Genomic DNA, 217825 nt, shown 5'->3' with positions numbered 1-217825 from the left:
AAATCTGGACCAGGCCGAATGGGCATTTTCATACAGCTTTAGGTTTTAACCCATTGACGAACTTCTACACATTAAAACAGATCAGTTGCAACATTAAAATCAAAATGATTTGCAACAGCCGTCGTGGATGTTTCCCTTTATGTACTGAGACAGGAGCAAGTGGATAAAGAAACGTGAGCCCATTTGTATCTTGACTAATTGACCCGTCATTCAGATATAACATGGCCTTCACCTTGTTGCCAATTTAATAAGACAACCAATGACAGAGCATCTGTTTGTCACACGGAGGAATCAATACTCAGGAGTGAAGCATCATTTGTCTTGCTACAGACTCATTAAAAAAAATAAAAAGCCTGGTTCTTCCTGTATGTGCAAAAGGGTAATGAAACAATGAAAGACTGCTGCCACCATCTTTCATTATGATATGATCATTCCGTTTTAATGAGGTTATTGACATTTTTTCACTTTAGCTGTTACTGTAAATCCGCTTTCACGAAAATGTTTCCATGTTTCAATGATGCAATGCGAAACTGTACCTCAAACACACTGACACTGTCCAACAAAGGGCAGAATGATGCTGACCCCTCCACACAAGCAATAGAAGTGTCAAAAGAAGAATTGTGACTAAAACAATTTTGCCATTTACTTTAGTTTGATGCTTTAAGTACATTTTGCTTATAGTGCTTTTCAACTATTAAGACTTTAAATGCAAGACTTTCATGACAGCGATGCAAAGTCCACCCGCTAATGATGGAAGGACCAAATCACCACATATAATCAATCTCATGATACCATCAATATATGGGACGCATGGAAATCTTTCGTCTGACGTATAGCAGAGAATAATTATGAGGACACTCTAGGAGCACTGAGGTTGACTTTCCAGGCATGGTGATATATTCTCTTCAGCTGCAGACAAATGTCTATTTTCAGTGTCCTCAATGACAAGAATAAATGTTCTGGGCTCATAAAGTTAGTTCCCAGTTGGTTACCGGGAAGCTCCAGAAAGTATGTGGACAGAAATGTAACGTTTGTACACCTGATTCCTTGTAAACCTGCCTGTGCGATGATGTGGTTGTTCTTCTCGCTCCATTAGCCTCTCCTTTGTGGCTCTCTCTCTCTCTCTCTCTCTCTCTCTCTGCCTGCTCTGTCTTGCAGTGATTTACATCAAAGTGGAAACATTGCAGTGTCGCAATCTGTGCCCCACTTTTCCTCATATGTTACCCGATTGGTATTTAAGCAGTTGGTAAAATAAGACACAAACGCCTGTTCTTTGATAAAGCAGCGCTCTGTACAGCGTGTTTATAGGCTGGCAGCATATTTAGGTAGGCAAAGGCCTGCCATCATTGCATTGCCTCATATATAAAGAGTATGTTCCTCTCTTAGTGCTGCATAATAGTTTTGTCCCCAAAAATATTTCCAAACATAGAAAGGACAATGATTCTGTTCACATTGTTAAATTTAAGGTTTGAAGATTTTCATAAAGTATACAGTTTACATTTTAATGTTCTATAACTCATATGATACAACCCTGAATGCAATTATGCAAAAAAGACATTTGAGTTCTGGACATATTTGTATACTGATTCAATTAAGTAAAAGCACATTGGAGGGATTAAGACAGCCCTCCATGTTTGGAATGAGAAGAAATAAATGTAATTGTGGCAGCAAAAGGCTTTCCAGCCACCAATCAGAGTAATTTCTGCCTCTAATATCAAAACATGTACAACAAATGGCATTACAGAAGTTCCATTAAAATAACATCACTTAGGCCTTTATATATATAAAAAAAAAGGGGGGGGGGGGGCCATTACTCAGAGGCTTTCCAGGAGGCATCTGGTTGCCGAGCATCACTGATTCCCACCAGATGACATTAAATCAGTCTTTCCGGGAAGAGCAACCGTGATCTGTAACAGTAGGTTACAGAGCTGGGAAAAGTAATGTAACTGTTTAAAATACTCGATTAAAGTAAAGTAGCCTGATTAATTTGGATGTATCATCCATGTATCATTCTAAGTCATGTACAACAAGCCTATTTGTACATGGAGGAAACAAAATATTTGTATCTTTCTAAAGTCTGAATCATTCTGATTCAATCATCATCAATCCTTGAAATATAGAGCTGATGTGTGTCCATTCCACTGCAGGCATAATCATTTTGTTACATGCAGATGATTTATTTCTTATCCCTTTAACTTCATTTTAACATTGAATCCATTGCACTAGCCTAAATGCATTTCTTTGGGCAGTATATTTGTTGCGAATAATGTTATTAAATTTTGAAATGCATTTCAGCTGGAATAAACTGTTGAAACTGAGAGACCAACTTTTATTTGTTATTTAAGGGCTCACGAATTTCGGACTTGGGGATCGTCCCTCATTATGGCTAGGCTTTCAGCATGTGAAAACTGTCATACAAGGTCTTGAAGAATTTCCATTCATGGTGCAAACATTATATGAACACATAAAATTGATCATGTCCAGATAATATCAATTCTACACTCCACAATGGTATACTGTACTCAATATTGACTCGTGAGAAACTATTTTTTTCAGATTGTTGTTGGACTGTTTCAAACTAAAATTCAGCTTTACTGTAGTTAACGTAACTATAACCGATCCATCGCTCCATAAACTCACTGAGCTGATCAATAAATTACACGTCATTGGCAAATCGGCGAGTGTTTGTGTTACACCGTCTGTTGTCATTATTCCACTGTTAATTCATGTAAAGTTGTTTTAATTATGCATCAGGCCAAAGCTGCAGGGACCTCCATAAATATTTATTGATCATAAATGTCAATTTTAATTATAAATGTCCTTTATTCATGGTGGGTTTACTTTTAATTCATTGCAGCATGGCTGCAGTCACGCTTGGCTCCGGCAATGCTTTCAGGCTCTATATTAGCAAATGTTCAAAAAAGCATTTACAATGTGGTGTGGAGACTGTAAGCAGCGGTGCGGCAATGCATTTATTCAATGAAGCAGCAGGGCTTGGATTTCTGGCATTTCAATGCTAAGTGGAGTCTCATGTTCAAGTGTGTCCTCTTTCTTATTGGTCATTTGATGCCTCGCCATTATTGCATAATGCACAATTGTGAATAGCTTAAATCGAGGTATAGAACTCTTAGTGATCTTGTTTATTGGCATCTATTCAATTCCCCGTGAAACAACGCAAACAGCGCTGTTTGAAAAGAAAATGTTGCTCTGAATTGTTAGATTTGCTGCGCTGCATCAGATGAACCATAAACTAACTGAGCAGATGGGGACGTCACTTGATTTCATCCACAGCTTGAGCAGTGATCCCGGATGACATATATAATTTACCTATATATATTTAGAATGAAAGAGAAAAATAAACCATAAAATGTTATGACATTTATGCTTCAGATAAGACCAGACAGCTTAATAAGCTTAATTTAGTACAAATACTTGTACTTGTGTGGCAGAAAGTGACCGTGGCTCTGGAGCAAAATATGCACACCAGGACCAGAGGAGCTCGTTCATTAACCACGGCTTCATCTCATTGGGTTAATCCATGCACACATTAACATGTAGCCTATGTGATAATCTACCATTTTATAGAGCTTGTGTTCTTAACTGAGACCAGTAACTTCCTGGAGTCTCTGGTTGCCTGGCAAATGGTCCCTAAATAGAAACAGCTTGGCACACAACACCAAGCCATAAACCCAATGCTTATGAGCCAAAAAAGAGGATGAGCACATTTTCCATTGGAGAAATTCAATCTGAGCTCTGTCGAGTACTTATAATTAATTTGCAAAGCTGCTGTGTCTATAAGGCCTTACAATTGCTCTCTTTTTCATATTTTATACCGTTTGTGGGTTTTTTTTATTGTGACAAGTAAAATGTATTTTATATTTCCATTAGCTGGTTGAATGTCAAACCAACATTTATTATCACACTGAATTCATGTATCTATCATCATCCTTTCACTTTACTAAATGAATGTTGCCTCTGCAGGGACGCTGGTGACTGTCTTCTCTGTGGCCACAGATGCACCTTACAGTTTGCTTGTTATGACTGCTATGGTTGGTGCAGTCTAATGATCTAGATCTCCTTTGATTAAGACCTAACCCAGTTGGTCTTAGAAAAATGTGGATACAAATCCATATGTGCCAGGAACCCAGCCAGAGCTTCCCGCTCTCCTCTCGCTACACTGCCTGCCACGCCCGTCCTCAGCTCATCCACATCACCTGTGCCGCTCTGGGCACCTGCTGCTCATCAACTCATCAGCCCCACTGCATTTATATTCTGCTCAGTCCTCTGCTCTCTGCCATATTTTAAATGTCTTGTTCCTACTCTCTGATTCTGACTCATGTGAACTTGCCCGGCTTTTTTTGGGGGGGCTTTTTGTCTGTTTGCCTGCTCCTCTAGATTTGTCTGCCTGATTGGTCTGATTACCTGCATGGTTTTCAACACATATGAGCACCAATGCTTGGCCAAAATATGTTATTAGGGTAGTGCTGTTGTAGTAGTGAATGATCTGATAAACAGTATGAAATCTAAATTTTAAAAAAGCATTTCTTTCCAGAACTGAATAATTTAATTTTGAGCACCATGACATATGAAGATATTTTAACTTCTGAAGACTTAGAGAGTGAAAAACATCTTTTAAATAGTGTTATCAATCAACTCTATTCACTTTGAATGGCTGGAAAACGGTGTTCCTAAAACACAAGTTAAACACATTTGTCCTGGCCTAAGGTTCTGAGCCATGTTGGGCTAATTCGGCAAACGACCTCAAAAACGAGGAAATGGCAACAAGGCTGTGGACCACAGATGGTAGAGTATAGGAAAAGCTTTTATAATAGTGCGCTCAAAGCTTCTTTTCAGCTACCTTTTTAATTTAGTTGATGAATAATTTAGGGATAAAGTGATACGATCGCTTCTCGGGCAGTCATCTCATAGTCCCTTGTCTTTCAACACGTCCTAATCTCACAGATGGCATTTCAGTTCCAAGTCATCTAAAGCTTAAACCAAGATAAAAGTGTTGCAATGATCTTGGCTGATGTGCAACCTGCAGCTCAAGCGCGTAGTAAAGCAATGTGGATGGTCGACTAAACTGAACTTGTGTTACAGCTAAATATCTGTTTGTACACTGCATTTAATACACTTATAACATCAAATAAAGATTCAAAAAAAAATTCTCTGAATATCCATTACCAATGAATTAACTGCATTCTCGTAATGGTCATTTTGAATGAATGTTCCTTCTAGTTAGAACTTGCCTGGTGACAATCTCATGATCCTATTCTCGGGCATCTAATGTTACTTTTGAATTTCACGACGGTTGATTTCACCTCTGACATATGGCTTGGTTTTGTTCCTGCCATCCCCTGTTGCAAATCATATGATACTCTTGTGTTGCTTTATAATGTTTTGCACATGGCTCCGGGGCAATGATCCAACCACTGAGTAGAATGGTGTTTTTGTTCAACATGGATCATCTCCTAAGAGAGCAAGCATGCACACACAGCTGCGCCTCAAGCAAGGTTGTCAAGATGTCGGCGAAGGCACAACTCCAGTTTACCCTAGCAGGCAGCTGCGCCTATCTACGAATGATTTACGGTGGGAAGAGGTGCCAGTCACTTCTGATATGCTATAGAGTGCGTACATTTTGAGCAAGCGCTTTAAAGCCAAGAAAGGTTAAATGCATAAAAAATCGTGTTTTTTTTTTTTCTTTTAATAATGATAATAAACTGTTGCAAATCTCAACAATTATTCTGTGTTGGTGGTGCGTACATGGATTATAAATCACCCTGCCTCCTTTCAAGAGCATTTGCATTTGTGGAGACATAAAACAACCTTTATCCTCTGCAGAATAACATGTATGAACGGCATTTAGTGTATGAGTGTGTTTTGACGGGTTGTCCATGGAGATAAAAGCAGTAACTCCAAATATGCACGGCGCTATGAGAGCACGCAAACGTAGCCAAAAGCTTACTTGGAATTTATATTTTGCAATTCCTAAATGCTTGCAATGTTTCCTCGGTGTTTGCGGCACGCTGCTTTGATTTATCCGTAGAACACGATGCATCATGTTTTATCACTCCACAGTGAACAGCTGATCAGATTTTGACAGCCCCATGATAAGGAGGCACGTCCAAATCCGTTAAGCATGACTGTGATGGCTGCAGGGTCCGTGCCATTACTTCCTTCATCTTCTGTTCATACTTTTTTGCTTTGATATTTATTTTCACTTGAGCTTGCTGTGACAAATAAAGTGTGCTGGGCTGCTTTTCGGAGAAGATTTCTACGTGCCGTGCTACATAAGAAGTCTCCAGCAGTACAGCTTTGCCCCTTTATTGCAAATTGCTTACAGATAGTTGAGTCAACCGCAATCAGTTTGTATAAACAGTATGAGAATATAGCTTATGCTGCCGAGCCAATGCGGGGTCCCACAGGCCTGGCTGCAGACACCAGTTATGTAAACCTTGCGGTGAAGCGCCATCGTGCCAAACCTGAACCCGCCAAAGCCAAACACTTTAAGGGAAGCCACTGAAAATGTTCTTTTTATTTTAAAGGGAACGAGAAATAAGATAATATAGAAAAAAATGTGAGTAAATTCCCTCAGAAGAATTTGTTGTTCACATTTAGTTTTTCACTCCACTGTCACGGCAAGACTGAGGTCAGAGTCACTCCACCTCCTCGTGACCTTAACACCCACCTTCCTACAAACTGCTGAGTTCATCTTAAATGTCATTATGTTGAATAAGGATACAGGATTTAGATGATGATCTAGAGTTTGATATCCCCGTATTATCGGTACACTTCATTTATTCCTTCCAGATGGGTTCCTGCAGGTTTCTGGATCTTTTCAGTGGGACTAAGACTCCATTGTCAGCGGCTCCATTTCACAATCTGCCGTTTCAAACGCCTCGGCTAATCTCTCAGCCTCTTCACGTGAATTTAAATGTTGGCAAATATTAGCCTACAATTTCACAGTGCACAAGCAAACAGGTTAGTCTCTGCAACAGGTGAAGGGAAAGCCCTGCCTCGATGAATAAATTAGTGCATACAGACATACTACAGAGTACAGAGGTAGATAAACTAGTACATATAAACATACTACAGAGGTATTACAAGTATGTTACAGAGGGATGAGCGACCTACATATCTGCAGGAAATCTGGCGTCTTATTGATGCCTCTCAAGGTCCCCTGTTTGGTCGCTCCAGCGCGCAAGCCCCGCCTTTTATGTTAATTTCAGCGTGATGTCTGCGCTGACTGGACGCAGCCTGCGCGCCGCTCAGAGCCGCTGTCGGACGCGCTCGCTGCCTCCTGCTGCTGCTTCACGTCGACGCGGCTCCGGGACTGAATCGCGCGTTTTGTGACCCGCGTCCCTGTTTATCATGCCGCCGCTGAGGACGCGCGGCTGACCGTGAATATTTGGTGGATCCAAAGCGGGTAGACTGGGAGGACGTGAACGCACCTTGCGTGCAGCCATGGGAGGTCAGATCACCAGAAATACCTTCTACGGTAAGGGGCTTATGGGGGCGTCACGTGACGGTGTGATTATTGATTGATTATCATTAATAAATATTATAATAGCATTAGAATATGTCGAGGTGTACGCGGGTTTGTGCAGCCTGGAGTCTGTGCAGGATGATGCGTGTGGGCGTTCTGGTGGCTTAAAATAAAAAGAAGAGAAAGTTTTACCGCCTGTAAGTCACGACTAGCTTTTTCTTCTTCTTTGTTTGTTTGTTTGTTTTTTATTATGATGCACCTCTGCGTGATTATGACGGAAAGATTACAGATATATTTTTAAGACCAGCCAAGGTGATGGTTTTCACTTTCTCTTTCAGATCACTTTATTGCTTTATGGTCAATGGGTGAATGTGACACGTGCACAGGCCTCTTGTATGTCAGCATGTTGACAAACGGTGTGGCAACTTCATGGGCCTCTTGTTTCTGCAATTAATGGATCATTAAGATCATATTTCTCTTACAACAGGTGCATTTGGGTGTTTCCAGATGCTTTCTTTCCAAGCAGTTGATAATAGGTGCAACTCAGCGTTTGGTTTCCTTCATTGTTCACTAATTGATTTGATAAGTTACGTTAGCAACATATCTAACTGTCTAGACTTGTCTGTGAGTCACTTTCCGATTGTGAAATACTCGAGTTGTACAACTAGAAAGTCTCGCAGGAGAGTGCGTACGTCTGCCAAAGCTGAAACCCCCCCCTGCATGTCTGTTTGAAAGCCTGGCCAAATGACCCACCCCTCTGTAATGTTTTTGGTTCAATAATTATTGCATAATTTGGAAAGATGTGTACTAGCGTCTTATTTTATAATCTTGATGAAGTGCAACATCCCTGGATCTGCCCCCCCCCCCCCCCCCCCCCATTCACATTTACACGGGAAGTTATTACCTCCTGGCGAGGTGGCGGTTACATAATCGCTGGCGTTTGTCTGTCTGTCTGTCCGTCTGTTAGCAAGATAACTCAAAATGTTCTGGACAGATCTGCAGGAAATTTTCAGGAAATGTTGGGAATGTCACCAGGAACAGATTACTACATTTTGGTGATCATCCAGAACAGATCCTGGATTATGGATCAGTTTGAAATGCTTTGTTAACATTGCAGTCAATGGAGCTTCAACATTTATTTCTCAATATCTTGGTTGATTATTGACCGATGTTTATGGAATTTGACAGTCGTGTAGGGTGGGGACCGAATTTCATCCGGATCAAATCCAGAATGGAGTCAGTAAAGACATTCAATTTTAACATTGAAAACCTGATTTACTGACTCAAAAATCTGTTACAAATACATATAAAGATACCAAGAACATTTTTGGTGATGATCCAGATCACCATGTGGACGGTGTGAATCCAATTGAATCGGCGGAGGTCTGCGCTCCCTGAGTGCTTTTCTTGTTGTTTTAGTTTTGTTGTTTTTCTGTTGCCAACTACTCCTGACCTTTACAGCACATTCCTATACTTGATCCGCACCAAAATGTCATGTCTTTTTTCCTGACTCATGCTTCATTCTTCAATCAAGTTTTGTGGGAAACTTTACTATAGTTTTGATTTTAGAATCTTAATTATAGGGAAGCCAATAAATAAACATGACAACATAACCTTCTTGACAATCTTTACTGTAATGGATTTTAATTGTAAAAACTTTAACATAAATTGTATTTGATTGATGATGAATATGAACACAAATATTTGTCAAGGAGGAATGTTATTAATGTTTTTGTTTCCATCGAGGCAGATTTCTTCCCCTCGTCTGAGCTGATTTCGATTGTTTTGTTCAGTTTTGAAGCAAATGGCCTCTTTTTTGGTTGCGATGATGTTAATGGCAACAATTTTCTAAACATGTGTTTCAAAGTGCTTTAAATAAAACGGCGAAAACAAGAAACAAATCCAAAATTTCAACTTGGGCTTTGGGAAATTGTGCTTGAAAATCATTATCGGCTGCAAATACTAGCAGTAGTGATCGGGTAAGAGTGTAAATAGTAAATATGTTTTAAAGTATTCACTAATCACCTCTCGTTTAAACCGCATAGACTACAGTACTCCATATTTGCTAAAGTAGAACATATGCATGTCCTTTAACTTTTTTGGATGCTGTCTGTGAATGTTTGCCTTTGGGGGGGGGGGGGCTTTGGCCTCATAACACAGCACATTATGTCTCTGTTAAGGCCTCTTAGTGAAACCGTGCTCAAGGTGACACTGGCCAGGTCCGCTCTTTGTCTCTGCACCGTTTGTTCGTTCCAATTAATGATGCTGAAGGAAGTCGTGTTCTGTGTGGCGGTGCATTAAGTAACATGACCCTTCCTTAATGTACTCTGCTGACAGTTGTCTTGGTTACTGTGTCATCATCATCATGATCGCTTTTGGCTCTTATCAACTGCCATTAAGCAAAACCCATTCTGGTGTTTCCATTTATCTGTTTATTGATGTTATTCATAGTTAATATAAAAATGTTCTACTCTACGTTTTGTTAACGTTCTCCAGAATACTTGCATTTTGTGAAATGACGCTGATGTAATAGTGACGTGTGATGAATAAATGCAGCTACTGCATCTGCGGAAACCTGCTCTGCTCTCAGGCCATTCAGGAAATGCTTTATTCAGTCTGGTCATTGATGGAATATAATACAGTCCTGTTTTGTTTCTCTGTAGACAGCACGTCTGACATGACATCATGGGCGCAGTATGGTGAGAGGATTTGCTATGACTTCATTTAATACCATTGTTGTACACAGAGCACAATCCAACATTGTTCTGCTGGGACAAGGGCAATGCGAAGAGCTTAAGCAATACTCTGTTCCAAGCCCAGAACACTTGGCAGGGCCTCTGTGATTGAGACTCCTAGTTTAAATTCAACAAATTATATGTTTCTACATCCAAGGGGGGAAACACTGCTGGCATTCGTTGCTCTGACTCTGCCCTGAAATCAGTAAAATAGTGGCGTAACCACAGACCTGGAGTCAGAAGTCACATGACTAGTCGCTACCCGTCCTGCCGAACATACCTTTTATTTTTTTTCAAGGTCCATTATAAACCTTGTGACCCTCCATGCAACACACTTCCCACATTGCACACATTTTGAAGGCAAAAACCTATGTACTTGTGCAGAGCTTTTATTTCTCTCTTAGGCAAATACAAGCATCTTCTTCACGGACTCCAAAACTGCGGTGTGAAAATCCAAGGACACGATGTGTTGATTAGGCCCAAATTATTCTCTGCCTTCCAGTCACTCTGGTGCTTGGCTGCTGGCTGCATGTTGTGCTGAAAGTTGTAATAATGTGATGAGATGAGAGACATGTTTCAGATTAATAATGATACTGCCTGCCGTTTAATGAGAACTCGGTGCTTGTGGGAAAACGTCCCGTCAACCACCCGGCACCACAATGACCTTGGCTTTGGACTTTGGAGAGAAATATAAAAACATAAATGGGGAGGGTTTGTCCTCAGGAAAATGAGTGACTTCGGTATCAGGCACTGATTACTTTGACTTCATCCAAATTCCCCAAAGGAGAGATATGATGAGAAAATAGGTATTTTTTCTTCCATCGTGAAATACTATAAGTCGAAGTAGCCTTGATTCACACGTGTTCTGATGGGGAAATTCTAAATTGTTGCTTATTGTGAGTCAGATGTTCTGTTTTGGGTTTGCTCTATTTTTGCCACTTCCTCTGACTGGCGAAGCAAAAGGTTATTTAGTGGCAGCAATTGTGTACACACTATTGTGTTCATTTTCTTTTTCTTTTTTCATTCCGATTAAAAGGGTAATTACCTTTTTACGTCACGCTGAGGGACAACTTGCCGATTGATATGTGCTCATTTAAAAAGTCACAAGTGGAAACACAACATGACAAACATTCCTCGTGATTATGAATCTATCTTCGCCCTGTATTATGCAAACTGAACTGAATTTAGCTATATGAACTATATGATGTTCAAGCACATGCTATGTTAATGTTTATTTTATTTTTTTACTTCTCTACTCATTATTGTGCGGACTTGTCTGATAAAACCTGTTAAAAAAATTATTATTATTATTTTTTATCTATCGTATTTATTTTTCATCTAAGGACATTTTTGCATGTACTTTTACTTGCATGATGTTCTTTTATGTCTTAAGTAGATTTGCGGTTGTACTGTGCTACCTTGGGAAACGAGAAGGAGGATACCAATAATAGCTTATGCTAATGCTTTTTATGTAACCCGATGGTACGGGCCCTGATAAGATAGAGGAGAGGACATTAGATGTGACAGAAGCCACCTCCTGAGGCCTAATGTGCTACATATCATCTGATTTTAGGGACCTTATCGGTTCCTAAAGAAGAACTCATTCACTAGTATTTGTTTCCCTCCTGACCTGTGGACCAAACCATTTTCCCCCCACATAGATTCTCTGAATGGACCGTTTCCGGCCACGTCTCACCGATGCCACCATAAGCCCAAACGCTGCCTGCCCATCCAGCCCTGTGGAAGTTTGTCCTCCTTTCCTCTACTCTTCCACCCCAGGACCAAGGGCTCACAGATCGTCATGGACATGTCGCAGAGGACCGTCAAGAGACAGTCCAGCTTCTGCAATGCCATAACCTTTAGCAACAGGCCTATCGCCGTGTATGAGCAAGTACGGATGAAGGTAAAGGGAAAAGAATTGTAACCCAGTTTCTATTATAATTGTGAGATTGTGATCTATAATAGTTGGAGGTTCAAAGTAAAATCTTGTCTGAGCTCTACTGGGTTAAACGTTGACCTGCGTTGGGGTTACTATAGGGTCCCGCCACAGCTCGTTCGCTCTTCTACACTCCCCTGTTGTGATTTCCCTTCTTTCCGCTTTCTGCTCATGTGTGGGCCAAAGCAGCAGCTGCTTAGAACAAGTTTCCACTTCACCTATCAGGCCATCTATGTCTCGAAAGTGAGAGAGCAGGGCAAGCATTGCCATGTGAGGAATACTGATATCTGGCACCGTAAATGTAGAGTAAATAGAGGTTCACAAGAACACAAAAGTATCTGATGATAAACACGCCAAGGTGACCAGTTCTAATCTAATTTAGGAATTTTCAGCAAATCTTCTTCTGGTGCTGTGGGTGAAGAAGAATTTGAGCCAATATCCACTATAATGGATTGCAGTAATTGTATTTGTCCCTTCGTGTTTAATCTAGCACTGACATTAATTGGCCACATGTTTTCTGCTCACCTTATAGTGTATCGTGCTATGTAGCAAATATTATCATGCTAAATGAAGATTGTAAGATGCTTATTATTATTATTGTATCTACTGAATATATTCACTGGGAGACATGGTGGAGTAGTGGGTAGCGCGGTCTCCTCACAGCAAAAAGGTCTCGGGTTCGATTCCTATCTGTGCAGAGTTTGGATGTTCTCCCCGTGTCCGCGTGGGTTTTCTCAGGGTTCTCCGGTTTCCTCCCACCTCCAAAACATGAAAATTAGGTGACCTGGTTACACTAAATTGCACTAAATTGTGTGTGTGCGTAAATTGTTTTCCATCTCTGTGCGGCTCCACGATGTGCTGGCGCCATAACCGGGATGTGACCCGCCTCTTGCCCATAGTCAACTGGGGTAGGCTCCAGCAGGCCCGTGACACGCAAGGCGGATGAAGCGGCTGTAGATGATACGATTGTCTCGTCCACCAGACTTTTACAAGGGTTCTTAACCCGATTATTTTTTACAAGCACATTACCCTGCTTGCATGACTGGAAAGGAAAATGTCACGATTCAAGTTGATTATCTTTATAATGTAAACAAAATAAATAAAACATCTTCTGTCTTCAGATCACTAAAAAGCAGTGCTGCTGGAGCGGTGCGCTGCGTCTGGGTTTCACAACCAAAGATCCATCGAGGATAAACCCAGATACCTTACCAAAGTATGCCTGCCCAGACCTGGTCTCCCAGAGCGGCTTCTGGGCCAAGGCCCTGCCGGAAGAGCTCTCCAACGAGGGGAACATCATCTCCTTCTGGGCGGACAAAAAGGGTCGAGTGTTTTACCGAATCAACAACTCCGGCCCAATTCTGTTCTTCAGTGGGGTGCATGTCGCCGAATCTCTGTGGGCTCTCATAGATATCTATGGTCTCACCAGGGGGGTCCAGCTGCTAGGTGAGTCACGCATTCAGAACCAGGCCCTTTCTAAGACGTAATGGCTGCTTGACTTCTGACTAATCGATTCTCTTCTATTCTAACAGATGCTGTCAGTAAGTTGGTTTGCCATTTTGGTCTCGACAGAAATATTTAATCATATATCGTTTAGAGTGGCAGGCAGGTACAGACCTGCATTGTCCCCAGGGGATGAATTAAGCTACTAAATATTAAGCTGCTAAACGTCAGCCTGCTGGAGTCCTGATATTAGCATTTAATAAAGCACTAAGGGGCCAGACTCCAGTTTCATAAAGCTCCTGACATGACTACAGGCTCTTGTGCAGACGTAAGAATCTCCAAGAATTGTTCTCTCTTGAACATGTGGACGGTGCATTATAACACACTGCAGAATTCTACACAGGATTCTTGTGCTATATGAAGCTATAAATGCACCACCTCACATCTCTGAGGCACCTGCGCAATATAAATAAAATAGCTGAAGGCATTTCCTCGTACAATCTACACAAAGAGTAGATTGGATGAGGAAATGGTTGGGATCATGGGTATGTCCTTCTTTTTGAACATGAAACATGTTCAAAAAAGGTGAAAGAGTTGATGCCTTCGCACTACCAGATCATCTGGGCCAAACATCAGACCAACCTTAGATCCAGTCCAGTTTTTTTTTTTTCCTACGATTGAAGTGCTGTGATGTGAGCAAGGATTTAGTGGTGTTGCTATAATCCTTTAGTACTGGAAACCATTCTGAATCTGATGTTATTTTCAGTGTGAATGATTAAAAGGCAATGTTCAAAACAGCTGCTCTACTTTTCCTACACTAACCAAATAGCTCAGTGGAAAAAGATGGTTGGAGATTACAAAGACCGTGTAGTCACCACGGTTGTTAGTTATCAAAGGCACGTCCCCAAAAGGGGAATTTCAAAATGTTGATGTCTCTTTTACAAGTTCTCGTGTTGTTTTAAGGATCATTACATGAAAGAAATTAACATCAAATAAGGCCACTCCAATCATTAACAGCCATTTGCTGCAGTGAATCAAGGACGTTTGGCAATGAAAGTGGCTGGATACAATTTAAAAAAATAATATTACAAAACTATGAAAAATAAATAAATATGACTTCTTCTGGATGCGTCAGTACTATTTATAACCATTTCCAAGAATTGACCGTCTCTCTGGAACGAATAGAGCCTGTCAGCGCCATTAATAAAAATAGAAGAGGCTCCCATCTTGTGCAGATAGTGCCATTTAACCTCATTTCTTGCGGTGTGGTTGACAGTGAGAAGCATGCTATCTCATGACGGGCTGTGTGGTATCCAGCGCCAGAGTGCGACTATCTGGGGTTCTGGCCTCTCGCCGCTGACCGGCACACACCTCTTGTCAAAGAACAAGAGTAGTGTGTTGGTCATCTCAAGTGGACAGACAAGAAGGAGGGATGATGTCAGGTAAAGACAATCAGTCCAGTGGAATGTCTCACTCTGTGGCTCTCAAGTCTGATTTCGACTTCATGTCACATGCAATCGACCTGCAATCACTGCTAACACAATATGTTTGAATGACTGCTTTGTTTTATAAATGTCCTCCTGCAAAATATTTTTTTTCCACTTTGCAATTGCAATTTTGCCTGGGAATGAGGCCAGTAGCGCTAAATCCCACCCTTTCTTCTATGGTTTACCCACATCGATCACCTTTATCCCCACATTGATGACTTAAACTAAAAAGCCCCAACCTTCAGTCAGCTGAATAGTCACTTGGCTATTAGATCTATACGATAGCCTGAGAGCATCGCCGCTCAGTCTTGGAATATTTTTAAGGCCCAGTATTGTCTCTGCTGTTAGCTACAGATCAGACACTTGTGAAAGCCAGAGTCCTGAGGCTGTGAACTGCCACATGTGCGCAGTTTCCTTAACAGAAGGTAGCATTTTGAATCTTAATGATGATTACACAATGGTCTGAAATGAGTGTTGCGCCAGCTGATGGATTGAGCCAACTTTCACCTGTTGTGGGCTTGTTATCACATAATCTGTCCAGGTGGGACTTACAGATCTGCTGCTGTTATTTCATTTTTTAGTTTTCGGTTTTTCCCCCACAGGAGGCAAATGGAGCGAGACCTGAGTCTGAGCTCTGTGGAGTGTAGAGAATGGCTCTGTTAGGTGACCTTGATTTGCCCTTAGAGATAAATGTTCAACACAATGAAAATATATCGAGAATAACTTTGGCAATGTGTTTTAAAAGATTTATGTTCATTTAAATAGAATTTATAGATGTAGAAAATCTGCAGTGCTACGCACTAAAAAAACCACGTAGCCGTTTTTGAAACAGCTGTTTCAACTTTGTGGCACTGAATGTTTTTTTTTTAAATATAGAAAGGTGCATGTTATAAAAGTTCCATACTTAAGCTCATATAACATTGTTTGATCAATAGAAAAAAGTTCCATTTGTGCAAAAGAATCACCTTTTATTCTCCATACATTATCCTTTCTAGCCAGTGCATATGACTACAATGCATTACCCACAATGCAATTACCAATAGCTAATATAGCAAATTGTTGTTTTAATGTTCAAAGATTCGGCCCCAACCGATTCTGGATTTTGTGTCATTTAAGGCACTCGTCAGATTTCCCCTCAAGAGCCTCAAAAGTCCTTCGGCAACTGCAACAATATGCAGGAATGCTCTGGAAAACTTCCAAACAGCAAAGCTGCATTATTATTCACAGTCTGAGTTTTGATTGTAAAAGATTATGGAAAGGTAAATCTCTAGTGTTGCTTGGAGAGGTGTCAGTTCACCTCCTGAGCACTGCACAGGTGCACTTTAGCAAGGCACCAAACCTGTAGCTGTAACGTCTACGTATATATATATATATGATGTTTCACCTGTAAATAGTCTGAATCAAGCGCAGGCTGTGCAGGATTCATACTCTGGTTATCTTGCGCTCCTCCAACCTTCCATGCGCCACTAAGCAATTCATCAAAGCTGCTATTTAAACGCTGTTTTTCACCTGGGCTGTCTCTCAACACATTCTGGCATCGAACGACTTTCTTTGAGTGTTTATTAAGCATCTTTGCAAGAGCGGCTCCTCTCTATGCTGGTACCAAGGGAGTGCAGCTCAGCAGCTAGCCACCCATGCAAGAAGTCAAAGGTGATCCTGAGATCTGTGAGACATACAGCTTGAAAGCTGAGATGGTGTTGCATAAGAGAGGAGCTAAATTAATCTGCTGAAATCAAACTGAGCCTCAGGGGTTGTCCAGACCAACAATGCTGCCTGTGCAATTTAAGGAATATGTCCCACTCGCACAGCTATCAATAAAGACTAAAGTGCCATTTTGTGTGGAACAGCTTGTGCCGTTAAGCTTCTTCAGTGCTCCACTGAGACGTATCAGCCTTTACAGGGACTTATAAAGGGTTTCCTCAAGTGTGTAACATGTCTCAAGCAACATAAGCGCAATTTGTCTGTTGCATTTTCATAAATGTCTCTCTTTATTCTAGTTTTTTCCGAGCACAAAGAATCCTAAACGCCACCCTTCATCAAGCGCCATAATTTTCACAAAGCAAAAATGTAAAAAAAAAACCATATTGTGTCATTTTATAACTTTTAACTTTTCGGATGTTACTTTTATTTGCTTAGTCGTTAACTTTTCAGCATTTGAGGTTTGTAAAGATGGATATAGAAGCTTCGGAAATCAGGCCACAAGCATCTTGGAAGTGTGTTCACTTTCATTTCCCTCGCGAAACACATGCGGGAATGCTACCCCCTTTCTGTCGTCAAAACAGTAGATCAGCTCCCTGTAGGCATGTATGGATGTGGTCGAGACAGAGGATGTTTGTTTGTGGGACGAGTCCCAAGAGACCACACGGCATCCTCTGTTTTCTAAAGGTATGATGGATTCCCTCCAAGTTAGATAAGCCAAAGGCATCTTGCGATGGCGGCAAGATGCTCACGGAGGGATTTGTTTACTGGAGTTAGATGAGTCACTTAATCACTGTCACTAGATCCGTGACAAAGACGTCAGCTAGCATTATCTGCAGCATGTCTCTCTTCTGGACAGTGGATAATCCAAAATGGCTGACCAACTGGCACAAGACTGAATACCTCCAAATCGATTAAGAAAAGGGTGTAAACATCAGTCATCTGTATGCGGCTTTTCAATCTGATTAAGGTGTTGTGGAGAAAATCGACTGGATTCTTTTCGTTCCTACTAACATGCAGAGACATCATATTTCCGCCAAAGAGGGACAGAACAAAGTTTAAAGGAATAAGAATCTGAGGTGCCAGGATTAATCATTTTATACCATCATTTTGAGAATTCCCTGACTTTTGATCTGGCGTTACCACCAAGTTAAAGTTTTAATTATCCTGTCAAGTAGCCCACATTAGTAGCTTTACACCTATCTGTTTTGTTAATGGATAAGACGATAGTGTGTTGCTGAAACATGTTGGGTTATCTAAACCTGATTATGCGGTTTCTTTCCTTTCTTTGTGTCTATTTTTGTCCGCGTTTACTCCGTGCAGCTCGCGCTCACTTGCTTCAGATCTCTTATTGTTTCCCTTGTCGACACTGATTATGAGCATATGTACAGCGGTTTTGATTTGTGGAAGAAGTGGTTTTAAACATGGAGGTCACGAAGGTGCAGCCTGTCGTGACTGACCAGTGTGGGAACACTGCAGGTAGAAATGACGCAAGCGTAACAGGATGAAGAACAAAACGAATGCTGTAAAACTTTCAGCATGAGCAAAACTCAAAGTATAGTTGTACGCTTTAATCAAGTTATTACAGTGTCTAGGATGGTGGAGTTTTTATCTGTTTCTTTAGGGCCATAGAAACGCTTGCTAATTAAGATTGATGACGGCGTTTGACTGATGAAGACGTGTAATTATGATTGATGAATACATGTGCATTACTGAAGGGTTTGATTACCCGGGAGTGATGCAAAATGGATTTTGGACTACTAAGTTTGATTTCTGGTCTAATCCTTGCAGCCAAATCTTCCAAAAACAATGCAGCGGTAATTCAAACAGTATGAAAAGTCATCAGTCAAAAGTGAGTTTCCAGTCAGGCAAACAGCAGGCAGTAAAGGAGAAAGGCGAAGAGAGATGCTAAGCATGATCTCCCTTATCATAAACATTTGCTAATGACCTTTAGCTGCATTCTTTTTTTTTTGGCAGAACAGACTAAAGTTATGAATCATACTACAATCACTCTTTTTTCCCTTTCTTGCACTCTTTAAACTGAACTGAACACACCAATAAATCATAGGAAAGGTTGCTTGTTTTTCAGAAGACTGGACCTTTACACCTGATGTATTCACAGTAAGCCTCGCAAGCCTTGTTTCTCCCAAGTTCTCCTCTTTTGGGAAATCACCGAACCCTGAATTTCCTGCTCGGGTCAAAAGGATCCATTGGGACAATGTTAATTCCTTTTTTGGTATCCTGGTATTACCTTTTGTGAACATCTAAGGCATGAGATGGATGTGATTCGGCTGTTTCTTGGCAAGTCCTTTACCAAGATAATTATTAACATGTTGGGTTTATGCGCTAAATCATTTAGGGGGGGGGGGGGGGGGGGGGGGGGGCAGGAGATCAACAGTGTAATCAGTGGATTTCTTGAAGATTGGTAAAACATTCATGCATAATTTCTGAGGAACTCTTCCTCCACACTGCAATATGCTAGAAACAATTTCTCCTATTCCCATATTCCGGTTAGTGTGATGTTTTTGAATTTGGATTGTGGCTGTGGCTTCATTTTGATTGGCATCTGCAGGTGCACATGGGCCACTATACCCACATAAATAGATGATAGAGCATTAGCTACCAAACAATGCAGCATGTACTATTTATGTATGGTATTAAACTGAAAGGCAGGCATAACTGCTCTATGATGTGTGTTTTACAAATAATAATAATAATTTCTAGACTAGCTCGCAATTATATAATGAGAAGCACATTGTGGACGAGAGACCGCCAAGTTTTATGGATTTAAAAAAATAACAGAAGAAAATTTCATCACATAAGTTGAAACATTCACAATTACTGATGATAGCAGTTCACCGCTCCTAAAATAATAAGCCTTCTTAAATGCCTGCAGTGCATTGCCTGTGGTCATCATAACAAAAATGTTGGAAGAAGGAACCCATGGTAATGCTGCCTCTGAGGCTGGTGTGAGTCAAGAGCAAGAGGAAGGCCAAGAAGCAATTTCAAGAGATTCCCACACACAATGACATATTGTTGGATGAGTTGTTTTTGTCTTTGTATGTTATGTAGCATATATAATGAAATAAATCAGCTTCCAAAATACAAAGCATGCATCTCATGGTGATTTGGCTCTGTTGGTATTAGATTGGAGTTCACAAGTATTCCCCTATAGCTATGGAAACATTACATAGAATTAATGTCATGGTAACATGTTGCATTATTATGGCCGAAGTAAAGGCATCACCGACTCAACATGGACAAGATGCACGGATATAGGCATCCAATTCTTTGTTTGTTTGTTTACAATACTTTTGCTATTTTTCCTTTTGAGTTGGGTTTTCCATACAAACATAATTTTAAGGTTTGTCATCTTCTCCATAGCATGCATCCAACACAATAGTCCATTCTGCAGACTCACCAAAGGAGTGGAGGACACATCAAACACTAATGCAGTTGTTGTGCAATTTTATGGGGGATGTCGGCCTTTTGTTCAGTTGGCTGACGGTTGAATTAAATTAAATGGGAGGAGCGCTATAAACTGAAATGCTGGAGGACTGTCCTTGAGCGAACATCTGCCGGTATGTACACATCGGGATTAGGGTTTGTGTATTTGTAAGAGTTCTGTTTCACGTGTTCTCAGCGCTCGGAATTTATTTGATTTGTTGATCCAAAATGAAAATGCTGCTGGATAGGCTATTGTGCCTCAGCTGGGGTTTAATCGGCCCAGATGGAATTGAACAGTTTGCGGGAAAATCAGAATAGAAATTGTAATGGATTCTGTCAGGTTTGGATGCAGGGCCATATCCATGGGGAAACCATCGGAGAGGAGTCTAATCACTTTCAGATGACCAGTCTCGTCCCAGTTAAGATGTGAATATGTGCTACATATTCTTTTTGTGTCACTGTGCAAGCATTTCCATCTGTGTAATCCTCATGGAGATTCTTTTCATTTCATTTAGACCAAAAACAATGAGAGGCAATCCTCAGCATGAGAAATATGTTTTAAATTGAGTTAAAACGCTGTAGACGCCTCATCAAAACTGGACACTTTTAAGATACTCTAAGCAACTGTTCAAAGAGAAGTATGAATGTACAAGTGCTTGATATTTTATCCCTGAAGTGTCATATAGATGTCAGGATGTGGAAACACAGCCTGTGTGTCTTCCATCCGTGAAGTGCTAGTCGTCATTTTCAGTCGCCATGATCCCTCAAAGACGCCACATATGTGGCTCTAGTTGCACAGGGAATTTCAGATACGCAAACTGTTAAGCTTCTCCCATGTATTGATAAACATGGAAAACCTAGCCTGCTTCACGCTCATACACTTGTGTCATTATTTACCAAGACACTACCACTCCTTAAAAGCTCATTAATGAAACACTTCTCCCTTTGAAAGGCAAAAACCCCTTCCCTCTTATTTTTTGGGACTCACCCAGAACCATCTTCTGTATCATGACAAATGACTTCACTCACTCATTCTAGACAGAGCCCTGAATAGGCCTCCTATGCATGCATACTTAGGGTAAATCCCTAAGCACACTCTCTCTCTCACACACACCCATACGCACACGCACACGATTGCTTCAGCTGACCTTGTATAGAGGTTGCAGCTTCACTAAAACCCCCAAAAGCCTCCTAATCCTGTTCCACCAGGCCAAGAAATAAACTGACCCCTCCCTTGTCCACGCTGCACCATGCCATTTACAGACAGAGAGCTGTTCAAGGCTAAAAAAGGAGTAGGATACACACACAATTCAAGACGAGTGATTTTGATTAAAATGAATATTATATCGGGTGGGCCCAGATGCTTTGTTTTGGCAGGGTTATATCCTTAACTGGTTTTAACTGTAATGTGTGTTGTCATTCTGTGAAACAGGATACCATTTTCAGTTACATCCTTGTTGGCCGGTTCACTTCATAGAAACTGGTTTTTCCAAACGGCACATTAATAGTTTCTCATGGTTGCGGCTTGTCTGAGTAAATACAAAGCAGATCGAGGTATTGGCAGGTCTCCATTTCAGTTTTGTTTTTGCTGTGGAAGCAAAGGTTTTCAAGCGATTCCTCCGCACAGTTCACCGAGAATTCCAGTTTACTTTCTGGGTGCTGCAAGGTAAAGCCAATGCACACCCTCGTGCCCCGTTTTTATACCAGACTGGCACTGCTGAGTTGTGTTCTGTTCAATCACTCATCATTGAACGGAACACGACTGCACAGTGTCAGTTGGTATGAGTTCCTCTATGAGGAGTTTGTATTCTGAAAGTACCTGTTCATATAACAACGATATTTTACAACAGTTTTAGAATCACAAGGTGCGTACTCAATTATGTATGTGTTTTTTTTTCCTGTGGGGAGAAAGTGATTCCTACTTTGTATTGTTTTCCAAAAGATTCAATGCTAGACTTTCATATTTTCAAAGTAGAATATATTAAAAATAATTTTCAGTACAGGCTGTTGTGAAACCATTGGACCATGTAAACATTAGTTGATGGAATTTCTTCAGATAGTTAAGCAGAAGTGAATTTTTAACTAATTCTTGGCCATTAGACAACAGACAAGATTGCTGTCTGTGTTTCAGTGACATTGTATTGAGTGAACAATAACCCATTATCAACTGTAATAACAAGAAGTATTTATAGCCCAGGTTTAAAAATATTTCATTGTTGTTCACTGTTGCATGTCAATGTTAAGGTATGTTTTGTTTCCATCCCCATCAGAAATGTGGAATGAAATGGCTGCATAGCTCAGCCATTTCATTTTTTCATTTTTCCTTTTTAACTCTTCCCTCCTTGGCTATCATTTTCATACATTTCACAACTATCTTGAGCGCTACTCCTTGTGCTACATAGTCAGTCTGACAACCATAGAGGAAGTCTAGTGTCCATTATTCCACATTCAACATTTGCTTTACCAACCAAAATGTTTGTGTGAAATTCGAAACACATCATTAGCCATTTCTTTTAGCTATTTCAGCAATTATTCCTTGCATAAACTACTCAAGCGACGCGTTCATTACCTTTGGCATTGTATTTTAACCAAACGTTATTTTATTTCAACATAATCCTTTATCATAACAATCATGTACGCATTACTTTTGTGCTATTGTTCCAAACAATTGCATTCCTCTGTTGATTTTCTGTTGCTACAGTATAGCTAGCTATCTTAGTACCTTTTTTAAAATCAATGAGTCGTTTTCATTTTGTTTATTTAGCCAAGCTCACAGTCTGTTCACACACTTCCAGGCGACCACAAAAGTCACAGATGTTGTGTCGAGGAGACGGTGTAGGCATGTTGAACAGAACTAGTCCAGCACTGCACCTGCCTTGCGTGTTTCAGTTCTTTGTCCTGTGTGCGTGCGATCATCCTGTGAATGTTGATGCACACATTTCAATGCAGGTAATCATAGGGCAGAGAAGGCAAACAATCTAATGTGTGCTTTCAGCTCTCGAGTTTCGCTGTTTGACTGACTGGCTGCTTTTCATATTTGTCCTTTGTTTTAAATGAAACAAATTCTACCCGACACTCCTTTGAGACCAAACCCAGGAACATGTCATACATATTTATTTGGCCCACGCCTTGTTTTTGTGTTTCATCTTCTTTTATCTTTTGTGTATCCTGTTTTTCAGGGGGGAAAAAGCGGAAACTTTGTGGTCATTTTTTTTTTTTTTTTGCTCTTCTCCTCACAGCTTGTTCTGACTGTTGTGCCACACTCAAAAGCAGAAACTGTGAACCTCAGGAAGCCTTAATAACAAGAATAGATATTATCTCTTTGTCGGCCAACTTTGCCTTGAAGATAAGCCTACTAATAATAAGAGCCTCGTGCATGGTTGTGGACACTCTTGACTGAGGAAGTAATTAAGTTTGAGCTGTTTATCAGTTGCTGGCCGGAGATGTGCCGTCTTTGTGTGATAAAGAGGAGCTGGTGAGGTATGCCCTTTTCTCTCAAGTGTCCATCCTCTCCTCCTCTGTCGCACTCTCCAACACCGTCCACTTCTCACAGGGGGAAGCCCAAATTCAGATCAATGCTAAGAGCCGCACAACTCAGCCATCATGTCACTCGTCCCTTTGCCGGTACCTCCCTCTACTCAAATGTCTAATCGGGCTAATTTTAGTTGGAGGGCCATGTTAGATTTGGCAGTATGTCCCCAAGCGTGCCATCATGTAGATCTGTTTGACTGAGTGCACTGAGACACTCCTTTTGTTTTTTTTTCATGTATTTATTTTGATTTTGCAACAATGTTCCCATGTGGCTTCTATTTTACAGCGAACAGAATTAGATTAGGAGGGGGGTACGAAGTGCGGAGGGACATCTGGTGCAGTTTTTGGAATGCCTGTCCCTTTCAAAGATGGCTGCTTTTAGCATCCAGACACATTACTGACAATTTTAATAGCGTACATCAGGAGTGAATATGTTGCATTACATCACTGCTGCCGATACAGTTTGTTCTGTAAACACCATGCTGGCTTATTACTTCTATTTGAAATGCAATGTGCAATATAAGATTTCTTTACAGAAGGTAAGCTACTTAATTAAGGAGGAGCCTTTTTATAAAAAAGAATAAATACACTCTTGATTTAATAGATGATATCGGTATTTCCACGCCAAAGGCTCTTGATCTGCAAGAAGACTCTAAACTAAAAATAGGATCAGTTAGAAAAATGACTCATCACAGGACCATACCGACGCAAAACAGGAGGCTCAAACGCAGCTGAACTTTACTGTCCTTCAGTGGCTTCTTGTGCATCTTTTATCTCTTCGCTGTTACGTAAAGCTGCTCTGTCTCTTTTACCGTGATGTAGCAACTAGCCTGCAGGGACAGCGTTTTGTTTGTTGATATATTTGAACCATAAGCCCCAGCACAAAGGGTGCATTAGATGTACGACATCAAGCAAAGAAGGCACAAACTCTCATATATTTGTTTACAGTGACAGTTATGAAAAATGAACAGCACACAGAGAGGGAATGTAAAACAAGGAAGTGTTGTACCACTGTAGTATTTGTTCCCTTGTAATATACTAAAAACAAGGTGGAAAGACTAAAGGCAGAAAAGCACACGTGCTGATTCAGATTGAAATGCTCACTTTATGGCACAACATGCTGATTATATAATACTGCTTTCTCCGCAGACAGCGAGATGCTCCCCACGGACTGCCTGCGTCCTCGTTCTTTTGCTGCCGCCCACCGGACTTCAATTCAGAGAAACGGTGATGACCCGCGCCTTTCCATCAGCCTGTGTGATCTTAGTCTGCAGCAGCAAGAGACGCTTCTGGAGGAAGATGAGGAGGACGAGGAGCGGCTACAACCTTTAAGCTCCACTTCCTGCCATGTGCCCCAAAATGTCCAGAACTCGCAGCAATGTTCACTGCTGCCCAGCCACCTGGACAACGATCTGCACTTCCACTCAGTGCACGGCGTCCATGTTACCGTGCTAGATAAACACACCGTGGGGCGGCTGGCGAGCCACGGCGAGGAGAAGACCCTGGTGTTCACCAGCCGGCCAGTACGCTGCTCGGAAACTGTGTTTGTGAAGGTGAAGGCGGGCGTCACGCGGCCTGGCTCGCTTTCTTATGGCGTAACATCATGCGATCCAGCCGTCCTGAAGCCCAGTGACCTCCCATCCAACCCAGAGTCCTTGGTAGACCGCAAGGAATTCTGGGCTGTGTGTCGTGTGGCAGTGCCGCTCCACGGTGGAGACATCTTGGGCTTCGTGTTGAATGCAGAAGGGGAGGTCATGGTGAGCTACAATGGCGTCAGTGCAGGGATGCAGCTATGCGTTGACAACTCCAGACCCCTGTGGATGTTCTACAGTCTGCATGGAACCATCACACAACTCAGGATTTTAGGTTTGTTTACTTCGTCTTTGCCTAAAACACTGTTGTTGTTATTGAGGATCATTTTGGGACTGCAGAGCAAACTGCTTCTCACAACGAGGGTCTCTGCCTCTGGCATTATTATAAACTCGTAGAAAAAAAATAGTCCTTCAGGCGTATTTGTTTACTTTCACTCATTTTCATAATCCACAACCGCCGGCCAAAGAGCCATCCTCGCCATGCTTTTAGGCATCGATGGTTTCAAGAAATTTGTTTTGTTACGTTTCAGTGTATTCCTGTTTGTTGAAGTTGAGGTGAGACCAGCGTTCATCCAAGCAAATGAAAATGTGCCACAGTTTAACATTTCCTTAATAGTATTTGTTCCCTTGTTTATTTAAGTCACGCCTCAAAAAGATGAAGGAAAACAGGATATCAGTTAACTTTCATAATTTAATGATGCTTGAACAAGCTGTTGAGACTGAATTTCCACTCTGCTGCCGTGTAATAGTTTATTCCTTGGCTGTCTGACTCTTTATCGGCTTGTTTTGATTCCTGCCATGAAGTTAGCCGTGAGTGGCTTTAATATTCTGACTGTGAATGAGAGACCGCTCGCATACTTTAGGATAAAAACGTCCATCCATCCATTTTCTGACCTGCTTTATCTGTAACTCGGTATTGCTGGGGCCTATCCCAGCAGTCTACAGGCGAGAGGCAAGGTACACCCTGGACAAGTCGCCAGCTCGTTGCAGGGCCACACATAGACAGATAAACATTCATACGCACACTCACACATTCGGACAATGTAGTGTAACCAATTCAACTACGTTGCACGTATTTGGTGGTGGGAGGAAGCCGGAGAATCCGGCGAGAACCCATGAAGATTTCAAGCTGGATTTGAACATGCAACCTTCTTGCTGTGAGGCAACTGCGCCACCGTGCCGCCCACTTTGAAAACAAAATAAAAAATTCTGGTTGAAGATCATAGGATCATTAAAAACGATATTGTCCATGAATAAGCCATTGTGGATATCGTGTAGTATATATAGAGTGTTCTGTAGCAATTTAAATATATAATCTATATAATGAAAAATTCTGTTCGGGTAAAAAAGAAAACACAGCATCAACAAAGAGGCAAATAATCCTCACCACATTTTGTGCATATCCAAAGTTTTAAATATTTAGCACGACTTTGTCAATTTTAAGAGCTCCAGCACTTTTAATTCTTATAAGTTGGAGCTCAAGAACTGCTGCACTTTTTAATTCAGGTGGGTGTGAGGCGTGCTGATTTCAGTGCATTTAAAACATTAGTAGTGTCCACAAAAATCCAAATTCTTTGAAAGCAGTCGTCCTCCAGCATTGTTATCTTTTGGCCTTGTTTAAATTGATTATGAGCAACAATATTGTCAAAATGCACTGTTACGGTGGAATTTCTTGATTCTTATAATTCTCTCTCTTTTCATCATTCATATCTGGATTACAGTTTTTCCTCTCTTCTCTTTCATCAGTCAGACTATTTCTGCCTTGCGTGGGCTCCCAGTAGCCGGCATTATGCATCAGGAGGGGGCAGTCATAGCTCCTCACGAAGCTCTCTGTATGCATTATTAAATTGTAATTGCATGGAGGTTTGAGCTACTGGGTTTCACACCCACAGCTAGTCCCCAATCATCTCTGTAGTTCCTCTTTGCCGCATGCATCCCCCCCCCCCAATCCTGATCCTTTGGGGTATCAGAGCTCTCTGAGTCATTACCCACTCCAACTGTGGGGAGCACATTTGTGACGTCTCCGCGCACCCACTCACTGCAGCTGCACGCTACATGTTGCCATGGAAACTTCTAGCCACTGAGGCAAGTGACAGTTTGTCATGGCTGGGTGTCATCAAGTTTGTGAAGTGGAACAGATGAGTGTCTGCTGCTCTCACATGGTCATTTTGTCCGTGTTATCTTAGAACCAAGACGTTCTAATTTCCTGTGAGCCACTGTAATACACAGTGTGTGTGTGTGTGTGTGTTTCAAAGCTGCCATAATCAATATTTCTGCGACAACTCATGACATGTATAAGGTCATTCATCTTATCTTTAATAATCATAGACTTTGTTCATATTAACACATGAACAAAACATATTTCACAGGGAGTTGGTGGAGACTGAAACGGACCTAAAATAAGGTTGATAGTGGCGTTACATTCACTAAATGGACCCAAACGCATGTTAAAATGTTGCTCTGTATCTGATTGGTTTGGCCTTATCACCGTAGAAGGTAAGTGTTTAAAACGTGATTATTTTCAGACCCACTCAGCAGCAGAAATGGAGCATGTCAGGTATCTGTGATAAGCATTGGGAAGCCAACATGCAAATACTCAACCTCAAATAAGCCTCCTGCACAGCCTGCGTCGAGAAAGACACTCGCATGGTCGGCATTGGCGGCATAGCCAGCATTAACCTCTTAATACCAGCGGAGATGAAAGGCCTGCTTGATGAAAGGGTTCAGGAATAGACATGCGGGTTAGCCATTCTTCCATAATACAGCTGACCCGACCAGCTGACAACAGCCGGGCTTCCACATAAGTTGTGGTCAGTAGCAGATGGACTGAAGTATAAAAGGACAGTGGCATGCTCATCTTTGTAGCTGCTCTAAAATGTAATAATAGAATCAAGTATTAATAGTTACCTTTTACAATCCAAGGTTCTATCCAAAGTGAGTGAGTGTGTGTTTGTGTGTAGGAGTGTGTGTACACTTTGCTACATCTGCATTTTCTTTTCTTTTTTTGCATGACTGCTATCATTTGTTTACATAGCCCAACAGTTTGAGGAACTTGCATCATAGCTCAGAAGAATGGATCAGAGCAAAAAGCCAGCTATGCAGTGGTGTATTTTTTATTTTGTTAACAGACCGCATAAATGTTGTTTCCTTCTTTTAAGCAACATGATTTCATTTTTTTTTTCCCTGCAATTTTTCAGTATCTGCACTTCTTTATTTGCTATTTCTCAGCTGCACACAGTCATTATGGGGAAATGTGGATAAGCAAACTGTTTAGCATTAGATGATGAAGCCAGCCAGACAATATAGACAATACCTCTACCATGGTCAGTTGAAGGGCAATGTCGAAACAATAATGGTGCGTGCCTGGAAGACCAGATCAGACTGTGTCAGCTGGTTGGGGGTCAGTAGGCTCATATTTGTGAGGGGAGAGGAGATGCCCGATGTCTGGTTACAGGGTGTGGGTGGTTAGGATCACACAAGGCAAACAGATGCAGACAGACTGTGGGAGCATTTTTCACTCTCCCAAGAGGGATCATGCGCATGGGGCTCAAAGAGGAAGGAGAGGGGGGGGGGGGGGGGCTGCTTGGCCTCTCTGACAGGACGACACCAACTCGCAGGCTCTTGACTCATTTGCACACACCCACGCATAGACAGCGTTGAGCCTGCTCAGCGATGGAACAGATTAAATGTGTGAGCGAGAGAGAGAAGGTGACAGCAGCTTGGGGCATTAAGGGAGAGATGCAACAAGATACCCATTCTCATCATCAGCTCTGCATAACGTAACAGAGGTGCACTGCAGAGTATGAATAATAAAAAAAATTTGATTCCACAGTGACAAGAGCATTGCACTGTTCTCGCCTGAGAACAGAAGTCTCTTATTTTCATGGATTGTATTTGTTGTCTCTCCTATACCTTCAGGCTCATCGCCAATCCCAGACGTTCGAGGCCTGCTGGTCCCCAGTTCCCCATCCTGTACACCCAACCCCCACACAATGCTTTGCAGCGGCAACTCTGAGCCCAATCTCAACACACCGTCGAACATGAACCTCAATTCAAGCCTCAACTCCAACTACCACACGGCCCTTTCTTCCTCCACAGGTTTGTCCCGGTGTTGAGCTGCACTCCTTTCTCTTTTCTGTCTTACGATTCCTCCTTCTCTCCGTGCCAAGTAGTTTGTCAATGGATTAAAACATCGACACAGCACATCAAGGAAACAGACATTAGCACACAAACTCGGACTGCAAAGCAGTGTGAGTCTCATTAGCTGCATTCCCAATAGCGCGTGAAGTACATATTTATCTGGCTGATATGAAGGGTTGATCCTCACCATCACTGGCATCCCAAGTTGCAGACAGTTTGCTATGATAGAAAAAAGTCCACCACCGAGGACTGCAACACAATTATTCCTCTATAAAGTTGTCCCGAAGCTTAATTAGCTGAGGAAAATGGTGGTTAGTTCCCTGACGGCTGAAGAAAAATCTACTTTGGATATATTTTGCAGGCATTGGGTGTGACATATGAGCGTATCAGTGGAACTGCAATTGTCTGGCTGAACTGCTTTGAAAAATGACATATTAATAAATCAACATATCTGTCTTTAACCACAGCCACAACCCCAAGCTCTCCATTCTCCAGCCACCCAGAGTCCCCGACCTTTCCTTCCTGCTCAGCCTCGTGGAGTGACGAGTGCACCATTTGCTACGAGAATGTTGTGGACACTGTCCTCTACGCCTGCGGCCACATGTGTCTCTGCTACACCTGTGGCCTCAAACTCAAAAAGATGGCCAATGCGTGCTGCCCCATCTGCAGGAGGACAATCAAAGATATCATTAAGACTTACCGGAGCACGTAGGCTCGCGTCAGACAAGGTGATGCATTCTCACGTTTCAGCTGAAGACAATGTCAAAGCCATGGAATACCTTGCAAAGACGGATGCAGTGCAAGTAAACAGCCCGACTTGTTTGTGTGTTCGATCTGGCTCAGGTACTCTACTGCAGGACTCCACCATTAAGCCATTTTATCTGTCTTACACCGAATGCACATCCTTGGAGGGCATCGGAAAATGCAGTGTGGACAACAGAAAGAAAATATGTCCCACTGCAGATAAGACATCTGGCAAATATCTCACCAGAACTACACTATGATTGTTGTGTGACTCTGTTTCGTGCATCTGTTGAAGAGAAACAGCAATCTGAGGCGGAACCTCTGCCACACTTGCTGCAGACTGATCTTCATTCTCCTGGTGATAGGATTACTGCTAACTAGTTTTAAAGGAGATTAAATTGTCCAGTGCTGCAGGATAAACATAAATGTGCTCCTCTACCATGTGTCGTGTAGCACTGGGGCAAAGTGTGATTCCTTGGATTGATAAATAATTCTCTGTTAAATCAAAGAAAACTAAAAATCTTAAACGCTTTCAGAGGCCAGTGAGAAATTAATAAAAAAAACTTCGCACCAATTCGAAATAATTTTTAATAATAAAGAAAAAAGTTCCTCCTGCAATAAAACACAGTGAAATGCCTGACATTAAAAGGTAAGGAAATCCTTCAAAAAAAGCTCCGTTCAGTAATAAATGAAATGTTCTATCCGGTTTCTCACTACCTGCTCTGCTTCAGTGAACTTCAGGCAGGGTGAGAATGTGTGAAGGGTGAGAAACTGTGAACGTCATCGGAATAGAAGGTCAGCTCACAATGAACGAGGAAGTAAATCAGCAGGGAATGAAGGAGGAGGTACTGATAAAGAGAGGATGTTGTACGTTTGCTAAGAAGACACAGGGAAGGGTTGAAGCGCATGTGTGTACACACTGAGACACAACAGATACTTCCCATGATTGTACGCAATCCTCTAAAATGTGGGAGCTGGGTGAGAGAACGAGCCATTTCTCGCTGCAGGAAACCCACGGACCGCCAAGTTGCAGACAGCTTTGCTTAATTCAGGTTACTACCTCTCTCTCGTTCACATGTACATTCAAAAATTATCTCAATTTGGCTTTCAGTTATGTTATTTCAGTACGCTGTGATGAAGTGCGCAGTCAGTGACATGGATGTAGCTCGTTTTTGTGAGACATTGTGGCATTTCTATTTTGAAATCAGTTCTGCTCTCAGTTAGTAAAATAAAAGCACGATGGACTTGTTCATTTATTATGCATTTCTTTGATTCCAGCTATTTTCGGGTCTTATTTTGGCCTTGATGAAAAATAACTCAGTAATTTGTAAAATAGGAAGTCCTGATGTATTTTTTTTTTTTCAAGGTTGCTGTTCAAATCATCTGGGCAGATTCGTTGATGTTGTCTATGCTTTTGTGTGTGTGTGTGTGTGTGCCTTCATAAATAATAATCTGGAGAAACTTCGGTCCGTTCAGCTCCTCACTTTGATAACCAAGAGGACCAACAAGAGTCAAATCCATGTTAAGTCACTCCTATGTTGTTGTAACGTCTGACGTAAACAGGTGTAACGACACAAACTACCATCACGAAGCCAAAATTTTAGCACGTTTAATATCGGCGTGCAGATTTATTCCCCACTAATGTTGAAATCACTCAGTCACCGTCCCTGCTTTGCAAAATACTGGAATTGTGTTATTTGGCCTTTACATTTCTACCTGTTTTTGTGTTTCCTTTTGACCAAATATGACAGAAATGAAATAAAGCATCATCAAACAATGTTTAAACATCATGGATTTTTGATATAAAGTGGTATTGATGAGTGTAATATTAAGTATACATTATGAATTTTATTTATTTTGTCAATGCTACTACAAAACTATCACTGTTTGTTTTACATGTATAACTATTGTGTCCAAAACGTACGAATATTTTCTATTTTATTGCTGCATAGTTGGAGGTTTTAGAAAGCTTTATGGCCATGAAGGGTTCTGTGGATCATCTGATTTCACTGAAGTGGGAAATATGCTTATTTTCTTTCATGTGGAGAAAAATGAGACTTGATATTCTATAGTGCTGGACAGCGTCTGACCACCAAAACACGGATAGTGCACAGAAGATGCGTTAATTCTGTGTGTTTATGTGTTATGTGATTTTATTTAAACATTTAAAAGGACCAAAAAGATGAGATGAAATGTGCTCGACTGCGGTGTCAGAAACAAGGGCCTGGTGATGAGGAGAAATAAGGCTGATTCTGCTGAATAGATGAGATGATGGATTTTTGTGCAACGCTGTGGACAGCAATCAGGGAGGCGGCAGAACGAGCACTACACTCATTTCACACAGAGAGAGAGAGCGGGTAGCAGAGGAATAAAGCAGTCATGTGACTCAGGCTGGATCTCCTGCTAAGCTAATGCTCTGCTAGCTCCAGCCACACTTTACAGATATGAACATTGAATAAATCTTTTCATCTCTTTGCCTTAAAAGCAAATAAGCACATTTCCCAATATACGGCGACATGTTTGCTTTAATGCCATATAGTAACATGTGGCATTGAAAGGGAATTCAATATGTATAGTTGGTATTGGTTTGGAAAATCCTGTGTATCCTGGGTGTGTACATTTATATTATATTTTGACTTTGTGGTGTAGTGAAGCAGGTATGAGTCGATTCCATAGTCTTTATTCTGACAGCTAATACACCCCCCCCCCCCCCCCCCCCCGCCTCAAATGTGACCAAATATTTATCCATCCAAATGAGACAATGCCATCAAATAATTGTGCATTTTGGACATGGAAGTCAGCTCACAACTGCTTTGGAGTTCTATTAGTCATTAAACATTCTTAAGGTGGTTTAATTATGTTGAGTTTAATAAATGAAGTAGAAGTCTGACTCGTCTGCGGTTTGTGTGTTTATTTTTGCGTGTAATTGTGTAACATCGCACACATTTTGAGCACATGTAGGTGTTCTTCAGGTACAAAAGAAATCCAATACATTGTTCAGGAATTTATAATGAAAATGAAATACACTATAGATTTTAGTGTATTTAATGAAAAACACAAACCTGCAGTAAAAATATGGCAAAAGTTAAAAAGGGGATGAGAATGCATTATTACATAACCTCTTAAACAAGATCATTCAAACTGTGCAACAGTTAGGTAACACAGGCGGCCATCTTTCAATGGCCTTAGAACAGACGCAATCACTCACCACAGTAGTATACTTGAGCGACTCGCAGCCTTACATACATGAATAACAAAGGCAAGGGCTTTTAGTAAACAGCCATAACTCACAGAGAAACTGTTTAGAGTCGTGGCATGTAGAGCTGGCTAAAGTGAACATCATCTGTTATTTACTAGCCTACGGGCCTGGTTCTAATGCAGCGCTGTTTTATGCTGCACTCTAATAGGCACAAATACAGTCCATGACGTCCAGACACGAAACAGGCATCAGTGGATGCTGTTCAGAGCCAAGTGCTCTCGGAGCTGAGAGGTAAATACACAGGCCGGCCTGTGACAGTGACATGAACACAATATATCTCACCGGTTTCTGTGTACACACAGACTTTCCGCTCAGACCTCGCTGTGAACCTGGCTGCCAGCCTCCTGAGTCCTGAAAGCTTAAAGTTGTTTGAGTTGTGTTTTTGTATCTCCTCTCGGCAGCCACGGTGGCATCACATTTGAGCTCGAGAAAGCACAACACTATCGATTATGAATTTTAACCACACATCAGACATTCCAGCAGTGAGTTTTCCCCTCCGTTGTAAGTTGAGGCTTTAAGCCCAGTGTGATGTTAAATCTTTTCCTCGGTGAGATTTGCGGTGTCGAGGGGCCGAGTGTGAGGAGAAGAACATTTGCATAAAAAAAAAAGTACAGCTTTGTTCATCGTCCAGTTCGGCTGAGGGGATCTCACTCCTGCTCTGTCCAGGAGACAGAGGTGAAGCTCACTGTGATGCTGAGCTCATTCTGCAACGACGTGCTGATTGCTGCTGCCCTCCAGAGGCCAGAAGCAACTCCAACACCAGCGGCAGAGAACAAAACCAAAGTGAGATCCGTTTGTTGTCTTGATGCAGGAATCGTGGCACCGGTGTTACTCATGATAGGATCAGGGAGTGTGTAAAATGACACACATTTAATCATCCATTTCATATGGAATCTTTTTCTTTATTTGAAATATGTATTCTTCTTGTCCGTGCAGAATTTTAAACTAAATACCTAAATACATACATACATAGAACTGGAGGCTTGTCCAGGGTGTACCCCGCCGCTCTCCCGTTGACTGCTGGGATCAACTCCAGCACGACCCAACGACCCGGTAACGGACAAAACGGTTGAGAAGATGAATGAATGAATGAAAACACACATAGATCATTAGGCTCAACGTTCATTGTTATTTATGCTCATTTCAATTACATTTTTCTCACTTTTTCGACATTTTGTCTTGTATTGATTTAAGAACCTTATTTTGTTTTTGCAAAGTTATTTTTATTACATATCAGTTTTACAGTCAAGCAGCTATTTCTAAACTCAACAAATAATTTACAAACTCAATTTACTTTTTCTGCACTTTTTGTCATATAACATCCAACGCAATAATAAACCACCACCATATCTGGAGTTGTAATCATTTCAGGTTGTGGACTTCACCTGCACATCTTGGATTTACTAGTTCTTCTATCTCCCTCTTGTGATTTATCTGCACGTACAAATGAACACATATTTGAGTATTGCAACAAGAAAGAAATTATAAAACACATCCACATAAACACATATATACCAGTATATATATATATACAGTATATGCACAGCCAGCAGACAAACGTGGTATAAAGATGATTAGGAGGAACCCATTACTTAGTTCAGCACCAGCAAGTGTAGTGCAAAGGTTGCAACAGAAGAAACAGGGGTGTAAATCCTATTACATTTCAGGCACCAGATTTTATATCAGCGACATGCAGTGGCTGATGCTGGAAAATTGCATCTGTGTTTTGATTTTGTGTTTTTCAGATTAGAGCTGAAGGCGACAATATTATAAATGACAACTCCACACTGGTAACTTAACTTTTGCTTTGTCTGTTAATGCTAAATTTTGTAGCTCAGCGAGCCAAGACTGGAAGCCATTCACACAACAAAGTTTAATTTGCACATTCTCCGGATGCATCGGCTGATTACGGACAATCAGAGGGAATCTCACAACAATCTGTGCCGTGGGGAAGAAATGAGCCGGATGTCATGCAACCTGGGTGATCAACTCTGGCTGAATTACTTATGCATGCATGTATTTAGATGTAAGTAGATGTAAATGTAATCAATACTGGTATCCTTTATTGACTTCAAGGCAGACATGTAATGCTACAAGTCTGAGAGGGTTAACTGAAGTCGAGATTATGGGCTGTGATACGTTTCATTAAATATTTATGTATTCACTTTGTTATTTTTTCATTTAAATAATTCCTCTCAAATGGCTTTTGTAGTTTATAGTTTTTAGTTTTAACAGTTGCAGTCAAGAATTCTCCACACTCTGTTAACCCCCCCCCCCCCCCCAGAAGTTTCATGATTGCTCCCACCCCTATTTATATCCATCTAAGATAATGACAACATCACTTCACTAAAGCCAGATGCCATGTTTGCACTAATCTTAAAGGAGCAGACGGCAGCATTAAATAAATGTTAAATAGATAAAGATCTGAATGTTACTCAAGACTCAAGTCACGTTCTCACACTCATAAATTTTAAACGTGGCACTCTCTAGACAACACAAGGTACACTGAAACATTTTGAGTAAACAAAGATAATATTCCTGAAGAGAAATAAGTTATGTGTAACAGAATCTTGATACATACTTGATGAGTGCTGCCTACTTTAATACATGTGCCCGTATTTAAGGTAGGACACAAAAATGGCCATAAACTGTTAAATTAAAGCCGTAAACTAAAAATGGGATTTATAATTGATCAGCACTAAATTTCATGTGAAGCATTTATAGCTGGGGAATGGTACACTGCTGTCATCAATTTAAATAATAGATACACAGCGTGTGTAGTAAAGATATCACTTGGGTCCAGTTAGATGGTGGTGTTGCCCTGACTTATCACAACTGGCTGTCTGCCCGTGAGGAATAGGCATCCTCCTTCAAGCAGCACTGATGATGAAACTTAACAAAGCGTGGATAAACACATGGTTAATTAAAAGCAATGATGAAGCAGTACAACTAATTGGGTAGTGTAACGAAGTTTGTTCACTGTTTGGTGATCATTTGGAGAATTTTCATCTTTCATCAGTTTGTTATTTTCTGGTTGTAGTAACAGGAGTTCTAAACCTTGATTCAAACTGTTATTAATACAACCTAAAAAAGCTATGACCAGCAAAACATAGCAGGTAAACTGCATGTATGAGTGATGAGCATTAAATAAAAAACAACAACTCAACAACTGTTTAAAAGTGCATTTATTGACTTCGTTTTTGGCACACAGTTAACATAAAACAAAAGTGAGCATCCCATTACTGCTGCACCTGAAGAGTTATGTCAAATTTACTGCCCAGCAGAAATTCAAAAGGTTAAGAGAGCGGTTCTTAGAAATGTTTAAGCTGTCGCAATTTTGTTCATCAGTAAATTTCTCACAATGAAAATAAAATGAGCAATAATATGACTTTTTTTTAAAGTAATTAATAAATATTACCACTGATGTCTTAGTGAGGTTTTAATTTTGGACATTTTGCCCCAAGTGTCACGGGAGATCATCAAGGTTTGTTTTTACATTTAAGGAGATGCTCACAAATTGCTTTGTTAGGACAATATTAACAGAAATGGATAAAATATTTTTACATAAAGGTGACATACAATATAAAGGGATATAAAATAAACAACAACAACAACAACATGCAAACAGACAGCGCCAAGACGAGAATAACACAAAGCAGCTTTGGCAACAACTAAGATTTTCTTTGTGGAAAAGAGCAGAAAAGGCTTAATTTCAACAGCGCAAGGCATCGTAAACGGGTAATTTCAAATATGCAGTAAGCTTTAAATGCTCAAAAGAGTTGAGGAAAATTACATTGGAAACTTGCAGAGAAAGTTTCATGGCGTGGACACAAAATTACATATTAGTTCAAGTTAAAAAATAACCACTGAAGAAGAAGAATATTCAGTCATTCATCTACTCTCTGGTGTTGGGTTGTCAAAAGTCCCAATATATTTCTCCAATTGCAACACATCAGGAACTGTATTACACAGAATTGTTTTAACAGATATCGTAATTTAATCTGACTCCTCCTTTGGTAAAGGTACCGGGTAAGATTTTTATTGTAACTTAATGGCTTAAGGTTAGCCCTTTTTTTTTCTTTTTTACAAAATGAACATATGGCGGTACGACTATAAATGAGTGCTAATAGTCTGATAATAGCGGTGATAATTATGTAATAGCATGCAATTACCAAAGTAAGAAGTAGGTTAATATTTGGTATTAACAATAGGGATATTTGGTAATAATAGACTGAAATGTAATTAATAAGGAAGCAAGAAGTAAAATGTAAAGGTAAAATTATTAATGACAAGACCCTCAATTCGAATTTACCCTACTATAATTTAAAAGGCCATTTTTTAACCCTAACTCTATTTTTTAAAGGTAACTTTTTGGTCACACATTCTGTGTATTATTGACATTATTTGTCCATGTCTATCTAACTATCCGAAACTTTTAAAGATTGTTTCAAAAGGTTTAAGATTTAAATTGATCCCCTTAGTATTTAATTACACACATGAATGTGTGTAATTAAATAAAACATGGCGGATAAGCCTCATATCAGTATTTCTTAGAAGTGCTTGTATCTTCTACAGTATAATCATATAATCGATCAAATCAGGGCCACTAAATGCAAAACCAGCACTGAACATTTTTTTTAATTCCAAAGCTTATATTAATATGACCGTTTATTGTTAAAAAGTGAAGATGATTTTGCTTTGCAGCTATCTTTAAATAATTTTTCTTATTCACCCATTGTGTATACCAAATCATTACCAAGTCAGAGACAATTCTTTGTTATTTACATGTTATTATCACCTTATTACTTTTATTATCAAACTATCACCCACCATTGCTACATTATTACTCTGATCAGGCTGAGTATTTTTTGGATGCATATTCAGAGTTCTGCCAGATACACACACACACACACGTGTTAGTGTTTTCTCTCGAGGTAATTTGAGGGAACCCATCCCTTTCTTTGTGTACCATTGTCCAGAATCTTGCAGTACCACCATCCATTGGGGTTTCTATCCAGGACCTCCAGACTTGTCCCCTCAGGAAATCCCATGGTTTCCTCATCACCATGGTAATCTGCGATGGAGACGTACACATCTCTGAGGTTGTTGTGGATAAAATGGGGCTTGGGTTTCACCGTGGATACAGGGATGGCATTCTTCTGTGAACTGAGCCCGAGCGATTCAGAGCTACCGGTACCGAATCTGTTCCTGATGGGTAGTGATATGTTGTTTGGTGCCAAGTTGCGTGGAACAGTGCCGAAAGATGCATTGCGTCGCACTGTTGGGCTGGCACGAGGGTGGTCTGCTGAGTTGAGCGACTCATTTCTCTTGAGAGAGCCAGCAGGGCTGGGACCATCTCTGATGGGGGCCGATATGAAGACAGACTGAGGTCGGACAACCTGCTGTTGTTTGGCACTATTCTGCTTTCGTGCACTGAACAAACTGCTGGGTTTGGAGAGGCCACCTGGAGGCTTGGAGGGAATGGGTGGGGTTACCTTTTTTAGGTTTTGGTTGATGTTGTTCAATGCCTGCACTCTTTGTTCGTTCTTCTCCAGGCTGTTGGATTTGCTGAGGCTGCCAGGTTTTGTGGGGGTGCCATCAGATTCTGACCCTTCATTGTCATTTTGTTGCCTGATTGGCTCAAGGTAGTAAGTTGGAGCCCAACCCTCTGCATCTCTCCAACGGACATACCACCAACCACTTTCCTGCTTCTCCACCACTTCCACCTCCACTCCAGCAGGGAAGCTGAGCTCAGACTCTTGGACCTTCTCATAAGGATCTGTGGTGCGATACAGGCTGCAGCCTTCTAGGTCAGAGTCTCCCCGACTACCTTTAGAGTAGATGGAGGAGAGATCGGATGTGCTCTGAGAGGAGAAAGAGTCCTCTGAGGAGATAACAGATGCAGTCTCAGAGTCTTCACCTTTAGTTCTAGGGCCATTTTTCAGCTGCCCCGTTGGCCGTAGCTGTCTTCTCAAGGTGCTGATGTCCATTTTCTCAGCACTGGACGCCTTGGCGAGTTGTGGTTTAGGCCTCACAATGGGTTTTAGTTTAGATGAAGACTTAGTGGAAGAGGATGCTTTGCTTTCCTCTTGGTCTTTCTTACCATTAGATAGCTCTGGTGTGGACTCTCCAGAAGCAGATTTAGGACTGGCTGCCTCAACTTTGTTTGAAAATGGGCTCCCGTTCAAGTCAACCTTGAACTTGTTACCTGCGGGTTTCAATCCACCTGATGTTGGGCTTGCAGTCTTGCTAGTTTCTGACAAGACACTTGTCTTAAATGAATTTGAGTCCCTGCTACTTTGCCTTTCTGGTGTCTCCCTGAAGGGTTGGAAGCCATCGTTCTCATAGATAGACTCTTCCTCTCCCTGCGCCTCCCCCTCTGCCTCGTGGCTATCTTCAAATGACTCGGCCATCTTGAAGGAGGCACTGTGGAGTGAGGAAGCAGGAGAAGGCTTGGAGGACAAATGGGATCCCTTCTCTGAGGAAGTGTCCTCAGTCTTCCCATCTACCAAGGAACCTTCTCCCCTTAAAAACTCAAACTCGGACTCCATGTCCAGGTCACCAATGGCAGGAACATCATATTCTGGTTCCTCATACACCGGCCTCCCAGGAGATACAGGGGACTCTGGAACTTCAGATCCAGGGGCGCTGGGAGGTGCGGCATCCACTGAGTCCTGCTTTTTGACAGGTGGAGCTGGAGGTGGAACTTTTGGGCGGCAGAGAGTGCTTGTTCTACGATTCAGGTTAGGCTTTTTGCGCTTATCAATGTAGGAACAAGGAGCCCAGCCCTCCTTCTCTCCTATCTGGACATACCACCAGCCTCCAGAGTTCTTCTCAATGACCTAAAATTCATATTGAAAAAGGTGGTTAGTGTTTATATGAAGGTTATTATTATTATTAATAATAATCTCAATTTGATTTAGAGTTAGACAGCAGAGATGCTACTTAGCTACAATGTTTGAATCGATTTTCAGATAGACAATTATGGTTGGCAGATTATCTAATTACTGAAATCTATATTTTATTATAAAGCGTACCTCTGCTTTCTGTCCGCCGTTGAAAGTGATACCATCAGATATACAAGACTGGAAATCTGCAATAGTGTAGTACTCCGCCTCAACTGTAGGGGGCTCTGGTGGGGACGGCAACTGAAATCCCTAACAAAGGAAACTGGAACTTAATATTTGTCCAATACATTTATCTGGCAGTTGAATGAGTGATTACTTTTCACTTTAAAGAGTATTTCATAATCTCATGTAATACAAAACATTGAATGAACTTTCAACAAAGTCCCATTTCAGATGTAAATGTTTGTTCTTTTAATATTTCTGTTTTATATAAAAGTAAAGGTTCAAGGCTGTCACTTAAAACAGATCCCTTGAAGCACACACTTCAAGTTCAACTATCTAAACTAGTAATGAGATAACTGGATGGCTGGAATTATGGATGCGTGGTTACAATATCAGTCTTACCAGAGTTGCATCTCTTCGAGGAGGGGGCTTTTGCCTCAGAATTGGAGAACCTGTAAAAAAAAAAAACACACACATTTAAAAAAAACATTATAAGCATTTAAGACGACATTAAATGAAATCCAGAGAAGATGACTGACCAATTTCCACCCGATGAGGTGCAATGCGGGCGACAGCTGGTGTGGCAGGTTCTATTTTACTTTTTCCATCCTGTGGGGTATTAATGGGGCTGGGGTCGCCACAAAGAATTGGCGAGCTGATCTCCTTCTTTGCCACCTGGGGGCTCTCTGGAACGCCCTCAGTCTGTGCATCTTTCTCACACAGAGTTTTCTTATTAAGCAGGTTACTGATCTCCATGATGTTTCCAATTATCTCCACTGGGCCCGCCACAGTCTTCCTACAGGGAGACAGGTCATCCTTCATTTTCTTCAGGTAAGAAGCTGGAGCCCACCCCTCTTTATCTTGGTACCTGTTAAGTAAGTTGAAATGGACCAATGATTAGAAGACTCATCTCTCTAACAGGAAGGAAGTAGAAAAATGCCTGAAGCAGAGGAGCAGATGTTCACCTAATAAACCACCAGCCTTCCAGGTTCTTCTGAATCACCTCCACAGTAGCGCCTTTCTCAAAAGCAATTTCATCCTTGCCCTGGCTGGTGTAGGGTTGCACTGTTATGTACTTCTCTTCTGCCAAAAAACAGAGTGGACAATGACAAGTCACAAACAAATAAACTCATTCTTTAAATATGAATCTTGACCACATACATCATATGTGTGTTTTTAAGGTGAGACTGAATTTATGAGATTCTTTTTAACAAATAATTAACTTTTTTCTGTAACACAGCATTCTGCATTCGAGCCCATGTGCAAGTGTTCTATGGTAAAACAGATTCATATATTTATTGGTTGTCACTAATCATGCCTTCTGTCTCGTCTAGGCCTAACCCTAATTCTTATGTTAAAAAATAATTACAACGTTTAGACAAAACACTAGATGATGTGTTAGACTAGATGTATTCTAACATTTAAATATTGTGAGTTATAATTTAAGTATTTTTGATGCTGCCCCTCCTCCGTGGCTCATAAAGAAAGCACTGAGAAAAACCAACTGGAAAATCTGCCACAAAACAGGCCCACTGGATTTGACTTCTTTGTTCCGCTTTAACTTAATTACCGGTACATCAAATAAAGACTGGGATCAATAAGGAATATTTAAGCTTGGAACAACCTTGAAAACTAGTGTAAGAAAACTGAACCACACAACCCAATCCAACTCTCAAAACATAGACAAGAACTATCCGTTTGTACTGATTACGTGCCACGCTATGCCTTTGCATGTGTGAGCACCATGGATTACTTGGCTTAAAACAAGATTTAAAAATAAAGTGAAATAATTAATAGACTGTATAACTCTCCTGAAATAAATAAATGTTGTGGCTATCTCTTGGTAACAACCCTTGCTTGTGGCCTGATTCTTCTTTGGTCCGATATAAAGCTCTTATAGTTAGTTCTATTTTATTTATTCAGGGCAGACCTGGTGCAACTAAATTCCCAGTAATAACCAGTTCAACCATCATTGTCCACCTTGAGGCACTGATCTTGCAACGTCAGCTTTTTGAGTCATTTCCCTTTCTCTTCCCTCATTTCCTGCTGAAACTATTAGCTGTCCAATAAAGACCTTAAACTGTGCTCCATAAGCGACTAATTACACTAGTATTAATAAAATGTGTTGACCAAGTGAAAGCTTGTGTCCTAATAGTATCCTTGGCCTTGTGACAGCAAGAATCTCCAACCCGGCAATAATAAAGAGCAGAGGCTCCATATTGATTTATGCCTTACTATGAGGCCAAGAGGCAGAGCAAAGACATAATTTCCTGCTATCACAGATATTCCTGTTTGAACATAGACAGTGAAGTGTGTTCAAAAAGTAGAGGAGGACATTGAAAGGTGCTGGTCTTTATCCTGTCCTCTCTCATGATTCTGAATTCAGGTGACTTGAATTTCCATTCGCCTTTTCTTAACCCATGTAAAAAGGGTTTCCGTTTCTTTCTGCCCGGTTCTTTCAGGCTCTTTGTGACAGGGTTGGTGACTGCTTTTCTTCTTACCAGCCTCTTTCAAAAACAATATCCGGCAAAGCACTGAAGGGAAACTCTTAATCAGATGTTATGTTAACCACAGCATGCATTGCCCGAATCAGTGTTATAAATTGTTCTTGTGGAGTCAGCAAACTTGTATTTATTTTCTTAAACACTAAGCAGGATTTCTGAGGTCTAAGGCTGGAAAAACTTTCTGTGCTCCAGAGAGCAGAGTCCACTGCCACGCAAAAAATGTGGGCTGCCTGAACTCAATAGCCTATCCTCAATTCTCTTTCAACAACCCAAATGCAATTCATATGAAAAAGAGCACCCTTGGCCTGGTTTAGAAGAACATGTGTTTTATTTTTATTTAAATAAAGGAGAGATATTTAACTAATTGATTGCCAGCAATTTTCAACTCAGCTATATACTGTGCCCCAGTTTTCACGCATTTTCCCGACCTTCCAAGCCCCACAGAATATTCTTTACTATGACTATGCAAACGCCAACCCAACCAAATGAGAGATTAATCTCTTCTTTCATCAGGAAAACACAGTGTGTTCCTACCGTTTTACATTCCGGAGTTATTCGCCGTTGAAGAGAGGCAGATTTCAATGTCAGGGTTGGCAGTGAATGTTTGGGTTTCAAATAACGTCTTTAGACGCAAATGGCACTCAAAGAGTTAAGTTTAGCATATATCTGTTTCACAGCATAATTGTCCTCACTTCAGTAGAGCACAGACTCATAAGGAAACTAACTGCATTGTCTTATTCTATAGAATAAAAAAAGACAGAAAGAAAGAAAAACGTAAAAGTATATCAGTTAGTGGTTAGTTGTGGCTCATGATAAATCCAGTAGTCGGAACACAACACAGTTGAACCGTATGATAAGTGACAAGAAATAAGAGGTGATGATGAGGGGGGTGGATGAAGCATTTGTCTCAGTTCACCTCGGCTCTGCTGCCTGCTGATGACACCACCCAACGTCCATCTCCGGTCCAGCCTCTTCAGATGACTCTTATGCCGCTTAGTAACTGACAGATACACATGGTGACCAGACAATGATGACAATGGACAAACAGATATGAAGGAGGTGAAGAGCAAGCACAGATGTTACAAACACACACACGCGCACAGAAAAAAATGGATCTAACTGAAGAGCCCCCATTATTAGCTATATGGAAGACATGAAAACGAGACCACAAAGCAAAACAAGGCAGGCAGTTAGAGAGGATGGATGGAGGTTACAGAGGAAGACATCTCGCCGGCCTGTAATTATGATGGTGCCAGCATGGTTTCCCCGTCCGGTTGCGTAAGAGCATCTGTGACAAACATCGCTGTTGCACGAATGCCATCCAATTAATAGAGCAGCTGTCAGTGCTGCCGGTTGGAGTTGTCAGTCTGTAATTCCCTGCATCTTTTGGATGTGAGACTGGAGATGAAAAGGATGTCTGTGAGAGCCTGTGTCACATGTTGAAACGATGGAAGAAGCAATTCCTTCATTAAATCTCTAAACACTATACTTAATTTACAATGATGGGAGCATCAGACAGAATCTGGGAGATATTTAACCCTTTGTAGAATGTCGTACCAATGCAAAAACAAAACGGACAGAAGTTAGACTGGCTCAAACTACTAAAGATCTCACATTCACACCTGAACCAGATAAACAATGTAGACATTTTAACTTTAGAGGTGCTAGTCGGCTGATTTTAGTGGTCAAGTGATACCAAGCAGTGGATGTTTGCCAAAATGTTGGATTATTGCTTCATCCACGTGGAACAAAATGTGACCAATACAATGAATGAGAGCATGTGTTTGATCTCAAATTCTGCAGAAATATGTGCTTTTGTCTGTGCCGCTGTGGTGCCACGCAGTGTTGAAGAAGACCACAGGCCTGACAAAGAGATGCTTTATGAATTTCATGCCATTCCCCTGACAGACTGGATGCATAAACGCTAATTAGGCTGGCAGATCATCCCTCGTGGAAAAACCCTCTGGAAGCATCTATCTCAGAGACGGAGCAGAGAGGCGTGTTGGATGCAAACGTTTGCATTTAGATTTGTGAGTCTGGTTTAACATTTGCGTAAATCGTACCTCGATAAATGTGTATTCTTTAAGGCCCAATGGGGACAAAGCAGTTTAACATATTGTGAAAGAGCAACAATGTGTAACCAAATGTCTCTCCCCCCCCTCTCTCTCTCTCCCTCGGGTAACTAGATATACGACACCAAAGGGAACCAGGGTCCCATTGTTACAAAGCACAACAATCGTACAGCTAAAGATGCTTTTGGCCAGATGACTGGAAAATCTCGATGATTGTTTGGAAGTGCAACTTAATCCTTCCCATGCCTCTCTTTGTTTGGTTTTCTCCAACATGGTACTCCATGAAGTTTAAAAAAATATGCATCAATTGTTGATCTACCTGTAAAAAAAAAAAAAAGATCCAAACCTGAGTGTGTGACACCAAATCAGCTCTGGTGTTCTGAGATGAAAATGTTCTCTTCAATAATGTTTGAACATAAGCCTTGGCTAGATAGCCGTATCTGGCCGTGCTAGAGAGAGACGATTGGACCCCATCTTCAGCCTCATATGGGTCTGCATCATATTTTGGCAAAACCGAGCCCCACAAGGGTGTGTTTCTTATCAGGGTTTTGGATTCCTCTCTGGCTCAAGTATGCTCACAAATTTTAACATCAGCACTCGTCTGCTGTGCGCCAAGTTATCATCTATCGACAATGAAAAGCAGATATGGAACAGCAGAATTGATGTCAGCGCTCGCTTTAATTAATGATGGCCGTGATTTGAAACACGATAGAAACACATGCCTCTTTCATGAAGTCACTCCACCGAGGTCAGATGGAGCGGTGCTGTGCTGCACCTCTACTGTACAGAGCGTTACTGTGCAGCACATCGCTTCGGCAGTTGTGGTCTGGTTCTCTCCCGGAGCTCCTGCTTGCTGTTTACCCAGGCCTGAATCTACACTCTGTTAAAGCATGCTTATAATGGCAGACAGACAGAGAGAGGTGCCCACACCAGTCCGGCGCCAGTCATTAGTGAAACGGGGTACTGGTGAAAAAGTTCACTCTGTTTTTTTTTTTTAAACAGATCAAAGACTGAGGATTGAGGTGAGAGGCTGTGTGGGTGTTAAAAAGAATATTGGAAGTTGTGTCTCAGTGTGTGTGTGTGTGTGTGTGGTTGGGTGGTCAGTGGCAGGAGAGTTTCACTTACCTTCTCCAGCTTTGGAGGCACCGAGCTCCAAATCATCCCGTGTGCCGCCGTGTGAGTTCAGATAGGTAGCAGGAACCCAACCCTGCTCCTCTGCGGTGCTGACAAACCACCAACCTATGGAAAAACACAGAGGCTTGAAATCAGCACCACCAAGTAGCATGTTTGGCCAAGGTGTCATAAAAAGGCATAATACTGTCAAGATGGGTGCATCCTAAATCTAAAAGCACAAGGACTTAAGTTGCATTTGGGTCTTTGATGAGCCATACAAATGAAAAGGTACACAAAACAGGAAGGGTGCTCAGAGAAAACAAGCCCCCTCCAAGATAAGAATTGTCACAATCAGCAAATGTAAATGCTCTATGTGTGGATTAATTTCAAAGCTGATTAGAAAAGCAGCGAAATGAGGTTGTGCAATGCTGGATGGCTGCAAGCATTTCCATGAAAATCACTACTTAATAAAGAACGGAGATTAAAAATGTAGAAAGAGCAACAGTGGAGCATCTAGCAGCAGCTCTCGAAAATGGTTTCTAACAAACATTTCAGCAGTAATGTCCAATTTTAAAACGCCAGAAACCCATAAACTAAAAGTGTAATATAGTGATCTATTGACTTGGTTAAAGAGTGCTGACCGGTTATAACATGAATTAAGTTTGATATTTTGTGTCAGCTCTCCACAAGAAAGCAACGGGGCAAAGCTGGCATAGGAACAGTCAAATATATGGCAACAGGAATAAAATATGGCCGACAGCTGTCCAGACAACCCATAAAGATCACACTTCCAACGCTCCAGTGAAACTTTCCTTCAGAAATGGTGTTTTACAAGATGGTTTAGTCACACTCAATTAATACAAAAACAAAGAACAGTGGAGACAGAAATACACGCGTTTCTGAAGAAGATGAGACAAACGTCCAGGAGGTCAAAGAGGAATCAACATCAACACCACTGCAGAGGCCGACGCCAAGATTGATGATGATTTTACAGACATTCATCCACAGATGACTTCTTGGTCCCCCTGGATGAGTGATTACTGGTGTTCTAGGTATGCTGGAGAGCACAGTGTTATATTATAGTTAATTAATTTATGTTGGACCTGATTGATGTGAATGTTTTATACTTAAAGTCAACGAAAATTGGATACAAGTTATATATTATACATTATATTAAATACAATTTCACACCTGCTCATGATAGCAGTTCCATGCTGTATTTATAGTTACAAAAACATATGTAAATGTCAAGTTGGCAGTGCCAAATTCTGATGACAATCCCTGGCCATATCCCTGGTCTTAATAGTTTAACCTGAACAGTAGAAGATCTTCTTTCCTGGCTTTTTTTTATCTTAGACGTGACCTCACCCTTCGCATGACCGTTGCAATTCATGCTTGGGATGATTTATCCAAATGAGGAACGTACTAAGCACCACAACAACAAGCCCCAGCAGCTGGAGCTGTTTTGCATAGAGATTGGGAGGGTCCAGATGGGACGATGCCATTAGTGTTTGCCTCTGAGCATCCCGCTGGCTGGGGCTCTATATGCAATAAGCCATGTAATGTTCTCAGACTTCAAACCAGGGCTGCGGCTTGAGCAAAACCTCACACGAATAAATCAGATAGAGCAGCAGAGCAATAAGCTAGCAAAAATAAAAAATGGTGTGACGTCCTGATATTAAATAGATACTTTATAATAGAAAAAAATGTAATACTTTATTAAGTCACTGAGAATATTTAAATATCACTTGTGTCCTGTTTAATGACCAGCAAAGGGCAACGCCAACTACAGTATATTAACAGTACATTAAATTCGACTTTATAAAGGTTTGGCTTGGCAGGAGTGAAAAGAAAAAATATGACAATTTTCGCACTTTTGACACACACTCACACACACATAGTTTGAGGGATACATATTATTTTTCACTTCAGCAAACAATTAAGTACAATGTTATTGGTAATGGCAATGTATTCCTATTCTTGCCCTATTTGCTTATTCTATTTAAGCTCTTTATCCATCTATACTGCTGTGACTGTAACACCTGAATGTTCCATCTCGGGGAATAAAAAAAACATATCAGATATTATGGTGGATGTACTCAATCTATAGGTTGTGTTTTGGGCTTCAGAATTGATTATATTATTATTGTTACATGTGGTATACTTTGCCCGGATTCTTCTTCTTGAATATGTTTGGTTAGGGCTGGAAAAAAACAAAACAACGGTCAGCAATTTTGTTAGGAGTGAAAGAGTTAATAGTGAAGCTGAAAGAATATGAAGACCTGGATTCAGCTGCTGAAAGGCAAAATGATAGAAATGTGATTAGGAGGAAATGTGTTCTCTCCTTCTTGTTTCCTGGACAGCTGGGCTCTAAACAGATGTGGGTGGAGTAGAAAAGTGAAGCATGTGTGATTTAGATCCAGTCGTTTGACTGCGCTGTCTGAAAAAGGGTGAATTAAATGTTTTTAATCTGTCAGTACAACAACCTGTTCAACGTTTCCCTCTATTGCTATTCATGTACCGGTAAGGAAAACTGTAATCCTGCACAGTTTGAACCTCAAGGGAGCCTGGCAAATGCTGACTGGCAATATAGACTGGGCTAAACCTTGTCCAATATTATGATTACAGCTACTTAGTCCACATCCTGAGTAAGTTAAAAAACTTTTAAAGAAGTTGAGCAGAGTTTAGTTTTGTGGTCAGTGGTTCCATAAGACAATAGCTAAAGCCACAACCCTCTCTAGTGGAGACTTCATACAGACTTCATGATGGGATCATGACCACAAACACCGAGTTCAGATGACTCAGAACTGTTTGTCTTGACATGTTTTTTTTTCCCGCCAAAAGAAATTCATGAAACATTATGTTTTAAGTGGCGCTAACAGCTGTAACCAAGTTTATACTATGAGGTATACAGCCATGTAGCCAGCAGTCGATGTCTTAACCCAGAGCAAAGACTAACAGGCGGCGTTCAGGAGACTCTGTATCAAACCAAAGTCTTTATATCGAGGAGGTTTTGTGCATCACACACTGACAAGAAATGGTTACTCGTGCATGAGGTGCACAAGGCAAAGGCTTTACTGCTTACGTTTTATTTAACCAATATTTTACCGATACAAACATACATGGAGTGATCATCGCTGTCTAAGTTATGTTTGTCCGCAGTAAATTTATCTGCCATCTGGAAACCCCATTAGCTCAAAGACCCATGGTTAATCATAGATTTTTGACATTTGAATTTTTTTTTAATAAAGTTCCCAAATGACCGAAAAAAACAAATCCCAATGTACATAAACAGTAAATCAAGCAACGAGCAATGGCCTGCTATAAGATAGTATGACATTGGTATAATCCTTAATCCTACTCTCTACATATTTATCAGTGTGACAAACAGACCTTAAATTACACTGAAAAATCGGACCTACACTTACGATTTCGAGTTTCTCTGCAATACTGGTGAAAAACATTTCTACACATCTTTCAAGGCTGTGAGAACCACAGATTCAGCAGCGCAAGGAGGCTTTTTTTTCATAGCCTGAAATGGTGAGGAATGCAGTGGTCAGCAGTCCTGCAGATATCTGACACCACTGTTAAGTAGAGCAGGGGAAAACCTCATTCATTTCCAGCTTCTGTATTTACTAGCAGTGGATCCAGTGTCAAAGCGCAAGGGGAAAACGTATCCAGGCCAAAACACACGCTTCCAGTTTTTTTATTAAACACTGGGTTTCAATTACCTGTGTGTGTGAGAGTTGATGTTGACCTAAGGAATAACCTTGTGTCCCTCACCGCCTCTGAATGGATCCCCTCATGGCTCGAACGAGGGTATAGCCCGCAGTCTGTGTGCTCGCCGCTCATTTGGACACACAGTAGTCGTTTGAAAGACCACCCTCTCCAATGCTGGAATCACTCAATGGTGAATTATTGAGTCACCTCAGCTCCACAGACCGATTTCTGTACCGGTTTAGTACCACAACATGTACTATTAGCACTTCTCTTGCTCATTCCATGTCTGCGTAGCTCAGTGAAAAGATGCAAGACAATACAGGAGTTGTTCAAATGCAAGTCAGAAACCTCCTATTTCAGTTTCAATATCTTAAGTGGCAGTGAAAGCTTCATTTCCTGAGACAGTCATTAGTGCTTCCTATGGTAAACTGAGAGGACGTGGACAATGGGGATTACAGTACTATGAGAGCATAATGTGTCTTCCATCTGGTGCTGCAGCTTCAGTTTAAAATAGGCATTTAATACTTGGCAAGGGTCCTGCAGCATGCCTGTGGTTCATTGACAAGCATTGTGTAGTTTGCTTCTTTTATACTTGTTAAACATGTTCCTGCTGAAACGGCACATACCAAGGGAGGAAAGAGAAAACAACTTAGGACAAAAACTGCAAACTACACCATTATGTTTCCTCTGTGTGTGTGTTTTATCTGCATTATACAATGCACGATGATATAGTAAAATTGTGTGTCTGTTCTTTCAGGAATTATGCTCTAAATGTGATGTGGGAATTCCAAACAGCAGAAAAACGTCCCGATATTGGGATATGAGGATTTGGCCATATCAAACATCCCTCTAAAGTCACGTTAGCCTCTTTGTGACTTTACTTAAACATGATTAGGCATAACATTTATTCTATTCTTAATCTTATCCTTAGCCATAAGCACAACGTACCATTGCAGCTCATCAACAATTATTATTGCAGGTTACCTCAGTATTTCTCAAACATAATTTATTAGTGAATGGAAAGTTAAGAGACCACCAAAATTGATGTATTTTGAGTGTGTAGTATAGAGTGGAACATGATCATGTAACCAAAACTCGAAAATTCACTGCAATGTATTCAAGGTGACAGAAATTTCAGCACAAGATTTTACGGCTAACAACCTATGTAGCCTAAAGTGGCTAAATCTAATTCTAGGATTTACCATTTTATAGATTCATGAAAATTATATAGGATTAATCTTTTACACAAACCCTATCTCGCTACTGCAACTGTGTTAAACCCATACATATTCTTGCTTCTAGCATGAACATAAAGACATTATTGGTATTAGCACATCTTAATCTGCCAAGATTAAACTCAGTTGCCTCCTAGGATCAAAGTCTCTAATTTGAGTAAAAAATGCGTAAAAATAAATAAATATATATAATAAAAATAAGAAAGGGCAAATTTGTACATTTAAGATTACGGTGTTAGTAAGTGACTCCTTAAACTCTTGTTTAAGTAGATGGGTAGAGCTGAGATACAATAAAAGCTGCACATGGGTGGTGCCAGGGGGTCTAGAGGGAGAGCTGGAGGATGATGTCAACTGGCCTCCCCAAAACAGACATTTCTGGAGTTCATTAGTCAAACTGTAATTCATAGAGGCTGATCTGGACGGGTTCAACCCTGTCTGAGAGCGATTTTCTACACAACACTGGGCACGACACCACAGACACTGCCCTTGAGGTGCAGGCAGACCAGATGTGCAATACGTCCAGAATTAGCTGCAAGTCATTTTCCTTTCCTGCACACTGCCTCAGAAGAGGGCAACATTTGACGACAAGGCATGCTAGCTTCAATTTAGTTAACATCTCTATACGCTAGTGTAAACTAAGGAGTTATCCTGGAGGATCCATTAAGCCACTATAATGAACCAACCTCTCTGAACCATTAACTTTGGCAGGAAATGTCTTTTTCCATTTTCTCCCTGAGTTCCTCCCTCCACTACGCTCTCCCTCCTGAGCCAGCATCTCCCACTGGCAAACTCTCATAAAACAGCTGCAAAGGGAGTGAGGATGGAATTAATAATTATATAACAAATTTTATATATGGCTTTATTTATTTATTTAGTTTTTGACAATAATAAAATGCCATTACACCTTGAGATTGCATTTATTGCAAGGTGTTTTAAGGAAAGACATTGTTAAATAATTTTTATTCCTGGAAAAAATATGAATGGTCAACCCTACTATAAATGACATAGAAATCAATATGAATTACAGCAACTACTAAAATGCAGGTCAACATACAAAATACCGCCATGGCTCAGAAACAGCCGGCTGGAAAAGTCGAGAAACTAAGCTCGCTTACTGGTCTGACCTAGATTCACTGGTCCTGTTGAAGGCATATATTATCTAATCCATGGTAAGGAAGAGCTGATAACTGCACTGGGCACCAGCCACAGCCACAGCTGCAGTTTATGGTACAGTAGCCTTTACAGAGGACTGCGGCAGAAGATTCCAATTCTAGCGCTCTCCCTGTGCTTCTCTCTTAAATATCTCATATACAATCTGCAGTGAACACAATGCTGATACCATAAACAGAAATGTGACAATGTGCAGATATTTTTCTCTTGGTGCATCCAAAGACTCTGCAGGGAACCCACTGCACTTTAACTCTGGATGGCTTTAAACCTACTCAGCTCTGCATTGTGCAGCTCAATCTGTCAGAAACCCCTAAAGTGTTTGTACTCCTAAAACGGAGTGGATGCTAAATCACATGAGCTCACAAATCTTAGTGCACACTTGTTACCATTGGCAGAGGGCTATACGGAGTGATGTCACCAAGACAAATGGAGCAAATGGAGCTGACCTCCATTGAAGGAGGTGTTAAGTTTCCATTTAACTGCGAGCTATGCTGCTGGAAAAAGTCTCTATAGCATGATGTACACTACAGCATGAGGTGGCTGGAGTTACTGTGGAAGTGTCAGTCAGTGTATAATAGAAATGCTAAATGACCTTAAATTGTATTTTCAGAGATCTTATATCTACTGTTTTGCTTTCTACAAAGTCTCGACAAAAAACAACAAAATTCAAGCAGAATGAATGAGCTGAACCGATTGTAACAAAACAGTACATGACATCTGATGAGTTGATGAAACAATGGCAAAACAAAAAAAGCTGCTGTCCCTAGTTAATGCTGCAATATAACATTCCATTTGTGAAATAATAGGAAGAATGATATGCAAAAAGTAAGATGCTTTTCAAGCAATGATAATAAAAACTTGTGCACATGACTGATTGATGTACGTATATCACAACTAAATTCCAAAAGCTGCACTTGCTTTACAAACCTATGCACTTGGTTACTTTTTTTTCTTCTCTATTTGGGGGGCTACTCCTCTGGATGTGTGTATGAAAAACATTTCACCCAAATAATTTTTTTGTTTGTTTTAAATTGCCATCCATTTGCACAAGAACAGTGTTTACAGCACTAAAACACAAACTTTTGTAAGCAGGTCCCACAGTGGAATCTTTTGACAATGTCATGCTATCCTTGACATGTAAGTGGACAAAGTGCATTGAACACAATGATGACAGCCTCGCTTCATACATGCCTATTATGGTTCCTGATACCTTTCTTCCATGTTTGCAGAGCGCAAACAGCCTACCGGTACTATGGCCAGGGCAACAACAAAAACACAGAGTTGGACTGGACTGTCCTTTTTTTTTGTTTTTGCTGAAGTCTGTGATATTTTCTGTGGTGTTGACTTTGAAAACTTACACTGTCACCTATTGCCCTGGCATGCATACCACTGCATTTTCAATAGGCGTTGGGAATCCATGTTTACAGGGATCATTTAGAAAACTATGCAGCACGAATGCTGAACTTTTGAAAAATGCAAAGACAGAACTTCTCAGCAAACACTTTGTGTGGATGGGGCATATAAAGCACAGGACCACACAGCTCAATGAAAAGGGGGTCTCATGTAAGACCCATGATGAAGAGAATAGCCTCCTCTCTACTGATCCCCAATGAGTTGAAATCATACTGGAGTAGGCAGTGAAAACAAACAAACCTGAAGGCAAGGCACTTGACACTTCAAAGCGTTCCTACTCTACAGACAGCCTTCCTTGAGGCCAGTGTTGGAAGGCGTTTACACTCACACCCATCGTGAAACCCTTTCCTGGTTACTTCTTTCTCTTCCATCTTCCTCTCCCCATTCTGCTGCTGAAGAGACCCATTACTGTTTACTGCCTGAGAGCACCACCCTTGGACATCACACTGGGTCCATACATCTCCAATCAATCTTGGACTTCACACGGCACATTTCTTTCAAAATAAGGCTGATGGATGATTTGGCCACTGAAAATGAGAAGCTTTTTCGGATTGCTGTCATAAAATCCGAAAAGCTCTCTGAGCAGATCTCAAATATACTGTACAATTCAGATTTTACATAAACAAAGTGTCCTTTAGCTTTCTCCACCCACATTAGATGGAAGTTCCTAGAAGTACTAGCGCATACTCCTAGAATATCATGAAGCTGCTGACTGACCATTGCATTTTGTCAAATTGATTCACATGCATCCTTAAACATGATCTTGGCCTTGTTTTGCTCTTTCCAGAGGCTAAACAGCTGACTAAGGACTCTCTGCAGCTGGCATTTGTAAATCTAGCATGTCTTGCTGGTTTTCCATTTAAGTGAAGTGGAATAATTAATACAAGTCTGGAATACATTCCTTTTGCTAGAGGCAACATTCTGGCCCTCATCCTAAACCAACAGTGGAGAAAAAAGAAAAGAAAAACCAGGGCTGACTGCAGGCCAAAGTGAGCCTCTAGATGGGGCTGAGTAACAGCTAGAAAGCAAGGGACAAAGGAGGTGAGGGAATTCATTTGAATCATGAAATAGCCTGCTTGTTGTCCGACATATATACACAATGCAGCCTCCATGTTCCCACTCGAGTTATATTTGCTGTGTATTTGTTTAGATTACTCACCGCTCTCACTCTTTTCAATGACGTCGACCACCTCGCCCACTTGAAGGCTGATTTCTGCAGGCTCTTGTTTCTTGTAGTTGGCCACCACTACATACTGTTCCAGGAGCATGGGATCCGAAGCATCCAGACCTGGGTTTGATGGGAAAAAACACGCTGTCAGCCAGCTGCCAGCCATAGGTCCACGAGAACGACTGCTGGGCACTTGTGCCATAGGCCACTTTGTCTGTAGGGCTCAGCCAATCGCAATATTCACAGGGCTCAATGCATCTTCCCAAGAGTCTAGCCATAGAGCTGCATCCCCCTCCAGCCCATCAACGAGGGCAACGGGAATTCTACAAGACCAGGAAAAGACTCTCCCTCCAGAAAACAATCAAGCATGCAAGTGTAAAAAATCCATTCTGTGTTACTGAAGGTGCCTCATCCTTATTGTCCAACAAAGCTGAAATCAGGTTCGGAGGTCGTCATATTGACGCACTGGAAACAGGAGCTATTAATAAAGCAGGGTAGTGATAGAAAAGTGAGCTAAATCCAACTGGAGACGGGACAGTAGAGTGGGAGAAAGAAATGGTTTCCCTTGGAAAATAAACCATCTGCTAAAAAGCCTCCTTCTCCTCAGTTGGGGCTGGAGCTGGAGGAAGAGTAGGGGGTTGTGTACACCAATCATAAGAGTCAGCACTAGAGGCCTTAAATAGAACCAGATGAAGGGGCTGGAGCTGTGCTCGGAGGGATGGCCTTCTGTCTCATGAAACACTAGAGCTCTGACTACAGCGTGCAACACAGCCAATGAAAGCCTTCGTTTCTGTACTTCGCTGGGTTAACCATATAAACGCCGGCGGTGACTTAGTTTTAATGTCGGCTTTCCTACCTCGGCCACTTCCACTGCTTGACTAACATTTGGTTTATTCTAACTACAGGATCAACTTCTGAGAACAGAAACGCACGATTTAATGTGTGAACACAAACAAAAACATGCAACTTGTTGCGTGTTAACAGAGCCAGGCTAAAGTTGTGGTCATGGTAAATCCTTGAGGGGAGTATAGTGTATGGGTCTAAAGCAGATCTAAGCATGTGTCAGATGGAATCCAGATGCAAACACGGCAACAATTAGTTCACAAATTAACAAGAGGTTCCCAAAAATGCTCCAAATAGAAGGAAGCCCCTTCTCTATACTAGATATTATATGGTTTTACTCTAATAATGCTACTAAAATAGATATGCAGTGTACCTTTACCGTGTGACTTAATAGAAAACGTTCTACAATCACAGTGTAAACCACAATCTCTATTTATGGAGCATTACTTCCTTTACAACCTGCCTTCAGTTGTATTTAGTGAAAGCTTGGCTCACATTAGCAACAAATTATAATCTCAAATTAAACTTGTGGTTAAAACCGTTTCTGGGGGGGGCGGATGAGGACAGAAAATAAGAACAATGAATCCAACAGCTGGAAGGGTTGAGGCATATATAAGGAATGACTGAGAAACATCTGAGACTTTGTGGCAGATCTTCAGACTAAAGATTAATATTTCTCTATTTGGATTCTGGGTTTAAATTTGAAACGTCAAGCAGCTCAAACTTAAGATGAATCGAACAACTAGAAATGCAGAAGCGTCTGACACTGGATTACTGTGGTTTATGATGCTTCATGCAATCTGGTTATTGCGTTCTGTCAAAGTCGGGTGCATAAACTGGAAAGATTTCAATTCTGGATTTTGCCTTATTGTTCTTAAAAGTAGCACTATAATATGAGAATGGTTAAATTAAACACTGATAATGCTGGCTCAACAAGAGCATGCAATTCCTGACTTGAACATGTTTTGCTGAAACAATTACATTTCTCATAAACCTTAAATGCTGTCAGCTGATATTGCATATTTATTGATAAGAAGTATCTTTCCAAGGTATAATTTCTCAGCTAAGAATACTATTCAAAGGCTCCTTCTTCTCCTTGCATATTTAATAATACATCTGGTTTTGAAATAAAATTAAGATCTGATTAAACAAGTCCCTGTAAATATGATTTCTTTGACAATGTCTGGAAAAAGAGAAAAAACAAATAACTTTTTAATAATTTATATAATGCACGCATAGCCAAACCAAGATTGGCAGTTCAAGTGAATAATAAAAAAAAAATTACTTTCATCATCCGTGATGATAAAATTATATTGAATTGATTACACTAAAGTAAAGGCAAAACAGATTTGGAACCTGAGGGGTGGTGTTGACGTACAGCTGATGCAATGAACACAATTTCAGTTCATGCAAGTTCAGTGCCATATTTTGAAAACAAAGGTAACTTTAGAAAACCAAGCCTGGATTGAGGGAACTAAAATCTGGCAAAGTGGAGGCCCTTTGTTTGGCTCATCAGCAGCAGATGTGCAGCTCGAAGTACCTCAAACTGCTTTTCACTCTACTACAGATGTACTCATGTCATTGAATTAGTATGTGGTCTAAATGCTCATTTAGTTGGAGTTCGAACCTCCACCTTATCAGGCAGGGATTGAAATGTTTAATATCCGACAGCTGGAAGGAAAGGAAACAAGCAACAAAAGAGCGCCAAACTACAATTTTCCCTGTGAGTGACACCGCAGCAGGAAGCTGTCAATAAATACGTGTTCACATGTGATTGATTTCTTATACCTACAGCGCTGGTGCCCACTGAGACAGACGGTCACATATCAGAGACAGAGCAGCCAGTGTTGGATCTGCTCCATGTGGTGAGGGGCTGAGCTTGGACTTGGAATAAGAAACATTTCAACACTCGTGTGTTTAAGCTTGATCTATGAAAGGAGCAGTGAGCAAAACAAGCAGAATGCCTGTTTAAAGCTGACAGGCGGCGTCCAATGAGTGAGAAGTCGCTCACACTGGGTGTGCTGTTGTCCACAAAGATTTGGACGTGCTCATTTCGTTAATGATTTCCTTTTGCAAGTTTAAAATCTTATCCATCTACAAACAAACATGCAGACCTCCTGCCCCCCCCCCCCCCCCCCCCCCCATCTGACACAGCTGAACAGATTAACCCTCTCTCCTCCCAACAAGCATGCACACACAGAGCATGCAAACACCCACATGGACACACACCCTGCAGGCCCCCGGAGACCAGCAGCTCAAATAAAGACAGCGAGTCTGCACACATAAACATACTCCCTCGGTCTGTGCGCAACACTGAAATGGTTTCCACTTGCCACGTAAACCTCCTCTCCTCTCCAGCTGCTTTTCACATGCACTACACCCCTCAAGCGCTCCATTTCTTTTCCTCTCCCACTCAATTTCTGACTGCGTCCTGCTCATCTCCCGTCCTCATGTGGGAGAAGATTATCGATAATGCTTTAAAGATGATGTGAATTATAAGAAATGTATTTGTGAAACTCCTCCCATTGTCTTTCTTTCTTTTCTTCTCTCTTTTCTGCATCTTTATAAAATGCCACCGCAGTTGAAAGATGTTCTATTTAGGGTTAGATCAAACAGCACTCCCAATTGTCTGACCGTGACCTGATGACCTCCACATCAGCAGTCAGCTGATGGCGCTATACATCAGACCATAGTGATCTCTGCTGGTGACATAGACTTCAACCTCGTACCATGGGGGCTCATGAGAGGAAGTCGCAGAGGGAGGAGGGGATTTGAGATATGGCCCAATATAAAAAAAAAAAAAAAAAAAGTTTTTTAACTATGTTACATAACTGACTTTTAAATCACTTTTTTTCCCACTTATCTCCATTACTCAGAATCGGTTGGGGGAACAACAGATAAATTACAAACGAAGTTCAAAACACAAACACTTAAAAGTGAGGTTTAAAAAAAAAAAGAGAGAGAAAAGAATTATGACGGTTGCGAAAGCATTTCTGAAAATGGAGCTATGGAGCTGAGACCAACAGCGAGGAGGGATCATCTATGAATGTGTAGGTAAACAGAGTTCCTGGTTGAAATTCTGACCGCCTGCAGTTCTGTGGTGAACGGCTACATTCTGCTGCTTAGGACAGTGGATGGTAGACCTGCACCATGTAATTACGGAAAAGACAAGCTGCAGCTACAGCACAAATGTCACCACAGACTCGCAGCACTTCATCTGTTGTCCAGCTTGAAATAAGGAAGACCATTCTTTCAGTTGCATTAACCACTAATGTTCGGCAGGGGGTCTATGGTGAGGGCTGAGGGGTCACGTATAGAGGATCCAGACAGTATGTGCTCCGAAGCGAGGCGGAGGTTATGTAATGTAATCACCGGCGTTTGTCTGTCTGTCCGTCCGTCCGTCAAAAGGTTATGGACGGATCTGGAAGAGATTTTCATGAAATTTTGGGAATGTTACCAAGATACAGATGATTACATTTTGGTGATGATCTAGATGAGATCCTAGATTGTGGATCAGTTTGAAATTTTCAGTAACATTGCAGTGAATGGAGTTTCATAATTTGTTCCTCAATATCTCGGTTGATTATTGACCAATGTTTATGGAATTTGACACAGTCATGTAGGGTGGGGATCTCTAACTTACCACCGAGTTTTATCCGGATCTGATCCAGAATGGAGTCAGTAAAAAAAAAAAAAAAAAAAATTGAAAACCCCATTTACAGATACAAAAGTCAGTTAAAAATACACACCAACTCCGAATCAATTTTACTTTTCATGGTTGGTGTTTAAAGATACCAAGAACAATTTATAGCCTTTGAATGATGATCCAGATCACCGTGTGGACGGTTTAAACCTAATTAGGGGGGGAATGAGATGCTCGGCGGAGGTCTGTGCTCTCTGAGTCTTGACGATTTATTGTAACTACACAACACACATGTTAACACGTTTCAACCAAATCAGTCAAAATACACACCAGTTAAAAAGTTCGGTCCTTTAGCACAAATTTTCAAGGTGGCTGACGTAAACTGGAATCTAATTTCCTGTTTTAAACAGACAGAATGTAGGCTGCCACACACATGCACACACATGCACGCACACACACGCACACGCACACACACGTAGCTGAAATACGGCAATTTTTCCATTTCACTGTGTATCTGGAATCCCATGTTACGTAAAGCCTCAATATGAGGGAACATATAATGACATTAGGTCGGGGTCTTATTTCATTTGGTGGCCACTCCAGCACAGCCTTCTCTCAAAGTGGATTGCCCACAGAAAATTGACTTACAAGTCATTTACTGAGACTTTCTTTGCCCAGTTATGTCCTGTATAACTGTGGCAGATTGCAGGAAGGGTGGCCACATGCAACTCTGCATCTCATTGCAGGAATAACGTGTAATCTAGTCATGTGTAGATATTCTGAAACTGCATGCATGCCCAAATATACAACACTTAAACAGCTGTTCACTAAACCCTTCACATACTTTCCCTGCTGCCTCCTACGCCCATATCTCAATGCTTAGCTGAGCAGCTTAGCCTTTCTGTCTTCCTTCCTTCACCAAAGAGGTGATTTCTCCTGTCTTACACTATTTTTTACAAGACGGGGGGGGGGGGGGGGGGGGTTCTGTCCGTTTTTTCGGCAAGATACAGAAGTGTTAGGTCTGGATGGACGATCACACAACATGCGGCCTTCAGACAACTCATTGTACTCATGTGACACTGTTATGATAGACAGCTTAAAACGGACTCCAAAGTGTTCCCAATTATTAATTCATTAATGATTTCCTGGATTATCAATTCACTGCGTGGCAAATAAAATTGTCTCAAATGCCATTCTCAATTTTCATCCAGGACCAAAATATAAAATTCATTGTGATGAGAAAGAGAATCCCCAAATCCTCTGATTTCAGAAACTAAAACTGGCATCTTTGCTCGAAAACTAACTAAAACCATGAAGCACTTATAAAAACAATCGTTGTGACATCCAGAAAATTCATCTAATTTCAAGCCGCACAATGTGAAACCACAAAATAACAAATTTCACATGTGGCGCAGTATGAACTAAATGGATTTTATTGTGGAGAATCAGTGTTCCACTTTCCACATTCAGTGAATATTAAATATTCAAATTTAACAAAGCAGAACAATGACAGTGGCACTTAAAACTCGCAACATCAATTAAGTATGCATTAAATATAAGGAAGAGATCAGGCAAAATACGCCCTTACCTGACTTACGTTTGCCGGCGCTTCCGCAGTCCCTGGAAAGGAAGCAGCAGCGGAGAAGCATGGTCAGTATGAGTGTGTGTGGGAGACAGGTCACGACATCAACACGGCTTGATCATTCCAGTAACTCGCTGCAGCCCATTATATGCCTGGGACCATCCTAATGTTGTTGGCACAGCAGCACCAGCCAAACCCTCACTGGGAATGTGAGCAGAACTTGACCCACAACCAGAGGGAGGGAGGCACGGTGGGAGACAACATATGGGGCGTAGGGGCGTGTCAAGGCCAGTAACAAAACAAATATCGCCATATATTTTTGTCGCCAGTGCATGTCGGCCAAAATGGTAGCTATCTTGCATTTGAGGGCTGATGCAGCTGCCTCTGTTCGACAAAGGGGCATTTATTTGCCATATCGTCTTGATGAGTCCCATTCATGTTCGGATGTGAAAGCATCCTTCTGTTCCATGCATGGGCAGCAACAAAACACAAAGGACGAGCATCGTGTCAAAGAACTCACTCTGCACTTTCAGGCGAGTCGGCATCACACAGCAGCGGTTTGTCATCGGCTGTGCCCACCAGCGCTGCACGGGTCGGCGTGAGCTTTTGGTTTGGTGTCTTTATTAGTCAGACTGAAACTGATCACCTGCCTGATTGCAAACCTGCCGCTGTTGTTGGCCCTGCCAAATGATGCTCTTGTTTTTTTTAGTTTGACGGAAATTAGTCATTTAGATGTGGAAGCAAGCAGCAACGGTTAAAAAGGTAGTATTCCTTTCAGTTCATTCAGTTGAGTTTAACTGCACACGTGTCACTGTAAGGCAGATAACAAACTGTTATCCTGCACACCCATGATGCATGATGTGTACGGTTTAGGAGGTGCTGACTGAGCTACAAGAGCCCACTGAGGTAAAGCGGAGGTTTGACACAGATGGGAGCAGACACCTGGCTCTCCGGGGAGACCAGCAGCAGGACTGGAGCCACGGCCAGTTAGGAGTCCTCGCATAAACCCTGTCAAACAATCAGTTGCAAGTTCATCTGTTTATCGTGTGACGTTAACAAGAAGCCTTACAGCTTAACTATTTAGTGATTCTCTTTAGTGTAAAAACGTTATGTTCTTGGGTATAAATCAATTGTTTCACATTTTCTAGGACAAAGAAAAAAAGGAGAAAGGAAACAGAAAACTACAAAGGAATCACCAAAGTTCAAGTGAAGCAACTCTTCTTGCTGAATCAAAACATTTCTACCAACGCTGTGTTCCTCTGATACTTCAGATAGTCATTTTTTTTGGCACAAGGCTTCTCTGTTTCCAGATGCACAAGCAAATACAAACTCGGAGACATATCCAATCACACATGTTACAGCTTACAGCGCAGTTCTGCGTCATTAAAAACATGAATGATGCACATAATTCTGAATAAAAGCAATTAGAATGTGAAAACACAGCTAAACAGGACAGTGATACCGTAAATGCAATGTTCACATTGTATCTTTAAGTAATATTCATACTATGGAACTTAATTAAATAACTTCGGACGCAATACGATTAGCCAGTTGTGTGTGCTGAATGAAGACAAATGTCTAGTTTCTGTGAAAATAACTCAATTTAACCAGATCACGGCGGGGAATGAAGCACCATGCATGACGTGAATAGTTCTTTTTGAAGCACAAGGTGAGTTGTAGCGTGTCTTTCTGAGATGCAACTAAATAATGGGATAAATTACAGTGTTTCTGGTAATGGGTTGGGTACTGTTCAAATTAAGACATTTGGACATTTTTTACGCATTCCTTGATTAGTTTATACAGCCTCCTGTGTTGTCTAGGGTGGAGATGAAATGGAGACAAGTGCCATAGAGGATTGGGGTGAAATGATGGGGATAAAGTAGATGCTTGACCTGCGCCGCTATCCTGTGGCCCTCAAGACAGAGCTGGAATAATATTCTCCCAGGAGGAGACTGAGCACACAACTCTGGCTCTGTGTGCGTTCCACCCATCGCTAGAATAAATCAAATTATTGAGGGGTCGGAAAGGGAAGCAAAAATATCTCCAAAAACATTTAAATGGTTACGGCTGTATAAATGCAACGCATAGATACAATTCATACAGTTCTGGTTTTATTATGCGAATGCCGGGAGATGAGTTTGGACATACAGATGGACTGAACATATTAAAATCCAAGCCCTTAAGAGCCCAGCTCATTCTTTGAAGAGGAATTTGTGTAATATTAGTCCTTTATTCACATTTATCAGCCAATCCAGTGAACTGAGGTGTCTGTAGACATTACACAGACACTCCTACCTGACTTTAGGATTAACCTCTGCATGCATAATCTCCAGTTGAGGGTCCACGGGTCCACGGGTCACTGAACAGCAGCTCATTATGAAATGTGCAGTAGATGTTATTATCTTTAAGGAAGGTAAAGAACGATTCTTCAAATCCTAACGGTAAACTCAAACACATGGTCCAAAATCTGCTGCAAGGCCTGATTATGATTACGCAATGACATCAGGGTGGAAGAATTTCTGTTTGACCCTGAATCAACCATTAATGACTTCCCTTGCGGGGAAACAATGATGTAAAAAAAATCAGCTTTAGGTTGTAAAGAAAGTTTCAAACAAAGTCACTGTTTTTTTTTGGGGGGGGGGGGGGGGGGGTGAGGTTAGGGGGATTAGGGGGACAGACATGCAGCAGTTATAAATAAATGAAGAGTCATTCTTCAGCAAATGACGGCAACGTGCTACAATGCCTTCATTTCTGTGTGTCTGTTGGCATCCTCATGAAAGGAGTGCACGGTAGCTGTGCTATATGGTATACACATCTGTAAGACGTTTGGTGTCAACAAAGTGTGTGGTTAGAGTCGAAGAAAAAGGAGGGAGGCGTCTTTTCTTCGGAGACGCTTGCGTGATCTTGTGACAGACAGCTTTAGATCAGCCGAAATATGAAACAATATGAGACAACTCGTTAAAATAAAGAACATGTTTAGACATTTTATTGGTGTCATGTTATCGTATATTATGTCTTCAGGAGAGTTTTGTGAGTTTAACTTGGACTATTTGTAGAAACAAAGTCAACAGTCTTATACTTATTGGCGGCGTGAACTGAACGCTGAAAGTTAACTCCAGGAAGCTCTTATATTGAATTTATTTTCCAGGAGATATTTCTGTCTGTGGGTCGAGCTCTGAATTGCTGATGTTTTTTTATTTACTTTGAATGCCGAGTCAGGAACCTCCCCACCGGGTCACATGTGCTCAGACTCACAAATCTAGAGGTAAATGTAGAGCTTAAAGTATTAGACCACATTAAATAATAAAATAAAAGTGAGTTAATGGGTCAATTTCAAATCTGCATAGTGGTCAGACTCACCTTGCAGTGTTGAATTGGGTTATTAGATTTAACTTTTTCCAGTGTAATTCATCCCCATAATGGAAATGTATCACGTATATAGTGTATAGTATAGTGTCTATTTTTCTTAATACATAAGACTTCCAAAGTTTCCTTCTCCCTGTAAAATATTCACTACTGTTCAGCATTTAGTCTATGAAAAGGTTAAATAATAATAAAAAAACATGACTTTAAAGTATTAGGTCAAAGATAATCTAAACTTTAAGAATTCTAAAAAGAAAGATTAAAACAATAAAAAATACCAATGACAACTGTTTACTCTTTTGTGTAAAAGCACAAACACAACCTCGCCCACATCAGTGCCTTTATTCTGACGACTGGCTCCCTCTTGTGACGGAACAACTGTGTGCAGTGACATCTCTTGACCATTATGTGGCAGTATCACACGATGACTTGACGTAGCTCTGCTGCTGATGATTATAAGAACATTAAAATGAATCATGTGCAAAGGAAATTATTGGCTGCATAATTAATCACTCTTATACACACATATTGGAGCAACAAAAACAAATGCTGTTTATAGACTGTATGGACTGTCATTATGTTTATGGCTTGATACTTGTTGAACTATAACATAAGGAGAATTATTCATGGCATAAACTTTCATCTTTATACTCTGTGTTATACTTGTCCAAAACACGAAGAAATAGTTCAACAAATCAGGTGTAAATACAACCTTATGGCCGATAGCCTTTCCTGTGATCTTGTGAAACAAAAGAATGACACCAAAGGGTTTTCTGAGAGGTGAACTTTGAAAAGGTAAAAACATTAAATTTAATGTGACACACTTTAAGTAGCCAAGGAAAAAAAAAAAATGAAACAAAATCTTCTAAAAGCAGCCGGCCTGTAAATACTCCCACTCTGACTTTTAACTGACGTTGACTAATGACTGGTCTGAGCTTTATCTGCTCCAAGACTTGAACTCCCGCTCTCTCATGACACTGCAGAGCTTCACAAATTTGGGGATCGGCTATGACCTCCCAGAAGTCCTCGTTAATAAAGCACACTGCCTCTCGACCGGACTGCATCCATAATCTCTGAGACAGAACAAAGCCGCCGGCTCATGATGGGTAAAGGATCCTGGAGAATCCTACAGGCTTTGCTATCACGGGATCATGCTAATGCTCACAGATATGGATTTCAAAGTGTTCAGTATGGTTATACTCACTCTGCGGGGGGGTTGAGGTCCTCCAATTTGGTCTCAAAGAACTTAAGGACCTCCTCGCTTTGGGAAATGTGGGAAGGAAGTTTCATCAGCGCCTGTGGGGAGAAAGACGTTGCAACAAAAGCACAAATTTAAAGGTTGCATTTTGGAAAAAGGCCTCTGCCTGGCGGTTGGTGAGTAAGCAGCTTGTAACAGCCGGTCATTATGGAGTCAGTCAGATGAGAAGAGCAGGCACACAAAGAGGCAGTGTAGTCATGTGTCCACCGTTTCGGCTGCACGCATTCAAAATGAGACGCTTCAGCCCACTGGACTGGAACCACAAACGATATCCTCATCGGAACAATAGCAACAAAGAAATCTAATTTACTCATCCAAAGTTCCTGTAAATGAAAGCTGCTGCTATTCTTGGCGAAGCACCTGCCCTACATTCCCTCCTCTGGCCTACCGAAGAGAAGTAGGTCAAGTTGCAGTCTGATCTCACCGCTACGCCCTGAGTCTGCTGAGTCATTCTTATTCTCTAGACCCTGTGCCCCCCCCTGTTCCCCCAGTTCCCTTCATATTGGCTTCTTGTTTACACGAGTGCTAGGAAATGACCGGTGCAGATAGAGCGGTTGATTTCCTGTTGCAGCTGGTGCAGGGAGATGAATGTTGAGGCCCGGCTTCCACATAGAGTGGACGATGTTCAGAGAGCATTTTACACATCCAGACTGAGCACATTATGAGATGCATTACGCTGCCTTTGTCTTACTTTGCAGTAATTATCCAGGTGCTTCAGCCTCCTGACGGCAACATCTCGAATGTGACTTCTGCGAAACAAAACTTTACCTGAAGGGGAATAAACAGAAGAAGGTCAAAAATCATACATCTAAATAAATAAATTCCAATACCATAAAATTTCAGATAAACGGCATTCCAATGAAAAGGGAGCTTCCTTCATAGCAATGAGTAAGACTTATCTGATGGTGGAGTTGAAGTTTATTACCAATCTATGGAACACTCCTTGTTCCCATCTGATGATGAGAGGCTTAATCTGGCCAATCAAATAGCAGTATTTAAAAAATGGGATTTAAGTTACCAAATACTCGTCATGGAGGTTATTACACGTAAATGAGTATATTATTAACCCATTGCCCTCTTTTTTCTGAAAAGGCACATTTATTTCTAATATATTTCTTACATACCATCTTTTTATCTATTGATGAAATATATATATATATGTATATATAAATACAGTACCTGTATATCCTCTTTCTTTAACTGGCCACACATGTATCTACTGGAAAAACCTTTCTTGGACTTTGTCTCTAGTTTGTTTTCTTTTGGTTCTCTCATTGAGCCGTTCCCCCCCTTTGTTTGTAGCTCATTATATTACAGATCTGTGTGCACGTCCAAATGTCATTCTTTGATGCATTGAAATAGTAGGATAGGAAAGAAACCAGAGTAAGTGTGTGTATTTCAGTGAATACACATTTTAAATCTTTCATAACACACAACTAAATGTAATTTTGTTGTGCGCTGTGTGGCAATGTGCAATGACAATAAAAAGCTTTCTTTTTTCTTTCTTCTCCTTAAAAAGTCTCTTTGACTCCATAAATGAATGAGGCTAGTTGATAAAAGCTACTCGCATCCTCATTTTATGAGCCTGCCTCTTTACTACCAGCGTCAAAATGCAGGCAGCCCAATAAAACTTGGTGTATGCTGTTTACTGTCACAAACAGCATACAAGTCCCCCCATATATGGCTTGCAGAGAAATAAAAAACAGCATTTTGGAGGGCTTGAGATGTACAGTGGTACTTCTACTTACGAATGTCCCTACATCCGAAATTTTCAGGTTACGAAGTTTCTGAATGGGAAAATATTGCCTCTCGTTACGGAGGCGTTTCAGGCTACGAAGTCAAAAATAGCTGCTCGTAGCTGCTCTGCCATTGGCTATCGCCTAAAATCTGCCTGGCAACCCGTTGCGTATGCGTGTATCCCAGCACGCTATTCGTGTCCCCCTCGTGTCACCCGGAAAAAGTGTTGACAAGTCGGGCTATTGCTCATTATGATGACGTCTGCCTCGCACATTTCCGACGGATTGTCAAAAGCCGGCAAAAGCAGACGTCATCGGATCAGTTTTTCAAGAAACGCGAGGCAGAAAACACCGCAAAGGACCAGTAAACAAAGAGGACAAAAAGTAACAGCTAACAGGTAGATTAATATTTTAAAAAAATATCATAATGTAGCGTCCGTCGGACGCTGGAATAAGCACACGACGGGTAACTCTCTGTGTGTGTGGGTGCCGCGAGGAGGAGGAGGAGAACGGGAGAGCTACGGGAGCTACGCAGCTCTCCCGTTCTCCTCCTCCTCCTCGTGGCACCCACACACACACACCGCCCCTCCTCCCTGGATGCCTTTGCGGACTCTCTGCAGCGTAGGAATAATGAACACTCCTAAAACATGAACCGTTACAATACTTTTGCGGGGCTTGGAACGGATTAGTGCATTTACATTCAAAATGCGTCTCTACTTACGAAGTTTTCACGTTACGAAGCTAGTCCCGGAACGGATTAAATTCGTAAGCTGAGGTACCACTGTACCAATTATCAATCAAAGGCTTTCTTCACTGCTGTGGCTCACAATAGGTTTATCAGATGACTTGAGCCCTCTCTCCTCCCCTCCTACTGCGATCGCAGACCACAGATTGATTTGACCTGGGCAGTGGAGGAGGACTAGCATGCATTGCTTTTGCATGAAAATGCCTGAAAGCCTTTTATTTTTTTGCAAAGAACCTTTTGCTTTCTCTTGGGATAGATTTAAAATCGATGTGTACGGGTGTTGTGCATATTATAATGGTTGATGTTGTTCACCTGGTAAGAACGGTATAATCCTCTTTTTGGGGTCCTTCTGTCCTGCTTCAATTGGAAATTTGTCAAGGATTCGCATCTGGAATGAGGTAGAAATGAACAAATGAGAGTTGTGCAGAGAAACTCAAAAACAAGACATTCTAATTGCTATGAAAATTGCAACAGAATTTCCCTCTGGGATCAATTAAAGTATTCTGATTCTGGAAAACACAGATGCCACTATGAATGGCAGTCAAATGTTATCTTGTAAATGTTGGAGGGTTTAAGCAAATGAAGACTCTCTTATCTACAGAATGATAAGTCAAAGCTGAAAGTGGGGCATAAAATCAAACAAAGTGGGCTCAAGCTGTCCAGGAACAGAACAGCACCTCCTTGTTATGGTACATGAATTCAACATGGTCTGTAATTACAGAGAGTCTGAAATGCTGCGTTGCACAGCAACGGACAGTTTCACACTGATCCCTGAGGCAGTAGACAGGATTACATCAGCAACATTTATCTGGAACAAAATCAAAGCAATTTCCACTTAAGGAGCTCAGAAAGACACGAGAGGAGGAAACCAACAGTTTGGTGTTCACACTTGACACCGGAGACGATTAAGGGACTGATTTATTAGAGATAGGGGAAGAAACAGACGGAAATAGATGCTGCGTCAAGTCTTTAATGATGACAGATTACATCAGTTTCCCTGATGGCAAACAGGTTCCAGTTAGCTCTTTGAGTATATCACACCAGTACCATGATCTCACACAGAAGCATTCCACAGTAACAGCCATGCTTATGCAATCTGTTGAACAACAGACACTTAGAGTAGGGATCAACCGATAATCAGCCGGGCCGATTATTCGACATTCGATAAGAAATCAATTTAGGACTGGGTTATTATTTTTGGCTGTGATGCTGCCGCGCCTTTCCGCCTGCAGTCACGACTCTGTCTTCAGCATTATCCCACCCACCATAGCACCATCTGATTGGTTACACACACAGCCACAGCACGGGTATAGCAGCCAATCAGCAGCAACTGCTGTGCAGAACCAGTCTCGGTCCAATCCCAGTCAAAATCAGCCAGGTGGAGTAACAGAATCAAGTTTGGATGGTAAAGTTAGATCAACTTTCTCGATCTGCTGGAATTGCCACCATCAAAAGGTGGTTTGGGTTCTCCTTGTGTGGTTCTGTCTTTTCTCCACAAAAATTGCTGCTTTTACTGAATTCTTTTTTTTTTCTCTCTCTGGTATTTCCCCCTCCTATAAAATGCACACGGCTAACACGATCTTTCTTTAGAAGAAGATGACCGTGATTATTGTGGTTTAAGGGCAAAGCAAAAAGGGCTGAGCATGAGGCAATGGTTAACCAAAGCTGGTCTTAAAAACACAAATCCCACTTATTTACGTTGCTAAAACTGAAGATGCATTAAATAAAAATGCAATCCAGACGGTTTTTCTTTAGAATACTGTGGGAATAATACAAGGGCAGTAATTTAAAATAATCCAGATTCTCTGATATTGCACCGGCAGCTGTATTGTTTGTCTGGTATACTAGGCTGCACACTCATCATGTTATCGGCCTCACCAGCTGGATGTGGCCAAATACACTCCCCTAAGATGGGAACAGAAACAACCTGGGCTGAGTGAGAGGTTTCTTATTGGGAGGTTACAACACAACCCCCACAACACACACACACACACACACACACACACACAACCTGCCGACTCACCTGAATACACTCAAGCTGCTTTCAAAACTTTTCACATAAACCTTTAATTCGGGGGTGTCTGCACAGAATTGGTCAGTGCATTGCAGAGTCAGTCAAGTGTTATGAAATAAATGCATACATGTAGCAACAGCTGCTCTGATGTCATCGTATTTTTCATGCATTCAATAGTCAATGTCGTGAATAAATGACAGTGTTATGAGTGTAAATTATGGCAACAGGAGAAACCCCAAAAAATGTAATAGTAATCATTTAAAGCAGTTAAATGGCTGTGTGTGTGTGTGTGTGTGTGTGTGTGTGTGTGTGTGCACGCGCGCGCACGTGTAAGTGTGTGCACTGGGGGAGGGGGTGGAAGACAAAGAGACACTGCACTAAGCAGCAGACAAAGAAGCTGTTCTGAGAGGAATCTCTGACAGAGGGAGTTTCAGGAATGCCGGAGTGGGAAAACAATCCAATCCCATCTCTCGACTGTTGTTTACTGCAATCGTGCTGCAATGGTTGGCCTAGTCCAAGAGTGTTCGCCGATTCAAGTCATGTGAACTCACAGTTTCTGCCTCTTCTGCAAGTGCTGCAATATTGAGGAATGTGCTAATGTTTGGGTTGTTCACGGCTAGTGATCAAGCCACTAAATAAAACGGGAGCCAAAGAGTTCAAAGGTGACGCCCTGGCTCTTGCACAACATCGGGCCGCACAATGAAATGAAGGTTTGCAGACTAGAAAAGGGGAAATAAAATGTTCTCGGGGAAAAGATTCTATGCATTATTTCAAAGCGTTCCTGGATATCAAAGTCCCGGTGGCGACGATAATATAGTCAGCAGCTTCTCATTGGACACATCGGCCATAAGCTGCTGTAAACACGGAGTCCATGTCCTCTCATCGTGCTAGGTGGGGTCCTGTGTCACGCATGTCTTAAAAAGGAAGGAAGGAATGAATGTGTCCAATCTCTGGATACGCTGCACAAAGAAGTAATCAATCACCAGAGTCATGAGGCTACACTGCTTTATTAATCTGTTTTCAGTCATTCCTTTTCACTCACATGATTGAAAATTAGCACAGGTTTGATTTTCTTTTTCTTTTTTTTCGGGTCAGAAGTATAACCCAGACACAAGGGACACGTTATAAAAAACAGAGCTAATCTGTACCTGGGCCAATTCCCTAATCCAAGAACAATGGATTAGGGAATGAACAATTTCAGGGGGAGGTTCTGACACCCCCCCCCCCCCCCCCCCCCGTGTTCTGGTTCCCTCAGTGGCTTGTTTCTGGCTGTAAACTTCGTTTGACCCACGGACCAGATCTGCTCACGTCAAACCAGTGTGGGTTAAAAACATTTCCCTTTCTCAGCATAGACTTTTTTTCTGGCTCAGCAGTGTCCAGCATGAAAAAAGTGTCAATGTGAAGAACTTAAAAAGGATCACACTTCGCTTTGGTTGAGCAGAAGAAAGAACCAGGAAAGAAAAAAAAACAAAAGGGAGATGGGATCCTGATAATTTATGATAATGGCTTCCCAGAGGAACGGTTGTGAGTTATGCTGAGTGCACTGGAGAGCTTTGAGACATTAGCAGTGAGTGCACTTATGGTCGTTCATTTAGCAATGAAAATTGATATTTGGCTGTTAAAAGACAGCAGCAACCCTGTCTGTTGTTGACATGGGGTTGTATATGAATTCCCTGACTGACTGACCGATGCTGATGGACTAACATTAAATGATTGGCTTCTCTTAAAAAGGCAGTTATTGTTCTGTGACCATCTTTGGCTTCTCTGAATTAATGGTTACCATGGTCACCTTCTTTTACCGCAGCATTCCAATTGCTTCGGAATTCACTGCACCCACCAACAAGTTGCTCGTAATAAATGATGAGACCTTTCTCCCTTTTTTTTTTTGCAACGAGTCAATCCCACATTAGGCAGAGATTGTAACGCGAATTCAAACCTACCAGAATTTGATTTGAACACTTTGAAACCATTAAAACAATTCACAGCATGCCACCAACTAACTTTACATGGGTTTCTGTTGACTTCACACGTCACTAGCTGCAGTGTGAAGGGTTAACAGAACCGGGCTATTCTTTTAACACTAATCACTAATAAAAACACATTTGGAGGAACAACTATCTCGTCCTTAGATTTTGCCCAACAAGGGTTGAAACGACTCCATCTCTCAAGTCCAAACATCTATCGCTTTTCACTTTGCTGTGTGGCCAGTATGTTTGGATCAAGACGCTTCGTCTTTCAAACTGGCGGCTTGTCCAGGGTGTACCCCGCCTTTCGCCCGTTGACCCGGTAACGGACAAAAGCGGTCAGGAGGACGAATGCATGAATGAATTCATCTTTCACCTTCATGTCTAGGTTAATATTAGACCCACTATCCCCGCCCGTTCTGTGTGGACAGCTGCAAGATTGTTGTTCCTCGTGGATTACATGCGGCCAGACAAACACACCCACACAGCAGGGTTCTATGGACAAGATTAATCTTTACAGAAACAGGGGAGACGCTCTGTTTCCATCAAACGGAGCCGGGCAGAGTTTTCCTGGCTGTTAGTAAAGGGCCAGCGAACAAAGGGTTTCCTCTGCCGCCTTCGGTAGAATCAGCCGACCAATGGCAGCGCTGTGGAGGGCGGCCTGGCAGAGACAAGGCAGAGCCACTAATGAAGGCTTCAACCCCCGCACAACGCTGCTTCGAGATTTGTGACAAACTAAATCCAAATGCTTCTATGAAGACACAAAATCAATGTATTTATTTAGGCCCAATTCCCATGCTGTCATTTATTTCAGTATCCCAAAAGAGGGATAAAAGGGAAAAAGCTCCGAGGGGGGGTGGACACAGCCTGCAGGCTGCCAGTCCATAAGAAAAAAGTGAGCCTGAAAACCTAAAAAAAACTCCCTATTATGAACTGCAGACATTTTACTGGTGGCTATTGGATCAACTGGAACAACTGCTCCATGCTGAATTTTACACAGTGACTGAGGTCATGTTTTCTTCCTGCCTCTGCTGACGGGATTTCCCCCATTTCCCTTTCCACAAGCAGGCTTCAGTCATCTCAAATGAGTGCTCTTACTCATCTTTCTGCTTCCAGCAGCTGAGCAGTATGAATTTACTTCATATGAACAAGCTACTTTTCATTACAGAAGTGCCAGAAAGCCAAATATATAAGCACGATATAGTTAGGTTTCCCTTTAATTATTCTGTCAACATGTTTTTTTTAATTAATCTAAATGTGTGAATTTACAAGTTCAGCTTTTTACTTGGCTATCACTTTCAGATACGAGACTTTGCTGCTTCCAGCAGCTGCTGAGCAGAAAGATGTGACAAACAGTTCAACCTGCATCGAGGCCACCCTAGACATTTAATTCAACAGTTTCATCTCAACATGCTCAAGTATTGCGTACCTGTAAATCGAAGAATTTGCTGTACCTCCTGTAGACGACGTGGGAAGTGGAGTCTGAGTAAGTGACATTGATGAGGTACACCTAGTGAGAGGAGGAAAAGCAGAAACAAACACAGCCATTAGGAGCCATCACTTTGTCAAAGTCAATACGGCACAGCGTCAGATGACACAAAGTGGGCTCCCACCTAATCTGACTTTCAGAGGTCGTCAAAGGTCAGGTAAAGTCATTAAGTTAATTTGGTTCCGTCACACAGCTATCGACTCGCAAAAGCCAATTATAATCGGTAGCATTTAGGTTTTTTGTGGCAATAAGATTAAGCTGGAAAGAATCATCAATGACTTAAGTTAACAGCTACACATTTTACTTTTCAATGCCTGCTTGAGTGAGGAAATAAATAATGTTAACATTGCGTCAACAGTTTCCTGCGCGTCTATACCACCAGGAATGACGACTAGGAAGAACTGCTCACTCATACGGCAACTGAAATAGGAGACATTTGCTCGGCACACATCAGTCGTTTTCCTGAAATGAATTCTCTTTCCTCAACGACCACAGCCAACAACTGTGCACACCCTGAGGATTGGAAACAGATGGCTGCACTGATCATATTCCCATCGAAGCCAATGCCAGAGTATTTAGAAAAGCCACATTTGCACATATGGTGGCAATCTAAAAGGACACCAGTCACCAGCTTGAAACGCAGTCCTCCTCCCGGCACTCAGTTCATAACAACAAAAAAGAGTGTGTAGCGAGGCGGGGACGAGTTCTCCAGCAACTCGTTAATGACAGACAGCATGATCAAACAGATTCAGGCAACATAATGGCTCAGGGCAAGGGTATGTGAGGTCAAGATGCATCCCAGAATAACCATGACTTCCAAAACAATAAAAAAGGCTTCCATCAAACAACGGACCTTATTGATAGTCATAATTTATGGAAGACTCAGAGAAGGGGTTCACAAATTGTGATGCTAAAACAAAAATGACGGATTACTCATGAGCCAATAAAATTTGAAATGGTTTATAGTCCTTGTAAAAGATTCAAGACATAAAAATGCCACAAACGAATGAATAGTTCACGTATCATGGTCAGGTAATGGAGAAACCCATTTTTAATCTTCATGTTAAAATCGCTACTCGACAAAAGATTTCCATGCATATTTAAGTGTGAACTAAAGCCTTTCCATTTAATCTCTCATTTCCCCGGACATAAATGTTTCGCACTGTAAAAAATAAAAGGGATTAGTTCCCATGCTACATCTGACTGAAGTGCAACGAGTTCCTGGAACGGAAATCACACTTGAATAAGGAGGACAAAAGACAAAGGGTTGCTTCTTTCCTCTGGTAAACCGGATGAGTTTTCAGTAGCTTAGCTCATAGATAATGACGTTTTTCTTTCTCCTTCTTTTCCCCCCATTTTGGGGACTTCCCAGTTAACCATCACCTCCAGCTTCCATCCCAAGGGAAAGTCTGCATCCTATGTTTAGTGGCCCCAAGGACCCCCCCCCACCCGGTGACCCACCGGGCAGGATATGGATAATGCAATTGATCCTGACGCTCAGATTAATTAATCCAATTGCACCTGATGCAGTAATGGATTCTTGTAATCCGACTGAGACGTGTTGCTCATGAGATTTTATTACTCTAGTCAGTAACACATTCTGGCATCTGACAGGCATATTAGCATGTTAGCATGCTAACCATTTTCAACCAGCACTGACCACTAAATGCCTTCCTCAGGATGTAATATATTTACTTTGATTACATTAAACACAAGTATTCGAATATCTCAATATTTGTGAGGTGCACTGACCCGAAACGTGCTCCACATCTTCCTCCTGGTCATTAAACACTCCCCATGTGAACTACAACCCTAAGAAGTGCGGCACAGATCCTGGGACGTATAGACGTGGTGAGAGATCTTTATTCTTACTGTCCTCATTTGGTTTGCAGGAGCAGAACAGCCCTACTATTTTCTGCTTTGATTTGTGTCCTGGCACTGGGATATGAGAATTCCCCTGAAGATAAAACATCAATCTGTGCTCGGATGCTAATGTGGCCCTGCCTTCCCAGAACTGCTGCTTGCCTGGTGAGCTGCATTACCCTGCTGCTGTTACAGCACAGACAGGCCCCTCCAGCTGCCAAAGGGATAAGAGATGATAATTCCCCCAAAGGCCCGTTTCCTCCTTTTAATAATGAAAACTTACTTTGAGAAACTTAATTATGTTTAAGTAAGTTTAAAATAATTTTTGACTGTAATAAAGTATGAATACACTCCTGGGCATACTGACAAATATATGAGGTAACCTCTTTGATCTTGTTTTCGTGCAAAGTTGTGTCTGCAAGCATAGCTGAGAGTTTGATAGTATGTCTAATGAGATGTTTCTTAATAATTGAAAAGAGGACACTGGTGATTTTTACTGTCCTTCAGTCATATCTATTATATTTAAATATAATCACTTTTTTTTAGTTTGTCTTATTTAAGCTCTGTGTTTTACCAGTATGTGCCTGAAAAATTCAGCCATTCATTTTTCCTTGTAAAATGTCTTTAAAAATCTTTATGTTTTAATGAACCTGTTGTTCTTTTGATTCACTCTCCTTGCAGGTTGGATAAAAAAAATCCATCCTGGAATAGATCTTTACTGACAAACACAAAGAAGGGGGGGGGGGGGGGTAATTATGGCATGGGTGTTGCCTGCGTCTGGTGCTGATGAGATGATGTGATGCAAACAAACATCAATGCAAAGGAGAATCAAATGATTTAGCAACAGGCTGCTTTCAAGCCTGGACAAAAAACAAAAGTGGAAAAACTACAAGAGGTCATTTATAAAAAAAGAAAGAAAATGCACCAGTACAAATAACAGAAATACAAATCTGAAGTCCTGGTTTGAATGGCATTCCCTGTCTGTGATGGTTTGGTCCGATCTTAACACCGTAGAGAATTAATGGATGGATATAAGTTCTGGCTTTCAGACAAGCAGAAAAACACGGGCCCCTGCACAGATAATGTAAACATGTAGCAATGGCAGTGTGTGTGTGTGTGTGTGTGAGAGAGAGAGAGAGAGATTGGTTTGTGCTAAATTATGCTGAATATTAACATGCTGCAATTTAGCAGGTGTTACTGTTGCACGTCAGCAGGATGAAAATGTTTATTTTTAATGCCAGGCAAAAATAAAGAAACAAATAAATTTTAAACCTATAGGTGGCGCTAGTTGATCGAGTCATCTATTTCACATGTCACAGAGAAGCAAATAAAATAAAAAATGTTTTTTAAACCTGACAAATTCAGAGGGTCGCCTAAAATCATTGGGATGAGTCCCAAGAGAAACATCTCAATGTAGAGATGCATCGAGACGCCGATCTGAGGGAGATGAAATCAGAACACTTGAATCCGTAAAGCCGTAAAGTTGGAGCCTTGATCAACGTGGACGAGGAGACGAACTTACATAATGCTTGGACGGGCTCCTTCTCTTCTGCACATCCACCACGTTGACGTCAAGGACCGCTCGCAGCTGCATCTTCTTCACAAATCAAGAAGGACTTCAGCCGAGAAATGTTCCAAATGCGACCAAAGTACGACATGAAAGTCGTGAAAAGAACCAAAACCCATGAGGGAATTTACCCTTAAATACAAAGTTTGGTGTGGGAGGGGGGGCAAAAGAGTCTCTTCGCACTCAGGATTTAAAGTCAGCCATTAAAGATGATGTTTCCAGGCGGGCTGTCTCGGAGCTTCTGAGCCCTTTGAGAAACATGACAACGCAGGGAAACTGGCGTTTGATTCGTTTCCTCCTCCCTCGAGAAGAAGGGCTGAACTGCTGCAGCCGAGTATGGAGGGCTGGAGGAGCGCAGCTGTGTGTGTGTGTGTGTGTGTGTGTGGGGGGGGGGGGGGGGGGGTCCTCCTCCTCCCACAGCGAGCTGGACACTCTGCGTGGGACGCTCCGGAGGTCAGGCTGGAAGATTAATGTGTAACTCTACACTGACAAAAACACAAAGAGAGTTTAAATCATAATCAAATAAAATAAAAAAGGTCTGGTTAGGAGGCGAGATTTTATTGAGATTTTATTTCCAGTGCGAAATAGGAGGAAACAGGCGCTTCCTCCGTGGGCAAATATAACAGCAGCAGTAGAGCATACACAATTATATTCTAATGGTTTTATGTGTAAGACTAAATACCTTTCTTCTGTATGCAGGTGTTAATATTTTGAACTCCAAGAAAACAAAATCAGCTGCATTAAAAAAAAACAATGCAAAGTTGACATTAACTTAACACATAATATGCCCACGATGCTCTACGTTTCCATTTATTAAGTTTTGTTCTGATTTCTGTAGCGCGGCCGTCACTGGATCCCTCCTGAGGGAAATTACGCGTCTCTTTTGGTGGAGGTGTGAGCGCGGAGGTGGAGAGTGTAGCTCGTACTCTTCCCACCAGGGGGCGCTACACAATAAAAACAGCGTTCCCGTTCAAATGGCCTGCAATAAATGTTGCACGTTTGTGTCGTTATTATTTGCATTCTGTAGACTTGGGAGGTAAATATGGAGATAATGAAGTACTTTGCGAGTGCAGCACTGAAGTACAGTGCTGAGATACTTGTATTTATATTTGAATGTTGAATGCCACTTTACATGTCTAATTACATTGATTGTGCATCTTACTACAGCTGTAAAGGTTAAAAATAAAATAAATTATGAGACAATAAGATGCAGAGTAATTTATATGTTCATAACACCAGTGGTGTGCTGCAAATCTAACATACTGTTAGTGCAATCTTATTGTCGTTTTTGTTGTTGTTATTTCACTCTCACTGAGAATATACAGAGTTTTAATTGTATAGACACATTATGTGCTGAGTACATAAAATGCATTTTAAATCCGGGGGGGGGGTCAACTTGTAAACATGATGATAATGTTTATGTTTACTTTTGTTTAACTTTGTTGTCATTGTAAACTGCAAGCAAACATGTCGATATCCGTTTGTCGATTAATCGCATCCAAAGCACTTGAAAACGAGTCAGATTCAAGATACTTTCATGGTTAAGACAAGAATCAGCTCTACTGGATATGAAAATGATGTTGATAAGTTCATTAGTGAATTTTATTTTTATAATTAGTCACACTTTAATTGTTGATGCTTATATTTTCCTAATGACACGTCTGTTTAATTTAAATTATTTGAAATTAACTGTTACGGACATTCTGATCTCAATTGGCTATTTTTAAATAGTGAAGTTGAAGTATTGCTATATGCAGTTATAGATCTCAAACCGCTCCGAACGCATACTGTGATTATTTTACTGTCACCAATTATTGTAGTCTAACGTGCTGAAAATGAAAGACACGAAAAATACAAATCAATGAGTCTATTGATTGTTTCTGTAATTCATCATTCCACCAAAATGAATCTTGGTATTACAATGTTATCCACTAAGGTTTCCGCTTGGAGTGTGCTCGTTACCTACTGAAAATAGCAAAACATGCGGTTAGATTAAACAAGCGTGTTGGAACCGATTTAGTCAATGAATACATAATTATTTGTAATGAATTTGGCTGATTAGTTAGTTTCCAAACCCTAGTTTTAATAATATGGAGCCAACGTGGGGTAAACAGCTTTGACCCCCAAGGAGCATGCGCAGTCGGGCCGAGGGGCTGAACCAGCTAGCAGCTAGCACGTCCTGCTAAGAAGATTCAGGAAACAGATAGGGCTAACCAGCTGCGTCAAGCTAATCAGAGGCAGACCAATTCAAAGCGGAAACATCCCCTCCAAACTAAAAGCATTGTTACGGCCAACAAAAACAAAGCAAAAAAAAGACCCACACATGCATGTGGTGACGGAAATGTTAAATTCAGTGGGAAATAAATATTTTAATTCCATAAGGCCGATGACGTTTTGTTGACTCTGACATCTATGCTATTCGATTGAATTAACACAACATAGCACAGAGGTCTTTTGATCTTACATCACAGTGTAGCACTATTATAATTGAATGTATCGTTTTTATTTCGGCTAATGTTGAAAACGTTCGTTAGTGTTGGATTTTATACTGTAATTTTGTTTTTGTTTTTAGCGGAAATACATATGATTAATTTCGCTAGCTTGTCGCTAGTCCGCTAACTTCTCTCCGGTCAGCCATCCGAAGCATGGGGCACTTCGTGTTTTACTCGCCAGCGTTAGCTAACTAATGGGAATGCTATATCGAGTGTAATGACATGGTCGCTTTTAGTCGTTTAATTCTTAATACCGAAAACACCAGCCTGTGTGAAAATACGAACTCTTTTCCGTATCTATCCCTCAACCTCTCCGCGAACACTGCTAGTTGCGATGTGATTATGAATAACAGCCGTCGAGTGAAGTTATAATTGACATTAGCATAGCTCAATGGCTCCGGTAGCATATTGTCTAACTTAATTCTATTCCTGCATTGCTGGTATTTCGTCAGCCGCTTCAGCTATACGTCGGTAGGAACCGCTATTTTTTTTTTTTGTTTTTTTTTCCTAACGGAAATAACCGAAGAGAACCTCTCCCACAAACGCTGCTGTGGTAATTCACGTCCGAAAAGATGTCTTTCTTCAATTTTCGAAAGATATTCAAGTTGGGCCCTGATAAGAAGAAGAAACAGTATGAACATGTACACAGGGACGTGAACCCAGAAGACATCTGGGAAATCATCGGGGAGCTGGGAGACGGGGCTTTCGGGAAAGTGTTCAAGGTGTGTAACCAGATATTACATCCGGGTTTCTAATCCAAGTCTTTGTGTTGTCATTTGCGTTCCGGTCACAAGATTAAAAGGTGACGTTGGACATGACGGCAGGGAAGGAAAAAGCCACTGAAAATAAGAAGATTTTGAGATTACAATTTTCAGTTTGAAGTAAATTCCTATCACAGTTCATTTGTGTTTATAAACAGTACTTCAGGTGTTTCGTCAGTAGCGAGCTGAAACGCCTGATAAGTGTGTCAGAAGCGTTTTGCATTTAGGGGGGGGGGGCCTTGGACTTGAAGACCTATAGGGTAATGAATATTAAAAGAGCAATCTGTGTGTTGTGCATGCCATCCACTGTGACAGATGAACAGAGGTGTGTGTGTGTGGGGGGGGGGGTGAACACTTCATGTTGATTGTCTGTTTGTTTCACCAACACATGCAGATGATACGCACCTTTACACCAGTGCGGTATAATCCAAATACTAATCAATACTTTAGGCTGTTTCATTCCAGAATCATCTCAGGCTGTCGTTTGGGTTATGGGATTCATCATGCTTTGTGAACACTCTGCCAGTGGACACGCCTCTGCAGGTTCTTCTTGTTATGAATTTGAATCGGCCTTAGAAACACCCTTTTTAAAGGCTAATAAATAACTGCGTATCAATACGTTTTTTTTGTGCAGATGATTTTTGAACTTTCAAGAAATTATTGAGGTAAATGGGGAACCAGCAATTATCAGATGCTAAACTGTTGAAATGATTTTCACATATAGCCCCGCCTCAGTACAGGTTTCTGTTATTGCTGCAAACACAGTTGAACATCTTTCTGTCTTGCTCTTCCTCCCTCTCTCTCTCTCTCTCTCTCTTTCTCTGTGTGTGGTATACATTTCCCCTTCCTGTAAGGCTCGTGGCCGAATAATGCAACAGATTGCTACAAAATTTAATTTGTTATAATATAGGTCTGAATATCAAGAGTCAGAGGAAACCTTTGGTGCACGTTCTGCATAGGAAAACACAGGGCGTGGTAGGGTGTTGGCTTTCATCAGGTCACATTGCTGGAATCTCAAATGACATATTTACCCGTAGTCATTTATTTCATGGGCTCTCGATGGCTGCCACTATTGGGTGTGGTGACAAAGAAAATGCAAGCATTCTATTTTTTTTTTTAATATGTATTCATTTCTTTATTATGACCAACAAAATCTCGGTCCATAAGTCAAAAGGCCACAGACCACTCCCAATGACAGAAGAATAAGACCTCAGGAAGCTAATGGTGAATAGCTGCATGCATGTTAGTGATGGCCTGAGCTAAATGTGCATTGGCCGGTGCTCATAACAGAGGGAGGGTGTCAGCTCAGAACTGTCTAACTATAAAGGGCGTGGCACCCTCTGCATCATTAGACTATTTCTGCATGTTAATGATACGTATACTGGAAGTGATCGTAAGCCATTTTCAGAGTCAGAGAGCTTCCTCCCACTCTATCTTTTCATTTGACATTTATAGAAGGTGTAACAAAGCGAAAGGAGGAAGTGAGCAAGCTTGATTGTTTGTTAAAGTGTGCCAGATGGTGATGAGGATTGGTGTATTTTGATAAATGCGCGGACTATTTTTTTTTCTTTTCAACATTTGACAATGTTAATGTGACATAGTCTTGATGGAACGCAACTACGATCTACGTCATCTGTTGCTTGTTGCAGTGTTTGCTGCTATATTTCCAAAATGTCTTTTGTCTTAGATGAGATTGTTAAAGTTGACGGCTGTTCTTGCACAATAGCTTCTGAGCACTAATGTTTCAGAAAACCAGCCAACAGGATATCTAATTGATACAAGCCCTCTCTTTGTTCACCGTCGTTCGTGTTTGATGTACTTTGTATTGTGGGAATAAAATAGCTTTTGTCAATCTTGCTTTCAGGCTCAGAACAAGCAGAATGGGACCCTCGCTGCTGCCAAGGTTATTGACACAAAGACAGAGGATGAGCTGGAGGACTACATGGTAGAGATTGAGATTTTGGCGTCCTGCAACCACTATCACATTGTCAAACTGCTGGATGCCTTTTATTTTGAAGGCAAACTTTGGGTAAGTAAGCAAGTGCCTCACTAAGGGGAACTGTTCCGTAACTTCATATGTGCGTCTGTCTATTGATTTGAAGCCAAGGAGACACCGAGTCCATGAAGTGGTCTTGCACGAAACACCAATTCACCACAAACCAGTATTTATGATGTCTTCTCTCCCTGTGGCCTGATGAATGGTTTAAAAACAAACACAGGACGGTCAGAGGTTAACAAGAGAATAGGATTGCGTGGACTGTTGTGTGATTGCCTCACATCCTATAAGACTTATAGTCATAAGTAATAAGTAATAATGTGGATAAAATACATGATTTATGTCAAGCACCCTCCTCCAAATGGTGGATTCTGTTTCTGCAATTTCCGTGAAGAAAGATTGGAACAACTGGAGGCGCCTATGAATCTTAAATCAGTGAATTTATTTACTCCATAGTGGCAAAAAGTGTCATTCACCCAATTTTTAGAGGATTCTAGCGTGTTTGTCAGATTTAACTATTTTATTGTGAGCCACAGTGAAGTATTAATAGAGTCGGTAGCTCTCGTTCTGTGTGCAGTAAAAGGTCCCAGAACAATTAGGTCCTGGCAGGTGGTGTCATGTGTCCGTCCCGTGTGGACTGGCTGCATCTATGGTATCATAATGGGGTGGTTTTGGTGGCCGGAGAAAGTGCCTGTGAATAATTCAAAGCTGCAGGCAGGTTGTCCCTCCGGCCCCGCTCTTAAACGACTTGGTGAATGTGTAAGTCTGTGCTTCGCATGTTGAGTTAATCCATTCCTTTTTTTTTTCTGCGAAGGATTAATCAAGGAAAATATGTTGCTAAAAAGGGGGAGGATTAAATTGCATGCATTCTGTTTGATTTAATTTGGGATTACGATCAAGATTAGGATGAATTCATGCACACCTGTCTCACCTGCCAGGATACTAATGGTGGAAATTAAACACAAGATTCCTACACCATAAGTTGTCATGCTGCACAGGAGCAGCCTCTTTATTTTACGGCCCTGAAATAGATACAGGATCATTGCTCAGTTGTAGCTTTGATTGATTTTTGTCTATAATCTGACACCATGATTTAGAGCTGTCTGCCCATTCCAGTAACGATGAAGTCATAGTTGGGTGCGTTGCATCAGTTATTTGGTCATCTATGCACTGTGGAGATAACCAGTGAATCCTTAGTTATTAATCTGATTACAAGGCAGCAGGTTATTTAGTTTAATCTCCTCAGAGGATTTGTTGGAGGCACTTCTGTTGAACTTTGCATGAAAATGCGCCGGTCTAGACGATCGACACGGCGATTTGTTGTATATCATTGGTAGAGGCGGAATCTGCAAAATATGATGTCGTGTGTCGGGTCAGGCTCATCACTGCAGAGCAGAGGGTTTACACTCAAACAGCCAGGAACACTGGACCCTCTTAATGTAGGAACAATTAGGAATGTAAGCTTCTGAATTCAGCTGCTGGCGTCATCAGACGGATGAGATTATCAAAATAATAAATTCATTGTATACACTGTTCTGGAACAAATAATTTTTTTAGACAGTGTTCTAAAATAGTAAAAAAAAAAAAAAGAACATCACAACTAACTCGGCAAAATGTTGAGTAATTAGACCCGATCTTTAAATAGAAAATGCTGTTAGTGTCTGATCATTTGGCTTCTCGGACTGTCGATAGCATGATCAATAACATATAATGGGAGTTCTCATGTCTTTGCTATATATGTCATGTTGTTAGCCTACTGTTCATAGAACCCTTTTTTTTATTCCTCCACTTTGTTCTATTTTGCAGATTCTGATTGAGTTCTGTGCCGGTGGTGCCGTTGATGCCATCATGCTGGGTGAGAAACTTATGAAGCGCCGGAGCTTCTTTTTTTTTTTTACTTCGCTCCGTCCTCGAGCACCAACGGTTGTTATTCCATTTAGAAGCCTTCTGTGTGGGACTTTCTTTTCCCTTTCTGCAGTTGAAGAGGCCGTTCCAGCTGTGTAATTATTGTAGCTCAGATTTCAAGGAGTGGTTAGTCTGTCTTTTAAACCTCAAACACCTCACTACCTTTTCTTCTGTAGGAATTACTATGACAAATAAAACACTAATTAATTTGCGGTGCTGTCGTTATGTTCTTCTCGCCTGACTCACCCAGAACAAAAATTCTTACCTCAGATTTTTCCATATCTGCTGCCGGGTGGGGGGGGTGCACTTTTATCTCTCAGATACTATTTAATAGAATCAGGCCACTATATGTAATGCTGGTGTCAAAGTTTCCTATTCTGTGTTTTAAAAGTGCCCCATAAAATCCACAACAACAACACAAGATCTTTAATGTATTAATGGTGTATGTGTTTTATCTACAGAACTGGAGAGACCCCTCACGGAGCCTCAGATCCGCGTGGTGTGTAGGCAGACTTTGGAGGCCTTGATTTACCTCCACGAGAACAAGATCATCCACAGAGATTTGAAAGCCGGGAACATTCTCCTCTCTTTGGACGGAGAAGTTAAACTTGGTAAAAAAAAAAAAAAAATCTCCCTTTGTGCTGCTGTTTTTCTCACTGTAATAGTTGCGAAGGATTATTCAGCAAGCAAAGATCAGTCATGGTACAGCTAAGCACACTTTAGGGTGCTCACTTTAGAACGCAGTACACAACAATAGCTTATTCGCTTTGGATTTTCTCTCTTTAATATGCATCATTGATTAACCCTTCCTGCGGGGCTAGTGGGCTTTAAAAGCACATTTATGAAGTCCGTTACGGATTCCTTTGCGATCAGAACGGTGGAATAATGGTGATGAAACATTTGGCTTACTTATTACTTTGTATTATGATGTGTATGCATAATCAATTTAAAGCTATATGTAGGTATCACAAGCAGTCAAGTCCTGAAGGACACACACACACACTGTTCCGCCACCTTGCATCAAACCTGGGGTGACCGGCCACCAAGACTTTGTTTCCAGAAGCTCTTAGGATGGAACACAGTAAAAAAATATATATATATATTTATAATTCTTGTGAGAATCTTTCACAGAACAAACCATATGGGCTCCTGTAGCTTTCCCCATTAGAAAAGAAACCTACTCTCTCTTACACACACACACACAAGCATGACAGATGGCTGTAATGAGTCCAACCCCGTGGTGGGGGTCACGAGGCTCTTGTATTGTGGTAATGCGGATATTGTCACGGCCCCGGTGGTGAGAAGTACACAGAAACTGCATTTATATGGTGTAACTGGAATGAGGCATTCATGTAGCATCAAGTAAAAAAAAAACAAGTGGCGAAGGAAATAACTTTTTTTTACATTTCAATACACCGCTTATGGCCAGGAGTTTGGTGATGCATTGAACTGGTTGCGTAATATTCTATAAGTAAACGTATCCGTGTTGTTGTTGTTGCAGCAGCATCCTCGCTGCTTGCTCACTGATGATTCATGTTCTGTAGGCAGAATGTTATGACAGCCTGGTACAATAATAATTGTTAGGCAGTCAGCGGGGACATAATGATAGATCTCTTTCCCACTGATATGTGCATGCTGTCAGCAATGTGAGGAAAAGAGCCGGCTGAAATGGGTGACAGAGCTGCTTGCAGAGAACACCATACTTGAAAGCTTGAAGCAAACTATTTCAGAGCGAATTCCGTTGCTACAGTAGAACTGTTTTGCATTTTTCATTAAGTATCATGATGCAATTTCGTCTTATGAACTGATGAAGACCATTCATCTCTACTTTCAGCTGATTTTGGAGTGTCCGCTAAAAATACGAAGACGTTACAGAGAAGAGACTCGTTCATTGGCACGCCATATTGGTGAGTCCTGCAGGCCTTCACCCCTTTGTGTGTGTGTGTGTGTGTGTGTGTGTGTGTGGCCCAAAAGCTGTCATGGGCTATGGGTTAACAAAAAAAAACATCATTCAGCATTTTCTTTGCCCTCTGAAGTTTGATGACTTCAGTTTAAAATACTCGAGGGCTTTTCTGTCTTTCAGATTCCAGAATAAAAAGCATAGACAAAAGTATATTACTTTTTCCTCGCTTGATCTCAAGGGATCAAAAAGATTTCCATCAGCTTGCCTGAATGCACACCATGAAATTGTGTCACAATCACAAATCCGCCAACATCTAATTTTGCAGGATGGCCCCGGAGGTGGTGATGTGTGAAACGTCCAAGGATCGCCCCTATGACTACAAGGCGGACATCTGGTCCCTCGGGGTAACCCTGATAGAGCTGGCGCAGGTTGAGCCACCCAACCACGAGATGAATCCCATGAGAGTGCTGCTGAAAATAGCCAAGTCTGAGCCGCCCACGCTCATGCAGCCCTCTCGCTGGTGAGATGGTGCTGTGGTGATAACGAACGGAGACGTGGTGTCGGAATGTTTCCGAATTGGAGATATGGTTATGTTATGTGTGAACGCTTTGCTAATTGTTACTGCATAACTTACAGGCCAAAGGGGGCGGGGCATAGTATTCATTTTATTCCACTAAGCTGCTCCTATGGATGTACTCTGGTGTTTTCCCACTACAATGACTTTTTGCTGTTGTTCTTGAAAGGTCACCAGAATTCAGTGACTTTCTGCGGAAAGCACTTGATAAGAATGTGGACAATAGGTGGAGCTCCACACAGCTCGTACAGGTCAGCTGCCTTCCTTCATTCACAGTATACGTAGCATATAGTGTATCCCAAAGAATGCATATGCGCAGAAAAATTCACCCGAGTTCCCTAAATTCCTCTTTTGTGGATTTGATTTAGTTTGAATTTTGTGAACGTTGACGTTTTTCCTTTTCATGTTGTCTTGTGTCCATGTCTGTGCAGCATCCTTTTGTCACGAGTGTTACTGATAGCAAACCTCTCAGAGAACTGATTGCAGAGGCCAAAGCTGAAGTCACGGAGGAGCTCGAGGATAGCAAAGAGGAGGAGGAGGAAGAAGAAGAGCCCGATACACCTGTGGTATGCAGTTTTACTGGTTTTAATTAATTCACAAGAATGTTTTTAAAGAAGCGCTAAGTTTTTAACATCACTTGGAACACTGAAACTGTTCACGTTTCGATCGGACATCCGGTGATGTTTGTATTCTACTATTGATTAAGGCGGCTTCTGGGCACAAGCGAGAATCATCGGATGTCAGCATGACCAGCTCGGAGGATTGCAAGGTCATTCCGATTCCCTCCACCATGGAATCTGTTACAGATAAGACAGAGGTCAGTCCTACCGAGGACCAGACCAGTGATAAGCTCTCTGATGAAGGACTCGGAACAAGTGAGATAGACAAGACTGAAGAGGAGAAACTCAAAGAGGTATCTGATGCCAGTAATGAAGACCTGGCATCTGGGCTAATAGAGCCCACCGAGGACTTGAATGCTCAAGATCTTACAGAGCCTAAACCAGAAGATGGTCAACCGAAAGAGATTCCTTCTGAGCCTGCGATGTCAGAGCCGGAGGAACCTGTAGATACAGCCGAGTCTCAAAAACTTCTAACAGACGGCCAAGAAATGGAGAAGGAACACAAAGATGTTCAAGAGGAGGAAGAACCTGGACAAGAAATAGAAGCAAGAGAGCACAAGGAGGGGAAAGATAAAGAATTAAACGGAGAAGACACGGAAGAATTGGAAGAAAAATATAGAACGGCACTAAAAACGCCCGAGTCCATAGCAGGAGAGCTGGCTCAAAACGGAGAGGAAAATAAAGGAGCACTTCAGGAGATGCCTCAACATGATGTGACAGAGAACAAAACCAGCGATGCAGTTAGCGGCACAGACGTGAACATAGAATTAAAGGACTTAAACATAAATGAAGATGCAAAAACAAAGTCAAGTGTAGATGAATCCCGTGCTGAAGTTTTGGTGGAAAGTCAGCCAGAGGAGAAGCCTCAGGTTGAGGAGGAAGAGGAGGCAGAGCAGTCTGACCGCCTCCTGAGAGAGGACGCTGAAGTGGAGGAAAAGCCACCGACTGAATCCAAAAATGTAGTCGGGGATGAAGCCAAAGACACTTCTGAGGTGTCGGAAGTGGTCCCGCGTGAAGACGTCCATGTGAAGGAAGATGAAGACAAAGCCCCCCGTGCAAATGAGAACACTTCCCAAGATGCCGGCTCCGTCCCAGAGAGTGAACTGGAATCAGAAAGCAAGATGGAGCAGGGAAGCCCTGCTGCGATCAAGTCCGATGTGGAGAAGGACTCCGACTCCGGGAGCAGTTCAGCTGCCGACAGCTCCAGTCTTGACCTCAATCTTTCCATCTCCAGTTTTCTGTCCAAGAGCAAAGAAGCGGTCTCCGTGTCCATGCAGGTAAAGCAAATGCGTTCCTCACTTAGAACAGCTGCTGAGCGATCGACGTCATTTGAGCACCCGAAACATCTCTGTGTCATGTCAGGAGTCTAGACGTCAGAAGAAGACTCTGAAGAAGACCCGCAAGTTCACGGTGGATGGCGTGGAGGTCAGCGTGACCACATCGAAGATAGTGACGGATAACGACACGAAGAATGAAGAGATGCGTTTCCTGCGGTACGTCTGCTCGCACTCTTCCTGCCATTCTGTTCAGAATAAATGTATGACCTGTTTAACACGCCTGCCCTGAAGACGTATTCACTTTTTAGTTATCCCAGATGGGTTTGAATGCTGAATTATGCTACTTGGATCGCCTGTGATGTTCTTTTTTTAAAGTCTTAAACGCCATTTTGCGAATAAAATCCCATCTTTGAGTTGAGATGATATGATATGCTGATGGTTTGTGGTTTCCGCAGACGGCAGGAGCTGAGAGAGCTGCGCCTCCTGCAGAAGGAGGAGCAGAGGGCACAGCAGCAGCTGAGCAACAAGTTGCAACAGCAGAGAGAGCACATCTATCGGCGCTTTGAACAGGAAACCACTGTGAGTCAACTTATTTCAACTATAGTAGGGGATTTTTTTTTTTTAAAAATTTTTACCTTCCCTTTGGCCAACTCCTATGAAGCTGCTAAATCTGAAAGATCAGGCTGACATGACGCGTCTATCGCGTGTTATTTATCATCAGCATGACGCAATAATCAAATCTCACACTATATTAGCTGTAGTTATTTGATAACATTGTCTTGCATTCCATCAGAATGATGCTCGTATGCTCGTTTGTTTTCCCGACGCAGGCTAAGAAGCGCCAATATGACCAAGAGGTGGAGAATCTGGAGAAGAAGCAGAAGCAGACCATTGAGAGGCTGGAGCAGGATCACACCAGTCGTCTTCGCGACGAAGCCAAACGTATCAAAGCGGATCAGGACAAGGAGCTCTCCAAGTTCCAAAACGTGCTGAAGAACCGGAAGAAAGAGGTATGGTTACGCATGCTTGTTCCTGCATGGAATAATGAGGCCATGAGCGTGTGTGTTCCATAGACGCGAGCTGTTCAATCGTGCATGTGTTTGACGGCTCTGTCTGGTATGTGTGTGTGCAACAAACGGGCTGTGCTGTCTTTCTGCTAGGTGCCGCTAGCGCCATCTTGTTGCATTCATTATTCATCAGCCTTGGGGCTTGTGGTTCCCTCCTAAGCAATGCCATGCTGCTGAGTCTTTCAGAGAACTGTTTAAGGAAATGCCAATGTCATGCTACAGAATAAGCCATGCCATGCTGGTGTGCTGCGCTTTTACTGAGGATGCACTTTGTCTTTTGCCTCTTTCTCTGCTTCACGTGGTTCCTAATGGATTATTTCGAGTCTGCTTTTGGTGTTTTTTTTTTTTTTGCTGCTTTGCAATGACAGAAATGGTCATTATCATCACAAGATTGGAGATTGGTGTGCAGCTCAGATTTCTGTGTGTGTGTTAATTATACATGTTGGCTTAAGGTGGTCGCTGGTGTTGAACCGGTGTAAAAAGCTTCAAACTGATTTGATGTGTTTGCTTCAGCTTTTTAATCTGTTGCCGATTTAAAAAAACACAAATGTGTACTTGTCTCTTATTTGCAGTGTTTTATTCTCAATTGAAAATGTACTGTTGTGGTGTATCTAACTAACTGTCTCTCGTATGAGTGTGTGTGTGTGTTTGTGTGGTGACTTGGGTCGTGGGATGGCCGACCTGGTGGTGGTGTTGGGCTCCTTTGTGGAATAACGGAAGGCTTTAGCAGAGTGACTGATCTGGAATCATCTTTAAAGTGTGTGTTCAAAAGATTTGTTCTATTCATTAAAAAGCTGCCAGCGCAATAAAAGCTATGAAATTCAATGTAACGTCAGTATGTAGAGTCAAACCCAATCGAGGGGTGCCGAAAATTGTGATGCCAAAAAAAAAATCGTGTGAGAATTTGTGCGAGATGATTCCAACTTAGTTGCTCGTCTTCATCTCTTGAGGCAAAGTATTGATCTTGATGCTTGTGGTTCTCCGGGGGGAACTGATTTTGACACTAACATTTTCTGCAACGCGACAGTCAAGTCGTTCTGATGACAGCCTCGTGACTTGACTGGAACTTGTGCCATCCAGATGTGCACAAGTTCCAGATCTCAAAAGCCGATTGGCTCGTTCAAAGGATCGCCAACTTCAGGTCTTAAGCTTTCAGCATGCTGACTTTGAATCATTGGGTGGCTGGTCGCAGCATCTCTCCTCTCAAAGTGGGCCGTGCATGAGTTTAAAGAATGTACAACACCCATCAGTGTCTGCGCACACGCTGTAGGTCAAACAGGAAGTCGGACAGTCTCCTAAACACTTGCGAAAAGAGCTCATGAAACGCTTAAAGGAGGACCTATCGCTCCTCGAGACCGCAGAGGTAAACCGTCACCTGCTGTCTCTTCCTCCGCCACAGACTACCCTCTCTGTCTCTTCCTCCTCTTCCTCCTGCCTCTCTCCATATAACCTCTATTTATTCTTGTGTTGATGAACACGCTCATTCAGACTTGATGTGTCTGCAATCGATCACAATTTGACAGCGAGTGCATTTTAACATTGATGTAATATTTAAATAAATAGGTTACAGGACTGTTTAGCTCGTGAGGCTATCAAGAGCTTCTCAACTTGAATATAAATACATTTACAGAACCGTCTTCTAACGCTGCTGGATTGACAGAACTGTCCCATCAGTGTGAATTTATTTTTCTCCATTTCCCCAAAGGTGTTACTCGTTGGTCGATGTACACAGAGGCTTTGATAATTGATTCGTTGATTGTTTTATGGTCTGGTTCTGATATCTAAAATGTGAATATTTGTAGTTTTCTTCCGTTCATCTTCTTAGGAAAGCGATGTATTTGTGTTTTGACCCGTTTGTTACACAAAAATGCCGTCAGGAACGTTTACGTTTGGACTTTGTCCACAGATGTCTGACATTTTATCCACATTTTACTGTCTACACATCTTTTTTTCTTTATTCTAAGAGTCATCCTGTTTGCGTTCAGATTATTAACACTCATTATGCCAGTAGCTCTAATAATCTAGAGCCTTTTGCAAACTGAACTAAACTCGAGGGCTGGAATTCTGATTTGCTTTCAAGCATGACATGAATTTAATAACTAATTAACTGACTTCCTCCTAACATTGACTCAGAACTTTGCTATGGGACTCAAATTGGCTGATATTCCCAAAGTAGGAACGCACCATCTCTTACTTTATTTAGGAAGAATTTGCATGTGTGTGTGTGTGTGTGTGTGTGTGTGTGTGTGTGTGCGTGCGTGCGTTAGAGCGAGAGAGCAAGATCCTCAGCCTGCTTGTGTGCTGTTCGTCCCTGATCAGGGCAGGTGCGCCGTGTGCTCTCCTCCGCAGGCAGTCGCCCAGGTTATGATACAGTCTTTTCAGTTGTCCTCATGTGCACTCTTCAACGCTCAGATGCAGGATGTAAGTCCCACCCCCCCCCCCCCCCCCCCCCCCCCCACCCCATCTGCCATGTTTCCTCTCCATCTTTGGCCCATACTTTGGTGTGAGCAAAGATAAATGGCAGGATAGCTTGTGCCGTTCGGTGTTACTGTGACACATGTAAGCATGGGCGCTGCTCTTTTTGTGCGTGTGTTGCCATCACTGTGTTTGTGCAGTGGTTCTTCTCTCTCTGTCCTCTCCAGCAGTTCACAAACACTCTAGAGCCGGTCGGTGTATTCCATAAGCTGTAGATAGACGATACTGTATCGTCAGGTTATTGTATCACTAACCTGATAATGAGAATTATTATTATTGCTATTCATTGTATTTCTACTCGGGATTCTGAATTCTGTGTAATTCTATCACCAGTTACACCTTAAATATAGTTCAATAATAGCAGGATATAACTTTTTCTTTTGGTGCGTGTATGAAACACATTTGTTTAAAGGATGTGTAAAAACAGGAAATGGGTTTAAATTGAAATCCTTTTGACTCGAGTTGGCATCACTGTTGATGTTGTCTCACATAAAAGTGTGAACCTTTGCTGAACTGTTAACTTTCCTTTCTTTGTTTCTCTCTTCACCTCCATTGTGGATCGTTTTCATCCATGATCTGAGTGTCTCCTGATTCCAGTTGATGATGTGACATCTCAATGCTCCGTGTTTATACCGTACATGCATTAATTAACTTCTTGAGACTAACTGTGATCTAATTTCAAGCAGTTAGTTCATAAAATGCATTTTGACACTTTACTGCACTCTCTCTCTCTCTCCTGTCGCTCTTCCACGATGCTCCCTCTTGCTGCTCCTCACTGCTCTTTGTCTCTCTGGCTCCTCAGGAGCAGGAGTTCCTGCAGAAGCAGCAACAGGAGCTGGATGGAGCTCTGAAGAAAATAATTCAACAGCATAAGATGGAGATTGCCACCATTGAGAGAGAGTGCCTCAACCACAAGCAGCAGCTGATGAGAGGTGTGAGATGAAGGAGATCACAATTTCTGACCGGCCATGTGCAAATAATTCGGAGCCTTTGGTTTCCTCTTAACGGTCTGTCGGGTAGACGGTCTGTTTGACAGGACAAGTTACAACTTGCTGAACTTTGTACTTTGTGTGTGTGTTTGTGTGTCGGCATATGTGTTAATTTATAGCAAGAGAGGCAGCCATGTGGGAATTGGAAGAGCGCCACCTGCAGGAGAAGCACCAGCAGCTGAAACAACAGCTGAAAGACCAATACTTCATGCAGAGACACCAGCTGCTCAAGAGGCATGAGAAGGTAAGGGGAATCTACACGGAGGGAATGTGCCGTCTTATTTAAATAGCACCTCTGACATCATGGACTGCGCGGCGGCGTGTGCTTTATTAGGAGATGGAGCAGATGCAGCGCTACAACCAGCGATTGGTAGAAGAGATGAAAAACAAGCAGACTCAAGAGAGGGTTCGCCTGCCTAAGATTCAGCGCAGCGAGGCCAAGACCCGCATGGCCATGTTCAAGAAAAGTCTACGCATCAACGCCACCGCAGCCATCACCCCGGAGCAAGAGAGGGACCGGATAAAGCAGGTACCGATGCCAGCGGCTCTCGGTGACGTTGTTTCGGGGCCCACTGGCTCCATGATTCTCAAGATGTTTCGGCTTAGAGCAACGTGCTGCCTTAGAGGGAATCCTAACCGTCCGTGAACTTCTCTGTAGCAAGTAGCCGTTTGTATACAGGAGGTTCCCCAACCCCTCAGACATTACGGAACGCAGACACCAACGTAGAATTTATGAGATCGGTTTTTTTTTTTTACAGCGTCATGGATTACATTCATCTTTGTAATGTGTGTGTGTGTGTGTGTGTTTTTCTTTATCCAGTTTGCTTCTCAGGAAGACAAGAGACAGAAGAACGAGAGGCTGCATCAACACCAGAAACACGAGAACCAGATGAGGGACCTGCAGCTGCAGTGTGACTGCAACATCAGGGAGCTGCAGCAGCTACAGGTGGACAACACGCACACACACACACACACACACACGCACACACGTATATGCATTGACATTTTTCAGCTCACACTGTTGATCATTGAGCTTCCTTTCTCTTTTATAATGGAGCAATCGTTAATAACTAGCTCTTCATTTCTGGATTATTTGGAAAGGTGTTTGCTTTACGAGTAAAGTAAAAGAGAAAAGGGACCAATAAAGTGTAGATGATAATGAAAATATCAAACTTCCCGATGTCCCCTGTTTTCCCACATTTTCATTTTCAGAACGAGAAATGTCATCTTCTGATTGAACACGAGACCCAAAAGCTGAAGGAGCTGGATGAGGAGCACAGCCAGGAGATAAAAGAGTGGCGTGAGAAACTACGGCCCAGGAAGAAGGTATATTTCACACCCATTCGGTCTTTAACCTTTCCTGTATGGTCTTGCTACACTTAGCGTCGAGCTCCCACAACAAAGGAATGGCCTTTTCAACAGTAGAAGTAGGGACGTTTGACGCAGTTGTTTGTCTCTGCTGCCCCCTGCAGGCACTTGAGGAGGAATTCACACGGAAGCTCCAGGAGCAGGAGGTCTTCTTCAAGATGAGCGGTGAATCCGAATGCCTCAACCCCACCACGCAGAGCAGAGTGTCTAAATTCTACCCCATACCAAACCTACACAACTCTGGTTTATAGCCTGGCTTCTGGCTGTCTCACTGAATCGACCCCTGCTTGCATACTCTTTCTGGTTCGAGTGGCATTATCTTCCACACTGTTACTGATGATGATAGAAAAAAATGTCTTCACTGCTTTGGTTCCGTTAATAGTGAGCATGACGTGCCTCTAAACCGTTCTCAGCTGGCAGGAAGAAATTCAAAATCCTTTTTGTCGAGCATGTTCTAATCTTACTATTCTGCGGTTTGTTGCTAAGGCCAGCCATGCTGATCAGATTTTTATAAGCACAGCCTGCTACAGTGTGAACAATCTCCAGTGCCTCATATGTTCTCCTTTCTGTATTTAGGCCATGGCCTGTGTTTTCTACAGCTTGCATTGCATAAAAAGCCTCATGGATGTCTTGTACTTGTGTAACCGATTACCATTTCTCTAATGATCGTAAGGTGTTGAGACATGATTCAGATTTTCTTTTTTTATATATATATAATATAAACTTGGTAACGCAGAATCTGAGATCTTTTTGTGTATATAGACCTTAGCAGTGTTTGATTAAGGGAGATGTGCTGATGAATCTTCTAATTTGACGGTCTTTATTAGTCTTTAAATTTGTTGTGAGACAAAAACACAAGGTCAAGAGTTCAAATGAAAAATAATGTGCTGAGTTGTAAGTGATGCTCTGAAGAAGACTGTTACATGTGCACCCATTGAGACGTTTAATCGGATGCTTCTCACGAGGAGGATTAGGATTTGTCTGCTGGTTTATCTTATGGTCGCATTTCACGCCTCACCCGATTGGTTTAGCTAAACACCGAGGTGAATTACTTTTTTTTTTATACAGATAAAAAACCACTGTACCTTCTGGGAGTTATTGGCAGCAGCCTCGCGCGCAAATGCGTTGTTGTTAATTGTTAAGGAATGTAATGCTATTGATTTGCACTGTTTTGCCACTTGAGCTGAAGGAAAAATATGCAGTCGTAAATTGTCAGTGTGTTTTTTGACAGTGAGTCTCTCCCTTTGTCTCACCCAAGCCTATTCAAACTCCAAACTGACTGAATTGTTTCAACATTTCTGCCTGGTTTTCGTTTTGTTTTTTTAACTCATTATTGTACCTTTCTCCTAAAATACGCCCTTATTATTTTATGATGTCGTCTAAACCTGTTTTCCTAAAGCATCGATGCTGTAGTCGCTCTTTTCGGTGAACTTTTGGTCTTGTTGAGGCCAGTGTTGTATGAGAGGTAAAATGCTGTATCTGTAACTGTAGGACTTTTAACTTGAGGAGTTGTCCTTTACTTACAAGCAAGTATTAGTGGTTCACAAGAAGAGACCTATTCCAAGACGATAGCCTGATCGTTTATTTTTTTTGCCATGTATTTCTTAGTTTTCCTTCACTTCTTTTTGCTGGCATTGACATAGAATAGAGTTTTGTCTGGATGCTGGATTTTTGGGGCTGTTGGAGTCTATTTGTCATGAATTGTAGAAGAAGTCCCATAGATTAAAATGTTTTTTATTTTTTATTAAGTTACAGGATTTCATTGTGTCAATCGGTCATCAATCTACCATGGTGAATAATCTTGTTACATACATTTTCATGTTGGATCAAATGTATTTAAAGCATCTTTATAAATTGACATTTGTGTTGTAAATAAAGTATTGACTGGTAATTTGACGAGCGAAATCGTGTTCAATGAATTCGTGCAAAATATCAAATGAGTCCAAAAATAGATTTATTTGTGTGTTTCAAATTCAATCATGTAAAACACAATATGGGGAAAAAAATTACCTTCAAGTGTCAGAAAGATTAAATTGTATCAAGAGCATATATAAATTTCAGCGCACAAAAATATACAATCCAATCAGTCATGAGTTAGCGATTTAGTGGAGCCTTTTAAACTGAAGTAAATGAGCTCCTTGAATCTCCCACCACCTGCTATCCATCTGACGCGTGGCCAGGTTCAATCCGGAAAACGATTTCCTATGCATACTTAAAATGTTTGGTGTCAGGTGAACGAATAAAATCCAAGGTCATTGAGACCTGGAGGTTGTTTTATTTCATGATAAGCTGATGACATTCTGTCCTTTTTACTACAGTTGCCCTCACTGAAAATGACAAATACCAAAAAAATACACTTAAATTACACAAGCAGTATTTCTGTCATGTTGATATTCTCTTGAACAAATCTGCCCCTGGTAAAGTCTGAAAGCAAGCTGCTAACTAAGCAAAGCAAACTTTATACACCCATATGTAAAAACAAACCAAAGAAAATGTGTCACAAAGACACTGACCAGCAGCTAAATCCATCCTGACATCTTATTTTGTCAAATCATCCTCTGACTTATCTAGAAATGGCAAGAACACGGAGCATTTGGACTACTTGCATTGCTACAGCTGAATAAAAGTAAAAGTTCCATCTGACGCGACCCAGTAGTATGGTAGTCCTTTAGCCTCCGTTGGCTTGACGATGCCTTTTATGATGACCCAGCACTTTATTGCCTAAAACGGATGAATAAAAAAGGTGAAGTATCAACTAAATGTAGGTAAGTTTGGACATTTCCCTTCAGATTTGTGAAGCTGGTCACTGAGATTACCTGTGTCCCTCTTCTGCACTCTGTGTGGAATCTGGACAGTGTATGCCCCTGGTAGACCTGGTAGACCTGGGTGTCCTGGATCACCTGCAAATGGACAAAACTCTCAGCCTGCTTGTCGTAGAACATCTATTCGGCTAACACCGCAGAAGATTTGAAGTGTTTCTTCAGCTCTGTTAAAGCGTACCCTTGTCTCCTCTGGGTCCTGGGTACCCTCTGTCTCCCTTTGGTCCGGGTCCTCCTGGAGGGCCAGGGATGGTGCCATAGGCTTTATGAAAAGCACGCAATTAGTTGTGATGTCGCGAGATTTTCCAGCTACGCTTACATAAGTCTAGATAAGTTTCTGTTTCTGTAAGTTGTGACTTGATAGTGAGTGGGGAAAGTCAGAGCCGTGCATGCTCACTTCGGAAGAAGGTCATGAGATCAGCTGTGACGTTCCCGTAGGCACCAATGACTCGGCTTTGACCAGGTGGCCCTGCAGGGCCGGGTGGACCAGGAGGGCCTTGAATGGCTCTTACGTTCACCTTTTCAGGACCTTCAACCAGATACCCCTGCAGCAGCCCTTGATCTAGAGGAAGGTCGTCATATCAGAGTACAGTTGACAGTCGAGCCACGAAAAGCAAGCACATCTTTCTTTGTCGTTGGCCGTCATAGCCCAATAAATCCACAGCAACACCCCCAAAGAAGCAGTGGGAGCTGTAATTATGTCCACTAAATGAAAGTAGGAAGTAAAATCTCGATGTTTGCCACCTGCAATGGACTCACTCTTTATGTAGTCTGTAACTCTCAAGGCCACGTTGGGGTAGTCCAATGATTCAGTGAGTCTGCGAACATCGATCTCTCTGAGATCGGAGCCGAGCTGAGCGCCGCCCTGAGAGTAGCTCTGGACATAACCTGGTTCTCCACGCTCTCCTTTCGGACCCTGCCGTCCTGGAGGCCCCGGAGGTCCGATAATTGTACGACGAACATTGTCACCTGAAACAGAAACATTCATTTCACTTTCAAGTTTCATGTTGCGATGCTTTGCTGCAGATACTAGTCACGTGTCTTTAATCCGTCTGTGTTGGATGCGAGGAGCTCACCGGACAGGTACTCCTGGACTTCAGTGCGGATGTTCTCCCGAGCGAGGTTTCCACTGTAGGACGTTGAGCCAGTGTAACTACCAGGTGGACCTTGTGGTCCTGGAGGACCTTGAGGACCAGGAAGACCCCTAAAACCAGAGTCTGAAAGAGATTCAGTCCAACTTTATTATCATTTTTGTTGTTAGCATTTAACTAAAATAATAAATGAGCCACATAACTTGGAAGTAAACCAGGAGGCCACATTTGAAATAACCAACACCGACAATTAACAATGATTCTTCATATATTACATTCAACTTCTCTGTCAGACTTACTCTGCAGGTAACGTTGAATTTCCTCCAAGCTATAGCCACGGCCTCCCACGCCATGCACAGTGGCAGTGGAGACTCCCGGTGGCCCCTGAGGGCCAGGAGGACCAGGTGAACCCGGGACACCAGGAGGACCATGTTGTACGGCAGAGCTGATCCAAGAGCGGAAATCTGTGTCTAAGCAGATTTAAAGATACATAAATGAGTAATCAACTTTTTATTTTTGTGGAAGAGTGTGGTCTGTGTAACAAACTCTCCAGGAGAGACGCGATCAGTGTTTGTTTGTTTGTTTCTTAAAGTACAATTACTTTTTATCAGTGTCGAATAGTCAATTGTAGCAGTGCTGAAGCCTCCTGCACCAGAGGACCCAGGAGGACCGGGTGGTCCAGGCAGACCTCTTGCAATCCCTCTGTCTGAAAGCAAAAACAAAAGCATTGATTGACTGACTGATTCATTGATTGGGTTAAACTCAGGCTCCAACCCAGGTCTATATTTAGTACAACCTGTACTTACCAGACATGATATTGAAGACATATCGGGCTATCTCCTCCACACTGTAAGTGGCTGAAATTCCCACTGATGACCCAGGTGGTCCTGGTGGTCCTTGTGGCCCTGGTGGTCCAGAAATATATCTCCTCACGTCGTCTCCTGAAGGGACACATCATTTAGCTCGGTGCGGCTTGAGAACGAGGAATCGACGTTTATTTCTGTGCAATAGAAACAAGGTGACGTCGAATGGATAAAAGAGAGTGAGTGTACTTACTCTGAAGCATGGTGATGAGACTGTTGACCGTCAGGGACCCAGAGCCGGGTCCTGGAGGACCAGGTGGACCTGCAGGACCCTGAACACCAATGCTGAGGCCTGAACCTGAACCTGAACCTGAAGTTGTTGCACAGGATATTAACCGTTGCCTCCCTTCTAAATCAATTTCTGCTAAAATGGCTGGTAAAAAAAAAATCACAAGCCTACGTTGTATGTACGCAATGACTCTGGTGGAGATGTCATCTATTGAGCCTGAGATGCTTCCAGGGATTCCTGGAGGCCCAGGCGGACCTGGAGGTCCAGGTGTTCCACTCAGCCTACGTCTACCTGCATGGAAGAAATAAAGCATGTTTATAGTCTCTCTTCTGCCCCCCCCCCCCCCTCTGATAACGTGAGCTTAAGCGTCAAACATACCGAGATAATCAACAATGTACTGCTGCATCTCAGAAGAAGAGGCAAATGATCCTGGAGGACCAGGAGGACCTGGGGGACCAGGTTGGCCTGAGGTGACTGAGATGGAGCCTGAGGAAACATTGTAAAGGCCCAGAAGAGCTTGTGTGGAGTGAAGCTTCAAATCAATTCTGTACTACTTGCGATAAAACACTCTACTTTGGTATGTTACCAGAATTTAGATTATTATTTTTTTCTTTACCTCGCGCAGAGCCAGGAATACCAGGAGCACCAGGGTCCCCTTAGACACGATAAATAACAACACAATAATTCTCATCACGTTGACACACACTTGGTAGCTGCTCTGTGTGACAGTAAACATTGACAGCGTTCATCATTTCTAATCTGTTGGTAGCTTTACCTTTAAATCCTTGTGGTCCTGGAAGTCCAGGTGGACCTGGGGGACCTGGTGGTCCTGCGATTCCATGTCCCCCAGTAAAAGATGTAACTGAAACAAAAAAAAAAAGAAAATACAAAAGTATAGACTACGCTTGCTTCCATTGCAAATCTGTCTTTCTAATATCATTATCTGATTTGATCCGATTTAGTGTTTGCTGACTTCTCTCTGAGCTTCCCAATCTTCCTGGGGTACCAGCCAAACCCGGCTGACCTGGTTCTCCTGCGATACAAACAAGATGTCAAGGTCTTCAAAAAATACTCTCTGATTTTTGAAAATGTGAAATTGCTTGTATAATCTCTGCCTTGTTAAGAGAACGCCGATAATGAAGCAACATGACCTTCCTGGAGGCGATGCATAAACCAGATGATTAGAATATTAAAGAAATGCAATGACCTTGGTAGCCCCTTGGTCCAGGAGAACCTAAAAACAATGATGGGACATGTTAGCATCATGAAAGGATGTCTGTTTAGTTAGGTAACAAACAGTATGGAAACTGGTCTTCACAACATTTGATCACCTGCTGATCCTTTAGGACCAGGAGTCCCAGGTGGGCCTGGTGGACCGGTGTAAAATGTTCCTGCAAAATGTCAACGTGTTTTATGTTACTGCTCAAAATAATGTGAACATTGAGAGAAGATATACGAGTTCAGGTGTAGATCATACCAGAGCTGGAAGAAAAGCCTGAATCTCCTTTTTCTCCTTGAGGTCCAGGTCGTCCATAACCTAAAACAAAAGTCATCAAAGTGACGATTAAAGTTCGGTGTAAAGAATGGATAAGCATTCCACTGATACACCGTGTGATCCATCCACTTTAGACTTCATATTTCCGACGGTGGATTTAATGATCTCGCTTGCTGACCTGGAGGCCCAGGTGGGCCCGGAGGTCCTTGTCTCGAATCACCTGACGGAAACATTTGAAATAGTCAGCAATGCAGTTAATCAATTACTATAGAATCTACAAATATCACGTCTTTCCTTACGCTGCCTGCTAAATACCGTGTTGTGTGTTCTTTTGTTTTACCTGGACGTCCCGGAGGACCGGGTGGGCCGGGTGGACCAGTTATTCCTGCAACTGCACTGGAGCCGAATTGCCCTAAAACAGAAAATCATTTGAGCAATGAACAACAAGAAGGACATAACGGGTAAGAACGTCAAAAAAAAAACAAATAAGATTGATGTTGCTCAACAGCGGCCCCTGTGGTCAAAGAGGGAATTTGTATGATTATGATAAATTAGAATAACAATCCTGCATTCAGCAGCAGATAACGATACACATACAGCATCTCTTCTTGAAAATCAATAAAAGGACACTCACTCTCAGCTCTGGTTGAGCTCACACTCTCACTCGTTCTCACTGTTATTCCTTGGTCTCCTTGCTCGCCCTTAAAGCCCCTGTCACCTTTAGGACCTGTGAAAGCAAAACATAATGCCGCATTTCCAAGACTTTTAGCGCTTGCACCAAAGACGAAAAAATGTGCAAAGGCCTACCAGGTGAGCCTGGGTGACCAGCTGGGCCAATGGGACCTGAGGACGTCAATAAAGAATTGTGGATCGCGACTACTTATTTCATATAATAATAATTGTTGCTGCTCATACGGTGCAGTTATTCGGAGAATGATGTGAGATGTGCAAAGCACCAGGGACATCATCTGGATACTTTAGGATCTGACCTGATAACCCTGGAGGTCCAGCAGGGCCAGGAGGACCAGCACGACCAGGTGGTCCAGGGATACCAATAGAGGAGGAGCCAGCTGGGAAGAAAAGTGAAGGTCGGGCATCCTTAATCTATCGATTTCTAATCTATAACATTTTAAAACACAACTTTCATCATATCTTACCTGCATTGATGATTCTTCCCTGTTCACCCGTTTCCCCTAAAACAGACACATGTTCCATCAGATGTACAGAAAAAAAAACAGAACAAAACACATGACATTTCAGATGCAGAAAGGCCGTTTAAGTTTTACTGTACCTTTAGTGCCAGGTTGTCCTGGATTTCCTGGTATCCCTAAAACACAGTAAAACACAAACATTTGTACTGCTGACAGCATCTAAAGGAAATTATTTGCAGCAATTTGTAGAATAGTTCTTTTTAAACAAAGTGTGCTGATTTAATAGTACCTGGTGGTCCTTGAAATCCAGCTGTGCCTACAGAGGGGGGGTATAATGAACGTGTGTTTTAATATGAGTTTATGACAATGTTAATATAGCCGAGCATCAAATCATGATGGCGATATCAAGCTCGCTTTACCTGGAAGTCCAGCATCTCCTGGAGGCCCAGCAGGTCCTCTGATTCCAGGGGGCCCAGCAGATCCATGGTCCCCTGAAAACCAATGTGAAAATATACGTTTTTGTTTATTCAGTTGTTTATTTGCCAAACTCTGTCAAACTCAACAGCAGCTGCTCTGAGAATGGAGGTGAGTGTGTGTGTGTGTTAAATGCCATGCCTGTATAATATGTTACCTCTTGATCCTTTTTGACCATCAATCCCAGACAAGCCTGTTAACGTAAAAACAAACAAATAAAACAACGTGATCACTATCAAAATGTCCTGCTCTAAAGAATGAGAGATGATTATGTTAATCATCTGAGGCTGGAGGATCCCGGACTCACCCATTGACCCCTTGGATCCTTTTTCTCCGTGTGAACCTTGAAGTCCTGGTAAACCGCCGTCACCTGAGAAAAGAGACAAGTGGATCAACAACCTGCGCCGTACACAATACGTCAATTCAATTGGTTCTAAAGTAGTTCAAGCCACACCTTTCGAACCTCGAGGACCTTCATCACCAGTGTCACCTAAAAAATTAACATTAATAAAGCTACGATTAAAAACATTCTCTAATTCAGCAGTCCTAAAAACAAAAGCTGATGTAGTCCTAACAAACCTTTGGGCCCGTGAGGTCCAACAAGTCCTCTGTCACCTGCACACATACAGAATGACTGTGATTAATGTCATTAAAAGTAAATTAACAAAGCATTTCAGTTTATTTAGCAGCTGAGCAAAGTCCACGGAGCTTACCTTTAGACCCAGGTGCCCCTGTCTCGCCACGGAAACCCTGAGGGCCTGGTTGACCAGACAAAAAATGCATAAATAAATTACATTTAGCAAAGAATTAATCACGTTAAGACGATGGAATGGTTTGTGGAATAACTGTAAAGTTTACCTGGCTGGCCAGAGAGTCCAGATGCACCTATGACAAAAATGTATATTATATTACAACAACACGTGGACACCTAAATACATGTACAACATAAATAATCATGCAAAGAATGCAAACATTTGATATTTTAGCATTTTATTGATGTTAAATTCATTCATGATGGAATCTTAATCCAACATTTGTATTCCGGCAAAAGCAGGAATACAATATAAAAATAGAATGCGTCTTATTTTTTGATTTAAAGATTTGGGAGTTTATTTTTTTATTCTGGTTTGGTTCATGTTTCTACATCAGAGGAGAATCCATGCTTTGTTTTTCACTAACAACAACAACAACAACACGGAGGCCGTATTGGGAATCCGTGCTTCCTCTTGAGGCTGCTTCTCTAGAATCTAGATCATGCATCATGAGGAACATCATCATTATTATTAGAACCACCAACAAACGCAGGAGTTCTGTCACTTTTGGGTAAACTCTGTCACCTTTTGTTCCAAAGCCTGACGGTCCCGTCTCGCCTCTGGGGCCTGGTGGACCCTCGCGACCTCTGATCCCTGGTATTCCATCCACTCCGTGATCACCTGATCAGATATTTTACATTAATCAGGCTCAATTTGACTAAACATTTGTTTTCTAACTGATGGTATAGATACATGTAGTACTTCTGCCATGGATGAAGCCCGGTATCCATGCAGATGCTGCACCGTCCATTAGCATTGATTACAGCTGCAATCAATGCTAATGAATGCACGAATTACTGATGGTGCAAAATGACTCATTGTGTCCCCTGAGAAAATGATGGTGCTTTCTTCAGATATTATTTTAATCTCTGCCTTTTTGTTTTTATTACCATACTTATTAATGAACATTAGTGAACTTTGGCTTTTATTCTCAAATTGCCACCTAAACATGTCTGCTCATTAGCACGGTGGGGGCCCTTTGAATCTCTTCTGTACCTTGACTTCCTCTCTGGCCTTTCTGGCCCTCAAGACCTGCATGTCCTACCGGACCTGGAGGACCTGAGATCACACATCACAGTCAGTAATATTACATCTTCATGTCACATTATATTTCTAAGACTATTTAAAATGCTTAAATGACTCAAGGAAAATGTTCTTCACCTGGAAGTCCAGCGAAACCAGCGTCTCCTGTAAAAATTCAACCCATATTTGTTTATAATGGGAGTACACAGTGGATTACAAACATAAAGAACAACAGAAACCATTAATTCCAGGGCCACATAAATAAACATGATTATATATTAACCTAATAAGGTCTATGTTTACTTAAATTCTTTAATTAAGGAAATAATACAGGAATGTCACCTTTAGTTCCCGGCAGTCCTCGCTCTCCCTGCACCGAGGAAGCTAGAAAACCTGAGGCAGAAAATGCTTGTTCAGTGTGTGTGTGTGTGTGCGTGTAGGTGTGTGTGTGTGTGTGTGTGTGTGTGTGTGTGTGTGCGAGAGAGCAACAGTTGTTTGTGTTTGTGTGCAGTACCTCTGAATGCTTGTGACTGCATTTCATTTCTCAGCATGTGTTGGATCATTATCTGAAGAGAAGCAGCATCCATGTGTCCTCCGCTCGCACTGGTCCCGAAACCAGTGCCACCAGCACTGCCATAGCCAACGCCAGAACTGGAACCAGCACCACCAGAACTTCCGCTGAAACTGGTTCCACTAGCACCGCTGGCACCGCCGCTGTAACTGGTACTAGTACGACTGGAGCTTCCGCTGGAACTGGTTCCGTCAGAGCTGCCGGTACCACCGCTGAAACTGGTACCAGCGCCGCCAGAGCTTCCACTGCCAGCACCACCGGTGAAACTGGTACCAGCGCCGCCAGAGCTTCCACTGCCAGCACCACCGCTAACGCTGGTACCAGCGCCGCCAGAGCTTCCACTGCCAGCACCACCGCTGAAACTGGTACCAGCGCCGCCAGAGCTTCCACTGCCAGCACCACCGCTGAAACTGGTACCAGCGCCGCCAGAGCTTCCACTGCCAGCACCGCCGCTGACACTGGTGCCAGTATGACCAGAACCTCCACTGAAAGCGGTTCCACCAGCACTGCCAGCCCCGCCACTGAAACCGGTACCAACGCCGCCAGAACTCCCACTGCCAGCCCCACCACTGAGACCAGTGCCGGCGGCTCCCACACTGGCCCCACTGGTGCCAGCAGCCCCACCTCCAACGCTGACGTCAACTGCATTGCCACCGTTGGAGCCGCCAGCACCTGCGGCGAGTCCGATTCTTGTGTTGGTGCCCGAGCCTCCGGCTCCGCCCCCGGCCCCGCCTGCCAGGAGGAGCGTGTTGTCGGTGTGGCTGGTACCGCCACCGCCCGAATAGATGTTGACGTTGTTGGAAGAACCCGACAGCCGGCTGGTACGAGCTGCAGCAACCGAGGATTCAGCCTCCAGGGTGGCCACTCGATTCTTCAGTTTTCGCATATCCTCAGCTGAGAAAGTGACATAAAATTTTATTGAGTTTCAGATACAGGAATTAAGACGTGATCTTCATGTCGGTAATCTGAAGATGTTGTCTGTGTTAGAGTTTACAGATCTATCTGTGGGGGTGGTAAGCTCTGATTTAAAGTGAACAGGTGATTTACTGCTTTCATCATTCTTTACTTAACTCCGCCGGCGTTGGTTTGTTTGACTGTTAGTAAAATAACTCAAAAGGTTATGGATCGAGCGTGACAAAATTTTCAGAAATTTTGGGAATGTTGCCAGAAACAGATGATTACATTTCGGTGATGATCCACAAGAGATCCAGGATATTTTCAGTAACATTGCAGTCAATAGAGCTTCAAAGGCTGTTGCTCAATATCTCAGTTGATTATTGACCCATATTTATGGAATTTGACACAGAATGAGCTCACAAAAAAAATACTAAATTTTAACATTGAAAACTCCATTTACGTATTCAAAAACTTGTTAAAAATACACATAAACTCTGGTTTACTTTTACTTTTCATGATTGGTGTATAAAGATACCAAGAACAATTTAGAACCTTTTAATGATGATCAAGATCACCATGTGGAGGGGAAGTAGCTGCTTGGTGGAGGTCTGTGCTCTCTGACTGCTTTTCTAGTCATAGATATGATCATTATTTATCAGCGCTCTGTCAAGTTTGGTTAAGATCAAATTGTTGCATTTGGTTGAGGTCAAATGGTTGTAAAAATGTCTCCCTCTCCTGGCCAGAATGGGGAATTGGTAAAATGTGACAGCTCTTATGTGACTGTAACTGTCCTTAGAAGAGTCACTTTTCCAATTTAAATAAATGTGCATGAATTCACCATTGTAACTGCAAATAATTAACATCATAGAAAAACATTTTTAATGGGCCAGAGGCTTATTTATTCGGTGCTTCCCAAATATTATTATGTGAAACACTGCTGCACATCAGGAGACGCCTGATAGCCATAATAGACCTGCAGATGGCAATCAATAGGAAATAATCTGGAGTAATTGTGAACTTTGAACTAGTGACCTAACGCTGGGGCTGAGCTGACAGGATGCCCACATTTCTGGAATAGCTAAAGCTGAACATAAATCCACTGGAAAAAACAAATGCCTCAGATCAGAAGTGATCTGCAAAATGTTATTTCAGGTTCTCACTATTACGAAAAGCCACAATGAATGCCAGTCCAACTTCATGGCAATGAGTCAGCACCCACACCTCAAGTTTCCAGGGAAAGGAATACCTTTACAGCCGAAGAGCTCTTAGCAGCCTGGTGAAATAATGCTCACTAGCCTGTAAAAGCTGAAGCTCACGTTTTATTGGTTCAAAAACAGGCTCTCCTTAGAGTTTTATTGCAGAGCAGCAGCAGCAGAGTATCTCACAGGACAAAAGGTTTGGTCTTTGGGGAGACATCTTCTCCCCATTAAATGTCAAAATGTCAATGTATGTTGTGCTCCTCAGGGAGAAGCAAGTGATCCGAAGGGCAAAAGGAATTCATCAGAATACTTAGCGGGGTTCTATCCAAAGAACTCCCTTCACAGCTCTCAGGCCTGTGTTATCACGAGAAGCTCAGTGGAACCCACCGAGACTCTGAGTCATTCCTGCCATCAGGATACCAAACAGAACTTTAGTCGTCAATTTAATTGACAGTGCAATAATTCAAATTCCTCTATTCCAACTATGCCAAATATCTTTTCACAGTGATGCTCCTTGCTTTCTTTTAATTGACCTCCATTGCCTTGCTGCTGTTCTAGTCGTATGTGTTCAAACGAAGTGAACGTGAGAATATGTCAACCTCACCCAACGCGATCAGGCCAAAAAGGAGTCCCAACAGGAGCAGCAAGAGGAGGAGAAGACCCAGCAGCCATTTCCACCAGGAGCAGCAGGTGTCGGAGCAGCAGCACAGCCCTCCGCCTCCGAAGATGCCGCTGTCCCGGTGAATCTCTGAAGGCGACGTACAAAAGTGCAATGGTCACTTTATTTAACGGAAAATGTTCATCGTGAAATACGTATGTAAAAAAAAAAAACCTGCACTCCAAAATACCTGCGTAGGTGGCTTTGTCTTTCATCACAACCCCAGATGATCCATCTTTTGAAAGAACACGTCAGCAATTTATTTCAGAATCCAAGCTTCTTTCATGATACAGATGTTTTAATTGACCGCTCACAGTAAGAGTTGCCCGTCTCCGTCTTCAGTGGCATCGTCTCACTGTAGCTGGAAATAAGCTTCTCTTTCATCAAGGAATCTCCCGATAGCGACCCTGTAACAAATAAATTAGTCTAAGGCTGCTATTTTTATTTATTGCATTTAACAAGCAGAGACAAAACAAATGACTTAAAGAAAAGTGACGCAACGTACAGTATCGAAATATAAGGAGTAAAGCCACAAGGTGATGCTGTGATTAGGACTGAATTTGGACGTGGAGATGTCTTTAGGCTGGGGACGTGTGACGCCTGGGCCAGATCGGAGCATGGACATTTATAATTAAATGTTCAAACATAGATTCTGATATACCACGTTTGAGATGTATAAAAATGTTCATGGCTTTGATAAGTTGCCATAAAACTGTGATCCCCCCCTGAGTTAAAGTGAACAGGTGATCTACTGCTTTCATCATTCTTTACTTAACTCTGCCGGCGTTGGTTTCTTTGACTGTTAGTAAAATAACTCAAAAGGTTATGGATCGAGCGTGACGAAATTTTCAGAAAATGCTGGGAATGTTGCCAGAAACAGATGATTACATTTCGGTGATGATCCACAAGAGATCCATGATATTTTCAGTAACATTGCAGTCAATAGAGCAGTCAAAAGCCAGATCCCCCCCCCCCCCCATAAATAATAATAATTCTTTGCATTATAAAAACGGTCTGCCCTAGTCAAATAAGAAAAAGTATATACTTGATTTAATTCGAATTTAATCAGAAAATATAAATAATATATACAATGATTGAAATTATAATAGAACACTAAGATTTTGAAATTCTTTCACCTTGGATCATCATCATCATCTCGTTTGCATTTATTTTATTACAGCACCGACGGCCATTTACATCCTCTAAGTCTAAGTGACACGCGGCAGGATTGCATGGGAAATAGAAAAGCGATGTTGGCTACTGTGCCAAATAAATCTTTACAGTTCCTTGTGATCAATAGAAAATTATAAGATATATAATAGTTATTAAATGAGCGAGTATTTGCGTATTTGACTCGCCTCTTGCTAGGAGACCGCTGCCACTGGTGGTGAACTGCTTCCCACTGGTGGTGAACTGCTTCCCACTGTCTTTAGCTAAAATCAGCGTCTCCGTGTCCTTCTTGACAGAAGCGTTCTCCTTGTCAGAAATCAGGAGCGTATGGTCTCTCTTAAAACCATCATCAGTTTGGGATCTAGTGGCTGGAAAACAAAAGAAAACCCAGTCAGAATTGTGTTGACTGTCATCGACATCCTTTTTAACAGATAGAGGTGATCTTTAACAATTGTGGACTGACTTGCAGAGAAACCAGTGCTGACAACACCACCGCCACCGCTGCTTGACACGTTCTTCTGAACACCGTACCCTGCAAAGACAAATACACATGTGCAGTACAACAAAGAATATTTGGTAGTGTTCCAGCTATTGTAGAAACATTCTGCCGTACCTGCTACGTTAGCATTTATATTGGCGCCGCTGGTGGTGAGGACGCTGCCAGAAGTGGGAGCCAGATTATTCTGAAAGCCGTAAACTGCAAAAAACAGTTTTATTTCTTTTTCAAATAATAATAAAAAAAACATGCTAAATAAATTAACATGCACAAAACACTGTGTTTGATCATTTATGTATATACAGTAATACATCGACATACGAGCATTCTGCGTCTAAGTAATAGACATAATGTGTGTGCATGTGTGCATGTGTGTGTGTCTTTAAAGCAATATTTGTTTTTAGCTTTTATTTGGGTGTTTTTAGACGACCGGAATGAAAAAATAAAAATGTTATTTTGTATGTGAGAAATTGATTTTGCACACGATCGAATTGACTTACGAGTTCGGTCCAGGAACGAATTATACTCGTTTGTCAAGGTATTACTGCACAGCATCTGTATGCAACCATGTCTATATGTGGGGGTATGATATTCCACAACCGGATAAAACCATTCCTTGGCTGCAATCCAAGGTCAAGAACTAGTGAAGGTAATATTGAAGGGTGGTTCGGGCTCACCCGACAGGGATGAGGGTGAGACGAGGCCGACCGGTGAGGCTCCTCCTGACATGTTGTTGGTGCTGGCCTGGTACGTATAGGAGCTGGTGTTCCCAGAAACTGCTGTGATGGAGGGGGAGGGCAGCGTGGAGACCGGCCAGGAGAAGGACGGCAGTATGGTGTCCAGCGTGTCATACTGGCCTGATCTCACACTGCTATCATACTGGCCTGATCTCACACTGGTATCATACTGGCCTGATCTCACACCGGTATCATACTGGCCTGATCTCACACCAGTATCATACTGGCCTGATTTCAGACTGATGCCATATTGCCCTGATTTCAGACCACTATCATAATGGGCTGATTTCACACCAGTATCGAACTGTGCTGATTTCCGACCACTATCATACTGGCTTGATGTGGCCCCAGTATCATAATGGCCTGATTTCACACCAGTATCAAACTGCCCAGATGGCAGACCACTATCGTACATTCCAGATGATTGAATTGTGTGGAAGCCAACTGATCTCGCACCAGAATCAAATGAAGCTGAACCTGTGGAAGGAAAAATAATTCAATGAATATTTGTCAAAAACTAATTGTTAGTCCATTGCAAGATAAAAAATAAGATATTGTCCTCTTTCATATCTGACCCTTTCTTTAATATGTAACTCATACAATAGCAAAATATCAAAGCAGACACCATATATTTTTGATTCATATTTTATAAAACAGTCTTTTAAGACTTTATAAATTCTGCAACAAAGGTGCGGGGGTCGTTGCGATTATTATGCTGGTTTGTTAGCCAACTTTTGACTGCTGGATAAATATCTACAAAGGTGTGGATGCTGTGTATGTGTGGCGTGTGGGCCAGGCAAGCAGGGATTAGGGATTGCTCAGCCTTGGTGAAGATGTGTGCTCTTCTGAGTGCCATTCCATAAACCAGATGCTCAGCTCTGAGTCGACAAGCATGTAATGTAATACATGTGAGGCACAACCTGAGGGCATTTCAAACCTTCTTAGATAAGGCGTCTGTCTATGTATGCACAGAATGTGCAGCATGTGTTCCCCTGGTAAGGATATATACCAGACTGAGAGGCCACAGAGATAGTTTTGGTTTCCACGGCTGCCTTTTTAGGGACAGGCAGGGAGTTGGAGGCATTGGAGGAGCGAGTGGGGCTGACACTGTTGGAGCGTCCCTTCAGCAGCTTCTTCACATCGTCCAGCTCTGTCCCTGCAAAATGACAGAGACGACGGGCATCAAAAGCCATATCTCTGTATAAATAATTCGTGTTTGTGTTAGACTGAAAGTCAGTGAGTGAGTTCACGCCAACTCAAAAGCTTCAGTAAGACTGAGAAACTTCAAATATTGCTTCCACTTCAATGAATATCAGTGTATAATTTTGTATTCTCTATTCAACTACATTTACTGTACAGCTGTGCTGCCATGCAAATATAGGACTGTAAATATAGCAGCAAAATTTATAAATAGATATTTATCATATTTAGTTGCACATCAACAATTCGGCTTTTAGGCTAATTAGCCATTGATTTGACTAGATTTTACTTTTAATAGTTATCGTACTTGAGTTGTCTTCTGTAGTTAGCTGCCTTAAATTTGTGTGTCATAGAATGTAGTGTAGTAGTACAAAATACACTGATGTCAAATGTTATAGTTTAAAAGTAAATAATAATGCAATTATAATTGCTATTAGTGAAATTAATGTAAAGTTTAGGTTATGGCACAAATATATTATTTGCAACATTAACATGCAATACGATAAATATTGATCGTTTACTCACTGTGAGAAAATGATTCACATTCTTAACAGGAAATGCTTTTATTTGGAATTTGTAATTTGAAGGAAAATTGAATTCCGGTTTCTTATCGTAGTTCCGTTTGATCATTTTTAGACTGCTTTACAGTCGAAAAGTGTTCATAAATCATGTTGATATTAAAATATGTTATTCTGTATTTTAACACGCACTACATGAAAATGCAACACGGTTAGTATTCACTCATTATTACAAAGTTAAAGTTGAATGCTTTTATTTTGAAGTTCACAGAAGTGCAAAAATGTCCCATTCAAGGGCTGTGAACCAACGGTAGCACAAAAAAAGGGGGGCAAATATCATGCTGTTTGGTTTCTATTTGTACTTAACAAAAAGTAATTTCTTCTTCCATCACTGCTGAAGCTGTAGAAAACGAAGCAGAGCAACGCAAGTTCAAAGGACACAACGTGAATGAAAGGATAACTGACAGAGACACCAGCCAGCAGGGGGAGCATTGTGTATCTGTAACACTGACTTTCCACTGCTCTGCTCCAAACCGGGAGCTGCAAACAGTGACTCATGTGTGCCATTGTTGCGACCACAAATCTGGCCCTTAACTTCCTCCCTGCATGAATTCGATGCAAACAAACCAGGGATTCTCATTGTTAGAGACTCCGCCTTCTTTTCTTCGTCATTCTTTTGCTGATGCGCTGCATTTCTCCTGTCTGGAGGAGCTGCACATGTGTTACGAATCGAAACATGCACGTGACGGGTTGAGAATGAATAACTCCATTTGAAAGCAGCGTGATTTCTTTTCTTGCTTTCTTTCTCTCTAAAGTGACCCAGGAGTAAATTGTTTTACTACCGATGTGGATTTCTGAATGAACAGATGCTTTGTTTGCTTTATGACAGATTGCATAACCAGCAAAATGGATCAATGTGCCTCTAAGGGCTCTTACATCTGCAGGCCGTGGGAGAGGCACTTTGTAATCTGGCTCTGATCTCACTCTCTGGAAAAAAAAAAAATCACAACACAGAAAGGACAAAGTGAAATGAAAACATTACAATATTCATCGGAGGATAATTCAGACATAATGGTGATGGGAGGCTGGAAAAAATAAACACTAAATATACCTCTGCTTTCGCTCCTTCCTCTTGTGTTGGAGCCTGCAAAGAAAACAAGCAGGACAACGGGGGAGGAAACACACACACACACACACACACACACATGACACATCATGAGGATAAAGCTGTAAAAATATTTTTTAGTCAGGAAATAGACAATCCAGCTGTAAATCACGCTTACAATAGACTCCATAGTCTTTGCGTGAAAATTCTGGAGAGGAATTTGCACTGGAACTTCCTAGAATAAAACAATAACAGCAGAAACGTTAACACCCTCGTGCACAAAGGTTTCTTTTCTTTTTTTCTCAAGCTTCTCTGTCAGGCACGTCCGATGCCAATTTTGAGGATCTGTCTTCACCAACAGGATCTCACCATCGTAACCTGCAGATATGGTCTTCCTTTCTCGGAAAACTGGCGACAAGCCTCCCGCCGAGCCAGCGACCTGCGCTCTCCTGGCACCTCCAGACGAGCTGGACTTGACCTTTGACACTGAGCTCACATGATAGCCGCTGCCACTTCCTCCTCCTCCGCCTCCAGCTCTGCTTCCGTACCCTTCTCCATCAATGTAGCTGCCCCCTCCGTCGCCTCCTCCAGAGGAGTCTCCTCCGAGGTAAACGCCAGAGGAGGAGCTGTAGCTGTTGGTGCTAACGCCCACAGACGCTGGAGAAATGAACGTTATTGTGTTTTCACTCCACCTTTGTGCAGCAATCTTGCATAAAGAGTCAATAAGTGGACAGAATTCAGACTGGGGGGGAGTGTGCTATGGAAGAACTTGTTATAAAGGAGTGGATAAAGGAGTGTTTTCAAAATATTTGTGAGAAGCTTGCGAATAGCCATTTTGATTGTGCACATGGTGACATTTGGATTTACTTTAACTAAAAGACTTCTAGACCTCGATGCAGAGACACACTCCACAGAGTGCCCTTCTGGTTTTATAAAACTAGAAGTTTAACCTTCAATAAAGCATCACATGTTTAATCTGTTCATGCATTATACATAAAACACTTAAATTGTGAAGTTGCCTGGAGCCATGCTGGGTTACGTAACTGTATATATAGGACAAGGATACAACTACTTCCCTTTTGTATAGTAAGAATTAAGTTTGCATGAAATGATACAAGTCAAGTCCAAGTGCCTCAAATGTGCACTGACTATAATGCTTAAGTAATTATACCAGTTATAATCCAACTCTGGCCACGGGGAAATGTAAAATAAGGCCTTTCCGAAACAACTCAAGTAAAAGGCCGCAGGTGACGTGAGATGACACGCTAAACCCAGCATGCAACATTTCAACATACAGCCGAAACGTTCCAGATTTGGACCACAAGTGGAAATTTGCGCTCACATGAAGAGAAGTAGGTCCCACTGCTGTTCTGCGTTAAGACATTCTTCTCCAAGCCCAGCCCTCCAGCACCGCTGGACATAGTCCTGTGATTTGATCCGCTGGTTCCCTCTATAGCAACCATGAAGACACACGGCCAAACACGAAGACGCTGTTACTCATCGGGGACTTCCTTTCAAACTGCTCGGCTATAATTACTGTCAAATTGCATCTAGTTTGCAGACAATAATTAAGGCATGCATTGCGTGGAAGGCGGAGACGCTCACTTGGTGGCAACGATGTCAGGACGGTCGTGGAGGTCACAACTGGCAGTAGATCAGAAGAAGCATCACTTATTACTTTGTGTATACAGAACAGTTCCCATGAATTATCTGAGACGCTATATTATCCAGACTTTTATAGGCTAACCGCAGGTGGGATGTCTCAGCTGGAGTGTTGAGTGACTGGCATGGAGATGACTTTGACTGACAGACGTTGTTGAAGTTAAGACTAATGTGCTGCAATTTAGTGCCTCCTTCATGTACACCTTTTCCGAGCAATAGGTAATGCCTTTATTTTATTCATAGAAGATCTGAAGTCGGCATGCAGCCTGTATAGTTCCAGGAATATTATATAACGGGAAGTCTTTGTCCACAAGGAATGGGATAATATTCCTCAGGAATTCTCCATAAACTGGTGTCAGGTTATCCATCCATCAAGTTAGCATAAGAGACCCCCCCCTCAAAAAATGAACGCCACAGAAGGTCTTTCCTTCCTGTGGCAATAAAAATATACAATGCACCATTGTAAACCTTCTATTGTCACTATTATATTTCTATCATATAGTCCTAGTCTACAGTCCTATTTTCTTATTTCTAAGCCTTGTTGAGTGGAGCACTGTCACTAATAGAATTTCGCTCTGGGATCAATAAAAGTGTTCTGATTCTGATAAACAGCATTTTGTGATGCTGCAAAATGCTGATAAATACCGTAGTAAATATTTCAAATTAACCCAAGGAACAAAGGAACTTCATTGATTTTGCTTCCAGGTATTAACATGAATAAGAACAACATTTAGGTTGCCAAGTTGGTGTTTATCCTCCTCCTATGGGAAATTCAGCTCTTTAGCTCATAAAGAGGGGGGGCTCTTGTGGTTTCTCCAGCACCACAATATTTATTAACAACTTTTAAAAGCATTTGTTAATGGATCACTGCTATTATAAGATTTTTTTTAACAGCTAACCTTGAATGTTAACTTATTATATCTAAAGGTTGCTCTAGAATGGCCCATAACAGAGCGGCTTTGTAAAGTATTTATCAATCATTAATAGAGCTCTCTCTTTCACCAAACAAAAGGAACCAAAATGTATGTATTAAGAATTTAAACAACTCTAGTCCTCCAAGAAAGACATGTAAATACAAATTCGTGTTTATTTAACTCAGAAGAGGTGAGAGTTTAAAAACAAACATGGTGTAGTTGCTATTGAGGGGTATAAGTGGATATAGGTTAAATGAACTGGCTGCAGATTATCAATACTTATAGTCAGCCTCCTCTCACTAAGAAGCGTCTTGGACTCAAGTCCCAGCCTGTTGGATTTTTTTTAATGAATTCAGTCCCAGACAAATTCCATGTCAATTCATCCTGCCTCCTTCCTGCTGTTTTCCTCCTCCCTTTTAGGGGCTTCTCTCCGTTCCAAGTCAAGGCTAACAGACAGAGGTGATATTAATCATTCCATGAGTAAAAAACAAACACTATAAGGTCTTTGAAAAGTCCAATCATCACGAATGTCTTAATTGGGCCTCTTTTTTCTTTTTGTTAACTTTATATACTGTGTCCAAAACACATTATCTTCCGTTTCTCTTTTTTCCTGGAGCTCGTTGGTCTCCATCCTAAAATAGCTTTTAAAAGTGCCGGATGACAAGCGAAGTCAAGAACCCAGCGGACGACAGCAGAGCTGATTGCGTGTTCGTCTCAGTTCGTGTCAGAATCCTAACCAGCCGTTCCTTGACCTTGTAGGCAGGGATGAGCCGTACTTTTATATTCAGCACTGACCACCGGAGAAACAAACCCAAGGGACGACATACAGCCAGAGAGTGACCAGCAGGGATGGAAACCAAACACCAGAGAAGGCATGCCATGGTGTGAGTTATAGTAACCCCCCCCAAGAGAGACAAAGGCATCACACAGGAAAATAACAGCATAAGTATTTACAGAGCTTTAAATGAGAAGGTCATATTTTGTAACCTGTTTTTTTTTTTTTAACAGAATCGGGACATTGCTTTTGTAAAAGTTGTTTTTCATACGAGAATTCAAATGTATTTTCTGATACTGAAGGATAAAATGTGTTTTCGTGTGTGTGTGTGTGTGTGTGCGAGAGAGAGAGAGATTCGTATGAACCAGCCTCTTAAATTGTGGTTTGATGGTGGTATTGATCTAAAACGTGGTAATCTCACCCTTCTCTCCTGACATGCCTCTGGAGACGTCCATCTGCCGCGCTAACTCGTCCATCTCATCTCATCTGGTGAGACGATGATAAAAATGTTGACCTCTGTGCCAACTGTTCTCAAAGGTCTGCTTTTCTCTTGGCTGTTGGTTAAATGTCATTTTAGCAAACATTCGATGGGGAATAACATCAAGCGATAAAAAAAATGACTTTGGGATTGGGCTGCTTGTCGCTGACGCTTATCACATTATTTAAAGATTCTTTGTTCTCGAGACAAACAAATCATGCCTCAAGGTAATATTTACATGTATTTTTCATGACGGGTGTCATTCTGCACTCAGCTCACCTATATGCTGCATCTCAAAACAACTTTCCAGACACATTCGAATCTCACGGGAATGGTCTTTAACAAATGAAAGGATCAGCAAGGCACCATCTGTAACGTTTTATTCCGCCGTAGACTTTCTATTCATTTTTGTGCCTTTGAAGACCAAACTGACAAAAGAACAAATGAGGCCACCGGATCACTGCACAGCTCTGAAAGACCATCCTCTCGCCACACCCGGCCAACCGTGGACATTTAACAGCATGTGCTTCATGTAGCGCACATTCTCATCCAAACAAACATTTAAAAAAATAATTATAATAATTTAACGGTAAACCGATCATCAACATTTTCTCCCCTACAAATAAATAAACCACCATCAACTAAAATAATGTTTCTCAACGTTTCCTATTTTTCTTTGTTTCCTCTCAACAAAGTCTCCAAAGCTCTTCCAGCCTGTGAGCGCTTTGGGCAGCAAACATAAAAGACTGGTGCCACTTGAACTTGGAACTGGCGACAGCTTGTTGCCAGGTCCTGAGGTATATTTAGTGAGATGCAAATAGCGCAGCAAGAAATACACGTAAAACTATCCGAGGATCATCATTACAGACTATAATTATATAGTTATCACCGAATGGACCTAAAAAAAACACACACACAATACTGGATTTTAAAGGCAAATTGCAATAAATGTGCTTTTATGAAAAATAGTGATAACAAACTACAGACAAAAAGCGCAAGACAAGCCCATCACCAAAGTCCCAAAAGTGCAAATGTTAGAGCAGTTTCACCAAAGAAGTGGGAAGAAGCGCCCACACCACCCAGCGGATTAAATTAAATCAAGTCTGCCGGTTATTCCACTGGTTTTAACAATCCCATACCTTCAAACCGAGCTCCAGGGAATCAATTCCCGAGTCCAGTTAGATGGAGCGGCTGTCAGCAGAGGCTGTGGTGCGTTTGCGCACTTTGCGGGAGGCTCATGCGGGCTGTTCTTAAAGTCCTTGCGCGCTTTTGTGTTTTCTCCTTCAACTTTCTCAGGCTAGTCAAAACAGAGATCTTTTTTGGGCACCGGTCCCAGCCGCGCCCGTCAGCGCTGAAAGCTTGGCAAGGCAGGTGTAAGGTTGAATCTCAAGGAACGCACAAAGACAGAGCCTGGGGGGGTGCGGGGGGGGGGGGGGGGGGTGATTAAGTTGTCAGTCACCTCTGCAGGGGCAAAAACCAAAAAGCGCGTAATTCCTTCTCCTCCTTCTCCTGCTGCTTTCACCGATATCCGACACTGGCAGAACTTTTCTCTGTGTGTGTGTGTGGGGGGGGGGGGGTAGACATTTGGGAGGTGGGATTTATTTTCTTTCTGTTTTTTTGTTTTTTTTCATGAACTCTGGGAGTGCAGCCATCTCAGGGTCTGGGCAGCTGGATGCTTCCACATCTGGTGCGCATGTTGCAAAAACGAAGCTGCGTTAAATCTACACGTTTTCCACAGCCGGCGTGCACGAACACTTTTAAAGGTTAAATCTCGCACAGATTTTAAAAAAACAAAAAAAAAGATTATCCGAGTTCAGTTTTTCTCAGCATGTTTGCGCGGCTGCAGAAAGATCCGACTGTTCATTATGGAATTGGCGGATTGTCGCTGTCACGTGACTCCGACGACGCCAGACATGTCTCCACCACATCCACGCCGGCCTCTAACGGGATGATCGTGATTAAGGTTCATTTCTGCAATTTAGTCCAAAGTATAGATGCTTCGTTCCTCCACTGGCAAGCCAGTAAGCACCAGTGTGATCATACTGGTGCTTCACCCACCACGCCCTGTGCAGACATGCACCCTCCCCGCATGACTCACTGTGGAGCATGACTCCAATCTGCTTCAGTGATGGAAAACAAATGGCCCCAAGGACGGTATATAGCGGAGGAGGGAGCTGCTCCACTCACACCCAAGTGCGAGCCGTGTTAATGCCATATCTAGAGTAAGAGGCCGGTTTAAAGTAACAGATTCCAGACTGGTGAGAGAGTCTCTCAGGATCTGGACGGGCTGCACTAATGCCCGTGTTGAGGATAACAGCTTCACATTATTATTATTATTAAGATTATTTTCTTGGAACAGGGGGCCCACAACTTTGAAAAGTGACCAAATTAGGTGAGAAGCAAAAGAAAGGGTGCCGAGTTTATCATACCAAACCATACTTTAACCATACTTTTTTTAAATAAGAGCTCTAAGACCGTCTATGCACACACAATTCACATTTGTTTATGATCTATATATCCATATTTTAATTGACATATGTTCACTTCAACAGATTTCAACAAATGTGCGAACAGAATGTGGTGATAATTCGCCCGTCCAGCCATCCATCCATTTTCACAACCGTCTCATCGACAGCTGCTGATCCACATTGGGCTTTGAAATAATGGAATAACGGTCTGACCTCAAGGGGGAAAGAATAGAAGCACCTTTCTGTCACGTCTTGTCTCCTCCTCCTCCTGTAAACTGAGTTCCTCTGACGTTCTGCGTAACAATTGGAACAGCCTGGGAGGGAAAAAGGGAATCAAAATAGACCAACCTGGATGTAACACATGCATGGAAAACGTCTCAATGCCAGGGAGTTACTCAGGTGTGCGAATACCCACAATTCACACCCCACTGGGGGAAGAAATACCTGAAGCCTCTGTCATTTCAAAAGCATTTTATTATTCTAACGGGCCTTTCAACAGAAGACACTCTGGCAGATCACGGAAGGAACGCAAAGGGACAAGTATAAATAATGGACCTTCTGACAGCGGCATTCCATCAGGCTGCTTCAGCAGCAGTTTGTTTGTACGTGGATGCTGGCCCACTGTCAAGCTGTCAGGACTCGCGAGTAACGGGAGCACTTCACTGGAACCGCGGTCATTATTATTACCGGTAATCTTATTAGTGACGCCTCAGACTTAGCTGCTTTGAAACTGAAATGTGATTTTAAGGCTCCAACATGTCAAATCATGCTCCTGATGTCTGACTTATACGTGGGATTGGGGGAAAATCATTATCTGCACAAGCGGAGACATAAAGCTGTATTTTTTGTGCGGTCAGGGATCCATCCTCCTCGCATTTGAAGAGCGAGCTGATTCTCCTCTGGTGTCTCACATCGCCTCTATATTCCATATACCCATAATACTCGTATTTTATGCAAATGACTTTGGGGCAAACAGAACATCATGTCCACTATTCACACAGAGCAATTATCTTCAGCTGTCAGCTGCACGATTCACCTTTTTAAAATGTTAAATGTTCCTATTCCCGAGGGCGTGTAAAGTCAGACTGATGTTCAAGCCTGGACAGGAGCGTGTTTTTCATCAACACCGTACCTTTCTCCTTGCTGATGCATTCACCGTCTAATGAACCTTTTAATCCTGATGAATCAACTGAAGGACTGACTCACAAAATAACTCTATTTATTAAATACAAAAAGGGTAACCAAGCAACAGCTCTTCAACAATAAAACCAATCACGATGCCACAGAAAAATCACATTTACTGTTTTATTTTATACTTCTTTTATTATTGTCAAGCTGGGGGAACGTGCACATGCGTGCGTGTCTGTGTCTGTGTCTGCGCTCTACCTGCGCTATTTTCGCTGCATAAAGATTATTTTTGGTGGTAATGTTCCGCCGGTTTTTTGGATTAATTAAAATCGCCTTTGAGCGAGTAGTCGAGTTTCGTTTGTTTCCCCAATTTGCGCAGCACCCATTTCCCAGTCTTCGTTAATGTTTGATTCTTTTGTTGTTAAAAGAATTAATAAATAATTTTACAAAACCTATTACGGTACAACTGCGGGCAGCACGATGGCCTCGTTGTGAGCAATGTTGCCTCACAAACAAGAAGGTCACAGGTTTGACTCCGACTTGTGGCACATGGCGCCTTCCTGTTCTAACATGAAGGCGCAAGAGTGCACAAAACAAGGCTTCTCATCCAACATCACCGTCTGACCTCACAAATGCCCATCTGGAAGAATTATCGAAGCATTCCGATTAACACACCTAAACTTTGAAGAAATGTTGGAAGATGGACCGACACCATATAAAATCACTTTTTTTTTTAAAGAATGGCCACTCAAGTTCATATGTGTTTGAAGGCAGGAGAGAAAATACCTTTTGCCAATACAGTGTACATCAATAGTTTAAACAAGTACCGGTACTGTGTGTTCGGCCATAGGATTCAGGATTTTAATATAATTTTTGTCTGATTTGTACTGGATTATGGATATTTATTGACGTGCATCCTGAACAGCTACCACTGACTCTTTCTTTAGGAACAGCACAAACAGGATACACATCCCTGACATTCAGTAATGGTGGTCCTTATTTGGGCTGCTGCTCCTCTCACCCAGACCACACCATAACAGTTTGGTGAGCCAATGAAAGCAGTACACGACATCGTATTGTGTCCTACATATGTTCCATCGTGGTTATTGAGGAAGAGCAGCTCTGTTAATATAATCATTACTTTATGACACAGGAACTGGGAGACCGCGGAGCCAATTTGTGCACAGCCTGAAGCTGGGTGTGACGTCACATCTCTGGTGTTCAACCCTCTCAATTGTCTCCAGCTTTGTGCTTTTGGCTCGACGTCCCTCACTGTGTGGACTATTGAGAAGAGTTCCAGATTGCATCTCCTGAAACCACGGTAAAGCCGACCTGCTGCGCAAACAAGTGGCTGAAATCTGAAGATCGCTATGTGGACATGTTATTTTCTGTGTTTTGATTCAACTCATATATTGAACTACATTGTTATTACATATCTATGCATCCTCACCAAGTGCAAACAATGCAGAACTAGTTAACAGTGTCAAACAATATTACTTATGTGTGTATCATACTTGTTACTTTGCAGGCTGATAGATCTTCCAGCACAGGATGGTTCCTGTGCTCATAGAGTGCACGCCTCTCGTACTGACAGCAAACAGTCCTATTTGGGCCCAGCGATGCCTCCATCGGCCATCTCAGGGCTCACAGAACACAATGCAGGAAAGATCTTGGTAACATCCCTTTGTCACCTTTACATTACATCATCCAGCGAAGTTGTTACCTGACAAACCAACTCTGACCAAATCTGTTTCCCATCTCTACTTCTGTTTGCTCAGGCCAAACTCTGCACCAAAGCCAGACTAACGCCTACTGCCATCTGCTGGAAGAGTCCATCACAAATTCCTATATCAACCCTCTAATTGTGCATCATTATGTTGTTGTGCTTTACTTGGTTTCACACAGAATCAAAGATGCAGACGCTGATCAAATGAAAAAAGCTGCTCAGCACACGCAGTCTACGGGTTATTTCCTGAAAAATATATTCAGTACAGAGCATCCCGTCCTGATTGACTTACCCGACTGGGGTCAAAGGTCACCTGCCACTGAAAAAGCAGAAGAAACGGATGTAAGTTTATTTCTGTTCTCTTTTGGGAGTAAATTGCAACACATAAAAGTGGATTAACGGTTTTGCTTTGGAAATACCAAATAATTTTAATGGTAAAAGAAATGAAAGGAATATATTTTTATTTGTGTGATTAACTCTCTGCAGGCCCGTCCTGGAGCAGAGACCGTGGATGTGATGAAGCAGGATGACATTCTGTCTGCTGCACCTTCACACCCCACCTGGATGCAGAGCAGGCGAGAGGCGGTCAGTGACTAACGTGTTTGTGATTAAGGCATCTAAACACTATTATTCTGTCTCTACACCGTTGGGGCTGGACATTATTTAAAGTGCTCTTTGCACCTTAATTAATATCTCACCTCATCATCAGGAAAATTGACCAATTAGCAAGTAATAAATTGCAATGAACCAGATATGCTTCTGTAAAACACACACACACAAAACCTTTTCTGCTTTATCTAACAAACAATCTAGAGAACAGTTAGAAGTGACAGTTTGTGTCTGAATTGCCAGTTTTGATGCGTCATTGAAAATAACGAGAAATTGGTAGACACAGTCTCAGCCTGTTTTATGCCCCAACATGCTTTCCTGCCTGCCTCATCGGTATGAAATGTCTGTTTGAACCAACATGCATCAGGCTGAGTGATGAAGTGTTGAATTTCTTTTTTTAATACCCTTTGTCTAACAGTTTACCACGTTTGCATAATTACACTTCAATAATCTTTCGACGTTTGTTGACTTTTGGACATTTCATTTCTTTTCGATCTGTATTTTTTGAACAGGTAATTAAAGAAGACAACACGGGTAAGGCAATCCTCAGAAGCATGAATGTGATAAAGCTTAAATTTTATGCTGACATCATGATGCAAGTAATAAAAGTAGAAGTAATAAATAAAAATCTTAATGCGCTCAAATTGCAGGTGAAAAATGAACTTAACGGTGAGATAACAGAAAAACAGATAACAAATAACAGATAACAGAAAAATGTGACCTCTGACTTCTGAGGAAGCTGAAGGACCTCGCCAGAAACAGACGCTGAGGTTTTGAGGATGAGGAACTCTCCTACCTCCACTCGTCTGGAACCCAAATGACATAAAATAACTCGAATATCTTTGCAGATTCCAGATCTGTAAACTCGTGCGACCAATATTGATTAACTCTAGCCCCTTACCTTTGATTTAAAAAGATATAACCAGAGAATTGATGTAAATGTAAGGTCTCTTAAAGAGCTCTATGTTTTTAGGCCCAATTATAATTTGTAAGAATATCAGATTAAACACAAATTATTATGTAATTGGATCTTTGTATTGCGCGTTTAGAAACATTGCTAGTTTTTGCCAATTATAATTTCATGTGGTTTTTGAAAATAAATGATACTATTTGCATGCAATTTGAGTTTCTTTTGCCTATTCTTTTGTTTTGCCATTGTAATTAGGTCATCGGTTCCAATTGATAATGGTGGCAAAGAAACAGGCTTCTCATTCAATTTTCAGCAGAAAAGAAAATGCTGCCAAACTGGTGCAGGAAATGAGTGACCTGATCGTTGTATTTGTTTGTCAGTGCATAAATGTTTGTGATAATTATCTTAACGTAATAATGAAACTCAGGTGCTGTTTTAGGGTCACAACTTTGGACACAGTTACACAAATGGCAAATAATTGTACCCACAATATTCTAGAACAAAAAAAACATTTGTGTAGCGCTGTAGAAGTTCCAGAAACCAGGAAGCTACAATTAAACAACTACACTAACCAAGATCCTCTTCGGCCACATCGTCATCAAATTCTGACCAATGGTTGCCTTTGGAGGGTTTCTCGAACCACAAAAATAAGGAAGGAGAAATCTGACATTGCTACAAGAGTTTTTATATTTTATCTCGTGCGGGATTTATTTATTTATAGTTTTTTTTGCTCACTAACAATTGCTAAACTCTCTGCCGAGTTGCTACGTGTCCGTGTCAAGTGTTTTAGAGCACGTTGCGGAGAAGCTACGTGAACTAACGTTAGCTACGTTAGTTAGCTACGTTAGTTTACTCACCATCAAAAGGCGTGAATTCACCAAACGAAGCTGCGTTTCATCGATGGAGGTCGCTCGTAAGGAATCCAAATCACCGTTGGACTCCAGCCCATTTGAGAATAAAGAGCAACGTGTAAGTTCAGTTTGATGTAGCAGTAGCTGTTTAATGAAAGTGAGCTGCACATTGTATGCTAACAGCTGTTTGTCACTCACAGCGTCACCAGGGGCTGAGCTCCCCTCTGAAGGCCAGGCTAAAGAGATCCAGACGCTCCTTCATCTCACCTTCCTCTGTGGCCAAACGCCTTTGTGTCGAGGAGGAAGAGGATGCTGCAGATAACCCAGATAACCCGAATAACCCAGATGTAGATGCCAACAGAGATGAGCCAGGATCAGAGGATGGATGCGTTTGCGCAGCTGTTCCCGAACCAAAGAGCCGGTCTCCGACAGACTCTGGACACAGACGAGATCGGCTGAGAAAGGAGGTGAAAGAAAAGACGGAGACTCTGCGCAGACTCGAGCTGGTCAAAATGTACAGGAGCAAGGTAGCGGCCGCGTTCTCTGCTCGTAAATGATCAGAATGCAATTTATTTCATTACACTTCAGTGAAAGAAGGCATTTTCTGTGACACTGTCCTTTTCTCTCTCTCTCTCTCTCTCTCTCTCTCTCTCGCTCTCTAGAATGATTTAGCACAACTTCAGACCTTGATTGACAAGTGGCGGAGCTGCGCTCAGGCTGCGCTGTTTGAGCTCCAGTCAGACGTTCCAATAGATGGACAGAAGGCCAGCCTGTCAGAACTCATTGACCTCTTTGGTTTGGATGGTGCCAGCCTACACTTTGATCGCACAGAGGAAGACTTCACGCCCTAATAAATAATCTATGTAACCGATGACATCCATCTGTATACAAAGGTTTTAATAAGCTACTTTTTTTTTTTTTGCTGTTATACTATTTTTCTGTTAACTTAAGAGAAGATGAGATACTTTATTTTCCCGAAATATATTTGTCTTGGATCGACTAACGGTAACGGCTATTAAATGTATAGAATGTCGTGCTTGTTGACCTATTATATAAAACATGCTTACATACAAATCTGCATCCAGTGGTTTGACAAACAGTGAATGTCTTGTTATTCCTGATTACACATTTAATATATTCATAAAAACCTGGAAATGCAGTATTTAAATAGTATTCCATGATGAAGATTGGGATATTTGAGGTCTCTAAACCCGCGCTGCAGTAAAGCATAGCCACTGCAGATGAGGATGTAGACTCGCATAGAACAATTCCAGATTAAGTTTCCAGGTCTCCTCCCCGGCTGTCATTGACGTACTGTACAAGCAGCATTCCCCCTCCTTGCCTTTCCCTGAAAACAAAATATCTCATGAACAAATGTAACAGAAAGTTGATTATTTCTCAAGTTAGATTGTTAAAGAATTGTTAAGTCAAATATCTCAGAAGACTTCTCAGCTCTATTTCAAGTGAGCGAGCGAAGGGAAGTTCTTCATCCTCAGACGGTCGAGTTCTGCCTCGAGGAAAGCCAGTTCCTCCGCCTGGGCTCTGGCAAGGTCCTTCAGCTTCTTGCGCTGAAGCATTTCTTGGTAGCGCTCCTTTTGTTGAGCTGCTTGACTTTCCTCCGAAGCTAAACATCAAACGAGCCACGTTACCATTCTGAGAAGGTTCTGAAACGCGTCGGAGCTGGAATGATATATTTTCATACCCGTTGACTCATGATGGATGTTTCTCATCTCTGCCACGGTCATCTCCATATTGCATAGCTGTCGATCCAGAGCAGCATTTTCATTGGCTTGCTTTGCTGCTTGCATTTTAAGCTGTTCAATCTTTTCAATGCGATGCTGCACATTCCTGAGATGAGTCTAAAAGTAGAAATAAAAATGGTTTCCATAGTCAAGTATAAAAAGCGCCATACAAAGCTGATTGATTTTTTTTTTTTCGTTACCTTTTCCTTGAAAGCTATAGTTTCCTCCAAATTGGAAATTTGCTTGGACACGCAGCTTTGCCGATCGGACTTGTTGAGATACTGGAAAGAAAATAAAAACTTACACATCAAGCATAATCTGGAGCAGTGCCTTTGGACGTTGGGAATATTGTCACACAAGATTAACCTATCATTAAAAAAAAAAAAGTGAGTGATTGTTAAAGAACATCTTTTTTTTGGACAAATTAAACATTTTAGTCTTCATGAGCATAATTTGGACATTTTTCCTTAAATGCCTGCTAAAACGGAAGAGCACGTATTCACTCGATCTGAGTTTGTTGGGTTACTATTGTGACCTGTCACCCCCCTCGATAAAATGCTACGAGGAAGGGATTGTTTGTATTCAAAGTTGTTTCCCTATCAGGGAGCTGAATAAAAGCAGGAATGACACAGGGACGGACCATCCGGTCACATTATTGTGCAGAGTTAGTTCTTACTAACCAGTGTTCAGCGGAATGAAAGGTCCCTGGACAATGTAGACGTAGCGTGTTTACTGCCCTGGTCACGCTCACCTTCTGTTGATCCTCCCCGAGTTTTAACAGTTTGATCTGCCTCTCCTTCTCTTCGAGGTCCTCTATCTGCATATTCATCTTCTTGTGCTCCCACTGCAGCTGGACGATGCCTTTACGGAAATGCTTGTACTTCACCATGGAGGCGATCTGCTTCTCTCCAAGTGTCTGGTTAGACGGATAAGAACGGCGGAAAGACCGTTTGAGAACATTTGTGTAGCGATCTATCAGAGTTATAAGCTGTCCACTTTTCCAGGTTCTGTATGAAAATATTCTGTCTGCTGGTATGGAGTTACCCCGATGGAGCTGTTGAGATCCTCCACCACCTTCCTGTGGAGAAGAACGGAGTCGCTGAAGTCCACAGTCAGGTCCGTGGGGGGCACCTCCACCTGGTCCTGTTTGAGGAGGACCTGGACCATGAGGTTGGTCAGGAAATGGTTCTTCTCCTTATGCAGGCTAGGAGGCAACAGAACAACTGATCATTCTTCCAGAAAGAAACACAAAACTTACACTTAAAATACTTTAAAGGGAAGTAACGATTTACTAATGATAGCTGAAGTGTTGCTTTTACTCTAATTTACACTAATGGTCATACCTCTCAAGTTCATCAGCGATGTTCTGAATGTCCAGCTGAGCTACACGTTCCTCATCTATCCTCCTCTGCTGGAATGCCTTCATCTCAGCAAGAGACAGAGCTTTTAGTTTCAGCTGCAAAAGACATTCGAGCTGTGAGCGGACAAAGATTGGGTGGAGTTCCCGAATCCGTTTCGAACAGTTTGGTTGAACAATAAAAGTGTAAACATTTGTAACAGAAGCCAATCCATGAAGAGAAAAGGGTTCTTCTTAGGAACAAAAAGAAAGCTTGTAAGGGATTATAAAATGTATCTTCTTACCTTAAGTTCACTTTCTACCTTGATTCTGCGGACCTGACAGAACCTCTTCCAGACCGATGGATCCAGTCCTTCTGGCATGTTCTCTGGCGCATCCAGCTCCTCCATGGCCGTCAGCAAGTTGCCGAGTGCATCAGGAGGCAGAGGGCGTTTCGCTCTGAAGCGTAAAAAAGAAGGCCCACTGTTCATCCATAACTTGTAATGAAAGCAAATCGTGCAGCTTTGTACATGCAATAAGAATTCATGATTTAGCCACAATGCATTGTGTTTTATGTTTGTACGTAAACGGTGGCATGAACAAACCTGGGCCTACGCTTGAATAACTTATAAAGGTGATCAACGACATGGTTTGGTGCATCAAAGAACTCCTTCCTGAATTCTTTGTCCATCGTCTAGGAAAACATATCGAAGGTATTATATTCACTTTATGCATCTACAGATAAAATGACCAGAAGTGGACCAGCTGTCGTACTTTGTCCTCAGCTACAGCTCCATCATAGGTGTCATGAAATGACTGAACTTCTTTCTCATGTTCCTTCACCATCGCTACAATTTCAGCCTGTGGAAGAAATATGTCAGCAAGATGAGAAGCTGCGACCTGTAATCTTGAAGCCTGAACAAATGAGCAGCTTCAAAACAAGTCTGGGCGACTGACAGGTTTTACCCTGGAGTCTGGTAATAGAATGTGAATTGGACATTCATGGATTCCTTCAACATAATATTAAATGATGTTTTCCTACTTTGTGAATCACAGCTTTTTCAAGCTTGAGCTTGAGTTCCAGCTCTCTATTTTCAATCTCCTGTTCAATCTGGACTGAATAAATGAGATATGAAATCTTCAGCTCTTCCTGTAAAAGAGATAGAAAAAACAACAACATTAAACAGGAGTTTAAAGTCGACACAAACATAAAATATCTCAATTATTCAAAGGAGAAAGGTTTCTTCAGCTCATGAGAGGCAAATGAGAAAATGTGTGTGTGTGTGTGTGTGTGTGTGTGTGTGTCACCTGTTTCATTGCCATTTCACATTTTAATTTCTTCTCAAACAGCTTTCTTAATTTTTCATCAAATCTTTTGGCCGAGTCTTTGGAGGAGGTCTGAAGAGTTGTCATTTCATTTTCCAGAGACTGCAAACATAGAATGTTGTGCTTAATGTATGTGCTTGAATTGATCAGAAGTGATAACTGACTGAAGTACCTTCTTGAATTTCTCCTTCTCCTCTTTCAGGTCTTTCATTTTGTTTTCATAATCTTTGTATGTCCGTTTCTCCTCCTCACTCCAATCGGTGTCAGGTTTATTCAGTGTAAACTTGGGTGGAGGAATTTCCTGCAGAGTCAAATCATCAGAAATATTAGAAAGAATTTTCCTTGAAATAAAGAATAAGCTGCACTGAGCTGAAACGTTGTGGCGACATCGTGAGAAATGATGACAGGTATGACAAAAGAGTTTTTTTTTATTTTGTATGCTTTTTTTGTGCTTTTTTTCTTTCCCAGTCATTCAAAATGTTTAATGATTTAACATTATTTCAAAATAGCCTCTACATTAATTGAAAAATAGGTTCCCAAATACAATTTTATAGTAAAAACTGTCTACCATTCCAGTACCGGTAATTATGTTTGAAATGGCATATCTGATATCAGCTGATTACAGCATTATTATTATTATTATTATTAGTGCTTTTATAAAAATGTGAATACCACTTTCAAGATGTCTTCTTTCTTTTTTTCAAGCACTCCACACATCATCCTTTTAAGACCTTTTTCTGTGGAGTTATTAACCTGAAATTGACAAACACATCCTCAATATTACAGAAGATAACCTGAAATGATAATATTAGACACATAATATGGATATATTTCATCTTGATAAAGGACTTTTGAATAGAGTATACTGTTACCGTTATCTTTAATAATCACACATGCAGATAAAGAATTTAATTAACTAAATAGCAGCGAATGAGAGATGAATTAAGAACTATTTTGTGGAAGCATACATTTGCAGCTAGAAGTCTCTGCTCCTCAGATTTCTTCCTCTGCTCCTCCTGCTCTTTCTGTTCTGGGCTGAGGTACTTTTCTACTTTAATCTAGGGTTGAGAAAACATGCATATCTTTATTTAGTTCTTAGATAATGGTCATTCCTAATAACTGGTTGACTGTTTTAGAGTCCAGTTACCTCGGAGTCATCCACAGTGAGAAATCTCTCCGGCTGCTCCCAAATGGAGAGGCTGGGCTCCCACAGCTTCTCGTCAATGTCCAGCACCAGCATGATCTCCTTGATGCGTTTGTTCCTCTCCGTCACACGGTTGAGTTCCTGCATCTTCTGCTTGTGCAAGTTATCAAATTCCGCATTAAACGCTGCCTTGATACTACGAATAAGATCCTGCATTCAGAGTTTGAAGAAATGCACAAAAGAAAACATGCGTGATTGTCTCATTCACTTCTTTCAGGAAGTTGTGCTGCTTCTGATCAGGTTCCCACCTGCAGCAGAACTGTCTGGTTGATCTTTTGCTCTGTGGTTTTCAGACTGAACTGGTCGTAGATGTAAGGATTTGAATATCCTAACTCAGCAGAGATACTTCCAGTTAAAGCGTGACTCCCTGCTTCGAGGATTTCCTTCTGCTCTTCCTTTATCTCCCTGGAGGGGCCGGAACTTCTCTTTGGGTCACTCTGAAAGAATTTAAAAGCAGAGAATCGTACTTTGAATGAAGGACATGAAATAAACGTTGTTTATTTTCTCTTTCATGATAAACAAAGAAACAAACAGTCAATGTCATATACTGACATTTGGTGTTGCTTACCATGCAGGCTGCCTTTTCAATCTTCCTGATCTTCTCAACTTGGTGAAGGTTGTCCATCTCCTTCTTTGTTCGCTGTTTCAGAGGGTAGTTCTTCACTTCCTGTTCAGAGTGAAAACCCTGCAGCAGACAGCCAGAAGTGACTTCAAATTCTTGAAATAGATGAAAACATGCGGTGAACGTCTTATTTTGTCAGATGAGGGATTTGTCACATTAGATGTTAGTGCTGCTGCATTACAAAGACTTGACTCTTTGATCTTAGCGTGTCAATGAATCCTCCATGCACAGGTTATTGTTCACGGCCCTAAACATCTCAGAAACAGATGAATGATATAACTATGAAGGACGTCATCCTGGCCTCCAGCTTCACCAGGAAGAATCTGGGAGTAATGTCTGGTCAGTATACATCCTTTAAGTCCCCCCCCAAAAAATGTATCTATGCATTCGTAACTTCCAGGCTCCCTGTTAATTCCCTGTTATCACTTGTTCCAATAATCCTCCGAAGAGTCTCCACTGGCTCCCTGTAAAATCCAGAATAGAATTTAAAATCACATAAACATCCCGTAATTGTCAAGCACCAACAAACCTTCAACAGACGTACTCTGATACAGCATTAGGAGCTCCCATGCAGGGATACTACAATTTGAATGTCATTGAATTATCATTAAGGAATCTGACGCTTCTCAGTGCTTTGCCTCAGCCATCCTACCTTAATAGCCTTGCTTTTGACTATCAGAGAATCCCAGCATTCATTCCTCAGCACATCTCGGAGGTCACGTTTTTCTGCTATCTCACTCTTGATTTCATTTTTCACCTGCAATTTGAGTGCATTAAGATTTTTATTACGTCCATCATGACCTCGGTGCAAAATTAAAGCTTTACCAGGTTCATATTTCCATGGAGACATTACCCGTGTGACCTCCTGCTCCACCATGGCGTCCAGTCTCTTCTGGTGGTCAACATCCACGTTGAACTCCTTTAATTCCAGACGCTCAATTTCTGGGACGTTTTCATTTTCTCGTATCATCTCTAGGATCTGATGACACAGAATACACTGTTCAGTGTGTGTGAACGTTTTAACACTTTTATGTGGCTTCACACTGGGTCATTTTCAAATCAGCATTGTCGTGGGTTGTATCACACATTGTCTTTTTTTAATGTTATTTATTAATGTATTCATTCCCAGCTTTCTAAATATAAGCTTCAATATTTAGCTTCAGTACTTTGGGATAAATGTTTTTAACATTGTTTATTTTGTATTACAGTGATAGTTCTTTTTGAATTTAAAAGCATTTAGCATTTAGGATTTGTTTGAAGTTATGAATATCCCCCCCAAAAAATATAATCCCCACTTACAGTGTCACGTATTTCTTTCAAGGTTTCATTCAGCTCTTGCGTTTCCTCAGAATATTGTTCATTGTCTTCTTTTATTACCTGTTCAATATAGCAATCAATTATGTAGATTATACCATCTTCACAAGAATGATTAACTTATTAATAAAGATGTTATTTGTGAAAAATTGTTAGACATGGTATAAAAACATAAATGTCATCTAACACTTCATCATGACTGATGCTCCGTCACCCCCAACGCTGTAGAGACAGAATAATAGTGTTTAGATGCCTTAATCACAAACACGTTAGTCACTGACCGCCTCTCGCCTGCTCTGCCTCCAGGTGGGGTGTGAAGGTGCAGCAGACAGAATGTCATCCTGCTTCATCACATCCACGGTCTCTGCTCCAGGACGGGTCTGCAGAGAGTTAATCACACAAAGAAAAATATATTCCTTTCATTTCTTTTACCATTAAAATTATTTGGTATTTCCAAAGCAAAACCGTTAATCCACTTTTATGTGTTGCAATTTACTCCCAAAAGAGAACAGAAATAAACTTGCATTCGTTTCTTCTGCTTTTTCAGTGTCAGCAGGCGACCTTTGACCCCAGTCGGGTAAGCCAATCAGGACGGGATTCTCTGTACTGAATATATTTTTCAGGAAATAACCCGTAGACTGCGTATGCTGAGCAGCTTTTTTCATTTGATCAGCATCTGCATCTTTGATTCTGTGTGAAACCAAGTAAAGCACAACAACATAATTATGCACAATTAGAGGGTTGATATAGGAATTTGTTACAGAGGGCTGCTGATGTCCAATAATTTGTTCAATAAGTTTATAAGGATAAAGTTCGTGTTAGAGCTGTCTTACCTGAGACGACTGCACAGGAGAGAACCGTCTTTATAGCCAGTGGTGATGAGTGTCTGACTGTCTGCAGAGAAGGACACGCTCCCCGCTCCACCGTCACGGTGAGAGTTACATCGCAGCTCAATGTAGTTCTCCTGTAAACGCAGCAACAGCATCGAAACACGCACGAGAGACACGGAAAACACGAGCCAAACATTTCAAAGAAAATGTTCCAACACGGAAAAAAACAGTTCCTACCATGGAAGCGGATTCTCGTACGCGGAGTAAGCCATCTCGGCCAACAGAAGCCAGCCACAACTGGTGAGGAGACAAAACGAGAGAGGCGGGGCCCAGAAGATGACCCTTCACTTCCTGCTGCGGTTTCAGCTGGACCGCCTCCTCATCTGAGACGCTGCCTGTGTCCTGCACAGAGAAAGGGAGCAGGGTAACGATTTCATAAGTTAATAAGCAGTTTCAGAACACATATGTCAGACAAACAATAGTCAAACTATAAAACATGAAGACTGGCCTCTGTAATTTCCTATATAGTTGTTTATCCATAATATCAGCTGGAGATAAGGAATAAATGAAATACTAATCAGATGGTGAACCTTAGGAAGCTGAAATGTCTGAAGAGATTTCCGTTTGTTGCAGTAAGCAAAGACTTTACTGACTCCCAGAACGCAGGACTGAAGTGGATCAGGCACCTCGAATCTGGACCCCCGGAGGACACGCACGGACAGTCGACCGTATCGGTCCACGCAGTCTGGACCTGCAGCAGAGACGTGCAATAAATAGATACTAACATGAATAAATCATGGAAACAGTTGTTCAGCTTTAAAAATGTCTCCTACAGAGAGCCTGCTAATGCTTCACATCCACAATTCTCATTAAGACCTCGACTCCTCCCACCAGCTAAAATATCTGGACTCCCCCCCCCCACATACCATATTGATTTGATATCAGCTCTAGAAATCACCTGTCTCTCCGTATCTTATTAGCCCAGTTATCAAGGCTGCATAAACAGTGGAACTAAAATTACTCTTTTAATTGTTTCTGTGACAACATGTTTCAACACATGGAGAAAAATGTTCACTTCGGGGCCATTCATCTGTGATTCTTTCGTTCTTGCAAAGGGTTTTCTTTTAGATCACAAAACTGAAGCATATTGTCAAAAATCTTCATGAATTACTAATGAGATTCCCAAACATTAAAGCAGGAGGATCTGAAGACACCTTGAAGTTCAGTAAAACACAACTTCATTATTTGTTGCTTGTATCTGCAGCTGCAGCAAAAAAGAAGCTGCAGGCCATTATTCTAATTTTAAGAAATTTCCAAAATGACCTCAATCTGATCAAATCATTCAGAGAATAAGAATCTCGTCTATCAGTGACGTACTTCTGAGGTTGGTCTTGGGCAGACAGAACACTGCAAGCAGGCTACCGTCAGGATGTTTCTCCTTCTGCCCGGTGCACAGTGCAAGAACCTTCACTTCCTCATCGTCTCCGATGCACTGAGTGGAAAGCGACAGGATGGGTCCAGGAGCAACTGGAAAAGAAAACCAAAATGACTGAGGGATGATGGGAACTTTCTTCCTTTCTTTTTCTCCCTATCTTTTTATACGTTATCATGAAACTGCCAAAGACATCGTCCTTTTAAGTCAAACTATACAGATTTATTTTGTGTTCAAAGACAACCGTTAATGTTTGCAAATGTAAAGAAAAGCCGTTAGATGCCTCTTCAGTTTCAGAGAATTTAATAAAAGCAGCATTTACCTGTGTATCCAATGCATGAAAACTGGTTCGATGGCTTTGCATCTAACACATAGATACGTGAATCTGACGCAGCAGTCAGAAGGTAACGTCCCTCCTGATCGAATCTGGAGAAGCACAAATGAACAAACAGCCTCAGTGGCGATACTGACCGCTCTACTTGTCCTTCCATGATTGGGTATTTTGTTACAAGAGGAGAACACTCACACAAGTTGATCCACAGACGTGTGATAGAGATGAACCCGGTGCACCAGGCGAGGCTGCTGCTCCTTGTTCAGGTCAACGAAGAGGACATTTCCTGCTGCTGTTCCAACCGCTGCGTATTGTGCAACAGGACAGCAGGCCAGACTCGTCACCTAAACAAAGATCACAAGCGTCAAGTGCACTTATTTTATTCTGATTTCACATGTTCACAGAAGAAGTTATTATTATGACTCTACTTGTATGTTCTGAATGTCCAGATGTTGAGAGTCTGACCTCAGCTTGAAGCAACAGGGAACCGATGGAAGCCCCGTCTGCGGTCCACAGCTGCAGTCCTCCAGAATCCTTCACCGACTGCAACCAGAAAACACAAACATCACATCTCTCCTGAAAGACATTGAACGAACCATACGCTCCAACAGGAGGCGCTCTAATCATTGAGCACACTAATATTTACCACACAAATGTTCTTGTTCGTGGGCAACAAAGTTGCTGCCACAAAGTTGCCCCTGAGGTGATCCAAGACCTTCACGATGTGGTCTGGCTGAGCTGGGTTCAGCGTGTAGATTTGTCCCTAAAGAACAAGACGCTCATCAGGAACTCAAATCTTTTCTCTCAAGCAGCAACTTATTTTTGATGAAATATTGTGTTTATGAGAAACAGAGCGCAGTATTGTCGAGTACTTACCGTATCAGAAGATAAAGCTACCGTTTCATTGTCAGGGGACGCCGTCACTGCTGAGACGGGTCCTTCTAGTCGCCACGTTTGTGCAATATTGATCTGAGCCTTTTCAATTTGTAGACGGTGCGCCACACTCTCCTGTAAAACGCAAGCATTGTAAAGTGCCATGCTGTCCAGCAGATGCTAAACGGTGTGTGTGTGCGTGTGTGTGTGTGTGTGTGTGTGTTTGTACCTCTCCCACTGCAATCAAACCATATTTGTTAAAGGCTAATCCTTGAAAGCTGATCCGTCTGAGTTCAGGGATGGCATCAGCAGCTGAACATAAAGCAAGCAAAGAAAGATGCTAAATGTATTTTGTATCTTGTATAAGGAACAATTGAGAGCATCTCTTCATTACCATTCGTGATTTTCCCTTTCTTTTTTTTATTGTGCCAATGTGTGTTCGTTTACTTGTGGGGTCGAAGGATATGGAGACAGAGAGACTCTCTGTGTCAACGAGAAGTAGGAATCCTTCGGCACAGCCCACAAAGAGCTCTGATGGACTCTTCCAGCAGATGGCAGTAGGCGTTAGTCTGGCTTTGGTGCAGAGTTTGGCCTGAGCAAACAGAAGTAGAGATGGGAAACAGATTTGGTCAGAGTTGGTTTGTCAGGTAACAACTTCGCTGGATGATGTAATGTAAAGGTGACAAAGGGATGTTACCAAGATCTTTCCTGCATTGTGTTCTGTGAGCCCTGAGATGGCCGATGGAGGCATCGCTGGGCCCAAATAGGACTGTTTGCTGTCAGTACGAGAGGCGTGCACTCTATGAGCACAGGAACCATCCTGTGCTGGAAGATCTATCAGCCTGCAAAGTAACAACATAATTACACACATAAGTAATATTGTTTGACACTGTTAACTAGTTCTGCATTGTTTGCACTTGGTGAGGATGCATAGATATGTAATAACAATGTAGTTCAATATATGAGTTGAATCAAAACACAGAAAATAACATGTCCACATAGCGATCTTCAGATTTCAGCCACTTGTTTGCGCAGCAGGTCGGCTTTACCGTGGTTTCAGGAGATGCAATCTGGAACTCTTCTCAATAGTCCACACAGTGAGGGACGTCGAGCCAAAAGCACAAAGCTGGAGACAATTGAGAGGGTTGAACACCAGAGATGTGACGTCACACCCAGCTTCAGGCTGTGCACAAATTGGCTCCGCGGTCTCCCAGTTCCTGTGTCATAAAGTAATGATTATATTAACAGAGCTGCTCTTCCTCAATAACCACGATGGAACATAAGTAGGACACAATAAGATGTCGTGTACTGCTTTCATTGGCTCACCAAACTGTTATGGTGTGGTCTGGGTGAGAGGAGCAGCAGCCCAAATAAGGACCACCATTACTGAATGTCAGGGATGTGTATCCTGTTTGTGCTGTTCCTAAAGAAAGAGTCAGTGGTAGCTGTTCAGGATGCACGTCAATAAATATCCATAATCCAGTACAAATCAGACAAAAACTATATTAAAATCCTGTGCGGAAGTAACTGATTACATTTACTCTCGTTCCTGATCCAATTTGGTGTACATGAACTTTAGTCAAGTATTCTAATTCATGCTTATTAACTACTGTCCTTATTACTGCCAGGACAAATTCACCCCCAGATGGTCTATTTAGAACTAGCAATGTGTGTAAACATTACCTTTTAGTTCATTCTTCAGCTGAAAGTCCGGATAGCTGTACACGAAAATAGATGGGAACATCTTTTGTTCAGAGAAGCCGAAAATACCATCCTTTCCATTGGCCGTGAACGCACCGGCGCCTCTGCCAGGACTGTGAAGCACACGCCGCCATTTACTGTCGAGGTTCAGGAAGCAGACGTGGTTCCCGCATTTATAGCACACTGTTTTACAGTCAACAAACTCCACGTGTTTGTCTGTAAAACCCTGGCTCCACCTGGAGGGAATAGAACAGACAAGCTGTAGTTAGCGCCAGTCTGCGAATAAACAGCGAGCTCAGTGGATATAATGGAGAGAATCATAAAGTAGCGCAACATACCCTGATTCTAAAAATACAATGTCATCCATTTTAAAATAAAGTCATCATTACGGAGGTAAAATAATTTACTTCCGCGAACGCAACAGTAAAAGCATCGCGTTCCCCTAGCAACCAAAAACTGAGAGGAACCCTCCCTTTCATGCAGATTGGCTGACGCTTAATCTGACGTGAACCAGCCGTAAAAAAAAAAAAAAAGAGCAGCACGCACAGGAAGCACGGAAATACGGAAGCCTAGAAGGGACAGTGTTGAGAAAATAGTTGACTGGACTATGTCGTTCGAACGAGATAATAAAGTCGTTCAAACTTGTGAGAAGTTAGGCTACATGCTAAAAACATTACTTTTTCCCTCTTGTGAACACGGTGTGTGAACACACGGTGGCGTTATCTGCTGGCAGCGTGTAGCTGACGGCTGCAAAGTGCCTGTTGTGCGCATGCGCACGACGGCAATAGTCTGAGGCAAAAACAAAATTTTACTGCCTTCCTGTCTTACTTGCACAACGAGTTTTTCCACAAAATTAAAATAATAAAAAAAAAACCGTAAAGACTAAAGCTTTATTTGATTTTGGTTTGCTTTACAATGTATTATGCCTTTTTTAGTAGCTATCATTACTCTATCGCTGTGCCAATATACATTATTATGCTATTGTGTATTGACTCCAGCAACACTTCTAACTTTTCCTAAGCTTTCGTTTGCCGTTCTTTTTTTTTTTTTTTAATAAAGTTTGCGTACGGTGGCCCGTACGGTGGCCCTTTCTTGTTTGCGTAATTTCGATTCTTGTTTGTGTGTTTTCTATTCTTGTTTGCGTGATTTATTATTTGTGTGTGTGTTTTTTCTTGTTTGCGTGATTTCTTATTTGTGTGCGTGTTTTTTTCTTGTTTGCGCGATTCCTTCTTTATTGTGTGCGCTACAATTTGTTGTTGTGTTTTGCACTTCAGGGCCACCGTAGTACGGAAAACAAAAATAAATAGCTGCCAGTCTTTGAGTTAAAGGGCAGTCCTTCCGTCTTCTGCACAGTCTCACCAAGATGTCTGCTGAACGGTGTCACGCCAAAGGTAAGAACATTTAAAGGCTCATCTCTGGTTAACACGAACGTGGTTCAGAATTGCATGGCTTTGCATTAAAGCCTTGTGGGAGATTGAACGGGTGAGCTAATAATATCCAACTAGTAATATCCAACTAGTAATAGCCAACTAGTAATATCCCAATTACATTTCTTAAAGCGACTATATTATCCGAATTTTACGTCAGTGTGCCTCAGCCATTTCAAGTGAATTTTGTTTTTGTGTTTGTTGAAAGATAAAATCTAATTGCTGTCACTTTGTCGAAATGAAACATTTTATGGATCGGGTGGGGGGGGGGTTAAATTACGTTATTTAAATTTTGTGCTGACCTCATTCTGGATCAGATAAAGAAAACATGTTTCATGATGGAGCATATTGGACCCCTTTATGATTGAATTTTCAGCGAGTGAATGGAATTAATATTTTACAATACTTTATTTTTATTTTTTTTTAATCCAGACTGGTATCCGGATCGCTCTCAAAATTTAATGGGATCTAAATTGGAGACCCATGTTCATATCCCCTCCCCCCCCCCCCCCCAATCATGATCCATCCAGTAGTTTTTCTCTAATCCCGCTAAGAGACAGACAGACGGATAAATGCCGTCAAAAACATAACCTCCTTGGTGGAGATGCATGCATACAGTACATGTTCGCTATCAGGCAGGTAACGTATATCAACACGCCATCTCTCTCTCAGGAAGTCCAGCTCCCGGTCCGGTCCCCGAGGACAGCATCAGATTCTACAGCATGAGATTCTGCCCTTTCGCCCATCGGACCTCACTGGTGCTGACTGCCAAAGGGATCACGTAAATACACATTTCATCGATTTTAAACCGCAGCACTGCTAACTCATAAACACTGAATTATACTTTTAATTAAATTACCTTTTAGACATGAAGTCATCAACATCAACTTGAAAGATAAACCTGAGTGGTTCCTTGAGAAGAATCCCCTGGGTCTCGTCCCAACACTGGAGACACCTGCTGGTGAAGTAATATACGAGTCTCCCATCGCCTGTGAATACCTGGATGAGGTTTACCCTCAGAAGAAGCTACTTCCTTCCTCTCCTTTTGGTAAAGCGCAACAGAAGATTATGCTGGAGCAGTTTTCCAAGGTATCCTCTTTTTTTTTTTTTGTCACTTGCATCTGAATGTGGGGCATTTCCTAACTGCTGTTGTAAATGATTAGATCAACCCCACTGTTATCTGCAGATACCTCCATACTTCTTCAAGATCCTTAGGGGAAGAAAGAATTGTGAGGATGTGTCAGGACTGGAAGCAGAACTGAAGGAGAAGTTGTCCAAACTTAATCAAGTATGTTCAAAGGCAGAGCACTTTGTTTAAATCGTGTAACGAATGTTTTATATAATGGTGAAACATTTTATAATAATTTGAAAGGACTTGACTGGCAAAAAGACGAAGTTCTTCAGTGGCGACTCCGTCGGAATGATCGACTACTTGATGTGGCCGTGGTTTGAGAGGCTGGACGTCCTGGAACTGAAAAAGTAAGTCATCACCTCTGATGCATGTATAAATACATTTCATTAAGCATTTCAGAACAAAAAAAATATTAGGAAGGAGAACAAAGATTTGGGGGGATTTTTTTTTTAATGGGTTGTAGAGCATTTAATTTAGACATGGAGAGTCCTATAAAGCTTGTTGAATTTGCTCTTTACCGTGAATTTACTGAAAGACATCTAATGCCGTAGTATCTCATGAGGAAAGTCTATTTTCACATGATTCCCTTTGATCTTTTAGCGTTATCGACTGCACATCTGAGCTGAAGAAGTGGACGGAACGCATGTTTGAGGATCCCACTGTCCAAGCCAAGATGCACAGCGTGGACACCTACAGGGCCTTCTACAAGAGTTATGTCGATGGGAAACCCGACTTCGACTACGGCCTGTAGAGAAATCTACACAACAAACCATCCTAATGTTTTCTTTCACAACTGGTCAGTTATTCTCGGGTCTGTTTGTCACGTCTGACACAGTTGATTTATTTTTCCTTTTAAATGCTTAAATACAGGCATGGAATTCATTATATAATCCATGTGGATTACCTGTTGCTGCTTCTTTGAGAGGCAGCGGGTTACAAAACCTTCTTTTGTCATGCCTTATCCTCTGAATGGGGAAAAATACCCAACAGAAACTGCAATAAAAGCCATACATTCAAACAAGTGTTGCGTTTCAGTGCTTGTGTATCTGGTGCAAACATCCGTAGTCCCACCGAAGGATATTTAAAGCTCTGTCGCCGCTCTAAGCAACGCTATCCAGACACATTCTCCTCTCGGCTACGGCGTGAACCTTCATTCGAAAAACGAGATGTGTACTCCTGCATGAGCGCCGGTGCGTTTCTCAACATCTCACGAAAATGCCCGACTGTTGCCGCGTAAAGCTCCTTGCGCAACACGAGCGGTCGGAACAGATTGATGGGCTCCGCTTTGCGGAACACCTCCGGGACGTCGATGTCTTCTGGTATTTTCCTGTTGCCCACGACAACGTGATCCAGTCTCTTCTCCTGCAGGCTCCTCTGTAAGAAGCCGAGCGCATCTCGAAGCCTGTCCTCCGTGCTCGAGACGCCCCAGGCGGAGGGCCTTTTGCTCAGCAACAGGTGCAACAGAACCGTCTTTAAGTGGTAGCTAGTCAGGCCGCTCTCTCCTGTGAGCCCTCTCTGCTTTCTGTGCAGGAAGGTAATAATTTGAAAGCAGTGCAAATGGCAGGAGTTCTGCGGTAGTCGTTTAGCAAAGTGTTTCAGCAAACTCCTCTCATAGACGGCAAAAGAAAGGGGCCAGTAAGGATCTGGAGAGCTCTCGCAATCTGATGGGAAGTGTGGGACCAAATAAGCCTTCGTATCCTCCAGCTGAACCGCCGGAATGACATTCAGCAAGACGACTTTCCCCGACCGTAGTCGGATCTTCAGCGCGCCAGCGGTATCCAGGTTGCGAAAAGTGACCTCGAAATCGTATTTGTGAGAGATGCGAGCCCAAGCTCTGGTTAGAGAGATCTGGAACCACTTCATGACGCGATCCTTGGCTAAGGAATGCGTGTTCTTGGAACACAACAGCGTTTCGACGGCGCGGTCCGCTTTGAGCGTGTCGCTGCTGCCGTGGAGCAGACACAGCACGTCGTCCGCCAGGTTAGCGGAGCCGCAGAGACAGCGCTCGCCGTTCTCCCCGCTCCGGGTCACCGTCATCCTGCCGCAGCCCTGCATGGTGGGGGGCGTGTCACTGGAAGCGCCGCACCACAGATGGAACTGGAAGCAGTACTGCTCCGGCGGCGAGAACGGCACCAGAAGGTCGCATATCAGCGGCCTGAAGACCTTCGAGGACTCGAACGTGCTCCCAATCCCGACAAAGTCCCCGACTTCCACGTCCGTGTCCCTGTCGCACACGCTCCTTAGCGACTCCAGCAAGTCATCGGCGAAGCCCCCGACGAACTCCCTCACCCTCCAGACTTCGTGGGACGTCGCGCACGCGAACTTGTCACAGAAGTTCCTCAGGACGTCTTTATCTAGCGCCATCGTCCCGGGCGTGACCCATCCACTCTCCGAAAGTACGTCTTCGTCCTCAACTGGACGGGCTTCTGCATCGGCGAGATCCAGCCTGCACATCTCGATGGTGAAGAATATGACGAAAGACACGGCGCTCCACAAGTACCGTCCGTAGGCCTCGTCAGGGGCGGTTTCTTCCTGCTCAGAGTTCTGCCGTGAAAGTTCGTCCTCCAGTTTGGCCTGCTCCATTTGCAGCCGCTCCTCACGCTCCCGCATGCGAGCCATGAGCTCCTGGTCCTGGTCTGGGTGGGTGGCGTTCTCTTGAGGAAAGAGCCTTGGATGGTTCAGTAAAGCAGCAGCCAGCACCACACACACCCGTGCAATGGCCCCCTGCATCTTCTGCTTGTTTCTCAAGGACGCACATTCAAGAGACTGGCGGGCGTTCAGGCGAGCCGCAGCTCAGATCCTGAAATGTGAGCAAAAAGAGTTGATTTAGTCTCAACGCACAGTCTAGTTACCGCCGGCGAGGCGAGGAGCGAGGAGAGGCGAGGTCGTGCAATCGCAGGCGGGTGGGCCGGCGTCCACAAGATAATTTAACAAAGTGCTGGACGGATCTGGATTAAAGTTTCAGGAACTCTTGGGAATGTTACCTGGAACAGAAGATTACATTTTGGTGACGGTTCTGGATTCTGGATCAGTTTGAAATTTTCATTAACATTGCAGTCAATGGAGCTTCAAAATCTGTTCCTCAATATCTCGGTTGATTATTGACCGCTGTTTATGGAATTTGACACAATCATGTAAGGCGGGGGCCTCTATCTCACCACCCAATTTCATCCAGATCAGATCCAGAATGACGTTAGGAAAAAATATTATATTTTAACATTGGAAACTCCATTTACGGATTCAAAAATCTGTTAAAGACACAATCCAGCCTGATTCACTTTTACTTTTCACGGTTGGTGTGTAAAGATACGAAGAACAATTCAGAACCTTTTGATGGATGATCTAATTATGAAGGGAATTAGCTGCTCGCCGGAGATCTGCGCTCTCTGAGTGCTTTTATAGTTATATTTTTGTAAAGATTGTCTCCACCCGAGGAGGGAGGCAAAGGTCGCAGCCTTAACTATAGGAGGAAGGAAGGTCGAGGCCTTCAGGAGAATTTACCCTTCTGTTCCAAGCTATAAATAGACCCTGCATACAGATGTCGGTGAGGATGACAACGCCATGCAGATTCCTTTAATTAATAAACTACAGGAAAGAGTATTGAGAAACCAAATTTCTGTCTGACTCTGAAATGGCAGCGATGTGAGCTCACAGAGGGAAACACCCTGTGACTCAAGAACAGAGATGTTTCCACACCGACAGGGTTCAGCCCATCCGTCCAGAACCAGAACCGGAACCACAGGCCCATTATACAGTCAGCATGGAGAAGGTATTCTTTGCTGCTACTCCCCCCCTATTAAGCCTTCATAGCAACTGCAGGAGTCAACGGAGATGATGTAAAAGACAGGCTTCCAGACAGCCTGGGAATGTAATTAAATAAAAACAATTTAAAGCTGTATTACGAGCAACACGTTGACATTTTATTATTTAAATTCATTTTATTGTTGCCGCTTTGTACTTTTTTTTTTACGCCACCTCATTCCAAAAGGCTGAAAACACATTCGGGTAACTTCAGCAACAAACATTTCTTATTAATATAAAAACATGCTGAATGAATCAGAGTCCATTTAAAACGAGGTTCGCGTCCGTTGCCGTCAAACAAAAGTTACTCGCGTGACGTCACTGGAACGAGCCCGCTCGCCGAACTGACGTAAAGTTGCGTGAAGTTTGTACGCGACAGCAAATTAATATCTAAGATGCTTCCCCCCCCCCCCCCACCACACACACGCACGCACGCACGCACGCACGCACGCACACACACACACACACACACACACACACACACACACACACACACACACACACACACACACACACACACACACACACACACACACACACACACACACACACACACACACACACACACACACACACACACACACTAAAGCTCTTCACTTTGCTGCTTTACGTCCAACCTTGTCCTTACATGTCGTAAAGAACTCGTAACGGAAGTCCTACCTTGACGTTTCACCTCTTCCAGCTCATCATGAAGACAAAATGAAGTGTTTGCATCAAAGCGACGCAGATAATTCGCTTCTGCGTTTCCTCATCCTGAGCGCCTCCATTACAAAACCCGCCGCCCTGTTTCCCTCTGCGAGCAGGGCCGCGTCTAGACATAAAGCCACACGGGGGCACAGACACCCCCCCCTATGGTAGCTGATTTACTTTTTATCATAAGAACTCTTTTTTCAGCTTTTGTAACCGACTTCTAGTGAAATGATTTGTTTAAGAAAAACAAAATACATAGACTTAAAATAAGACGACATATTTAATGAAATGTTCACGAACTCCTTTGAAAACAGCAGAGTCACTGTTTTACTTCTCATAAGAAAGCTTCCAAGAAGACTGCATTCCTTTTCAGTTCTTTAACCTGGAGGTTATATTTACACTATTTACAGTTTACAGCCTGCACTTCTAGTTTGACAACTTCCTCTTCTTTGCAGCAAGTTCTGACAACTCCTGCACTGCCTTCCTCTTTAGTTCTTTGTGGTGTGGTTGCCCTGAATTCAAAATTATTTGGTTTTCCTGTTCTCAAAAAAAAAAATTGTTGCAAAATTGAGTTGACACAAGATCATTTTCAATGACAACAATAAAAGGTACTAATAAAGTACCTAACCGGTGACACTTTATAAACAGATTTAGACAATTCACAGAATTGCCCAAATTCAATTCAAACTGAAGACTGTGTTCTCCTGGCGTCTGCTTGGGTTCTCTCCGTGTTCTTTGGCCTCATCCTACCACCAAAAACATGCATCTTAGGTGAATTGATCACTCCAAATCTGTAGTGTGAATGGTTGTCTGTTGTGGGGCCTTAAGATGAGCTGCATGGCGTCTCATCCAGGGTGTAGCAAGCCTCTTGCCCATAGTCAGCTGAGATAGGCTCCAGCATAACACCTGGCCCGTGAGATAAGTGGCTCAAGACGTGATTATGGTCGTCTCGTCTTCAAGAAAATGAACGAATGAATTTAAATCAGCCGAAATCCGCTGATCGGTGGAAAATTGCCATCTATGAGTATGAAAATGAATTTCATGAGCTAAAACATCTCAAGTAATGATCTGGCAGCAGGGTTTTTTGTAATCCTAAATTCTGTAAAAAAAAAAACAACAAAAACCCGGGTGGATGCCGTATTATCCACATCATTCCTTTTATTTGTAATAATGGCAAGAGTTAGAAGTGGAGTCATTTCATCGTATTGCAAACACACAGATTCTAATCAGGCAAGAAAGAATATGAAACAGGTGGAATGTGAATCAGCAGTAAACAAACACGGGCCTTTAGGTGCGTCTGTGGAACGTTTACGGTTGCAGACGACACGCCTTTCAATGAAAATACAAGCATGGGAAAGCACAACTGCGTTCAGTTTACAGCCCTGTAGTTCTGTGCAGAATGCTTTCAAGGAGCTCGTGTTGAGTGAGTTACTGCAGCCAAGCCTTTATCCCATTGTTACGGAAAATGAGGATACGCATCATTCTGGTTTATAGATTATAAATAGCTGATAGTTTTACAGCAGCAATAAATAGACCAGTGCCGATTTCACAATAAAGTTTCATTAATCTCACATTCATTGAGGTTGACTGGACAATGTAATATATTGCTAAAAGGCTAATACTTTATCTCCACACGCATATCCTTACAAATATATCAAGACAACATTATTCATCATTGTAACATCATTGTAGCTCCGACTAGATATAACACTTAAATTTTAAAACAGTGATTTAATCTTTATATGTAAACATGTCAATTTGTTCTGCATGGCAAATATTCTTTTCTTTTTTTTTAAGTGCTCACAATAGGCATATTCAAGCAGGACAATTTCATCTATCTGCCACGGGACAGTATATCTCTCACTTTCTCAGCTTTGCTCTTTTTGCCACTATTATGTAGGATCTCAATCAAGATCTTCCCCGACTCTCTGCCCTTATTCTCAGCCCAGAACCTCAGCAGTTGAAGGGTCTGTTCCTGACTGTCACCAGGGTTGTTCAGTTTAAAGGAATCAATAGTTGCAATTTCTATCTTGCTACGCATCGCTACATCCTGCATATCTTTCCATCCAATAATATCTGCAATATCAGGCAGGTACGGCTGGAGATCCACATCTGAAAGCAACGTGGAAGAAAAGGGAAACCCGGTTATTAATACAAAAAGTTAAAACCCAACTTTATTTTGGTCACATCAGGTAGAAAAACAATTACAAAACCCCTGACAAAATTCTCATTAAAATAAATGTTTTATGCATGGTTTTATTTGTTTATGATTTTTGTTACCTACCATAGAGTTTAAATTTCAAAATTAGAAAGAATAAGTAAAATATTTAAAATCTCCACAATATCAAAAGACATTCACAAGGAAGATGTGTGAATAAAGATTTTTGGAAACAATAGAAACAATTGGTTGCAAAACAATTGTACGTTGTTGTTGTTGGTTTTTTTTTTAAAGCTTTTGAGTTATGCTCTGGAAGAAAAGAAAAGGACAGACAGATGGAGTCCTCTCCTCACTTCATTTATTTGTGGTGAGTGGATAAAGTATCTGACAAATGATCTACTTCAACTGACAAGGTAAAATATAGGAGAAAAGACATTCCTAATATGGCATTTCTTAAAATGTTCTCTTACCTCTAAGAGCCTGCATCTCCTGAAAAAGAGAGGCAGAATGAATTGAAACTGAGCTGTGATAAAACTGCTCACACAAGCTTTACATGTCACAACAACGGCACAATGTAAACACACCAACCAGGACAACAATGGCTTTTGGACAACTAACCTTTACATCCTACAGAATAGGGTAGCTTTTGTCAACATTAGGGAAAAGACAGAAAATTATTTAAGGCAATAGCACAAAGGCTAAACATCTCGGAGCAGGTCAGAGGATAACAAACAGAAGAAAAAGAGAATAACTCACCAAAGCATTTCCATTTCGGATAGACTCTAGGTCTAGAGTCTGACATCTCTGCCCTTATCAAATGAAGGATTCGGAAACAAGACAACATAATAATAATAATTAAAAATGTATGGGATACAGATTTCAATTGAACGAAATTGAATTGGGCTCCTGTGCCCTCTGCTGGACACATGTAGGTGTAACGAGCTCGCAATACTCACTTTTCTTCCAAAGATACACAGCAGCTCCCAGAAGAGTAAGAGCAGCGAGTCCAACCAAACCGACAATTATGCCGACTATTGTTCCGGTGTGATTGTCTGTGAAACACGTAGATATGAATTTTTTACATCCTAAATGCCCCTCAAAAAAGCACAAAAACAAATTGATGGCACTTGTTTTTTTAATCTAATCATGAATTGATTGAAATACAATCCCTCTAATCTAAACCATACCTTCTCTTGCTTCATTGCAGACCGTGTTGTCGTTAGCGGTACAGGCTACTTTGATGCCCTCGGCACCACACCTTGAGAATAATTATAACAGCATTAATTAACATCTTCATAATTAGGTTTTTGTCATGCTGGTAATCGAAGAGGATAAATCAGTTCAATGCTAATTGTTTTTTGGCAGATATTTGGAGAACTGACCTCTCACAAGGGTGGCAGAGTCGACAGATTCCCGTGTTGCTGGTGCAATAGTGGTCCTTTATGCATCTACACTTTCTGTCCCTGGCTGGGGTACAGGGTTCGTCCTCCTCTAGATTATCTGAATAGATATTAGCATCAAACAGAAGATATTGCAGGGATGAACACATTTATTTTGTTTTTGGAAATTTTTCGGGAAATTTTGGAAATGTGTCCTTCTGACTATGTGGATTTGATTGGGATTAGAGCTGCAGCTCATAATTATTTGGATTATCAAATAATCTGTCCACCTTTTTTGACAAACAACTTGATGGTCTTGTTGAGAAAATGTCAGAAAGTATAAAAGCAACTCGTATTTTTTCCCAGAGTGCACCATGACAGTTTAAAATGTATATTTCTTACCAACCAATTACCAGATAATGTCTGACTATGCAAAAGCAAGAAAAGTGTGACTCCAACTGAATCAAAGTATTGGGTGACATATTTACTCACAAATTACTACATTTCAATACTCCACTAAGTCTGCCATCACTAATTACAGTGAAAATGAGGCTGTGACGACACTTCAGTCAAGCATGCATGTAAATTTCGATTGTATTGTTACAGGTTTATAAACCCGTACTGTTATAATTTAATATGAAGGGCATGCAATGTCAGCTGGTCACATTGGATTATTGCGTTGTGTACAATGTTCTTATTAATTAAATCTTGTCTTGTTTTGTTTCAGGCTTTACTGAAATTAAAATACAACATGGACCCAGCGCGTCGATACCGTTTGGATGTGCGCAGGACGTGCAGCGATCACATGACCTCTGGTCGTTGGGGTGACTGCTAAACTGCTCGGATGGGCATTTCTCGCATTGTCTGTCCTGTGGAATTGTAGTGCAGTGACGCTCCAGGTACAGACCTGCAAGCATGTGAACCAGAAATGTTTTTAATGATCTGACGTCATGCACACCTACTGCTTACATGGAGTACTGCATAATTAACCACAGCCAGTGCTGGTGCTTGACTAACGGATGCACACGCACAGATAACATTACATTATTACACTTTATATTATTCTGTTTTCTCTTTACTTAAAACACACTTTGTAATATTAAAATATTTATTAATAAAGTCTAAACTGGATTTACAATGTTTGTTTGTCACTAATTTAAATACAAAAAAAAAACATTCGGGTTTTTGAGGACTTCAACCTCCACCTTCAATAAAGCCTGTTTCGATGCTTCCTCAATAAATAAACATAAATCATATTTAATTTAAATTCACACTGACCGGAAGCACACAGACAACATTCCCTCCCGTCGTGCGTGTAATTCCCATCTACACACTGGAATGAGGAAGAGGAGGAGACGGCCCTATGTATGAGAGAAGAGTAGAGAGAGAAACGAAAGCGAAAGTGTGTTTTTACTTTGCGTTTAAATGCTTGAATATATAACTGTGTACTTATAAACAGCCGGAAGTTAATACATATGAATGTTAATTCATTTATGGGTGGAGTCAACAAGTTTGAATTCGTGTCCTCTAAACCCACCCCAAACCACAACGAGTAGTTTTATGTAATATATAAAATGATACTTAACATTCTACACACACCCTTACCTGCGATATCAAAGTATAAACTAAGCGTTAACCAAAATAAGGGGCTTAGAAACACTACGGCAAGCCCGTGGGCTCAGTACCAGTAACAAGGCGCTCCTTAAACCACCGCAAAGCGCGTTCCGTTTGGGTTCACAATACCTGCCGTCCTTTAAACTCACTTACGCAGACAAAAGCAGGGCGCAGGACACGATTACTTTGAGAATCCACGCAGCTGAAACGTCCGAATCCGTCATCGGGTCTTTTGCGAGGCTTTCTCCAGGGCTGCACGCCCGTCTGCGCGTCCGTCTGCGCAGGCGGGTCTTCAATGTTGGGAATTCCCCCAACAACAAAACAACAAACTGTCAGAGCATCATGGCAGAGGACCTGCTGGGAGCAAATACCCCCCCCCCCCCCTAAAGCTAAAAATAAATAAATGAGACGCGTTACATTTGTTTCTCGGAGCTGGGGAAATAAAAGTTGTTTTATTGATACAGAAGTAATATACTTGTTAGAAAAATCACATAGAAACACACAAAATATATTTCCTTTATTCAATTTGATCATTAATAATGGCTTGCTGTTGCCTGCTGTCATGCATGCGTGACCCACATGGCGCCAGTAGGGGGCGGTGTTGCTCTTGCTTGGGGAAATATCTGCTCTGAATAGGGAGAGGTTTCCTCCTGTCGTAATTGATAACATTGCTTATTTTTTGATTGAAACGGATATGTGCACTCCAAAACCACAATATAAAGAAAAACAAATATTCATCACAACAAAGTTTTAGCTTCCCTGACCGAATATTAAATCATGATCATAATTGAATTGTTTTTGCGGCATTGATTCCTTATGGATAACCGATCTAAGATGATTTGTGAAGTCTAAGTCCCTAACGTTCTGACCATTTACTGACTCACGTTTGTCTTTTTTTTCTGTTGATTTAAATGAAATTAGCCAGAAAACAATGAGGAAAATGTGGAGAATAATGAAGCACTGCACATCTGGATAGATGCTCAACAGATGCCGATGTAGAATTAAAAAAATATTTAAAATGTTGCTGTAGAGTACATTAATGAATTCTAATTTGCCAGATAGGTGACTTCAACAACAACAACAAAAAGCTTTCTGTCTTTTATTGTTAACAGATGAAAGCTTCACCCTCACCCCGCACCCATAAAACAAAACTTGTTTGATCTTAGCCGAGTGTAGTAAAATGTATTTATAAAAATTTATCTTTGAACAAAAGTGAGGAAAAAAAAGTATTTGGCTTGAGAATTGACAATTCAGCCTGAAGGAGAACACTTGTGGGATTTGGATCTTTTTTGCACATGCACCAAATCTCATCCCTTTGTCATCCCACTGAGTAACGAAGTCAGATTTGTACCAGTGCACTGCCTGTTTATTTGACCCACTTAGAGAGTAAAATGAGCACACAAACACACAAATCATGAATGAATGCAATGACAATGTGTCTCGGTCTGTCCACCGCTTTGATCCAGAGTAAAATCATGAAAGGCTTGCCAGTGACGTTTGTTCACAGATCTTCGGTCCCCAGAGGATGACAGCATATGAATTAGGCCTTCATTCTTTTCTGACTTTTGTTGTGGCGCCACCATGAAGTTGACATTTGTGCGTTTACGTGAAACGTTCCCACATCTGTTAGACAGATTGCCGTGACACATTCATTTCTCCCTCGGGATGAGTAATCTCTGCGGTTATCCCATAACCAAGTGTGCTATCATCTGGTCAAATCCTTTCTTCTGAATCTCTGAGCACATTTCCCATCCTCTTTTGTGTGTGTGTGTTGTTTTGTGTTAATTCGAGAATGACATGTCAAGACGTTATACACAAAGATGATGAATATATTTTTATAAAATAAATACACAGGCAAACGTGAAACCTGCTAAATTCAGGGCAAAAAAAAAGTCTGTTTTTTTTTTTTTTTCATCTTTTTCACACTGACATTTCAAAATCAACAAAAACAGCACAACTCTTTATGAGATAAGAAAATATGTATTTTTAAAACATATGAGTGCAACTATTGTGATTTGGACAACCATAGATTTCAAGGATGGGAAATTAAAGCTCACGTCCCAATCCTGAATAAATATGTCGATCGGTTTGCTACGATCTTCTTGGCACATGCACTTGATCTGTAGGGAAATAGGCTAATGCTGTATGTGCTCATATTATATTAACACTTTACCATTAGGCCGCACTGAGAGTTCTATACCCTCCTCCATTCTTTTGTACTGCAATAAACCCCAATATCTGAAAACCTGCTACCAGAGAAGCGTAAAGCGTTTCACGCATTTCATCTGCATGGAGAGACACCCCACGGCGAGTCGCGTTCCCGTTTCCATCGCCCCTGCATCACAAGCAGAATGCAGCGACGTTAATAGCTCCGCTGAGATGGAGGAGAGGGAAAATGAAATGGAATGAAACAATGTTTTTGTTGTTGGGAGGAGGAGGCTGCTGGAAGGGAGCACATTGCAGACCTTCCCCAGGGAGGGACACAGAAGAGGAGAGATGAGTCGGAGAAGAGAAAGGCAGCATCTCTTGTGTTCGGGTAAAAGCAGCGCCAGAAGCAGAGGCGGTGTCAGCGGTGGCATCAATGGAGCTGAAGTTCAATAACGTTGCACGACACTGTAGTGTGTTTCATAGATTCCAGTAGCTGCAGACACAATATACACTCATTTAGGAAAATAAGAACAATAGAGTGAAAGCAAAGTTAAAAACAGCAGGAACTGCGTAGCAGTCGTTTAAAATGTCTTCACAGAGTGGCTATATTGTTGTGACTTTGACATTTAAACGTAGCAATGATGACATTTATTCTCAATTTGAAGAGAATTACTCAAAATATTCACTATTAAGGGAGCCAGTCTGTCAAGGTTTGTTTTTTTTATGTTGGAACCATAGTCGCTGAAATAACTTCGACCGGGACGTATTTATTCAGGATATCTTGAACGTATTGGAGAGGAAATAACTAATAACGGGTGACATCATCTGACGCTAGCTGCTTTTCTGCATTGTAACCGGAGCAGCAGAAACGGCCTGTTGCTTCTTCTCACACTGAACAGGAAGAGAGTCATGCTGCTCTTCAACTACAGGAAATAACCTCTGTGCCGATGACGCAGGTCTCGGGGGGGGGGGGGGGGGGGAATGCTCAGCAGCAAGTTTGGTATTATTATTTTTTAGTTCTGCTGCATATTGTACAACCTGCAAAAGCATGAGCAGCGGGATTGTACTTTTTGCCATACGCTAACGTTAAGGATCACGTTCAACTCCAAATCATCAAAAACAAAATTGTACCGTATTTGATCTTTCCGAGCAAAAGTTACAGGCATCCACACATGATGTACTAATGCACAGCCTGTAGCTGCAGCTAGGCTAGACAGTAGGCCTGTGAGATCCGCCCCCCCCCCAAAAAAACCCAGTTCCTATTGTCGGCTTAGTTTAAGACCAGCATGTCAGTGGGCAAAAGGGGGCAGGGGGGGGGGGGGGGGGGCGGGTAGTAATCTCACATCTAGGGGGGATTTGGCTGAGATAAGCAATTTACTATCTGGAAGTAGAGACAATGGAGAAACGTGTCAAATTGGCTGTTCTGTTTCACTTCGGCAAGGCAAGAAAAACAGCGGCTGAATACCCATTAAAGGGAGGAGTATTGAGACTATTGGTATTGGAATCATCCAAACAGAGCAGAAGCAGCAGGAGTAGGCTGGTTCATCCCCTCCAGACCTCACCTGTCCTCTCACCTGAGAGTCAAACCACCAATCCCAGTCCTTCGTCTGCACCATAGCCAGAAGGGACATGAGACACACATCACCAAAGCGCAATAGGGCAGGAATAGGAGCAAAAATAACACAAACAGGAGGAAGCAATTACCTAAAACAGCTGGCTCCTTCGAAAGGTGCGCCTCCAAACCTCCTTTTTACGCCTGACCTTCTCACCCATGCCTGGAATCCGAAGATCATTTCCACCCCCTTGATTCTCTGTGTTACGAGTCTCTATAATCATATTTATTCATCATTTTAGAGAGAGAGGTATGTAGACCGCTTATGTAAACGGAACTATAAAAATATATTCCCAGCATTACACCATTGGGGCTAACTGGTTCACCTGAATTATTCATATCGATGTTCATAATAACTACTCCTAAAAGACACAAAGCAATAATTTTTGCTAAGCAACTGAAATCTCTGTGTTGCAGGCCTAAAGGAGAAGCTGCTGCAGCGTCTCCAACACTGTCAGCACTTTTCCCCATGTGATCGTAAAGACTCGTGACTCATTTTGGCCTCAGATTGCTTAGAACGGTGCCAAGGAAGTTTCCTCTGCAGGTTGGCTCGGCTCGGGCGAGGCGCTCAGAGGTCTGGAGGCAACTCAACAGTCTTTTCCACCGAGAGGAGCCAGCTGGATCGATTAAATAATTACAGCGTCTCCTGGGGGCCTGGAGCCGAGGCGTCGCTGACAGCATCGGCATAATATTCTAAAAGCCATTATTGGATTTTTTTTTAAATAATAATCACATAATCGGAATCGACTATGATTACTTTCTCAAGAGAAAAGTATTCAAATTTGATGAGTGACCCATGACAACCCCAGCGGATTGGTTTGCACCGCCCTCCATATCACACTGCGAGGTAATTTGCTGAATTAAAAAGTGATTGACAGCTGCTCCCAACCAAGCATTTTGGCAAGAATAGTTTTTTTGTTGAGAGAGGATAGCGTCCCTTCTTTAAAGGGTCATTTGAAATGATTGGCAATGACCCCGCCCAAGGTGTAGGTCTGCAGCCCCCCCCCCCCCAGTGGCTCAGCCTACGCATTTGTAATTGACTTGCAATGTTGCTTCGTTAATTTGTGTTGCATTACAATGAAGCGATTGTATTTGTCACTTTACAAAATTAATATCAATCCGTATTGATTACAGCAGTAATCCCCCCCCCCCCCCCTCCTCCTCCTCTTGGAGTCTGTGGAGGAGGTTCCAACCCTACAGTTTTCTATGTGATTTAGGTCTGGCCTCAGCGTGGCCGGCTCATTTCTGTGATGGAATCTCGTCCAGAAACTAAACACCGTGCCTAAGATGATTTTTTTTTTTTTTGCTCTGGCATCTATAGGTCGCCTCTGGATTTCATCTCGTCTCTGCTGCTGCATAGATGGCTGATTTGAAGCTGTTTGTGAGCTGGATCCTGCTGGATATGTCAATCCTGGTTCTGGATTGTTCCGTCTGGTCGACTGTCCAAACTTTTTACGCACAGCAATGAAGTGCTGAAGTGATTCCGTTGGCTATGTAGGAACTTTTCAATTATTACAAATTGAATTTAAGCTCATTCTGTGAGTAAGTTTAATGTTTGTTTGTTTTTTGCATACGTAAGAAACAAGAATAGACACACCCTAACTTTATTACTTGAATTAAATACACCTGTGGCAGATGATCGTCTTTGTTTCATGCTTGTTCAACTCGTTTTTCCAGCTTTGGCAGGTCACCAGGTCCACGTGCATGTTTGATAATAAAACGCTTACATTTCGGTGGATTCTCAACAAATATCTAACCCAACAAATTTCACTTTTTCAAAAAAAAAAAAAAAAAGAAGCAAACAGGCAAACCAAACCCACTAATGAAACCTCTTTTCTGAATACACATCTTACAAGAAACTTCTCCCATTCACCCACGCAGAAAATACACATAAATGTGTTATGTAACGCACACGCACACACACGCACACACACGCACACACACGCACACACACACACACACACGTGTACCACTGACACTCATGGCCGTACAAAGCTTTCACCTCCCACTCACTAGCCTGGAAAATATTAACCTTTTCGTCTCATGTTACCTTCTCGCCTAACTTTGCGCATCGCCTTCACATGCCTGCAGACACATGTCACATCAGGAACTGTCGTACGTACACACAGATTCATGCACACCGACAACACAGTCGCTCAAGCGGCTCCACACATCTCAGGGGAACGTGAGAGAATTCAGGGAGTGGAGCCTTCGTTCGGTCAAAGAGGACCAATCTGCAGGAAATGACAATCATTGACCCTCCCTTGTGGCCGAATGTATAATCTGAGTCTGAAATCAGTTGGAGGAAGAGAGAAAACAGGGAAAGTTAGCCGAAGAGTGAAATGTATCGGTGTCTATAAATAGAGGGCCGACGTTTGAAATGATTCTGAAAGGCGTGCAAGTCATTTATTATTCAGCTGAAACGGCTGCCTTTTTATCACAGCAGAAAGGAGTGAAAGTAGCCTGAATTCATTTAGATTCATTTCCTGCAGCAATAGCACATTTAAATCTAGCGACCTGCTTCACTGTGCATTTAGTCTTGCTAGTAAATATACTCTCATTTAATAAGTCACAGGTTTTAGAGCGGTAAGAATTTTTTGAAAGAACACAACCGAGACTCTGCTGCAGCGGATAAAGGAACAAAATGAGCCTTAAACTGATCAACTACAGGATTATAAAATATTCCTGTTCCCTGTAATATGAATCACTTGCGCAAATACATAACCAATCAGATCAGCACCTAAACGCCATGGAGCTCGCTGCACTCCACCCTCAGATGAGGGGTGGGGTGGGGTGTGGGGGGGGGGGGGTTAAAAGTACCATGCAAATACTGCAAAAACCTTTATCTAAGATATATTTAGTACAACCAGCAGAGACTATGAAAGACTGCAGCATTAACCAAAACAAACACTACGTTGTGAGCTCGAAGAAGAGAAGAAGCGTTTTGCACGGGCCTCATTCATAATTCAGAGGCGTCGCGGTGATATGAGAGAGGAGGACGCATCTGTCTGTGTTACGCCAGCGTTGCCTCTCCGTTGCATCACCCTGCTGGGTGGTTAATACGCCGCCTAACAGTTGCACTCTGGATGTGGCTAATTTCAGCCTGGGGGGGGGCTTTCATTTGTCACCCGGCTCCTGTCTTCCAGGCCTAGGAGAGCCGCCGTTTGTCACGTTACTTGTGACTGTTCAATGTTCAGCATCACAAGTAAGGATGTTATAAACCCTCGGTGATAACTAACCCCCCCCCCCCACACACACACACACGTATAGCTGTCTCCCAACACAAAGAGAGGCGCATGTGCCTTATTACACGCACACGCACACACACACACACACAGCTGGCTGATGGTCTGTCTGACCTAGTTTATTTCTGTAGGCTGCTCTAACGGATGGAGCGAGTACGGTGTATTATCTGACTGCATCTGATTTGAGTTTCTGCCCTGTCACTGGCAGATGGCACCAGAGGTCGAGAGCGGGCCCGCTCCTAAGCTCCACAGCGTGTGAGCCATATAGATATATACATGTTTGCATGCACCCAGAAAGTTTGCACATATATAGGAGGTACATAATTCAGAAAAGCTGACTTACTACATGCAAATTGCACGCTATATGAATATGAATATGAATGAATGAATGAATATATTTATTAGATAGAATGTTAGAGTACAAGTACAGTCACACAGTAGCATGTTACAAATAAAGTCAAACATCCTGTCTAAGAGGAGCATTTCAAAAAAGCCCTTGCGGTCTTGTTTCCGTTGAAAGTTCTTCCTACATAAATCATCCACAATTAACAATACAAATTTAACAATACAAATAAAAATAAAACCAATATTGATGCAACGTAACATTAGAAAAATAATATAATATCAAGTTTAAATACTACAAAAACAAACACAGATACACACTACGCAGTTACAGTTGGTGGCGCAATTAAAGTATTTCAAAGCTCACTTGCAAAATACACCTTTTATGTATCTATTCACTGTTTGCAATGACTAAATGTCACCGCAGTTTAAAAAGCTCAATCTTCAAATGGTGCCTTTTACTCTAATGCACAGTGGGGGTTTGGACACTTTTTACTCCGGCTGTAGTTCACAGACAGGCGGCGAGCTGCAGGGTTTGCACTTTTCACTCCTGCACTGTCGGTGCACAATAGTGAGGAGGTTGTGAATCACACGGTGGTAACGGTGAGTGTTCACATGCAGTATAGGCTCTTTCTGCCTCACACATTTTACGCACATGCGTGAGCACGCTCTCTCTGGAAATCACAGAGGAAGTGGACCGAAGCCTCGGTACTTGATCATGTTTTATCTGATGGAAGCCTCTGTCACGGTCGCTATCATTCGGGAAGGGTGTGATGCTGGCTTAATTGTGAGGCGCAAATGGCGAGCTTACGCCATATTACAGAAAATAGCCGTTAGTGTCGTAAAAAAAAATATAAGAAATTCAAGCCTAAATCATAAATGTCTTCATGTGTTGCAGAACACACACACACACACACACACACGCACACACACACACCTACACACGGGAGCTTTAAGGTGTGATCCGATGTTTTCGACTTTCACTTTAGCTCGTACTGTAACTCCCTCCCCTCCAGCTGAGTCTCACGCCGGCTGCACATCCCAGATGTGCTGACATTTATTTGAATGTGTCACGTTTGTGTTTCAACATCTGGGCTACATGAGCCCCCCCCGTAACAAGTTCCTGTGTCATGTGGGATTAAAGACTTTTGGCACTTTTCCATAAATGGTGTCGTGTATTAGCTGTACACTCATGCACACGGGAGCCACTGGTCATTATTCGGGGACAGGAAACATCAGGGTGTGCTCTCACTCCTTCTCTTCTTGACTCTTTCTCTCACATGCACACACACACACACACACACACACACAGACACACACAAAACCGTTATGTAAGGGTGTGGGGACATTTTCCATGCGGTTTGAGTGGTTGAACTTGGCAATTGGAAAGTGTGCTAAAAGATTCTGACAGATATGCTCTACGTAAAAATTAGTCGGAGGCCTCGGCGAAGTGTCAGGTGAAACTTGGCAAAAAGTAAAACATGCCTGTGACACCAAAGAATGACTTTTCAGCGAGTGTCGGTGAGTCGAACTCGTTCCTCTCCTGTTATTCACTTTGCTCCAGTTTCGCTTTTTCCAAGGTTAAGTTTGAGTTCGATGTCGATAGCTTTCAATGGTGCATATTTCCACTTAAATATAAATGAGAGCCGTTTTTCTAAATACAGTAAAGTACACGGTGTACTTCAATTTGTTGCTGCACCAGAGAGCTATAGTTTCTTTCTACTGTCAATATGATTGAGGTTTTGATCAACAAATAGAGAAGCTTTAAATAAAATATATTCACCAACATGCACTTTATCACACTTGTATTTGCTCCTTTATATGATGCCATAACTTTTCCTCGCTTTCGGTGGGCTCTGTGACCGTGACAAGGATCCCCCCCCCCCCCCCCCCCTCCCGCTTCTCTCCAACAATTGTCATGCCTTCCTAAAAACCTGTTAGCTGCCTAACCCCTTTTCTTGTCTCAGCCAGAAGTGGAACCGACAGAAGCCTGAGTGTTTATCTATGATTGTCTACAGTTGTGAGCGTGCGCTGTGAATGTTCTGTGTGTGTGTGTGTGTGTGTGTGTTTGTGTGTCTTTTTGGATGCTTGTGGATCAGAGCAGTCAATGTTGTGCGTGCTCGCTGTGTGTTCTCATTTGATGGCTATCAGTGTTTGTTTGGGGTTAAGAGCGCCCGTCTCTGAGGGTGTTAGTCGGGGTGGGGGGGGGGGGGGGGTCATCTAAACTTGATCTATGGGAGAATCACTTGAGAGGCAGAGCCATAATCTGTAGCTGGCTTTGTGCGCCCAGATTAGAGCGATGATGTTTTAAACCTTTCTCATGGCCGCAATATGCTTTTGCCTCCCTCTCGGCTACTCAGTGTGTGTGTGTGTGTGTGTGTGTGCGTGCGTGTGCCAAGAGATCCTCACAGCTGGGTTCATGAGAAGGACACCTTCTTCACTATTTATGAAATGGGGCGCTTCAGCGCGTTATCTGAAGCGGCACACGCTCGTTCTATTCATCTATGAATTTGCCATCAGCATGGTGTGACTATGCCCTATCTACCCTGGTGTTTGAAGGGGAACATCTGATAATCCTAATCCCTCCCTCAACCCCCCCTCCCCCCCCCCCCCCCCCACTGAATTCTGTCAAATCAAAAGCACTTTTAAAAAGCTCTGTCTGCTCTGTCTGGCTGAATGGCAGGTCCTAAATGAAAGGATGGCCCACACTTACCTGCCACTGTGACTGACATCCATTAGACCCGCCCCCCCCCCCTGCACTTCTGCAGAGAAGAATGACAGGTTAAATGTAAACCATGCAGGGAAGCAGGTGAGCATCGACCTCTTCAATAATCTCATCTGCGAAGGCACTGCTGGCCTATCTGGGCTACTTTAGCTCGGGAGGTTCTTCTCCAGCGTTCACTCTCCGACACAAACATCCATAAGGGGCAGCCGCTCCAGAGAGAGAGAGCAAAAGGACGTGATGGACCAGCCAAAGAGAATCATCTGGCCTGCTTGTGTCTACCGCCCTTGTTCTTGGCGTATACGGATGTGGCAGGGATGAGAGGAGCGCGGCTGACTGTCAGCCATCAGCGTGAGGATTAGGGGCTGTCATCGGCAGCCATGGGCCTCATATTACCCTCCTAATGACGCGAGATGGAACGGGATGAGAGCAAGGTAGAGGAGGAGGAGGAGGAGGAGGCTTGGGGGGATGGATTACCCCCGTTCTAAGATTTCAGGGTAAAAGTCAGGTAGAGAACAAAGCCTGTCAGAGTAAAGTCTGATAAATGTGGATATTCAGGAGCGCACAAGTTCACACGAGAGCCCTGCAGCAGGAGAACAGCTCGCTTTGTCACAGAGAACCACGCTGAGGTTCCTGTCGTACAACGAGTGCATCACCTCTGACTGTGTGTGTGGACGATCATTTAGTACAACAGACACACACACACACACACACAAGCGGTGTGCGTTTATGTGTTTGAGTGGGTGCGTGTGTTTAGGAAGGGGAGGGGTCTGCGGCGACAGCAATGCACTAAATGTTTCCATGTGCTTCTGTTATTCATGAAGACACATAAACACACACACTGACGAGCATGCCGGCATATCCATGTCTACGCAAACACACGCACGCACACACACGCACACACACGCACACACGCACACACACACACACACACGGAGCTCGTGTGACTCATGAGGTGACTCAGGTCTTCGCAGTCGAGTAGCATGTGAAATCATTTACTGTATGTTCATTAAAAGTTGGTCCAAGTCATGACGAGAAGCACTAAAGTGGATTTCCACCAAGTCGATCTCGCCAGATAAACCGCCTCTGCTGCTCTACTTGTTTTCAATCACGTCCTTTCTCCTTCCCCACTTCCTCCTTCAGAGTTCCTGTGCACCGGTGCAGGGCAAGGGTTAAGGTTGGTGCTTTGTTTTTTGTTTTTTTGAGTCAAACTATATATATATTTGAAGTTTTACCCAAGAGATGAACCCATATCTTTGTATCATAAAACCAAAGCAGGAACGGCTTTATTATTCCTCTTAATATTCTTTCAACAAACGCTGGGTGTTATTCCAACTTGAATTCAGTGGATTCATTTTTTCTTTTTAAATAGGGGGGGTGTTTACATGCCTGTGCTATTGAACCACCTCGCTTGATAATGAGAGTGAATGCAAAATAATCACAACTTTATCTCATCCAAAATCACGTGCTTTATGACTATATTGTTTGCACGTACTCCCATATTAGGATCATGACGCCGGCATGCTCCGGGACTGATGGAGCGTTTGCTGGTTTTCCCTCATCAGCAGACCACCGTGAAGATAAGGAGAGGCTCTTTGCATGTAAGAAGACCATAAGCGTGAGCTTGAGAGTGGGCATGCAGAAATGTTGCGCCTGCCGTCCTGCCTGGAATCATGTGGGAGGCAAAGAATGACCTTGTTCATGCTGTAGTATATTTAAGTGCAACGGTCTACAAATGTGGGTGTGTGCACTTTCTTTCTTTCTTTTTTTCTTTCTTTTTTTTATCTCCACAGGCTATCACTCCTGTTGCAACAGAGGCCTTGGTAACCTACACTGCCTGTGTGTGTGTGTGCGTGCGTGTGTGTGTTCAGGCTTTTGTTTAATTTCTACTTCCTGTTTTATTCTTGGCCTAATCCAAACGCAACACAGCTGTGCAGTGAGCCAGAGAGAGGGTTTGGGGGATGGGATGTCAGGGCCTGGCGAGTGCAGTCAAGCTACCAACAGATGGAAGGGAAATGGGGTTACCAGCTTGGGCTTATCTTCTCTTTGTAGGCCAGACTGACCCCCAGAACCTACCCCCCACCCCCCCACCTCCTCATTTGGACATAATACGATGCTTAAATCTCTCTTTAGTTGTCCCCCCCCCCCCCCCCCAGCCAGTACTTTAATTCATGCCCTATGGAAGGACACCAGTGCGAGTGATGAGTTCATTCATCTTCATCCATCACCGGGTCAGGGGTCGTATCTGGAGCCGATCCTCGCATGGTAATTACTGATGTGAGTCAACGTTAGGAGGAACTAGGTTGACGTTATAACGCCTTCCGATTCCTCGCCTTCTCTTTTCAGGAGGGTTCAGCGGCACGGCGACCAAAAATGTGAAACGGCCCTGCTTCGGTTTGTCTGATTGGGGCTGCTGTGTGACAAAGAGAAAAATAATTGTGCTACATATCCAGGCTTCAATGCTTTAGACGCAACGTGTGATATCCCATAATAATCTCATTACTCCACTTTGATCTATCGTTTAACGACATTGGCTCTCGACTGAAGACAAAGTGAAGCCACATTGATCTACGGTTCATGTCAGAATCCCTATTTTTATTTTTAGCCTGGAATTAAGGTGTGAAACCCTCAAACAGCTCAGATTTCTCAAACATCTATTTCTCCATTTGTGTCTCCAATCAAGTGTTTGTTTTTTGTTTTTTATGTAAAAGGAAAAAGCAAATGCACATCTTGTTGAGGAATCGATGTTCTAATCTAGATCATCTCAGATGCTGCTTCTCCACTGGTGTCCCGCCTGCCCGGGGTCTCTCTGGGTCTCCACCCAGCACAGCACATTCATTATTAATGGAGGCATCTCCCCTCTACTCTCCGCCCGTTATCGTCGGGCCCCGCCTCATTTGACACTGCACCGGTTGGCTTTGATGTCTCTATCAGCACAGAGACCCGGGGCCGGGGACTGAGTCTTCATGGAGCAGATGGGGATTATGCGACTGCCTGCATCTGGAGGGAGGAGGGACTTTGTATATGTTTAATTCATATTTTATTTTATTATCAGGAGAGCGGCCCATGCTTCAGTCAGGGTCTAGCCACTCGTATCACAGCGACATGGTAGATAATCCCATTACTCTTTCATTTGCACGATGCTGCCGGTGGAGCAGACCCGTCCATCGAAGCCTCGAGTTCATCTCATGGCGTTGGCGGCCTTTTCCTCGCACCTTGATCAACCAGCAGCAGCTTAGGCACGGAGCGCTGAGCTTGGTATGGAGTCAGGCTGTTTTCAGCTCACAGATCTTAAAGCCTTTTTTTTTTCTTTTCGTTTACTCAGTTCAATGTTCAGGAAATTGTTCCTTTGCGAAATGCTTAAAACGATTTCCCGTCCTCAAACTGCTCAGTAAAAGATCAATTCTGTGGACTGAAATTATGAGGAAAGCAAATTGTCATTTTCCAAACGGTTCACATTTTCACACCAACCGCTGCCACAGGTAGACACTTAGATGCTGCTCCGTTTAACCTTAGTAATGCTTCCGTCCACAGCCCCCCCCCCCCCCCCCACCTTGATTTGCAACGCTGACCTTTAAAGCAGGAAGCAGAAGCATCGACATTAACCTTCAGTCTCAAATTCAAGCTACATTTCTGTATTAAATTAGACCGTACAAACCTCTGATGACTGAGTTGAAATTATTTTTTCCATCTGCCAAGAACAAACAAAGAATATTACATAACCCTCTGATGTCACTTCTGAGCCAGCCTCAAAGCACCGGGGAACCCCGAGCACATCTAAATGCTGCGTCCTTTTAAGACGAGCACTGCATATATTTAATAGGACTGGATGCCAATCGAAATACGTGCAAGTAAGTCCCCATTTCACCTTTGACAGGAGTGCTAACATTATTGCAAACACGCGTCTCCCTGCAGTTTTGTGTATTATACTTTTATTATCTTAGGATAAAAAAAAACATTAACAATTACATGGGATGTCTTGTTCTGCATAATTTAACGTATACACAGTGGGAACAGGAATGGCAATGCTTTAGACATCATCGCAGCCTCTTCATAACCCCCACCCAGCCACCCACCCCCAACCCACTGCCTGCATGCAGTTTGCACTGCACAAAGACCAAAAGTCACGTGAGACAGCCTGCAAAGAGCACAAGAAGCATTCACAGTAAAGGAGGAGAGAATGGAGGGGAGGGAGAGTAAAAGATGAGGACTTCTGGGGGGGGGGGGGGGGGGGGGCGTGAAACAAAGTGACTGCAGCACTGGCCTTGGTTCAGACAGGAGAAGGAGCAGCATAGTCCTAGCATATCAGTCTATCTTCTCCCACATTTCAACTCCCGTCTCCTGATTGTGGTACTCTTACCATTGTCTTTGACACAAAAAGTTTGTTATATATGCATGTATATATGTATATACACATACACATGTGGGTATGTGTGTGCGCGCGCAAATATATATGTATTTATACATATATATAAACACACTTTGATAGCTACAGCACCTTTTCCCATGGGGCAACAGTGTCAAAAGCTTGCACATGGTACATGGCCATGCCAAAGGAAAATAAAATTAAAATAAACAATATATTGGTCAGGATATTTATCTTTTTTTCCCTATAATTGGCATTTGACATGGTGATATTCTATTGCCGTCTGGGGGGGAGGGGGGGGGACAAAGGTTCTTCTTTTGAGTTATATTCAAGTGTTCTCCTTTTTTTTTCTCTGGTGTATAATTTCTTCTTTTCCTGCTTAAAAAGAGTTCACACTTTTGTGATTTGCGTGTGACGCTCTTCGTCGAAAGGTTCATTCTCCGGATCAGAGTCAGTGGTGTCAGAGTATCGATAATGGTCTGGCTCGTTGTCGCTAACGTCCGGGGTGACAGATGCTGAAGTGCTTGCGTCAGAGTTGGGCTCCTCCAAGGTTTTCGTGAAATACAACTTCACCTGGAATTGCACATCAAGGCTAAATTCAGTCTGAGCAGTTTGGAAAAGAGACAAAGACACAAACACCACGGCGCCGTCCATAAATTGCAGACGCAGTAACACATCTGTAATGTGGCCAATAGCCAAATGAAACCTTTACCTTGAAGTTCGGTGAGAAGTAGCGGTTAGCTTTATCTTTGTTGGCCTTGTCCAAGTCGTTCTTCGTGAGCGTCAGGATGAGGTATTCCCCGTCGCTCTCCCTGCCGGTTTCCTTGCAGCTGTCCCTGCATTCGGTACTCTGTGGCTGGCCTTGGCCCGTTGCCGGTACCACCTGCTGGCACTCTGCATTGTTCACTGCCCCGTTCTCCATCTTTTCCCTGCTCTCCTCTGGTCCGGGGATGAAGAAGGTGTTCACCCAGAAGTGGAACATTTTGTCCTGGAGGGCAGCGGTGAAACAGTTAATGAGGACACTCAGGAAAATACTACTAAAACAAACTGTTAACGTTTACAGTTACATATTGGCTCAAGATGCATTATTTTTTTATACATGCTATGGAGGAAATGACATTCGGACACCTTGAAATCCGCTTTTCATGAAAAAACAAATATTTTAAAAAGAAACTGCTACAAATCGTAGTTAATTTCTGTGTAAAGGTTGGTAAAAAAAGGAAAGAAAAAAGTAGAGTTTTACAGACATACCCTAGAAAAAATTAAAAATCTCAGCCAACAGAAACTACATGTTTCTATGGAAACAAAAAACTAAATTAGTGTCAACATCAAACGGTCACAAAGCATCTAGATGATGTGGGTCTAAAGTTTGGCAACTATAGAATAAGGTATGGCAGCTATGCTTCAAAGATGAACAATCTTTAGGTGACAAAAATATGATTTGGAGAATTTGTTTTAAAATATGCATCTATGTTTTCTGTAAATGACTCTTATTGACCAACAGATCCGTCAGGACCAATCAAGTGACGCGACAATGAAACCCCATAAACTCACACACACACACACACACACACACACACACACACCACTACCAACCTTCTTCATCATCTTATTCTGTTTATGGAAGAACTCCACTTTGATGTCGCCGCAGACGGGCAGCGGCTGGGGGAATTCGAAAACCATGTGCTTGTCCTCGCGCCGCGTGTGAGCGGGGTTCGACGTGTGAATCTTCACTTTCAGCTGGTAAACCACAAACTGGGGATCTGGAAAGAGCGTCGACGGCGCACAGGGGGGGGGGGTCGGGGGTCGGTGATATTTGTGAGTGGCAGAGATAGACAACGCAAGGAAAAAATGTGACAGAAATGAAACGAGAACAAGGCAGGATTACTAGTGTTATTACACAGATTTGACAAAGGAGACAGCACACCATCAACCCCCCCCCAACCGAGTAAGTACAAAACATTCTAATTTAACTTAGGCAGGAGAAAGGGAAAGTAAGACAGCTTCAAATATAACACCCAAAGAGACCCACAACCACAGACACAGGACCCTATTCTGACAGACCGGCCCGGTTCGGTCTTGGACCGGCGCCACGCGTTGCCTATGGAACTACAACCTTCTAGGCCGGGCATGAATCGGACAGCCCATAAATCTGTGAGCTGGTCCCGTCTGCTTTACACCACTCCTACGTCTCTGGGGCCATATCAATACAAAATAAGTGATATAATTACAACAATGGATAAAAGGCTCATTTACCCCAATGCCAATTCCCTTTCTTGAAGCCCTGAGGGGTCGGCTCGCTCCTGTTTTTAACGGTACTGTCCCCTTAGAGAGAGAGAAGGAGATGATCACAAACGGGGGCCTGGCAGTCGCCTGACAAGCACAGCAGGCACAAACACACGAGCACTCCACCCCCCAGCTACAAATGGGGGGTGGGGGGGATTTATAGTGAATAATAGTGAATTTAACAAAAGAATGCAACTTATGTTGATGCTTTATAAATTAACTGCCGAGGTGAGCTGACACCCGAGGCAAGACAACGGTGACGCGTGAATGTACAGACGAACTCAGAATAGGGCCTTTTTTTTTTTTTATGAAAAAAATGACATTATAAAGTGAGAGTTATGAAGAAAGAAGAATCAATGCGGTTGTGGCTGCTCGGCTCCGTCAGGTGTTAGGCTTAAGAAGCGGCAGCAGTGAAGACATGCTTCAGATACAAGCACAGCATAGCTGGTGAGCACCCCTGAACAGAACAACGGCATTATTTGACCATAAACAGCTTTTAAACTACAAAACTGGATCCTATTCAGCGACAGAATCAATGCATTCAGAAAACACGGACATAAAGCAGGAAGGAAGTCAGAAAATTTAGCTTGGAAACATGAAAAATTACATTGCATCCAATATTAATGATAATTCTACACGACATTCTACAATCGAGTGGGACCATTTGAGCCGCGAGCAAACCTGCAGCGTTGAGAAAATACTCGCACTGACTTATTAACACTCAAGTACTGCGATGCTGCTCGTTCAAATACAACGGAGCAGTTCTTTTACTGGGTCGCAGGTTACTTGCTGCGATCGATCGCTCTTACAGCAACATTTAAAAAAAATCTGTGCCCCACGATGCTGGCCTGCTTTAAGAAGACTTTTTTTTTTTAGTAGCAGCCGCGTCTTCATCCAAATGATCCCGAAGGACCTACCCCCCCTTGTTAAACTAAGTGACCCCTATAAAACAGGGTGAAGGTCGGGAAGAAAACGGCATCCCCAGGACCGCCACCGCTGGGGCAGCACGCTGCAACGATTCCATAATCAAACCAATTATTTCATGAACAATGTTTTAGCCTCCACGAGTGATGAGACAGATATTTACGGTGCTTACATTCTTAAATCACATCTCTTTGTGTTACGTTAGATAATCATTAAATGTTAAAACAGATTATATATATATATGCTTCAGCAGATTTGTGAGTTAACACAGTGGTGCATTTTTCAATTTCACCGAGTATAGAAAACGTTTAGGTCAATAAGAATCATCCCTCGTGAGTTCCAAGGCCAAAACTAATGCAGAGGATGCGGCGACCCCTCCCTCGGCTCCGTAAACCCGCTGCAGGTCTGCCGCAGACGGACCCGTGGCGCTCGACTGCAGCGTGGGCGAGGCCGACAAAGCGCACGCTGCGTCCGAGGCGCTCGCTCGACCCGAACGGTGCCGCGCGTGCCCACGTCACGGCCTGGAGTTAAAGTTGAACAGGAGTGTGACTCACTGCAGGTGCCCCCGCTGAACATGGGGAGAGTCTCAAACACCATTTTATGGAAGAGCAGCGGCACTGGCTTGTAATCTAGATGGTTCTTCAGCAGGTGATTGTAGTAGATGACGTAGCGCCGCTGGCTCGGGATCGTCACTCCCTGCATGGTCACAAATGATTAGAGTTTAAGCGCAGCTGATGGCTTTGTGTGTCTTTGTGGCTAGAAGCAATAAAAAAAAAATAACATTAAAGTATTCTTTCTACCAACAATTAAACATTTCCAAAGACCAGCTCCTTTAGTCTGAATATTTTCACACCCCCCCCCCCCCTCCACCTGACAATGGAATTTGGACAAATGCTATATTTTAACAAGAGTTGAACTATCAAAGAAAATACAGCACGCTGACTAAATGACAGCGTAAACAATCATGAAAATCAGCCTTTTTTTTTTGTTGTTGCAGAAATTGATCCAATGATTTGCAATGACGTAGTAGCCATCGATAAACCTCACCTTTTTGTCCCTTGTCCTGACCTCACCGTAAAATTCAAGAGCTTCTTGGGCCTCCTTGAATTTACCACGATGGAGGAGATAGGCGCAGATCATGACTCCGGTCCGGCCCTTCCCCGCCTTGCAGTGGATGGCCGCCACATGATTTTCATCCTCGCTGAGCCACTGGTCCAAATCTTCGCAAAATGGCTTAATTAGCTCCAGCCGAGGAGGATTGTGGTCTTCGAAGGGGTACGTTGCAACTGACGCACGACAGGTTGCAGGCACAAAGATGGAAGCACAGGAGGCGGGGGGAGAAAAATCGGGACAGGTCAGAGAAGACAGGATGGGGAGGAAGACGGGCCATTTCCTGAGATACATTATTTAAGAGGGCAATACGGCAAAAAAGAAAGCCACCTACCTCGGGAGTTAAATTTCATAGGATCATAGTTTCTTTCTATGCAGCTGAAAAAGGGGGAAAAAAATAATTTAGGGGCTGCACAGAGAGAGAAAACAAAGAGAATTTTGGGTAACACTTACAGGTTGTAGATTTTGTAATGGTTTTTATGCTTTGAATCCAAAAACCTGTTTGCGGGAGAGAACACAAGGCCAGAAATGTATTAGATCAGCGGGTATCAGAGGGATCCTGCAGGCTCTTCCAAGGAACGGGAAATATTTGTGCACGTCTTAAAAAATAATCCTGACAAAATAAGAATATTTAAGTAATGGGTTCCATACAGATACTGTTATAAAATATCTAAAAGCCAAAATCTATTTTTTTTATTTTAAGTTGGTCCTTGGTCTCATTTGTCTTTTCTAGAAATCCCATGATGGAAGCGGAGACGGGACGACTCACCGTACGACATCATCTATATTGTTTCTGTAAACGCCTTCAAGTCTTTCCGCAGGAAACCCCATAGCAATGATGTTTGGGTAGATATCTAGTCAGTCAGGAGTCAAGGCAATTTACTGAGACACCCGGCACGGCATCTTTATCTCGAAGATCTTGCAGGCCCACCTACGCTTTCAAAACACCTTTAGAGTACAATTAGAACGCAAAGACGTGTAGCAAGAGAGTCAAAAGGGTGTAGTTCTGGACAGAGGAGAAGCAGGCGGAGGACAGAGTGACTGCTGTCCACACGCGAGCCGCTGCTCCTTGACCTGTATTTATTTTTAGAGTCCAGTTATCTTGGGAGGATTGCAAATGTTCAGCATCTCTCCCTTTCAAGAGCAGCCAAGCCAATTTGGATATCTGGCGGATTTAACACAGGAAAAGAATCACAAGAAGAGGAAAGAGGCAAGAACTGCCTCACGTGATCAGACGAGGTGGTCCATCTCAGCCCTGACCAATCATACGGCGACATCCATACAATCTCAAAGCGGCACATGAAGGCATGTCGCTGTGAAAAGAATAATTGAGCTGACATCCATGTATTTTAAGCTCTGCTTCATGCCCACCTGTAACTGAAGTCCGCCCATTGAAATAAGCTGCTGGATTTCAGTTGAACCACCGACTAAAGGGCAACCTTCTCGCACACTTCCTGAGCCATGGTGTCAGAAATAGACAAGCCCAATAATTCTGATTGGCTATGTCTTCATTTTGAGCGAATTATACCCCCCCCCCCCCCCCCCCAAAGAGTTCAATCACAACTAGTCAAAAACATTTGACACATATCTGGTCCGGCTCACTGCAATTCTCAACTTTGCTAGTACACCTACACACAAGTAGTGTTGAAACACAAGGACAACACTTTTCCTAGCGCACGTTCGCAGCTCGCTGTTCGATCCGTACACCTGCTAGCACACGAAATGTTGACACAGCTAAGATTAATGCCGTTTGAATCATTACCTGGGGGGAAACAACAAATATCTTCAACAGAATCCTGAATCAAACGCTGTATCAAAGGGAAACGTCACAAACACACACACAGTGATGTGTATGTGTGTGTGTGTGTGTGTGTGTGTCTGACGTTTCAGGCATGCCTTTTCTTTAAGCCAGTCCTGCTTCAGCTATACGCACATGCCCAATCCACAACGGAGAGCAAGAAGAGGGGAAAAGGGAGAGTGAGAACCGGCAAGCGAGCGGGGCGGAGTGGGGGGGGGGAACAGGAAAGGAGGAGAGCAGAGGAAAGGGGGCAAGCAGAGGGAGGACGAATTAGAGTGGGAATAGTCCAGAGAACGAGCGAAAGAAAGGTAGCGGGAAAGAGCGAGAACTCAGCCGGCAGCGCCGATACAAGATCACTGGTAACTATTTTGAGGTCAATTCCCAGAACTGTGATACAGCATTACATAAGTGGAGAGAGCCCACAGTAGAGCTACACACCATGCCAAAAAGGATAGAGATAATTCCAAAGAGCCCACGTCCACATTAAATGAGGGCATTGAGCTCAAAATGCCAATTTTGAAAGGCATGGTCCCCACAAACCTGCAAAGTGGGGGCTCATAGCACTTCTACCACCGAAACACACAACACGTTTTACCACATATTAAAACCTGTTCCGCCTAAACTCAGCTTTCAAATCCATCTTTAGAGACAATATATAACTAAAAAAACACATTTACCACATTTATGTCCACAATTAGAGCCATTTTGGAGGGGGGGGGGGGATAATATGCCATACAGAATCTAACACGCTTGCAAATTCTAATAATCTTCATTTTGAGTCATTTGACTCAATTTTTTCTTTAAATAAATAAATTCCGAGTGTTTTCAGAAACGGGTTAAAACAAACTCTAATCACACTTTCCCAGCTAGAAAATGGTCACGAGAACTTTGCATGTGCACGATGTCGAAGTCGTGTGCGCATCCATCAAACCCATAACCAGACCCACCGTCACACATCAGCTTGTGCATCTAAATGGCGACGGATGAAGACGTGCACTATTGCAGCCCCACTTCAAGCAAGAAATACTAAATTGACCAACTTGGTGTTTTGTTTACATCACTACGGAACCGGCCCAAATATTACTAAATGGGACATTAGTTAAGCAAATGGAGACAAATAACAGCTCTATAAATAAAGATGAGTGATGCTCACACAGGTGAGTCTAAGCTTACATCAATGAGTCTCGTTTTGTCCCCCCATCCTTTTGCATTATAATAAAATATTACCATAACTGTGTATGTATGTTTATAAGTACACGCACTATTCATTAGTACACTATTCTCTATATCTGCCTTTGAAAAAAAACGGAGCATTTCTCACCCCCCAGGTCAGGCCCGCCACCGGGCGCCCGGCCCGACACCCCGTAGTTTGCAACACAAATTAATCGACATTTATTCGTGCTCGTTTGACAGATCCACCATCTTCCAGGCTGAATGACAGTCCAGCTGCGCCGTCTGACCGACTAGCGCGAAAGCTAAGTAGCAGGGATGCTAACCGTCTCTCGTTACTCCCCGCAGATATTTCTGGCTACTGCTCCGCCAACAGTACAAAACGCACCAATTCCACGTTATTAGTCGATATCTGGGGTTCCGTGGAAATGAGGAAAAACACGGGAAAGGATACATGTTAAGTCCAGGTCGAAGCCATCCTCCTGATACCTCCTTTTGTTCCGGCTGACCATTTCTTTTATAATAGCAGCCATTGTAGAGGATGGCAGGAGTCTATATCGTATCAATGATGGAGACACAAGATTTCTGCTGCCGAGTGTCCGGTCGTGGATGCGGCAGCCAGTTGGTCTTTCTCTCGGTCTCTGGAATTAGCAGGTCCCTCGTAAGACGTGCTAGCCAGCCAAGCTAGCAGTGGCTGTCGTCAGGATTAGACAGGCTTCCTCTGGACCATAAAGACGGGCCTTGCGCTGCTCCTCCGTGCAGGCCCGACCTTTTTTTTTTTTTTCAATCCAGAAATTCGTCTTGCAAACACTCCCAAAGAAAATACATGCAGTTGTCCTCAGGGAAAAAAAATCTTTAAAATGTCAGACACGGCTCTGGTTGGTGGCGCAATCGCAGCAGCGGCGATTGCGAGCGGAAAGGCAGAACTCAACGATTCCAGAAACCCGTATCCAATCACTTAGACGTAGCTAGCTCGCTAGCTAGCTGGCTAACTAGCAACAATAGCTAGTGCTACCCTCTTTTTTCGATCAAAAAAGGCTCCTAACGGTTCAACATTGTCATCCACGGATTGCAAAAAGAACGCCCGAGAAAAAGTGCCAGTCTCCGCCTTAACCTAAATACATTTTATGCAAATAATTAAAATCTGCAGAGATGAGATTGACAATTTCGTCCCGTGGAATCATCTTTTCCCTTTCCACTCGCTCCAGCTGAACTCTCAGGCTCCCATCATGGCCTCCACCGAAGGAAAAAAAGAAGGTAGAGCAGGCTGGGACTTTAGAACAAATATCCCTCCGCCTGTACTATATAGTTCCACTGATCGATTTAATAATGAAGATGCAGCATTAACTAAAATGTATCAAATAATACATGTTAGAGCTCAGCCAATAATCACAGACAAAAACAATTGTTTTAACGTTGTTAAGAGTGAATACTGAGCTATTTCGTTCCCTGGCGGAAGGATTAAGCGAATCTGCATGCGACGTTCCCTTCTGTCAAAGTGATCACGTGTGCCTGTAATTAGGGAAGTTTCGAATTTAATGTCATTTTTCGTGGTTAAAACCGTATTTCAGGATATAGAAAACAAATAAATACAATAAATCTATAAATACACGAATATTTTATGTTTACAATGAAGCAGCATAAATCCAACGCACACACATCCATTGCGTTCATAACATAGTCTCTTTAAAATTAATCCGGAATTTTATTAATGCTGTTAATTGTGAGACATAAACATCGGTATTTACATCATTTTCAATGCGGCACTGTGAAAAAATAACAGAAATTAGGATAACAGTAATAATACGAATAATTTAGATAAATAAATAAATAATAACAAAGAGAAAGCACGAAAACTAAAAAGAAATAAAAAAATACTGAATTGATACTAAACTGAAACAATAGACAATCAATGAACAGATTCATGAAACATATAACTTAAACATTTTTTGTTTTGTTTCATGATTGAATGGTACTAACTGTTGATTAGATGTGACACTGAAAGCAATATGAAAGCTTGTATTATAGGAAATTCTGATGTAATTTCATTTTCATACGCATTATAGACAGTTTATTACATGAATAATTGGAAAAAAAGTGAAAATCAAAATAAACATTATAGTTGCAGTACAAACATATTTCCACCACGCCATAATTAAATTACTGCACGTGACTATAATATGCATTACAATTATAATCAAAGAGCACAATTTAAAGATGCAACATGATGATGCAAACCAGTCCAGAAAAAAAAATAGAAGAAAAAAAATGAAACAACTACTTAAACGGCTCAGCATAACTGCCAGCCAATGCAGAAATCTGTGTTCCTTGTGAATGGGATTCTGAAATAATGAACTCGCGAAATAGAAGCATTTTACACAAGGACCTCTGCTGGTCACATCTCAGTGACTTGGCATATTGAAGGCAGGAGTTGGGAGATTTTATGTAATCACTGACGGTCCAGTTCATCAGATTTAAATGGGGTTACCTGGGACATGGCAGATTAAATAATCTGATCCCAGGTGAGGCTAATTAGGAATCCCCGATAGCGGTTCTCTTCATGGTATAGAAGAACATCTCACCACAATGTAAGCATTAGTGATTGAATGAATTGCAAAATCAAAGTCCTTCAAATTCGCTCACCACCTGTTAAGCATGAAATGTAACTTCTTTATCTGCCAATTTACAGCCAAATTCAGATGTTTTTTTATTTATTTAAATATAACGCATGCACAGGATATTCATTTTAAATAGCATCATTGTCGTTTTTGATTGCTGCTGCTAGAAAAATCCAACCTGCCATTCGACACACGTTTCACGTTTCATTTTTACTGTACCAGTTTTCGCCAGTAGATGGCAGCATTGCACTTTCAGAATGCCACCGCACATTCCAATATGACCTTCGATCAACAAGTACGTACATTGCACAGATTGAAGAAAAGTATTTATTACCTTCTCAGTATTCTGCAATGATTCATAACACAAACAGTGTCCTTTATTTCTGCATTTGATATAATTGTGTATTCTACAATTGTACGTTTTTATTTTATGTAGTACATGACCAGTTCACACAAATCTCAAACAAACATACGACAACAATAAATGTATGCAAGAGCTGTTTGACAATATTGAAATTTGAGAGAAAGGCACTTTCACGGTATTTCAAGAAGTTTACATTGTCTATCACAAGAATGTGAAACATAAATGTGAGTTAATCATCAGCCATGCAACAGATAAATTGTGTTGGGGGACGGGGGGGACTACTTTCATTCATGACATACAAATAGCTCAACAGAGCGATATAATTGCCATAAAACCCTTTAAAAAGTTTTTTTTTTTTCATTCCTCCTTCATAAAATTCGATGCAAATATCAAAACGTATTTCCCTGACTTGGTTTGTGCTCCTACACTAACTGGATTTCATGTTGCAATTAATTTATTAAAATAGTACAAGTTAATATATCATTCGATTTATAAACCACATAATCTTATAAGAATATAAAAATGTTGATTTGGTGAAACCCTGCCCCTCCCCCATGCCAGAATGACCATACATTATTTCCAGCAACCTAAACTCACCACTCTAACTGCACGAAACAGTCTAAAATGTACCGTTTAAGAACCCAGTGTAATCGTCTCCGATAAGGCTTTTCATCAGTGAGTTGAGTGCCGATTATTTATTCTTCTGAAGTGACGAATAATACTCGACCAACACCTTCCAGGCTGCAGGGGCCATGAAACCATCAGGAGGGTTCTCTCCATTCTGAGCCATGTTCCTCATCTTGGTGCCAGAGATAAACTCAAAGTCATCGCGTCTAGAAGAGAAAGGAATGAGGAAAGGTACACAATGAAGAACATTTACAGCTAAAGAAGTAGCGCTGGTAGCTAATGATGTGTGTTTGTGGAAATAGCATTTATGGGGTACTAGGAATAAATGCCTCATTAAATATTTTACCTCAGGGGAAGCTCTTAATTCTTGGGTTGTCAGAGCAAAATAATGTTGACTGAAATTGACAAAAAACAAAAGATCTACACTCACTTTTCTGGGTTGAAAAAATCCATGGCCTTTTTAGTTTTGTTGTAGGCAGCCACTCTGAAGGGGATGATCTCCACAGAGGTGAGGCCCGGGGCCATGGTGAGCACCTTTGCCCCATGTGTGTGTTCATATAGGTCCTTTTTGGTCTCTGGGTGGGGCATGCCTGCAGGGTCCCGGCCGACGATGTAGAAGTTTGCTCCAGCAATCATTCTTGCTCTGCAGTGCCACTGAACCTGATGGGAAATTAGAAGGCACGTGGGTTAATAATACTCATTCAAACATACTACGACTAAGCAGAAAAAAAAAAAAAAGCTGGTCACCTCTGTGGGTCCCGCATACATCATAGGTGAGGGGAAGATGGCGATGACGGTGCTGGCCGGGTCCAGCACACGGTCCTCCATGAGAGCAGCATGCTGCTTCATCCGCCAGGCCAGAGGCACGTCATCGTCTTTGGTCCAGCCGCCGAGCGGATGCAGTAGTAGGACGGGATTCTTGTAGCCTCGTTCCAGCAGACGGCGTTTCGTGTCATGCATGAGCAGGGCATGGCCATTGTGAACTGGGTTGCGTAGCTGGAACGCAAATACCGCATCTAAGGAGAGCAACACGGAGAAGCTGACATATAAGATCACAGTATTTGTCGTGGCAGCAGCAGCACTGCGGTTCCGTGGAACAAATGATATGCGCAAGTCAAAATTCATGCAGGATGTTGCGGTTCCGTCACAGCAAACATGCTCAGATTCTCGTTTACATAACTCTAATGCTTTTAGTTTGGCCTGTAATTTGTTCATGTAAAAAATAAATCTGTTGATATTCCATATTTTTCCAATTGTTAACGAATATAAACAGAACTATATAGTTACGCAGGAACTACTAAAAACAGTGAGCCAACCTGCTGGCCTGGTGACGTCACACACATACGGCAAGCGCAGCTATTTATTTTGCATCCTAAATGCTCAGTAACGCAACAAACACACGGCAGAAAATAATCCCCTACACATGCACTACTTCTCTCTTCATTCTCTGATGATATTGTGATTCTTTTTAAATACTCAAATGTTCTTATGTTTGATCCATCCATAAATATGTACTTTTTTATACAATACAAATTAACACACTTGAAAGCCACAGATAGTAAAAATCAATAAATAATAATAATTAACCTCCCCGTCTGTTAGTTTAAGTCTCTTCTTTAACAATAAGAAAATATAGAACATCGCCAGCCTGGTGAATGAAGTGCACATCACGACATGCTTGCAACAGCGACGAAACTCAAAAAACAAAGAAAAGCAACTGCTGAGCTTGTGCTTTAGTGCAGAGTCATGCGTAACTGGGAGTCCAAACAGGGCGATGGCATTTCCTTGCTCACTGAACGCAGATCACAAACGTCGCCATGCAACTTAAAATTTACCATTTTATTTCATCGGGTCCTTTGACAAGTTCCTCTGAAAGACAAACGGGGCACTGCTAAACACATTAGTCTGCCACCAGCTCCAGGTAGGACAGAAGATTCATGGAAGCGTCCCCACCGGCAGCTACTCACAGCAATCTGTGGGCCAGCTTCACTTCCCTGAGCCTGCACGAGCAAATTAGATTTCCTAACCTGCTTTCATGTCCTTGAACTTCTGCTTGAGCTCCTGTGGAGTAAGGCGGTACTGGTCAAGCCCATCGTTCCATTTGATTCGCTCCAACACCTCCAGCTCACCGCCCACCAGCCAATCGCCTCCTTCCATAACCATCTGCAAAAACAGAGACTCCCAGTTGTGTTCCGTGGACTCAAACAGGTGGATGTACCTGCAGTTAGTAGTACTAATGGATTTTACGTATGTGATAAATGTATCTTACCTTAATGTAAGGGTGCTGTGGGCAAGTGGTACCCCACTGTCTGGCACAGCGTTCCTCTTTACGGTGCTCATAGAACTCTGGATTTCTGAGAATAGCCAGACGCACGCCTTGATATTCAAGAGCTATCGCCGCGCAGCCCTCCAGCTTCTGCTTGATCTCGGTGCTAACAGGCAGGACAATGGGAACAGTCAAGTTGATGGCCCCGCCTGAAACAGAGAAGGCATGCAGCAATCTCAGCCCGACAGAGCAAATATCATTATGTGAAATGTTATGCACAAATAAACACTATTATACAATGCACTTTCATGTGCAGTGCAACCAATAAGGATATTATATCAATTGCAACACTTGGAAAAAAAACCACATGTTCAGTTGCGGTTGTGTTGATTTTAGTAAGAAGAAGGACAAAAATGTTAATAATTATACATGAACGATCATAACAGTTGACACAGTTTGATAATTAGCAGAATGACTGGTGAAACTAGTTAGCCAGGCACAATAGATAAAGGAGCTATCGATGTCTCACCGTCAAGCAGGTTTCCAAAGTGTAAGACCTGAAGAAACTCTCTCTCGCTCATGAAACCTTTTAGGGGGCTCGCCCACCCCTCTGCCAAGATCTGCACCCACTGCAGATCGAGCTGCAGGCACAGAACAAAAAAACACCACTGTTCTTACCAAATGGGTAGGGCGCTCAACAAGTGCTTAAAATTCAGATGAGTCACGGGGCAACGTGTTAACTGTAGTGCAAATATTGGCACGATCGTCAACCCGAAAACAAAGAAGCATCTTAGGTGACGGACGCTGCACGGAAAAGTGACGTGGCAAAATCTATGAGTGCATTTGTGATCAGTGCATTTATATCTTTAATAGCCCTGATAACAAGGTGGCCAGACCACGATTTTTGAATAACAGGTACAAGTTATGGCATATTCCACATCATTTTGACACAACTGAGAGTGAAATAACCTGCTGGCTCGGCCAACGAAGGAGAATAATTCAGGGGAGAAAAAATACATGTTCATGCATCTGTATGAAAGCGAGGTTATAATTGCTCCTCATTCCCTTCGCCAGCCTGCCTTCATCGCCCTCCATCTGTCCTCTACTAGTTTGTTGTACCTCACAGTTACGTTCCAGCCTTTTTCACAATCCACAGCCTTGCTTTTGAACCTTTGCCTGTTTTTTTGGACCTTGCCTTTTGCCTGTTTTTTGGATACCTTTGCCAGTGTTGGCTGCCTTTCTGTGTACCGACCCTCTTTCTGGAATAAACCCTTCTTATTTGCTACCGCTAGTCTGTGTCTCTGCATTTGAATCCATACCATCCTGTTCAGCGTCCTTGACAAATTACCCAGGTAACTTTAGAATGGAGCAGTTACATTTGTACTCAGAGACAGGGCAGCGGGTACCATTTATGGGCTCATTGCGAGCAGCTCTCTGCCACGTCCATTACTGACCCCTCTTGTCCTTTTGCCCACTCTGGAGCGCTGAGTTACCTTGGTGATGCTGATGGTGGGAATTGTGTTTGCTTCAGCCATGGCAAGATTCAGCTTGTTCTCTGGAACAAAGAGTTCATGCAGCTCCTCCATGACCCCGCTTGGTACAATTTTCTGTTTTTGAGGAGAAAAAGGAAGTAAAAATGTCACGGTTGTATATGATGGGTTACGGGATTGTGCAGGGGCTTACTTTCATCATCATTGCATCTGATGAGTCATCTAATACTGCATCTTTAGACTAACCAGACAATGAGATCAGTCTATGAAATGCTAAATTTAGTATGGATAAAAAAAATCTAGAAATTGTATAAATTATCAAACAATTTATGCTTTTAAATTTGTATTACCATTTTCAAATCAAGCCTTGAGGTTTTGTATTCAATCTAATGGTGTACTGTCATACCACAGTAAGTTGAAAATGAAAACCGGGTCTAAAGCATGTGAACCCATTGGATTTGGCGTGATATAATCCGAGTTTTCTAGGCTTTCATCTATCTGTGAAAGGCAAAACGTTATATCTAGATGGAAAATAGATCCGGAGATCTGCTATGATGGGAAGAGCACATGCTTTTGTTCTTTCAGAGGCCCTAATTCTGACAAACATTGCAGACACGCCTCGGATCAACAGTTGCTCTGGGATGTTGTCTTGGCAGGGCATGCATGGAAAGAAGCTCCTGCTTGCATAGGATTTGGTTTCAGTAGTTTATTCTTTATTTGCCTCCCCTATTGTATTTCTAAATCCTATGGGTTTGCCATCCTACCTGATATTTAGCACATTTACATCGCTTAATTGTTATTAGAGTGTTAATGTTAATCCACAGACTGCTGGGGAAAGGATGCAACCTTTAGAAAACACATATCTCACAGAGTCATGATGACGCAGCACTGTCCAAATTTTTTAAGTGACTTAAGTCTTAGTGCCAGAACAATAAAAACATGTACGGATTGGCTCATTTACTTTATCAGCAACCGCTCATTTGACAAGGCTGGAGCTCAGCAGCCGAAGCAATAACACTGCTGTGAACTCTGTATCCGTGACCACATCGGTTAGGTGATCTATGGACCAAAGTGGCACAGAGAGAATACTTTATTTCACAATACTTGCATTACTTTTAGCACAGACTGACATGTATGCTCCTCTTTTCTTTTCATTGAAGAGAGGATCATCACTTATTCGTTCCTTTGACGGTGGAGTTTTCTGATCTATCCCAGTCCAATCTTTGACTATGTTGACTTCAATCAGTTGCTCCAAAGTCAATGCCAAGAGGTATTAGCACTTGACTCCTTGACAGGAATGATGCAGTGAAATCTATATTGCCCGTCACACCCACCTGTTCCTGAAGCATCTCCAACGTTTGCTGGAGACATTCGTTCACCGAGAGCTCACCAGTTTTCAGTATAAGATCTGGATTCTCAGGATGCTCATACTCTGAGTCAATCCCAGTGAAACCTGGCAACAAATGTAAAAAAAAAAGAAACCCAGAGAACGCCATTGAAACCCTGCCAGGATCATTTTCAGGTAAACGAGAGAGTACAATGTCTGAGAAACTTGCGAACCGGTTTGCCATTACAGGTATTGTATACGTGATAGGTTGCAAATTTGTTTTCATCGTAAAGTTTGTGTCATCACGCAGACCTTTGATCTCTCCAGCGCGAGCCCTCTTGTAAAGTCCTTTTACGTCCCTGCTCTCGCACACCTCAAGCGAAGCGTGAACAAACACCTCGAAAAACGGTAGCCCGGCTTTTGCGTGGATCTTCTTTGCCTCCTCGCGATCCTGAGGAAGAAAACAGTGCAGAGTATACGCCTGATCTTCAGTAAAACATTATTCAATCAAAGGAGTCTTTTTTGTACACCCCCCCCCCCCCCCCCCCAGCCCAGCCATGAACAATGATAGACCAGCACTACAATGTCATCGCTTCCTGACCTTGCTGTAAGGAGAAATGAAACTGGTGACGCACACCATGCCGGCGTCAGCAAACAGCTTAGCCACCTCCGCAACGCGCCGGATGTTCTCCTCGCGGTCCTCGGCAGAAAAGCCCAGATTCTTGTTCAGGCCGTGGCGAATGTTGTCGCCATCAAGCGAGTAGCAAGGGATGGCGTTAGACACCAGGTACTCTTCCAGGGCGAAGCTGATGGTAGTCTTCCCAGCGCCAGACAAACCTGGGGGGGCAAAATGTGCTAATAAGACACATGAGCATGATGATAGGTTCAAAGAGATACTGTTTAAACATAGCCCGTATCCTGCTAATCCAGATCTGAGGCCAGATTAAGATGCCCCGTCATGATATCATGAGGTTTACCAGTGAGCCAGATGGTGCAGCCTCTGAAGCCTCCCCTGGTGCCAACGACCTGCCCTCTCTTGTTCCGGCTGACATGGTGGGCCTGGTACACCACGTTGGTTGATCTGTGCATATCCTGCAACAGAGGATAACGAGATCAGGCCGAGTCCATTAAGAAAAGCGGCAACCAGGAAGTGCAGGTTGTCGACAATCATGTTGTGCACGAGCCTGCTCGTCAACACGTTGGCATGTAAACCATGTTGTCGTGCCCTCAGTACGGGTTCGAGCAAATCTAGCTTTGATGTCTTATACATTTCTATTTGATCAGTCAAACGTAGAGCGGCCTCTGGATAAATGCTGCATTGACTTCTAGGGAGGAGGGGGAAAGGAAGGAGGGATGGAGGGAGGGTGAGGAGAAACCGGACAATGTGACCAGTGTGCTGCCTACATCCAAGTGATGATGTGGCACACTACTCATGCCCAAATGCTCACCCCATGTACCTACTCGCCCTTCTTCCCCACGGGAGCCCTATGGCTTCGGTTTTTGCATTTCCCGCATCTCTCATGCAAAAAGGTGTGTGTGTATGGGTTTTGTGTTCTGTGTTAATCCTTAATGGTTGACATGTGGCTCGCATTTTACACATGAATACGCCCAAAGAGGCGGGGAACAAACCCAGTAAAACAAAGGAGACACACACGTTCAGCTCCTCTTCCTTCATTTTATTAGCCATGGGATCGTGATGTTTCTTTGGCGCCTGTGCACCATCATAAAAGCCATTAGAAAAAACAAAAAAACACTGTGAATTCTTTTTACAGGACATCATTCTATTAACACAAGATCTGATGTGCAAAATAACTAATAGGAATATGATTTAATCCTAATGAACTCTTATTCAATTTTAAAAAATCGTGCAAAAACATTCTTTATTTCACTCAGGTGAGAGGAACTTTGTGCAGGTTCTTCATTTTTTTGTTGCCTTTTTGCGCTTTCTATATATAATGAAAACATAAAAACAGATAATAATACTTATTATATAATAATAAAGCCATTTAACTTTATATTGCGCTGTCACACTGAAACAATAAAAAAAAAGATCTGTACAATAAAACACTTATGCTTATACCCCCCCCCCCCCGCGCATCTCACCTGGGACCAGTCAGAACGTCTCACCGTTTATTTTATTTTATTTTAAGTAATCGCATCAATTCTCAGCGACAAACTCGTGTTTTAACCTCAGAGTCCTGGCGGGGTCTGTCCCTCATGCGTAAACATGGCACACACACATGAATGGGTAATGTGATGACAGCTCGTATTACAGCTGATCCCGTGTTGATCCGGATCGCTCGACTCACCACACGAATCTTCTTCACTCCGGACATTTTCTCTCGACAGCTGGAACACCGGGCTCGGACGCGCAGAGGCCGCACGGAGACGAAGTTTGTCGCTGGTTCGGGCTGCAACCGCCAAACATTTGCCTTTGCCTGCAGATCGGAGAGGACGACAGGGCTTTTTAAAGCACTTCCAAGACACGTAGCATTCCTCTAGCCCTGCCTCCTCCTCCTCCTCCTCCTCCTCCTCCTCCTCCTCCTCCACCGACGCCACGGAATCTGATGAATTTGGAGGCTTGATCATCGGAACGGGAAGAACCGGTCGAGCTGGAGAAATGGACCGGGAATCACGGTTTTCCTATATGATCGCTGCCTCCCGCAACGCATTTGGTTTCGCGTTACTTTTTCACGCAACATTGCGTTACCTTGCGTTGTAAAAGCGGGAGGGGGGGTAACGCGCTGTCCTCGCTTTGCCATCAGAGCGCACTGGTTAAAGTGCGATGAGTAGTTCGCTAACACCGGCGGGTCAAAGGTCGATCATCCCCCGTGAGAGATTAAACATCAACTATGAGGGTCAAAATACGGCAGGTCGTTCAAAGTTGAATCAATCCTCCTTTATATTATTATAATGTGAGTTCTAATCCGCCGCTATAGTTGTAAGCGTGAAGTCGGTGAGTGGGAGTCAATAAAAAATAAGGTCAATAACCATTAACTAATCGATTATTTACAAATAAATGTAATACATTTCCACCAAGAAATGCATTCAGACAAAAAACAACAAGAGAAGCGGTCAGAGAGCGCAGACCTCCGCCAAGCAGCTCATTCCCCTCCTAATAGGGTTTACACACCGTCCCCATGGTGATCTGGATCATCATCAAAAGGCTCTGAATTGTTCTTGGTATCTTTATACGCCAACCATGAAAAGTAAAAGTGAATCAGCGTTGATGCGTATTTTTAACAGATTTATGAATCTCTAAATGGAGTTTTCAATGTTAAATTTCTTTTTCTTTTTTCCCAAACGCCATTCTGGATCTGATCTGGATAAAATTCGTCGGTGAGATAGATACCCTACGTGACTGTGCCAAATACTACAAACATCGGTCAATAATCAACCGAGATATTGAGGAACAAAGTTTGACTGCAATGTTAACGGACATTTCAAAGTGATCCAGAATCCAGGATCTCTTCTGGATCGGCACCATAATTTAATCATCTGTTCCTGGTAACATTCCCAACATGTCCTGGAAATGTCATCAAGATCCGTCCAGAACCTTTTGAGTTAACTTTCTAATGGACGGACAGAAAAACGCCGGAGATTACATAACCTCCGCCTCGTCGTATAAAAAATATTTTTAAATGAATACATCATCAATGAAAACGAGCATGTCGATGTTTCAACAAAATACAGAAAGTGTGTACTCTGTAAAAATACATCCTTTAATTGCTCATTTCATACAGCAATAGAAGGAAACCTTCCCAATCAGCAACACTGGAATGGTAAACTTCAGATCCTCGTCTGGGATCTTGGTGCATTTCAGAAAGAGACTTTGCTTTTCTCAGATAAGATGGTGAACATTGCTTAGACCTTATATACAGGTCTCTACAAACAAAGATGCTCCCACTAAACTTTGCAAATACAGCACAATAAAGATACTGCAACGCCTTCTTTTCCAGACACCACTGCCCACCTATGCATCAGCAGGAAGCTTGAACAGCTGACACTCGGTCTCAAAGTCGCAGCCACCCAGCAGGTCCCTGTAGTGCTCTCTGATGTCTTCGTAGAGCGGCATGGCGGCCCCCCGTCCAGTCAGGCCGGGGAAGGTCACAGGCTTCTCATTGAGCAGTAGCTGCAGCCTCAGGTCTCCTCCCCCACAGTCGTACAGCACAAAGACCAAGTTAGCTGCGTAGGGTAGCATGTTGCTGGTGCGGAAGGAGCGCCGGGACTGTGCAGCGTAGTTGGTGGATTTCAGAACTTCACGGTCCTTAAAGAGACCCAGAAGGGTGAGCAGTGGGAGGAGGGTCTCTGCATGGCCGACCTGGACCACCACAGCTTCAGTCACCTGCTGGCCTGACCTGACACACACACACACACACACACACACACACACACACACACACACACAACAGAACATGGCCTTCAACATAGTTCTGCTGAAACATTGAAGGAGCTGTCTTACAAAAAGTTGACGGTCACCTGACGCACACACACATGTATAACATGAATGATTATATGAACAAACACAACTAAAATCGACCGATCTCACTTGTTCTCACTGGCTGCTCTTTCCAGTCGACTGAACAAGTCATGGAAGAGGATGCAGCTGGACCTGCTGTTGATGTCGTGGCCGTAGCCCCTTTTCCAGAACTGCTTCAGGTCATTTGCGTATTCCACAACCTGTCGGACAAGACGGGAAAGCATCTCCTGAATGTGCCGTGGGAGGCTTAAGAGAAACGCCGTCAGCCTTTAGCAGTGCAGCAATTACAGTAATAGGGCAATTCATTGTCATCCTGTCAAATGACATCAGAGTTTCTCAGCCAATGAGAATGTAACTGAAATCGCTTGTATGCCAAATTTGTCCCATATAAAATATCTGAATAGCGCCAGATCATAATATAAAGTTATCTCAAGGCACTTTCCAGGTGTAGCAGGGAAAGACAGAACCCAACTTGACCCACAAGAGCAAGCACTTTGGCGACGGAGGCAAGGAAACACTTCCCTTTACTAGGCAGAAACCTTGAACAGAACCTAAGGCTCATAGTGGGCGCGCCATCTGGGTTGTGAAGGAGGGAGAGAGAGAGAGAGAGAGAGGTAGAACGACAGAGACAATGACAGAGCGGGAGAGACCGATACAAGGATAGGTAGGAGGAGAGTCAAAAACAAAAAGAGGGAGAGAGAGTGATAGAGAGACAGAGATAAGAAGCAGACAAACACATAATGTAACACACAGGCTGCTCAACCAGATACTGACTGCTGATACTGACGCTTTCATTTGACCAATCACTTACAAGGAATACTCAGATACAGCCAAAATCACGCAAATCATGGAAACACGACACGGCAGACGCGTACGGAAGGTGGTGAATACCCGAACTGAACGAGGGACGCGCGCTCGGAGCGCTCCGCCATTTAGCGCCAGCATCTGGAAGTTGCTCGTATCTCAAAGCAAACATTTTGCTCGGAGGTTTGTTCGTGTCTCGGATATCTCGTATGTCAAAGCACTCGTATGTGGAGGTATTCATGTACTTGCTTCTTATTGATAACACTCGGGTAAGTGATAGAAATATATATTATAGGCTAGGAAAGGTCCTAAAAGTTCAGGTAAATGTTTGCAAATCATATACTTAACCATAAATAAATGATGATCGTATTTTGTACAATTTATGACAAATGGTTAAAGAGTAACTTTATCAGGTTATTTACTCCTGGAATAGAATAGAATCTTATTTTCTGCCTTATATAGTAGAAAGTCGTTCTAGACGCCAGCTTAGTCCAGCCATGAAGATTCACCTGCGTGCTGCCAAAAAGCATCTAAAGACATTTAATCACAGTAGAAAGAGCTGATTCTTTTTTGGGGGGCTCTTTGTGATTTACCTGGAACCTACACAGACATATTGCAGTAGAACGTGAAATCAAGCACCTGCGCGTCCGCCTCGTCAAACAGCCGGCACCAGGGAGAGTTCACGGTCTTGATGGCAAACTCGTACGCGCACAAATAAAACGCAGCTTCTGCCGATTCTGGAAGAGAAAGGATGGAATAAAATGTTAATTAGCCTCCAAGTCAAACAAAGACACTAAACACACGAACCATCTCTACCGACTGCACTGGGATTAACTGAATTCCAGTCGCACTCGGGGGGGGCTTTCAGTAGTGTACCTTTGTTTGGAACCTGATTCATCTGTGAAATGATTGATTTTCTACGACAGATATTCCGACAGCTCGGTACATTTAACGGATCCGACTGCTTTTAGGGCCGTGAGATCGACCTCGGTGCTGCTGGTTGCCCCTGAGCATGCGCTTTCTGTCGCTGTGTCACTTCCTAGTGTGATAACTAGCACTGCCCTCAACACTCAGGCATCATCCGGGTGGGATATCTTAGACATCATAGTCCTCAAAGTTGGCGTGGAAGGACCAAAACGCCTCGATCAGTGCAGGGACCCTCGACCCTCGACCCTGACCTTCCGTGATGCTGCTGTAGGGCACTCCGAGGCGGTCCGCGATCTTCTCCTGGACCCTCCTCATCTCCGGGCCCTGCTTGAACCGGTCCATCTCCAGCAGAGCCGAGGGGTTGTTATCGACCTCCTCCACGAACCTGGTGCAGCGGTCAAAAAACCTCATCAGCGCGTCGTTCACCGCGTGATCAAACTCCTTATCTGGGGAAAGAAAAAGCAACAGATCATGAAAACGCATGCGATGGTGAATCCTAAAGGTAAAAACGTGAAGGGCCTGACCTGTGACGTCCCACAGCTCTGTCAGCCCGGCGATGAAGGCCAGCGTGCTGTTGACGCACCTGTGCTTGGAGCTGCTTACGAATCGCATGAATCCACCGCGGAGCTTCTCCTCTGAGATCAGAGAGGGCAGCAGCTTGGACAGCCTGACGGCCAGATGTTGGACGTCTTGGACTCCCTTGTGCACCAGGCGGCCGTCCATGTCCTCGCTGTACCACATGGTCCACCGGCTCTGGATCTCTCGCAGCCAGCTCTCCTCGCCAGCGGCGCTGCTTTTCACCAGGTCGTAGAGTTTGCGCATCTTCCTGACGTTTTTGCTCGTCGGGTATCTGGTGCCGTGCCTCACGATGGCGGTCACGTGGATCTCACGACACCGGGCGGATGGCGGCTGTAAGATCGACCGGTTGACGGCGAGTATGTCCTGGATGAGATGCGGGTTCACTTCCTCGTAGCGCCCTTTGGTGGTGAAATATTTGGCGATTGCAGGAATGTCGGGAATGTCCGCATCCCGAAAACAGCCGCAAAGTCCGATGACGGTGACGAATGGAGCAATAATAATGACCAAATTTGCGATCGGCATGTTGGCTCCTTTGAATGCGTGACCCCCCCCCCCAAAAGCAGCCGCTCAGCCAGTGGCTCATGACCCACATAGCCCAGGGCCGGCCAAAAACTTTCTGGGGCCCGAAGCGATAAGACAAACTACGGAGGCCCTGAAGGTTTTTTTTTTTTTTTTTAATCTTCTCTGCACAACTTTGTAACTTGTGTGAGCTCGATCTTTATTACATGGGCAAAATCTAATATCTTAATAACCTTGAAAACCACTTAATTCTGCCTTTGCATGTTTCTTCTTTTCCTTTCTTTCGGCCTGTCCCGCCAGCCGGCTGTAACGGATGCCTCATTTTAATTATTAGAAGAGAAAAAGGCATAAATAGATTTTATTACTTGTAGTAGTATCAGTCATCATTCTTGGTGGTATTTCTATTACAGAATTTTAATATTAAATTCAAATACAAATTTTAATGGATATGCCTTGTACCATTCAGCATCGAATCTCTCTCCCTAGCCATCATGTGAAGAACACATGCCCTTGTCTTTTTCTTTTCTTTTCTTTATTTCTATCACCCTTTGGTCATTTTCCGACGTTTATAATTTGCTATTGTAACAAATTGACTGGGTTATTGACTTAACCCAGTCATCTCATTCTAAAGGTTTTTTTTTTTTTTACAAAACCCATTAGAGAATTTTGAGTCAAGTGAGACATCTTTATCTAAATAGCTAAACATTTCAAGTAAAAGAAAAAAAGAAAAAAGGTAACTCTAACTCCAGAATCATTAACATCATGGTTTAAGCTTCAGCAGGGACTTTGAGCAGCTGACACTCGGTCTCAAAGTCGCAGCCATCCAGCAGGTCCCTGTAGTGCTCTCTGATGTCTTCGTAGAGCGGCATGGCGGCCCCCCGTCCAGTCAGGCCGGGGAAGGTCACAGGCTTCTCATTGAGCAGTAGCTGCAGCCTCAGGTCTCCTCCCCCACAGTCGTACAGCACAAAGACCAAGTTAGCTGCGTAGGGTAGCATGTTGCTGGTGCGGAAGGAACGCCGGGACTGTGCAGCGTAGTTGGTGGATTTCAGAACTTCACGGTCCTTAAAGAGACCCAGAAGGGTGAGCAGTGGGAGGAGGGTGTCTGCATGGCCGACCTGGACCACCACAGCTTCAGTCACCTGCTGGCCTGACCTGACACACACACACACACACACACACGCACGCACAACAGAACATGGCCTTCAACATAGTTCTGCTGAAACATTGAAGGAGCTGTCTTACAAAAAGTTGACTGTCACTAAAAGATAGGACCCACATTTATTTTAGGGTACTTCAACTTTAAAATAAAAAAAAAGTAAATATCAAAATGGCAAAACATAAACATTTAATGACAACAAAGCAAACAAGACTGAAGGATGAGCAAATAAAACCAGTTACACCAGTTACACCAGTGACACCAGTGACGATTTAATCTATACTATATCTAAGTATGTTTATGTGAACTGCAGTTCATGTTAAATGTTTTCTTACTTGTTCTCGATGGCTGCCCTGTTTATTCGGCTAAACGCATCATGAAAGAGAATGCAGCTTGACTTGCTGTTGATGTCATAACCATAGCCTCTTTTCCAGAATTCCCTCAAGTCACTTGAGTATTCCATGATCTGTTGATGCAAATAAAGGCCGTCTGTTTGCTTGTATTTAAAACAAACTGAGTGTCAAGCCACTTTGTAACTGGAGTCACAAAAAAACCTTCCTTTAGCATGCAATTCCAGAAGGATTCCCAGAGCATGAATCAATCTATCAATCTATCTATCTGATGATTACTGTAAATTTATAAATGAAAGTTCAAAGCAACAACATTCAAAGGGCAAGCATCTTGGAACACGCAGCAGAGTTGCATCGATCTTTCAGAACATCCAGGCACATTGCATAAGAGATTTACTGACCCCCAGCCAATAATTCTCTTTTGTAATTTAGACAAGGTCCTTTACATGGAAGCATTGAAACCGATTAGCACAATTCTAAAATGATTGCAAAATTACTGTAAGCAGGCAGCGTGACGCGTGAGTCGGCTCGAACAGGTTGTGCTGTTCCTGTTCCGCTACTGTGCATGGAGCAGAATTATACTTCAGAATGCATCCTAGTAACATTCCCAACATGTCCTGAAAGGTTCATCAAGATCCTTCCAGAACGTTTTGAGTTATCTTGCTAACAGGCAGAAAGACAGATGCCTGCAATTACATAACCTCACCTCGGCGGAGGTAAATATAGCAATAATAATATATCTCTGAGTGATGCCAGTGTACAGTAAATGACATTGATCAAGCTGCGTGAACTATGAAAATAATCTAATTGTGTTTCATTTGTTTAGGTCAGGGGTGTCAAACTCATTTTCTCCGAGGGCCAGACCAGCACTATGGTTGCCCTCAAAGGGCCAGTAACACAGTGTAAATGTAACTAAATGTAATTTAACGTGAAATAAATGTAACTACTCCTTAACATGCTTATTCCTTATTACTACTACATCATTAAAAATATATTATTATTGCTATATTTACCTCCGCCGAGGTGAGGTTATGTAATTGCAGGCATCTGTCTTTCTGCCTGTTAGCAAGATAACTCAAAACGTTCTGGAAGGATCTTGATGAACCTTTCAGGACATGTTGGGAATGTTACTAGGAACAGATTATTACATTTTGATGACTATCCAGAATGGATCCTGGATTCTGGATCACTTTCATTCTTCTGTTAGCATTGCAGTCAATGGAGCTTCAACATTTGTTCCTCAATATCTCAGTTGATTACTGACCAATGTTTATGGAATGTGACACAACCATGTAGGGTGGGGACCTCTCTCTCACCACCGAATTTCATTTGGATCGGATCCAGAATGGACTCAGTACAAAATATTAAATTTTAACATTCAAACCCCATTAAACTCTGGTTCACTTTTACTTTTCATGGTTGGTGAATAAAGATACCAAGAACAATTTAGAACATTTTGATGATGATCCAGATCACCATGTGGATGGTCTAAATCTAATTTTGAGGGGAATGAGCTGCTCGTTGGAGGTCTATGCTTTCTGGGTGCTTTTCAAGTTATAACATTAATTAACATTTAATTGATCAGCTTAAGAAAACAAAATTACTCCATCAAATCAACAATCAGATGTGACAGATGCAGCATTTTCCACAAACAAATGTCTACACACAGCTCTCGCGGGCCATAAAAAATGATGTGGCGGGCCACATTTGCCCCCCCCCCGGGCCTTGAGTTTGACACCTGCGGTTTAGGTGAAAAAAACCAGACTGGACAACATTCTTACTGTAACACAAGTCTCAGATCAGATATGAGCCTCATGTGAAAGCAGCAGATCACCTGGCAGAGACCAGGGCTTTACAATGAGCTATAGCCGAGAGGGAGCTGATATTGTATATAAATAATACAGTGTCATAATGTTGTTACCTTCAACTTGAGAAGTGATGAATGGAAAAGTATGAGCACAGCAACTATAGAGCAATGGCCTTAAGTTCACTTTGAGTTTGTTTTTCTGCTCAGGGAATCAGTGGGGCTGTTATAGACACACACACTCAGAATAAGGAATAGGCACGCAATAGTACTCTGTTTAAAAGACACAATTAGTTGAAAATGTATCTTGGTCTCCTGTGTGTGCAAGTATCTCTCATCATCAAAACAAATTCCAGTGAGTGTCCTCCCACATAAATCTGGAGTTGGTCTGGGGGGAGTGTGTAGCATCTCCACGGTGCTTGTTAAACGCCGCAAAGCACTATAATCACCATGTTGTGCTTTGATTTTGGTCTTTTTCCTTATCTTATACACACAGTAATATGGAATGCCCTTTAATAAAGCTTGAGCTTTCAAAATATTTGCTTAGCCAGAGGAAATGAGAGAGCACTAATAAAATCCAGCTGATCCACCACATCTTCCCCAAACGCCTGAGAAGATGGGGAATGTTTAAAATCAGAGTCGCCTGCCTGTCGCCCACTAATGTCTCCATTACTACAAGAAGGTCCAGACCAATACAGATGATTCCACTATTAATTGTAAATGAATTAAGAGGTGCATTTGATGCCGCTGTGCCACCGTGTCCACAAAACCATTCGCTCCTACCTTTGCGTCATTATGGTCAAACAGCTGACACCAGGGGGAATTCACGGCCTTGATTGCAAATTCATATGCACACAAGTAAAATCCTGCCTCAGCCATGTCTGCAGGGGAGAAGTTAATGGGAAATATTTAATGGCACAATTCCATGGAAAATTAAGACACTTAAAAAAAAAAAAAGATACCGGAATAATGCCATTGTCTCTAAATATAGTTATGGAGTGCACCATTCCAGTGTATGCAGTTTATTGAAACTATAGTTAAGTGTTGTGCTTATTTTAAAACTTAACCGAAATAGGAATTGGTTGCATGAATGAATGGCAACCTTTATTACAACCTGATGGAGAGGATTCAACTTCCAGATGATAAAACAACGCCCCCCAGTGGACATTGATGAGATCATTATTCTCGTTTTTCATTGACGAGGGATGAATCCTTATACAGTAATGCCTTGACATAGGAGTATAATTCGTTCCTGGACCGAGCTCGTAACTGAAATCACTCGTATGTCGAGGTATTACTGCACTTTGGACCGGACATATTGAAATGATCTGAAGAAAACAGCATGTACATGCCAAATAAGATATTCAACAGAAACATGCAGCTTTGACCATGTGTGATTAGACTCAATGGCACTCCGAGGCGGTCCGCGATCTTCTCCTGGACCCTCCTCATCTCCGGGCCCTGCTTGAACCGGTCCATCTCCAGCAGAGCCGAGGGGTTGTTATCGACCTCCTCCACGAACCTGGTGCAGCGGTCAAAAAACCTCATCAGCGCGTCGTTCACCGCGTGATCAAACTCCTTATCTGGGGAAAGAAAAAGCAACAGATCATGAAAACGCATGCGATGGTGAATCCTAAACATAAAAACGTGAAGGGCCTGACCTGTGACGTCCCACAGCTCTGTCAGCCCGGCGATGAAGGCCAGCGTGCTGTTGACGCACCTGTGCTTGGAGCTGCTTACGAATCGCATGAATCCACCGCGGAGCTTCTCCTCTGAAATCAGAGAGGGAAACATCTTTGACAGCCTGACGGCCAGATGTTTGAGGTCTTGGACTCCTTTCTGCACCAGGCGGCCGTCCATGTCCTCGCTGTACCACATGGTCCACCGGCTCTGGATCTCGCGCAGCCAGCTGTGTTCACTTGAGGCATTGTGCAGAATGATGTTGTAGAGCTGCTGCATCTTCTTGATGTTTTTGCTTGTCGGGTATCTCGTGCCGTGCCTTACAATGGCAGTCAGATGGATTTCACGACACTGGGCAGACGGAGGCTGTAAAATCGACCGGTTAACAGCAAGTATGTCCTCTTTCAGATGTGGGTTCAGCTCCTCATAACTCCCTTTTGTGTTGAAATATTTAGTGATTGCTGGTATTGTTGGATTGTCCTGAGTCTCCACACAATATAGTAACCGGCAAGAAAGTAAGAGTAAATGAAAGGCAATACAATTTCTGAAAGAAATCTGCATGATGCACAAAGAATCAGTTGGATATCAGCTGTGCCTGTAACTGAGTATCTGTGTTGAAATACGGACTGAACAGAGTCCAATCCAGCGTGTTTACTCCTCCCACCATGACTTGATATGTAAACACTTTTTGTGTTTGCTACTGACTGGCAATTTCAGAAAACAGAACAGAAATTGAGACACAAATGTTTTTTTTTTTTGATGCACTGGCAGGAATATGATCAAATGAAATTACATGCAGGTCCCACACAGTGGGCAGTCATTTCATTAACGTATTAATAAACAGAAGATGTTTCAGGTGAATGGTTGCAAAGCTGAATGAAGCTCACATTTGATCAGAGAAAATGGCATTTCGGTGGAAGCCTTAATAGTAAGTTTCCTGTGCTTGATTGTAAATGCTGTTAAAGGCTTGGGATTGTTGCTCTATTTACGCTTGAGAAACGTATATTCTCTGTAGGTCCTAATGACAATCATCAGTGAATTGTGCCTTTCACAGCAAAGAGACTAATCCTGATAGATTATGTCCATATTATGTAGAATATTATATTAGAATGAGAGGACCTCACCAGTAGATGGCGACCTTCAGTGATCTTACTGATGCCGCTTCCAACGCCGCACTTTTTTGCGTGGTTGTCACTGTTGTTGCGTTCAACAGCGCCTCCTGCGCCCCAGATTTAGCGCGTTTCCCTTTTAAGTAAATATATGAATCGTCATTAAAAAGCAAAGAGCAAGAGGTGCAAGAGGCGCTGCTAATCTTAGTATGATTATAATTGGAAATTAAACATGCTTTCCGGCATTTGTCCGTCGTTTGACATATTCAAGCGGGGTGATTTCTGACGGTCCCTGAAGGCAGCACGGATGACGCGCTTTAAGGGAACTCCCTGTTTCTCCAGTAACAAAACCAAACGGTTTGCCCAAGAAGACCAAACAGCACACAGACTGGAAGGGATTCGGAGGACATTGCGGGTGAAAGCCGCAAAAATTACGAGAGAAGCCACGCGAGATTCTGGAGACGAGGTAAATGCATTACAATGTTGTCTTACGGAAACTCAGCTAGCCGCTTAGCCAGGTGTGAGGTTTGTCACTTTCCGAGTCGTGGCAAGCTGTTACTACTTGATGTGATTACGCTGTCGCTAATTGGGAGATAAAAGTCTGCGTCTAACGTATAAGATGAACCTCGGTGTTGTGTAACAGACCGCTTCTTGCTTCTTTATACCCGGACGTGTTAGCTCACTCCTGTACTCTTGCTTGCTGGCCTTGCGCTGGAACATTTTTTATCACTTGACGTGGAAACACTCCCGTCGTCGTAAATCAAGGCATGACGTGATTATGAAGGAGCCTAACTTTGGATTCGGTTCGCGCTGCGTGATTTCTAATCGCAGACAAAATGTTGGGCTTAGTTATGAAATAAACCGCATTCGGACCTGCAGTCCACCACGGAGTCGCGAACCGTTACACGAAACCGCGCTGTGGATCCAGAAGCCCTGTGTTTTTAGCTAGCTAGCTAGCTAAGATACTGGAGATGCCAGCGTTCCCATCTATTTTTAGTTGGTCAGACCGTAAGCTCATAAGCCGCAGTTTACAGTGGCGGCCGAGGCCTTTATTGTGAACACCAGCGGCGTTTCGGCACATTAAAACCACCTGTGTCGGGCCACGATTTTCATGTGACACCGTATTTCACTCACAGGCACCGTTGAGCTGCAGAAGGTTCCGTGCGTGACTGTGAAAGCCACGTCCAGTCAGGCCACACGCATTATGCACAGAGACGTCTGTGTAACCAGTTTGATGAGAAAGCAAATTTTTTTTTTTAGAGAGATCTAAACGGTGTGAGTGGAGCGATTGTCAAACGTTACAGCAAGTCAATGGGGTTTACTGTCGCTCCTCCATCCAGTAATCCAGCAATGACATCCTCATTGCCAGAGCAAAGCGTGCCAGCCGGCCGACAACTGGAAACAATGAGTTTTCTGTTGGTGCAAGCTGAGATTCAGCCTTGAGAAAGAGTCAGCTCGCTGTGAAACATATTAAACGACGTGAACTAAAGTCATCAACTTCCTCTTCCTAGTAAAAGGTGCCTCCACATCCCCTTTTTTTTTTAAACTGCTGGTTTTATTCAGAAGTTGTTTATAACTTCACAACTAACTATATCTGAGAACATTCTCAGACGTGATTACATTAGAGAGACGTGTAATTTCTGCTGAATGAGTACATGGCGTCAACGGATATGAATGACGACTTTGGCAACGTGCCACGTGCTTCATAACATTCCACAGCGAACAGGTGCTGGCTTCTGTCTTAGTGGTTGTTGTTGCATTTATCTTTAACCCACGTTGGGTTCGGCTTTTGCAAATGACTGATCTTCATTTTTGGGCGGGGAACAGTGAAACCGAGAGTAACGGGAAATGAGAGAGGATGCAGATATCTGGAAGACAGGATGGGGATGGTGGATGAGTCAGACAACAAGGAAAGCCGGCCGCAGATAAACTTAGAATGAGCAGGGAAAGAATAAGTGCACAAATTCGAATATCATTTTTTGAGCTGCTGTGTATTGAGAGATTTTCTGAGAGTATCAGCTACGGGGGGTCGTTGACTTGCGACCGCACTCGTCTGTTGTTGTTGTTTTGAAGAAGTTCTCTGTGGGCTTGAATCGATTGCCATTGCTGTTAATAATGTGTTTAAATCTCAGCATCTCAGTCGACTCTGTCATTTTAACTGGTTACTGGTCAAAACTATCGCGGTGCCTTTTTTTTTTTTTTTTTTTTTAAACATTGTAAATTTAGGTGCAACTGTGCATGCTAAACATGCGCCGATCAATCGGCCGGCCGGCTGTCGTTTTACTTGACTGGGATTAATGTGACTAAAGTGACTAAATGTAGCCACACAAACCTCAAATGAGCTTCATCATTACGCAGATAAACGATGACTGTAATGACAAATACTGTGGACAAGGCTGGGGAGTTGAGGTCTTAAGGAATTTTATGTAGTGCGTGCTGCGCATGTTTGTGTCTAACCTGTTCATGGTACCTTACCTGAGCCAGGTATGCTCTTGTCTTGACTTGTTCTGAGTAAATTTTGCCTTCTTCTGCATTCCTTGGTCGTACCCACTCATCGACGGGGTAACTGACACGGGGGCTCGGGTTGCTTTGGTGGACATTGAAAATTCCCCACATTCACCTCAATTGCAGTACATGTAGTTAGTTTTAGTGTTTACTCACGAACAAAAGTTATTCATCATGCTTCATTCCTTTTAGTCTACTTGTGCTGTTGACAAAATAATTTTTGGCTTGTGCAGCTAAAGTCTGTGAAATACATGATGCTTTTGTTTGTGAAAGAGAAAGCTGAGAGAGTTTCACAAATAGAGCAGTAATATGTAGCATGTCATTTTGCCCATTCAATTATTAGAATTTTTTATTGAACCAAAACGATGCAACCAAGTGATGGATTGCGTTACACGCTAGTGTTCACCTGTTGATTTATTTCTTTTTTTACCTGAATTATTTTGTTACGTCAACTCTGTTACTTTAATTTGCTATTGATCATAACTGCCTCAAGTGTCTGTTGGTAAATCATTGTGTGTGTGTGTGTGTGTGTTCAGACATTGTAAAATGGGTGCACATTTAATGCTTGAAATGCATGCGCAGTTTGCATACGTGCATCTCTGCCACTCTCCAGAGTATGTTTCTCTGTACTGGATAGCAAACCGATGCTACGATGCTTGCAATTAATGGCCTTGGCCTAATTGTACCACGATACTACAATCGTAGTTCCGGACGCTCGTCAAGAATCATTTGATTTTCATTATTGGTTTGTCATTCAAAGTTATCGCATATCTGTTATTCTGTCCGACTTTGCAGGTTGGATAATTATTAGATGAATATACTGGTATATGCTGTGCTACACACTCATTACTCCCTATTCACAAGTACTCCTTTTGTTATAATGTTTTCTGCACTGCATGCCCGGCAGGTTATTTGCAAAGGTCCCGAGTGACCTAAGGCCACAGGTGGTTTCCTTACTGGCAGAGGACGCCTACCACCATATGGTGCTTGTTGTGCCTTTCATCTGGGCTCTCATAAGACGTCATCCATGCCATCCGTGTACTAGTCTGCTTTATCTTTAGCCTTGACTGAGCAGTCCTGCTTTATTAAATACGAGACTGACTAGAAATCTTTTTCTGTGATGGTAAGGTTGGTGAGGGCTGCTTGAAGAAGCACAATTCAAACAAGGTTCATGTGACATCGTAGTTCTGTCGCATCCCAAATTGTTACTCTTAGATAATGTAAAGATAGATTAGCATAGTTGTGTTATTCTGCATAGTAACAGGAGAAAAAGGAAATGTTTTTAATCTGCTATAGTATAATGTAATCAAATTTAATACATTTGATTCTTGCATAAGTGATTTGGACCTAGGTACTGGATATAGTCATATGTTTGAAATTCAAAATCTATCATTGCAATAGAACATACAGTAACTGGCAAATTGTGATGCAAATATTAAACAGACAAGCTGCATATTAAATGTACTACAATTTTTTAATTTATCTCGGTTTAGGGCAGGCAGCCATATTAAGATGAATAAAACCTCATCAAACATTCACAAGAGCAGACGGTAAGAGAACAAAATACCCTATCTAGTATGGTGATAGTTTAAAACGTGCATCATATATGAACCAGATTTTGCCTGCATAAGCAAAATCTAACTAAGTAATTACTGGACTGTGTACAGTAGTTACTTAGTAAAGTTTTAAGTGAGAGAACAAATGAGGGGTCATTTTGGAGCTTCAACAGTCGAGCTTCATAAATGATTAACACGAGAGCTATTTCTTAGGATTGGAAATGAGGCAATGAGAGGGGCAGTGAAGCTTGGATGTTTTGGAGATACGGTCAGAGAGACCAGACTTTGATGGTTTGGACATGTCCAGAGGAGAGATGTGGACTATATCGGTAGAAGGATGCTGAGGAGGGAGAACGTTGATTTGCTGTGGCGACTCGCCGAAGCAAGATGAGATAATTTCTTCTTCTAGCCTTTAAGGAAGTCCATCCAACCGAGTTAGTCCGAGAACAATGATGACTATAACATTTGTCATTTGCGGTAGAGCGTGAGTCACTGTGATACAAAGGGTTTAACTGCTGAAGTGTTGGCGGAGCAGCATAATGATACAGAATATTGGCTTGAAGAAAGATGACATGAGAGTTTTATTGCTGGAAGAAGAGGACTATCCTTAAACTTGAGTGAGGAAGGCTGGTTTTAATCTTCAAGTTTGAATCACAGTTTGAATGCAAAGTTTAAAATATAGTCTGAGCTCTTCGTCATAGATCCAAAGAAAGGCAGCAGTAATACTACTGGAAAAGAAGAGGGGGAAGTAGTGAGAACAACTATTGAATTGATGAAGGAAATAATTGCCAAATATGAAAATTGCATTTGTGTCTCAGATCTTGCTGCTCAGTATGGTATGCCAAAATCAATGATTGCGACTTTTCTTTGTGTACTTTTACTATGCTTTTGTTTTTGGTTCTATTTACACTTTAATGTGTTATCTGTTGTTTAGGTATACATAGTTATATATTAATATAACTGTAGGCATATAAATGGGCATTTATCTGGTGCAATAGGAACGGATTAATCTAGTTTCTATTATTTCTTATGGGAAATGTCATTTTTCAGTGTTACGGAACTAATTATGTTGGACAAACAAGGTTCCACTGTACAGTTTTAAGCTTGAATGACATAATCGGTGCGATTAGTTCAGGAGAAGAACAATACATACTTTGATTTTATGCCCGCTTGGTTAGGGTCAAACCTAATAAAATAATGTTCTTTTTATATCAAGATGAAAACAAAGGTTCGAGTAAATGCCCAGGGGCAATCCATTTCCAAAGATAACTTGTTTTATGACAACCACACACCTGTGGCTTCGTTACATTTAGTGCGTCAATAGAGGAACGTAGCTGTTGAGTAAACAGTGATTCTAGAAGTATTGCTTAGAAATGAAGACGATTTATCAGACAGTACATGTTGAGAATCTGAAAAAGAAATCAGCAGTTTGTTCATATTACTGGGGCGGTTATTATATTCATCTTCATAACCAGAGCAGTCCAGAAGAGAGGTTGCATAACTGCAGTATTCCTACTTCCTTTGTTGTAGGCCTCCAATAAAACAAACCAAAGGCGTGTAGAGATAGAATGACATTTTCACAGTATAGATATGATGGTATCATGTCGTATAAATACTGAAATATCTTCAGTATTATTTTGATATCACATTTTATGAAATGCATTTAGATGGAAATGATTACATTAAAAGCTCTTTGTTATGGATTAAAGTTTTGAGGGGGACGCATTGTTTGATGGAGTAATTATGCTTGGGATTACAGGACAACCAGTTGGACATGTTCCTCATTAGTAATCGCTTTGGGCCTAGAATGCTTGATACTGTTATCAGTACATGCACATTTCTTAGTGAGTTATCAGTCCAGTCGTGTAATTATGTTGTGCTTGTAAGTGAATAGTGAGGGAAACATAATTACAGTAAATTCTAAAACAGTCAGAAATTGGACACAAAAAAACCTCATTTACTAATCAAAAGAGAATTTACTTAAAATGCAAATCAGGATTGCTCAGTGATTAAAATGCAGTAATAAAGGTCCTGTTAAGGTTGTATTTAGTTTGTGGTAGAGAGCTCAGATGGCAGTCTCAATCTTTGTTCTGTAAGACTTTCTGCACGGCTGTTTAATGTTAAAATATTTCTCTCTCGCTCTCCGTCTCTCTGCCTGTTAGATGAGCCGGCCATTTTTTTTTTTATATCTCCAAAATGCTAACATTCCAAACTTCTTATTCATCCACCATGTTCATCAAAGATGGACGCTGTTGATTCATAGTCTGTCGCGCCAAAGTAGATTAACAGATGAGCAGATAAGTACTGCCGGTCACTGATCGTCTTTCCAGATATATAGACAGAGTTTTCAGCAACTTTTTGCTGACTAGGAATTTTGAAGTTTCTTGGGAAAATAAATGAAGCCTCACCATGGTAATTAAGTAAACATCTGCCTTAGTTTTATTTACTCATTTATACAATGCAACTGAATTGAAGCTTAGATCAAGATCATGTTTGGTTTAATTTTATCCACAAGAGCTTTCAGTTTAACCACTATGGGCCAGATTGGTTGTGTCAATATTTATCTGTGCAGTATTTGCATGTAAAGGGATACGGGGTGAGATTGTGGTGTTCACCCATTGTTTTTTTTTTTGTTTAGTATTTTCCACAGCATGAAAGAAAATCTGAAAAGCGATACTACTATTTAAAATTCTGTAAAGACGAGGACAACACCCTCAGGACACGAAGCAGGGTTCATAAAAACAAACACTTCCTTTCAAAAAGGGTCTTTTGAGGAGGGATTTCATCTTAGTTTCTCTTGACATGGCTGATCTTGTTCAGTTGTGCAATCGCATATCTGTAATCTATCCAAAGATTTAACTATTTTGCGTGGAAGTATGCCGTACAGAGAGCCGAAGCTGACGAATACAAGAAGCCTCCCCCTGCCAGGCACACAGACACACACACGTCAAATAACCACAACCGCACCCACACCATGTTGGTTCAGAAAGCCCTGTGGGGGCTTGGTGGGGGAGCTACCACACCCATTTCTGAATCAAATACCTACCAATTCACTCCATCAGCACAACGTGTATAAATATAAGATTTGCTTTAGTTGTATCATTCAGAGAGGGTTTGATCCATAAATGACATGGTACCGTCTTCAGCTTCAAGATGTGTTCTTTTGTTGTTGACTAGAGTTGTTGGGATAGACACAATGTTTGTGTTTGTTTTGAGTCTTAAAAAGTCTTGTTGTATTTGCAAAGGTGATTATAAACCATTGACATGCGATGAGGTTCATGGCTGGTGAGGCACTGACTTCATTACAATTCAATTTACAAACCGAGTTGCTGTTTTAAGATCAGTAGATAAAAAATGGAATGAAATGAGAAAAATATTTTCAGGAACTTTTTGTTTATTGCATTTTGTTTACAACCAGTTCAGGGTAACCGAGGGGACAGTGCAGTATGTACTCCAGGTACTTGTGTTTTCACCATGTAAAACGGTCACACGAGAGTTTCAGTTTCAGAGCACCATCATCATTCCATCATCACTCCACCAAAATGAATACTGATGCGCTTGAGTATTCATAATTCTTGAGACCACTGGAGATGCCTTAGTGAATGCAGCATTTATTAGTTTCAGGATTAGTTTGTTTTCTCCGGATCATTAGAATAGTTTGCAAGATTATTCTATCACCGAGTACACTGTAAGATGATTTACTGACCAAAGGTCTTCAGTACACAGTACTTGCCTGAATCTCCTTTCACATATTGCGCTGCTACCCTTAAATTTTCTGGACTGCTAAATGTGTGTGAATGCATACATGTATGTCCGAATCGGATGAAACTATGGCGTTCCATAGTATAAAGTCTCTGAGAGACCCGTGTATCAGTACAGCAAGTCATCTTGAGAAATCACAGTGAGCAAGGGAGAGTCTTGATGATGTTACAGTTGTTGAACTAGTCATGAGTACCTAGACATAAGGTTTGGCTGCCCAAATGCGTACTCAAAGTATGTCGGTACGATAATGCACCAGTTGGTTTGAATGTAGTCTGTTCCAAGTTCTGGTACAAAGGAGCAACGATATGTTAAATCACTGATTGTCAAACTGGAGTATGCATACCATACCCCAGACAGCATGTAAACAGTTTACAGCTTAATTTCACTTAAGTAAAGTAATCTTAATTTTATTATGATGGTGGGCAATGAGTAATCATGTACTTTGTTTTAGACGTATTACTTCGGTGCGCTCTCTTTCAGCCCTCTATTTATCACTGACCTTTGCTCACACACACGGTGCCTGCTGCAAGAAGAATATCTGATGACCTGACTATAGTACTGAAGGATACAGTGAAATGGTGAACTTATGACCCGTGATCCCATGTGCAGCAAAATGTCCAGCAAACATTTCAACCCGTCAGTCCACCTTGAAGTAAAGTACAATCCTATCGATGGCAAAGATTCGGGCGTTGCTGAGAGATGAGCTTCAATGTCGTTCATTGACCAAAGTTTTTCCTTTTTCATAATGAGTTTCTACAAGGTTGACCTGTATAGGGGGGGGGATATTTCTACTGTCCCGAATGAACTGAGTCTCAGACCAGAGCCTGTCCTCGATTTCTTTCAGTGTTTAGGACAAATTTGAAAAGGTTTTGAGCAAAAACAAATGGGAACTTGTCAACAGGAATATATTATGCAAGTAGCTTTCTGATACAGCCCAGCCAGATGGCAGATAGAACTGGATTCACTTATATTCAGGTCACCCTCCCAGTACTGAATGAATGAATATGGCTTGCAGTCCCAATTTTTGGTTTTCCTTCCATGCAGAACTATAATTCATGAAGATAATTTTTTATTTTTTTAAAAACTTGGCACAGGTTTTACTACCTATAATTATGCACGATACGAAATGCATATCTTAGTGGGGGGGCAGCTTGCCAGTGTATTAAGCAGCTATTGGCCTTGGCAGAGGTGACTGTGCTGGGCCTGACTGCTGGCTGATGGCCCTCTTTAGAAGGGTGGGGCTCTCGGTGTTGACCTTCACTGGGATTAATGAGTTCCTCCTTACAGTGTGACTCCCTCCCATCCTCTCTCTGTCCTCATAAGCAGTGGATCAGACTTTGCATCCAGTTTTACTGCACATTCCCTTGAACATGAGTTTATGAGTTCTTGCAAAACTGTTTTTGCAAAATCTATACTTTTTTTAATGTGACGCTAACTTTTTTCTGTTTGTTTTCTCAGTCTGGCAAACAGGCTGTCTTTATATGGTTCAAGCTACTGATTCAAATTTCCCCCCCCTGCCATGTGGAACAGATTAGATACAAACAATGATCAGAATCAGGCATTATTCCTATATCTCAACGGTTGAGACATTCTACGCTTCATGTAAAAGCTTTATTCAAATTTTTAAATGACGTGAATTATTTATTTAATGTTTCATGTCTGAAATGGAGCTTAAGTGGTTTCATGACCACACCCTGTAGATTCGTGGAAGTCATAACCGCATTGTGATCGCAACATTTTACTTTGGCTTTAACAGGGCTGTAAGGAAGAGCGGATGAGGTGAAGCCAGCCGAAAGTAGCCAAATCGCTTCATCGGGTATCTATTAGCCCCTGCGCTGCTGCCAAACCCTCCACTCCATCACTTCAAGAGGAGGCTGCGCTCCCCCTGGGTGCAAGACAACATGTGTCCAAACTGTATAGGACTTACCACCGCTTTATAGAAAGCCAAACCTCCTCTGAACCTTCCCCTCTTGTTTGAGGACCTTGTTTCTCCTTGTTATTGCCCCCTGGCCACGATGAAGAAGGTGGCAGCATGGTCGGCAGAAGACGTCTCCAATTGGTTGAGCAAAGAGGGGATGCCAGAATACGTAGATGCCCTTCGTCAGATGGATGGCCCTGCTCTGCTTGGGCTCACGGAGGCAGATTTCCTAATTCCTCCCCTCTTGCTCGTGTCATCTGATGGGGGGCAGCAGCTGCTGGAGCGACTGGAGACACTGCGGATAGAGACTCACATCGAGGCTCATAAAAACGGCCATGCAAACGGCCATGTCGGCGGGCTATCTAATGGAACTAGCAAACTTCAAAGGAATGTCACTTTGGGAATGAAGGACTTCAGGATGGAAATGGTCCAAATCCCCATCCCGACGTTGGAAAAGACATGCTCCTCCTTCCCAGCCGAGTGGGGGAAAACAGGCATGGCCTTCATTTATGCAGCGGTGTGCTTTGTCGCCACCACGATTGTCATTTCAGTGGTCCATGAGAGAGTACCCCCAAAGGAACATACCCCACCACTGCCGGACAAGTTCTTCGACCTGTTTGACAGGGTGGAGTGGGCCTTCTTCATCTGTGAGATTAATGGCATGCTGCTGGTAGGACTGTGGCTCATTCAGTGGATTCTACTCAAGCACAGGTATGGACTAAGCCCCCCCAGTTGAGTTAATGAAATCTCAATTAAGACGTATGATTAATGTATTTGGTCTCTTATCGTTTCAGATCAATTGTAGGCAGGCGGTTCTTTTTCATTGTGGGCACACTCTATATGTACCGGTGTATTACAATGTACATCACCACTTTGCCTGTTCCTGGGATGCACTTCAAATGCTCTCCAAAGGTATTATAAATTGCACTTTACGTTTTATTCTTTCCCAATTGCTTTTTGTACAATCATGCTGAACGGGCAAAAAAAAAAGTAGGCGTCTTCTGTAAAGTAAAAGCCTCTGAATGCTCTCCACTGAGCACTGAGTGTAAGATATGTGCATGCCCGTTTCTGAAGAGGAGCGCTGAGTGTTTGCTTCACTTTTTATCCAGCTGACATTAAAATGAAATACTGATCTCTATAACCCCTCTGAACATTGGTTGTGGTGCAGAGCGTATCTGGCAAGCTATACATTGTAGGGCATTGTAGTGGAAGACCCACTGCTACATCTCATGGGTGCTCTCATTGACTGCACCAATGACTTCCACTCTCTCACCTGCTGCCAAGTGCGAAACCAAACCCCACTGTCACCATTATCATCAGAAGAGTCTCATTTGTTGGTCATATTGCTATAATAGTTTTATGATAAACTGGACTTTAAATGAGATCACCTTCAACGTAGTAGAGGGAGAATAGTAATGAGATTATCATTTTCAAGAGTTGTAAAATGTAATAAAAAAAAAACACAAAAGGTGGCAATGTAATTTGGAGTAATGGGGGGGGGGGGGACGGACGAGGGACGACATTATACTTTAACAACAATCGTATAAGGGTGAAATTAATGGCTATCTTTATTTCAGCTTCTCGGCAACTGGGAGGCGCAGATGAGGAGGGTGATGAAGATGATTGCTGGCGGGGGCCTATCGATCACGGGTTCCCACAACATGTGTGGAGATTATCTGTATAGTGGCCACACCGTCATGCTAACGCTAACATACCTCTTCATCAAAGAGTGTAAGTTCCACCATGTCTGCATAGAGAAGGCTTTATTTACTTTATAATTAGTATTATGCACCAGACCGTGATGTCGATTTCATGGCCTTAATTTATTACTCACTTCTTCAGAAAGTCAGTTCCCGACCCACGAGCCTCTTTAGAGCTGGACGGTAATCATGAATCAGAACATCAAGTTGATGCAGTATTTTCTTCATCTCCAGTTTTATTCAATAGTCTTTGCTTTATTTGTATTCCAGCAGTGTTACTACATATACTTAGTTCTCAATTTCCTAAGAGATTCACAAGCCATGGCTTGCAGTGGCATCTGCATTTTCCTGATAGCGTGTAATACCCTTTGGCTTTACGCAATGCTCCTCTAACCGATGCCAGGAAATGCCACGCTATCCATTTGTGTCAGCTTCAGCACATTAAGACATTGTTGTTGCATAACCACATTTTCTGTTCCTCTTTTCCATCATTGCTCGTATTCTGTTTACATTTTACTTGCTAAGACGACCAATGGTCAGGAATCTAAATATTTTGACAGCTTGGATAAGTGATCGTGTCTCTCAAGCTGTGAGGTCATGGTTCTTCTCCCCCTTTTCCCTCACATGATTACAACGCTATCCTTTCAAGTTTAGTGTCGTGGTGACATCTAGTGGTTTAAAAGCGTAACCGATTAAACCAAAGACAGGTTTTGCTTTTTTGGCACATGGAGATGTTGTCCTCTACTGTTCTGTTGGCTTTGGTCTCAAGTATTAAACTATGCCTTGTTAAATTCCAGATTCCTCCAAGCGGCTCTGGTTGTACCACTGGTGTTGCTGGATCTTGAGTGCCGTCGGGGTTTTCTGCATCCTTCTGGCACATGACCACTACACTGTGGATGTGGTGGTTGCCTACTTTATCACGACACGCCTCTTTTGGTGGTACCATACGATGGCCAATCAGCAGGTGAGTGCAACCTGCAGCTTATTTAAATTTAGGATTCAGCCGTGTAAGAAAAAAAAAAAGATTATAATTTAGCTGTAGCTTGTTTTTCAAGGACGTAACTAGATAACTTCTTCTGTGCCTGATTTTTTTTTGACTGCACAGGAAAGGAGTAGCTGAAGAGGGGTTAGGGGATCTAATGTACAGCTGACGATATGACAATAGAGTAAAAAAAAATGCTCCGAGCAGAAATGATCTTTATTGAACGATGAAATCAGATAAGCATTCACCCCGCTAACAGCATCTGTCTGTTTGGTTTCAGTTGCTGAAGGAGACGTCGCAGAGTAACCCGTTCTCACGAGTGTGGTGGTACAGACTGTTCCAATACTTTGAAGAGAACATCAATGGGTCGGTCCCTTGTAACTGTCAGTTGTCGTTTTCACTGCGAGCATTGCAGTGGAACCGCTGTGTGAAGTACAGCAAACTGGACATTCAGTAAACTCTGCATGTCCAGACGGGCGTGGACTCTGACCTCCAGAAGTGCTGCTTTTACCCATAGAAGACGGCACTGTTAAATGTGGCCCGCTGTCCGTTCTCCTTTAGTAACGGATGCATCCTTGTCAAAATGGGGGAGCACTGTGACTCAGCTAGTCCTCTTTCTCTTTGTCTTCTGGTTATATCATTGGCCAACACACGTTCTGCTTTTGTGGCAGATTTAAAGCATTTGAGTAAACATTAAAACTATATAACCGTATTTTTCACCATAATGACTCAATTTTTTCGACTCCATTTTTTTAACCACTGCACAAAACCATACTTAATGTCCACGTGTTTTAGAGTGCAAAAGGTGTCAATCAGATGTGCATTTGATAACCAAAATGCCATAAGAATTTCTTTTTTATATACAGTATAGCAAATTACTTTTTGTAAGCTGTCCTTGCTAAATTGAAGAGCAAAAAAGAGATAATTTTTTAATAAATACGTCAGACTTTATCTTTCAAAAAAATGATGTCCAAGATTCTTTTTAGATTTTTATCTTTTACAAGATAGATAACTTGGAGCATAAGAATCTAATGTGGTGTAACATTATTCCAGTGCCTTTTCTTGCTTGATTGTAAAACAAGTACTAAATGTCTTGTGTCTTTCTTCCGTGGGTTCGACCCCGCAGTGGTGCGAGGCGCATAGGGAATAGTCTCGTTCACGTGAATGTATACGACTATGCCAGCTTTACCAGAAAATTGGTTTTCCCAAAATCGGTGAGTGAAATGTCCCGTTTCTCTATTAATGCTTTATGATGTTGGTATGCGTTTAGTTGGTTAATGACTGTTAATTGTGTTTTAATGTCTAAAATATTTCATATTTACCAATCGGTCCCTTAATCAACACCAGCCATGTTCAAAGCTTTATCATTCTTATTCCACATCTGATAATTGTATTTTCCGACATGCCTTCATCTGCTAAACGTCACGGCCCGATCGGCAGCAATTGAAGAGGAGTCCCCGAGGTGCAGAATTAACTTTTTCTGGATCTCGCACTCTTTTGCATAATTGCTCAGGAGATAACTAAACTTGTTCCCGTCGTTGTCCTGTTTTGAAAGCCGCTAAATCCTCATTGATGTCCAGCAAAGTTTGTTGATGAGATCTCGAGGAAAATGTTCCAGTGAGACACTCGTACCGAGTTACGAGAATGTTAAGATTATGAAAGCAGAATTTTACGGTAAATCTTCTGATCTTTTTTCTTTTGTTTCATTGTTTTTGTATGTCTTGTACTAAATAAGACTGCAACCTTACATACTGAAGAAAGCATATTTTCTAAATCTTCACCTCAAGTTCATTATCACAACGGTTTCAAAGGAGCAACGGCTCATTATGGTTTTTCTGTGTTTGCGGAATCCCTGATTCTGGATATCTGGCTGTGCGTGGGCAAACTGACTAACATTGATTTCAATGAACTGTGAACATGCATCTTTATTGATTATAGTAATCATACAATGTCAGCTTCTTTATTATTTTGCTGTTTGTTTAATTATGATGAAACTGTAAACATTATTGCACAATTCCATTCATAGGGAAAGATTTACCTCATTATTTGAAACTAATTTCAGATTGAATTGTCTAGTTTTAATGAAGAAAAACCGCAGTAAGATTGTAGATATAAATTCTAAATTAATATAAGTACTGCTAATGCGATTAATTTCTTTACATAATAGTTACTTATGTTCTGAAAGGAGGAGTTGATAAAATAACATTACGTACATTTCCTGCGAGTCTTTCAGTACCAACAAGTCTTATTGCTTGAGACTAATAAGAGCACGGACTCCTCCTTGTGGCGTAATCTAATCATTTCATGTCCACAAAGAAATCTTTCAGTGGTAAAATAATCTGCAGGTTCTTCACCAACAACCATAGATTGATTCGTTCTGATGTCAGACGTGTTGTTGCAAACATGGCGCTGTAATCATTCTTGAAGGCTATGTTGAGGATGACGGTCTGAGTTAATTTTTTTATTGTAGTTTGCCAATCAACATAGATTTTTTTTTTGTCTTTATGAAATGAAAATAGTTTTTCTAGTACATTTCTCTGTAAACTTCTCACCCACTTTGTTCATTTTTGTGCTGATGCCAGATGTTTGTAAGATTATACTTGGGATGCTTTTGAATAAACATTTTATTACAATGTATTTAATTGACTGTCATCATTTCTGCTCGTTCATGCAGCTGATTCATTCTTTGTATCGACTCATTTTGCCAGTAAGCCGCAGCATGGCAGACCCAGCAACAGCCAGCAGATGGCCGTGTCGCGTTGCACGAGTAACACCAGAATAGTGCAGGGTGAACTCTCAAAACGATCTTGGCTTCCTTAGTACGGTAGTTACATTCATTCATCTTCTTGACATCTTTGTCCGTTACCAAGTGAAGTATTCTTATCCACATGTGAAGTTTACAGTCGAATTAACATTTGTAAATCAACACGGCCATAAAGCTTTCAGTTAAATTCATCATCACTTGGAAATCCCCATATTTTCATTTTTGCCCCAGTGTTTGCACGTTTGAACTTTTGTCAAGTTACATATCAAGAAATTATTTGACTTTGAATCGGACAGAATTTAAAACAAGCCTCTCGCCTTGACTCTGTGAATCATTCTATGAATAGCTTGTTTAAAAATTCCATCCTGTAAATGAGGGGATTTGAGCTGGTGCTGATTTCTACAGTTTCTACAGATAGGACATCCAAACTAATTAGCGCATAATGAGAGCAGCCGTTTAAGTAGATACAGTTTGCTTTGAGTTGCCTATTCAAGAGCAGGAGGGTCTTCTAAATTCCTTGCATGAAAAGAGGCATTCATTTATTTATCTTGACCCGTCTCTTCAGCTCGGTGGAGGTTTTGCTGCCTCCCTGGAGAGGCTGCTGACCTGGTAAGCTGAACTCCCACACACTACTACTGTACACAGTCAAATAGGGGCGATGCAGTGGTGAGCCTGCACACTGAATATCTACAGTGATGCACTCAATGTTTGCAACTTGAGGTACCTGGAAATATTTTCATTTTGCAGTGGTGTGTGTGTGTATGTGTGCATTGCACACAGAAAACACTGCATTTGTAATTACCGGTACTATCACTTTGCATTTGATTCTGGAAATGTATGTGTTGTGCTTTCATCTCATGCAGTGGCAGCGGTCAGGTGCTTTTCTGTCATCGTGTAAATGGCGTTCTGAGAGGAATATTGTGTAAAGCATGTGAAAACCTGACCTCTTCTCTGTTATACACCAGCAGCCTGTTGTCCAATCTGGTTGCTCTCTCAGCTTCACTCGAACGTTGCGCAACAGAGGAAGGGTTCTACTTGCTGTACCTCCTGTGTAAGGAAATAAATCATTACTTTTTGTACAGCTACAATGGAATCGCAACACGCTCATCGCTATTATGGAGCGGCCTGCCCCTCACTCGAGACACCAAGTGAAACCGCCTGATTCACGGGGCTCACATGGAAATTCTATTCTCAGCAGTGCCGTGGTCTTTCACTATAATGCCATACTCAGTCTGTGAAGATAATGTTGTCAGAGTGCAAATGGTTTTTGTCTATTAATGGTTTGCTCAGGAAGCGGGTGGTGTGAGGAAAAGGGATTTCAGTAGTAAAACTGTTGGTGTATACAACCATATCCTGGACTGTCGTCTGTGTCCCCTTTGTTTGTACAGTGCTGTTGATAGTTAAGGATAGATGTACTATTTACAGAAGTAAAATCTCTCTGTTTTTCAATTTTTCTTGCATTTTCTGTATTTTTCTTTGCAAAAATCTCAACTATCTGTAACCGGATGATTGGATGTAATTGGGTAGGCAGGTGTGGGAGGGAGCACCTGTGGCCCATTTACCACTGATTGGGGGGGGCGTATATAGGTGCTTCCCCTCCCTCGTTCCAGGGTCCCCACTTTGTGTTTTCCCCGTCTCGAAGGCAGGTTGGCCGTATAGACTGTCACTGCCGTGTCTCTCCTTTTCTTTTGTTAGTTTTGTTTGTAAAGTGTTTTAAGGACGTTTTTAGAGTGTTAATAAATGTTTTGAAGTACTAATGCCGTGCTGGTCTTCAGTGTGAGCGGACCTGTGCGTAAGTGCCGTCGGGAAACCCGCTAGAACGAGCTGGGCACCAAAAGGAAAAAATAGATCTTTAGGTTGCAAGTCCTAAAGTGGCGTTGTTGGCAAACCATCGTCTAGCCCCATATGCCCAACGCCACATATCTTTATACGATCTCCCAAAAGCTAAAGAGAAGTAAATGGATCCCCAAAATTCAGAGACTCGACCAGCGTCCGAGTGCAGAAACGTGGAGCAATGTCTGAGAATCTGTGATCAACAAATCCACAAAAGCATTGTTACATTTGTCAAGTAGCTCATTGCGGGTCAAATCAGGCTTTGCCATTGTGCATTCAGTATTGTAATAATGGACACTCCAATAAATAAATACATTTGCTATTATTATTATCATCGTTATTGTTGTTGATGATGTTATTACACCATTAATTCTAATAATAGTATCAGTGGGCATCAGGCCCACAGCAGTAGGTCAAACTACGATCCATTGAAACCTGTGAGATTACTATAAAAATGGCGTATTAATGTGTAGAGAGGGAGAGGATGAGGAAGAGACAGTTCCTCAGCAGCATGAGAAGGGGCTAGCCTCGGCCAGCCTTAACGCTGAGTGCTCCCACAAAGGAAGGTCTTAACCCTGCTGTGACACGGAGACGGTGTCTGACACTGGAAGATGACCCCAAAGGAGAGGCGCTTGTCTCGCCAGCCTGTAATAAACTAATACTTGCACAGTCCTGTCTGCATGAAATATCAATTGGTGTTCTCACCACTTTGTCAATTCCGTCAACATGACAAGGCTTTTTTGTGTGCCTAAGGCTTAAGGGGTTGTGCTTGTTTATTTCCGCTGTGGCTAAATCAGATAAACTTCAATGGCAGGAAGCTCCAAAATATCGCTGTCCATGGATCGCCGGGTCTTTGCCAGGATTGCTGTACGGTTAAAGTACCTTCGTTTGTGCTAGTGCCAGTTTAACGTACTAAAGGTTATCACGTTGCGAGGATGTTTTGCTGCTCAATCTGACCTTGGGGTGGGAGTCAGTTTTTATCTTTCATTGCTGATTGCTTTGCACATTTGTGGGCAGTGGGAACATGTTGAGAACTTTGACATATCATTAAGTTTTACCTTGTTAAGAAAGCGTTCCTATTTTACTCATTCAGCAGGTACGTAGAAACTCCGTCATTAATTTGGAGTAAGAAGGGACTGTAAGTTTTTAGAGGTCAAAACAAAGCTACTAGTTATAATAACTTAGAGGAGCTGTCACTCGGTATGAAGCTCTTTAAACGCGTGGGGGGGCAACAAGTTGAGGTCATAAATCTATCTTGGTTCATTATTTTAATTGGCTGCCGTACAACCATCGCCAGCCCAATGTGCTCTGTGCTATTTTTGTTCGCTTTGCTTCAAGCACAGTTTTAACTAGAAAAGCACTGGGAGTGCGCTGACCTCCGCCAAGCTGCTCATTCCCCTCATAATTACATTTACACCATCCACAAGGTGATCGGGATCATCATCAAAAGGTTCTAAATGGTTCTTGGTATCTTCATGCAATCATGAAAAGTAAAAGTCGATCGGAGTTGTAGTAGTTTTAACTCATTGGTGAATCCATAAATGGGTTTTAATGTTAAAATGTCATATTTTTGCTGACCTCATTCTGGATCAGATCCAGAAGACATTTTGCATGATATCGGACCCCTTTATGACTGTGATTCTTTGGTGAATTAATTAAAACAATTATTTTAAAGCCTCCGTTTTAGGTAAATGGGAAAATCTGGATTTATTTTTATCCAGATGGGTATCATCTCAAAATTTTATGGGATCTAAGGTAAATTTTATTTTTTAAATCAAGATACATCCAGCAGTTTTTCCGTAATCCTGCTAACAAACAGAGAATCGAACGCCATAAACATAACATAAGGGTAAAAGAGGGTAAAACAACAGCTTTAAAGATACTCCAGGGTTCATTTTTATGTCTCTCTTTTTTTTTTTTAGACATTGCAAGAACATTAGACGAGCAACACATCACATGTCGGAGGCCTCTTCATTTCAAGTTTCCTCCCCAGAGACGTGATACGTTCGAGGCAACTCGGGCCGAGTGCAAACATGACGCCACAACAACTCATCACATGATGCAGCATTATCAGGGCTGCTGAGATGTCATGTCAGGCTCTTCATCTTCAAGACGCCATGAAGTTTAGAGAACCGTGTCTCAGACTCCCCCACTAACCATTGAAGGTTATCTGTGCTTCAGTTCTTGCTCATCAGCTCAGCACGCTCTGTCAATTGGGCCGACACTCCCTTCAGCCTTTGACCACTTGAAATTGTACTGCAGTTTCAATCCATCTGCCGCTGAAGTAGTGACTCAGAAATGGCACAGCCTGCATGAAATAGTGGGGGATTTTTCAGCAGCACCTTCTGATGGTGCACTCTGAGACGGTACGGCGCTGTCCGTCAAACTCCAGCTAGGACCTGACCTTATATGACCTTGCTTCCTCGACCTTCTGCAACAATAGAAGGTTTGAATCAAGTTGCTGTCCAATGTCTCAGAGGACAACAAGGCTGAGCAATGCCCCAAGACAAGAGTCGGCTTCACCAGATTGAGGAGACGCTCTTAGATGCGTGAAAGCAGTCTGTGTGCCATCAGTCGGCGCTCCTGGCCTCCATGGCTGGTGCAGCATCCTCAGCCATCTTTCTACCTAAGACCTGGAAGCCCAGTGTTTAAGGCATCACCCTTGAATACACACTTTGGTGCTGACTGCTGGGAGTTTATTTTAGCGGTGGGAATTTCAGAACAAAGGCCGCATTGCCAAAACATTTGAGTGAGCAGATGGAAGACTGTTCCATTCTGCGTGATTCTAGTTGCCTTTTAGGCACACACTGCATCATTCCTGAGCTGTAGCTCTACTGGCATCTTTTCAGCCTCCTATTTCAATGTATTTGATTATATATTCCTTACTTTTAAGGTGTAATTCAGCACCAGGGTGAAAGGCATTGTTTCATTTCTGGTTGGGTTTGAGCTCTGAGCCTGTTTCAGGGTGCCTTCTGACATTCGTAACCTCCCCGGGTGTTTACATGAGGTCCTGAAACATCCAGACGTCCAGAGACGTTTGCTATTAAGCTGATTTCAGACTAAATCAAACTCACACACGGGGAAAAAAAAGAGAAACCCCTTCCCCTCTATCACCACAGAAGTCGATACGAGACCTTTTAACTTCACTGCTGCAGAGGAAGTGACGCCCGGCTAATCCGGGAATATATCAAAAAGCTTCACATTATAAATTCACATCATATGGATCAGGTCTAGGAATGATTAGAGAAGAGCTAAGGAAGAGAATTGGCGGGGTACTCCCCAGATGAGGCGCCAGGTCATCTTAGTGCCAGAGGAAGGGCAAACACTTGTACTCACACTCACACCTATGGACAATTTGGTGTGACCAAATTATGATGTAGACTAGAAGAGCACCGAAGTGCAGGCCTGAAGAGAAGACCTGTGCTGTTCTGAACAGTTCTGTAATCTTGGAAAGTCAAAAGGAGACACTTTAAACTGAAACTGTAGCTACTTATAGTTTTGAAACTGAGAAGTAGGACCTTTTAAAGTTGCATGAATGGCTCGTCGCCATTGCGATTTTTCTGAAAGGCTTTTAATATGCCTGATTCGCCGAAGTGCTCTTAAGTGATTTTGCTTCTTTGCTTGTGGGAGCATTACCTTTGCTTTGCTATATAAACATATCTATAAACATTGGAGACCGGATATATAAAAAAAAAAGGAAGATTTGTGTGACTGATGGAAGAAATGAGAGAAACACTGCAGCTGAAATTTGAATCTATATTGAACGGTGACCGTGTCCGTAGAGAAATGCAGTTTAGAGCATATATGAGGTCAAAGAGTTTCCATAATGGAGACCTGCACGGCTCATTTACGGCAGCACGAGCAAACGAAGAAGGGTCACGAGCGTGGCACGAGGACCTGGTGTGTTTCCCAGCAGCCGTGTTTGACTCTGAACCAGATATCTCCAAGCAGTCCTTCAGGCTGAGTCGTCCACCAGCCATCTTTTTCCCCCCACAGCATTAAACCTTGATATGCTATCACCCAGAAAACAGCATTTTTCCTATTATAGAGGTCTTTCTCGACTAAATTAAATGTGCGTATATAAAATAGGCATCTACCACGAATGTGTTTCTGTTTGCAGCAATATCTCTTGCCAATCTTCCAGTTATTCTGGGAGATCTCCTCTGGCTCCTCCTCTGATGTTGATTGGAACTGAAGAGGTTGTTGCTGGCTACTAGGCAACTGCAACTTAGTGCAAATCGACCAACGGCACAAGAATAGCCACAAATAAGATCTCAAGCTCTCCTTGCATTAATCAGACTTGTCTTTGTCATGCAAATACTGAACGCACATTCGTGTAACCTACAGTGAACAACCTCCCTCTTGCTGACGGATGCTTTCTTTGCTCAGACATCAAGGCAGATCGCCGCGTTCAGCTGCCATTGAAAATTAATGATGCTTTAAAAAAAACAAAAATCACAGTCACTCTTTATTTCTTTTTTTTACCACGATGACTTGGAAAAACAAATTATTTTGGGCAACACGCTGACTCACATCGAGACAAAAATGGCACAGCAAAACAAAAGATGTTCCAATTGGTGTTTTCTTAATAAGGTGATGGAGGGGGAGGGGGGGGGGGGAGTTTGGTCATTTTTCACATGTTTTCCCACCAGAAGCCCAGACGTGACAGCTGAGACAAGAAACCATGTCTGTTTTTCCCTGACTGTCAGCCCCCACAGTCATGGACAAATGTCAGTCACTGAGATCAGCTTCCTGTTGCAATCTTTAACTGTGTCATCTGTATCAGATCATTTTTGCAAATAAACTATCATCTCTATACATTCTCAATTGCTCCCCTTTTTGCCTCTGTCCTTTCAATTATTTACCAACAGGTCCATCCAGTTGGGGTGTGGGTGACAGTAAATGGTTTTACGAGAGGGTGGGGGGGGGGGGGGGTTAACCCTAAAATGCTGCAGGAGGGGGGGGCCGCTGAATGTTCAACTGACCAGAGAATGTTTTGGCCTTTAGAGTGCCAGGAGGACAGGATCACTGAAAGAGCTAATGCTCGTACTTGAGTGTATTAAAGGTGTGATGAATCTTTAAAACATTAAAGCAACATAAAATGCTTCTGAGAATCCAGCTACCACACGAGAAAGCTTTAGTTCAGTGACAGGCTGAAAATCTGCAAAATGGCAAATAAGCTCCCCCCCCCCCCCCCCCCGCTGATTTATCGCTGTCCCTCGGACTGCCTGTGTCTATCTTTAGCTGCACAGACCTTTATAAGACTTTTGTATCAGAGCTCGGTTCAGACGTCTGGACCAAACTCCACCATGACTCCATAGGTTGTGGCGTAGTTCACTGGGAACCCTGCAGGGTTAGGCATGTGCTAGAGAAATTCAGAGGTCAAATATCTGTGTAAATATACTTCTAGACCTCTCGATTTCTACTGTGTCCTCACGAGGCACTGGAGGACTTTAAAAAGCACATTTGCTGGACAACTTGCGCTTAAATGCTCATTTTAGGTTCTTTGTGTTTTATACCTGTCCTCCGCTACAAATTAGAAGTAAACACTGTATGCCACTCTGTCTTATAGCTTTACATATCAAGACTTTATACTTAAAAGTATGAGATGATAGTATCTGCAATTACAGTTCAATTGAAAAATGTATCAAGAGGAAATGAATCAGCAATATTTTATAAATTGTTTTTATGCAAAGATATAGAGATAATAGATGAATTTAACAGCACCAGTTCTCAGAAGAAGAGAACTGAAGAACAGGAAACTGCATGGTTTTGTTGTTTAGACTGAAGAAATGTTCAGATAATTCCTTTTCATTGTTGACATTCTGCCTGCAACGGTAAATGAAACAGAAGATTATTACCATGCATAAATTGCAGCTCCTCCTTAGGCAGCAACTGTATATGTGGTTAACATAAAGTATTCATGTACAAGTGAGAAAAATCTAAAGGTGTAATCTATAATCTATATAAGTACATTATATCTCATATATAAGCCGGGATGTTTTAGGAGTAGTAGACAGTTTTTACAGTTTAGTGTTTCTATTTAATGAAACAAATTATCTTTATTCTTCTTTCGCCAGTGTAACAAATGATACATCTATTTTTGTTTTTACATGCATAAAATGTGTGCACAATACACAAAGCATCCGCTGAGCTATTAATAGTTAATGATGCAGTACTCTTGCAAGGGGAGGAGATTGGTCTTGCTTTTAAGCTCGGGTCAGGTTTGAATGAATACATCTTCTGAGAATACGCTCTCAGAGCTTTGAAGTGATTGAGGACGGTTTTCAGGGCAACGTGGAGACAGACAAGATCTTTTATCTCAATGAAGAGGTGTGAGGCGCTGTTTCAATGGTTATTTATTCATTTTGCAGAGATTAATGAAGGAATAATAAACTTAAGTGTGTTTTCATGCTATTAAAATGTACTTTAAAAAAACTGTCAACATCTTAAATTTTATTTTCTAATATTAATGTTGGGATGGCTGCAATATTACTATACTATCGTTAATCAATTGCTTTGACCATTTAGTGTCATAGTTGATGTATCGAGGTTCATGTTAATTATTTTCATCATTGTTATTAGATAGTTCTACTTTTAGTCTTTAACGCTCAAGTAGTGGGCAATTATTTAATTTCAAAGTGAATGATTCGATGCACCGGGTAGCGCTTTTGCATCGCGACTAAGAAGGTTCTGGGTTCTATCAAATTGTAAAAGGGGTTAAAAATGAAATGCTAACCGGTGGAATCATCCATGTGAAGGCTGTGTGCTCACTACTGTATTCTCTACATGAAAGAAAGCATGGCGTCCGGCCTCCATATGGTGTGGTCGATGCCGGGGGGGGGGGGGGGGGGGCATGCTCTCTCAAACTACCTTCCATTAAACACATTCCATGTGAACAGCCCGGCAGGCATGCTGCAGCGTCCCTGCTCTCCATTTGTGTGACTCATCACTCAGGTGTGTTTATAGCGTATTACGTAAGAGAAAGAGCCTTCTCAGGAGGCGCTCCGCCACACGTAGCAACATATGTTGTGGAGCTCCGAGAAAATCTCAAAGCAGCTCATCCTCTCGGGCAGCGCAAATGTGTTGCAGGTGACGACCTCTTCGAACATGTGCTTCTGCTGAAACAAACATCCTGGAGGAGAAGCAGCAATGAAGGCAGTGAGACACTATTCGTGTATAGGTTTGAGTCTTAGAGGCTTAAGGTGAGCTAAGCAGATCAACGGGATCCAGTCATTTCACAGGGACCCACCAGCTGTGCCACCTCTGCCGCTGTACGAGCTGCATCACTGCAGCGGCTGCAGAGAGGACAGATGTTTGTCTTCAGACAAGCTGAGAAATGAGAGGATGCCTCCACGGCCTGCTGAACATATCTCTTCATTCAGCACAGCTGGGGCTTTTGTCCATTACGTGTATCATCAACGTGATGAATGCAGGTTTTTCAATCCATTTTTGCATTGATGGCACTGGATTTGACGCAACATGAGAAGGTAGAGGTAAACAGGCTGTATTTAACTGGCAAAAAATAATTGCATATATATCTTTCCATTACATTTTAGGCACAATTGTTACTTTTTTGAAAAAATA

At 42.3% G+C, this 217825-nt stretch overlaps 14 protein-coding genes across 15 annotated transcripts; 5 read left to right on the top strand and 9 right to left on the bottom strand.

The window, feature by feature from the left end:
- The first annotated feature begins 7464 nt into the window (after positions 1-7464).
- On the top strand, positions 7465-30204 carry neurl1aa (neuralized E3 ubiquitin protein ligase 1Aa). Its single transcript, XM_068741370.1, is given in 6 exon segments — positions 7465-7498; positions 11883-12124; positions 13279-13600; positions 24910-25626; positions 29271-29385; positions 29883-30204. Coding segments are annotated over 6 exon segments (1752 nt in total).
- Positions 30205-37885: 7681 nt separating this feature from the next.
- LOC137895537 (SH3 and PX domain-containing protein 2A-like) lies at positions 37886-77054 on the bottom strand. Its single transcript, XM_068741014.1, has 14 exons — positions 76983-77054; positions 73538-73618; positions 68443-68518; positions 66341-66417; positions 65596-65687; positions 61035-61066; positions 54952-55080; positions 46267-46380; positions 43986-44069; positions 41531-41648; positions 41105-41433; positions 40968-41017; positions 40533-40652; positions 37886-40337 (listed from the first exon to the last, which is right to left on the bottom strand). Exons 1-14 carry the CDS (start codon positions 77052-77054, stop codon positions 38412-38414), a joined length of 3300 nt encoding a protein of 1099 aa, XP_068597115.1. The 3' UTR covers positions 37886-38411.
- A 3037-nt stretch (positions 77055-80091) lies between these two features.
- Positions 80092-96243, top strand: slka (STE20-like kinase a). The gene is made up of 20 exons (XM_068741749.1): positions 80092-80241; positions 82145-82309; positions 84083-84131; positions 84643-84792; positions 86016-86088; positions 86410-86604; positions 86828-86909; positions 87090-87224; positions 87365-88555; positions 88641-88771; positions 89011-89134; positions 89386-89565; positions 90893-90985; positions 91972-92043; positions 92900-93029; positions 93206-93330; positions 93421-93615; positions 93907-94032; positions 94299-94412; positions 94559-96243. The coding sequence occupies exons 1-20, from the start codon at positions 80092-80094 to the stop codon at positions 94703-94705; spliced, it is 3627 nt and encodes a 1208-aa protein (XP_068597850.1). The 3' UTR covers positions 94706-96243.
- Positions 96244-96391: 148 nt separating this feature from the next.
- col17a1b (collagen, type XVII, alpha 1b) lies at positions 96392-118115 on the bottom strand. Its single transcript, XM_068741632.1, has 55 exons — positions 117931-118115; positions 116735-116799; positions 114568-114606; positions 114305-114412; positions 113332-113619; positions 113141-113197; positions 112969-113001; positions 112794-112844; positions 111149-111295; positions 110080-110616; positions 109520-109603; positions 109370-109438; positions 109110-109274; positions 108051-108143; positions 107927-107971; positions 107683-107826; positions 105561-105876; positions 104926-105380; positions 104754-104804; positions 104550-104576; positions 104385-104447; positions 103878-104009; positions 103435-103461; positions 103290-103334; positions 103156-103191; positions 103031-103066; positions 102884-102946; positions 102734-102769; positions 102522-102593; positions 102392-102418; positions 102243-102278; positions 102109-102144; positions 101941-102021; positions 101759-101794; positions 101586-101678; positions 101292-101363; positions 101130-101171; positions 100934-100993; positions 100788-100847; positions 100664-100690; positions 100430-100489; positions 100232-100318; positions 100073-100111; positions 99835-99942; positions 99628-99747; positions 99421-99525; positions 99171-99305; positions 98966-99070; positions 98664-98834; positions 98350-98490; positions 98033-98242; positions 97671-97835; positions 97455-97535; positions 97271-97354; positions 96392-97175 (listed from the first exon to the last, which is right to left on the bottom strand). Exons 2-55 carry the CDS (start codon positions 116787-116789, stop codon positions 97123-97125), a joined length of 5508 nt encoding a protein of 1835 aa, XP_068597733.1. The 5' UTR covers positions 116790-116799; positions 117931-118115; the 3' UTR covers positions 96392-97122.
- Positions 118116-124510: 6395 nt separating this feature from the next.
- sfr1 (SWI5-dependent homologous recombination repair protein 1) lies at positions 124511-125334 on the top strand. Its single transcript, XM_068741631.1, has 3 exons — positions 124511-124601; positions 124684-125010; positions 125146-125334. The coding sequence occupies exons 1-3, from the start codon at positions 124533-124535 to the stop codon at positions 125332-125334; spliced, it is 585 nt and encodes a 194-aa protein (XP_068597732.1). The 5' UTR covers positions 124511-124532.
- A 541-nt stretch (positions 125335-125875) lies between these two features.
- cfap43 (cilia and flagella associated protein 43) lies at positions 125876-137561 on the bottom strand. Its single transcript, XM_068741630.1, has 38 exons — positions 137550-137561; positions 137177-137453; positions 136820-136916; positions 136543-136710; positions 136191-136335; positions 135941-136085; positions 135723-135805; positions 135497-135628; positions 135267-135383; positions 135086-135163; positions 134816-134964; positions 134612-134715; positions 134235-134384; positions 133448-133608; positions 133095-133259; positions 132861-132991; positions 132552-132717; positions 132309-132407; positions 132013-132090; positions 131567-131692; positions 131366-131470; positions 130660-130776; positions 130340-130528; positions 130035-130241; positions 129856-129945; positions 129560-129640; positions 129060-129188; positions 128870-128989; positions 128604-128711; positions 128336-128422; positions 128163-128255; positions 127867-128058; positions 127569-127681; positions 127270-127429; positions 126977-127141; positions 126426-126506; positions 126186-126342; positions 125876-126107 (listed from the first exon to the last, which is right to left on the bottom strand). The coding sequence occupies exons 1-38, from the start codon at positions 137559-137561 to the stop codon at positions 125938-125940; spliced, it is 4947 nt and encodes a 1648-aa protein (XP_068597731.1). The 3' UTR covers positions 125876-125937.
- Positions 137562-138497: 936 nt separating this feature from the next.
- Positions 138498-140774, top strand: LOC137895462 (glutathione S-transferase omega-1-like). Its single transcript, XM_068740930.1, has 6 exons — positions 138498-138585; positions 139294-139402; positions 139488-139710; positions 139808-139909; positions 139994-140100; positions 140354-140774. The coding sequence occupies exons 1-6, from the start codon at positions 138558-138560 to the stop codon at positions 140502-140504; spliced, it is 720 nt and encodes a 239-aa protein (XP_068597031.1). The 5' UTR covers positions 138498-138557; the 3' UTR covers positions 140505-140774.
- A 73-nt stretch (positions 140775-140847) lies between these two features.
- Positions 140848-142483, bottom strand: itprip (inositol 1,4,5-trisphosphate receptor interacting protein). The gene has a single exon (XM_068740929.1). The coding sequence runs from the start codon at positions 142481-142483 to the stop codon at positions 140864-140866; it is 1620 nt and encodes a 539-aa protein (XP_068597030.1). The 3' UTR covers positions 140848-140863.
- Positions 142484-145376: 2893 nt separating this feature from the next.
- On the bottom strand, positions 145377-149619 carry fas (Fas cell surface death receptor). Its single transcript, XM_068741628.1, has 9 exons — positions 149555-149619; positions 149060-149142; positions 148554-148688; positions 147785-147902; positions 147590-147660; positions 147359-147454; positions 147159-147211; positions 146873-146891; positions 145377-146356 (listed from the first exon to the last, which is right to left on the bottom strand). Exons 1-9 carry the CDS (start codon positions 149617-149619, stop codon positions 146079-146081), a joined length of 918 nt encoding a protein of 305 aa, XP_068597729.1. The 3' UTR covers positions 145377-146078.
- Positions 149620-163379: 13760 nt separating this feature from the next.
- Positions 163380-171651, bottom strand: LOC137895590 (phosphatidylinositol 3,4,5-trisphosphate 3-phosphatase and dual-specificity protein phosphatase PTEN). 2 transcript variants are annotated; one of them, XM_068741079.1, is made up of 11 exons: positions 171573-171651; positions 168920-169004; positions 168604-168648; positions 168485-168528; positions 168088-168326; positions 167595-167736; positions 166087-166155; positions 165427-165593; positions 164738-164818; positions 164543-164680; positions 163380-164403 (listed from the first exon to the last, which is right to left on the bottom strand). In XM_068741079.1, exons 1-11 carry the CDS (start codon positions 171649-171651, stop codon positions 164221-164223), a joined length of 1272 nt encoding a protein of 423 aa, XP_068597180.1. In that variant the 3' UTR covers positions 163380-164220. The 2 variants fall into 2 exon arrangements, with proteins under 2 accessions (XP_068597180.1, XP_068597181.1); XM_068741080.1 differs by lacking the exon at positions 166087-166155.
- A 2420-nt stretch (positions 171652-174071) lies between these two features.
- LOC137895707 (bifunctional 3'-phosphoadenosine 5'-phosphosulfate synthase 2-like) lies at positions 174072-182223 on the bottom strand. Its single transcript, XM_068741208.1, has 12 exons — positions 182120-182223; positions 180788-180902; positions 180412-180647; positions 180123-180261; positions 179818-179936; positions 178487-178600; positions 177523-177634; positions 176997-177202; positions 176755-176890; positions 175475-175743; positions 175158-175387; positions 174072-174933 (listed from the first exon to the last, which is right to left on the bottom strand). The coding sequence occupies exons 1-12, from the start codon at positions 182144-182146 to the stop codon at positions 174792-174794; spliced, it is 1845 nt and encodes a 614-aa protein (XP_068597309.1). The 5' UTR covers positions 182147-182223; the 3' UTR covers positions 174072-174791.
- A 1560-nt stretch (positions 182224-183783) lies between these two features.
- minpp1a (multiple inositol-polyphosphate phosphatase 1a) lies at positions 183784-187139 on the bottom strand. The gene is made up of 5 exons (XM_068741396.1): positions 186546-187139; positions 186273-186467; positions 185734-185831; positions 184360-184490; positions 183784-184168 (listed from the first exon to the last, which is right to left on the bottom strand). Exons 1-5 carry the CDS (start codon positions 187120-187122, stop codon positions 183784-183786), a joined length of 1386 nt encoding a protein of 461 aa, XP_068597497.1. The 5' UTR covers positions 187123-187139.
- Positions 187140-187886: 747 nt separating this feature from the next.
- LOC137896100 (multiple inositol polyphosphate phosphatase 1-like) lies at positions 187887-192670 on the bottom strand. Its single transcript, XM_068741627.1, has 5 exons — positions 192091-192670; positions 191818-192012; positions 191213-191310; positions 188611-188741; positions 187887-188271 (listed from the first exon to the last, which is right to left on the bottom strand). Exons 1-5 carry the CDS (start codon positions 192668-192670, stop codon positions 187887-187889), a joined length of 1389 nt encoding a protein of 462 aa, XP_068597728.1.
- Positions 192671-203056: 10386 nt separating this feature from the next.
- sgms1a (sphingomyelin synthase 1a) lies at positions 203057-208278 on the top strand. Its single transcript, XM_068741076.1, has 5 exons — positions 203057-203670; positions 203754-203871; positions 204537-204690; positions 205457-205623; positions 205922-208278. The coding sequence occupies exons 1-5, from the start codon at positions 203057-203059 to the stop codon at positions 206096-206098; spliced, it is 1230 nt and encodes a 409-aa protein (XP_068597177.1). The 3' UTR covers positions 206099-208278.
- The last annotated feature ends 9547 nt before the right edge of the window (positions 208279-217825 follow it).

This window comes from Brachionichthys hirsutus, chromosome 7, assembly GCF_040956055.1.
Source record: "Brachionichthys hirsutus isolate HB-005 chromosome 7, CSIRO-AGI_Bhir_v1, whole genome shotgun sequence".
Lineage (NCBI taxonomy): Eukaryota > Metazoa > Chordata > Actinopteri > Lophiiformes > Brachionichthyidae > Brachionichthys > Brachionichthys hirsutus.
The sequence above is the reverse complement of the archived record's forward strand: the minus strand, read 5'-3'. Positions and strand labels throughout refer to the sequence as shown.

Bases quoted from the DNA above. Each gene is read 5' to 3' on its own strand.
- sfr1 (XM_068741631.1), top strand. From the start codon at position 124,533: ATGGAGGTCGCTCGTAAGGAATCCAAATCACCGTTGGACTCCAGCCCA. The intron at 124,602-124,683 runs GTAAGTTCAGTT...TGTCACTCACAG, and splicing joins TTGAGAATAAAGAGCAACGT to CGTCACCAGGGGCTGAGCTC. The intron at 125,011-125,145 runs GTAGCGGCCGCG...CTCGCTCTCTAG, and splicing joins TCAAAATGTACAGGAGCAAG to AATGATTTAGCACAACTTCA.
- LOC137895707 (XM_068741208.1), bottom strand. From the start codon at position 182,146: ATGTCCGGAGTGAAGAAGATTCGTGTG. The intron at 177,635-178,486 runs GTAACTCAGCGC...CTGTGCCTGCAG, and splicing joins CCACCATCAGCATCACCAAG to CTCGATCTGCAGTGGGTGCA. The intron at 175,388-175,474 runs GTGACCAGCTTT...ATTTCCCATCAG, and splicing joins TGTATGCGGGACCCACAGAG to GTTCAGTGGCACTGCAGAGC.
- fas (XM_068741628.1), bottom strand. From the start codon at position 149,619: ATGACGGATTCGGACGTTTCAGCTGCGTGGATTCTCAAAGTAATCGTG. The intron at 147,903-148,553 runs GTATCGACGCGC...ATATCTATTCAG, and splicing joins GTCCTGCGCACATCCAAACG to ATAATCTAGAGGAGGACGAA. The intron at 147,455-147,589 runs GTATGGTTTAGA...CGTGTTTCACAG, and splicing joins CTGCAATGAAGCAAGAGAAG to ACAATCACACCGGAACAATA.
- minpp1a (XM_068741396.1), bottom strand. From the start codon at position 187,122: ATGCCGATCGCAAATTTGGTCATTATTATTGCTCCATTCGTCACCGTC. The intron at 184,491-185,733 runs GTGCTTGATTTC...CTTGTCCGACAG, and splicing joins TTGACGAGGCGGACGCGCAG to GTTGTGGAATACGCAAATGA. The intron at 184,169-184,359 runs GTGAGATCGGTC...TGTGTGTGTCAG, and splicing joins AGAGCAGCCAGTGAGAACAA to GTCAGGCCAGCAGGTGACTG.
- slka (XM_068741749.1), top strand. From the start codon at position 80,092: ATGTCTTTCTTCAATTTTCGAAAGATATTCAAGTTGGGCCCTGATAAG. The intron at 86,910-87,089 runs GTCAGCTGCCTT...ATGTCTGTGCAG, and splicing joins GCTCCACACAGCTCGTACAG to CATCCTTTTGTCACGAGTGT. The intron at 90,986-91,971 runs GTAAACCGTCAC...TCTCCTCCGCAG, and splicing joins CGCTCCTCGAGACCGCAGAG to GCAGTCGCCCAGGTTATGAT.
- LOC137895462 (XM_068740930.1), top strand. From the start codon at position 138,558: ATGTCTGCTGAACGGTGTCACGCCAAAG. The intron at 139,711-139,807 runs GTATCCTCTTTT...TGTTATCTGCAG, and splicing joins TGCTGGAGCAGTTTTCCAAG to ATACCTCCATACTTCTTCAA. The intron at 140,101-140,353 runs GTAAGTCATCAC...TTGATCTTTTAG, and splicing joins GACGTCCTGGAACTGAAAAA to CGTTATCGACTGCACATCTG.
- sgms1a (XM_068741076.1), top strand. From the start codon at position 203,057: ATGAAGAAGGTGGCAGCATGGTCGGCAGAAGACGTCTCCAATTGGTTG. The intron at 203,671-203,753 runs GTATGGACTAAG...TTATCGTTTCAG, and splicing joins TGGATTCTACTCAAGCACAG to ATCAATTGTAGGCAGGCGGT. The intron at 203,872-204,536 runs GTATTATAAATT...TCTTTATTTCAG, and splicing joins ACTTCAAATGCTCTCCAAAG to CTTCTCGGCAACTGGGAGGC.
- LOC137896100 (XM_068741627.1), bottom strand. From the start codon at position 192,670: ATGCAGATTTCTTTCAGAAATTGTATTGCCTTTCATTTACTCTTACTT. The intron at 192,013-192,090 runs GTCAGGCCCTTC...TTCTTTCCCCAG, and splicing joins AGAGCTGTGGGACGTCACAG to ATAAGGAGTTTGATCACGCG. The intron at 188,272-188,610 runs GTAAGAAAACAT...TGTGTGTGTCAG, and splicing joins AGGGCAGCCATCGAGAACAA to GTCAGGCCAGCAGGTGACTG.
- LOC137895590 (XM_068741079.1), bottom strand. From the start codon at position 171,651: ATGGCTGCTATTATAAAAGAAATGGTCAGCCGGAACAAAAGGAGGTAT. The intron at 169,005-171,572 runs GTATCCTTTCCC...CTGACTGACTAG, and splicing joins CTTCGACCTGGACTTAACAT to ATATCTACCCAAACATCATT. The intron at 166,156-167,594 runs GTGAGTCACACT...TCTCTCTCTAAG, and splicing joins GTTCAGCGGGGGCACCTGCA to GGGACAGTACCGTTAAAAAC.
- col17a1b (XM_068741632.1), bottom strand. From the start codon at position 116,789: ATGGACGAGTTAGCGCGGCAGATGGACGTCTCCAGAGGCATGTCAGGA. The intron at 102,419-102,521 runs GTAAAGCGAGCT...CCCCCTCTGTAG, and splicing joins AGGAGATGCTGGACTTCCAG to GCACAGCTGGATTTCAAGGA. The intron at 99,306-99,420 runs GTAAGTACACTC...GTGTCCCTTCAG, and splicing joins TCTCATCACCATGCTTCAGA to GAGACGACGTGAGGAGATAT.
- LOC137895537 (XM_068741014.1), bottom strand. From the start codon at position 77,054: ATGCAGCTGCGAGCGGTCCTTGACGTCAACGTGGTGGATGTGCAGAAG. The intron at 46,381-54,951 runs GTGAGTAATCTA...GTTTTTCCATAG, and splicing joins CATTGAAAAGAGTGAGAGCG to GTTGGTGGTTTGTCAGCACC. The intron at 41,434-41,530 runs GTGAACATCTGC...CTTACTTAACAG, and splicing joins GAAGGCTGGTGGTTTATTAG to GTACCAAGATAAAGAGGGGT.
- itprip (XM_068740929.1), bottom strand. From the start codon at position 142,483: ATGCAGGGGGCCATTGCACGGGTGTGTGTGGTGCTGGCTGCTGCTTTA.
- cfap43 (XM_068741630.1), bottom strand. The intron at 134,385-134,611 runs GTAAATGCTGCT...TTTCTTTTCCAG, and splicing joins TTCATGCATTGGATACACAG to TTGCTCCTGGACCCATCCTG. The intron at 132,091-132,308 runs GTCAGTGACTAA...TATATTGAACAG, and splicing joins GGCAGAGCAGGCGAGAGGCG to GTAATAAAAGAAGACAATGA.